Source organism: Cyanistes caeruleus, chromosome 2, assembly GCF_971803275.1.
Source record: "Cyanistes caeruleus chromosome 2, bCyaCae1.hap1.1, whole genome shotgun sequence".
Classification (NCBI taxonomy): domain Eukaryota; kingdom Metazoa; phylum Chordata; class Aves; order Passeriformes; family Paridae; genus Cyanistes; species Cyanistes caeruleus.
In genome coordinates this window covers 90,885,757-91,165,483 of record NC_141702.1, presented here as the reverse complement: position 1 = coordinate 91,165,483, position 279,727 = coordinate 90,885,757, and the positions used below count along the sequence as shown (strand labels likewise).

The window sequence follows — 279,727 nt, the reverse complement described above, 5'->3', positions numbered from 1 at the left end:
CATTAGTACAGATCTGTGACTGGAATGAGGAGAACTAGCTTCTGTGCTCCGTTGTCTGGTTTTGAAAAAAGTTTTCTCCTACAAGAATAGATGCAGCTTGTCAGATTTGTATGTATTCTGTTTCTGAAGAATTCAGTTGTTGGTATCTGTGTATACACTTTAAAAAGGTGGGGTTTTAGGACTTACACTGAGTTTGTGAAAAAAATACAGAAACTACTGGAGTAGGGGTGGGTATCTTAGTTGTCCAGTTTTCTGTAAGGACAAGTCTGATATCATAGTGTCATATTTGGATGAGGTAAAATAGCAGTTTTGAAATGGTTGATTCCCTTCTAGCTGCTCCTTAGAAAAATAATTCCTATGGCTTTTTCAAATAAGAACTATGGAGAGGAGAGCATTTATTTCAGTGTCCTGAATTTGAGAGTCCTGAGATACTGTTCAAGAAATTGTGCAAAGATAACTGAGACACCGTCAGAGAAGATCCAGTTAAGATGACTTCAACAGTAATAGCCTAAAGATGAGGCACATTCCCTGCACAACTCTGGTTGTGCAATGTGACACAGTAACTCCTGATAACATTGAGAGTTTCAGCTTCAGGCTGTTGACAAATGGGTCTGCTTTTTACTGGGTGCTGTATGCATGCAGAGTAGCAGATAGTTTCTGCTTTAAGATCCTGCGATTCAAAGAGGATGTCATGCAGTGTTCTGTAGCGACTGCACACTGATACTTGGCTTTTTTAGGAGAGCTGAACAGAAAGAATATGGAATTAACAGAATAGCATGAGAGGAAGACAAAAGTTTGATGCAAATGTCTAATAATTGGTGCAGGATGAATCCACCACTATTTTCTGAATAATAGCCGCACTCAAGGGTTGGAACCCCTGCCTTGCTCCTGCAGGGTGTTCTCAAATGGCAAGGGTGGTAGCTGGATTTATACTTTAGCTAGATTATATATTATATATACTATATATTTTTTATATATATATAGAGTGTATATATATATATATATATATATATACACTATAGTATTATAGTAGGTAGCTGAGTTACATATTATTTGTAGTGGCCCCGAAAACTGGAATAGAGTATTTAGATTGTTCCAAATGCATAATCTTCATCTTGCAGATCAGACCTTTGGGTAGGCATGTACTTCCCTATTAGTATACCAGTACTTTTATCAGTAGTAATTGACACCCTCATCAGCAAAAAATACCAACTCTCCATATAGTATCTCTTCCATTTAGGTATCACCATATTGTGCTGGCTGGTTCCCGGTGACAAGGCAACCCCTCAGGGATCAGACAGGTATTCCCCTTCCTTCCAGGTCAGAGAGGCTTGAAATATGGATAGTTGCTGACTATCATCACCACAGCACAGCTCTGGTCCTGTGCCTTCTTAAAAGGGCATGTGCTTTTTGGCAGCCAGAAAAGTGCTACTAATGGCCCTTGGGAGAAGGAATTTCTGCTAGCTTTTTATGTGTCCAGAATTACAGAAAAGCTGTCTCTTTCTGGAATGAGAGCTAATTAATTTTTTTAAACTAAGTAGGTTTTTTTTCACCCTACTAAAATACACAGCCCTTGGAATAAAATGGGAAAAAGAGGATCATCTTTCCCAACTTTCTACTGGGTTATGATTTCTGATCCATTAGATGATTTGCAACCATGGGAAGGCTGTGGAGTTTCACAGTTCCCTCTATTTTTAAGGTCTTTACGACTCTGACTACCATAGTTTTTATTCTTTTCTATTAAATAAGCACTGTTTTTCAGAGACAAATTAAACTTGAGGCCTTTGAAATACCTGTGAAGCTCCCTATGTCTGAAGTGGAAATGCAGGTTCTTTTATTGATGCCAAATTAGTCAGACAGACTAGGGAAATCATAATTTAAGGTTAACTCTAAAGCTCTGTGGTCAGTATAGTCTTTACATTGATTCAAAAGATTTTGAATATGCCTAAAAATAAAGCTTCTTAATGGATTGGGATGTGTGACAATTTCCAATAATTCAGATTTGATTCACAGTGCTATGTCATTAGAATTCATCCTTTTTTTTTAAAGATGGTAGCAGTAAGACACTGCATAATTGATTTGCACTTTCAACTCTAGGAATGCTAGGCATTTTTCCATGCAGTTAATAATGGCGTTTATTTATACACGCATTGCACTTTAAAAGGTTGCTGATAAAAAATATTAGAGGATTGTCATCTGTTGATTCTCTGAGGAAGCCATCCATCCTCACCAGGCAGATTAAAGGCAGTTTTCAAGTTCATCTGAAAATTAAGAGCAAAGGAGCATTTCAGCAATTCTTGTCATTTTAGTAATTCATTATTCTACCAACAGGACAAATTCTTTAATTTTTTAAATGGACTGCAATGTCCAGGCTAATAATGAAGGGTAGTTACACCTCTCTCATAGCTTTTCCATCCCCTTCCACCTCAGCAGTATAATTGGATTGATGCTGTGGGGATTTCTGCAGGCAGTAGCTTTCCTAAAACCTTTAAAATATGTGGTTCTTTGCTGGGTCTTGGAAAAAATGCTACAAAATAATCTCCTTTTGTCAGCTTTTTCTTTCCCTTGAATTTACCTGTGTTCTTCCTTTCCCCAAGGAAGTATTAGCTAAGGAGACCCATTCCACATACCCTGAAGAAATCTTCAGGTGGTCCAAGCTGGAGGTCCTTACACTGCCATGATGTAGATTCATCATTTATTTGGCATAAATTACACTTGAATATGGGTGTTATTGCCAAGATTCTCATAAATTCTCTGGGTACTGAAGAGATGTATAAAATGCTTTTGCTGTTTTTCTCTTCTTAAAAAGTAATCTTCACTACACAAGCAATGAAATTCAGGGAAAAAAGGGAAAGGGCCTCATATATGTGGTCCTTGCTTTCTTGGCTGCCCCTAGCTAGAGATAAGTGCTTTCATGTTAGCAGTTGAAAAATAATTAAAATCAATAATTTTCTTGAGAAGTAGATTGGAAGTATTATCAAGCCTGAGACCTTATTTCCCATCTGCATTGAAAAGTACCTCATTGCATTCTGCCTGTGAAGTGTAGGCAAACTGTTACTGAGGTAATTTGCTGAACAGTCTTAAGCAAACTGGCAGTTTTCAGAGAACATCTGATGCAATCACATTTTCTATCAGAAGCATGGGGAAAATGCATCCCATATGCAAATGTGCATGTTTGTATCTTTGCCCTCTCTTCTGCACCTAGCCAAAGCAGCCCGTTTTCACCAAAAATGCTGATAGTTACATCCATTCACTGTTTGCTTAGTAGGATGGAAGAAGTCGTGTAATGGTGTCCTCCAATTTACTTGGGCCTTTACTTCTCAAAGGGAATTTTTCAAAAAGGGCAAAATTTCACTGCTGATCTAATACAACTCTGGTGAATACTTTAGCTTTTCCAGACAAGAGGCTTCTCTTAGCTTTTCATATCTCTAGATTGTTTTCTCTTCAAAATGCAGAGCTGGTGTGTTTAATTGTTTGATGAACCCCAGTAGGTCCAGTCATTTTTGTGAGATAACTTCCTTTTAACTCCACTGTTCAGAAGCTATCATTGTGGGCGGTACTTTTTGTCCTGAATCTCTGTGCTTGAGATAGCATAGGGAACAGGAGACTGTCTAGTGTGATAGGTACCCAGCAAAAAATCTTTTCACCCCTTGAACAGAGATTTTACCTCTTCAGTGAAACTTAGAAGACTTTTCAGTGAACCTACAGAAGACTTGAACACTATGCGAACCTGTGGCCATGCAGAAAATAGCCCTGGTTCAGATCCTTACTGTTGCTTACGATATGTGTATATTCTAATTCACTCATCATGGAGAGGGTCTATCTCCCCTGCTTTCAGCCTCAAAGTAGATTCTAGCAAAGAAATTATTTTCCAGGCTTACTTACTGTTTGGCACAGCACAGCAATCTCAGTAATCTCGAGATGAAAACAGAAGTGGTTTATGAATTTTGAGCCATTCAGTCAAGCTACCCACAGCAATAAATCTGACATTCTCAGCTCAATATGAATTAACTTGCCAAAGAGGTTTTTGGCCATTTGCCATTTATAATTCTTCTATTTTTGTTTGAAGATGTCTTAATTTTTGTCTTAAAGTGCTTATTTTCCTTGTAAACATTCTCTATTATAATAGAGTAGTTTTGTGTAATTACTTAATTATAAATAGTGCTTTAGAAAATCATTGGCGCCTTAGCTTTGTGGAGAGCTGTACTTAAACAAGAACAGAACTTTGAATGATACCTATGCAAGAGGATGGGCTGTATCATCATGGGCTAAACCCATGAGTCAGTTTGTACCTTCAGTTCCACTATATTCTTTGTCGTGTCGAAGTCTGGGAAGTATCAGTTGCTTGAAGGTCCTGTCGTTGTGCTGTCTGTACTGACTTTTCCTTCCAGGACATTAACAGTATACCAGGGCATTAAACCCTCAGCTCTCTTCCAGCTCCCAGGTTTGCATGCAAGTAAATCAGATGAAAATTATGTGATAGGAAAACTGATTTATGTATTCCAACACTGAAGCACATCTGTGACTCCCATTTATATGCTTCAACTAAAGGCCACTGAAATCTCCTTTTGATTTCAGTGGTATCTGGATCAAGCCCTTGGTCTTGACCATCTGTGGGGCAGGTCCTGATACAGTATGTTCTTAAGGATATGCTTAATTTCATCCCCATTTAATAAAGCAATTAAGTGCGTGATTAATGAGTAAGAGGTGAAGCCCGTTCTGAAAATCAAGTGTGAACTTTGCTGAATTGGGACATTAGTACTAATTTACTTAAGAGGCCATGCTCACTCAGCATCTGGAAAATAAGTCTTCTGCAGACATACAGCCCTGGTAGATATCACTGATATTTACAGATCTTTTCAGACCAGAGCTATCTAAAATCCAACCATTTTGAAGAAAAACACTCTGGCTTGTTTGCGCCCTGTTACATACATGGGTCCTTCATTTTACAGTAAATCTGGCTACACTGCCCAAGTGTACTCATAATGATAGCCAGTTATTTTGAAGTAAAAACTGGTAGAAATTATTGATAGAAACTGTGTCAACAGTGCCTTAACTCACCATTGCTTCTTTTTCAGTCCAGGTGGTTTGTTTTGTTCTGCAGTCCTGAGGAAAATTTACTTCAAGTGAGTACTATGCAAATGAATATTTCCACTAACAAAATATGCATGGACAACTGAAATACAAAACATGTACATAAATTGCTGTGTGTTTGCTGAGGCATAGGAGTTCTATGTGTGACCTGAGCACATGAGAAATAATTCAAATCAGCTTAGCACTAGCTGAGCTGATGATCTGGAGAGTTATGAGGTGCTGCCTTATTTAAATGAATTTGCCAGAGACTAGAGGCACTGCTAAATGAGATCCAGTGAATGTCTCTGTGGTGGCCTATGAAGTTACCTGCCCCAGTTGCCATCTTGGAAGTTGCCCCTTTCCACAGCAAAACAAGCAGAACAGAAGGTGTGCCCCACCCCAGCTGCTTTATTGCAGGTGAAGTGAAATTTTACCTAAACCAACAGACTTCACACTGAAGCAGTTGAGGCACTGAGTACATTCTCTTGATTTCACTGTGAGTATGGCAGCCACAAATAAGGTGTTAGTAACTCCTTAAATTGTTGCAAAAAAGTGTGATAAGATCATCTATTAATACCCTGAATGAACAGCAACTTCATCTCAGCTGATGTGGGAGGTCCTGTTACCCCCCATGGCTTAGACCTGTGGCTTTTGTGCTTTGTGGCACACCAATGTATTGGTTTTAAACACAGCTTGCAAAGAACTGAAAGAACTGTATTGCAGGAATTGTCTTTTTAATTGCAATGAGATGGCTGCCAAAAAAAAGGCAACTCATTAGCTCATGTTTATAGGATTTACAGCCAAAATAGCTTCAGGTGGCTACTAAAACACAATTGCTTTCTTTTTGTGGCTATTCAATCTTGAAGGTCCTTTCTGGTGTGCACAGTGAAAAGCAATATATGTTAACTATCCTCTAAAAACAGACAAGATAAACATTCTTCCCTTTATTTCTTCCCTTCTAAGGATTTAAAAGAATTATGAGTATCTGCCAGATTTACAAGGAGGTGTGTTTTGGTGGTGTGGTTAAGAGGAATTCAGATTGTAGATGAGCCAAAGGATGTATATTTCTGCTGCTGAAAACAGGAATGAGTGCTTTGGATGTATATCATGTCCATGTAGCAGAAAAAAGAAAAATCTGTAAAGTTTTCTTCTTGCTTAAATGACAAATCCATAAACTTTAAAATGCCTTCAGCCTTTTCAGTATTGAGGCCAGCTCTGATAGCTTCAGTAGCAGTATGACTTCTCTGGCCTCTGATTTACAGTTCTTGATTTACTGCAAGAGATCAAGCTGAAGGCCACTGCACCTCCAATTTACTACTTCATTCAGTATTTTGGGTATGTTGTTTATTAAATTGTCAGCTATCACTGCACAGGCAATACCAACTGGTATAACTATACTTCCCATCTGTGGGTTTGGCACCCCACTGAATAGCTCTCTAGTCACACTCTTCCGAGTAAAGAAAGAAAAGCAAAAAAAAAGACCTCCAAACCTGCAGCTTGATGTATTCTCACTGAAGAATGCTCAAGTTACCACTGGAGTATTACAGAAGGGGCAATCGCTTCAGACAGAGAGACTGGGATTTAAAAACTGGTGCCCACAGTTTACCTGACTGAATTTACTAAATTGAAAATGCCAAGTGTGACTGCAGTCCCTTCTGCCAGGAGAATTAGATGATGGGCCATGCTGAACAGCTGGAAAATGGCAAAGTCTCCTGTCATTACTGCACTTCACAAAATGGACATCTGTTGCAGGCTGAGATAGGCTCCTAAGGGAATCCCTACATGATCTTCTGCAGGAAGGCTTAAACTTTCTCTACCCACATCCCAACTAGGTGCATGCTCCAGACTGAAGGGCAGCCATGTTAGGCACAGGTAGGACTGATGGAAGAGATTAACAAAGTGCCTGAACAAAGCAGCTTACCTCCCACATCCCAGAACTCTGTAGACTGTACATCCAATTTCCAGGTGCTTTTTTGTTCCCTTCATTCCTTTCATAGGGAAGATAGGCACCTAGCTCAGTATTGCAAACAGCAGCATTTTATTTTGCTTTTAGGTATGGCATTATCAGTATTACAACATCCAAAATGGCACAAAATATCAATGTGTTATTTTGGATCTTCCCCAAGGACCAGAATTTGGCTTTTAAAAAAATCATATTTTTTAGGAAGCATGTGTTAGGGGTCTATTAACCTCTCTACAGCTGACACTCACTCAAGGCCATGTGTGCAGCAATTTGTTACAATGCCGCCAAACCTGGCAATTATGGGATGCCAGTTCTTTCTTCTCTGTTGTGAAGTGAACACAGTCATCATTTGTTTCTATTTTTGCATGAAAATGAATCACAGTGTAGAATGTACTGTACTACAAAAGGGGTGGAAGAAAATAGTTCTATGATACATGTTGGGAGACAGAAGCAATGGCTTCCTGCTATGATTCACGCCTGTACTACCCAGGCATTCCAAAAATGGTTTTCTTCACAATTAGCTGCAAAATCTGTAAACCATAAAAGGGAAACCATCAGTTTAACAGCAAGTGATTCAAGCTGGCTGCTTGAAATAAAAGAAGGTGGCAATTCATGGAACAAGTGAAATGTCAAAACTTACTGGACAGTTTCTCCTAATTAAATTTCTAATTAGGCAGCCCACAGTGGCAGTCTTTGCTCTGGAATGACTTACTATGCTTCAGAAATTGATACGGTTTGATGAGAACCAACCCCTAATACTTACTATGGTGTGTCTGTGGCATAGTGCCACCTCTGTGCAGCCGCTTGTTGTGGACAGGTGTCTGTACAGGATTGGCTGGATTGCAGCCCTGCTCCCCTGGACAGCTGAGAGGCTGCTGCCCATATATTCTCTGTGGAACAGACTTGGCAGAGAGAAGGCAGTGTGTAGGCTGAGGCCTGGCAGATTGCACTTCCCTCAGCACAACAAAAAAGTGAAAACAACACTGTTGAGAGCACTCAGCTGGATGTCAGCTGAAATATGAAGATGTGGGTGTTTTGCATTTTTGGGACCTCCTCAAGCTTGGCATAACTAGGTATGTCTCAAGGACAATGTACTCCTTCCAAGGGTTTCTATGAGGTCTGAGGATCTGTCATCTTTGACTAGGAGAAGTTTACAGTTACAAGACAGGGTGAACTGGAGCTATAGCTAATGATGCACCTCTTACAATTTAGCAGCAGAATATTTATTAACACATGCATCCTGAGAGGTTCCATGTACTTGGGAATGACTCTGGGAAAACATATATACACAATTATTACTACAGAAGCATGCACAATTTATTACAGTTTATTACAATTTATTACTGCTAATTTATTTTTTTAAACTGGAATCAGCAATGGTAATGCTTGTGTATGTTCTGCCTTGTTTCTGCCATACCTAACTCAGCCACTGTCTTGGCTGTATTTCTTACAGTAGACAAAGAGCCCTTTCACCTTTTTTGGCTTAATCTATTTGCTGATCAACAATCTTAAGGTGCCACTAATTTCTCGATATCTGATAAAAATGAGAAAAGGGTTGGTTTTTTTATCCTGAGTTATCTGTGCATTACCATATTTAGAATTCTAGATCAAATAGTATTTTTAAGAAATAAAATAAACATCACTACAGTTCCTCACTGTTTGTATGAAAGTATAGCAAAGGATTGTATTAATACAAATTATCATGGGACAGATGCTGTCATTTAAGTAAAAACTCACCATTTATTTGAAAATCCTTTAGAATCTCATTAACTGCTCTATGCCAGGTAACTTATTTTGGTAGGAGAGCCATTCTGAGTAAACGGCAACTTCCTAAATGAGTTACAGATACTGCTATTATACAATGATTTGCAGCAAACTATCTCTAACAGTTCTAATGTACTTGCAGCCTTGGAATTTCAGCCAGAATCTGGAATGCTTTATGGACAAACTAGAGCTGCTTGGCTGCTGATTTGAAGAACACATTTATACTTCGTGTTTATTTTGCTGTGTAGCTGTTTTGTGCCAGAAATGTTCTCATCCAACCTTAAGCTAACAACTATTTATAAATGGCATCTCTGCTAAGATTTTTGATCGTATGCCCTAAGCAATCTCATACGTAACTTCTCCCTTTCTAAATTTAATCATTATCATAATAGTGATACAAACTGATGCACCAGTGCAGTGCCACTGTGTGTGGGGCTAGATTTTCAATTTTACAAATGCATACCAACATCCTGGGAATGGATTAAAATACAGTTATGGTCAGTAAAAGGATTTTGTAAAAGCAATGACTCTATGTTCTATATTAATTCTGAATTACAAACATAGCAGAATATACACAAGTCCAACTTTCTAGATATTCTCTTTATCCTGGTACTAACTGTAAGGAGAAAGCTCTGTGCTATTAGCAATCTCAGGTCTATTGCTAGATATCAGCTGCTCCACATGTAAGATTTTTTCTTTGTCACTTAAACATTTCCAATATTCCTTTAATTTACACCCTGTCCAAAACAGTCTTTTAACACTCATGCTCCCAAGGGTCTGTGACTCTCAGGATTAAGGGCTCCTGGGATTTTTTTCTGGGGTCCTGTGTCAGGAAGGGCCTTTCCCACTAATCATCAATCACCTTTACTTAATCATCCCCAAGTCATATTTGCTAGACTTACAAATTAAGGGACCATTTTTATTGACTATTACTCAAGAAAGTCTCAGCACTGTTTGATTTAGCTCAGTGAGAAGGACTGTGGGCCTCCAAAGACCAGTCTGATTATGCTTTTCCCCTTCCCTCCTGCTCATCACTGAAAGCTTAACCAGGTCTCTGAAGCTGACATGTAGTCTCAGGCCGGCCCTGCAGCTGCCACTGAGGGTCAGATCAGCACTGCCCCAGCAGCTCAGGCTGCCACCATCCAGCGGGGATAGCCTGGAGCTCAGCCATTCAGCTACAACTGTCATGCTTGTAAACCTTCTGCCTCGTGCACTCCAGTTCCTTTTTGCAAGCCTCTGAAGCTTGTTTTTGTAGTGCTTGGTCACTAGTGTTTGTTTCACCACTTGTGTGGCATTGTGGCCTGTGGATTATGTCCATGGCTGCCTTCCCTTACTCTTCCTTGTTCCAAAAGCAGAAAGTAATCTCCCCTTTGACCTTGTCTGACCATTTGGCCTTTTCTTTGATGAAGGAGAAAGCATATAATTTACAAACCATTCCCACATGGCATAAAAACATCCTGCTGAAAGGATTTGTTCCCATCTCCATCAGAGGACCAGTATATTTGAATATGCCAAATGTATATAAAAATGTCTCTGCAAATATAAGAGAACCACAGCAAGCCTTTCCACTTTTCTGGGAGGCTGCTGCAAGCCTGTTTCAATTGGTGGCTATTGGGTGTGGTATTAAGGTGCTTTTACCTTCTTTCTTACTTCTCTCTTGAAGCACATGTAATAGCTATTACTAACCATCAGCAATCAAACCCTTGTCCTAGAATCCCATCAATGAAGCAGCTGTAGAGTGAGAACAGCAGTATTTGTAATGGTAGGGTGCAGCAGATGCTCGCTAGATTGTAGGTTGGCACATACTCTACCCACTTCCAAAATGCTTCAAGAGCCAAGAGAAATCTATTAATATCATTCTAAGTGTCGTGGCTAAGGTCCAGGTAATGAGAGCCTCAAGAAGGTATCTTTAGAGAAGCAAAAGTCTCTATTTCCATCTATAGTATGAAAACTAATAATATGCTTTTATGGATAGTCATTAAATGGTTACTGAATCAGTATCAGTGTCTTTTATCTGCCATGCAAGTAACAGTAATGGTGGATGTGAGATCTGCCAAAACTGTGGTCTGTTTTGGACAGCTGAATTTTCTTTTAATTCATAAACCTGTTTTCTTTAGTCATCTGCAACCTCTGTCATGCTTTTCCTTTGTTGCTCATTCTTTTTTCCTCTTCTCTGTCTTGTCCATAGGATTATTCTTAGCATCCTACCCACTTTTATTCAAACATACCAACTTTGATTGATCTGATCTTTTATTCTAGCTGACCAACACGAGAAAAATTATGACACAAAACCTAGGGAAACTGCTGCTGAAGTTTAAGAAAGAAATTCAGTAAACTTTTCCTTCTTTTATAATTACTTACTGTATTTTGTGTTTACTATTTGTCATAAGGTTGATCTTTTGGATACAGGATTCTAAACTTACCATCCTAGATGACAGGAGTATTTGATGGCACATTCATTTATTCAGGATGATGAAGACTAATTCTTTGTTAGACTGCAAAGGAAAGACATTGTGATTGATTGACATTTAAGAAACAAAGGGAAACAACTAAGTTAAAGATTCTGGAGGCTGATGGGAGTTTTTCTCCTGGCCAATAACTGGCCATTTCTGAGAATTGACAGTAGTTTTAACCATTGAAAAGTAAGATCAACCTGTGAACACCTACCTTAAGACCTAAGCCCGGAAATTTCTGCTCTCTTTAGTTTCCGGCTTTGAAGAGGTAACAGAGCTCCAGTTCAGCCTCCTTCCCCACCAGGCCGGACGAGGCTGTGGGGGAGCGGGGGTGGCCGGAGCTCTCCGGTTCTCGGGGGAGGGATGGAGACTGTGAAGTGTCAGGAGCCCCTTCCCGGAGCTGAACCCCTTGGAGGGCTCGCTGAGCCTTGCACAGTGGGGCTGCTGGGCCAGGCCGGTCCCTGGCTCAGCTGCAGTTTCTGCTGCTGCTGAATTTCACCAGACACTGCTGAGTAAAGGGAGGGAAAGCTATTGGCCTGAGGCGTGCTGAAATAGTAGCCACACTCCCCCAGAGCAGCCATGGAAAAAAAAATCTTACATCGCAAACAGCTCCAGCCGCTGCTCCGGCAGAGATCACAGGACCATCCACAAGGCCTGGGCAAGATTTTAACCCTTTCACTGCCCAGATGAGACTTGCAGATCAGTCCTTTTTTCCAGAGAGAGAGGGAAAGAAAGAGAGAAATCAGCATGTAAAGAGATAACATAAACTATGAAAGACAGTAAAGAAAGGAATTAAGCTTCAGATAGGGAAGAGAAATAAAGAGATGCTTTAATGAAATACTCTTTTGCTAAAACTATGGAGATAGACAATAGTGTTGTGAAAAAAACTCCTTCATGACAGAGTATTTTGGGGGGAATAAGAGTATTTCAAAATGTGTATCTAAGCAAATAGTGAAGTAGTTGTGATCCTATGAAATGCTAGAACAGAAAAAGAAAAGTGATAGTTGTTGAAAATGTGTCTCATAAGGGACAAAGAGAAAACTTCTGTTTCCAGAAATGATCACAGAGACAAATGAAAATAACTTTTTGCCTTTGAATAACTCATCCTTAAAATGACACCCCTTGACCCTATGGCCCATGAGTACACCTCAGAGTGGTGTGAAATGGGAAGAAAGAACTGATGGCAGTTTTCCGGGCAGCTGATAACAGAAAAATAGAAAGCCATGAGAAAATGGTTTTCTTGTAAAAAACTCCATGAATTAACAAAAGAGAACTTCTTTTAATCTACAAAGACTGATAAAGACTATAGCAAATTGAGATTCTTTTAACCACCAAGGTTTTTTTGTTTGTCTCTATGTTGTCATGGGAACAAGAGAATGGTTGAGTAGTAAAGAAAAAGGGTTTCTAGAAGTTTTATTCTGGTTTCTTGTTCTTGTAGTTTTGTTAATAAACTTTATTCCTTTTAAGTTTTAAGCCTGTTTTGCCCTTCTTCTAATCCATATCTTACAGCAAGAAATGAGTAAGTTTTCTAGTGATTTTTTAGCTAATGCTTTAAAACCACAACAGACATCATGCAGTTTTAATGTCCATCTCAAGACATTTTATATTTAAATTGAACTTACACAGTTCATGAATTAGCCTTAAATCATCTACATGCTGTCACTAAGCATTTTCTTAACAGCTGTTCTTTCTTTTAGTTAATTACTTATCAAATGTCAAAATGTGATGGCTAAGTGAAATGTCCTGTAATCTGGACAAACCCTAACTTCACAATCATTTTCTGTAGACAAATAAAATTAGGTGCTACATGGAAAATCATGAGACATTGTGACTGCACAAAAGCTTCATTTTTATGCCTGACTAAACCTGACAATCAAAAAATAAGGGAGGGGAGCAGGGAGAATAAGCATACATTGCCCTACCTAATAGTTATGAACAGGCTCAGGAGGATCACAGCTTTTAAAGACCAAGTTGTGGGGTTTTTTTTCTGGAGACTAATATAAAATCTTTTTATAGAAGTTTAAAGTTCAGAATTAGTTGGTGGAGGTTATTGGGGATTTTTCAGATGAGTATTCAAAAATCTGCTCATATTCAACAAAATCTATGTTTTCATTCAATATGGGACTAATAATCTGAAACTTCTGGAAAAACAGACATGACTGTAATAACTGACCTATAGCATTACCTATATCTTCTGTGTCTATAAATTTATTATTTGGGTTTGGTTTGGAATTGGGTTCAGGATTGAATTATCTGTCCAAAAATGTAAGCTTCAGTTTATTTCCCAGTAAGAAAATAGCATAACCATTAGAAAGAAACATATAAATACAAAGAAAATTTATTGCATAATACGTTAAGGCTATTTTAGTGTGCTTTTCCTCTTCACAGAGTTGCTATGTATTTTCTTAATGGTAGAGATCAACTTCCAAATATAACTGGGAATGCCTTTTCTGGATTGCTTTTGATTGCTTCATTACAGCAATTTCAAGTTTGGGCCTAAAATGAGATAAGAATATGTTGAGGAAAGCTTGAGTTATGGCATAGTTTGCTGTCAATGTCTACAAATAAGTGATATGGATAGGACTTCAGTTTCATATTAAGACAAACTTCCCTAAATAATATTCTTTGTTAGTTCTCCTCTAACCCTGAAATGACAGGAGATGCTAAAATAACACAGAAGTTTTATACCAGTCTATCAAGTCTAATCTAATCAGAAATAAGCCTTTAATGTATCACTGGCAAAAAAAAGAAAAAAATGAGGCCAGAATCTTGTTATATATATGAAAGGACTTTAGCTTAATAGGATGAGTCTACATTTATTTTAAACCTTGTAGTTACTTCTGTGAATGAAGAGCAGGGGATCAGAGTATCTCAGGAATGAAATATCTGTTTGTAATTCGGCTCTGGAAAGAGGAGCTCTCATTTGCATATCCAAAGCCTACCGGTAAAAAGGCTCTAGTGAAAGGAGCAGAAAACCCTGGCTGAGCCAGGCAGCAGCTTGAGCTATCCAGTGAACAAAAGCAGGAGGACTACAGTCGAAAAGGACAACAGGCAGTGTTTTGCTCTGAGGACTGGAAAATAATGTACCAGGATATGCTGCCTTAGTTTGGAACTGTGTTAACTCACAAACTGAGTATGACTCCCTGGAGAGGGAAAAGCAAAAAAGTAATATAAAAAGGGGTTATATCCCTACCAGGCATCCACAACACCAAACAGGGGAAACTGAGGCAAAGGGTTGTTTCCCACGGTGCTGTCAGCACCCATGCATGTCAGCAGCCATGTTTTCCTTTCATTCTATATAAAAACAAGAGCTTATTTAGCACTCTTCTGTTAGTCCTTTTCCCTCCCTTGTTTGTCTGTTAGGAGGGAAGTATGGCCTATCACAACAATTCAGGGAAGATATTTTCTTTTCCAATTCTCTGAGCAAAAGGAAATCTTCCTCCTTTTTTTTGCTAGTTATACCTAAGAAAAGAGTTGCATGTACTGTTTATAAGTAACAAATTATTCTGTGTGATCTGACTGCAGTCTAAACAATGATGAAAAATTTAGGAATTAGTTGGTAGTGATGCACTGGAAGATAATTAAGTTCTCAACTTCTTGTTTATATTACAGCATCCATATGTAATGTTTGATAATGTATTTGTTGTGACATTTACATGATTATCTGCATCAGTTAAAATGAATGTTAATTTATAATCAACTGTGACTCGAATGCTGTCCCATGACATTGAGTTATCCACAACAAGAAATGTTCCATTAATCATTCCAAGAGACTAAAGGGTATGGGTTTTAACAAAAAAATAGCTGCCTAGAAGTACTAATGATGTTCTTAGGCTTTTTTTTTTTTTTTTAAATTCTGGTGTTTATTCAAAATATCCACTTACTTTGAAACCTGTACTCATAAGAAGTTTCTTTCTTGTACATTGCTTTCCTTAAAAGTGTTTGTATCAATGAAAATATAAATATGTTTAAAAATACATAAATAGTATGGAGGGATCAGAAATTAAGACAGTTTTTAAGGAGCGGTTTTGAAACAGGAAAGACCCCTGAACTGAGAAATAACTGAGAAATAATCTCCTTTTATTCTAGAAATTCATAATTTGGCATATGCACTTCAGGATGTTTTTCCTCAGTTACGTGCTCATTGTCTGAGCTGCACCAACGACTTGAAGAATGTGCAGCACACTGTAAAGTCAGGCTGCTAGAAACCACTGTGTGAAGTGAAAGTTCCTCATAAGCATCCGTGCTCCTTCTTCATTGATTGGGGTGATCTTGTGCTTTCCAAGTGCTATTATGCATGCTGTTTGTTTAAAAAATCAAAGCAGCAACAAACTTTGAGTGCATTGAGATGATTCACATCACAGCTACTGGTGCTCAAAATACTGTGAGCTACATATGGTAAAGAATACACTTGAAAAGCATTTATCTAGCCACAAAAGTCTTTTGTTGTTGATGGGCAATGTAAGGTCTGTGAGTCACCCACCACACTTAATCAACATGTCTAATAATTGGAGAAAAGGAACTCCCCATGGAAGTTGTTGTGTAATGTTCATTTTAATAGGTTCTTGCTCCTGCCTATCCTTTTGCATAATGTGAGGACACCTAGTATCTCTGCCACATAAATAACCCCAGTGACTTCATTGCGAGTAAAGTATGGAGTACTTGTGAAAGCCAGTGGTAAAACCTGCACTGTGTGTGGTGAGGACAAGATCTGCAAGGTCTTTCTCTGCTCAGCTCTGCCAAGTGCGAGATGAGAATCATGGGTCCAGTGTCTTCTTGTGTCTCCACTATGTGAATAGTGTAAAATGCTTGCCAGCCATGCTGCTACCAGTCTTGAACTCAGAGGTACTCCATTATCTCTTTGAGTCTCAGGTGCTTTGTATTCACTTTTATGCAATCTGTCATTTTTGTGTCTCAGGCTGAATCCTACTTTCAACCAAGTATTTTCACAAAGTGAGTGTGAGTTCCAATTTTTGCTTCAAATCTGTCCATGCAGGAAGCAATTCTTGCAGTCACTTCACTAATGTGCAGAGGTGCCAAGTTTTGCCTAGCTGACTATCCCCTGGACAATGAGGGGGACTGTGTGTGCCTCCTGGGAGGGCTGGCATTGATGGGGTAGAGCAACATGTGGGGCAGGATCCCTGCTGCAGCTCACTTGTAAAATAGGCCTCACAGTGTTGTGACCCAGATGGTTTTATTTGTGCCAGAAATGTAAATGTCTGGGCTATGAGGCAGGAGCTACACAAAAAAAAAAATTCAGCAAGCTTTGGAACACAAAGCTGCCATGCTGTTCAGATGCATAAGTTTAATTGAGTTTAATTCAGATTTTAGTCCTAACTGGGGTTGTTCAACCCCTCTGTAAGTTAAGACATTTTATTTGGGTAGTCAACATGGTTTTTAGAACAGATCCTCAGGTTAGAAAACTTTGACCTCAAGTTTTATTTACAGTGTAGGACTTTCACGCAAATTGCAACACAGAGCAGGGGCGTGGGGGAAATACAACATCTGGTCAGGTTTTATAGCCTCTACTCTAATGCATCATGGCAAATCCATTTAAGCAAACTACAAAAACATCATCACTTCTGCTTAATTATAAATCTGTTGCATATCATTTTGGGTTTTGAAAATGAATATTAATAAAGAGACTTACCTCTAATCTATAGTGATCTCTATCAAGAGATGAACAGATGATGAACTTAAACCATCCAGTTCTATTCCAGTGCATTTCCCATCTGTACAGAAATGGAAAAATGTTTACTGTAATTAAGACCTAACACTTCAATTAAACAATAATGGTAGTGAGAAATAAAAAAAACCAAACCAGTAAAAAGCAAAATCACACGTGAGAAAATGTCACTACATATTGCAAAGGTCAGTTAACAACAGAATACAGAAGGCATGACATTTGCTCATCAGTTTGAGTAATGGGTGTGTTCTTCCTCTTGGCAAAACACATTAAGGTGAGTATATTGCTTAACAGCTGCATTCAGCTTTGTCTCCTCCAAAGCGGGGATAATAGCTTTCTAAAATGTATCTGAGAATACTGGTTTGGTTTTTATGCTGATACTGTATTAGTCAGAAGGAACAATCACTCATCTTCCAGGTCTATCAATACTTTGGTAAAGACAACTAGAGTGCTGGGGAAGTGATAAAATTCAAACATATGAGAGACAAAAAGGCAAATGACACTCATCATAAACTGCCAGGGCCAAGAGGGCATTAACCTCTGTTCCTTGTTTGAAGATCCTTGCTGACTTAGGTTTATAGATATCACAACATCTTGAAGCAACACCTTGAAATTTCTGTCTTCCAGGGAAGTATTTACTGCTTTTAGTGGATGAAGAATCCCTCAGTAGAATGGTAGAATAGTAGGTGACCTGGTTTGCACTTGTGAGTCCTGTAATCTGTCACTCTTGTCTGCCTGGATTTGGAGAAAAAGTTCTCTGTTTTCTCTACTTTCAACTCCTCATCACATGTCTGATGTAACTTCTTTGTGAAGTATCTGAACAAACAACTTGATTAACATGATGACCATAGGAATATGCATCTAGAGATGGCAAATCTCCTTGGCTATGGGTTTAGTCTACTTAGCCAGCTATGAGAAGGAAACACAAACAAGGATGAGACCATTTTCAGCTTTGCCAAGGATAAGCACAACCAAAACTTCCTTTTCAGCTGTGACTTGAATTATCACCAGTGTCTGCATACTCAAGGTAGCCCTGGGACCAATTAGCATGTGCTGTACTCCGCCCACATGTCTGAATAGCCCTTCCTTTGAGGAATGCATTTAGAAAATAGCAAATCACAATCTAATGATTCTTTCTCCAGAAGCAAGAATCACCACAACACATTTATTTCTTCCTTGGAGCAGGAAATATATACAGAGCTCTTTTTTATTCCTTATTTTTGAAGCAGCAGGAGATAGTTATCTTATTTCAATGTCCTATTCCAATTACATTCTGTTTTACGATCCTATAAAATTCAAAATAACATGAAAAATCCTTATATGCCTATATTGTTATAGAAGTGTTATATGTAAAACTTGGTGTGTTTAGAGCCAAAAAGTTTAAAAAGAAATCCAGTGTAATTTGTTTGTGCTTGCTTACTTGCATTACTTTTCAGCTTGAATAATACCAATTAGATGGTTTATAATTATTTCACATTGAATTTCACTGCAGGCTCACTCTGCACCAGCACAGCTCTTCAGTGGTTCACTGGTTGCAGATCCTGTGAGGACAAAAATGATTTCTTTGTTGGAAGATAAAATTTAGTCTGGAATTTGTTTAAATTGCTGCTGCCTGCAGATCAATCCTGGACTTTACCACAGACTCATTAACATGTCAGTCCTGATACTTTACCACAGACTCATTAACACATCAGTCCTGATACTTTGGATGCTTTGACAAACCTCAGATCTGGCTTGGAAATCCCTGTAATGCCAAATAATTAAATCCACGACCCACTGAGTGCCAAGAGTGAGGAATAAGTAAAATAAAGTAAGGTTAAAAATATACATAACTGAAGTAAGAGTTTGGGTGCGCTGAATTAGCCAAGAGCCTGGGAATCCCACACTGGCTCATGTTCAGGGAGTGACTTGAGTCCTATCAGCACACAGTATGCCATGTTTACTAGTTCCACTGAAGAGGTAACAAAGGAGTGCTTGCTTTTTAAAAGAAGTTCACTCTCAGCCTGTGTCTCATACTGAGCCTTTTTCAGAGGTTGGTGCCGACGTGTCTTGTCGCCCTGAAAATTTAACCTTCTGATAATATTTTCATAGTTTTAGTTACTTTGCCGTGAAAGTCCTATAAACATAAGTTGTTCATCACATTCCTTCTAAGAAACGTCTTTTGATGGATGTTTCCCATGACCAGTGTGCTTGGGAAGGTGGTAAATTAATTATCCAATCCCTGGTCATCGTCGAGAATCTATAAATACTGGAATCAGAGAATAAAGTCACTGGTTTTTGTTTTAACATTGAGAGTGTTCATGTGAATCATTTAGTGTCCTTTAGTGACAGTGTCCCTCTAAGAACGCGAGTTAGTGAATTGAAAACAGGATTGTGTGTGCTTGTCAATGAGTAAAATCCAGAGATCTTCCTGGACATGTTTTACTGGACTTTCTGTTTGTTGGAAGCAGCATGGCTCAGCAGTGCACTCAGTGGGGACTAAAAGAGCTGTGGAGACCATGGGCAAGTAATTTCATCTTTTTGTTATTTTGACTTCCCTACATATCAGTAGAGATAATGACCTCTCACCTCTGATGGCTGCTTTTGGATGTCGCAATGACAATGGCTACTCAAGTCATTAGTCATGGATCTAGACATGGCACAAGAGAGGCTGGGCTCTTATTTTGATCTTTCAGACCCTTTTGCAACACAGTATTCTTAAAGGAAGTCCTTTTCTAATAGCTCTGGAAGTTTACCACTCATTATTCCCTCCTTTATCTGGTATTTCTTGGTTTTGATTTGTGTGAGCAACAATAGGGCCTGGAAGCCATGCACCCACAAGGTGATTTCCCAGGCAGCCATGAACTATTGCAGGCTGAGCTGGGAGCATGTCATCTTCATCAACTTGCAAAACAGCATCAGGAATCAAGGAGGAGGGCAATGCCGCCTCTCTACAGAGATGATTTCTCACCTGGGGGAACCTCGGAGGGGGCTCAGAGGAACTGCAAATGAAGAGGGAGTTGTATGCCATGCAACTCAGAGGAAGAAAATTCAGGGATGTGGGAGGAAAGGCAAACAACTAATTTTCCTAAAAACCTGAACAGCCCTCTGGCAGAACAAGTAGAAATTAACCTGAAAAGAAATTGCAAGAAACTACAATTAGCTAAATGTTAATCAGAAAATAAGGCTCTAAACTTAAGGTAATGTACTTACTGATGGCAATAGAAGAAGGCGAAAAATCTGCTCATTTTATTTTCTTGACTGATTTTAGGATTGTGCTCCAGTCAATGTATAATTTAAAGTATTGACTTCAGTGGAAATACTTGTGTTCTGAGAGCCCTGCATGTTTGTTATGTGTCTGTTGGAGCCAAGGACTCTGGTGGGAGCAGTGCTTTCTGTGCTGGTTAAGGTTGCTAAAGTGGTTTTAATTCTATTTTTGCTCTTTTTCTGGCACTTACAATTGCTTACAGCTTTCTGAATCTTTATATACTGAGCTGAACTCTTACAGATGGTTTCCTTTTAAAACTGGTTTCATGCATGTGGGCAAGAGAAAAACCAGTTCATCCGTTTTAAATCAGGAATGGCCTTTATTTCTGTGCACTGGTTTTAAATATTTCAGAAATGTCTTCTAACCCATACAGTTGTTTCCAATTAGAGGTCAGACTTGCAAGGTGTAAGAACCCTCTCTCCTAAGACCTGAAAAACTGAGCACTTCGCAGATATAAAGTTTACCTTTATTTGATTTGCTTTTGTTTGTTTGTTTTTAATAATTTTTTGAAGTAGTCCTAAAAATGCAGAATGCAGTGTGCCATGTTCCTAGCATAGGTGCAGCTTTACATTTCTGCTTAGGTGAGTGAAATAAATAACTGGGTCTTGATACTGCATGTGAAGTTGGACATGGCCAAGGGAAATTGTAAAATAAGCTTTTGTAATTAAAAAATGTTACATCAATGTACTTCTCCTCTATGGGAAGCTGAGCAAAGTCTTGGAAAACTTTGCAGATCAGGATTGGTGAGACAGAGTATGTCTTTGCCAATGACAAGCAAAAGCAAGCAAGAACCCTCCTGAAGGTGTTTTATTTATGTGGTTCCTGGTGATCCTCAGGCAGGAAAAGCTTTCTACACAGTGCTGTGGCTCAGACTCACTCAGGAAACACAGAACTGCTTTTACAAGACAGTCACATATTCTGCTCTTAATTTGGCTGTGGAATCTGCAAGGTGGCTTTGGTGCCCCATGTGTGCCCTTCCTTATCTGATGACTGGTGTTAGCAGCACCTGTGCTGTACTGATGTATTGTGACAGGAAGGTGTCCAGCTGCTCAGAGAGGAAAAATCCCTTCTTGTTTCAGCTGATGCTTCACATCCTTCTCTGGTGCCACAGTTTCCTTAGCAGCAATGAAAAGGGTCACCCTGGTACTCTGGGTGAAAGGGAAAAAAAAGAAGATTGGATGCTGAGGTGTGCTGTGTGCCATGTTCTCAGGCCACCATCTGGAGGATGATGCTTCCCTAGGAGCAGAAAGGTGAGCATGGCCAGGAGTTGTCACCCTGCAAAGGGAACCCCCGTAAACAAGTTACAGCAACACAAAAACACTGTTTCATTTGTCTCTCACAGCTTTCCTAAATCTTCCCCCCATGAAGTTTCTGTTGGCTGGTGTGATGCTTTCCACCTAGCCAGGAGAGGAGGTGGTTCCCCTAATACACCCAAAGGAAAAGAGATACTGTTGTGTGTAATTTCTTTTCCATATGGAAGGACAAAGGAGAATGAAGGTGGGGCAGATGGGTGTGATCTGCCTCGAAAGAGAGCAAGGCTAAATGAAGAAATATGGGGGTGGGAGAGCCACCCTTATCATAAATCACTTTCATTGTGACATGTCAAAGCAGAAAGCTTTAATATCTTCCCATATTTCTTGCTACAGGAAGGCTTTAGAAGAGTTGGGGCAATCCTGAGCAGACTTAGCCCCCAGAATGAGGTGGGACTGGTATATGTTCTTGTTCCTGGGATGAAGAATGCCTTTTCATCCTGTGAAGTATTTGTAGTGATGCAATTGGCTCTGGTAATGAGTAACTAGCTAAGGCTGTGAGATAAAATAGCATGGCTTACTGCATTTAACTTGTGGGAGCCATTTTAGATACTGGCAGTAGTGTGGTTGAAAGCTTATCAACCAGTTCTGCCTGAGTCCTGCTTCCCATTTCTGCAGTGTGATGTTCCTAAAGGGGCTAGGGAAGGGACTTGCTGCTGGGGTCTTTGTGCTGCCCAGCTTGCATCCAGTTCTGTTTGGTATTAAGGAAATGTAATTTGTATTTCAGCCCCTTGTGCCCTGGTGCTGATCTATGGAGAAATTACATTCGCTTTCTGTTAGCAAGCTAAGGCATTATCTGCTTAGGCTGTAAACACTGTGAGAAAGGTCCTTGTGGCTTAACAGCATCTAGTTCAGGGTGAATCCAATCCTGAATCAGACTTCAGACTGTCTTGAAATTTGAATAATGCTAAAGATAATTTCTCTTGTGGAGGCTGGGAGAAACTTGCTCCCAGAAGAAGACAGCTTAGGCAGCCATCTCCTGTGTTGTGAGCACTTGTAGTAGGGAGACAACCTGACACTTTATTTTTCATCAGTCCCTGGAAGTAATAGATTCCTTTGTGCTCCATGTAAATGACTGGGACAAAGTGTATGCAGAAGAGTGTGATTATGCCTACAAACTGTATGCTACTCCTTAGTGTCAGGAAGCGCAAAGGTTTCTTGACTTGCTTTACTGCCAGACCTGCCAACCTGGCTGCTGTTAGGACACATCTACCTGGGAGACCTTTTGCTCTTCTAGTACATGAAGAACTGGGAGATCTTTCAAGAGGCATTCAGAAATGCTAGTCCAGAAAAAGAAATTGAGAATGCTGTAGACAGCCTGATCCTTTACCTGTTTGCAGCACTGTTGATTAGGTGTGTCTTCCCCTTGGTCAGCAGGGTATTAGCACTACAGAGTCAGCAAGTGCCCTGCTGCTGCTTGGTGGAATATTTGATGGCCCTGGGAGCTGTTGCCGTTCCTAATAAGTCTCATTGGCCTTGACTTTGTTTTCTAGGCAAGATCCTAAGATCCCAGTTCTGAAGCCCTCTCACCAACCTGCTTGCCCCAAGGTGAAGAAGTCAATGTATATGTGCTTGTGCATTGCCACCAACACTTCAGCTATTGTCAGCTGAAGACAGCTCTTGAGTTGTGCCAGGTTAACGGCTGGCCTTTTCTCTCAGGTTACCTTCATGTGAAAGGATCTGCTGTGCCTGATTTAATGAGTGTCTGTGAGAAGCAGTTACACTGTCCTCTCCTTCCTCGAATGGAAGGAAAAGACTGGTGAATAACTCAAACCTGCAACCTGATCTACAGGCTTCTTGCCACCAATTATGTTTTCTGCTACTGCAACTCTGGGGTTCCCCTTCAAGTGGGTGAGGTGGTTCTGCTGTTCCCTCATCTCCCCTCTGCAAGCAACCCTCATGGTCTGTGATACTGGTATTCCCACTGTGTAGTGAAAAGACATCCTCTGATGGGTTTAAAATAAACAGATACCTCTCTAAAATGGTGTTGAGTAGAAAGTAATAGAGATGGATGTCTGTGAACTTAGTACAATAAACCTCCTTGTGATGCTGTTTGTCTGAACATGGCTCCCATTGTACTGACATAGCTGTCGGGTAGGTAGCAGAGGATGCATGGCTGAGTTTTCTTTATAGTCACTTCCAAATATTTATCTGCAGGAGGATAATGGCAGAGCTGTGTTTCCTCTTGTCATCAGAATTTCAGAAAGGATTTTAATCCCCTGTGCTCCTGCTGTTTGTGGAGCCCTCACAATAGTGGCTTGATGCTGCTGGTAAAGGACTATCTCTCCTACTTGATAGCCCCCAGCAGGAATGTACTCAGAGTTGGCAATTGAGCAGCATGGAGGGAAAGTTTTGGGAACTTGACCTCATCTGCTTTTCTGAGCTATAGGGTACAATGAGTGAGAGCTAACAGAGGCTCCTGCTATTTGTCCTCTTTTTTCCCCTGTGCTCCTCCACTTCCCCTTTGAACTGGTAAGAAATTGAATGGAGGATGCACAAGTCTTGACTCCAGTGTGAGATGTAGGTGTCCAGCACATTCCATCACTGAGCACCAATTTCCTTCTTGACAGCGTGGCCATTAATGTGAGTTTGTCTTAAGATGATGTAGACCTGACTGAAAGCTTTTGTTCCAAATACTTATGACTTATGAAGGGTTTCAAATGTAATATTTAAAACCCAGTTTAAAACCTCAAAAGCTGCTGCAAGTCTGGTATACTGCTCAGTTTTAAGTCAGCACTGAGATTACTTGATACTCTATGACAGGTCTGTCCACAGGGACTTCCTTAACTTGCTGTCTGCTGATCACTGTTTAGTGCCTCATATTTCCTTCAGTCTGAAGGTCTTCTCTTCCTTTGCTGTATCTCTGTGTGGGCAATTAAGAGTTTTCTTGTGCCTTTGGAATAGTTAGAGCAGCTAGAGCATCAATGTGCCTGGCCTTTGCCTTAATGATGGTGTTACAGGCTGTGCCAAATCATGTAAGGTTGCCTTCTGCCTCCCCAAGCCCTCTGATTGACCATGTGAGCTCTTATAAAACAGTTCAGCAATTACTGTGCAGCTAGGGGGAGAACCTGCAAACAGCCTGCCTCTGCTTCTCAAACTGCTCCTTTAGTGAGGCACATGCACTGCTGTGATGCTGGTACACAGGGAACAGAGCTAAGTGTGTACTGCTGTTTTGTGACATGTTACAGGGGCACACACATTTTCACAGAGCATGTGAGAGGAGGAGCTGCAGCCTCCTTCCACCAATATGGGGTTTTTCACAGCTGCTACTCCTTCTTTAGTGAATGCATCTCATCCCTGCACTAAGCAGGAAAGCAATTCTTCTCTTCTGAGTCCAGACGTGAAGTGAAATTCATCTTTTCTTCCTGTTTCATAGAAGGAACAGCCAAGGAAGGGCTCCTTAGGTGCAGAAAGCTGTTGTGAGCTCTCCAGGGGACCCTTCTTGCAAAGCACAGTCACCAGTTGCTGGGGCTCAGGGGCACAAGGAGGTGAGAACAGCCCATGTGCTCACACGTATTTCCAGGCCCAGTTATTATTATATAGGTGTGTGTTACACTGCACTGTGGCTCACTGTGGTAAAGTACAATCTGGTGATGGGAAGGGAAAAAATTCCTCTGTGAGATAACAAGGAAGTAAAACCTTGGACTGCCAGGTGTAACCCAGTTCAAGGTACAATAGTGGTGTTAAGTTTTACTCTATTAAGTGTTTGATAAAATAGTGGGTTGATAGATACCAAGATGGTATCTAAAATCATATTTAAGATTGTGTGGAGTTTTTTTCCAAAACAAGGCTCTTCATCAGTATGCATACATGTAGCAGTGTGTCAGGGGAACACCTAAGGCTCTCTAGATAAACACGTCTCTCCACACAGGAGGAGCAGACAGAGAACTGCATCACACTGAGCCCTGCTAGGTGCTTCTCCATCTGCAGCCTACATGGTATGCAAAAGCACCTTTCCTGCAGTGAAATGGCTTTGATTCACCCAGGTCGAGATCACTTTATCAGCATTGCAAAAATGCCAAAAGCCTATACAGCAGATACCCTTCTGCTCAGTTTGATCATCTGCTATATACATGATCCTAGCAGAGATAATTTGGAAAGGTGTGTTCATTGCTTTGCACTTAGCAGATAGGGATTTGCCTCACAGTTGCACAAACATGCCCTTGACTAAAGTCTGTTGCTAAGCAATAGTTTAAGATAAGGAATATACACAAATTCCCGAATGTTCAAATTTTAGGACTTTAGATTTAGGACTTAGATTTAGGAAAGAGGCATAGCAGCTTCTTGCCTTTGTCCACAGCCTCCAAAAGGAATGTTCATCTTTATTAGCCTGGGAACAGCATTAAATTGTAAGGATCTGCTTTGTGTTGCCCTTCCTACAGCCAGCTGCAGTGCACAGCAGAATAAACAGGTCAAATGAGTAACCAGCTGTACTTCCCATCTGAGGTGACAAGGTACAGAGAAAAGACAACTCCTTCTCCCTGTGCCTTTATTTATGGCAGACTTTTGCACGTGGAAAATAGAATCATAGAATCACAGAATAGTTTGTATTGATAGGGACTTTTAAAAGTCTTCTAGTCCAACCCCTCCTGCAGGGTACAGAGACATCTTCAACTGGATCAGGTTGATTAAAGCCTGACCTTGAATGTTTCCAGGGATGGGGTATCCACCACCTCTCTGGGCAACCTGTTCAGCATTTTACCACCCTTGTTGTAAACAACGTTCTTCGTTATATCTAATCTAAACCTACCTCTCCTTCAGTTTGAAGCCATTCCCTTTGTCCTATTAATCTGTTCCTACAGGAGCTTGGGACCTCTGAACAGTGAACCAATATGATTTCACAGAAACCGTTTATTGTTTACATTATGCACTTATTTATTGATTCTAAAACTACTGTTCACACGATCATGCATCTTTTCATTGTGCTTCTATCTTATTCATGCGTTCAGCACACACTTCTCAGGATTTGTGATTGGTCACAGTCCAGGTGTTTGACCACCCCCTGTTATCTGGTTTGTGGGCTTGTTTTTCTGTTTCTCAGCCTCTTCTTTCTTATTTTAGAACAATTTATGTCTCAGCAACCTCGACAAATTCCAGAGGGTCTGATAAGAAATTCTATAGATGGTTTGGCTGGAGCACACTATGCCCTAAGTTGTTCAGATACGTTGCTACATGTGCCCTTGTAAAAAGTGCCTCTCCAGCCCTCTTGTGCCCCTCGAGGTCTCCCTTGAGCCTTCTCTTCTCCAGACTGAACAACCAAACTCTCTCAGCCTGTCTTCATAGGAGAGGTGTTCCAGCCCTCTGAGCATCTCGGTGGCCTCCTCTGGACTTGTTCCAATGGGTCAACATCTTTCTTGTGTTGGGGGTTCCAGACACTCCAAGTGGGCTCTCACCAGAGCAGAGCAGAGCAGAGCGGCAGAATCACCTCTCTTGTCCTGCTGCCCACACTGATTTTGATGCAGTCCAAGATACAACTAGCTTTCTGGACTACCAGTGCACATTGCCAGGTCATGTCCAGCCTTTCATACACCAAATGATGGGGAGAATCAGCCTTTCACTTCTTTTCTTTCTTCCTCTCTCTGCTTTTGTGCATGCCATCCATGTGGCCCTTGTAGCTAGAGGTCACCTCAGTACCATGTCTGTCACCCACATTTCCTTGTTCCCCTCAGCCCGTGAGTGACTTCATAAGCAAAGGAGAACTCTCCCAAGGTGGGTCTCTTCTGCTTACATCTCATGGATTGTGTTGCAGACTTGGGCTGATTGCATCTGAAATTGCACCTGCTTCTGCATTCTCCACCTGCCCACAGCTTTGAGTCACTCAGTTTTTCTGCATGCCCCCTGAACAGTTTTCTCTGTTTTGTGGCATGCTGTTGGTGGATCCAAGCAGAGCTGTGGGGTAGGAAGTGAGCCCCATCCCTGCCTTTCAGCAGAAGCCTCATAGAAAGCCTTCTTGTGTTCTCCTCTGGCAGTTTCTCCAGTGCATGTGAGGGAAAAGTGAATAGCCGCAGGAGCTTGGCAGCAGCAGTGGGCATGAACTGAACCAACACACAGGGTGCAAATAAAGTCATAAAGTATATGTGGCAGTGTGATGCATATTAAAGCAATTTGCAGGGTAATGTTTCCCTGACTATATTCTTAGTAACTGAGGGAAGCGATCTTCCCACCTTTGCTATAGGTACGTTACAAAGCCAAACACACAGGCTGTCAGAAGCTGGATGCAGTGCTGGCTGCAGAACTCTTCAAAACCTGGGTTTCCATGGGCCTCATCACTCATGGCCAGTCTGTGTCCTGCAGAGTGCAGAGGTCCTGTGCTATAAACCCGCAAGTAGGCACATGACATCTCCTGTTCCTGGCTCTCAGCTGCAAATATAAAAAGATGCCCAAGAAATGAGTGTGTTCCCTTGGGAATAAGGAAGGGCCAGCCTGGGTAAACTGAGAAGAAAATATTTTATATCTGTGTAGTTACTAACTCTTTATTTGGAAAAAAAGTGCTGTTTGTCTAGTGCTTTTTGGACATTTGGCTTCATATTAGAATGACCTTCGCATAAACCTTCTCCAGCTCTTTCCCAGAGGAAAAGATAGAAGTTACCATTTCCTTTCCATTGGCTCCTGCTTCAGAGCACACATTCAAAAGCTAGGGTGCAGCTGCCCTCTTCAGTGAGGCCACAAATGAAGCAACTGCACTTAAACTCTCAAGAACTGCACTTTAACCCCTCAGTCTGCAGGGTGGGTCACTAAAATGCCAGCTGGCAAGAGGTCTAGTGAACTTCCCTGGAATATGTCCTAAAGCAGGTGAAAGGTCTTCCTCTCAACAGCTCTTTCCAGGTCTGAGACCTCTGGAACTCTGGCCATGGGATTGCCTTTTCATCTCCTCTCTCCTGCTGTGCTAGCACAGGAGGTGTGTATTGCAGGGGGGTTAGGCATGCATCCGGAAAGAAAGGAAAGGAGGTCTTTTCTTTTGTTATATCCACATGGTTCCTCCAAAAGCTGTTGCCAAACACCAGCACCATAATTTTCTGCCCATGGCCTTGGGATTGGAGAGCTTCCCTTTCACAGAATCACAGCATTGTAGAGATTTGAAGGCATGTCTAGAAATCACCTAGTCTATCCTCTTCTCTAACGAGAGCAGGTTGCTGATCTGGAGGGGTTTTGTCTGTTTCTAAGGGTGCATGGCTCACAGCCCCTCTGGGGAACCGAATCATGTGCTTGAGCATCCCCACTGAAAAAAAGCTTATTTTCATTTTTAAATAGAATTTCTGGTATTTCACTGCTGCCACCATCCTTGTGTGAGCTGGGCCAGGAGTTTCTGCCTTCACATATCTGCTCAAAGAAGGATTGCCCTCCTTTTTGTGCTGTTTCTTGGATGCTACATTTGTTCCCTTACCGACCACCTACCCTTGTCTCTTGCAAGCAGAAGGAGATGGCAATATCTTCTCTTGGTTTCCAATGGATTTAAAAGTATGCTTACATGGTTCTTACAGGCATGTAAAGTTGTATGTGCAGAACATAATTTAAAACACAAGTTCATCTACTTGATATGTGCTTTACAGTCTCTGGCATTGATATTCTGGACCACCTTCATGCTTTGCTGCCAATTTCAAGGTATCTTGAAATCATGCCCTACCTTTCCTGCAAGTAACTTGTTAATCTGCTAAGAATACTATTATTACACAGTCTCTAAATCCCAAGAACACCACTGCCTGGGTTGCTGTTAGCAAACAAGGCCAGAGCTTTCCTGCATATTCTTCTGGGAGGGTTTGATCATGGAAGTTACTTTAATTATATCCAATTCCATTAAATATATCTCCAATTGTCCTGTCTCTACATCAAACATTACATATTAGAGAGCCTCAAATAACAGCTGCTGCCACTCATGTTAACTGAGAGGAGCACAAGACACTGAAGTGTCTTGTTTCTTATCACTTACAGGATGGATAAAAGTATCTGTTGTACTGACTAGTCCATCAAATATGAATGATGCAGATAGAGTGACTGTTTACACACAGAGATCTATTTTAGTTAAATTGAAAACACACACAGGGGAGAAATTCAGCTTTGAGGATAGAAAACACTGGAAACATCAGCGGTTTTTTTTTTGTTTCATCCTTTCTGTTTGCTGGTAACAATTAACTCTTAGGAGTGCCCAGTCTGTAGCTGGCCAAGGATGAGCTCTGCTCTTCTAGAACAAAGATCCAAATATCATTAGCTATCCAACCAAATCTCACAAAACTGAGGACAAGGTGTTTGCCTTCTTTTACAATTTGAATTTTACCAGGATACTCAACTCTTTTGTACAGCATTAATGTAAGCATTTACAAAGCCAGTCCCTCTGGAGGATGACAACAATTGTTTTGCTTAATGTTTAATGGCTTCCTCTACCTCTGGACTCTGTGCCAGGGCATACTGTAATGAACAAGCTCTGGAAGAATATTATAGCCTTTCTTGATGTATTAAAACACTTTACACAGAAATTTATTTTGCACTACCTTGAATTATATAAACACAAATAAAAGATATATACACTAACTGCTTGCAGAAAGAATTGTCTGCAGCAAACTTATTAGGAGAGTGAATTACTCTGTAGAAAATCACTTAACCTTTGTGGAATTCCTGGTACTGTGTTTCTTAATGCCCTTGCTTTATTTTGAAATTATATCTCTGTGTTGTCTAAAAACATGCTTCAGATTTGAAAATTACCATACAGCATGGAAGTTTCCTATAAATATAGTAATTATACAAAAGTGAGGTCTCATTCTGCACTCCTGTGTCCATGAACAGAAGAGTATGGATATATCACCCTGTGCAAATACTTTTGAAAGTAGAACTAGGCAATACAGAGCCTAAACTCCTTCAGAGGAGCAAAAGGAAAATAATTAAAGGCTTTGGTTTCCATGGGCAAATGTTAATTGCAAGCGGAAGGCTTCTCTGAATAGCCTTTATCAGGATTTGTCCACTGGGCTCAGTGGCTAACGTTATGCTGTGGAAAATATTTCTTCAACGGCAAATGGAGATGAAGAAAAATATCAGACTAACTTTTTGGCAAAAGGTCTGCTTCAGTTAGAAAAACAATGCTCAACCATGCACATGTGTCTGTCAGGAAGGCTGCTAGCAGGAACATGGCAACTCTAGTAATTTCACAAGTAGCAAAAACGGGATGTCTCAGGAATAGCATGCTGGGTACAGAATAATCCACACAGAAATGCTTGGCCACAGGAAGCTGTGTGTGCAGAGACCTGCAACTGTAGATATTTTCAATGTCAAAGCTTTGTAAAGCTGAGGCTTTACATAGTATTTTTGTGATAAAAGCAAACAGTCACTGAAAATTTCAAGTGACCTTGGTACCCTGACTGCTGACTCATTCTGTGGCCCATCTTCTACAGTGGCAGAGTTCCTGGGTAAGTGAGGAGAAGCTGTTGCAGATGCCTATCAGGATGACTCACTTGCCATCATGTTTCTGACTACATAGGCATATGGGACTATGAAAGGAAGGTAATGAAAAAATTTGGTTTCAGTGGGTTTTAAGTCAGTAGCCTTATTTCAGGGACATACTATGGAAACAAAAGCAGGTGATGATGGTTGTATGTGTATTGGAGCAAATCTGTTATTCCTTAAATCTTGTTGTAGTTTGGGGTTTGATCCTGCTTCTGTGGTGCAAAGTTACTTCTGCCTTTGCTGTGAGAAGGCCTGTCATTGTGTGCATGCTGCATTATCCTTATATCTTATGCAGTTATAAACCTCTAGGCTAAGTCAGTAGAGAACAAAGATTCCTCACTTCCACTGGGAGCTTCCAGGTGATATTAATACAAATATGATAAAACTTTGGCCTTGAGGGGAAAGCTCGAGCACAAGACTTCTTGGAATAATTACACCTATCATACAAGCCATGGTATTCTGAAATGAGCTGGCAAGCAATATTAACCTGACTGAAACTCCAGCCTCCTTACAGGTTGGAACCCTGGAAGCGACTGCAGAGGCATCAAGGCAGGCTACAGGTTGGTCCCAAGGAATGCATATGCTCTAGCTGGCAGCACATCTGAGTCTTGCAGTTAGTTAACTGTGGAGTAAGAAATAACTAAAAAAAAAAAAAAATTAAAAAAAAGAAGAAATGTTTCCTGCTTCTGCACATCAGCAGCTACTGCTTTATCCTTTGCACATTGTCAATTCAGTATAGAATGGTTACCAGCAGGAGAAGGAGCATGGATGTGGAAGGTGTTGCAGATACTGCTTGCAAAGTAGGAGACCTGGAAGGTGGCAGGGGGAGAAATCAATGTGATGGAGAGAGGAAGATCCAAACTCCTGCAACCTCTGTGCTGTGGTGTTTCATGTCCACCTTAGAAAAGGAAGCAGCTTGTAAGCAACTGCTAATGCAAGATAGATTATGGATCAACAACCTTCAGTCTCTTAGGAATTACATGAACAGTGTTATTTATTGCTGAAGGTAACAAGAGGTTAACCCTGCATATTGGGGCTGTAAGATTCCTCAAGAGCAATACAAAGCATTTCACACAAGGGCTGAACAACTGAAGTGTTGAATCTATAACAGGTCCTGATCTAAACACATTAATTTGTGAAGACAGGTGAAGCAAGGTTACGTATTTCTGGTGGAGACTTACAAGTGGAACATCCCTTGTAACTATTTAGATTTTTCTACTATAGGAGCAAAGGGAGAAGGTGAGAGGTATGTTTTCCTTTCCTGTAAGAAAAGCCACTGAATTTTAAAACAGTTCTTCCTTGTAAAACCAAAACTGCTCTGATTTTGAAAGCAACTTCATTGTCCTGAAACTAGAGAGTACAATGATTTCTGAGTTGAAACAAAATGTAACTTTGTTTTAGTTATGTTCTAACTGACATAACTGATTATCTTATCAACATGATCTGGTTACAAATCAGTGTTTTCTAACCATAACAGTGAAATTCAACTCTTGAACAAAGACACTTGCTGGATATTGAGCATTACTTTATACAGTAGGTTTTGCATATTGAAATTACAGGGCCACTGGATGAGGATAAAAATTTCTGGTTTTGTAGTAGGTTGGTAACATTTCTCTCATGTGGGATGATGGAAGCACAGCTCTCACCATTTTGGTTTTCCTGGTGCAGTTATAAGTGAAAATGTGCATACACAGGTTTGAAGAAAATGGACAGACTGTCAAATCCATTGATCAAATGTTCAGAGAGATAAAAGTTGAAGACACTTTTAAATGCGATAAGACAGACAGTTGTTAGTCTCTAATTCAGTAGTGGATGGTGAGCCCTATATGATAAATCCTCTGTTCTATTGCAAATCATTCATGCTCCTAATTTTTACACATGTTTGGGAGTTTCTTTTTTTTTTTCTTTGAAGCTCTTCAACATGCACACATTCCCATCTTCCACTTCGCTCTCCCAAATGCAATCATCTCTGTGCGTGATTGACCTAAGTGATCACCATGGTTTCCAATTTAATTTAGGTCCCCAAAGAGGTCTTTTAATTAAGAAGCTCTAATAGAATCTTAGAGAAAATTCTAAGTCCCCAGTCTTCAGGCTGTGAGCTACAGATCCCAGAGGTGTCTGTGGCCAACTAGTACGAGACCCTGAACATGTCCTTTGTGGAAAGGTCATATCCTATGCAGAAATTTGTGTTAGTGAATCTTACAGATGTAGACAACCCATGGAAAATTCCTGGGGATCACACAAAGCTGAAATATTCTATAGTAGGCTGCTGCTGAGCAGTGGGTAGTGACCAAGAGAGAGGTGAGATGGAAGCAGGTGTGCACAGAAATGTCTATATGAAATTCCAACTGCAGTTTGTGCTCAGCCTGTGCGAAGTGCTCAGCCTCACTCCAACTGCTGCAGCACAGGGGAGCTGCCACTGCTGCACCCAGAGAATTTGGCTGTGCTTTGCTACATGTAAAAGTGCACTTGTTTTGGTAGCAGGACTCAGACCACTTAGGACCCAATATCTACCCAGAAAAGAAAAAAGAAACAACTGCAGATTTTAATCACCATCACTGGCATTGCAGAGGTGTGATTTCCAAAACTGCTTGGGACTGGTCACCATTTATTTCAGTGGGGCCAATCCCAGCTTGTGTGCACAGGTATGCAGAGCAGCACATGCTGGTATTTACTCAACAGTTGGTACTATTCTCCAGGAAACCACCTGTGCTTGCTGGACTGTGGATGCAGTGTTCGGTAATGTTGTGCAGAAGCACTTGAGAACACTTTCATACAAGGAACTTCAACATTAGACACAATAGGAGAACAAAAGTGGAACTGGAATACATTTCTAAACTCTTGCAAGCATGGCATTTGCTGAAAAGTAAAGTTCCAGAAAACTGAAGCCACATTTTAAAACTTGAGATAACTTTGATGAATAGTTCTTGGCTGGAAGACAAAAAGAAAAACTTAAATATTCTGTGTTGATTGTTTCGGGATTAAACATCTTGAAGTTCTTTTCAAAATGCTCTCCCTTCTGGCAATTCTCTCAAAACTTCTGGTCATATAAATCTGAATTACTGAAGATACTTCTTGAAGAGTCCTGTCAGAACAATATTTTGTTTAATTGGAAGCTTTTTAAAGCTCTTTATTTAGTTGAAAATCTCTGAGGTTTTTCTTTGGAATGTAGCTTGAAATAATTTTCATTTTTTTTTCAGCTTATTATTTCTCTGTTAGCCAGCTGAACAGAAAGAAAAAAGTACCCAAGAGGGGATGGTGGGAGAACAGAGAAATTAAGAAAAAAAAAAATAAAAGCCTTGGCTGTGATAACTCATCCCCTTGGCACAGTACTACTCCAAGGCCAGTCCACTTGTTCAGAGGAACCTGGTGTCTAAGCTACATTTCTTTGCCTTGTAATTGCACCAACCAGTGCCTGATGTGGGCCACTCTGATGATTTATAGAAGACATTTATAGTGCATGAATATAATAAGTGAGTGGAAACTTCCATTAACTTCTCCTCTACAGAAGAGACATTGAAAGAAAAAGGGGTTTGAAGGAGGGCTATGCCATGCTGTGACTTGGGTATGGTAGTCAGGGGTGGGAGGCAGACTGCAGAAAGGAATAGAGCCTGAGTCACAGTGAAGCAACAAGTTCTGCATAGAAAAACACCCCTCTCTCAGCTCCACTCCTGGCAGAGTTGGTCTTTTATCTGGTGAAAATGGGGATGAAATACCTCCCTTGCTACCCTTTGGAAAACACTTTAGTACCCTCAAAGGAGATTTAAAAGCAGCATCATTATAAGTGGGAAATTAATTGCTCTCTTGCTGGATTTAGCAGCTTCCTGTTTTGGAAACCTGAGATACCATCTCAAATTTCTGTTTGTTGTCAGCCTGGAAGAAGAGACTCAGAGGCTGCAAAGCCTCTGGTGAGGCAGCACTTCATTTGCTAATTGTCTCTGCCAGACAATGCCATCTACACTGAGCACAAAATCACCCTAACCTCCACTGACCAGGAAATCACTACATCCTTGTTATAAATACATATTATATTGTTGGCTTTTTGCAAATATTAAAATGAATGTTATGTGTATAAGAATGGGAAATTTTGTTGTATTAATATAGTTTTCTTTATTTCTGTTATTGATGAAACTTATAAATAGTAGTATAATACATATATGTTAAGCTATGGCATAGTATTAAAATAAAAACTGCTTTTGTTTGTATAACCCAAAGACTGAGGAAAAAAAAATAGCTAGAGAACTCCTGCATTTGTAAACTATCTTATCCAGATGAAGACAGCAGTGACCAGAACTCTGGGGAGAGAAATTTATTGCATTTCTGATATCAGGGAATGTAAATCTTGATGGCACCAAGAAGATTGATCTATTGGGGAGGGGGCAAGAGAAAACTAAACAGAAGAACACCAAAGATCCTAAGAAGAATGTATGAATATGTATGAGAATTTATGGATATGTAGTAGGGTTCTGTTTTTAAGGGGCAATCCTTTGTCAGTAAGGTGTGCTCTCTTGGCTGAATGCAGAGACACCTGGCCATATCTGTATACTTTATTTTTTCTCCTAATTGTCTTTTTTATTAAACTTTTAAATTCTGTAAAAATTATGTGAACCTTGTTTTTCACAATCCTTAACTCCCATCCTTTTGAAAGAGTGCCCAGCACTGCAAACCTGGACTGTGTGTGTCAGTCCCTCTTGCTGGACAAGAAAATACAGGGACAATTATTGCTGATTCATTCACAACATCCTGGTTTGCAGACATAATTACAATATCATAAACAAGAGCATTATAAAAAAAGATGTTTGACTTGTCATGCATAATGTAATGAAGTGTTTGCTTTGAGGACCGTGATGTTTGAGAGGCACAGGACTGGCATCTGCCCTAAGCACACTGTGGAGGGGTCTGGGTCCTGTGCTCTTTGGCTGGACCAGGTTCTCTGGTGCAGGTAGAGTCAGAACTGAGGTTTAGTGAGGTCTTTGCAGTCAGGAGGCTGGTGAGAGGCTGCTTGGCATGTGCTCTTACTCTCACAGACTGAGGTTTTTGTGTCTTTCTGTCAGAAAAGCTGGTGAAGCTAGGCTTTGACTCTGTGAGACCTCTTCAGTAAGGAAAACGTCTCCTGTTTTACAGTTTTTATTGCTCTTTTGCTATTTTAGGCCATGTTGCAATGCTTGCCATTTTTGCTGTATAAAATTCAGATGTTCTGCCTACCTGCTTCTCCTCTTACATTACCAGATGATCACAGCAACTACATCACTTCTAAATGGGATCAGACCTGAAAGTGGCATCTCTGACACTCAGGGCAATGACCTGCAAGGATATTTTCCTCCACTGTTTAACATTTGCTTCAGCTGGAACACTGAGAAAGCCTTTGAATTTTACCCTTCAGCTGGTGGATCTGTGGGATGTTTTGGCTGTGAGAGGTTGCTCTTTGCTTTGGAGACAACACAGTACAGGAAACTGGCTTGACAGCCACATGTCTCTTAAATGCTCTCATGGCTGCTAATGGCAACGCAGTAACCCAGTGTTGCCCAAGTCTTCTCTTATTGAGAGACCGCCAGCTTATTCACCACTCTTCACAGAAGTAATTGTGAATGCCGTTTATTTTTATCTTTAGCACACCTTTTATAGGGTTTTACAGGGTCCGTGGGCCAAGCAAGTTACTATTGGCTAATGCACATAGGTTTACATTTTTTCTCCTGTATATTGTTTTGCTTTACTCTCTCTTCTGCAGGAAGGTTTCAAGGACTTTAGCCTTTAATATCACGACTTATTTCAAAGACTGGTTTGTGAAGACAGGCCTTTTACTAATATATAAAATATATCAACATTTTCTCTAACACCAGTTTTTAAAGAGCAGGAGATTATTTTTCCTTCAACTGTCATGGAAGAGAGCATCTGGGAAGCAGGGATGCTTCCCATCTCTTCCTTTGGGAAGTTTATAGGACTGCTAAATATCAGGAACTGCTAAATATCTGGACCTCATATGAAGCAGGAATGTATTATGCATAGCTGAACATTCTGATGCAGGAAGAAGTGGAGGTATGAATCAACTATTAAAAATTACATAAAATATAAATAATTAAAATGTATTAAATTATTCTTAATGACCTTTCAAGAGTATTTTGCCAAAATTATCACTGAAATGCAACTTGGTTCTCTGCAAGGGAAGAAGTGATTCTGTATTAAAGGTGGAGCTCCCAAACCAACTGGAGCTCCTTCCAGCAAAAAATAAGGGGCAAAAAGGCTTATTTAATCTTTCCATTTAAACAGAAGGGAATATTAAATGTCTGTGTGATGCAGAGAGGGTACCAGGCAATGTACCAGCAACGATGAGTGGACTCAGAGAGGACAGAACAATGAAATTCTCCAGCTTTTGCTGGGGTTCAGTTTCAGGCCTCCAGCTGGGCTCCTCCTTGGAGGGGAAGTGGAAGCCTTCTCCCTCCCTCCCTCCCTCCCTCCCTCCCTCCCTCCCTCCCTCCCTCCCTCCCTCCCTCCCTCCCTCCCTCCCTCCCTCCCTCCCTCCCTCCCTCCCTCCCTCCCTCCCTCCCTCCCTCCCTCCCTCCCTCCCTCCCTCCCTCCCTCCCTCCCTCCCTCCCTCCCTCCCTCCCTCCCTCCCTCCCTCCCTCCCTCCCTCCCTCCCTCCCTCCCTCCCCTACTATCAAGAGAAAGATGGGGAAAAGGTCAAAGCCAGTATTTTATTCACTCCAGTTTTCAATTTTGAAGTCCGTACAAGCAGCTGAAGGACTTAAATTTATTATTGCTACAGAGGAACCCCATTCTACTTGAGCTATGCTGAATACACTCATAAACCAAAGCAGCCACAGATATGAAGAAATGTTCTTCAAAAACCTCATCCTTAATCTCATTTGAGTATGAAACTACAGGATGGACTTTTTAAGCAGGCCCTCTTGAAATCTGTCCAAAAGATTAATGTGTAAATGCACAGAATGCTCTGGAAGTTCTTGAGTGGGGACATTTTATTTCCAAATAACCACAGGAGTAACTGTTCATAGCAAAACGATGATTAATGACATTGTGGCTGAAGTAAGGTGGCAAAGTAAACTTGACAGCATAGTATTTGCATATTACCTGGATGTTAGAGTTTCTCACACTACCTTTGTTTCTTTTTACTGGATGAAACACAAAAAAATCATGATGCTTGCTTAAATCTCTACAAATCCAAAAAAGCTACATCGCTCCATTTTCCTGGCTCTGTTCCTCCCTGAAGGCATGCTGCTTGCATGATCACTCTTGTTTTTCCCATGAACTACAGGATGTAGGCCAAAATACCCTTTGCAACTGCTAGGCACACTGGGTTCCAGTTAATACAACAACTGGACATATCATAATGCTTGAAGCATCCATGGCATGAATATATTAAAATGTATTTATAAAATATATTAAAATATATTAGAATATATTAAAAGTCCAGAAATTAGAAGGAAATATAAGGAGCACTTCTGTTTTCCACAGGGTCAATTTTATTAAACTTGGTGGAAATACTTTACAATGACAAAAAAAGTTAAGTTACACGGAAAACTGATTCTGACACCCTTGACAACAGTATCAGAGTGGCATGTAGGACATGCATGGATGTGCAAAAGCTAAGCACCTCTCTGCACTGGCTCAGGGAAGTTCTTGTATCATCATGGGCTGCTATGCAATGGGACAGCGTTGCATCTCCATCAGTAGTTTAAGCCACTGACTGGTATGTGTTTCTGTGGGAAAACGAGCTGGATCTTTTAGTATCCAGTTCACTTGGGAACCTGCCTTGGTTTCCTGGAGCTGAAGGCACAAGCCAGTTCATTAGAAGTAAAGTTGGAGGAACCATCTTGGCAACTGCTGGGTCAGTGGTTACCTCCCCTCCCACCAACATCACTGATTGATGGATGATTCAGCTTTCTATTTCTGGGAAAAACAACCTTCTATCTGATCATGCACTGATATGCCGCAGCACTGAACAACGCAGCAGTAAGGAAACTGTCCCTTGGAGCCAGGCTTAGGGAGCAGTCTGAGGGTCATTAAAGCAGCACAAGTGATGGGGTGCTGGCCTACAAGACTCACTGGGCTGGTGGCAGCAGCCACCCTGCAGGTGGCAGGCGCCAGGGCAGCGCTGATGGGCATGCAGACGGGTGCCATAGCTGTCCCTTTGGGCACAAAGCAGCTCCCCTTAGCTAAGTAAGGAGGGAAAGGCATCTCAGCTCCACATGCCCATTGCCTAATTGTCAAACGTGCCTGTAATACAATTGAGTCAGAGGGAATTACTGCTGCGCACAGTTGCTTTGGGAAGTCTTCCTCATGTAGGCTGAACTGCAACTATCAAATCTCTGTTGGATTGGCTGAAAAAATGGCAGTCATGTCTTTTCACTAAAAAGGATCGTTTCCCACTCTGCTGTCATTAAAAGGAAATACAAACGAGCCAAACTCATTAAGTACCTAGACTCTCGACAAAATAAGTGTAATTCAAACTGCAGCAGCCAGTGCTGTGCCTGCTTTGGTACCCAGCCAGTGAATTTTAAAGTAAACACCCTCCAGGACTGTTCTCCATTTGGATTTATTAGTCATTACCAAGAAAAGATAATTAGCACTTCTGAGGCATTGTGATAATCAGTAGCACAAATTGTTACCCATAGAAACGGATGAGGTCCTTGTGTGGCACAGGAGTCTGCAGCTTCACTGTACTCCTGTATGGAATGAGTACACAGGTGGGCAGACCCTCAGCTGGGAGAATGCTCATAACCAACTGCTCCAGTGGCGCTAATGACAGTTTACATGGGATAAGGCAGGGAGGGGAGCTATGCCCTGGCCTGTTTGGCTTCTCCTGTTATCCTAACGGCAGAGTCAGTTTTGTTACAATATACAATCCTCCTTGTTGGTCAAAGGCAACTCCTTCACTGCACAACAGGAAAATAGAAGATAATTATTTTTTCCTTTTGCATGAAATCCAAAAAAATGGAAAAGAACCTTGTGATGGAACAAGAGAAATGCGATAGTTTAGGCAATGATGTGGGCTTTTTATCTTCCTCTTTCAAAACTAATGAATGAGAAAACTGTTAAGACTCAAGTCAGTGATAAAACTTGCAGAATTGGTTCCCCAAAGTTATTGGAGATTCCAGTGCCAGCAACGCTCATTAATGCACACAACATGGGACTACCTTGGCAACATCTGACTTGTTGATGCATTCAAAACATTCATGAATGTTTGCCCCTCTACCAGGAAGATGAGTGCTGTGGCAAGTCTGATTCTCATCAGCATGAAGTTTGCCTGATCACAGCAAACGTGATGGGCTGGTGGCTGTTTACAAGCTATGCATACAGAAGCAAATGGATCTGTGAGTGAGTGCTTTTCAGCTGCTGCTGGGAAACAGGCACCCAACTGCCAGGTCACAGACCAGCTATATTATGGACCTCTTAAAGAAGCATCTTGGTTGCAGAGGTAGATGCGCAGCTTGTACTCAGATAGCTACCCAGTACACAGAAGTTGCTATGGCAGTGCTTTGCAAATACACACTGCACAACAGAACAGCGATGTGCGACCACACAGGCTCTTGTTTTGTGTCTTACACAGAAGGTTTGCTCCTACCCTGGGAACTGTGGAGCAGAACAAACACCATAATCTAGTAATCTAGTATGAATCTATATATTTCTCTGCTTAAATCTACTGTCAGATTGCATCTGACTGGAACTGGGTTTAAAACATCTGGGTAACAATTTATATATTATGTCAACAACAGAATCTCTCCCCCTCCCCTTCCCTCTTTCTCCCCTCAGTGCAGAGCAAGCTGACTTCATAGCATCCTTCACAGCAAAACGTGTCTCGGCTGCATCTTTCTGTCTTCATAAAACTCCTTTAATTCAGGTACTTTAACACCTACTCCTTCCTCTGCTGCTGGTGCTTTTTCAAACAAGGAATGCAGCTGGGGAACACTATCTCCTTGGAAACCTACCCCTGGCCTAAAATAGTCCATCTGGGGGCCTGTGTGGCACTGGAAAGACAGAGAACTCATGGACTGAGCACCTTTCACAGCTGGGCTGATTTCACCTGGAGTGAAATCAGCATAGAGCAGATCTGGAATCCCTCAGTGAACAGATAAATAGCCTAGGCTATTGCATCTGCATAATTTAAAGGGCAAAAAATATAAATATTGGCCTGGGAGTGCACCAGATTGCTGCGAGGAACCTGAGACCAGTGTGATTCCCTTGGTGCAGGCACCTTGAGGGAAGGCTGGGGGTAGGAGCTCTCTGATGGTGTGGGCTGGGAGCAGCACAAGGAGCCAGCTCTCCATTAACATGCTGATTTCCAAATAACTGTAAATAATGATGACTTCAAGCCTGCTCTCAGAGCCTCAGGCTCAGTAAGAAACAGCCCCATCTTATTTATTGCCTGAGGATATTATTATTTCCAGAGTGAAGTAGTTGTGGTTCACAATACTGGGCAGAATTATAGTACAAAGTATGCTTTAGTGCAAATTTAAGTCATAAATCTTTGGACAAAAATGGGTGCAAAGCCCCAACCTTTTTTTTTTTTTTTTTTTTAGGTGTTGTTTTTGTTTTGCTTTTTTTTAAAAAAGTTTTTTTTTGTTTAGAAAAGTGGAGCAAATTTCTGCATCATCTTTACTTCTTTACCTTGGGACTGGTCTGGACAGGGCTGGCTCTTGTGTGACAGCACAGTCCGGCTTCACCTCGCTGCCAAGGCCCCGGGGAGGTCATGCTGAGCTAAGGAGCAGCTCAGCAAGGCTGCCAGCTGCATCCCCTCCCTGGCTGTCACAGCCATGGGGAGGCTGTATGGATCAGAAGGTCCTCACTATTACATCTGATAGGAGATGCAAAATGATGCCACTCATCAGGCATTGAAGGCTCAATTCCGAACCTCTAATGTGATATTTCTATGGACAATCTATGGACAATCTGAAGATTTAATTTTAAGGAAGAAGCAATTCATATACATACATACTGCCTTCAGCACACTTTCCCTTAAAAGACCGCTGCCTTCTTTTGCATCATCAAAAGATGGATATGAAAATATTTTGTGCCAGGAATGGTAACGCAGTCTATGGCACAGAGTTCAGTCACTATATACTGGTAAACACTACATTCCTCACTAAACGGATGCAATAGGTGATTAATAAGAATGAAGCTCAGAGTTTATAATTAGTAACTTCATGTAAAGCCTTTCAATTAATATGTAAGTGGATATATTTATGTGTTTTTAATACTAGTTCAAGTGTGAATTGATTTGATCTTTGGTCTTTCTGCTTTTGTGAATTATACTGCAATAGCAGCTTTATTTTTAAAAAAGTATTTTTAATTTAAATTGGTCTAGGCAAGTGCTACACTAAATATAATGAGCATATACAGTATATAAAAGCAAGGCAGGAAATAGGATTACCAAAACAGATGAAATAATTTTGCAAACAGCATATACTGCATGACTATTTGGTGCAATTGTGATACTTGTCCTGTTAGATCTGTGGGGAGACAGCCACATACTGAAACACAACTTGGTCAAGTTAGTCGGTGAATTTACTCCAGAGCAGGTCTGGGCTTAATTCAGGGCTTGGGGGTTTTATTTTCAATGAACACTGAAAGGCGCAAGTGCTTTGAACAGCTGTACCCTAGTACATTCTTTCTACAGTCACTTTGAACCAATACTTTAAAATAAGCCTTGCTATTAACTTGAACAGGAGGTTAGCCAGGCACCTGTGAAGAAAAAGGCATTCTCTGTTTCTGCCTGTTGCAAATTCTTCTACAGTTTGGCTTGTCTAAGCTAAGCCTGTAGACCTGAGCCCCATCTTGGAATTATTTAGCCCAGTTCAAGGTTACAATGGCACTTCTCTGTAGGGCTTTTTCTTTGTTTATCTGCTTGATTTTGTTGTCTGTCCACACAATGAAAGTTCTTAGCTACATGGAAAAGCTTCAGAGCTCCCTGGGTATGACGGTGAATGGAATGACAGGACTGCTGGATTCAAGGTCCAGGGCAGTAAGGAAACATTCAATGGCTGCTTCATTTTTCCCCTGAGCTTGCAAGACCTCTCCAAGGCTGTTCCAGGCAATGTGACTGGTGGTCTGGATCCGGACGGCATCTCTGAGGACTTTCTGGGCCAGTTCCCTCCGCCCAAGTCTGCTCAGCACCAGGCCCTGTCAACAAACAAATGATGAGCAGTTAACAACAGCAGAGAAGAGAGGAAGAAATTAAGTACCCCAAGCTCCCACCAAGCTGCCCTATGACTGCAGGCACAGGAATCCTATGGATAGAGCATCTCCACCTATTTCTGAAGAATAGAAGTGATCAGTTGTTAAGTTCTGTGTTTTTTGATAGCGATGCACAATGTAAAAAGTAATGGTGAAAATAGTTTTTTTTTTTAAAGCAGATTCAGATGCAGCTCTGCAAGTGCTCCTGCTGCGTGCTACTGGGAGAGTGTTTACTGGTATTATACGGAAGAAAGGTTACAGGCCCTTTAAGCATCCCTCTCTCCTTACCCAGAAAATATACACAGGTTTGACTACAGCCAGAATTCATTCCTGCACAACTGCAACACCCAGCTGAGGCTGAGGTAAAGTCTCTCATCTCCCACATCCTGACCACACTGAGATCTTTCTTCTCATCAAACAGGAGGCAGAGGGATGTGTTCTCCTTCCCAGCCTTCTACAGGCAGGCTGTATGTAATAGCATGGGATGTAACAGCTCTGTCCTCTTGCACTTCAATTTATATCCTACAGCAGTGTGGGGGAGTAGAAGGATGCAGGAACCTTGTTTAAAAAGTTGTCCTTAGGGTAAGAAAAGACACAAGTGGGTGTAACCATCTGGAAGGAACAGGAGGGGGAGGATAAAAGAAGTGTTAGGAAGAACATGTTTTTCTATAGGGCTCTCATGGATGTGTCTGAATCCACAAAGCACTAATGAGCCAGGATCCCTGTTAATTGCACAGCCGTCAATCACACCGAGCCCAGATGGTCTTTGCCCCAGATAGGGGCTTTGCAGGCCACAACATATCCATGGCATTTCTCTGCTTCCTCCTGAAGGTGCACACACCAGGATGAACCTTCCACCAGCTTCATCCAGGTGTGGCCTCTGGAAGAAGCAACCAGCACCTGCCAAACTCTGCATGGCTTCTGCCCATATTGACCCATGGAAATGCTGACAAATGAGATGACTGCCTGCTTTTCCTGGGACAATGTAGTAGGTGGATGCATGTATGTAAAGAAAAGCATTAGCTTAATCTTTAATCTGTCTAACTGCCTTTAGTGCATATGAAAAAGACGTAAGAAACCTGAAATCTCTCACAACTAGAACCCAAGTAAATTTCTGATGAACGAATGGTGATGCTTTTAGAAATAGTGAAGATTTTTCCTCTGTTTTGTTTTGTCTGGTTTTACAAAAATACCATTGAACACAGGGTACATCAGCATCCTTAAGGCCAGTGATAGTACCTACAGAAACACATTAAGTTGCCTGAGAGAAAAAATAAGAAACACCCATTTAATCAAATATTGGTGATGCTATGAAAAGCTTCACTAACTCTTTCTTGCCCACACCCTTGACCTGAATAATCAACTCAGTATCAAATCTGATCCTTTAGAGATGCAGTGGGGGTGGAACAGAGGTTCCCTCGTGGGAGAGGCTGGTTCCCCTGGAGGTGGCTGCCTGGAGATGGCTGCAGGCACATAATGACAGACTGGAAGGTATTTGTGCAATTATAATTTGTGTCACTTTCTTGACAGGGATAATGCAGCATAGAAAGGGCAAGTAGTGTGGCCATAGCAAATCTGTTGCTGAGCCAACAACAGACGGGAGCTATCTCAGCTCAAGTTTGCCCTTGACCACAAACCCACTGTTCCTAAAATCTCTTCCTCCTGTGCTGATCAAGTAGACTCAGTTGTGCTCTCTGGTGATCCGGGACCCAATGCTGTCCTCACCCTGACACTATGCAGCATCGAGCCTCTCAATGCTCTCAGAGGGCTGTTGGCCCTGGAGGCACAGGGGCCAGTGAGCCCGTGCAGCTGCTGTCTGTCATCCCTCTCCAACGAGGAGAGGAATTCCCTGCCTGGCTGACATTTTGCGCCTCTCGACAATGCTGCAGAGAAATCCACCTCATCGTAAACTGCTTGGGCAGCACAGCTCCCCTGCATGCCCCAGCACCCTTGCTGGTCAAGACCCAGAGCATGGTGTGGCTTCCCTGCCATGGCTCCCCAGTGTTTGCTGTGCCTGTGCTCGAGGCCCAGGAGGAGCACTGTGTTCTGCATGCCCAGCTGCAGTGCCCAGCAGTGGCAGATGCCCACCAGGAAATGCAGCTCACATGAATGTTTCTTCTTTAGTAGTCAGTGCTTTCAAGCTTGCCAGTTTAGCTGAGAAAACATCTGTGAACCCTCAGAGAGAGTTATTCCAGACTCCCCAAAGCCAGGGGAAGGGCTCCTGTTGATGCTGCAATACAATGTACAAGTGAAAAACTGCTGTGTTTTTGGAGGAAACATTTGCTAAAGGAGTTTGGGATTTTCACCTCCTCCTTGCTTACATGCACAACTGTTGGTGCCAAATGCTGCCCAGGTCCATGGCCCTTCCCAGGCATGTCACCATCCTGCTTCCCCCTTCTGGTAAGGAAAAGCCTCCTGCCCCCTTCCTGCACACATGCCTGGACTTCCATGCAGTGTGGGCACATGACACTGGGCTCTAAGCCTCAGCCCAAGTGTAGGCTGGGGTTTGGCCAACCCAGGTCTGCCAACACTCCCCAGCCCCAGCACAGAGACCTACTCCTTTGCCCAGAGTGAGCTGTGACAGATGGTGTCAGTCTTTTTGTGAGGCTTAACTGAAGCAGCACAAATATGCTGCTGACGTTTAAAGAACAGGTTGAACATCATTAATTCTGTGTGCAGGAGAGTTTCTGGTTTTGTATTTTCTCTCTCCTCTCCTCCCCACACCACTCCTTGCAAACCACAAACATTTTGAGAGCTGGAGGCTGCACAAACCTCAAGCCTCAGGAAGGCGCAGCATCGAGCACTTGAGTTTTTGCTTCTCTGCGGTATTTGCTCTTGAGAGCTTCTCCTTGCTACTGAATTTCTAATTTCCCCATGGAGTCTGGCTTGCTATAAACAATGCTTGCATGTTGTTGCTATGTAGGTCCAGTTGGAATCTGCCTACAGTGCAAAAGAAAAAAAAATTATCTAAATTCAGAAAGCCACCCACTGAAGGGAAATTTGCATTTTTATCTGGAAGATTTTTTTAAAAAAAGATTTTTCTAATGAAAGTTCAGCTCCTGAGTTTCTATGGAAACTCATCTATTTGGTGTGCATGCATAATTTCATAAAGTCAGATCTCAGGAAGATGAGCAATTAGTATAAATACAAGCAGGAATGTGATTAAGGGTTTCATCCTCTTATTCCCGAAGATGGAGGGTAGGACTGGGTTTTGTTGTCTTTCCTCAGTTTCTCTTTGTCTTTTTGCCAAAACAATGCAGAAACCGGTACACAAGTAGTCTGACTCCTCCGCCACCTCCTGGCTAGCACTGGCACTTCTGGTTCTGCCCAGTGATTTTCCTCCCAAAGATGACAAGTACCTCTAAGTATGGCCCTCTCTGTCAATGGTGTTGGTACTGAGTCAGACTCTAAGGAGCAATGGGAACAGGCTTATTTTTAAACTCAAGCAAATTATAAATAGTAAAAAAATCCCAAACCAACTCAAAAGGTGAGTGGGAATCATTTTTCCTTCAGACTCCTATGGGCAGACCAGCTCCTTATCAGCCACCCACAGGCATTTCATGACCCACTTGCACCAACACAGCTGCACAATGCTGGGATGTGAATAACTCACTCACTCACTCACTCACTCACTCACTCGAGAAGGTCTGAGGGTAACCTCTGCAAATGAATTTGATTTTCTTCTTAAGGTCTGAAGATGTACCTGGGGTCTTGTAAATAGAGGCAGAGTGATGAAGGCAGAGTACAAGCTAGACTGTAAAAGACAGAACTGAGAGATCTGGCAGAAACTCAGCTGAGGTGAAGGGCTGTGAGACCCAGACAGTCTATCAGGGTATGAAGGCTGAGAGGGGGCAGCAAAACTGGTCTGCTGATTTTATGTGCCTTATGCTGACAGCTGGACTCCTGAATTGATGGTTTTTAATTTCAGGGAACAGAGGGTGCCTATGGGAAGCCTTATCAAAGGTATTTTTGACCTCATGTGCATGCAAAACAAACAAAACCTAAACCACTTCTTTGGTGACATGGATTCCCTTGCCTTCAGTGATGAGATACTTAGTAATTGATACTTGAGTGAGGCTATTTTTGTTTTAGAATATGAGAGCCATATTTCAATTTAAGTTAGATGAAGAAAAAAATTACTTATTTTCAATTTTCACTAATAAAGAAAGTGAGCATAAGCCACACTTGAAGTCTCAGTTTTAGAAGGTTGTGAAATTTCTACCTGTGGCTTCATTTCCTTAAGAGTTTGACAAAAGCTCTTCAAATATTAGCTCATAAAATTCCCAGAAAAATAGTGCAGGAAAGATGTTATGGAAGACTACAAAATAAGCCTCACATACTGGAGTTTATTTTTAGTAATGACTATCAAAACTTCCTCTGCACATGTTTAGTTCAAACGACTGATGAGCTGTGGGGAGTTGTCTCTTTCCAAATAGGTGGCACAGATTAGCTTGTTCTTTCTTTTAGGTCTTGTACTGGAAAGAGATGTCCATAAAAACATTTCATTTCATTCCTGGAAGGTTGCTTTTTGTTATATTTGCAAGGTCATCTCATTTTTGGAGAATCTGTATAGGTGGACTAGACTCTATCCTTTACAAATGGATTTTAATAATCACATTAAATGCAAATTCTCACTGTCTTTGCACGAGACTGTAATTCCAAAGTGAGGTTGTCTCTGATGCTCGTCTCTATTTAGCAGAGCATTTCTGCCTATTATTGTCTGAATACCCCCATAAGTTTCCAGAATTAATCAGACTTTGCTGCTGGGCTTCCTTAAGTGCATTATTTAATTAATTTCAAGGTAAATGCAGTATCCTTACTGTCTACTCCCATCTGTAATGTGGACATATCACTTGTGGTTAGTAGGAGGGTAATCAGCACCTGGCAAAAGCAGGACATGCTGCAGAAAAATGATTGTTCAGAAGTGTGCTTATTCAGCAGAACCCTACAAAAAGCCTTTCAAGATGCATTTGGTATTTTGGTGGTAAGAGTCTCATGTAACAGAAAAATCCGCACTGCTACAGGGCAACACACGTTTCTGTAATTATTTAGGAATCAGAATAAGTTGTAAGCAAAATCTGTTGCATACGCCATGAAATATCAGTGTTCTTCTGGAAAATGGCAAAGATTAACCCTGGAAGTCCTTGGTCTCCTAGAATAAAGACATGTAAGTAGCCAATTGCTCTGTGATTCTTTCCCCCTACATTCACAATCTTTGCATCTCTGAAGAGCCAGGATTATTTATTTTTTTTTAGCTGTGAGCAGTGAAGTGAGTTTTTGTTGCACTGTCACTTAGCCATGCAGTACCTGGCAGTGTGGGGATAGCTAATCACCCATTTTGCTGATTCAGTCCAGGTTGTGGTGAACCTGAGACATACATTTGAACTGTTTTCTGAAAAGACACTGTAGGAGTACAGGGAGCAATCAGGATCCTCTCACTGAACTGAGTTAGACTGCATCCTAATTTATTGCCCTAACAAAGGATGACTGGGATTCACTTCTGAGAGAAAGCTTGTCTTTCAATGTTTCTGCTGCCTCCTTTGTTGAGAGCAGCTTTTCCTCCTCTTCCTTCCCCCCCTCCATCTCCTCTGCCCAAGCTGCTGCATCCCCTCTTGTCAATGACACTGAAGTGCTGCATTTGATAAAGCAGAGGAAGAGAAGGAGAAGAGAGGGAAGACAGGCTGGGCCACTGCAAAACACAGAATATGGAAAGGAGAAATGAAGGAACAGCTCTAGGGGGGATGATGGGGGGACTGGCTGGGAAAAGCAAAAACCTGAGATTGCATCACAATTTGTAGCACTTGTGCACTGCCTGTGGGTTTTAACTCAGTAGGCTCACTATGGAGACTTCAGGACTGCAGGCATTTAATGGCAGCCTAGCCTTTGCTGTTTACATTTCACTGCAGCCTCTCTGTGTGCTACAGAGGAGGGTGAGGGAAGGGAAGAAATGAGACTGCAAGGAGGTATCAGGAGAGACAGACTACCTGAGTGTGAAAACAGTGACAACATAAGCCCACCACTGACCTGGGCACATGGATATGCTTTATCAATCATAGTGAGGTAGTGCTTGCAGGGAGAGGAGAAAAAGCAAAAGAAAAAAAAAGACCAAAAGTAGTGAAGTCCTGGAGAGACAGACATCCACCCCCCTTAGCTTGCCTGTTTTCCAAGGCAGTGAGTAATTGCAAAGGCAGCATCTCGCCCAGGCCCCCTGTGAGGCCAAGGCACTCCCTGTTTCGCAGAAGTGAAGCATTGTGCCATGCTGCACATTGCCCTCTCAACAGGCTTGCTGTCTCTATTTGAGTTCATCAAATGTTAGCAGGGATGTTTCTACCATGTTTGAAGCTTAAATGTGATAAAACATTTATTGACATAAAAAGCAAACCCTAAGGCAGCATTTCAAACCAGGAGGCTCCAATCTCTTCACAGGGAGGCTCATACAAGCCTAGGGAGAATGAAGAGTTTTTCTGCCTTGTTGGATTGTTGTCACTTAAGCTTCATGGAAAGCAGAATCATTTGGTGCATACTGAATATTCTCTAGACAGTTCTTCCTTTGCTGAGACTTACATGGAGATGAAGTAGGAAGCAAGAAAACCTAACAGGATGCTTCAGCCACATATCTGAGAGTAACTAAATCCATTATTTGTTTCAAAGTTTCTTCTCCTAGGGAGGGAAAGATTTCTCCCAGCCCTGATCTTAACAGTCCTCACAGTAATGCTGCAATAGAGAACACAGGAGATTCAACTACAACTCAGGCTCATGGTGTTGTCTGTAAAAATGTGCACCAAAAGAAGGTCCCAAACTGATAAGAAATAACAATTTAGAATGCATAATTTATAACATAAGGTCCCAATTCTGCTATACATTATACTGGCTTCCCTGACAGAAAGACTTGTGGAAATTAGTGAGATTTGGCCTGAATATATCCAAGTATCTCAAAATCTGTGCAGAACTGAAACTGATAACCATCAGCAAAGGGAGAAAAGGCATGTAACACACATGCAGGATGTTAAAGAGCTGCAGGTAACCTGCTGGCTAAAGCACTCAACTAGAAAGCTGTAGCTGTGCTCCATTGGCAGGGACAGAGTCAAGGGACAAGCTTTGGGAAGCAGCCGTCCTGGGTATAAGCATTCTCAGCCTAAGGAGGCTTGAGAACTTGCCTCTCTGGTGCCCAGGGAGTAACTTTTAGCAAATGATTTAAAGAGGGCAGGGCAGCTGTTAAGCACCCTCATTGCCCCAGGGGGGTCAAAACTCTGCCTTTATTTTGATAGTAAGCAGGTGCCTATGTTTTGTTGCACCTAACGAAATGTTGCTGCAGGTAGCTGGGAAATGTCTAGGCTTGAGAACTGAACACCAAATTAACCTGAGTGTCCACAGTGTGCTGTGGCTGAGGAATAGGGAATTACTGGTTTTTTAGGTATCTCTCCAGTGCCAAAGCTGGATCCTTCCCCAGTTTTTAATGCAGTGCTTTGCAACAAATGAGGGGCTGATGCACACATTTCCCATGCATGTTATCTTCCCCTCTGCTTAGAGAGTACATCTTGTCTGAATGTATGAGTCATAAAAAGGTTCTCACAGACAAAGCTTCAGCTCTGCTGAGGGTCTCTGAGCCTCAGTCCCACAGAATTTATGGCCAGAGTAAGTTTTGCATTTAGTATGGCACTGAGAAGAGGCACAGTGCAGAGAAGACACACTGACAGAAGCATACAGCATGCCAATGTAGATTACAGCAGATGTCTTCTGAAAGGAGAGCCGAGGTATTTAAAATATCTTAATTTGCTTAGTTTTCCATTACTGGCAGTCTCTGGGATAGCATGTGATTAATGATATCCTCCACACAACAACAGCCAGAATCTCCGCATGCAGTATAGCAGCTGAGCGCTAAGCTTACCTCAGCTGCTGGGAAACACAGTGAGCTGGGCAGGAACACACTGCTGTGGTCCAGCCAGTGCCTCCAGATTTTGCTCCAGTGCCTCTGATCCCACAAGGAGTATGTGCTTCCTTATTGCTTCTTAACACAGAATCTCTCCTAAATCAGGAATCTCTATGTACAAAGAGATTTTGCTGAATTACAGTTTGCATTTTCTGTTACATGCTCAAGAGAGAACGAATGAAGAAGCTTCTTGAGAAGGTAAAGACTCAACAAATACTGCACATAACATCAGCATAAATGGAAGCTCCAGCAACACTGGAGAGCTGTTTTCATCACTGAAGTGATGTTTGCATGCCTCCTGTTTGTTTGGCAAGAAGGGACTTCTGCTTCCTTCTCTTGACTGTGGCCAGCTTGGTGTGCATGGGGACAGCTTGCTGAAAACCTGGAAGTCTCACTAGTTCCCATGCCCTTGTTTGTGCAGCTGTGTCTTATGTACCAGGAGGCAGCACACTCTGCTATTGTGCTACACGCTATTTTATTTACTGTATTACTACAGCCTATAACTCTGTCCTGTCCTGCAATAACAAGCAGCCTAAACAGCACAGAATTTAGACTAATTATAACCAGTTTCCTTGTTTATGAAAAATAGTTTTTGAAGGTTGAAGTATAAAGCGGATCGTCATTCCATCTCTTCTCCTTTCTAACAGCTCCCTGAGCATTTTCTGAAACACCATTAATGAGTTCAGCTGCAGACCAACCTGACTACTACAATTTCTGGGCTTTAATATGATCTTAGAGCAAAGCACAATAGAAGGACAATACTGCTTAGTAAAACTTCAGTGGTATCTTGAGGCCTGTGTATAGGAAACCATAACTAAAGCTAGTAATCACCTGGAAGATCACGGTGGAGCTCAGTTGAGAAGCATCTGCTGCAGGTTAAGATCAGTCCAAAGATAATGTCTTTCAACCTGGATGCAAGTTTCATTCTTCAGAGATAACTGAACCACCCCAGGATTGCCATGGGTTTAAGGAATGTATTGGGTTCTTCTCTTATAAGGTGTTACACACACTTTGGAGATTAGAGAAGAGCTGGGGAGTTCTGTCTTGCAGGATTTTACTGTAGTTTCTAATGTTATATAAACAGGGCCTGAATAATGTGATAATTAGTACCTCAGGGACATGGAGGATAACTTACCATAACAGAGGAAAGCAAGTGATTTGCACAGATAAACAGGAGTACAGATTCCTTGTACAGAATACAGAAACAGGGATAATCCACCTCTGAGAAGCAGAGCACCAGCCCTCCTGCTAATGGACTGAAATCTCTGCACTGTGCACTGGATCAGATTTGCTCCTTCCAGTGACCCCAAATGCCTCAGCAGGCCCTGTATTTCGTTGATACGGGAACTGCGCAGCTCCCCCAAGAGAGGAAATGGCCACTCAGAGTGTCTAAGACGGCTTTGGTGTCAGGGAATCACTTATCACCTTGTGATGGCTTCACTGTCTCCACTGGATGGAGGGAGGAAGCCTGGCAACTGCAGAGGAGGAGAACGGGGAACAAACCAGCAAAACAAGTCTGTCAGCTCCTAATTGGTGCTCAGGAGCCCTGATCCTGCCGCACTGCCAGGGATTTGATCCGATTGCTGGGCTACAGAAGCTGCCATTTAACTACTGGATTTGCTCGGAGGATGGCAGTGGAGGAGGGCGGTTTCTGTAGCAAGCAGAAATGAGAAGAACAAAGTGTTTGTAATTCCTTGGACAGTGAGTAAGCTGACACACAAACTCATTAATGTGAACATCCAAAATGCTCATTTCTCCCCGGGGAGCCAGTGACTAGAGGCAAAGCCAAGTTCTCCCCCTCAAGCTCAGCTGCTTCAACACAAAAATTTGAGTTAAGAGGCTGCTCTAAGGATTGCTTTTCCCCAGGGAGAGCTTAGAGCAGTTATTTTGGGATATCTGAAGCACAGGAACATTCCTGGGATTCTGCAATAAGCTTCAGAGTTGGGAAAACAGAATTTGCTAACCAGCATGATTTGCAAGGAGACTACCAATCATCTCTAAAAGACAGATGTTGCTCTACTGTTGTCCTTCTTGGTGAAGATGCAAAAGGAATGTGCTGGACAGGCATCATATCCATCAGGTATTCTCTTTAGGTCAGATTAGAATTAGTTTTTGTGACTCTCCAGCCCAGCCCATAACCCACCTGTGTGAGATTGCAGGGTACTGCTGTTGCACTGACAGGCAGAAGGCAGCTGTCCTGATTTCCCTCTGCATGACTGGGGATGATTCCTACCACCACAGCATTACATACAGGGAGCTGCAATCATCTGCTGGGGAATTCCAGTGGAGAGCACCTGCCCACATGGCTGATGGTCCACCAGCAAGTGCTGCACTGCCGAGGTGCCATTTTTGGAAGGAGGTGTAACTAGCTATGTCACCCTGCAGAGCAGGCTGTAAATAGGACTGCACTCATAGTGCCATGTGGCTCAGTGGTATGTCAGGACATGTATTTTTAGGAAATTCCTCCTTTGGGCAGAAAGGGTGAAGAGCTTGGCCTGGTTTGCAGGCTGCTGGCTTTGCCCAGATCTTTCATTCTACAGCGTGGGAACATGTCACTCACCAGTCGGTCTGTGGAGGCTGCTAGAGCCTGGATACAATGTTAGCTCCTAGTTATCTCCTGATCAGGGTGGCTGTGAAAGGGTAAAAGATGACTGATCTGGGGCTCTGGGGCTGTGCTTTTCTGTGTTCCAATGCATGCACACTTGCTGTCTCTTTACTGGTGCTTTCAGACAGGGAACTGACCTCCAACAGAGCAGTGATAAAGGAAAAAGGAAGATCAATGTCTTGGAAAGATGATAAAAATGTACCTTTCAGAATGAATACGTGAGGGGAATAAAGAGCTCAGAGAATATATCTCATGCAGAGAAGAAACAGAGAGAGAAAGAGAGAAGCAGATGGTAAGTAGGTAATTTACCACTGGTGAGACACTTTCTGGGTACAGTATAATGAAAAAATGCAGTACATCTCCTGATGCACAGACAGTGCTGTGAAAAGGACAAGGCAAGGCAGTGCTGGACTCAAAATCAGTGTCTGACAGACACTTGCTGACTTCCTCTTTTACCCAGAACATCATTCCTATCAGGCAGCATGTGTTCAGCTGCAGCATCTGGGTTGTGATTTTTTGGCAGCTGCACAAAATCTCTGCCTGCCAGTCTCATGTCTGCTCCCAGAGACCTCTGCCTGTTAGCAAATGTTTCAAAATCACACTGCCAGGCACAGCACATCATTCTACAATCTTACCTCAGGCAGAAATCCTCATGCAAGCTCTCCTTTTAACTTCAGTGGGCTGCAGAAGAGAAAGGCTAGAGGACAGGCCTTTAGGTAACAGGTGGAAATACTCATTTAGGTCATGGCTTGCGCTGAATTTCTTGCAGCACTAATGTGAAACAGCTATTTCCCCTCTGAATTATCTTAATAATACTATTTTGTCTGTGATATTCTAAGAAGATTTCTTTTAAGACATGTTCCATGCTACAGGTGCACAGAGAGAATTTGTGAACTTTGTTCTCTGGAATGTGTTAATGTGAAATTGTTCTTCCCATCTTTAAAATTCTTCCCTTCCCTTCACTTGCTTCTTAGCAGTCCCAGATAAGCAATACTAACAGTATGATGTGTGCATACTCTATATCGCTCCACAGTTGAAACAGTTCCTTAGTAAACAAAATGCAGAAATATGGCTTCCTCATCTATCTTGGGTAAGAGATCTACCCACAGAAATAGCTGCAATTTTTAATTCTGCACAGGGAGAAAGGGCCTAAACTTCCACATAAATCATCTGTTGTTATATTTCACAATCTCATTTTCCTTGGCATGAACCTAGGCAATGAGGCTGTGCTTCTGGTGCAAAGGACAACATCTCCTGGAGATGAAACAAGCTACTTGATTATGGTATTTCTAAAATTGCAGACAAAAGAGACAATCAGTGCTTTTTGATGTGGACATCTGTCAGCAGAGGAACAACTGCTAATTGTCATATAATGAGCACACCAGACACTTCCACAGCAGTCATCTTTCTAGAAGTCAAGCATGAAAAAAAACATTACTCATCCAAGCATATTTTGTCTGAATCTGGCTGCATTTCTGCAACTATTTAAAACTTCAAAGTGATACAATGCTTTTTTATAGACAGATACTTGAGATCAAAATACGTAGCCAAAATATAGCAATCAGTAATGGTTTCTGTTGGCATGTGGTTATCTAGCTTTATATTCTAATATTTGTATTTTAGTTTTAGAAGCAATGTAGGTGTAGTGAGAAAAGGTGCAGGTATCTCACATAAATACAAGCACGTGGGATTTGTAGAAAACTGGTTCAGCAGCAGAACTGTTCAGTTGCACTTCATTCAGAGAAGTCCTTGTTCCCACAGAAGCACCATAGGAGCTGTCAGTTTGGCAGCTATATGGCTCTACATGAGCTCTGAGCAATGTTAAAGCTGTACAATGCTGTCTAAAAGCAATGTGTGGGGAGGAATAGATAATTATCTTTGTATGAAAGGATGGACTCTAGACAGCCTGCCACCTATAGAATCCATACACATCATTTGCTAAAGCATCTACACACCTCCCTTGCAGGCATGGGCTCATCAGCCCATCACTTAATTGAACAGAATGGAAAAAATAGTTGAAACCTCTCCAGGAACAACTACTAAGGGGGTATCTTCTGCTGAGTTAACCAGATTTGAACCAACCAAGAAGTTCTTTGGAGTATCTCTTGTTTATATGGCACCCAAGCTGCCTGCACTACAGACCAGCTATTTTGGTGGTTATATAGTTTGGCAGTAGTCTAATGATGGATATGATATTTGGAACAAATTTTCTTCTGAGCTGCCAGAGAACTGCTTGATCATCAGTTAAGTAGACAATACCAATCTCTCATGCTTTTCAGCAATACATTAATAGTAAAAAACTTGACTGCCTGAACATAACAAGCCCTGTAACTGCTGCGAACACACAGAACCATACACAGAAGATACCATTTTAGCACGTCCTAAGGAAGAAAAACAAAATAACAAACATTATGAAGTCTTTTTTTACCAGTACAGAGTGAACTGAACACTTACACAGCAATAAAACCTTTAGCACTATATCCATTCTCTGGTCTAGCAAAGTGCTTTCATTTTAATGAGGTTGGTCTGCTGTTGTCCCAGGAGGAATGGCCATGGGTATATTAAGTGAACCAGCCTGCATCTTTGAGGTGCCCAGGGAGGCGATGTGGAAAAGACCCATGGTGTCTGGGGAGTAGGGGAGGCAGAAAATGAGGAGAGGGGCATCTTCAGTTGCTGTTCTGTCAAAGGCTCAACAAAACAGCCTCCAGAAACAGCAGCCCCTGATGGGGATGATGCATGTAAAATACTTACATTTTCAGCAGGATGTTTCTAATTAAACTCAACTGGTTTGCACACCTGCTGGGAGTGACTGATCTGCACCTCATCTCCCAGTTCTACTTGAACACAGAGGATGCAACTGCTGAGGCTACCACACAGCAATGTGCTCCTTTTGTGCACTGACAGTAATTGAGAAAATGGATGGCAACAGCCTGTTTTGTTTTTGCTACCGTTCTAGGAAGTGCTTCCTTTTCCTTTTCCTTTTCCTTTTCCTTTTCCTTTTCCTTTTCCTTTTCCTTTTCCTTTTCCTTTTCCTTTTCCTTTTCCTTTTCCTTTTCCTTTTCCTTTTCCTTTTCCTTTTCCTTTTCCTTTTCCCTCCAGGGCATCAGTGGTTTTACAGCCCTTTTGTAAGAGTGGATGACTGAAAGGGGTCTGTGTAGTTTCCTGACTGTAGGATATGAGGAATGATGCAGGTATTAAACCCCTCAGGTCCAAGGTCAGGTACAGATCCCGACTACAGTCAGATCACAAGGCAAAGGATGGTATTGAAGCATACCATGATCGGTAGTGCAAGACAGAACAGCCAACTGTCACTAAACATTTCTTAATCTGTTTTATGAGCACAGCCTGACTCCAACATTTTAAGAGAGGGTTATACTCTGTTATACTGTGAGGCATTTATGGTTTTGCCCAGAAAGGTCTGAAACAACAAAACCTTCAGAGAAAGCTTCTAAAACTGTGTGGTCAGCAGGACTTCTGGCTTATCGCTGCTGTCCTACGCTCCCTTTCTGCATATGTTTAGGGAGCCAGCAGTTGTCATTGAGATGTAAGAACTCAAAAGATATATACCTCAAAAGAATACTTGAAAAGAATTCTTGTATTGTGGCATTGCCCTGCTGTGAAATGAGAAAAATGCGTTCACTGTGCTGAGGCAGCAGGTCAGCATCCCAAATGTTCTCCCCTCCAACAAGCTCACTGGGTCAGAATAATTCTGTTTTGAATTGTACGGGACAATCTCCTGGGTAACACGCTTCACAGCAATGCTTGTGGGGAACATGCCTTTGAATGTAAGGCAGTCAATGAGATTTCTAATTACTGTGTTTTATAACCTCATTCATTCAGGCAGGGAAGGATACTGCTGAAGGGAGCTCAAACAAGAGGAATCATCCATCTGCAGCAACATAAATAAGTGTTGATAATGTGATTTGAATCCCAGATGGCAGAAGGTGCTCTTTTGTCCACTGTCCTGTCCAGAATCACACAAAAAATGCACACATTAGTTTTAAACTCAGGTGGCTGTAGGATATGGAACTCTACCATACAACATCTACCCTCCCCCAGAGAAGGGGATGTAAAATCCACTCAGTATCACTGAAATCTTCTGACTGCATTAAGCAAAGTTTTAGCTCAAGGCCAGGTTCCAGCTGTCCTTGCAGTGATAATGACCACTCTCCCCCAGGGTGCTAGGCACAGGCAGAATCCAGCTGCATTTTCACACATATACATATAAATTGTCTGAACATGGTGCTGTTAATGCTTCTGGGATGGCAAACTGAACCTATAGATGTCTCATCAACAGTGAGCCCCATGCAGAATGCAGATTTTATTTCTGGAAAAGACTGGAGGTAAAAAAAATAAAATCTCCTGGTACAGTTTATCTGATGTTTTGTTTTTTAATGTCCTTGATACATAACAGCATGCTATCATCTCTAAAGATTAAAAACAATCCCTTCTTATTGCTCTGCTGGGTATTTTCAAAGAAATTAATGCACAGATGAAAACAAATAAAAACAATGCCCAGTGGCTCTGAAAAGATCCTGGGCCTCCAGTTTCAAGTAGTCTGGAGACAATTTTAAACAAACACAGACCTACTAAATCCTTAGCTACAGCTCCAGTGAGAACATGCAGGCAAAACTTCTGTAGCTTTCACAGGGTGAGGCTGGTTGAGGATTTTCAACATCATCTCCATTTTGTAGTTTTTAGAGTATAGCTTAAGATCTAGAGTGTATCACCTGAAACACTGGATTTTCATTATTTCTTAAACTGGAGTTCCAAGTTAAATATTAACACCTTTGTTCAGGCTTGGTTTAAACAAAAAATCAGAGTAAATGGGTTGGTTTTCATGATATTGAAGTCTGGGTTTTTTTTATGGACTATGACAAGGGTGGAGAAAGTCACCCTCAACATTAGTGCAGTACTGGGGCCCAAAACGAGTGAGTTAAACACAGTGTAAACTGAGAGGGCCTTGGGCACTGATGAACAGTTCAGTTCGCTTCAGTTAACATGTCTGTTGCTTTTACTCACTTGGCTTCATTATTCTGAGGATCTGGCCCAGTACGAGAATGAAAGCTCCTATTCTGTTTCCAACGTTTGCTGCTGGCTATCTCTGATGGACAGCTGGAGGAATTTCTTAAGGAGTAATCTGTGAAACTGACTGCAGTATTTCCACTGCTGCACTAAGGAAAGTCTGAAATAGGCTTTTTTTCTTTTTCTTCATTCCTGCTTCTGCACTGGCCTTGCTCAGAGTGGAAAGCACCTTGCCAAGGTATACTTGAGGGTTTGGTTTTTAATGGCTGGGCAAAATCATTCACAAGACCACCTGTGAAGCAAAATAACTCCAGATAGAACTAGCCTAAGATTCTTGGGCCAAACACATGAAGCTGAGTATATGAATATTGATTTAGGGGTGTTTGTGGTATGGAGGATAACAGAGAAAATGCTGAACATGAAAGCATGCTCTCTTGATGATGAACAGCCCCACAATGCAGTGTATCACAATACACAGAAAAGAGGACACAGCAGGTCATGTTCAGATTATACCTGCTGCAGACTTTCATTGCATTTTCAGAAAACTTCATTTATTTCCAAATTCACTTTATACCTGCTATGGACTGCCCACATACTTTACTACAGTTGAAATTCCTTTGCCTTTAAGTCTGTATGCTGTCTGAGTGTTGAAACTCCCCCTCATATTTTTGGACAGTGATATAAAAAATCCCCCCATGGCTCTCTCTCACCGTCTTTAAGGCATTTCACTGGTTGCTTATCAGTGTTTGTTAACCTTGGCAATCCCCTGTGCTTTGCTGTGAGGCTAGTGCTGCTGACCACACTGCTGTTAGTTGGCTGCTTGTGGTGCAAAAGCACTACCCAGCAGCATTTAAGATGTACAGCACTGCAGAGAAGCAGGTACTTTCAAGGCTTCTTTACCTCTTCTACTTTGAATGAGGATTTCTGGAAGCACTTTGGTTTGGGAGAGTTAGTTTTATCTTGCCCCTGGTATACCTCTTAAAGTTTTCCCAGCATACTGTGGGAATTGTGGAAGCATCAGATTCTTGTGTTGCATACAGTGAGGGACAACAATGCTCAAGCATGGTTATTTAGGCTTGTCAAAGCTCTATGCAGCAGTCCTAGTCACCTGAGGAAGGGGGTGCCATCCACACCCACAGCTGTTTCTCTTAACTCCCATCCTTGAGAAAAACATCTCAAGCCTAGGTAAGTATTAAAGGCATGCTATAGACTTTTCTTCCTTGCCCCAAGCACTGGGATATTCTGCTATAAGTACCTAAAAGCCATCATAATTCCTTTTAATTTGAAAGGTTTCACCATCTATGGTATCTGAGCAAAGGAAGTCTCTCCTAAAGGAAGCTCTCTTCTAATAGGAGATGGGGAGAAGCAGTCCTGGTTTTTTTCAAACTGTGACAGGCTCTATGACCACTGAGATGGGAAAAGTTTGCAAATCATCTAGTTCGAAGTATGCAAAAATAGCAGGGCTGCATTTCAAAACAAGGCTGCTTTTCTGTCCTTGTTTGATGACAGCTTGTGAGAGTGAAAATGAGTAATGCAAGACTATCAAGAGACTTAATCTATTGTAGAATTTTAGTTGTATGAATTTGATTTGAAAGGATTTGTGCTACACGTATATATCATGACTTGTCACTGCTGCTGCTGCATCGTCACTACAGTATGTGAGCATTCTTATTCCAGAGATTAGCTGCATTGATAAAATCACTTAGTACAGCTGATCAAGCTAAAAATAAATATATAAAAAACAGGCTGTCTTTTGGCTCAAGGATCTCACATGTGCATCATTTTTACTTTGTGATGCTGCTATTTTCAATGCTGCTATTTTATATTTTCTGGCTTGGGAAAGCTAATTTTAAAAAATGGGTTAGTTGCAAACTACTTCCTTTGATTTTTCTTCCTTCACTATTCAAAGTAAGACATAAATTTAAATGATATATGCTTCAGTTTAGTCTGATTTGCTGCGTCAGCCAGCAAATAATATTTAATATAGAATTTCTCAGAGAACATAAAATCTACGAGCTATGAAAGTTTTCTGTTCACTGGTGACTATAGTGAGGTTTAAAAAAGAATTTCAAGTTGCAGAACTGTGAAATTAACACCTAATCTCAAATACTTTACAGTAATTTATCATTAGTGGAAAGCAGTCCCGGACTTTCAAGGTTGCTTGGTCAACATATTTGTTGTATTCCAGGAATAGCAAGGAATGCTAAGGTGAGTGTTTCTGCTCCTGAAGTCTGGAATTCTCCAGGGCTTGTGCATTTTACTGGTCTATCTCTACATTTATTTACTTTTCTTGCTCTCAAGGCAAGACAGTTTTCAGGTAAATAAGATACCAAATGGTCCATGAATGCAGTGCTGATGATACTGCAGGAAATTTTGCTCTTAACGTGCATGAATTATGTGCAGAATCTCTTACTCTCACTGAAGTCACAAGGAGAACTGGTATCTGCTTGTACTGGAGAAGCCTGTCCTAAACTATCCTCGTGTAAATAATCTCAGTTCAGAAAATATTTAAATGCTCTGGGATATAGTTGTGTGTCAGCAAATCTATAAATTCTCCTACAACATCAAGGTTTGAGCCTCACAATGCATTAAGTGATTATACGGGACTTTAGAAATGCTTCACTGTGGCTTTTGTTTAATGTGACCTAACTTAATTTGTCTATGTTAGTCACTCCTGTCCTCTGCTGAGCTGCAAATGACAGCCTCAAAGAAAATACCTCTGCCGGCCAATGTGCCGCAAAAATTACTATAAAAAGTAATTATATTAAGTACAGTGACATCTTCAGAAGCTCTATATATTTTGCCAGATGCAAGGGAATAATACTGCTTTCAATCCTATTAGAAATGCCAAACCGGCTCACCATTAGCTGCTTTGGGAAACACTGGCCAGGGGAGTATTTACATAAAGATGAAGCTAATCTTTCTCCAGGTTTAAAAAAAATGCCACAATCTCAGAGCAGCTTGAGTATTTATTTTAGATACAATTCATAGTTTGTCCTTCACTACAAATTTGGTTTAGCCAAGGTTGGTATGTTATGCCAAATGTGCTGAACGAGTGCTGTATTTCACTTTGCAAGGCAAGAGAGGCAATGGGGGAGAGGTTTGACTGCCTGAATGATGGTGATAATAGGGTTGAGTGTTTAGGGTGAGAGTTAGGGAGAAGGCCAGCATGGCAGATATCCTGGTGGGAGTCTATTACGAACCCAATCAGGATGAAGAGGCAGACAGAATATTCTATAAGTGACTGCAAGATTAAGTCTTACAATCACTAGACCTCGTTCTCGTGGGAGATTTCAACTTACCAGATGTCCACTGGAAATACAACACAGCAGACAGGAAGCAGTCTAGGAGTTCCTGCAGTAAGATTCCTGGTTATTCAGGCTGTAGAAATGGAGGCTCAGATAAGACCTTATCAATCTCAACAACTACCTGAAAGAAGGATGTAGCCAGGTGTCTCTTCTTCTGAGTAACAAGTGATAGGACAAGAAAAGTGGCATCAGGTTGGGTTTGGGTCAGATACTAGGAAGAAATTCTTTGACTAAAGGGTTACCAAGCATTGGAAGAGGCTTCCCAGAGAAGTAGTGGAGTCATCATCCCTGGATATTTTTATATATATTTTTATTTATTTATATTTTTATATATTTAAAAGAAGTCTGAATGTAGCACTCAGGAACAGGGTTTTGTGGTGGACTTGGCATTGCTGGGGTAACGGTTGGACACTGATATATATCAGAGGTCTTTTCCAACCTAAATTCTGCCTCTTTAGTGCTGGTTCAGGTCAAGTTTAATGCAGGTGTTAAAAATCTGCAAGACACAGGCTGACTTGACAGGTTGTGGAGAAGAAGAGGGACCTGTTGCCTGTAATACAAGGAGAGACAGAGACCATAAGAATAAGCTTACCACTGAACAGCAAAAGGATGTGCTAATACATTGAACAGCAGCTTCTCCTGACCCTCGGGGTTAACAGGCCCAGACACATGAGAGCCAAAGCAAGGATGGCAGTTTCCCAGTGTCTTAGTATTCAGGTTACATGGTGAGGTTTTGGTAGTGTGGGGGCTAAAGGAGTGGCTAAGCTCAACTCACCACACTCCATTTCAGGTACCCAGCACTTCCCTCACTCAGCCTCCCACTCCACTCACTTCATGATCACTAACTGCTTACAAAGCTCTACTCTTTCAACAAATGAGACTCCTCCCTCCTTCCCTCACCTGGCTAGTTCTGCAAGGAAAGTCTTCTTTGGAATCTGGCTCATACTTTCTTAGTTTTCTCTATCCTGGGGCACAGCCCACTTCCCAAACAGCCTTATGGACCTGTCCCCTTTTTAAAGCACCAGACCCCACTCAAGTTTTCTCAGGATGTGCAGAAGATGCTCTTCCCATTTAGGGTTTCATAACCAAATTTGAGCCTGCTAAAATCAGCTGACACTATGCTTCATGTAGCTCTGATGTACACAAATATGTATGTGTGCACAGAGACACATACAATGATACAATATGAGTTATTTATTGGAAAAGGCAGGAAACTTAGTAACTGCAGATGAGGAGAAGGCAGAAGTGCTTAATGCCTTCTTTGCCTGAGTCTTTAGTGAGAAAGCAACTTGCCTTCAGGACAGCTATCCTCCTGGGTTGGTAGATGGTGTCAAGGAGCAGAATGGTCCCCCTGTTATCCAGGAGGAGGTAGTCAGAGAACTGCTGAGCCACTTGGATGTTCATAAATCCATGGGACCAGATGGGATCCATCCCAGGGTGATGAGGGAGCTGGCAGATGAGCTTGTGAAGCCGCTCTCCATCATTTACCAGCAGTCCTGGCTCACTGGTGAGATTCCAGATGACTGGAAGCTGGGCAATGTGACACTCATTCACAAAAAGGGTGGGAAGGAGGATCCTGGTAATTATAGGCCAGTCAGCCTGACCTCAGTACCTGTTAAGGTTAAGGAGCAGTTTATACTGAGTGTCATCATGCAGCACTTACAGGATGGCCAGGGCATCAGACCCAGCCAGCATGGGTTTAGGAGGGGTAGGTCATGTTTGACCAACCTGGTCTCCATTTATGACCAGGTGACTCGCCCGGTGGATGCAGGAAAGGCTGTGGATATTGAAGTACCTGGACTTCAGCAAGGCCTTTGACACTGTCTCCCACAGCACACTCCTGGAAAAGCTGGCAGCCGACAGCTCAGACAGGAGCACTCTTTGCTGGGTTAAGAACTGGCTGGATGACCGGGCCCAGAGAGTGGTGGTGAACAGTGCTGCATCTAGCTGGGGGCCAGTTACCAGTGGTGTTCCTCAGGGGTCTGTGCTGCGGCCTGTTCTGTTCAATATCTCTATTGATAACATGGATGAGGGTATTGAGTCTTTCATTAGTAAATTTGCAGACAACACTAAGCTGGGAGTGTCGACACTAAGCCGAGAGTCGATCTGTTGGAAGGGAGGAGGGCTCTGCAGAGAGACCTGGAACATTTAGATAAATGGGCAAAGTCCAGTGGGATGAAGTTTAATAAGTCTAATTGCTGAGTCCTGCATTTTGGCCACAAAAAACCCCTGCAACATTATAGACTGGGGACGGTGTGGCTGGACAGTGCCCAGGTGGAAAGAGACCTGGGGGTACTGGTGACAGCCAGGTGAACATGCACCAGCAGTGTGTTGTGGTGGCCAAGAAGGCCAACAGCATCCTGGGCTGTGCCAGGAATAATGATTCCCAGCAGGAACAGGGAGGTCATTCCTCACCTGTACTCAGCACTGGTGAGGCTGCACCTTGAGTGCTGTGTCCAGTTCTGGGCCCCTCAGTTCAGGAAGGACGTTGAGACACTTGAGCATGTCCAGAGGAGGGCAACAAGGCTGGTGAGGGGCTTGGAACACGAGCCCTTTGAGGAACGACTGAGAGAGCTGGGGTTGTTCAGCCTGGAGAAAAGGAGGCTCAGAGGTGACCTTATCACTCTCTACAACTTCCTGAAAGGTGGCTGTAGTCAGGTGGGGGTTGGTTTCTCTGACCAGTCAATAGCTGACAGAACGAGAGGACAGTCTCAAGCTGCACCAAGGGAAATTTAGGTTGGACGTCAGGAAAAAGTTCTTCACGGAAGGAGTGATAAAGTACTCAAATGGTCTACCTGGGGAGGTGGTGGAGTCACCATCCCTGGATGTGTTTAAAAAAAGACTGCATCTGGCACTTGGTGCCATGGTTTAGTTGAGGTGTTAGGGCATGGGTTGGACTCGATCTTGAAGGTCTCTTCCAACCTATGGAATTCTGTGATTATGGCCCTGCTATAGGCCACAGAGGATGACAGAACCATTCTAACAGCCCACCTGTTTATGAACAAACAACAAAAGCATAAAATCACATCAGGGAACCTACCAAAAGTGTCTTCCTCCACCAGCTTTCCAATGACTAGTGAATTCCCAAAAGTTCTAACATGTAAAAAAAAAATCCCAAACCTAAGCATTGTGTGGTTTGCAGTAGGAAGAGCACTGTGATTACTGAGAAATTCAGTCATGATACCAAAATCTCAGCATAATTCAGAGATGACAGTTTTGTATCCTATTTAAGCATTAAACAAATTTAATTTTCTACTTATTCTGAGTGTAAAGGGTATTTTTTGCTGTAAGTGGTCATTATGTGTGATTCGCCTCTGACCCTTAACAACACAGGTCTTGCTTCTCATTTCTGTGCCCCAGTCTCCCTGCAGCTTTAGGAGGAACTGCATTTGCTGAATAGTCACATTTTGCACATGGGATTTAACACCCTCATGCATTGTACAGGCTGGACACCAACTGGGGAGAAGTAGCTCTGCAGAAAAGGCCTTGGGGATGCTGGCAGACAAGAATGAGCACAAGCCAGCACAGCACTCATGCAGTGCCCAAGGCTAATGGCTTAATGTGCTGAATTAGGTAATGTACCACAGCAGATTGAAATTAGATATTTCTTTCTATTTCGTTCACATCTGGAGTGCTCTCACCAGTTTTGGGTTCCTCAGTGACAAAATGATGATGACAAACTGGAGAAGGATGGCTGAAGGGCCACTGAGATGGCTGGGGAACCATGGTATTACGAAGAATTTGACAGAGGAACATTCATTTAGCCTTTCCCTCTCCAGGCTAAGGAGAGATTCAAATGCCATCTTCAGCTATCTAATCGGTGGCTGAAAAAAGATAGGACCAAACTTTTCTGAGAGGTGCTCAGCTGCAACAGATTAAGGTTACGGCAAGGAAAATTCTGGTTGAGCAGCTATTAAGAAAAAATTCTTCACAAGTAGTATGCAGCATCAGAACTTGTGCCTAGACAGGTGGTGGAATAGCCATCCTTGGAAATACTCAAAGCTCAGCTGGACTAAGCCCTTAGCTACCTATATCAAATACAGATATTTGAAGCTGACCCCAACTGTGAGCAGGAGGTGGGACCTGATGACCTCCACTGGAAAGGTCCTTTCTCACCTGAATTCTTCCATGATTCTAATGTGCCTCATGACATGTGTGCAAAGATATTAAGAGCACTTAATATATCATCATTGGTGTCTGGTATCAGCAGCACTTTCATCAGCTGGAATACTGCTGAGCTGACTCAAATACTGTACATCTTGTCTAAATGCAATTAAAAAAAGGCACATGTCAGTTTCTGTGTATTTCAATTAGCCTTGTATTATGCACAGACATTCAAAATTAGCTGAGTTGGGGGTCTGTTCCCCACTCAGTTCAGCTTATGTGGAGCTTGCCTAGTTCACTGTAAATCTTACTAAGGCTCACAAAATAAGGTTCTCCTTCAGAGTCACATTAACTACAGTTTAGATTTTGAGGGATCAGAGCCAAGTTCACACAATGCAACCTAATGAATCATACCCTAAAAGACTGATGTTCCTGCATAAAGTAATGACTTAAGTTCTGGCTTTCATATTTTTCATATTCTGTGCTGCCTAGGTGTGTAGTTTAGAGCTTCCTATTAAGTGTTAGTGAGCTGTCTTCACAGAGTAGGTAGGCAAAACAGTTCCTTTTCTAGCTTGGTACCAAGAATAATAGTTACAAGTTTCAAGCCTGAATGGTGGACTGAAGAGAGAAAACAAGAAGGATGTGACTTCATTACCTGAAGCTGTAATTGGACAATTAACCCCAATATGGAGATGGACCAAAACTTATAAAAAATATGAGACCTCATGACCAGTCATCCATTTTGTGACCATTTTTAGGTCCATTTTGGGTGTACCCTTGGCCAGGCTCTTGTACTTCCCAAGGCATATCCTTTAAGGCCTTTAAATAAATACCTACTTTATTCTTAATTCTGTCTAGCCTCTGCTCTAGATCAGCTTTCTCAAGGCATCAAAGCAGCAAACCTCACACAGAGCTCCACAGACCCGCCTCTTTTATTGCTCTGCTCTTAGGATGAAAGAAGAGCATCAGGTCAGTGATGTCTCTCCACACTGGTATCTATTATTGTAGTAAGTGCTAGCTCCTATCAGCCCTGTAATCTTGTTTGGGAAGTTCTGCTACAGCATTTACATTCTTATCTTTGTTTAGTCAATGCTGGCAAATAAAAGCATAAACAAATAATCTCCACTGTACAGCTTTGTAGTACTGAGATGCTGCCATTTGTATTCCAGTTGATTTTTATTTGCAGTCTCTTATGCTGGTGACAATCTGCTGGAAAGCAGGTACAGCCTGGTAAGCAATGCAACTGAAAACTGATGTTTTTATGAGTCTGCCCTTTTTACTCAGATGAATGCTGAACACGTGAACACAAGCAAAGGGAGAACTGGGTTAATTATGAAAATATCAAAGCAGTAATTTCTCTGAAACAAGTCAATGTATTTTACCTCATTTCCTGCCTTAGGCCATGCACTAGGAGATACTCAACTGCCTCATATGATATGATTTAAAGTGGTATGTGATCTACACAAACACAGGCACCCTCTTTAATTGCACACTTTCTACCTTCCCCCTACTAGGGGAAGAACAGAGGGAGATTTCCACCAGGAAATGCAGAGCAGCAGCCTAACATAAGGGGCTCTGCCCCAATGCTGGAGAATCCCTCTCTCTGGACAACAGATAGAAAGAGTGACCAGCTCATCTATCTGAGCCAAAGGCGGAGAACCATGCAATGTGAATTCTCCCCACATAAATCAAAATTACTACTGTTAGAAGCAAAAAGGAAGTATAAAAGTCCACTGTTTTGTTTATTCCTTACACAGCCAATGGCTATTTAAGTGAAGCATTACCTAGCTGACTTCCAGAAATACTAGCAATGAGGACGGACTTAGGCAAACATTATATTTGGCAATGCCAATGAACTGCAAGACCACAAGCAACTACAAGGCACGGATGCTCCAGCCTGATTCTGATTAAGAAGCTCCCTGTTGGTATGCTGTGCCCAATGACTGTCTCCAGTCTATGCTCTTCCAGACGGAAGAAACGACTGGCTAACTGGTCATAAATCTTCCCACTGAAAGGTGATTATCTTGAAAATCCCCTGTTGTTGTGTCAGGAAGCCATAGAGGAGAGGTGCAAATCCATTAAATAACATCTGGCAGACACACTTCTAAGAATACATGGCATTTAGTGATACATGGAAACTACCATGTTATACCTTTAGACAGCTCATATGACTATCTCTTTCCAAATTACCATTCTTGCCATCTAATTCTCATTAGACTTACTCAACTGTCCCATTAATGTTGTACTTTTCTTCCCAAGGGATTAACATTGGCTTTTTTTTTTGTCTTCAGCACACACACCAAGGTCATACTCTTTCCTACAGGGTGGATTAATTCAATAAAGGACTACACTATTAAACCCAACTTAATGTTATTGTCAATAGAGCTGAGCTGCTACAATGTTGTTTAGGAGAATTTCCATGCACCTCTCCTGAGTCCAGCTACATCCATCATTCCACTTCACAACACACTAGACACTTGAAAACTCATTAAAAATATATATAAAAAATTAAAGTCAGGGCTGCATGCCAGGGAAGTCCAACTAACATTCAAACACCACCTCTAATTTAAAAAATAATAAACAGCAAAATAATTACAAAATGTTTCTGGGAATATAAGTTCTTCAGCAGAAAATGAAAATAGGAAGGCAGGATAGCAGGTAGGCCTGCAAAACACTTTTAGCTGGATATTCTGCATTTCAGGTCACAGGTACGTACATTATTAATTCAGTCACTGGTGGTCTGGGCTGGGCAGCCTGAATAGGCCAACCACTAATTTGGGTTTGGTAAAGTCCTACTTTTGGGGTGATCCAGTCACTCCTTCATAACTTGATCAAGCTGCAGTATCAGAGGGGTGAGATTGTTCTTCCCACATCATGACCTAGAAGGCTGCTTCAGGACCTCTGCACCACTGGCTGGGAACCCTCTTCAATCTGTAGCAGCAACTTAGAGCAGACAAAGCTGCCTCCACTGATGCAGCTTTCCTCTCCCCACAGCATTTCCTATTTGTTTCCATATGTATCTGCAGAGACCAGATACATCCCTTCTCAGTCTTTGTTTTACTATTTTGATAAGTCAAGCTCTCTCTTGCCCATCCCTGATGATCACAGGCCTTTCATTTCTCTGTGGCTTCCCCCCTGCATTCCATCTTTCTCCTGACAGGGATTCTCCCTACTTTGTCAAAAACATAGGCAAAAGTCACATTAGCAATATTAAACAGTAGCTCACTGATAGACCAGACCTTTATAGAAGGATGAGGAAGCACAAGAGGAACGGAGCAAGAGGACTGTTTTCAGCATGTGAAAAACGCACAGTTTTAGATGTTGCAAAGGGCAAACAGGAAATGTATAGGAAGTTCCTGCCCTGGGAGTTTTCCAAAGGGCTGAGGACTTCCTTCCAATTTCTTGGTCCTGGATTGTCTGTTCTGTTGTTTTCAGATACTTCCTCAACACCACTGGAACAAGCTTCTGACCTAAGTGCACTCAAGATTCTTAGTGAATTTTACCTTTCTTTGATAAAATAGCAAACAAATAGCATTGAAAAAGCCATCTGGGGCAAATCAAGGTTAGGTTCATGTCCTGCAGAGATCTACAAGGTGGAGAGAGATGAAAAAGGAAGAAACATTCTATGGAACAGCTAATGAAAGAAGAAAAAAAAAGTGATTTAAACTGTCTCTGAATGGTCAATGCTTAATCTTGGTATTTTTAAAGTAAGCATCAAGTCTATGCTTTTTTCTGTCTCTTCTGTTCCTTCCAATTCTTTCCCCTCCCCTTCTCTCTTATGTACCTATATAATCACCATCTGCCTGTTCTCCAAATGTACTGGAGAAATGCAGTGAATTGAACAGGAAAAAAAAAAAGTAGTGAGAAAAATTGTTCACAGCATATAGGGACTTACCCATATTGAGGGAAATCTTATGGGGTCATCTGAGATGTTTAAATATTTTGTACTATCAGAGCAGTCCAAGAATATCCTGCTGGATATTAGGACTTAGCAAATTCACCCTTGCAGTGTTTTCTTGTGCACTCCATATTAGGTAGACCTAAGAGAGTCCCCTAGTATCTGTAGCTCCCAAAGCTGCAACACAGAAGATGTCACTGGTCTTCCTTTGGGTGGCTCGAATCTCCTGTTGACTGTCACTATTACTTAAGACAGGAAATTTTTAAAAAAGGCACTTCGTTCAAAGTTGCTCCATTCTTGGAATTGTTTGTAATGACCGTTATTTTAATGCTGCTTCTACCTTTAGGTCTGTCAACTCTCCCTGAAAAATCCAATCTCTTTCTCACCAGGGAAAAAACACAGAACTGTACTGGTACGAGGATGTTTTAATTGTACTGAATTTACAGAACAGGAGGATACATTCACTGCCAGAGAAAGGCAGCACCCTCCCTCCCACTCCAAAAAGCTATTTTTTGCAGGCATTATTGTATCTTATCCCCAGGAAGAGGAGAGGGCTGTGCTAGAAAATCGTCACATTTGCTTCTGTTTCATTCTGTCCTTCACAGCACCACTGTAACAATGTATCAATACAGTTGAGGGCAAGGCACAACACAGAGGCACAGAAGATTCCTCTAATGAAAACAAATCCTTGCTAGAGGAAGAGTGAGTTTGCAGATCTGCCTCCTAAATCCCATTCCCACTGCAATAATGTTTTCACCACTACTTTACATTTAGGGATCTGAGGGTACTCAAAGCTGTAAAGCACATCATTTGTGCTGAACAGTTGCAGTACTTCATCCAAAATAATTTTTGGTCCAAAATACCACATGAATAAAGGCATCTAGACATATAATTAGAATAAATAAGATTTTGTGCTTATAGTGTGTCTGTTATCTGAAAGTATGTGCAGATATTAATTAAGCTCCACAGACCCCAGATGAAGTAGATTAGTAGTTCCATCCCTGTTTTACAGAGGTTTAAAGTGTGACGCATAATCAGAGCTGAAAGTGCAGCAGGGCTGGCCGCACCAGCGATGCTAAGAGCCAAGGCTCCACCTCCTCTCCAGTCTCTCCACTGAATTGCCTTCAATGGAAAAATGACTGAGTTGCTGCTCTTTGCTCTCTGGAAGAGAAGGGCACATCCTGTTGCACAACAGTAGCAAAGCCCCAGCATGAAGTGCTTTGATAAATACCAGGAAACGGTGCTTAGTTTGGGAAGAGAAACCTGGAGCTCACTTGCTCTCATACATTTGCTTTGGGTGCTCTGTGTCTCTCTTTCTGAGACACAAAGAGATCCTCTCTGCAGCAGCACTTCCCCCTCCTGCCCCAGCTCTGACAGCACAGCTCGTGGCTTCTCAAGTTTGGAGGATATAGAGAGTATAGAGAGTTTCTGGAGTACTTGAATATGCAGTATTGGTTTGTATATTTCTATTTCTAAGCATTTTTTTTTTTTACTATAACTCATAAGCCACACCAACTTAGGATCACACAGACAGAATGTAATAAAAAATGTAGTCAATACATTCCTTCAAACTTTAAAATAACCCTCTCTTGACACAGGTATTACATTCTGTTTCACATTTCACATCTGACACCATATAAAAATATTCAAAGTAATCAAAACAAAGAATATGTATTACTTATATTACACTTAATGTGTATCAAGGAAAAAAAAAAAAAGACCCTTAGAAACTATTACTAGCAAATCTTCAGTGGTTTTGTATGTCAAACGATTTATTTTGCAGGCATTCCTTATTGAAATTCAAGTTCTTATTAGAGCATTTTCTCAACGATTCCCCTTAAGGAGAAGCTGTGATAATGAATACTATTTCTCAGTATAACAAAAGTAGTACAACTGTCCAATTCCTCAAAATTGCCCAGTCCTTAACTCTGCTTACTACCTTTGCCTAAACGGGAGCAAGGGAAGCAGCATCTCATGCAGCCAAGAAGACTCTCCAGATCAAACAAAACCAGGTCATTTGCTGTGTCTCTCTAGATACAATTATCCACCTAATTATACTTAGGACAAATGCACAGTTGTCCTAATGACTGGGGAATGCATTTTAGTTGTGATGTTCAATTCTCTGTACACAAATATAAAGAACTGAGCAAGAAATGTCACTAGAAAATGGAAACGGACCCTGGTATACCTATCTACAAAATAGGCAACAAATTTGGTAAACTACAGACACAAAGCAGTTTCTTAGAAGATAAATAACTCTATTAATGTGAAAACGATGCTACTTATTCCCACATTTAAGCACAGAAAAACATTCTAATTTCAGTTTTCAAGGTAAAAATGGTTTTAATTAGCATCCTAGCAACCTTACAAGACATACAGACCTTGGTATCATGAAGCCATGATAACTTACCCATGCAGAGAATCTGCCCTGTGATTTATATACCATTACTGCATGACAGCATGAAACAAATACCCAAGGAAGTAACGCATGTCATCCTTGAAAATATTAAGCAATCAAGCCATGTTTTATTATGTGAATGGATGCCTTTGTAAACAAGGATGCATGCACCATACTGTGAAGTAAAATGAAATAAATGAACAGAAATTATTCATTACCATGTACTAATCAGTAGAAACTGTAGTCTTCAAATTACTCTAATGCTACCAAATGCAAGTCTGGAGACAACAGGTTGACTCTTCTACTAAAATGAACATGAAATTGTATCCTAAGTACACAATGAAGGCCAAATTAAACAATCCAAAACTTTGCAAAGTCTTTTTTATTCAGCCTTTGCTTGAACTGTCCACTGAACAATGAAGAGCAGAAGATTTAAATAAAGCATCATGTAGTTTTTAAACACTCAAATATAATCAAGAGCAATGCACTTATCTTGGGCAAAAGGAACAGAATCTATAAAAAAAATCTGCTCTCAATCAAGCTCTTCAGCTTCTAGCATTACCAGCTTTGTGTTCTGCCAGGTAAAAGGATGTCTCTGGCACGCAAAATGAAGTGTGTACCTATAGCTATCTAGCAAAGACTAGAACTACACACTTGCTGGCTGTTGTACTCAGAGGCTGAGACACTGACATCTCTTCAAGGACCTGAGACAGGTATTACACTGCTTACTGCTATTATACATAACCACATATTTATCAGAGATGCTGACCATTCAGAAAATAAAATCCAGCCCCTACAGGCATGAGGAGACAGAGCTTTGATAAGAAAATCAGGTTAATATAAAATAGCTGAAATAGAACACTATTTCTAGTATTTCTATGAAAATGTATATGGATAAAATTATGCAAGTAAAAGACCAAGGGGTGGGGAGGGGTTTTTTAAACACTGAATCTACAACACTGCCTTTGAAGCTAAGCTGTTTTTCTGTAAGTGCATTATTTGCTCTAGCCTGCTCATCTTAAAAAGAACAGTAAGAAGTTCAGAGAGAGGTAACAGCAATAATTAAAAGGAAAGGAACTGGTTCAGTGACAGATACCTGCAAAATCAGTAATGGGAAGGGGACAAATAAGAATCAACAATAGGTTATGTCTTCCAAAGTGAGAATAAGGGGCATCAGTGTGGCTAGAAAGAGTTGCATCAAGAGCACAGAGAATTTGGCAATTTTTTTGTACAGCAGAAAAGAGGTCTGTGGGTCTCCTTACCAAAGGGTGTTGTGGATGATTAAAGCTCTAACACACGCTCAAGGCAAGCTCATGAAGGAGAAATACACTGGGAATTACTATGCAAGTAGAATCTACCTCTACTTTGGGATGTCCCCCAAGCTAAGTCCTAACCTTAGAAGTACCATGTAGGCCTGCCCTGGCCTCATTCTTTTCTAGGCACTTCCTTGCTGCTGGTGGTGAGGAGTACTTGAACCTCTGGCCTGACCTGATACAGTCATGCCAATGTTATGTTCAGTATCTACTTGCATGAACTCCTGGTAATAGCTTCAGATTCATTTTGGGGGGGTGGGGTGGAGGAGAATGGCTGGATGAAACACAGCTTTGCAGAAAAGGACTTGGTGAACAAGCAACTAGCCATGGGCCCTCAATGTGCCCTTGCAGCAAAGGCAGCTCACAGTATCCTGGGCTGCATTAGGAAGAGTGCTGCCAAAAGGTTGAGGGAGTTCATCCTGCCCCTCTACTCAGTACTGGTGAGGCCACACCTGGAGTATTGTGTCCAGTTCTGGGCTCTCCAATACAAGGAAGATATGGACATACTGGAGGGAGTCCAGGCAAAGGGGCATCAAGATCATCAAGAAACTGGAGCATCTGTCATATAAGGAGAAGCTGAGAGCTAGGACCGTTGAGCTTTGTAGAAGAGAGGGGAGACCTTATCAGAACAGTTAAATATCTGATAGTAAGGTGTAAAGAAGTGGAGCCTCTTAGAGCTTCTCAGGGATATCCCGTGACTGGATGGGCACAAACTGAAACATGAGAAATTCCATTTAAACATTACTAAAGCTTTGTTTATTGTAAGGGTGATCAAACACTGGAAGAGATCACACAGAGGTTGCTCCATCCTTGGAGATAGTCAAACCCCAGCTGGACATGGTTCTGGTACCCTGCTCTAGCCGAACCTGTTAAGGAGGGAGCTGGACTACAAGATCTCCCAAGGTCTCTTCCAATCTCAACCATTCTATGATTCTGCTATGCGAGTAATAAGTCCCCAACTGCATTTACCACAAAGAACTTCTTCCAAACAAAAACCAGGTGTTCTTGTGGAAAGGCCACAATCTATACTAATCTTGGAAAACGATGGTCATCCAACAGCCTACAGTCAATTTGTTGGCCCAGCTTAAGTGACTTAAATCCAGTTTGTTTTTCCAACTTCACTTGGAGAGTACTCTGTGACTATGAACCCTTCCTTCATGGCTGCCAATCTTATGTTTCGTGGTGCAGATGACAACTAAAGCACAACTCTCATGATTAGCACAACCTCTGTTAGCTGTATATTCCCTTTGATTTCTTTATGGAGCAAATCAAATATGTGTTCACAACATCACATTTTTCACCCATTCACGTGGTCGCAACAAAATACATTATGAACAGGGACACAATATGAACAAAACCCAATATGTTGTTCACTTTTTTTTGCTATCAAGGATAGGGATGAGGTAGTGCAGACAGCTACACAGCATTCTGATACCAACCTTATTGCCCTTGCCACAACCTTCAAGATAAGGAATCATTACAATTTTCCACTGCATTCCAAAATATTCAAGTATGAGTCAAGCTTTTCTTCTTCTTTTTTTTTTTTTTTTTTGCTTTGTTTTGATGGTATTTTTTATTGTTTTCATTAAATCTGGCACAGTGATAGAGATGAGGGTGCCCATTTCCTTCCCTTTTAAACAGATGATTCTTTCTCTTCTTTCCTGAACTAAAACGTGTTGAGAATCGCTGTGACTTGACAAAGTGTTATGTGAGATACAAGTTGGGCAGGAGTCTTCCAAATATCTCAGTATGTTTTTAGTTTAACTTGCAATATTACATATAGAGCTTTCAGACTCAAACCCAACATGCTGGCATTGATTTTCTCCTCCTCTGAATCAAAAGTGAGAACAGTACTGAACGAGCTGTGGCTGGGAACTAACAAATTTCAGTGTCTTTCCCTAGTTACATACAGGTAGGTGGATTTGTGTATTGCTTTTAAAGGAGGTGCCATATATTCTTAGGCAGCTTATATTTTCTGACTTAGCTGGGCACGTCAGTTTTTTAATCACCATCCCAAAGCTGTGTATTGAATGTTGTTATATAACCAAATTTGGTACACACTGAAAGAAATAAGCCAGTTATTTGGTTGTAGAAATGTGCTGTCAGAGGTCACAGTGTAAAGGAAGGAGATATGGATAAGCCCTTGCTTCCAGACCAGCAAAGACACCTGCTCAGTAGAAACTCCATCAGCCCCCAGGAGGGAGAAACGCTCTATGACCCTTGCAAGCAGGCCCCAGAAGGAGCCTGCGAAAGGGAAGAAGAAAGGAACAGAGCTGTTCTAGCAAAGGAAGGGATGACAGAATTTTTTGAGATGGAATCAGGAGCAATGTGGAAAAAGAACCCTAGCAAGCTGTATTAATTAAAGAAACTATGGTCTCATAGGACATACAATTTTTAGGGGCCAACCCGAGCTAATTGTTTCTGACTGCAAACAGCTATCTAACCAAAGGAGTAGCTGCTCACCTCACCAGGATTATGCTTCAAATAGCCCCGAAAACTGATTCTGTGTGTCTTTTTCAAATTAAAACAAAATTCCTCAACAAATATACTTCCTTAGATTAGGTATTAGCCAGTAGTACTTACTCTGTAAAGGCCAATGGTGGATTCCTGATACAGGCTTAAGGATGCTGTGACATCACTCAGAAACTGCAAGCATTACAGGAAGCTGCACAGCTGTGTGGTATTTTCAAAGTGCCTGTGGTTTCCCAACCACAGCACTGGACACCAAGTGCCAGAGGCCCCTGGGATGAAGTATAGCATGGCACCCACCCTGGATGTGTTTGGCACTGCAGTGCTGCTGTATGGTGCTGCTCTGCCATACTTTCTATGGAAAGCACACTGATTTGACAGCTATTGTAAATACCCTACAATCACAGCAAAACACAACCATTTTCAGCTGCACAGAGAAACAGTTTGTGTATATTATGGCAGCAACTCTATCCTGTGTAAAGGAGAAGTTACTGACACCCAATGGACTCATTCATTGCTAGAGCTGTGTTCTTAATTTAAAGCCAGCAACACTCTTCAGGTTGGAATTTTCCAAATATAGTTTTGACAACCCAGTTCCAAGAGCCCAGGGGAAGAGACATGACTACTTTGCTAATTGATACTGATACACCAGGGAGGCTCAGCACTGTCTACAGCAGAATTTTCCCTTAAAGTGGACTAGGTCACTTGGATTGCAATTGTACCAAGTCAAACAGTAACTCTCACAACCAGATCATCTTTCTCTAAATTATTACATATCCACAACAGTACTACCAGAGTGGGAAAACAATGTATTCAAATTAGGGGGACCAGCATTGAAACGTGTGAATTTAATTTCATCTGCCTGTACATATGTACTGTATCATTTCAAACCCCTTGGAATTAGCACATAATCTAGTTTGCCCTCTTGGATAATCCAAGACATATTTCTCTCTGGTAGGGGACTGAACATATTGTGCTCAAGAACTTGCATTCTTAATAAAAGTACAACCAGTACTTGGCTAATACATACATTTCAGAAAGACATTCAGTTTTCTTCTGATGGCTTTGAGGAGATTCAGAATTTACCACTTGTCACATTACGTCCTCAATTGCATAAACCCAGTTTTAAGTTCTCCATGGGGACAGTGTCTCATTCAGTACACAGGACAAAATCATTTAGCCAGCAGCCATTCAATATTTTATTTTTGCCCTTTTTATTTGATGTATAGCCCTAAAAGCCTTGTTTACTGCACATTATTCCAGCTGTATTCTGAAAGCAGAACGATTAATTTCTATAGTGCTCATCGGATGCCTCTAACTTCTTATGTTCAATTTCCTAGCTTTTGGAAAAGCACACAAAGGAATGACATTATGTGGCATCATATAACTACTGCCATGATTCATATCAGCAGTGATAGACCAGACATTTGCTATCTTAGCTAACAGGTGTGAACCACAGGCTGCCAGCAGTGCCAAGTTAAAGGAGGTGAGGTACATGCTTAGATTTTCACTGATATTTTCTGGCACCAGGATGGGAAGGTTCAGAATCTTAAGGAGACTGAAGGACATGGAAAGAAGTACTTTTACAAGTTCTGGCTCCTTTGTTATTCTCCTAAGATTGACCCCTTTAATTCATCCTTTCCAACATGCCCAGACCTCCATCCATGTGTCTTATCTATCTAGTCTTACCAATGTTATCTATCTTACCCTATTTTCTATCTATCTATATTTCTCTCATGTTTCAGCTTCTTTCCCCTTCCCTACTTGTTTACAGCTGAGTCTCTGCCCCCAAAGTTCTCATCCCACTATTTTTCAGCTCTTGACTAAAACATCATCATAGAATACTCTAAACTGGAAGGAACCCACAAGGATGATTGAGACTGTCTCTTGGTCTCATAGAAGACAGCTGCAAGAGTCACACCATGTGCCTGAGAGCATTGTCCAAATGCTTCCTGAACTCTGGCAGGCTTGATGCTGTGACTTCTCTGGGATGCCCATTCCAGTACCCAACTGTGCTGGTTTTGCATCGATTGGCATTTGGGGAAGAAGTAAGAAACCACCCACAGAATTGATTTCTTTGAGAGAAGCTGCTGGGAGCTCCCTCTGTGCCTGGGAAAGGCCAGTAGCTGGCTAGTTCTGAAAACTGACATTTTGAACCATTTAGAAATTAGATTTGCCTCTGTGAGATCGACATTTTAAAAACCGCAAGCCCGGGAAATCTCTCTCTTTGGTTCTGACCTCGAAACGTAGCTGAGCTCTGGTGGGGCTGGCCCCACACCCCTGTGGCCTGGGTGGGGACAGGCTGGATCCCAGTGGCTCCTGGGCAGGGGACAGGAGGCCAGGGGGCCCTGGCCCCAGGCTGGGCTGGGCCATGGCTGCTGACAACCTGCTGACACTAACCATCACACCCCCCCCCCCCCGCCCCCCCACCCCCCAGTCGAGTGGGGTCCACCAGGCCCTGGGAATGGCTCCAGGCTGTCCCATCCTCCCTACCCCAGTAGGAGCCCACCGTGGCCTGAAATCCATCACCGTGACTGCTGCAGCCACTGGGCAAGATATTAACCCTTATTAACACAGATGAGACCTGCAGACCTTGATCCTCTCTCCAGGGAGAGAAAAAGAGTGACAACACGTAGAAAGACAACATGAAGACACCAAGGTGAGTAAAGATGGAGTCAAACTTCAGATGGAAGGAGAATGAGGAGATGCCCTAATGGGGCTGAGAGCTCTTTTGGTCATGGGCCATGGAGATGGACAATGATACATTCAAATATCCCCTTTAATTCATGAGGGAATATGGGGGGATGAAGTATTCAAACTGTAGATGTGAGCAGAGGCATCCACTGATGAAGCCAAGCAGATGCTGGAGTAGCTCTGATCCCATGAGAAGTTTGAACAGAGAGAGGGAAAGATGACAGTGATGAAGACCCTTTGCCCCCAGGAAGAGAAGAAGAAAACCTCTGTTCCCTGAGATGATCACAGGGACAGATGAAGAGCACCTTTGCCTTTGAACAGCTCATCCTTAAAATAATACCCCCATGAGTTCATGGCCCATGGACACACCTGTAGCAGGGCCGTGAAAATGGGAGGGATTTCACAATTGCAGAACTTATCCCAGGCAGCTGCTAATCATGGGAATGAAAAGCCATGAGAGAACTGCTTCTTGTGGAGTAGTCTCCATGGCATGGCAAGAGAACACTCCACTCCCTACAAGAACTCATGAAAGACTATTTTATAGTTGGTACTGCTTTAACATCCCAGGTTTTGTCTCTGCGTGATCAGCTGGGAAAGGAAAGAAGTTGGGCAAGGGGAGGAAAAGTGTTCTGGAAGTTTTACTCTGGTTCTTCTTATTCTTGCAGCTCTGTTAATAAAGTTTATTTATACCTTTCAAGTTTTGATCCTGTTTTGCCCTTCTCCTGATCTGTATCTCACAGCAAGAAATGAGTAAGTACACTGGTGATTTTTAGCCAGCACTAAACCCACCATATTCTTTGGTGCATTGGCCAGGAAACTCAAATTGGCGAATCTAAACCACTACACGAAATTGGTGTTTCTGCCCAGTATTCAAACTGGAACCACTACACCAACCATCCTCTGGGTGAAGAATCTTTACCTAATATCCAACCTAACCCTCCCTGACACAACTTCAGGCCATTTCCTCAGGTCCTGCCACTGGTCACCACAGAGAAGAAATCAGTGCCTGCCCCTCTTCTTCTGCTCATAAGGAAGTTGTAACTGTACTGAGGTCTGTCCTCAGTCTCCTCTTCTCTGGGCTGAACAGACCAAGTGACTTCAGCTGTTCCTCATATGGCTTCCCTTCAAGATCCTTCAATGTCTTGGTTGTCCTCCTTTGGACACTCTCTAACAGTTTAACGTCCTCCTTATACTGTGGCACCCAGAACTACCTCCAGCCTTGGAGCTGAGGCCGCCCCAGTGCAGAGCTGAGCAGGACAATCCTCTCCCTTTCCCAGCTGGCCACGCTCTGCCAGATGCCCCCCAGGACAGGGCTGGCCCTCCTGGCTGCCAGAGCACTGCTGACTCACATTCACCTTGTCACTGACCAGGACCCCCAGGTCCCTTTCCATGAAAGCAGCTTTCCAGCCTCTTGTGCTCCACGCTGTAGGTATACCCAGACTGGCCCCAGGACAGGTGCCCTCATGAATCCACGGTGGCTGTGACTAATGACTGCACTGTCCTTCAGGTGTTTTTCAATACCTCCCAGAATAACGTCTATAATTTTACCAGTCACAGAAGTGAGACTGACAGGCCTGTAGTTACAAGCGTTATTCCTCTAGACCTTCCTGAAAATTCACTGGAGTTTGAGGGGAATAAGCATTCACAGACTCCTTAAAACTTTCAGAAATACTTACCTACTAAGCATATATGTGTTTTTAAAGGTTACAACTTGGATAACCTAGGAAAGATTTTCTCATTTTCTTACATGTTGCTCATTTCTGACAAAACCTGGAGACACCAAGGCACAGTAAAGAAGATATTGCATAAGCTTTTAAGGTCTCTTCTTAGCCTCCTTTTCAGAAACAGCAAAGCCATGTTGGGATGAAATTTTCTGAAGTAAACTGGGCCAGAACATCTGAGATGTGCACCTTGGAAACTTGGAAAATTCCAAGTTACTATAGTTTCAGAAAATTACAAGCAACTGTAATGTGAAGACACAGAATGTGGTTATGTCCATAAAATAAGACAAAAATCAGAGCTATTAGTATCATGTTGGCATCTAATTTAATGATTTCTCCTGTATCAGCAACTTCTCTTAAATTATGGCAGAGCAAAGAACATAATTTCATCTAACTAGGTTTTTACTGAGTGAATTTGTAAAGGCTGCATTACAACAACAAAGCAATATTTTTTCCCCATATAAGCCTAATGAGTACAGCAGTCTTGCAACATTCTCCTGACATGCACCAGCTATTCATTTGCTATTTTTGTACTGAACATTTATTATTACCAAGTATCTTGCCCTTTGCCTGTAGGTTCTATTATTTTCTCCAATTATAACTTCAGTTAACATTTGATCTCTTGCAGACTGATAACCCTGCAGTTTTGGAGTTGCCAGCAAACCTCACCAAAATCAAATTAATGCCAGGAGATACAAATATGCTAGCAAAGACACTAAGCAGTCACATGTATATAGAATTCCTGTAAAAATTAAGTTAGTCAAGACAAACTTCTGAAATCCCTGAGAGACCTGGTAAAGGCTACAGTTAACAAGACGCACCATGGATCAAATATGATTAACTGTTCTGATTTCACAAGAGAAGTGGGTTTTGGTCTTCCATAAAGCTCCTTGAATAATAATTATTGTTATTAAGCTCTAGGCCCTGTGTCTGGAAAACTGTTTTGGGCTTGGTGCCACAGGAAAAGAATACTTGCTAGGTAGCAGTGTTACCAAAAAAAAAACCCCACAAATGTGGAGTCACTGCCCCTACACAAGGCTGGAATTAAGCTGCAGCTTATGACAGTAACAGACTCATTTTATGTAAACTCATAGCTTATCCTGATTTTAGCAGATACAACAAACCAGCCCAAGTTTTACAAAGCCTGTAGGTATGTATGTATGTATGTATGTATGTATGTACGTACGTATTTATCTTTCCTTCTTTCTTTAGTTATTTAGATCAGATCTTTCAAATATCAGCGTAAAATAAAACTTAAATAAACTGCTTATTTAAGGTGTGTGACAGTTAGTAAGAAAAGCAGCAAAGACAAAGCAGTGATCTGACTTCCAAAAGTATCAGCCTTTGTCAATTAAAATATTTACTTTTGACACAAGTCCTAATTAGTTAAAAATATTCAATGCAGTCTTAAAATAGAGGTTCAAACTACCCAATTTATTCTTGGAACAGTCACTTGCTCTCAGGATTAGCAAGACAATGTCATTCAGAGCAAGCATGAGCCCTCTCCCTTCTTATTACAGTTAATCAGGAACATAAATACTATAATGGAGCTGAGCCCCTGCAAACTCACCAGGCTGTGCATAATTTCCACTCCAGCTGGATTCACTGTGAGTGCTTCATCATACAATTGCTTAGCCTCCTCCAAATTGCCTTTCATCTCTGCAAGCCTCCCACGCATGTACAGTACAGCATGAGATGTGGGGAAAAGACTAGCTGCCTCCTGGGTACAAAAGCCTGCTTCTTTGAGATGCTGCAGTTCCAGGAAGAGTTCAGCTGAAGGAAAAACAAAACACCAAGCCATAAAAACAAAGCAAAAAACACCCTGCCATTAGATGAAATGAAACAGAGACCTTTCTTCATAATAATTATATATCATCTGTCTTAAGCATATTAAAACATGAGGCCATGATCCTGCACAATGCTTAGTACTATGGTTAATGCTTATTATCATGACTGGATTCACTGAATGTATATCTTCCCAATGTTAAGGGATCTTTACAGATGTTCATGAACACCTTTGGGTGGTGTCCTGACAGAGGCCTTAAGGATTCCTCCATTGGGAAAGTGAATAGTGCTGAACAGAGCCCTAAAGAATAGCTGGTAGTTACATTGAGTCATCACAGGTATTTCCAAATAATCTGGGGGGGAAAAAAGAACAGAATAAGCCAATGCACTGTCTACTGAGAACTTCAAAAATGTCAGACTAATAGGACACATCAGAGCTGGACATTACATAACTTACTTAGGAGAGTATTTTCCCATTTAAAAAGAAGATTTAAGGTGGTTTTCTCTGCTTATTTGGCAAGCTTATGAGACAACTGTCTCTTAATTTTTCAGAGACTGTTAAGTCAAAAGGCTCTTGAAATATAAACTTATTTATATTGCTTATTCACCCATTTACATCCTCATACCTTACAGGAAAACAAAATACAGCTCTTTGAAGAGACTGCTCATTTATTTTCTTGAACTATCAGCAACTATCATACAGGTTTCCTTAGAAAAAAATATGTAACAGGCATACTTATGTGTTTGAATGTCAACTTGATAATAAAATAATTTCTCATTATGAATTTCATAATATATTGCATGGTTGAACTTTAACATTTCTCAGGATTTGGACTAGATTGTGGTGTTGGACTGGATGATTTTTGTAGGTCCCTTCCAACCAAAATATTCTATTTTAATTCTAGATTTATTAGATATTAAATTCTCAAAGGTCAAAAGCAATACTCAGTTTTCACTGCCACATGTAATTGAAAAGGGAAACTGTTTTTATATACAGACATATACACACATACGTAAGTATGTATGTGGGTAAAATAATTATCTCTATACAGCAGGCATTTCTCTTTGATCCATAACCTGTACTCTACATGTTCTCACTGCAAAAACTCAGTGTCTCTTTTTTTTTTTTTTTGACTGATGTCATGCAGTAAGTATTGACAGTTCAAGAGTCCAATTCAAAATTACTAATTCAGGCCCCAGATTTAGAGAAACTGTTCTGAAATTAGACACAGCCTTAAATGTCCTGACTTTTTAAGGCAGTCAGTATTGTCTGGAAGTTTCTGTGAGGGGAGAAATTAGAGTGAAAATTCCTCTTTAATAGCTTTGAAAGTCTGCTATTTCAAAACACTAAGAGACCCAGATGACCATGGGGACTTGGCATGGTGATGTGGAGCTTGCGAAAGGTGAGCATGGAAGTATCTCAAGGGCAGTCCCTTTCCTGACCACGGGAAGGCTCCACCTTGGCCTGACATGAGACTGGGATCACAAATGGCATTTCCACTGGCATACCAAAAATGATATGGTAGTGAAGTGACAGCATGGCTGAACACCCTTCCACTTCTGAGGTGACCCTGCTGGAAGAGGGTGAAACACTGTTGAGAAAATGCTTGAATATTTCTCAGCCATCCCTAGGCTGTGATACAAGATATATGTCATTCTCCGAGGCTGTCAACACGAGCAAAGTATTAGTTCCTTCAGAAGAGTTATACTCTTTCAGAATGACTCATATGCATTTCTTTCTGGTTAATCATAAAATCTCTGCATGCATCCCTTCCCTTGGCTACAAGAGGCTGAAGCTATCTGTAATAAAAGCTGTGTACCTTGTCAAGATGAGTATGTGCACAGCCTTATGCAAAAATTGGTGGGAGAAGAGTATTTTTCTTGCGCTTCCAAGGAACAGAGCATTTTCCATGCATGTGGCATTAATGAGACTGGAGATGTACAAAGCAACAATTCACAGCCTGAAGATGAACACTCCATGCTTTCAGTTTGCACAAACTTAGCAGCACAAAAGAAGGGGTAAAATCCTGGCACTATTTAAAGTCAGCTGAAGTTTCCGATACTGCCATACTAAAAGCTCTACTAGCAACTAAGAGGACCATGTGACTTGTTTCATTTCAGAACAAAACTGGGAGCAGGTGGGTTTAGATGTGAAATCATGCACAGACAGTGTTTCAATGCATGCAAAATAGAGAGTACTTATTTTTTCTATTGATGCCTGTAAATCTTCTTCAGTAACAACTTCAGTAATAATAAAAATATTTAGAGTAAGTGCAGCAACACAGAATCTAAATAAGAACTACAAATTGTATTTTATGGTATGGCAATGTAGGATATTAAAGTTCAGTCAGTTTCTTTGCAGTCCCAATAGTCAATAAAAATGATTTAACAGTGTGGGAGGCCTAATTTGCATAAAAAAGAATGAGAGGGGTGCCTTTTGGTTACGAAAGGAAAGGAGTGTTAAAATTTTTAGCTACCCAGCTAAAAATAGACATTGAAGGACATAATGATGAAAATGTGTTCTCTGTAAACTCATTTTTCCCTTCTATTACACACTCATTTTATTTAAAGATTAACAAGATATGCTTATGTAACATGGAATTATAAACACAGCTAGAGGCAGAAATCAAACCCAAAAAACAAGGACCTACTAAATTTACCATGGTAAAACCTTCAGTGGTACTGAAAGTACTGAAACACCCACTTTAATGTTACCTGGGTTAGCAGCTTCCTGTTAACCTGCTTCCATTGGATTAATCAGCCTATCTCCTTATATAACCTAATTTTGCTGTAAATAACATCTAACCAAATTAGCAGTCCTTGTGAGGAAGTTCTGTTAAACTTGGCATCCAATTCCACTTCAAAGCAGATAATATCTTCTCATGCTGACACAGGTATGTAATATCTGTAATACTTATCCTGTGAAAGGGTCAATGCTTCAGAGAAACCATTTATGAACCTCTCATTATTGAGAGGAATGATGGGATTGTATTTACAAACAAGCTGCGGGTCTGCTGATAAGATGCAGCTATCAGTGAGAGACGACAGAAACAATGGGATAGATTCCACTGGAAGATGAAAGAGGCACTGAGAGAGCACCATGAATTCCACAAGAGTTAAGAATTAAGAAGGGGATTATGCATTGGGGGTGGGTGGTCTCAGGTATCAGGCATTCCGGGAAGTCTGTACCTCTCAAGTACCTCAGCCTATGGGGAAAGAGAGAAGGGACAAGCGGCCGAGAATTACGATAAAAAGGAGGCTGCTCCCTCCAAAAGTTTGAGAGACCCCAGGGGAATGCCCCATGGCCTCTCCCTTTATTCGAATAAAGTAAAGGGACTCCTCTGTCTCCTTTTTGGACATAAACTTCTGGTGTTTGTGGATTGATTTTCCTGACATTATTGTACTAGATTGTTTTTGGTACTGAGAGGAATGATGAGTTTGTCTTTACAAACAAGCTGTGGGTCAGTTGATAAGATGCAGCTATCAGTGAGAGACGACAGAAACAATGGGATGGATTCCAGTAGAAGATCAAAGAGGCACTGAAAGAACACTATGAATTCCATAAAAGTTAAGAAGGGATTATGCATTGGGGGTGGGGGGGGGAAGGTACCCCAGGTGTCAGGCGTTCCGGGAAGCCTGTACCTCTCAAGTACCTCAGCCTATGGGGAAAGAGAGAAGGGACAAGCGGCCGGGAATTAGGATAAAAAGGAGGCTGCGCCCTCCAAAAATTTGAGAGACCCCAGGGGAATGCCCCGTGGCCTCTCCCTTTATTCGAATAAAGAAAAAGGACTCCTCTGTCTCCTTTTTGGACATAAACCTCTGGTGTTCGTGGATTAATTTTCCTGACAATTTTTGGGGGCTCGGTCCGGGATATTTCCACCGTCCGGGGCGGCGGGCAGCGAGCGGAGCTGAAGGCGCGCCTCACCCAGTTTCGGTGATCAGCTCCCCTTGGTGGCGGCCAGCACCGGGCGATCGATTGGGTTCCCGAGACTGTCCAGGAGACAGACGAGAGGCGGACCAGGGGGGTCCGTGAAGAGTCCACAGGAAAGGACCACTGAAAATCTCACCGGTGAGTAAAATGGGATCTTCGGGGAGCAAGCCTGGGAGGGCACCCAGGGAGGGTAGCACAGGCAAACCTGGGAGGGCACCCATGGAGGGTAGCACAGGTCAAACAGAGCACCCATGGAGGGTTGCAAGGGTACAGCCGGGAAGGGGTTCTGGCAAAAGGGATGACGATCCCACAATACCCCCGGAGAGTCCCTTGGGGAGAATGCTGAGATCTTGGGACAGATTATGCATTCACCCAGAAGTCACTATGGAGATGATGGTAAAATATTGTTATTATGTATGGCCAGAGTATAAGTTGCCGAATGGACTTATATGGCCATCTTATGGAACAGATAGAATTCATTTGTGCTGAATTCTGTGGAGGTATCTAGAGGAGAATTGGAAAGGATGGATTGAAAGGGAATGTGGATTGATATGGTTTAAACAAGCAACAGGAGAAATCTATGTGTTAAGAAAAAAAGGAGAAGAGGAAAAAGGGGGGGAAGAGGAAAACGGTGAAGACTGGGATGTTTTTCAGCACCTTCCCCCGTCTTGTCCTCCGGTGTTACCAGCTGACCCAGGGCCAGCTGCAGATGCCCTGTATCCTCACCTTCCAGGACAAAAGGATCAGGGAAATGCTGTTCCTACAGCTCCACCTGAAAATAACAACGGTGGGGGGGGGGGGGAGCAGCATATCATATCACCCCCTAGGACTAGAAGAGGAACTCAATTTAGAGCATCAGAAGCCCCCTGGACCCAAGGGACAAGGGTCCATCAAATGCCACTCCGCCAAGTCCCTTTAGGAGGTCAAGGGGGAGGATTTGGTTTTGTAGTTATACCACTTACTACCCAGGATATAAGAGGATTAAAAAAAAGAATTACCACGATACTTGGATGATCCCATAGGGGTGGGGGAAAAGATAGAAGAATATTTGGGAAATGCAGATTATACCTGGAAAGATTGGGATTTTCTTTTGGAGATTTTGTTTGGGCCATCAGAGAAACGAATGATTTTGCAAAAAGCTCGGCAGCTGTGGGAGGATGAACATCCACAGGCAGTGGGGGGGGCTGGACCTAATGTACCTACAGTAGATGATGCCATCCCACAGGTGGACCCCCAGTGGGATCCAAATAACCAGGCCAGCCTGGCTCGCCTCCGTGATTACCGTGCTTATTTGATTAGGGCAATCAAATCAGCAGCTCCTAGAACTAACAACATAGCTAAGGCTATGTCGTTAGAACAAGAGAAACATGAAAGCCCCTCTCATTGGTTAGAGAGGATTAGGGATGCCTTGCGGAAGCATGGGGGGATGGACCCTGAAGGACCAGCCTTTGACACATTGTTGAAAGTACAATTTGTTACTAAGGCTTGGCCTGACATTAGGAAAGGAGTACAAAAAGATCAAGAGTGGCAGAATAAGCCTCTAGAAGAATTGGTGAGAAAAACACAGCAAATATATGTAAGAAGGGACGAAGAAAAAGTAAGAGCTAAGGCAAAGATGATGGCAGAGTTTTTGCAGCCCCAAAAGAATAAACCACAAGGTCCAAGGGGTCCCCCGGGGCAGAGGGGACGGGGTCGGCCACAAGGAGGTGTGCAGGGCGTTCCCCCCTCGACAGGGGAGAACCGACCCAAACAGCGGCTGGGGAGGAACCAATGTGCCATCTGCAGGAAAGAAGGGCATTGGAAAAGGGAATGCCCACAGAAAGAGCTGGACCCACAAGAGGAAGAAGTCCAGAGGATAATAGAAATGGATTGTTAGGGATGTCAGGGGCTTCCATTATACCAGGGACCCACCACTCAAGAGCCCTTGATAACTTTTAAGGTGGGTCCGGATCGAGGGGAGGTGTGTTTTCTAGTAGACACAGGTGCCTCTCGATCCACCTTAAATTTTATACCTAAAGGAGGGAAATTGTCAAAAAGGTCATTAGTTATTCAAGGAGTAAGCGGAAAAGATGAGCGAGTGCATTTTATTCAACCGCTGTTAATAGATATGGGGGACAAGTTTGAAATGCATGAGTTCCTGTTTGTTCCTAATTGTGATTGTAATTTACTGGGGAGAGATTTGATGGCAAAAATGGGAATGCAAATCAGTATTATAAAAAATGACACTGAGTCCAGCACTGTAATATCTTTGTGTAAAATGTCTGAGAGAGCTTATGCTGAAATAGATCCGGAAGTGTGGGCAGCCCCGGGGAAATATGGAAAATTAGACATAGAGCCTCTCCAAATTACTTTGAAGCAACCAGGACAAGTTGTGTCAAAAAAAACAATACCCTCTTTCAAAGGAGGGAAGGAAGGGGTTACAGCCTATCATTGAGTCCCTGCTAAAGGCAGGTCTGTTGGAACCGTGCATGTCTCCTTATAACACCCCTATCCTGCCAGTTAAGAAACCAGATGGAACCTACAGAATGGTGCAAGATTTAAGAATAATAAATAAAATTGTCAACTCAAGGCATCCCACAGTTCCGGATCCCTATACAATCCTGAACCAGGTCCCCTCCTCACATCAGTACTATTCAGTACTGGATTTAAAAGATGCTTTCTGGGGGTGTCCGATTACAGAAGAGAGTAAACAGTATTTTGCCTTTGAGTGGGAACAAGAGGAAGGAGGTAAAATGGTAAAACAGCAATTGACCTGGACAGTCCTCCCACAGGGTTATACAGAGTCACCTGTTTTGTTTCGACAAGCTTTGCAAAAAATACTAAGAAAATTTACTCCACCCTCCGGAGTTAAGTTGTTGCAGTATGTGGATGATTTACTGTTATCAGGGGAACAGGAGGAGATGGTTGAAAGAGCTACTGTGAAACTGCTTAATTTTCTCGCTAAAAAAGGACTTAGAGTGTCTGAAAAGAAAGCACAGTTGGTAGAGAAACAGGTCAAATATTTGGGGCATATTTTAACTGGAGAGTTACGGTGTATTGATCCAGAAAGAATACAAGGAATTCTACAAGTACCATTACCCCAAACAAAAAAGGAATTACGACAGTTTTTAGGGTTGGTGGGATACTGCCGAGTGTGGATAGAAGACTTTTCTGTTGTGACCAAACCTTTATATGGCTTTTTAACACAAGACAGTCCTAATGTTGTGGTATGGACACCCGAAAGAGAACAAAGTTTTAAAAAATTAAAAGACAAATTGGTTAAGGCCCCAGTCCTAGCTCTTCCAGATATAGAAAAAGAATTTGAATTATATGTAGATGTTACACAGGGACATGCAAAAGGAATTTTGGTACAGGAGCATGGGGGAACACAAAGACCGGTTGCCTATTTTTCGAAACTGTTAGACCTGGTGGCCAGAGGCTGGCCCCATTGTCTGCAGAACTGCGCAGCCACAGCTCTGATGGTGGCTGAGGCCCGAAAGCTGACAAGGGGGGGTTATCTAATTGTTAAAGTTTCACACCAGATTAAAGCGTTGTTAACTGAGAGAGCCTCTAAGTGGATGACCAGCTCTCGGTTACTACAGTATGAATCCTGTCTATTAGAACAGGAGGATTTAGAATTTAAAAGCAAGGAAAGTTTTAACCCAGCCTCCTGTTTGAATGGCCCTGAGGAAGGGAGCCAAGGAAAATTCCATGATTGTATTCAAGTAATAGATCTACAAACTAGGGCAAGGAATGATCTGAGAGACATCCCGTGGCCTGAGGGGGAAAACGTGTTTATTGATGGGTCTTCAAAAGTGATAGAAGGAAGACGATTTACAAGATACTCTGTCGTGAGTGGAAAGCAATTAAAAGAAGGGAGGAGGTTACCGGCCACCTGGTCAGCTCAGACGGCCGAGCTGTATGCCCTCGTGAGAGCTTGTGAGTTATACCAAGACAAGACAGTAAATATTTTTACTGATTCTAAATATGCATATAGTGTGATACATGCATTTGGGAAACTGTGGGAAGAGAGAGGTTTATTAACCTGCAGAAGAAAAACGTTGGCTCATGAGAACTTAATCTCCCGCCTATTAGAGGTGGTGAATTTACCAAAAAAGGTAGCAATAATACACATCAAGGGACACCAGGCAGGGTGCTCGGAAGAGGCAGTAGGAAATAGACTGGCTGATGAAGAAGCTCGAAAAGCTGCATTGTTGCCAGAAATCTCTAAGTTACTTCCCTTGCTCCCAGTAACTGCCCCCTTGCCAGAGAAGCTGTCTTTTTCACCAGAAGAACTTGACATAGTTAAAAAGAGTGGGGCAGAAGAAAGAGGGGGTAATTAGTTTACAAGAGATGGTAAGCAGTGGATACCGAAAGCTTTAGCCTCCCAACTGCTAAAACAGCTCCACGAAGGGAGTCATTGGGGCTCCCGAGGAGTAGCAGAAGCCTTCCTCAAAATGTATGCTGCTGTGGGTCTTTTTGTTCTGGCAAAACGAGCTGTTGATGGTTGTTTGATTTGTGCTAAGACAAATAACAAAGTTACAAAGAAACTGGCGAGGGGCGGGAGGCCTTGGGCTGTACGTCCCTTCCAGAGGTGCCAAGTGGATTTTACTGAGATGCCCCGAGTGGGGAGGTTTAAATACCTTTTGGTAATAGTATGTCAATTAACAGGGTGGCCAGAAGCCTTCCCAGCTGTTTCAGCAACTACAGAGTCAGTTATTAAAGTATTTTTAGAACAAATAATCCCAAGATATAGGATGGTGGAAGCGATAGACTCAGATAGAGGAACTCATTTTACTGGAAAAGTTCTTAAAGGAGTAATGACTGCTTTAGGGATACAATGGAACCTCCACACTCCCTGGCATCCCCAAAGCTCAGGCCAGGTTGAAAGGATGAATAGAGAAATAAAAAAAACCATCTTTTGAAGCTAGTGAGAGAAACGAAAATGCCATGGCTGCGGCTCTTACCACTGGCTCTAGCAAGAATAAGGGCCAGACCCAGGGAAGATATTCAACTGTCTCCTTTTGAACTGATGTTTAGAATTCCTTATCCTTGTAATTCTCAGCCTGGGGCGGGGGTAGAGATAAGTGATGTATATCTAAAACAGTATGTGGCTCGGATACTGTCTCTTGTGAAATCTCTTCGACAGGAAGCTCAGCTGACACAGACCCTGCCTTTGGACTTTGCTGTGCATAATACCCAACCAGGAGACTGGGTCCTAGTTAAGGAGTGGAAAGAAGCACCCCTGGTGGCTAAGTGGCGTGGACCTTTCCAGGTGTTGCTGACCACAGAAACAGCCGTCAAGACAGCTGAACACGGGTGGACACATCACACTCGAGTCAAGGTCGCTAAAGCTCCAGAGGTTTGGACATCTCAGCTGGAGGAGAAGGATGAGAAGCCGCGACTGACACTCCGCAGGAGTGGACTAGAGCAGTAGCTGGTGCGTCGACATCGGGGGAAGCCCTGAGTGCCTACCCACAGACTGCCTGCTGAAATAGTCTGTATGGGCATCCCTACTCTCAAATCTCCAGACACTGGGAGCCAATCCATGCTGTCATTGCTTTCTTTATGATAAGCTGTTTTTGTGCTTTTCACTTGCCACAAGTGGTGTAGAAGACAACGTGAAATTGAAAATTAGAAATTAGGTTATAACACTATTAGAATGTTTCTCTTAATAATTTTACCTTTATATTTTCAGTTAAGTTGGGGTCTAAAGTGGGAAAATAATTTTTTTACTTTAAGAGAACAAGTAGCAAAGACCTTTAACCTTAGAAACTGCTGGGTCTGCGGAAGGCCAGGGGGATCTGAAAGCTGGCCATGGGTGGCCAGCCCAGTCGAGCCTAAATGGTGGGTTAGCACCCTGAGTGAAGTCCATAATGGAACTGGATTTTGGGACAAAGAAGGAAGTCCATGGCAGCTTCATTCTTCTGAAAGAGGCATTTATTGCTTAAACAGAACAGGAAGCACATATGTGGGAAAGAGCGTTTGTGACTGGACTTTATCTTTGGGTTTAGATTGTTGGACCCCCAACTGCCCTCCTTATGACTGTTCCAGATATAGAGGCAGATGGAATCAAACGCATGTTAAGCTCACTAATGGTAGCTGAGTAAGGTGTTCCTTCCATAATTACCAAAAAGATTTTGAAGGCTGTAAAGCAGTGGGGAAAGATAAGTTTTTTGACCCTTTATTTTTAAGCTGCCCCCGGGATAATTCCACAAGTAAGACACATGTTGTCCGAGACTATCAGTGGAAATGGCAACACCGAAATGGAACTAGAACCCTTTTTAACAGGTTCTGGTCCAGATCTAATAAAACAGATCTGGGATGTGATTGCAAGTGGAAACCTCATGTAAGAGCTTGGAAATGTAAATATTGTGATTCTTATGGCGAGGCAACTATTGTGGGTGGACCACTAGGCCCTGGAAGCAAGCTGTATTTTGACCCGCCAGTTGATGATGAAAATTGGAAAGGTCCCTTCGCTAATGGGACCTGGGCTCTAAAGGGGCATTACTGGATTTGTGGCCAAAATGCTTACCGCAGGCTACCCCCAAACTGGTCAGGAATATGTTATGTGGGGTATATTAGACCATTGTTCTTTCTACTACCACAAGTTCAAGGAAATCAGTTAAGAATCAAAGTATATGATGATCTAATTAGAGAGAAGCGGTCTATTGATACATCCCTGGTTGGAAAGAGCACCCAAAAGTGGGGAAAAGATGAATGGCCACCTGAACGAATCATACAACACTATGGACCAGCTACCTGGAACCCAAATGAATTAATATCAGGTGCCAGAGAACCCATTTATAATCTAAATCGGATAATTAAGTTGCAAGCTGTCTTTGAAATAATAGTCAACCAGACAGCTACAGCTCTTGACCTTCTTGCTGACCAGTCTACTCAGATGAGAAATGCAATATTTCAACATCAGATGGTATTAGACTATTTATTAGCAGAAGAAGGGGGTGTGTGTGGAAAATTGAATGACTCAAACTGCTGTTTGCAAATAGATGACAATGGAAAAGTGGTAAAACAAATAACAAAAGGAATAAGAAAGTTAGCCCATGTACCAGTCCAAACATGGAAAGGATGGGAATGGGACATGTTTTCATGGTTACCTGGTGGCCTATGAGTCAAACAAATGCTTTTTTTCCTCTCATGTGTTGTAGCAACCCTAATCTTTTTACCATGCATGATCCCTTGCTTAATACAACTTATTCAACATGTGATCAAAAGAATGCAGGTAGTAGCCGTGCCTACTGACCCAGAGATGGCTACAAAAGGGCAGAAAGTAATGCCACTGCAAATAATTGCAAAGCCAAAAAAAACACAAGAACAAGAAATTAGGTCAATGATAACTAAGGTTTGTAAAGACAATTATTAACAAAAATTAAAAGAGGAGGGATTGAGAGGAATGATGAGTTTGTCTTTACAAACAAGCTGTGGGTCAGTTGATAAGATGCAGCTATCAGTGAGAGACGACAGAAACAATGGGATGGATTCCAGTAGAAGATCAAAGAGGCACTGAAAGAACACTATGAATTCCATAAAAGTTAAGAAGGGATTATGCATTGGGGGTGGGGGGGGGAAGGTACCCCAGGTGTCAGGCGTTCCGGGAAGCCTGTACCTCTCAAGTACCTCAGCCTATGGGGAAAGAGAGAAGGGACAAGCGGCCGAGAATTAGGATAAAAAGGAGGCTGCGCCCTCCAAAAATTTGAGAGACCCCAGGGGAATGCCCCGTGGCCTCTCCCTTTATTCGAATAAAGAAAAAGGACTCCTCTGTCTCCTTTTTGGACATAAACCTCTGGTGTTCGTGGATTAATTTTCCTGACAGTACTGACATTCTCCAGAGCTTTGAATCTAAAACCAAGCTTCCCTGCTCTTTCTCACTTAACACCATCTCCATAAAAACTTCAATATATGTACAAATTTACATTCTTTTTTGACCTGAAAGTACTTGGAATGCTACTGAGCAGAGAGATGATGATCCTGGATCTATTCTTCTATTATCCTCTCTGGAGTAATGGTAGAAACTCTGAGTGTGAATGACATTAGGGAGTATTTCAGCACTATTACCTACAGGTAAGAGACAGCGTACTGCATGAATGGGCCAATCGTCCACTCTCTCATTCAGTTATTGAAGCCTATGCCTGCACTTAAACCACAAACAACTATTCAGCTGACTTCAAGGTTCAGCCTAGCACAATTCATTCCTTTCTCAGACCCACTTTATGTTTCCCATTTGTGCTCTCTTCCAGTATTGTCCAACCTATTCTGCTGCTCTTCTAACAACTGCTGTCTTGTGGCTATGGTTTCTTTTGTCTGGACTTGCAAGTGGACTGATGCACCCATTTTAATGCTGGGCCCAGTCCCTGAGAGCAGCATGCCACTGCACTAAGATTATTATTAACTTCCAATATAAGCTCCTAGTTATTTCAGCTATTTCTGCTAGCATTTAAGCTCACCTACAGTAAAGATCCTTAATAAGTGAAAATTGCCAGAAGCATACCATCTACTTGCTCTCCAAAAACCCCTAACAAATGCACAGATCAAGAGCAAGTCCCAGAACACTGACAAAGCTGGGTGTCCTACAGTCAGCCCCTTTATTTTGTCCAAGATAAAACCATTTGCAGAGTTCTACTAGGGAGTCCATCAGCGGTGTAGCAAATGTGTAATCCAGTCATGTCTGCATCACATTGTTGTCTGAGAAACAGAGCTGTTCAACATCACATTGAACACTGACTATTCCCTATTTCTAAGCAGTGTCAAGAGTGACAGTGCTTGTCACTGCAGCAACAATTTTAATTCTAGCCTAAAGAAATCAAACAGATTTGAAAAGTTTTTCTGCAATGTGAACAACACAAGACTTAAAATCTCCTTACTTGTGAATCATGTTTGGTGCTATCCAAGATGCAGCATTTAACTACCACAAAGTAGACTGCTCCACATCACTTGGTTCTGTGTGCCTGATGCATCTAAAGCACTCTACTCTTGCCTGCCCCAAAAATGTTACTGCATAGTGATATGGCCAGGGTAACAGTCAAATGCCCAGTAGGATGATACAGTGCAGAGCAGCCCTTCACACTTAAGAAGGTGAGAGCATCTGTAGGGTGTTTTGGAAGGTGACTTCTGTTCCACATCATCTGCCTTCAGGAGTTATTAATGCTTGTTACTGCAGGAGCCCTTAGCCAGTTGGAAAGACCCACTCTGAGGGAGACAACTCTGACATCAGCAGTGACAGTTGAGCTATTATCATGACACAGCGTTCCCCCACTGCCTTTCCTTGTTGGCAGATAAGGTTTAGTCATTGTTCCATACTATGACTCCACTCTGCATGGGGTAACTTGACAATTCTTGGCAGATTAGGCAGAAGATTCCTCAAGGTATATCCTGACTACAGTAATTTCATTTGATGCAAACATTTGAAACAGAAATGCAGTACAGAAACTGCTGATTGTTCCCATACACCTTAGCTCAATCATTTGCTCTTTTGAATGATGCAACAAATTTTACGTCCTCTCTTTGAACCCAAAATGAATTCCAGGGACTGGCTTTAATACCCAAGCTTCAGGTATCACAGGGCCTGAAATGACCACCAAGCTTCTTTATTTACAAATGCAGCATTAGGATCAAAGTTTTTGGAAGCAGCACAGAAGTCCCACGAATACCTTCTACACTAAATGGTGCAGTCAAAACATGACTAGCAGCCCAGTCAGGTTTAAATTCCTATTTTCTCTCTCTGGTATGCACAAATGTCCTGCCTCCTTCTTCATGACTGTACATTTTATCACTTGTCCAAAATTACTGAGCAGCTGAGGAGATGCTAGTTTTCTGTAGTAATTTCAGTAATTCTCTGGTAGTGCAACAGGTTTCTCTCCATCTCTTGGCAAATTTTCTACAGAATGCTTAACAAAAGGCACTGGTAGCTGCTGCTCGTTTCCTTCACTAGTGAGTGTTCAAGACACGTGTGAATGTCCCAGATTTTGAGAAATGGTATGTGCTCTTTGAAGATTGTCCATACCGAAGAATTACCAGTCCACAAAGTTTCACATCCTGCTCCAGCAATGACAAACATCCAAAAGCCTCAGGAATGGAGGAGGCAATCCCAAATGCCCTGTACTAACATAAGGCTGCAAGAATATTTTTGACTTTTTAAATTCACTGTTGACAGAAAATAAAATAAACAAAACTGCAGAGTGTAGAACAAAACTTATTAATCCCTCTTGAGGATGTTCAGATGAAGAGAAATGATTAATTTGGTGATCTTTAGTCTCTACCACAAGTCCAGAACAGAGCTTGCTAAGCCAGGAGGCTCAGCAGAACTACTGCTGGCTTCTTAACTTCATTTCAAAGGGGACAAAACCAGCTCACTTTACCAATTTCTATCACCAGTTGAAGTGTTCCTAATCCCTCCTAATAAGTAAATACTGCAGGGGAGCCATCTTTGCAGTACACCTTCATTCTCCTCAGAAATGGAAGTGTAATAAAGGACTCCCCTGTTCCTCCTCACCAGGCTCCAACTTTCACAATGCTTTGTGTCACTGTTGAGAGGAATGATGAGTTTGTCTTTACAAACAAGCTGTGGGTCAGTTGATGAGATGTAGCTATCAGTGAGAGACGACAGAAACAATGGGATGGATTCCAGTAGAAGATCAAAGAGGCACTGAAAGAACACTATGAATTCCAAAAAGTTAAGAAGGGATTATGCATTGGGGGTGGGGGGGGGGGAAGGTACCCCAGGTATCAGGCGTTCCGGGAAGCCTGTACCTCTCAAGTACCTCAGCCTATGGGGAAAGAGAGAAGGGACAAGTGGCCAGGAATTAGGATAAAAAGGAGGCTGCGCCCTCCAAAAATTTGAGAGACCCCAGGGGAATGCCCCATGGCCTCTCCCTTTATTCAAATAAAGAAAAAGGACTCCTCTGTCTCCTTTTTGGGCATAAACCTCTGGTGTTCGTGGATTCATTTTCCTGACATATTTTTGGGGGCTCGGTCCAGGGTATTTCCACCGTCCGGGGCGGCGGGCAGCGAGGGGAGCTGAAGGTGCGCTTCACCCAGTTTTGGTGATCAGCTCCCCTCGGTGGCGGCCAGCACCGGGCGATCGATTGGGTTCCCGAGACTGTCCAGGAGACAGACGAGTGGCGGACTGGGGGGTCCGTGAAGAGTCCACAGGAAAGGACCACTGAAAACCTCACAGGTGAGTAAAATGGGATCTTCGGGGAGCAGGCCTGGGAGGGCACCCAGGGAGGGTAGCACAGGCAAACCTGGGAGGGCACCCATGGAGGGTAGCACAGGTCAAACAGAGCACCCATGGAGGGTTGCAAGGGTACAGCCGGGAAGGGGTCCTGGCAAAAGGGATGACGATCCCACAATACCCCCGGAGAGTCCCTTGGGGAGAATGCTGAGATCTTGGGACAGATTATGCATTCACCCAGAAGTCACTATGGAGATGATGGTAAAATATTGTTATTATGTATGGCCAGAGTATAAGTTGCCGAATGGACTTATATGGCCATCTTAAGGAACAGATAGAATTCATTTGTGCCGAATTCTGTGGAGGTATCTAGAGGAGAATTGGAAAGGATGGATTGAAAGGGAATGTGGATTGATATGGTCTAAACAAGCAACAGGAGAAATCTATGTGTTAAGAAAAAAAGGAGAAGAGGAAAAAGGGGGGGAAGAGGAAAACGGTGAAGACTGGGATGTTTTTCAGCACCTTCCCCCGTCTTGTCCTCCGGTGTTACCAGCTGACCCAGGGCCAGCTGCAGATGCCCTGTATCCTCACCTTCCAGGACAAAAGGATCAGGGAAATGCTGTTCCTACAGCTCCACCTGAAAATAACAATGGTGGGGGGGGGGGGGGAGCAGCATATCATATCACCCCCTAGGACTAGAAGAGGAACTCAATTTAGAGCATCAGAAGCCCCCTGGACCCAAGGGACAGGGGTCCATCAAATGCCACTCCGCCAAGTCCCTTTGGGAGGTCAAGGGGGAGGATTTGGGTTTGTAGTTATACCACTTACTACCCAGGATATAAGAGGATTAAAAAAAGAATTACCACCATACTTGGATGATCCCATAGGGGTGGGGGAAAAGATAGAAGAATATTTGGGAAATGCAGATTATACCTGGAAAGATTGGGATTTTCTTTTGGGGATTTTGTTTGGGCCATCAGAGAAACGAATGATTTTGCAAAAAGCTCGGCAGCTGTGGGAGGATGAACATCCACAGGCAGTCGGGGGGGCTGGACCTAATGTACCTACAGTAGATGATGCCATCCCACAGGTGGACCCCCAGTGGGATCCAAATAACCAGGCCAGCCTGGCTCACCTCCGTGATTACCGTGCTTATTCGATTAGGGCAATCAAATCAGCAGCTCCTAGAACTAACAACATAGCTAAGGCTATGTCGTTAGAACAGGAGAAACATGAAAGCCCCTCTCATTGGTTAGAGAGGATTAGGGATGCCTTGCGGAAGCATGGGGGGATGGACCCTGAAGGACCAGCCTTGGACACATTGTTGAAAGTACAATTTGTTACTAAGGCTTGGCCTGACATAAGGAGTACAAAAAGATCAAGAGTGGCAGAATAAGCCTCTAGAAGAATTGGTGAGAAAAACACAGCAAATATATGTAAGAAGGGATGAAGAAAAAGTAAGAGCTAAGGCAAAGATGATGGCAGAGTTTTTGCAGCCCCAAAAGAATAAACCACAAGGTCCAAGGGGTCCCCCGGGGCAGAGGGGACGGGGTCGGCCACAAGGAGGTGTCCAGGGCATTCCCCCCTCGACAGGGGAGAACCGACCCAAACAGCGGCTGGGGAGGAACCAATGTGCCATCTGCAGGAAAGAAGGGCATTGGAAAAGGGAATGCCCACAGAAAGAGCTGGACCCACAAGAGGAAGAAGTCCAGAAGATAATGGAAATGGATTGTTAGGGATGTCAGGGCCTTCCATTATACCAGGGACCCACCACTCAGGAGCCCTTGATAACTTTTAAGGTGGGTCCGGATCGAGAGGAGGTGTGTTTTCTAGTAGACACAGGTGCCTCTCGATCCACCTTAAATTTTATACCTAAAGGAGGGAAATTGTCAAAAAGGTCATTGGTTATTCAAGGAGTAAGTAGAAAAGATGAGCGAGTGCATTTTATTCAACCGCTGTTAATAGATATGGGGGACAAGTTTGAAATGCATGAGTTCCTGTTTGTTCCTAATTGTGATTGTAATTTACTGGGGAGAGATTTGATGGCAAAAATGGGAATGCAAATCAGTATTATAAAAAATGACACTGAGTCCAGCACTGTAATATCTTTGTGTAAAATGTCTGAGAGAGCTTATGCTGAAATAGATCCGGAAGTGTGGGCAGCCCCGGGGAAATATGGAAAATTAGACATAGAGCCTCTCCAAATTACTTTGAAGCAACCAGGACAAGTTGTGTCAAAAAAAACAATACCCTCTTTCAAGGGAGGGAAGGAAGGGGTTACAGCCTATCATTGAGTCCCTGCTAAAGGCAGGTCTGTTGGAACCGTGCATGTCTCCTTATAACACCCCTATCCTGCCAGTTGAAACCAGATGAAACCTACAGAATGGTGCAAGATTTAAGAATAATAAATAAAATTGTCAAATCAAGGCATCCCACAGTTCCGGATCCCTATACAATCCTGAACCAGGTCCCCTCCTCACATCAGTACTATTCAGTACTGGATTTAAAAGACGCTTTCTGGGGGTGTCCAATTACAGAAGAGAGTAAACAGTATTTTGCCTTTGAGTGGGAACAAGAGGAAGGAGGTAAAACGGTAAAACAGCAATTGACCTGGACAGTCCTCCCACAGGGTTATACAGAGTCACCTGTTTTGTTTGGACAAGCTTTGCAAAAAATACTAAGAGAATTTACTCCACCCTCCGGGGTTAAGTTGTTGCAGTATGTGGATGATTTACTGTTATCAGGGGAACAGGAGGAGATGGTTGAAAGAGCTACTGTGAAACTGCTTAATTTTCTTGCTAAAAAAGGACTTAGAGTGTCTGAAAAGAAAGCACAGTTGGTAGAGAAACAGGTCAAATATTTGGGGCATATTTTAACTGGAGGGTTACGGTGTATTGATCCAGAAAGAATACAAGGAATTCTACAAGTACCATTACCCCAAACAAAAAGGGAATTACGACAGTTTTTAGGGTTGGTGGGATACTGCCGAGTGTGGATAGAAGACTTTTCTGTTGTGACCAAACCTTTATATGGCTTTTTAACACAAGACAGTCCTAATGTTGTGGTATGGACACCCGAAGGAGAACAAAGTTTTAAAAAATTAAAAGACAAATTGGTTAAGGCCCCAGTCCTAGCTCTTCCAGATATAGAAAAAGAATTTGAATTATATGTAGATGTTACACAGGGACATGCAAAAGGAATTTTAGTTCAGGAGCATGGGAGAACACAGAGACTTGCTGCCTATTTTTCTAAAATGTTAGACCCAGTAGCCAGAATCTGGCCCCATTGTCTGCAGAACTGCGCAGCCACAGCTCTGATGGTGGCTGAGGCCCGAAAGCTGACAAGGGGGGGTTATCTGATTGTTAAAGTTTCACACCAGATTAAAGCGTTGTTAACTGAGAGAGCCTCTAAGTAGATGACCAGCTCTCAGTTGCTAAGATATGAATCTTGTCTATTAGAACAAGAAAATCTATAATTTAAAAGCAAGGAAAGTTTTAACCCAGCCTCCTGTTTGAATGGCCCTGAAGAAGGGAGCCAAGGAAAATTCCATGATTGTATTCAAGTAATAGATCTACAAACTAGGGCAAAGAATGATCTGAGAGACATCCCATGGCCTGAGGGGGAAAACATGTTTATTGATGGGTCTTCAAAGGTGATAGAAGGAAGACGATTTACAGGATACTCTGTCGTGAATGGAAAGCAATTAAAGGAAGGGGGGAGGTTACCAGCCACCTGGTCAGCTCAGACGGCCGAGCTGTATGCCCTCGTGAGAGCTTGTGAGTTATACCAAGACAAGACAGTAAATATTTTTACTGATTCTAAATATGCATATGGTGTGATACACGCATTTGGGAAACTGTGGGAAGAGAGAGGTTTATTAACCTGCAGAGGAAAAACGTTGGCTCATGAGAACTTAATCTCCCGCCTATTGGAGGTGGTGAATTTACCAAAAAAGGTAGCAATAATACACATGAAGGGACACCAGGCAGGGTGCTCGGAAGAGGCAGTAGGAAATAGACTGGCTGATGAAGAAGCTCGGAAAGCTGCATTGTTGCCAGAAATCTCTAAGTTACTTCCCTTGCTCCCAGTAACTGCCCCCTTGCCAGAGAAGCTGTCTTTTCCACCAGAAGAACTTGACATAGTTAAAAAGAGTGGGGCAGAAGAAAGAGGGGGTAATTGGTTTACAAGAGATGGTAAGCAGCGGATACCGAAAGTTTTAGCCTCACAACTGCTAAAACAGCTCCACGAAGGGAGTCATTGGGGCTCCCGAGGGAGAGCAGAAGCCTTCCTCAAAATGTACGCTGCTGTGGGTCTTTTTGTTCTGGCAAAACGAGCTGTTGATGGTTGTTTGATTTGTGCTAAGACAAATAACAAAGTTACAAAGAAACTGGCCAGGGGCGGGAGGCCTTGGGCTGTAAGTCCCTTCCAGAGGTGCCAAGTGGATTTTACTGAGATGCCCCGAGTGGGGAGATTTAAATACCTTTTGGTAATAGTATGTCAATTAACAGGGTGGCCAGAAGCCTTCCCAGCTGTTTCAGCAACTACAGGGTCAGTTATTAAAGTATTTTTAGAACAAATAATCCCAAGATATGGGATGGTGGAAGCGATAGACTCAGATAGAGGAACTCATTTTACTGGAAAAGTTCTTAAAGGAGTAATGACTGCTTTAGGGATACAATGGAACCTCCACACTCCCTGGCATCCCCAAAGCTCAGGCCGGGTTGAACGGATGAATGGAGAAATAAAAAAACATCTTCTGAAGCTAGTGATAGAAACGAAAATGCCATGGCTGCGGCTCTTACCACTGGCTTTAGCAAGAATCAGGGCCAGACCCAGGGAAGATATTCAACTGTCTCCTTTTGAATTGATGTTTAGAATTCCTTATCCTTGTAATTCTCAGCCTGGGGCGGGGGTAGAGATAAGTGATGTATATCTAAAACAGTATGTGGCTCAGATACTGTCTCTTGTGAAATCTCTTCAACAGGAAGCTCAGCTGACACAGACCCTGCCTTTGGACTTTGCTGTGCATAATATCCAACCAGGAGACTGGGTCCTAGTTAAGGAGTGGAAAGAAGCACCCCTGGTGGCTAAGTGGCGTGGACCTTTCCAGGTGTTGCTGACCACAGAAACAGCCGTCAAGAGAGCTGAACACGGGTGGACACATCACACTCGAGTCAAGGTCGCTAAAGCTCCAGAGGATTGGACATCTCAGCTGGAGGAGAAGGATGGGAAGCCACGACTGACACTCCGCAGGAGTGGACTGGAGCAGTAGCTGGTGCGTCGACCTTGGGGGAAGCCCTGAGTGCCTACCCACAGACTGCCTGCTGAAATAGTCTGGGCATCCCTACTCTCAAATCTCCAGCCACTGGGGGCCAATCCATGCTGTCATTGCTTTCTTTATGATAAGCTGTTTTTGTGCTTTTCACTTGCCACAGGTGGTGTAGAAGACAACGTGAAATTGAAAATTAGAAATTAGGTTATAACACTATTAGAATGTTTCTCTTAATAATTTTACCTTTATATTTTCAGTTAAGTTGGGGTCTAAAGTGGGAAAATAATTTTTTTACTTTAGGAGAACAAGTAGCAAAGACCTTTAACCTTAGAAACTGCTGGGTCTGCGGAGGGCCAGGGGGATCTGAAAGCTGGCCATGGGTGGCCAGCCCAGTCGAGCCTAAATGGTGGGTTAGCACCCTGAGTGAAGTCCATAATGGAACTGGATTTTGGGACAAAGAAGGAAGTCCATGGCAGCTTCATTCTTCTGAAAGAGGCATTTATTGCTTAAACAGAACAGGAAGCACATATGTGGGAAAGAGCGTTTGTGACTGGACTTTATCTTTGGGTTTAGATTGTTGGACCCCCAACTGCCCTCCTTATGACTGTTCCAGATATAGAGGCAGATGGAATCAAACGCATGTTAAGCTCACTAATGGTAGCTGGGTAAGGTGTTCCTTCCATAATTACCAAAAAGATTTTGAAAGCTGTAAAGCAGTGGGGAAGGATAAGTTTTTTGACCCTTTATTTTTAAGCTGCCCCCGGGATAATTCCACAAGTCAGACACATGTTGTCCGAGACTATCAGTGGAAATGGCAACACCGGAATGGAACTAGAACCCTTTTTAACAGGTTCTGGTCCAGATCTAATAAAACAGATCTGGGATGTGATTGCAAGTGGAAACCTCATGTAGGAGCTTGGAAATGTAAATATTGTGATTCTTATGGCGAGGCAACTATTGTGGGTGGACCACTAGGCCCTGGAAGCAAGCTGTATTTTGACCCACCAGTTGATGATGAAAATTGGAAAGGTCCCTTCGCTAATGGGACCTGGGCTCTAAAGGGGCATTACTGGATTTGTGGCCAAAATGCTTACCGCAGGCTACCTCCAAACTGGTCAGGAATATGTTATGTGGGGTATATTAGACTATTGTTCTTTCTGCTACCACAAGTTCAAGGAAATCAGTTAGGAATCAAAGTATATGATGATCTAATTAGAGAGAAGCGGTCCATTGATACATCCCTGGTTAGAAGGAGCACCCAAAAGTAGAGAAAAGATGAATGGCCACCTAAACGGATCATACAACACTATGGACCAGCTACCTGGAACCCAAATGAATTAATATCAGGTGCCAGAGAACCCATTTATAATCTAAATCGGATAATTAAGTTGCAAGCTGTCTTTGAAATAATAATCAACCAGACAGCTACAGCTCTTGACCTTCTCGCTGACCAGTATACTCAGATGAGAAATGCAATATTTCAACATCGGATGGTATTAGACTATTTATTAGCAGAAAAAGGGGGGGTGTGTGGAAAATTGAATGACTCAAACTGCTGTTTGCAAATAGATGACAATAGAAAAGTGGTAAAACAAATAACAAAAAGAATAAGAAAGTTAGCCCATGTACCGGTCCAAACATGGAAAAGATGGGAATAGGACATGTTTTCATGGTTACCTGGTGGCCTATGGGTCAAACAAATGCTTTTTTTCCTCTCATGTGTTGTAGCAACTCTAATCTTTTTACCATGCATGATCCCTTGCTTAATACAACTCATTCAACATGTGATCAAAAGAATGCAAGTAGTAGCCCTGCCTACTGATCCAGAGATGGCTACAAAAGGGCAGAAAGTAATGCCACTGCAAGTAATTGCAAAGCCAAAAAAGACCCAAGAACAAGAAATTAGGTCAATGATAACTAAGGTTTGTAAAGACAATTATTAACAAAAATTAAAAGAGGAGGGATTGAGAGGAATGATGAGCTTGTCTTTACAAACAAGCTGTGGGTCAGTTGATAAGATGTAGCTATCAGTGAGAGACGACAGAAACAATGGGATGGATTCCAGTAGAAGATCAAAGAGGCACTGAAAGAACACTATGAATTCCAAAAAGTTAAGAAGGGATTATGCATTGGGGGTGGGGAGGGGGAAGGTACCCCAGGTGTCAGGCATTCCGGGAAGCCTGTACCTCTCAAGTACCTCAGCCTATGGGGAAAGGGAGAAGGGACAAGCGGCCGGGAATTAGGATAAAAAGGAGGCTGCGCCCTCCAAAAATTTGAGAGACCCCAGGGGAATGCCCCATGGCCTCTCCCTTTATTCGAATAAAGAAAAAGGACTCCTCTGTCTCCTTTTTGGACATAAACCTCTGGTGTTCGTGGATTAATTTTCCTGACACTGTAAAGAGACACAAAAATTAGCAGTATTTATGGAGCTCAAGAACTCAAGCAGTGAATGGGGAACAAGTTCTAAACTTCAAATTCTAAAATTTGAAAGCACTTAAAAAAGAAAGAAAAATATCAGAATTGGTTCAACAACCAGTGTTGCATTACAGAACAGTATCTGATCCAGCTATTCTGGCAATATCAATAAAGATGTCTCCCCCACCTGATTAACAGCTTTAATACCAGGGGCTTAGGACTGCTAAAAGCTTTGAGAAGGAAAAACACTGAAGTGCCCATGCACAGGCTGTGCAAACACAAGCTGTGCTGGGTGAGCAGGGGGGCAGCAGGGGAGGGCCTGGCTGTACCCTTTGCTGCTGCCAGGATCCGGCTCCATGGCTGCTGACCAGCACATTGGGAGACTCCAGCCCACTGGCCCCAATGAAACTTTCTCGTGGAACAAAGCCCATCTCCTCTAACACAGCTTTTTCCCAGGAACTGGCCCATATGGAATAAAATAAATAAATCACAAGTGTTTTGCAAAGGGAAAAAAAAAGTTCCTGCTGTACATAACTCAGGGGAGCAGATGTTTTTCCATTAGCTCACTGTTCTCTGCTGCACTGGCTCTCTGCATTTCTATTTTGTAGCATGTTCAGTACAAACAATTTTTCCTAGGTTAAACTTCAGCATGTTACTGAGACAGCAGGAAGCCCACTCCAGCCCCACTGTGAGTAGACAGAATAGTATCCTCATCATTTTTCTCTAAATGCTCCTTTAAATTAACCTCAAGGTCTACCTGGTGAGGTTCACAGGCTAAGCTTAGCAAACATTTAGCCAAACTTAGGTCAAATTACCAGACCTACTTTGCTGTGAGTGGCCATATTTAGTAAAGTATTGGGTTACTCAGGAAGCTAAATTGTCAGATATAAACTATTAGTAAAGACAAAGTGGACCTTGTAGTAAAAAGTAAAGATTAAAATAATACAGTAACAGGAGCTAGAACACTAGAACTCTTATTAAAACTGGCTTGTAATATTCTAAAATGCTCTGTATAAATAGAGCATATGGTTATCACTGCCTGGAAATATAATCACACATACTTCTGATGTGCTTTGCTCTCTGGGTCAAAATGATCTTATAAAAATGTCAAATGAAGGTAAATTTTGGTCATAAATCTGAACAATTTCAAGTATATTTTCTTTAGCCAAACAGCATGACTCTATTTTCTAAACAAAAAGGAGGAGTACTGGCATGACCGTTAGAAGAATTAGCACTAGTAATCTCTAGGATTCCCCTTGCAGCTCTTCCTGCAGGAAGAGGGAGGAGTTAACAAGCTTTACCAGTGACACCGAAGTTTCTGCCTCTTCTCAAACTTCAATTCAAGCTCTCAGCCACGTAAAGTAGAACAAAGAGAAGACATGAGCATAAGGATTACATAATGACTACTGCTCCTGGAGCTGCACCACCACAGCATGTGCACTGGTGCACTGCTCCTAAGCACTCCCTGAAATGAGCTCTTTCTCAGACATGGGGCCAAGAATAATGTTTAGGCTCATAAATGTTAAAGTGTTCCAAGATGACTCTTTTTAAGCAGCCATTGTGAGGACTAGGAGAGCTATTGTTAAAGCGACCAGACAAGCTGTGTTAACAATCTTTGCTGCAGAACACTTGGAAATAAAATATGCCTGTTAGTATTCCAAGCATGCCTGCTGCAGGGGATGTCCCTAGTCTTTGAGGACAGCACACTGCTTTTCCAAAGCTGTGACTACCTGCGCAGAAAACAGGAAAATATGGAAGCTCACTACGGAAATGTGTCGAGTTCTGTGCTGTGGATGACTGTACTCCTAGGTGGTCCTGTAAGAGACAGCTGGACATGAGATTAACAGTGAGAATTCACAGTTTTATTTTTATGCTTGAAAGAGAAAAGGACTCTTTCTGGAGACCACAGATCCATCAAGCAGCTCTTTGTTTACAGGAGGCTACAAAAATTAGCTTGCCAAAGATCACTAGGCATTGCTGCAGGGAAAGACAAGGTACAGCATCTGTTTACAGTGCAACACATTTTGATTTAGTAGCTGCACATCCAAAGATGATACTTTATTGTCTTCCCTACAAAACTATGCTGGTCACAAATCCAGAAAAGTTACAGAGAAAACCACTAAGTGTCCACTTTCTTATGTGTGAAATAAGTACCTTTATCATAGTACAAAATGGATTAACTATTTGCACAGGGTTCACAGTGTCAGGAAGATTAATCCACAAACACCAGAGGTTTATGTCCTAAAAGGAGACAGAGGTGTCCTTTTACTTTATTTGAATAAAGGGAGAGGCCATGGGGCATTTCCCTGGGGTCTCTCAAATTCATGGAGAATGCAGCCTCCTTTTTATCCTAATTTCCTGACAGAATTTCCCTACCTCTTTCCCTATTGGCTGAGGCACTTGAGAGGTACAGACTTTCCAGAATGCCTGATACCTAAGATTCCACTCTAATGTATAAACCTCCCTTTTAATTTTTATCTCTTATGGAATGGGGGTTTTCCCCATTGTTTCTTTCATCTTTTAATATCCAGCTTCATTTATCAGCAAACCTACAGTTTGTTTGTAAAGGCAAATGTCTTTTTTTTCCATGCATCAATCAGTGGAAACCTTCCCATTGTTTCTTTTATATCTCAGTGCTAGTTTTATCTACAAGCAGACCCACAGCTTGATTGTAAAGTCAAATCTGTCATTCCTCTCAACAGCCTTCCCTTCAGCCACTGTTAAAGGAACATACATATTCTCCTAAGCTAATTGTGAAACCCGTTGGAGAACAAGGGGTCTCTAGCTTGGAGGGACTGAGGACACTTCTGTACAAGGCAGGAACTCCTACTGCAGCAGCAACTGGAGGATGATACAGGAAGGATTCCCCCATGTAAGCATCACTGGATCGCTACCACCCCCTAACAGTCCCTTTTGCAAGTATATGTGCTGGCTTTGTGGCCTGGCCTGGCTGCTGGAGGGCTGTAAGAGCAGCCCCAGATAGCTGTGGGATAGCTAGTTTTGTGTGCCTCTTTCCAATCCCATTGCACCAAGTTCTAACTGAACCAGCTGGTTGGCACCATTAACTTTCATGCCCTGGGATATGAGGAGACATTGCAACTGTAATGGCTCTAATGTAACACAGACACAACTGCAACCTGGCATGCTCTATCCATACCTCAACTGTGCACAGAGACACAGCCAGCTGTGTCCTGAGGGTGTCTGAGAAGGACGGATGCTTTGTTATAAATTTACTGTAGTATGAAGCTAGGAAATTGTAATAACTTTATCCAAGGATTTATGAATCAAGCTAAAAAGGTCAACGTGTTAATGACAACAAAAACAACAACATATGAGTAATTTCCCAAAGGAGGAATAACATTTTTTCCCTTTGGAGATAGGACACTGTATGAAAAAGTTAGGCAACTTGGAGTCACAAGATGAGTCACTGATTGAAAAATGACAAGTCCAAGCTAAAACTGATAAAAGTCTACAGCATACTGATGCAGACCTTCCATGGATATCAAACGACTCCATATGTATGGAGAATGTTACACTAATTGCCTGTTGCTTTCCGCAGCCATTAATTCTGGGGTGAATTGTAATGCAAAACCACCTGACTACCTCAACTTCCTCTAAGCATGGATTTCTGTTTCATTTGTTGTCTGTGAAATATCTCTGTTTTGGAAGCTACTTCTTACAAGTATACTTGTTCCTCCTTTCCCCTCCTTTCAGGTGGGAAAGATCCTAGTAGTGAAGATTAGTGACACCCTTTGGATTATTCCATTCACTAAGATCAGCATAAGATCAACCCACTTCCAAGAAGTCTTCTAATTATTCAAGAACTGTGCCCTTCTCCACAGAGAGTAAAGACTACCCCATAATACCTGCATCTCTCCTCATCCCTCAGGACACCAGAATGCAGCAGCTTCCACACTACTGTGAGAAGAGACTGGCCAGTATCTCAGAAGGAGCTCATAAAGCTGCATCCATAATAACTGACTTCAGTAATGAAATTACAAAGCAGTCACAGTACATGTTTTCAAATCCTGAATTGAGTCCAGCTAAAAGTAAGCATGAAGCAAAATGAAGGCTTAAAAAGTGGCAAGAAAGAAAAGTTACAGCTTATAAAAATAAATTCTAAGAGAATTAATTAACACCTTTCAGAAAGGCACTCTATTCATACTGAAAAGCAATCATAGCAATTCACAGTAAGCACTAGGTCTTTACTGCTTTTGTCTTTTCAGACAGCAGCAAAACTGTAAACTGCCTAGAGAGCTATCTGCAGGATGATGGACAACAGACACCTGACTTCTCATCATAATAAACTCCATTTATTTTGCTCCCCACCAGCCTTCTCTGAAGCCTTAAATCAGGAGTATAAACTGAATAAAGCAAAATATTTCTGGTGATTTTGAAGCCCACAGCACATCACTGAAATTTACATCCACACAAGTCATTAAGGTGAATACATGTGAACTTAAAGGATGACGCATTCTATAAGGTGACTTCTTTTGTTAATATTAATCAAATTGTAGCAAAAACAATCTCATATATTTTATTTTAGAACTAAAGTCTAATTGTTAGGCAATTACCCACAAAAACAGCTATGAAAATCTTCGCTGAGAAGTAGGAAGAGACTGCCAGGTCTTATGTGAGAACTGTCAATTGCATAAATTAGCAAAATGATAATTTGAAAGGTTCCCTTGCACAAAGAATAGAAAATCATCAGCAGCTTTCCAGGGGGCTCTGCTTTTCTTTCTTCACTGCAAATGGTGAGACATGTAATAAGCAATCACAACACTCAAAGGTAATTTCAAGTGTGCAACTGTGGGCCCAGTTATGGAAGAAGAACTGTGCCTCCTAAAAACGGAATTACAGGGTTGGAACTCTATCAGTTCTGAAATGCTGCAATGCAAATGGCAGAATGTTCTGGGAAACTCTGTTCCTCAACAAATGTCCTACATAAAGCACCTCCATGGGTTTGGAGATTGCTTGTGGATAGAGTCTCTCCTCACTGTTTTCCCCTGATGTGCTCTGTTGGAGCACCTTTGTGTTAGTGTCTCAAACTCATACTCAACCTACAAGATCCTGGGAGGTTCAAACAGTCAAGGACAGAGTGGAGAACATGCTCTTTCTAATAACTTTCACTTAAACCTCAGCAAAGACTGGAATGCTTAAATCACATTTTAGACATGTTATGCCATTTTATTATTACAGTATTACAGGGAAGCATTTAGTAGAAGGAGAATGGAAGTAATTGTCCTTATGAACTACCTTTTGTTAATGAAGAACTACCTATCCTCTTTATCAAAAAGCACATTACAGTGATGACTAAAGTTTTCTGTGTGTTTTGGAAAAACAAAACTGAGCTGAAAAATCACACTACTACAGAGGTTTTTTTTGGGTCAAAATCAAGTAAGTGGGATAGACAGGCAGATTTTCTGCTGAAATTGAGTGATTTTCAACTAATGACTTCAACTACTCTGCTAATACTTAGATCATTTGATTCACCACTGGAGGGAAAGAGGAACTCCAGGTAGTTCACGACTTACCAGCTTGTAGCCAAATTTGTTCAAGAGTTGTCCACAGCTTCACAGGTCCCTGCTTCATTGCACTGCTCTGCATAGTTATTTCAGACATGGCCTGTTCCAATCTTGATGCAGCAAGGGAAGAGGCTCGTTGTGATCCTATGAGACAAACAAACATTAATGTATTTTATACTTATTTATGATATTTCTTTGACTTGTTAAGGCAGCAGGTCTGATCCTCCACTCACAGCATTGGTTTTATGTAATAAGAACTCTGCTGGATTTTGGCATGACAAACTGGAGAAGTATGTTTTATAAAAGGTTAATTTACTGAAAAAAACCCAAAACACTGAATTATCCAAGGGCTGCAGCTCAGACAAGCAAATTAAGAGTCAGACATTAATTTTATAAAGGTCTGCTTAGCATTCATCAAGGAAGAAACCATATTTTGCTCGTTTGGAAAGCAGAAGTCTAGCATCAAGTATTTTCCACAAATACCTACTTTATAAGCACAGTCATCACACAATTACAAAATGTGCCCCACTAAGGTAAAAAATTCATACAGACCACTTAGCCCCATTCACATAGTGCACGCATTTCAAGTGACATCAATATTATTCTACTGATTTAGAGGCAGGGTGGTTTTTCATTTAACCTTGGAGAGCAGAGAGTTCAGAGCTTTGACTATATTAACCTTTAGTATTCAATGTAACATTTATACAAGAATAAAGTATATGTGGCACCCACACCTCTGGGAAAAAACATCACATGAAAAGCTTATCCCAGGAGGGTTACATGGGTAGAAACCACTCTTCTCCAGTACAGCAAGTGGGATTATACTGATGAGCCAACCTCTCAGAGGGGTATCAGGATGATGGTAACAAAATAAGAAGCTACAACCTGAGATTTCAGAGTTGGCTTTGTAAGCATTCAGAAATAAGAATTTTAATATACATAGGTTTTAATGTGATTTTATGATTGATAAGTTCTTTCTGTGGAGAGCTGCTGTGACTGAAGGACTTGCGTTGATTAGCATTACTCTTGAATCTATCCTTACAAGCCAACCTCATAAACCACAAGATCCCTGAGTTAAAATCCCGCTTTTTTTCTCCCGCAGCCACAGGGCATATGCACTTAATGGTCTCTCTGAGAGGGACAGCATGCTTTTCCAGCTGGAGTGTGCTCGAGAGAGGACTGCCAAACCACACCTCCTCACCAGCAGACCAGCACATCACCCTGTGGTCCCCAGCCATGGTCTCCTGGCCATCTCTGCTCCGGATGCTGAGTAGGGACCCAGCCTCCTGCCAGGCATGAGGGGAGGCACGTTTCTGTTGCACTCTACTGTGCCAAGCACCTGTGCTTTGCAAGGCAGAACAGGCTGCAGCTTCTACTTCATCTGAGCTGAGCATGTCACGGCTTGGGAGAGACCACAAACGCAACTCAGGCCCAGAACTGCTATGGGAAATATTTGTCCTGTTATCCTGTTACTAACTAATGTCATTCATTTCAAGCAAGAACTTCAAAACAGCCCTGCAGCAGGCACCTCCCACGGCTTCCTCGGAAAATGCAAATATGTTCTTCCCAGATGTATTTCTTCAATTCCTGCATAGTTTCAAAGACACTCGTGATCCAATGATCCAAAAGATGACACTGCAGTAATGTAGCAATTACAGTTTTAAGAATAGGGGTAAAAGCCATTCTGCTTTGTAGAGAGAATTTATTGTATTTATCAGTTTATTTAATTGATCCAGCTTCAGCCTGTTTCACTGCACGAGATTCCTCTCCCACCTTGCCCATTCACACTCCTTTCCTCCATCCCTATCTCCACCAGTGAGAATTTCACTGAAACTCCCAGAAATTCAAGTCAGACTTGAGCTGTTTGACATAGGGAAAACTACCAAGCATTTATCTCCAGCCATTCAAAACACAGTCAGCTTCTCCGCAGTGCACAGACAAGAAAACAGACACATGAACAGGTAGTGATGTTATTAGCAGAGCTTTGAAGTTAGGGCAGACTTCTTGCCTTCTAGATTGGCAAACTTGAAAAAAATTACACGTACTTTGTGGATTGTGCATGCAGTCAGCCTAACCAGATACATGCTTTGAATGCAACTTTCAGAACACATTTTTCTACCAAGGTTGCCCTCTCCCAGAGAGGCTTTGTGGAGCTGTGCTTCTTGCAAGCACCCAAATGCAATGCTGGGTGGGCAGATAGGCTGGTATCTTATTCACATCCTCACAGAGCTCAGGGAAATCCTCTTTTCCTTGCAAATCAATCCAAGAAAATTAAATCACTGTAAGGCACCTTTGCGCATTTTGGAGAGGTTCACACACTGCCTAAGTAGATCCAGTTAGAATCTACTAAAGCATCCTTCCCCCACAAAGCACACTTCACAGAAATATAAAAGCATCAGGAATATAAAAGTATAGTTGCTCTCAAAGAAACACAGGTTAGCTGCTCCTCATCTTATCTTCATTAGACCAGTAGTTGCCAACAGGGGAATTTGAAACTGAGACTGATCCTGCTCAGTACAGTGGGCATCTGCACACCCAGACAAATGAGACCCAAGTTACTTAGCAATTTACACGGACACTCCTTGCATTTAACATCCCTTGGCATTCCAGTCCTTTGATGCTTACTTTCCTACTTTTCCAGCCTACAAGAGGAAGCAAAATATTTTAAGCAAAGACCACACCATCCCTGCTCAGCCTCAGACAGATACACTCCTTGTTCTAGACATATATGCCAGATGATCAGGCTCTCTCCAAACCAGCACAAACTCCACTTTTGCCACCACTGTTCTTGCCCATCTCTGCTGGGATGCTCAAAGTAGCTCTCCTTAAAGCTTGCCTGACCAAATAAACTCTGTAAGAGAAGGTTTTTGACAGCCTGGCCCTTCTGGAAAGGGGCTTAAGCGACATCTATGAATCTCAGGCAAGCAGTACAGTGCCCTGGGGGTGAGCTGATGGCTACTGGAGCCACAAAGGAGTTTACTTCTAACACACTATATCCTGAGAGAGGAGATCAGCATGTGTCACACTGCCAGGACACTGACCTCAGGGTCATGGGGGAAGATGGAAAAACTTCAAAGCAGTATTAAAAAAAAAATTTATCTGAACGTCTCATTATAAGATATCTCCTCCTAAAGAAACGTGCTAAAAAAACCTCTCCACAAAACCTGTCTCACAGAAATTTAATGTCATGCCTCAAAATACATGCAAATGTTTGTATATGAAGATATCATATAAATTTGTTATTTTAGTGCAGTCTCTTTCTCTATTTAACAGCTCTACTAGACAGAATATAAACTTCACATTTTACGATAAACCCCTCCACATATTTTGGAAATAACTGATGAAATAAACTGATTTTCATGTGATGAGCTCGGCACATAAGCCATACAAAATCTAAATTATTTTGAAGCACTGTTCTAGTGTATTTTAAGACCAAAAAGACCAAGTTTAATATTTTTCATTTATGAGATAATTTCTATCAAAATAGAAATGTAGCTCATTAGATTTACTAGGCTTGTAAGAAACACAGAAACAGAATTCCCAAGACTAAATCACTTCAGGCAAAAGCATTATAAGACAATCAGAAAAAAAATGAAACAGCAAGGCAGCTAACTGATATCAGTGAATTTAGTTAGGAATACTGCTTCAGTTAGAAGATGAAGAAAATAAAGAGAAATTAATCTTACTGGCAGCAAACCTAAAATTCTGGCACAGCAAATAATCTTACTGTGGTCTAGCTGAGGGAGAGGCCAGTGTCAAACTTGGCCACAGTAACCCACACCCTTCAGTGATGTGCCCAGAGATGACAGAGCGCCTGCACAGTACAGCGATGGATGCTGCTGCATGCTCCCAGAAGATTTTACAACAGACGGTACTGCCTGTTCCACAGTGATGCAGAAGTATCAGACCTCCTCCCTCATCCAAAGCAGGCAGCCACAGCCCCAGCTCTGGGGAAGCATAAGGGCAAGAGGGGCTAGAGCTGTACCCTCCAATCTCACCCACTACTGTCTTCAAACAGGCTCCCAACAGAGACAGCAGACCCAGCTGCTTCCCTCCTGCAGATGGGAGTTCTGGATGGGAGCCACAGAGAACTGCTGAAATCAGCCAGTGCCAGCCCATCACTAAGGTGGGTGGTGTAATTTCAGTACAAGCTCCATTCTTTGTATCCAATGTGGGGGCAACTATGTTAGCATGGAAACCTGTACTCTCAAAGTGGAGGAGGAATATATTTCTTGGCTAAAACCAAACTGCATTCAGTGCAAATCACTTTAGGTGCAAGAAAAGCTGATTCAAAGCTTGTACTTTACATTAATCGCCCTTTATGGCAGGCAGCACCATGGCTTACAGCACAATTAAGACTCATACAAACTCTAATTCCCTAGAGATCCGTTAGATTGATGTGTTAGCTTTTTTTCTTGTCCAATTTTGTTGGAGTCAGAGATACAGAGTGTGTGCCCTTGTTTCTAATACTTAGTTCTAGGATTCAAAGAAACACTGAATTTCATATAATAGGAAATTCATGAGCATGTTTTCATGGTGATACATGAAAACAAATGTTAAAGTTAGATAGAAAAAGCTAAAAGTGTAAGTGTGTAGATTATTAAATCATTGGGTGAAAAAGTTAGTTTAGAGAACAGGAGACAAGATGATTAAGGGTGTTGTCTCTTGTCCTTCTTCTTTCTTCTTCATGTTCTTCTCCTAGGGGTTTTTGGGTAGTAGTAAGTGATTGGATAGAAAATACCATAGTGCAGCACACAGGTGTTGGGTCATTGGGTCACTAAGAAAAATAATTTAGTTAGCATCTGTTAATTGGGTAAATGGACATATAAAAAACCTTGAAGAGGATCTTTGTTAGCCATTTTACCATTTTCTATCATAGTGCACATAACTCCTTGTACCTTGTAATGCCGATAAGAAAAGAATAAACTACTGAGACCGAACAAGAGAAAATAGCCTCCCTCTCATCAATCTTCAGTTCAAAGGAAAAAAGAACCCAATCCAAAAGTCCTTAACGAGACACAGTTTCTGAGTTTGAGGTTCACTTTCTTTGCCAAGTGCTTCTTCTACATCCACAAGGATAGCCATTTGATCCCCTAAAAAATCCTCCAAGTTAAAAGGCAAGATTCTCACATCAACATCTTATTTTGAGCTAGGGTCTTCAAGAAGTACCAAATATCACGAGAATTACTGTCGTGGTTTTAAACCACTAACTAAGAAAATTACTTACTTCTGCTGTGAGATATGGATTAGAATAAGAGCAAAACAGGCATACAACTTAAAAGGGAAAAAAAAGAAAGTTTATTGACAAACCACAATAATAAGAACACCAGAATAAACTTCCAGAAAAACCCTTCCATCCCCTATCTACCCACTATTCCCTTGTTCACATGACAACAGAGACAAAAACTCTGGAACTCTGATGGTTAAAACAGTCCCAATTCTTGCTAGTCTTTTTACCAATCTTTATAGAGAAACAGAAGTTTCTTCCTGTTAATTTATGGAGTTTCTCACAAGAAAACTATTTTTGTTATAGTTTTCCATTGCCCTAATGTTAGCTGCTCAGAGCTGCTATTATTAGAGTTCACTCCTCCCATTCTCACATCACTCTGAAGTGTGTATGGGCCATGCGTCTAGAGATAGCATTTTTAAGGATAAGTTATTCAAAGGCAAAAAAAAAGTCTTCTTCATCTGTTTCTGTGAGCTTCACCAGAAAACAGTTTTCTCATGGCCTCTCAGGGCTTCAAATCTCTCAACAGTTTTCTCATTGCCTCTCAAGGCTTTTAATCTCCCAGTACTTCACTATACTATAATTACTCTTTACTCAAATTTACACTTTGAACACTATTCCTCTCTAGATCTTATATCATGAATTAAAAGAGTTCTTTTCAGGACTTCATTGTCCATCTCCATAGTTTTAACAGGGAAATATTTCAGCTTAATTAAAGCATCTTCTTAATTCTCTACCTTTCCTGAAGCTTCTTTTCTTTCTTGTCACTGGTAGTTTATAAAGTTTCTTTTCATGTTGATCTTTCTTTCTCTCTCTCTCTCTGGATAAAAAGATTAATCCGCAAGTCTCATCTGGGTAATGAAAGAGTTAACATCTTGCCCAGGCTTTTGTAGATGGTTCGGAGATCTCTGCCAAACAGGAGCTGGAGCCGTCTGTGATGGAAAGTTCCTCATGGCTGCTCTGGAGCGTGTGGTCGCTGTTCCAACCCGCTGCAAGTCCAGGGCCTCTCTCTTTCTTCACTGGGCAGTTTCTAGTGAATTAGTTACAGCAAAACCTGCAGCCGAGCCAGAGATCGGCTCGGCCCGGCCCGGAGAAAACCTCCCCTAGGCCCCCCTATCTCCCGGCCGGGAGACGGGGCAGGCCCGGCCCCATCCCCGCCCGGCCGCATGGCCTGGGCAGGGACAGGAAGTCTAGAGCTCCGCCACCCTTCACAGCCAGGAAACAAAGAGAGCCCAGAGAGCTCTGCTTTTACACTTTAAGGTAGGGTTCACAAGTTGATCCCACTTTTCAATGGCCTAAACTGCTGTCAATTCCCAGCAATGACCGATAATTGGTCAGGAGAAAAGTCCCCAAGCACTTCCCAGCAACTCCAACTCCCTTAAAGGTAAAGTAACTCCATGACAATTACAACAAAAATCACAAGTCAGCAGCGCTCTCTGAAAGCTTTCTTTCCCCCTTACTGCGAAGATCAGCTTTGATGTCTCAGTTATTTCCATCTGACTTTATCTATTACTGTGAATATGCATTTACCTTATAATAAAGCATCACAATGTTTATACACAAATCCCAAAACAAATCACCGTCTAATAGGAATTGACACTCTCACTCAGCTTTCCGAAATCAACAACAGCAGCTGGCTTTATCAGGACATCTAAAAAGAATTAAATGGGAAGACAGGCTCAGGGAAGGAAGGAGGGGAAATAATCCCCCATAAAACAAACAGAATTATACATCTCAGAGAAACTTTGTGAAAGAAAGCAGAAACTCCTCTCTGTGTTACGGGGAAGCCAAGGTACAGGCAAACCAGTGACACATTCTACAGCAGAGCTGGCCATGGAGGCAGTCCTGAACCTCCTGACCAGCAGCCCAGCAACCTGAACATGTACAGGCCCACCACACTCTCCAAAGAAAATTGTTATAAATGCAACGGTAGATTAAAGATAAAAAAGATAAATTTATTATAAATTAACAAAACAGCAAAACAGCGAGGAAAAACCACAATAAATGGACAGCGCAGCGCTGGGTGGACAGGGTCTATACGCAAGGTATAGGTGTTCCCAAATCCACGTCTGAGGGTTCTTTGGCCTGGGTTTTTATAGGGATTTTATGTCCCCAGGCTAGAATTCCAACCAGTTTCCATTCACCAAGTGTCCCTGATTGTCGGGTGAATGGATTTCCTGGCCTAGAACATTGAGTCAGTAAGTGTCCGGGCAGAGTCTCCTCAAATGCAAAGTGAGTCTGTATGTATTTTAACATATTTCATCACAGCAGAGTCGAGGGATCCGGGCTAGCGCCGATGGATATCTCGGAGGAGTAGTCTCTCCTTTGTCTTTCTTGATTGAGTTTCTGTAGCATAGGTTTGGCGGGTGTGGTGTTCAATTCTGGCAACGACCATTTTCCTGGGGCTCGTCCCTTTTGTCTTGCTTGATGGTCTCCGGGCCGAAATCGGCCGGGCGTTGCCTTTGTCCGGAGGTAGACTTTCAGGCTAGTTCTTTTGTTTCTATGATGGCCTGTGTCCTGTCCTTTCCTCCGAGTTGATGAGCCTGCTGAAGCTTGTTATCTGGGGGGGGTTCTTTTGCAATCCGTGACTTTGGAAAAGGAATTCTACCTCGACCTGGAGGAGAATTCCTTATTCCATATTTTCATTAGTTATAATTACACATAATTTATTTAAGCCTTTTCTTCCGAATTTTTATTTACCCAATTCTTTATTACAAAATTAAGCATTCATCTCTCACAAAAGCACGTGTTTAGGATAGGAAAGCACAAATCTTGTTTCCTTACCAGAATCAGTGTCATGAGCATCTGGAAGAGTGAGATGCAGTCCATTGTGCTTTTTGATTACAGGTGTTTCAGTCACACTACTTCCCTTCTCAGAGCCACTGTAAAGAAACAAAACTGTGTTACCTGGACATCTCTCAGTGGAGAAACATTCCCTTCAAAGCAGGCAATAGTTAGCTGCCATGAGAAATGAAAAATCAAGGTTTCCAGTTGTGAGAAATTAGTTTATTTAATGTATTAACATCCGCCCCACTGCCAATGGATAAGAAGCTCAGAGACTGCCCAGCACACACTGGTATTTAATTTATTTGGATATCGGGAGTCTTTGCAAACCACTGGACAAGAAACATGTTGGCTGCTTGAAGTCAGACCCACACCCAGCAAGAATCACCACTGCTTGAGCTTCTCTGCAGAATAATTTGTTCACAGGTCTACTCTGTTGATCCTTTTGAAACAGACCCATTACCACCTTCCACCTAGGTGTTAATTTCTTCATATTTTCATTTCAAAGGGCTTATTTTCTCCCCTTTCACCTTTGTTCTGTTCAAAAAGAGGAAGAAGATAAAAGCTACTAGACAACACTGCTTTATGAAACAGGGAACCTCTGGTCTGTTCTTCTACTAGACTCCTGTTCTCAGAGGACAGGCCTTACAAAGAGAAACTCACTAAAAAAAAAAAAAAAAAAAAAAATCACATGCCTAACAAAAAAATCACTTAACACAGATCTCCTGAGATTTCCTGTCACCACATAGTCTGCCAGCTCCCAAGGATCAGTAGCGATGATATCTCCTCTTATCATCCATTACAACACAAAATAGCAAAAGGAAAAGTGACTACGCTGGCTACTCTTTCTACTTTTTCTAGTTCCAAGCCTGGACCTCAGACTTTGGACAATATTCCTTCCAGTATGCAAGATGTCAAAGAGATATGATTGGTGTGGATGTCCCCATCTTTCAGTGATGAGTCCTTTGGTAGAGATTACACAGAATTCCCTTGAATCTGTATTGATCAGCAGAATTAGCTTGGGACTGCTATTTGGTTTTAAACACGATTATTCTGTTATCACAGAAAACAACAGCAAAAGACAAACCAAGTTGTCAATAATAGAATCTCTTAAGAAATCCACCCCAGTTAAAACACTGTGTTTAGTTATGTACAGTTAATGTTCTTATCCCATTTGTAAACCTTGTTTGTTGTACCCCTTGTTTACTCCAATGGTTATTAGTAATGTTAATTACTTACTAGTTTCTGAAGTGTTTTAAAGGTTCTTATGAGACATTCCTGTACCCTTTCCCTTACTTCCCTGCTACTATGTAACAAAGCTGCTCCCATGGAGGCTGGGCCACCTAACAAAACAACTCCCATGAGCTGTGCCACACTGGAACAAAGCAACTCCCAGGGAGCTGTGCTACCGAATAATATGCAAACTAAGGCATGCAAGACACCAAAACAATGAGCTAACAGAGGAATAAAAGAACAAAGAAACATATTCTAGCAAGCTATGGTGAAAGATCATCTTCCTGCATCACCTAAGCTTACTTAAAAACCATTTTCCTGCATCACCATGACCTAAAGAGGACTGGAAAGGACTGACCCCCCCCTAGACAACAAGCCAGAACAACAGACTTCCTGGCTACAGGCATGAGGATGGAAACCCCAGCTGTGTAGTGTGTGCTGCAAAGCTGAATTGTGCCTCCTCCTTGGAACTGCCAGTGTGGGAACAGCCATGGTGCAAGCAACTTCTTAGGATCCCCACCTCAAGAGCTGAATCTTAATAAAGGCATTTAAACAGGAGTGCTGTCTCTTGGCCAATTTCTTTCAGAGGCTTGTCCTTCCCAGGTAATAACCTAAGACTGAAAGCCACTTACTGTCATTCATCATAACAGCAATTGTATTTACAATAGCTAAATAACCTTTTACTTGGGCTTTGGGATCAAATGCAACGGTTTCTGTTAATGCACTCTGAATTCCTGGGCTGCACCAATCTCTGTCCTTGAATGGGCCTCCCTTGTCTTTCATTCTGGTTTCCACACTGATAATTCATTTGAGACTATCATGTAGTGACAGATAGAAGGGAAAATTAAATTATGTGTCCAATGCTTCAGCCCTACCTAGACAGGATTGACCCTAATATAAGTGCACTGGCCCAGAAGCTGCTGGTGGAACTGTATGGACAGCTCTGTCTTATTCCTGTGAATGCAGGAATAAGGCAGCTGCACTTCCAAATATTACTGCCACAAGGTGAGTGCTACCTGAATGCAGCAGCCACCACCATGCAATCACTGTTCAGGCACATACTGAAACACTGGCTAATACACTGTATTCCTACTCTAAGAACAAGTGAAGAGATTGGAAAATCCCAGTCTGGAAACTCAGTGTTAATGCATTGTGCAAGGCAGCCACTCCCAATGGCTTTGTTATCCCAGAGAAGGGCTGAAAACTAACTACCTTTAAAAGCTGCAGTACAATGCCATCAGCCAAGAAAACTTTTCAATGCACCATTGGAGTGCTAGTAGCCAGATGATTTGCTTTCTACATAAAGCACTGGACAGGCTCTCATGGGAAACGCAGGCACACAGAAAGCTCTCTAACGCTTGAACATACAAGCCCAGAGATAGAGATGGATACAATGTTTGACCTGAGACCTTGGAGAAGGCTTGAAACCATAAAGTGGAACAGACATGAAATAAGAATAGAAGTTTGTAGTTTAAGCAGAAATATGTTTTAAGCAAGCAGAAATATGCATCATGAAAGCGAACAAATATGTTAAGCAAGACAGAAAATTTTAAAGTTTAGCAATAGAACTTGTTATAAAGTTACTTAGAAATTAAAGATATAGCATTGTAAGTTTCTGTAGTGTTATATGATTGGATGAAAAAAGACACATTGTGGTAGAATCGTGTAAGATGAAGCAATTAATGACTGGTTTATGAAATGCTAGGAAGCTTTGTAAAAGTTGCTGATTGGCTAAGAAATTTATAAATGGCATTATGACTAGAATTAAGACAGCTTCTGATGTGATTGCTTTTGAGTAACAACCTTAATGTCTCACCCTTCCATGAGATTGATTTTGCAATAAGACACCTTTTAAGACATCTCTCAATCAACCCCATCTACTCCATATCCCAATAGGCTGACAGCAGGACATCTACTGCCCATGTTTTTGAAATGCAGTTGAGACAGTGGACAAATTGGTGATGAGAGGAATGACAGGTTTGTCTTTACAAACAAGCTGTGGGTTGTGTGGGTCAAGCTGATAAGATGAAACTATCACTGAGAGATAACAGGAAAATGGGATGGATTCCACTGAAAGACAAAAGAGATGCTGAGATGCATAAAATTCCACAAGAGTTAAGAATTAAGAAGGGGATTATGCATTGGGGGTGGGTGGTCTCAGGTATCAGGCATCCTGGGAAGTCTGTACCTCTCAAGTACCTCAGCCTATGGGGAAAGAGAGAAGAGACATATGGCCAGGAATTAGGATAAAAAGGAGGCTGCGCCCTCCAAAAATTTGAGAGACCTCAGGGGAATGCCCCATGGCCTCTCCCTTTATTCAAATAAAGTAAAAGGACTCCTCTGTCTCCTTTTTGGACATAAACCTCTGGTGTTCGTGGGTTAATTTTCCTGACAAATGTGGGTTCTTTTCTGGAACATTTCCACTGTCCAGGCCAGCAGGCAGTGAGCAGTGCTGAAGGTGCCTCACCCAGTTTCAGTAATCAGCTCCCCTTGGTGGCAGCCAGCACTGGGCGATCGATTGGGTTCCCGAGACTGTCCAGGAGACAGACAAGTGGTGGACCAGGGGAATCCATGAAGAGTCCGCAGGGAAGGACCACTGAAAATCTCACTGGTGAGTAAAATGGGATTTTCGGGAAGCAAACCTGGGAAGGCACCCATGGAGGGTAGCACAGGCAAACCTGGGAGGGCACCCATGGAGGGTAGCACAGGTCAAACAGGGCACCCATGGAGGGTTGCAAGGGTACAGCTGGGAAGGGGCCCTGGCAAAAGGGATGACAATCCCAAAATATCTCCAAAGAATCCCTTGGAAGAATGTGGAGTTGGTTTACACACTCTCCCAGAGGTAATTAAGGATACAGACATCTAAAGGGGGCAATAAGGTAAAATCGAGAAGAGGTCTTGACACTCCATGCCCAGGGAGGCAATAAGGAAAGTTGAAAAGGAGTCTTGAGGATCCACGACCGGGGGGGAAATAAGGGGAGTCAAGAAGGAGTCTTGACAAAAGGGGAAGGACAGATCGTGTTGGTGTGTTGGAACAGAATTGGTTAAAGGGGAGTGTGGAGAGATACGGCTGAGGCAAGGACCAAGCACGGAGGTGCAGGACCGGGAGCATGGGCTGGAGGCCTGTGGGGCTGTTGGGACTCAGCGCCAGGCACTGCTTGACCCTGCCAGCCCCAGGCAGAGGCAGCAGTGGCCGCTGGCCCTGTGAGGCTGCAGGACACCCCGGCCGCCTGTGGTGCTGCCGGCCATGCCTGCCAGGAACGCCGGAGGGAAGGAGCTGTTTGGACGATGTGGCAAAATAAGGATTAGGTCTGGTATACGGTGTGTGGTAAATAGAGTGAGCACAAGGAGGAAAGGTGAAGGTGATGGCAGAAATTTTCTGTCCCAAGAGGGAAAAACCGAAGGGCCCAAAGGGTCCCCTGGGACAGAGGGAAAGGGGTCGGGTTGGCCACAAGGAAGTGGCAGAGGCGTTCTCTCCCCAGCATGGGAGACCCAACCCAAACAGCGATTGGGAAAAATCTGTGGTACTGTCTGCAGGGCAGAGGGACAGCGAAAACGGCAGTGTCTGCAAAAACAGCTGGACTCTCAAGAAGAGGAAGTCCAGAAGATAAGGGAAATGGATTGTTAGGGGTGTCAAAGGCTCTCATTGTACCAGGAACCCACCAACCTAGAGCCTTTGTTAACTTTTAAAGTGGGTCTGGACTGAGAGGAGGTTCATTTCCTAGTAAAAACAGGGACCTCTTGATCCACCTTAATTTTTATCCCTGAGGGGGAAAAATTGTCAAAAGAATTTTTTTGATTGTTCAAAGGAGTTGTGAAAATTGTGGCTTCTTCTGTGGGCTCATAAGTTTGAACACATCTTTCTCTGAAAGAATTGTAGAAATTGTAGTAAATTAATTTGGAGATTTAATTAGTTTATCTACATGACGTTTTGTACAGAGCTGAAAGCCTCCAGTTTGGAGGGAACTACACCCCTTTGATTTTTCTGTGTTTTGTTGTAAAAAGCCAGAATTGGCAAGTTTCAGTTATGAAGCCAATTCTGCAACTCCTACCTTGTGGGGAACCCCCCACCAGTCTGTGGTTTGTTGTGGAGAGCTAGAAATGGCAAGTTCTAATCCTAAGGCAAATTCTGCAGCTGCAGCCTGTGGGGATGCTGTTATTAAAAACGAGATTCACTTAATAAATTATAAAAAGTTTAATATAAACAAAAGACAATTAGGAGACAAAAGAAAAAAGCAAAGGGTTAAAATGGCCGGGTGCCCTGGCAGGTTGCCAGGAACACACCTGGTATCTTGGGAACACTCTTTTTATCCCCTCCTGCTGTGAGGATTTGATGCATATTCAAACTTTTTCAAGAAGTATTTAGCATGTCCCCTCCCTGGTTCCACCTATTTGGAACATGCTTTGTTTGATTTCTATTTCTGCTATTCAGCACTATTTTTGCTGGTCATCATTATTCTTGCTGGTCATCAGTATTTTTGCTGACCACCATTATTTTGAGTCTGGTTTCCTTTCTTCTGCAAATGGTCAGTATTGATTACAGTCCGGGCCCCTTATCCTTCCTTTGAGGGCAGCTGGGCTTCATATCTTCTGCTGATAACAGTTTGGGCTCTATTGTTCTCCTGATAACAGCTCCGGGCCCCACTGTTTTTGCCCTCTGGGGTTTCCTTGCTTTGTACCTAGGAAATTCTTTTAAGCTTAAAACTTGTTAGCAAGAAGAAAGGACATACATAGCTAAAAAGTATTTAACATATAATATTCATCTTAATACCTGTGAAAGCCAATATCACAATATAGATTTATAACACTGTTGTCCTATAGAGACCTAGGTATTTATCATGCAGCTTCCTCTGTAGGAGCTATAGGAAAACTTTAAGGGAAAGTATTTTCTTTCCTTAATAAAGTTTATAAATGTTAAAGATTATAAAATAATATAAATATTAAGGTTTCCGTAATAAATGTAAATTTGTTAATCACCTCCCTATGCCTAAGATGGACTTGATGCAAAGAAATTTGGATAGAGAGCAATTGGTTACTAAAAAAATGTGCTGTGATTAACTTTAGGCAGTGGCATTGCTTGCTGCTGAACTAAATCATGTTTACACAGAGTCACCTGTTTTGTTTGGGCAAACTTTGCAGAAATTATTAGGAGAGTTTACTCCACCCTCAAGAGTTGTTGCAGGATGCGGATGTTAAACAAAGTCTTGCTAAAAGAATTTTAGTGAAAGAGCATGAGGGAACACGAAGTCTGTTGTCTATCTTTCTAAACTGGTAAACCTGATAGCCAGAGGCTGGCCCCACTGTCTGCAGAGCAGTGCAGCCACAGCTCTGATGGTGGCTGAGGCCCGAAAGCTGACAAACGGGAGGGTATGAATGTCAAAGTTTCACATCAGATTAAAGGTTTGTTAACTGAGAAAGCCTCCAAGTGGGGACCAGCGTTCGGTAATTATGGTATGAATTTTGTTTAACACAACAGGAGGATTTAGAATTTAAAAGCCGAAAAGGGTTTAACCCAGCCTCCTGTTTGAACAGCCCTGAAGTGGGAGGCCAAAAAAGCCCCATGACTGCATTCAGGTAGTAGATCTCCAGACTCAGGGAGGGAAAATCTACAGAGATAGTCCCTGGCCTGAGGGAGAAAATGTGTTTATTGATGAGACTTCAAGGGTGATAGAAGGGAAAGGATTTATAGGATACTCTATTGTAAATGTAAAGCAGTTAAAGGAAAGGCGGAGGTTACTGCCCACCTGGTCAGCTCAGACAGCGGAGCTGTGTGTGCTTGTGAAAGCCTTTGAGTTATACTGGGACAAGACAGCGAATGGTTTTAGTGATTCTAAATATGCATATGAGGTGATGCACACATTTGGGAAACTGGATAGAAAGAGGTTTGTTGACTTGCTAGGAAAAACGGTTCATAAGAACCTCCCCTTACTCCCAGTAACTTCACCGTTGCCAGAGAAGCAGTCTTTTCCACCAGAGGAACTTGAGATGATTAAAAAGAGTGGGGCAGAGGAAAGAGGGGATAATTGGTTTACAAGGGGTGGTAAGCAGTAGACACCAAAAGCTCTGGCCCTACAGTTGTTAAAACAACTTCATGAAGGAAGTCACTGAAGCTCCTGAAGACTGGCAGAAGGAAAATGTATGTTGCTGTGGGTCTTTTTAGTCTGGCAAAGCAAGCTGTCAAGGGTTGTTTGATTTGTCCTGCAACACAACAAGGGTTGTGTGATTGTCTGAAAACCAATAACAAAGTTACAAATAAACTTGCCAGAGGGGAAGGCCTTGGACTGTACATCCCTTCCAGAGATGCCAGGTAGATTTTACTGAAATGCCTTGCATACCAAGATTTAAATATCTTCTAGTAATAGTATATCAGTTAATAAGGTGGCTAGAAACATCTCCAGCCATTTCAGCAACTACAGGGTCAGTTATTAAAGTATTTTTGGAACAAATAATTCCAAGATAGGGGATTGTGGAAGCAATAGACTCAGATAGGGGAACTCATTCTACAGGAAAAATTCTTAAAAGAGTAATGACTGCTTTAAGGATACACTGGAACCTCGGTACTCCCTGGCACACCCAGAGTTCCATCTGGGTTGAAAAGATGAATGGAGAAATAAAGAAACACCTTCTGAAGATGGTGAAAGAAACTAAGATGTCATGGGTATGGTTCTTGCCACTAGCTTTGGCAAGGATAAGGGCCAGACCCAGGGGAGATATTCAACTATCTCCCTTTGAATTGATGTTTGGAATTCTGTATCCTTGTAATTCTCAGCCTGGGAGAGGGGGTAGAGATAAGTGATGTATATTTAAAACAATATATGGCCCAGATACTGTCTCTTGTGAAATCTCTTTGACAGGAAGCTCAGCTGGCACAGACCCTGCCTTTGGACTTTGCGGTTCACAACATCCAACCAAGAGACTGGGTCCTAGTTAAGGAGTAGAAAGAAGCACCACTGGTGGCTAAGTGGCGTGGACCTTTACAGGTGTTGCTAACCACAGAAACGGCCGTCAAGACAGCTGAACACGGGTCAAGGTCTCTGAGGCCCCAGAGGATTGGACATCTCATCTGGAGGAGAAGGATGGGAAGCTGTGACTGGCACTCTGCAGGAGTGGACTGGAGCAGTAGCTGTGCGTTGACACTGGGGGAAGCCCCGAGTGCCTACCCACAGACTGCCTGCTGAAATAGTCTGTATGGGCATCCCTACTCTCAGATCTCCAGACACCGGGGGCCAATCCATGCTGTCATTGCTTTCTGTATGCTAAGCTGTTTCTGTGCCTTCACTCACCACAGAAGGTGCGAAAGACAACGTGAAAGTGAAAATTAGGTTAAGAAATTATTTTATTAAAGTATTAGAATGTTTCTCTTAATAATCTTATCTTTATATTGTCAGTTAGGTTAAAGCTAAAAGTGGAAAAGTAATTTTTTAACCTTAAGAGAAGAAGTAGCAAAAACCTTTAACCTTAGCAATTGTTGGGTCTGTGGAGAGCCAGAGGGATCTGAAAACTGGCCATGGGTGGCCAGCCCAGCTGAGCCTAAATGGTGGGTTAGCACCCTGAGTGAGGTCCATAATGGAACAGGATTTTGGGACGAAGAAGGAAGTCCATGGCAGCTTCATTCTTCTGAAAGAGGCGTATATTGTCTAAATAGAACAAGTAGCATATATGTGGGAAAAAGGGTTTGTGACTGGACTTTATCTGTGGGTTTAGACTGTTGGACACCCAACTGCCCTCCTTATGATTGTTCCAGATAGGTATCAAATAGATAGATAGAATCAACAACACGTTAATGATAATTTGATAGAATCAAATGCATGTTAAGCTCACTAATGGTAGCTGAGTAAAGTGTTCCTTCCATAGTTACCCAAAGGATTTAAAGGCTGTAAAACAGTGGGGAAAGATAAGTATTTTGGTTTTGTTTTATTGACCTCTTATTTTTAAGCTGTCCCCGAGACAATTCCACAAGTAAGACATGTTATCTGAGATATAACTGCAAGCAGAAATCTTTTGTGGGAGCTTGAAAATGCAAATACTGTGATTCTTATGGCAAAGTATCTATTGCTGGGCAACCACTAGGCCCCGAAAGCAAGCTGTATTTTGATCTACCAACTGATGATGAGAATTGGAAAGGTCCTTTTGCCAATGAGACCTGGGCTTTAAAGGGGTATTAATGGATCTGTAGCCAATATGCTTAACACAGGTTACCCCCAAACTGGTCAGAGATATGTTATGTGGGGTGTATTAGACCATTGTTCTTTCTGCTACTGCAAGTTCAGGGAAATCAGGAGTCAAAATATATGAGAAAAGCAGTCGATGCATCACTGGCTGGAGGGAGCACCCAAAAGTGGGACAAAGATGAATGACCACCTGAATGAATATTAGGTGCCAGAGAACCCATTTATAATTTAAATTGGATAATTAGGTTGCAAGCTGTCTTTGAAATAATAATCAACCAGACAGCTACAGCTCTTGACTTTCTTGCTGACCAGTCTACTCAGATGAGAAATGCAGTATTTCAACATTGGATGGTATTAGACTATCTATTAGCAGAAGAGGGAGTATGTGGCACATTAAAGGACTCAAACTGCTGTTTGCAAATAGAATACGATAGAAAAGTGGTGAAACAGATAACAAAAAGAATAAGAAAGTTAGCTCATGTACCAGTCCAAACAGAAAATATAGGAACAGGACATGTTTTCATGGTTACCTGGTAGACTATGGGTTAATCAAATGCTTTTTTACATCTTCTGTGTTGTAGCAACTCTAGTCTTTTTACCACGTGTGATACCTTGCTTAGTACAATTCATTCAACATGTGATGAAAGGGATGCAGGAAGTAGCCATGCCTACTGATCCAGAGATGGTTACAAAAAGTGATGCCACTGCAAATAATTGCAAGACCAAAAAGGACACAGGAACAAGAAACAAAGTCAATGATAACTAAAGTTTGTAAAGACATTTATTAAAAAAATTATAAGAGGAGGGATTAAGAGGAATGATGGGTTTATCTTTACAAACAAGCTGTGGGTCTGCTGGTAAGATGAAACTATCACTGAGAGATAACAGAAACAATGAGATGGATTCCACTGAAAGAGGAAAGAGATGCTGGAGAAACACCATAAAATTCCACAAGAGTTAAGAATTAAGAAGGGGATTATGCATTGGGGGTGGGTGGTCTCAGATATCAGGCATCCTGGGAAGTCTGTTCCCTCAGCCTATGGGGAAAGAGAGAAGGGACAAGCGGCCGGGAATTAGGATAAAAAGCAGGCTATGCCCTCCGAAAATTTGAGAGACCCCAGGGGAATGCCCCATGGCCTCTCCCTTTATTCAAATAAAGTAAAAGGACTCCTCTGTCTCCTTTCTGGACATAAACCTCTGGTGTCTGTGGATTAATTTTCCCAACAGTGACAAAAATGCTGAGCAGAACACTTGGTTGGGAGACTGCAGAGGCACCAGTTTGCCAGAGAGAAGACAGGGGACTTGAACAGGGCATATGAATAGCTGCAGGGGATAAAATACTGGGACCTGTAAGACTTTTTAGTCTGTCAGAGTCACAGTAAGATTGCAAAGTCAGGAAACAGGCCAGACAAATACAACTGAAGTGCCATTTAATTGTGTAGGCAATTATCTACTGATTGAACCAGTGAAGAGTACTGGGTGCAACAGCTCTCAGCTTTATGTTAATACAATCTTCTCTTTTGCAAGAGGCCCTAAAAATGTCTTTGTCCAAGTCTCACTGATAAGAATTCCCCTTAAGTTTCTTTGCAAGCCCTACCCAGAATACTTTACATATTTGTTAGCTGATACTACTGCAATTTGCTAAATACAAGGGGCTTCCTGGGTCACTGAATCCAGTTTAAAACTGCAGGTACCAAGCTGATTCTTGTTACCTTTCCAGTAGTATTTCCTAATAAAAAATACTTTATGATGTATTTTTTGAGAAAGAAAAAAAAAAAAGCCCTACTGGGAACTGCAGTGAAATACACAGTGTTAAAACTAGAGTTTCTAAAAGCAAAAGCAAAGCAATTTGTTTTGTTTAGGCTTCTATAGCAAAAGCCTCTAAAGCTATCACATCTTGGGTTTTTAAGTATAAGAGCCAAAGCACACCTTGGGATCCAAATGCAGTCCAAATGGCTGAACTAGATGTCTGTTTTCCAAGGTACTCTCTACAGTCTCAGGCTTGCAAGAGTAAATCTTCCTCAGTCATAATTGTTCAGTGTGGATTTGATCAGCTTCATGTGGACTACTCATGGGTATAAAGATTACTCACGTGAGAGGTACATGACTGAATCTTTAGCTAAAGACACTAAAGCCTAAGGAAATTAATGATTTGAATCTGTAATAGAGCACTGCTTCTATGTAAATATCTTGATTTTTGTGTTTGGCTTGCTGCTCATTAGCTAAACCAACAAGAATTACTAATAACCCCTCAAGGACAACTTGTACATAGGTCTGCACCATTCTATACATACACTTCTGGTGTTTCTAAAGCTTATGTAAATGCATACAGAAATTGAGGAACAACTCAGGCTACATCACCCTGCTGTCTTGACTGCTGCCATCAAGCATGTCCTTCCTGTGGACATTATTGGCAAAGGATCTTGGTATAATATTCCGAAGACACTCTACACTGGTACCTTGACTCAGGCAATAACCTAAGGGTGTGGGAAGGAAGAAAACCCAACTCAGTAGCTTCCACACTTTCTGAACTTTACCTTTCAGTGGAGCAGCAGATGGAAGGGAGGAAACAGGGAACATAGCATTGTGTGAAAGCAGACTTACTAGGCCAAGGGAAGTGAGACAGTTACTACATCCTTCCTTTCCTCTCTTGCCCAGTTAGCATCAGGCTGTGCAACCAGCATGCAACTACAGCATATGAGTTTGGCGCTGTGCCTTTCCTTGGCTTATTCCCTTCAGGACTGTGTCAACCCTACACATTCCTGGGTGGTGCCAACTACTGCAAACTGTGAACAACAGCAGATAAAAGCTCAGCACTACTGGGGAGAAAGAAAATCTGTCCTACATTCTGGACATCCAAATATGGATAGAAATGTTTAGACATTTGGTTCAGAAACTCATGGTTCCAACTGCTTCTTCAATATTAAAACATTGAGGTTTTGTTGTGGTTTTTTAAAATTATTTTAAAAATAACGGCTATTAAAATCTTCCCTCTTTTTTTAAATCACTGCTAGAAATACTACTTACCTTTTAAATGATACTGTTTATCACCCATCTTGCAAAATCACTCAAGTATCTAGAAAATTAAAAAAGATAACTATGTTGCCAATAACACATCTAAACTTGCTACAGTGGAGAAAGCCTACCTGTGCTGTAGAACATCATATACCATCTGCCACATCTGCAACATATGCCTGCATGTCACCAGAGCCTCTTCAGGACCTTTGTGTATCGATTCCAGTTTTACTTTCGTGAAGAGTAAACTGCAAGATGAAAAAGAATAACTCCTATTTTATTGGCATCTCCTAAAAGTAGAGAATCAGTATCCCTCTGTCGAGATCCTGGCAGGCAGCATTTTTACCCGCTTTGTACATGCAGTAATAAAACACCATAGCACAAAACATTTCATTTAGCTCAACTTTGATTGCCTACAAAGAGAGAAGAGAATCAACAGTATACCTCAGCTGTATACCTCAAATTTGCATCACAAAGCAGGCAGGACAGTGCTAAAAGCAAAGCACTGCAAAGCTAACAAGGTGACACATATACTGAATCTCATTTTATTTTGGACAGTATTAAAAACAGGAGAAAAAAGAATTTCCCTAATACATATGCCCAGGCTGTTTTCTTAGTCTGGCATCTTCTTATAGCACTGGCTTATATAATAAATTTCAGCACACTTAACATAAATAATATGATATGTAATGCCTCACAGGAAAGAAATGCTTTTTCTTAACCCCACCTGGCAATCAACTCACACCTCTAGGTAGAATAGCCAATAGCCTTGTACATTCTTGTTCTAGGTAGTGTAACTGCTGCTACTATTCTTATACCTAGAGAAGACAGTACTTGCACAGACCACTGGAATTCAGCAGAATTAGGTCACACAGAGGTTAGAAGACAGATTTGGCAATGCCACAACCTACCACTTGCTGCCAGCATGGCTTTTAATGCCATCCTTCACTACACCTATATTATGTTAATTTTGAAGATTATTTTATTTATTTCTTTTATACTAATGCAATCTTTTCCGCTTTAAATGTTTTCATGAAGTCCAATATCAACACAATTAAAATTAACTTAACATGTCTAGCAATTAATCCACTGGAAGCACATATGCATACCTACATGCATACAACAGCAGAATGTTAAAAATCCTAAAAACAGTTTTGCGAATGTGACCTGCAGGCTCCTGAGTAATCCAGACTACTTCAGAAAGAGACAAGAGCAACTGCATATATGATGTTAGAGAAGAATTTACAGCTGAGTAAGAAATCCTTCACTTGGAATAATTATAGCTCTATTGCCAAGACTGTGGTGCATATCTATAGGAACATGCTTAAACGGCAGTTCCATTTGGCACTAGCAAACATTAGGGTAGGAATTTTTGGGTTGGGTTTCTTGTTTGTTTTTCTTTGGGGGGTGAGGATGGTGACCAAAATGTAGCCCAACCGTATCAGCTGCTATTATGAAGTCTGCTAATGGCTGCTGCTATGATATGACCTGGTAGAGGCAAGCATTCCACTAAATTCCTCAGGTACAAACTTTGACTAGGAAAGACAGATCAAGATTCATAATCAACAGAATTAGTCTTTACCTTTACCATTTTACATCCCTACTTTGTATCTTTGATTTTCTTGTTACTGGTGTGAGCCAAACAAATACTGTAAGAACATCATCTGCTCTTAGAGATGCTGACCCCCTGAGAGGAAATGCCTTTATGATTCAAGTATTTGAAGCTAAAACACAGACTCGTCAAAATTTTGCTGGAACAAAGATGTTACAGTGGATGGATGCACTGTTAATAAAAATAAGTCTGAATTTAAAGGAGTGGTTGGCAATAAAACTGGCCAGTGATGCCTGCTGCTCTGTGTTCCCAATGAACTGGGCTCATAAAAACAAAGCTTGTTTCAATGCCACAGAATATAGAATCAATCACTTGGGTATAAGGAATACATATCACACTAGAAAGATGGGAAGTTACACCCTGGAGTGAAATGGTATTAAAAAAAGACATGAAGTTCCTGAAGAACAATGCAGTTAAAAGGTCAAACAACCCTTAGCATCTGTATGCAGAAATGTAATCAAGTAGGAGCTGGAAGATGTGGCTTTTCTTGATCAGAGCATCAGCAAGGCACTTACTACAATCCTGTTTCTAGATTCCAAAAGATGACTAAAAATGGGATATGGTTCAGAAAATGGTTATGCAAGTGATCTGAGGGCTAGAAAAATGCATTTCATCAGAGGCTTGAGCAGCTCAGTTTATTCACTTTCACCAAGAAGCAGCAAAGAAATTGTTTTGTCCCAGCCTGAAAATACCTACATCAAGTCTCTCATTGTGAGTCTTTGATAAAAAAGAAAAGATACAGAGAATCTAAGAATTTTTTGGAAGCTGGAACTAGTCAAATGGAAATGTATCAGTAAATGCATTCACATAACTATCAAGGAAAATAACCTTTGCAGCAATTACCTTGTGCAAACAGTAAATTCTGTAGTCATTAAAGCCTTTTCAGTAAGACAGGATAACATCTGGAAAGCAATCGTAGCGTACAAATAGAAGCTGCGGGTTTGATGCATAGGCTCATGACTGAGTTTCTTTGGGCTGCACTGTGCAGAGGGGTAAGACTGCATCACCATCCTTCTGGAAGTTACTCTATTAAAATTATTCTTCTAGTCCCAGAAACAAGCACATTGAGCAACCTATGCTATTTTAAGCATATAGTGTCACACTATATTAGGAAAGGCGAAGCAGTACAACATGACTCTCTTAGCTGTATTGTCCAAGAGAGCAAAGTTTATTATTCTTGATCTTCTTTTATAGATATATTCGAGAAGGTCCAAGAGGTAAAACTCTTATTGGTCATTAAAGCGACACATCACCATCATTGGTTAAGTGGAACACTACCCCTTGACTGTTCCGTGCAAGTAAAGAAGAAGGATCCTAAACAACACCTGCAAAGATTGTTGTCCTTTAGCAAGGACTGTTTGGATTCTTTCTTATGATTTCTCAGGCCAGAGTGAGAAGCCTGTGAGACTTAGTTTCACACAGGCTCTGCTCCCTGCTTGCTTTTTGCATTTAGCATCAACAATACAGAATCATTTTTAAATCACTACAAATACTCAAAATGAAAGACCTTCTAAAGCACTGTACAGCCCTCTTTGCAGCAGAAGAACAGCGGTAAAGAAGACCAAGGCCCAGAGACCAGTTGTATTACATCCCAGCCTAACACCACACTTCATAACATGGTAATATACCACTTAGTATTAATTAAATAGAAGGACCTATTAACAGTCAAACTCACGGACAGGTGGGTTATATTAAAGGCTCCTTCTCTTTTTTACATTAGTAGTAGGGACACAGATGGCTTATCAGCAGGCAAATAAAATCACTACATAGCATCTTTATACATTGCAGTTAAACATTAAAAAGACAAATCAAGCATTTCTCACTCTGCTGTTTACTACTTACAGTGAGTATACATCAACTTCTCTGGATTAAGACGCAATGTTCTATCTCAGGAGAGAGAACAACTAATGAAACTGGGGAAAAAACAAGTCTCTCACAAAAACATAATGAAGCCTCAGCACTATACTATCATGAGTGATAAGGCACAGGCACACTACAGGATCTTGGAGATACCATGCCCTACTAGCTGTTGTGAAAATTCACCTTGGGAATAGTGTTACCCATGTTATTGTGTAGTCTTATAATGAACCAAACGAAAAGACAAATGGGAAGAATATAAGAAGCAAAAGGAATCAAACCATACCAGTGGCAGTAGCAAACAATGCAATTAAACATGATAACTAAAAGGTGGAAATACAGTCAGGGTATCAGGCTGCATGTGCTACATGCTGTTAGTATTTCTTAGTTTCTAATAAGCTTTGTAATAGTGTAACCAGATAAGTAAATACATAGAGAAAACAGTGAAGCAGTATCACTTATCTCAAGCTTATAATTTTATTACTGAGCTAGAACTCTTGCTACACCAATCTAATGAATATTGTGTCCTATTAGTGTCTGCGCACAATTTCAGGGGCATAAATAAAAATTACATATGCACAGATCTCACCTTATTGTATTTCTTAATATCACTGTACATTTGTATGATGCTTGTAGCATTAAGCAGTGTAGATGCTTAAAAAGATTCCACATATAAAAATAGCCCCAAGATTATCAATATAGTCATTGGTAATTCTATTAGCCTGTGACTGTGAAAATGGACTTGGGCTAAAGCAAGTATATAAATTGCTACTACATAACCATAGGAAAAACAGAGCAAAAAAATCCACAAATCATTCTTGTAATGTGCATGATTTCAGGGACAGTACCAATGGAAAATAACCAGTACTTTGTCTTGATTCAAGACTCTTTGATGAGTTTGGTGGGAGAAATGCAGCACTCAATATGAATGATCAGCAAGTCTCGTTTATTGGTAACTCTAACACCACTTATATAGCATCAATAATTAGGCTCATACATAGTGCAAAAAGTAAGCTCATTATTGGATACTTCATTTAAGGTCAACTCCACCTAATTCTACATTCCTGTGATCACTCATCTATGCTGAATTCACATTCTTCTGATCACAGCGTCCTGTTCTCAGTTAACAGTTATCACCAAGGCCTTCCTGACTTTGCAACATCTCACACCAACTGTACTCTATTGTCTAATTCTTTCCCAGCTAACTGCTGCATGGGAATATGACCTTTGCTCTCTAGCCATTCCTCTATAATTCCCCTGTTTTCTTTTTGTACTAACAAAACTGTAGAAGTAGCCTTTTTTACCATGTTTTGCAAGCATTGCAGTATGCAAGGAATAAACAATAACACAATCACAATGATCAATATAACAACAATTGCCATTTGTGCCAAATTTTTTAACCATCCTGTGAGACCTAGGGATTGAAACCATTCTTCTAAAGGATTTGTTTCTATGGTTAATTTTTTCATATTGCTCTGTAGTTGTTGAAGACGAGCATAAATAGACATTGAATGATCAGAAAGATTCATGCAACACATCCCATCAAAATCCTCACAGCCATGGCCTTGTGCCAATAGCAAAAAATCAATAGCAGCTCTATTCTGCAATACAGCATGCCTAACACTGTTCATATCCGAAAGCAAATCAGACAAAACCTTTGATGTAATATTAAACTGTTTTCCTGTCCAGCATGCCAGTCGTCGTAACTGTGTTAAGGCTTGAGCACTAGATACTCCAGGTGTAAAAATAGATGACACAATCACTGTAGGACGTTCCCAAAGTTCAACCTTATCTTTGCAATCTGGTCCTAATTGAAACACACTTCTCTTTGTTCGTAACCTGGTTCTATTGGCTCCTAAGAGCTGCTGTATAGTGGGTGCAAACAAAGTCAATTTCCCAAAATAACAAGGCCCACCATAAAGGTTTGCTGGCAATCCTTGCCATGCACGATCTCCACAGATTAGAAAAATACCAGGTGGTAATTGTAAAGGTGTACTACTAGAATTTACTTTGTGAGACCAATTGCCACAGTATGCATCATTATTTTGCAAATATAGCAAATTTTGTGGAGAAACATTTGTACCATTTGGCCCATGAGACCTTTTTGCATAATTGTTCCTAGCCCAATTGACAAAAACCAAACAGTAGTTGCTAGGGGCTGAACCTAATAGTCTTAACTCTTGTGGTTCTGACCCAGTCACATTTAAACCTGTAGCAATGTACCAATTTTGAGCACCAATGGGATTTGCTGAGATTAAACCTGTGTCACAGATATTGATCATTAATTTACCTGATGGAATTTCACATAATGTTTTGTTTGCTTCCTTGGGTGTTTTCCAATTCTTTGTCCAGTTTTTAAACATTGTGGCATTGAATGAATCATCCAAAGGTGCGCCCACTAAACAAGTTCGAAAAGGATCCGAAGGGGTAGCCATTGAAAGGCAAAAAGTATCCTGTCCAGTTTGATTAGCCCACGTTACCCACATATTTTGTCTTTCATCCATGTCAATCAAAAACCCTTCATTTCCCTCTATTATAGTAAACCACAACAACAACCTGATCAGAGGTAGTCCTTTAAGGACTTTAAAAGGATTGAGGCAGTTCAGCCAGCATCTTGGCTGGATCCCATGTGAGATCTTGCTTCCCTTTTCTTTTACCCCTCTGCCTCGCCCGTCGATTCGGTTGCTTTGAACCACGGGGTGTTCCATCTTCTCGGCAGCAGGGATAACTTTCAGGGAAAGACCCCTTTTCTCGAGACTGCCGTTTTAAGAATTGCTCCCAATTTTTATTTTTTACCCCTGGAATATCACACCTCACCTGTGTCAGTGTCTTGCGACAACGTATTGTGGTTATCTCAATAATATATGGTAAAGGGGCATTAGGATGATAACAATAATTTTCTGGATTTATGCCAAAAGCAAAAATCTCCCACCATCTATCAGATCCTTTTTCAAATTGTCCTGTTTGCACACCTTCCTGTAATGCAATCTCAGTTAAATTTCTTTCAAAGTTATAACACTCTGTACAAATCCCTCTTGGAGATCGACCCCACTTAGAATGTATCCACCACTTTTCTTTACACACTTTACAAATGTAACATACAAAAGGATAGCATTCACAATTCGGTACTGTACACAAGATTTTCATGTGAGAGTTCATCAGATCCCGTCTCTATGTTGATGGTAGAGAGCGAGAAGTATCTGCTAAATTTTCTGGATCAGCTGAAGGTGAATCACTGGGATCAGCAGGTTTAGTCCATCGGCTCGGCACCCAGACAGGCCCTGTGGGGGTAGACACATAAAGATAACCACGTCCCCAATAGAGTACTTTGCTGGGACCTCCCCACAGACCTGTTTTTGGATCCTTATAGCGAACCCATATTGGGCTTTGAGATTTCTCTGCCTCAGGTGCACTATGACGTATTGCTGCAGGCAAATTACTGTTTCCAAAAATACACAGAAAATTTAAAACGAATGAACAGCGCAATAATCGTTCTTGTGGATCTTTGATCTCCCTAAATTTATTCAGATATTGTTTTAGGGTACCATTTGCTCGTTCCACTATTGCCTGACTTGTGGGGGAATGTGGAATCCCTGTTATGTGTTTGATTCCCCATGATTGCATCACCTGCTTAATTCTACTACTACAATAAGCAGGTCCATTGTCTGTTTTAATAGAACGTGGAACTCCCATGACTGCAAAACAACTTGCCAAATGTCGCTCAACATTCCGTGCTTTCTCACCAGATTGAGCTGTAGCCCAAATGTAATGACTATAAGTATCAATGGTGACATGTACATATTTAACTCTCCCAAACTCTGCAACATGAGTAACATCCATTTGCCACAACTCATTAGCCTGTAATCCTCTAGGGTTTACCCCAAGACCTAATCCACTACCTTGATTAAGAAAACTACAAATAGGACATGCTTTGACAATAGCCCGAGCCTCCTCTAAAGATATCTGAAACTCTCGATGGAGACCTTTCGCATTTTGATGAAAGATGGCATGAGCTTCTCTAGCTAATGTCTGTGGTGGGACAGGACTATTTTGTGACAATGAAACCAATCGATATGCCCTAGCATTTCCTTCTCCTAATCCCACATCCCATTTGTGGCTACGAATATGAATAATAGCAAAGGCAGCAGTCCTCAACTTTACTGCTCTTTGAAGTTGCAAAAACAGTTCATATAAACGAGGATTTTTTACTTCCTTAATGTCTGCATTTTCAATACGTTCACTCACTCCTGCAACATATAAAGAATCAGTTACCACATTAACAGGACCCTTAAACTGCACCAAAACCCAAACAACGGCAACTAATTCCAGAGTTTGTAATGTGTTCTCCTTTTGAGCTGGAATAATGTGATGATTCCATTGTCCTTCTGAATTTTGCCATGTAGCAGCAGCTGTACGAGATTTCTTTCCAGCATCAGTGAACACAGTTGATGCCTCTGGTAATGGCACAAATGATCGTTTGGGCTTTTCAATCCAGTTCTGCTGGCCTATCCATCGTAGTGGTATTCGAGGCACTTCCTCAGTACTGACCACACTACTATTGTTAAGCAATGCTTCCTGCAATGTGGAGTGTGAATTAAGTACCAATCCAAAGCGTCCTTTTTTATTGGTATCTGAATTTCAGCTGGATCTGTGCCCATAATTTGCCACAATCGCTTCCGACCTTGTTTTATCAAGTTTGCTAAAATTTCAATTTTTTGAATCAAGGTATGTCTCTGATGTAGTGGTGGCAACAACCACTCTAATACCCATATCTCCCCCGTTTTCTTTTGTTTCTGCGTTAAGGCACCGATAAGATATTGAGGGCCAAACCATACAGTAAGATTAATGTCCAAGTCTGGATCTCGCCTACGAACAACACCTGTTTGGATACAGTCCATTATTTTATTGAGAGCTTCTTGTTGTTCACTGGTGACCTGTATAGGTGCTGTAGGATCAGTTCCTTTTAACAAAGGTCGTAAGTATTGTAAAAGTTCATTAGGAATACCTACAACAGGTTTAAGCCATTGTAAATCTCCAAGCAATCGCTGAGCATCATGAACAGTATGAAGTGACATGTTAAGTGACAGTTTCTGAGGGGCAACATACTGTTCAGTTAAAGTCCACACGAGATATTTCCATGGGGATGACTGCTGTATTTTCTCAGGTGCAACAACCAGTCCATTCTGAAGTAGTTGTGTTTGAATGTCCTTAACTTGTTTATCTGCAAAAGGTTGTGACTGAGCAAAAAGAATATCATCCATATAGTGATAAATAATAGTTGTAGGCCATCGAGCACGTAGTGGCTGCAAAGCATTATCAACATAAAGTTGACACAAGGTAGGAGAATTACGCATACCTTGTGGTAAAACTGTCCATTCAAATCTCTTGTCTGGTTCTGCTCGATTTAATGAAGGCAAGGTAAAAGCAAATCTGCAAGTATCCTGTTCATGCAGTGAGATAGTGAAAAAACAGTCTTTTAAATCAATTATTAACAAGGGCCAATCTTTTGGTAACATTACAGGATTGGGCAAACCAGGTTGTAGCGCCCCCATTGGCTCCATTTGTTCATTTACTGCACGTAAGTCATGCAGCAATCGGTATTTCCCAGATTTCTTTTTTATAACAAAAATAGGAGTATTCCAAGGACTTGTTGACAACTTTAAATGTCCTTGTTGATATTGTTCCAGCACTAATTGATGAGCTTGTTGCAGACTTTCCCTTTTTAAAGGCCACTGTTCAACCCATACTGGTTCCTGGATTATCCATTTGAATGGGATTGGGAAAGTCCAAACAATGGCCTCTATTCTAAAGGGTGCTCATTGGTCAAAACAACACCAAGTTGTGACAAAATATCTCGTCCAATTAGACATTGAACCTTGTCTGGTAATGGAACAATTGACAAAATAGAGCTGATGACCTTCCCATCTAATTGAATCTGGATTTGTGGAGACCTTTTTGCTGAAGTTAAACCTCCCACCCCTGTAACAGTAACCATACTAGGCAGCATAGGCCATTCTTCCTATGGCTTCCCCTCAGAAGAGGTTTTCTTTTGTGGTGCATATGGACAGTATGCAAAGGCTTTTTTCTCTAACGGAACAGAATCAAAGAATCACAGAATTCCATAGGTTGGAAGAGACCTTCAAGATCATTGAGTCCAACCCATGCCCTAACACCTCAAATAAACCATGGCACCAAGTCCCAGATGCAGTCTTTTTTTAAACACATCCAGGGATGATGACTCCACCACCTCCCCAGGCAGACCATTCCGGTATTTTATCACTCTCTCCATGAAGAACTTTTTCCTAATGTCCAACCTAAATTTCCCCTGGTGCAGCTTGAGACTGTGTCCTCTCGTTCTGTCAGCTATTGACTGGTGAAAGAGACCAACCCCCACCTGACTGCAACCTCCATTCAGGAAGTTGTAGAGAGCGATAAGGTCACCTCTGAGTCTCCTTTTCTCCAGGCTAAATAACCCCAGCTCCCTCAGCTGTTCTTCATAGGGCTTGTGTTCCAAGCCCCTCACCAGCCTTGTTGGCCTCCTCTGGGTTATCAACAGATTACTGTCACAAGCAAACACACCCATCTCTCAATCTATCACAGTAACTCTGGCAAATTAAAATCCAAATACAGTCGACTCTGGTGAGACCTTAAGTTCAGAAAATTCAAAATTAATTCAAAATGAGGTTTCGCAAGTATCAAAACTTCAAAAGTATCATTTACCATGTCACTGTAATATGTAACACCTTAACAAAAAAGGCAGAGATTGGAGTCTTGAAAGATCTACAAAAATTTTCAGAAGCAAGCAAGCTACTTCAGTTGATTTCAGAAGGCATTCAACATTTGTCTTCATAAAGACTAATTTCAGTTGCTTATAATGTCTCAAGGCTGGGCCAAATACACCTATCTAGTACTTCCAAGAGTCTTGTAATCCTACATGGCTAAATGCTCAGGCTTTAAATTCTTTAATATTACCCATGAAGAAAAGAGGTAATTCTTTCCCATTGCTGAAAGTTTAATTACCAAGGTTTAATAGCTAATATTTATTACCAGAAGATCTCACAAGTGCATATGTATACTACCAATGCTTATGAGCACATCTGTGGAAGTTTTAAGTTGCTGTGTATAGCAATAACCAATTGACAACTTTATGGATGCTCTAGGACTTTATAAGATTTATTAATCTATTAATTATTGGGACTTTTAAAACTTGCTATAAATGGAGTTCTTACTATCAAATGTAGCCCTTGTATTACACGTTTATACAGCATCACAGTGGGATCTGTGTCTTATCACTTGACAAACAATAAATAATGCCAGTACTGTAACAAACAACACCTTCTACTCATTTCAAGGCTGAGAGACTAAATTAGGACTAATGAGCATTATGTAGTCATTTGTCTATATATTTTGCCATTCACTGTCTGCTTAAGACCCCTTCAGTTTTTGAGAGCTTGTCAGCAGCTTCTCAAATATCTACATGTCTTTGAGCTTTACCAGATTGGTGCTGTCATTCCCCAAAGTGGTTCATTATTTACCCAGATTTGTCTACCTACACACACAGCTGCTTGGTTATTTTGGATACTGAATGCAAAGGAAACAAAACAAACCACCAAAACAGCAGGGTATGTTAATTCACAATTGTGTACATTAGCATGAAGCTACTGACCTCCTCCAACTAATATGTGTACTTTGTTCCTCTATTAAAGGACAGGATGCATATGCTTGCTGGTTTGTACAGACGTTGACTTGGAGATGGAAACCAGTGACAGTCCCAAGAGCAGCTAACACAATTCGAGTGTCCGGGTGATGGGGTGTGGAGCAGCAAAGTGCCACTGAACAGCAGAGACCAGCTCATCCTTCTACTTCTCTAAAGTCCAGACAGATATTCCACACCAGAGACAATGAAAAGCAGGGGAGTGCCATAACCTAGAGGAGTAGAGGACCTGAGTATGCCCTCTGACAAATTGCAAGGTGTGGATTCAAACCCCCAACATTCTGATCCTCTTGGATAAGTTTCCTCTCCATTAAGGTAGTGAATACAAAAGGAGGAAACAGGTGAATACAGGACACAAACTGATCTAACAGAGCTGGAAAGAGGATGAAAGAGACAAGAAAAATGATCAAAGTTTTGGAATGCTTTTGTTATACAGAGATAGTAAACAGATTTTTCAGCCTAAAAAAGAGGCTGAGAGAAGAGATGACATGTTTATAAAATCATTAATAGCATGAAGAAGATCAAGAACTCAAAGCAATTTGTGTTGTTTCAATGAAAGAATATCCAATAAAACAATCAAACAGTGGATTTAAAATGAGCAAATGAAGTGCTTTTTTATGCAACACGAAAGTAAAGTCCAAAACCCATTGCTGCAGGATGTTCTAGAACAGACACAAATATGTTCAAAAAGGGATTAGATAAATTCACAGATGACGGGGCCATCAGGGGCATTAAAGACAATCTAATGCAACCTCTGGCTCCAAAAGCCTCTGAGCCAAACTGCTGACAGAAGAAGGGATCACATATGAGCGGTAGGATCATCCTACTGCTATGTTTCTGTACACTTTTCCCTATGCATTCACCAGATGCCCTGCTGAAGCCAGACAAGCCCTTAGTTAGTGCAAGAACAGCCACTCTTGTATTTTGATACAATGGATTGTATCAGGAGTATGACTGCAGCCTGTGCTCTTTTTATAACTGAGATTGTCTTGTCCGGGCCAGTGGAACTGCAGTGTCTTCACAGAAAATCAGTTACTCAGTTTCCCAGTTACTGAGTTTAGCTTCAGTGGTGAGTCACCTAAACAAGTCAATTAGAAAATGGATACTCTTTCACCATAACTGTTATGGTTTCATTAACATTCCTACACCACCTGCTAATGTCCTAGTCAAATTATGAATAAGAAAAAAAGAAGGCAAAATTGGGGAGCTGCTTTTCATTGCCTGTATTTTTGTTGATAAAATCAACATCAAAGTTGCTGTCTTCTCAAATAACTCTGTGCTTCTTGCAGTCTCCTGACATTTAAGGGCACATTCTCAAGTTAAATTAATGCCAGCAACTCTGACTGCAACCTCCTTTTATAACTTCATGCTGTGCCATGTTATCTATCACTTTCCCAACAAAAATAAATGGATCATATACTTTTACAGACATACAGTCCTAATTTTTATGGCTCCCTTCCCAGTTAGCCCTTAATGTGAACAAAAAAATAAAAACAAGAAATCTGTCACCATGCCCAAAGAATTACTGACTTCATAACCTAGGGAAACTAGCAAACTCAGAGCTGCCATCTCCTCCTTTATAATAATGCCCTGCTCTGAGACCAGTCCTGAAGGACAAGAGCAGTTCAGATAATGTTGCTCCACAAACAATGACAGCTACAGCGCAGGGTGAAAACAACTTCCAGGGTGGTAGATTCTAGGCTGTTTAAAAGTTAACACAATGGAGACAATTTACTATGCTCAGCCTCTTGGCACAAGGCACCTAGAAGGTTCTTGCTTATAGAAAAGGAGGAAAATACAAAAAGAGGTGATCAGGAAAGCTAAGATTGCAGCTGAAACTGTAGGAGGAGACTGCAAAACAAAAGCAAGGGAGTAGCCACTGGCATGCCTCAAGCTCTGGATGTTTTCTTGGACTGCCTCCCTCTGCAAGCTGCAGCTTGTACCTGATGGCAGAAGGGCCTCCTGTCTGTCAGGTGAAGGTTCTGCCCATGGATTATGCTTCATAACTTCACAGATCCAAACGCCTCTTCCCAAGACAAACATGTACAGCCAGTCCAGCAACCCCATGCACTTATTTCAGCATTCAGGTCCATCAGATTAATTTCTGATACAGAGAGCAAATGTGATATTATGAGTATTTATGTGGTCCATTCAGAAAGTGCCTCTTACATGGAAAGGGGGGCCTTGTAACAAACCTCCTTTATCTGCTAAACCCAGGCTGGCTGTCCTTAAAGAGAAGCAACTATTAACTAAATAGTCTGGAAAAAGCAAGCTGATCAGCTTGGAAAGAAAAAAATACAAAAGACACTGAAATTCTTCTTTATCTTCACTTGTCTTCAGCATTAAGCCATATTTAGCCCTACCCAAGAAAAGAAAATGAAAAAAAAAGAGAGGTGATAAGAATTATTTTCTGCATTCCTTTTACTTAAGTAATTACTTTTGAATACCGGATTTGTGGTATTTTGCTTTTATTAAGAACGTGGGAAGCAAATTGTTAGCAGAGTTGATACAAACACTTGTCTCACCCTGTTACATAGAACCCTTGAGTGAGACCCCCGGAAAGAGTTTTTACCTTCCTCTCACCCTGATGAGGAATTGCCAACATGACAATTTTGTACTATCACAAATCATCTGTATTTCAGTCCATATCTTTCCTGAATAAAAACACAAAAATAATTTTCAGTTTTAATTTTTACAGCAAAACCTGGGGAAAAAGTTCCCAGTTTTTCTATGAAATGTGCTTTATTCAAATTTTTATTTGCAATGTAAAAGTAAATATCCTTTGTAAGAATACTGAATTAAATTTTACCTTGTAACACTTCAGAAAATGTTAAACTGTTTATTTTGCAAGACTCCTCCAGCATTGTTTTGTGAATTTCTTCTTCTCTGACAGACTCCACCTACATGGAATATCCATTTCCCATTGTGCTGGACACTGCTACAAACACATTTGAAAACTAGAGCCAGGTCTTGGGCATTCAAGGCTAGGACCTTAGAGGTCCACCTCCTATTTAACTTCAGTCATGAATTCAGTAGGAGTTTAATGCATAGCTTCTCCATCCAGCAGACCCAAGCCCTCACACTTGAATTCAGGTGACTCTGTGGTGCAGAATCTGATTTGTGGGTGGAAACAGACACTTACATGGCAACATGCAAATGTCAGTGTGAACTCAGAGGTGTTCTGAGAACACAGTCCACTCTATTCCACCCTTGGGGGGCAGCATGGCAAATATCCTATGGCTTCGGCTGGAGAGCCATGCTCCATGCCTTGCTGTCTCGCATGGCCTTTTGGCCAGTTTTGTGTAAATCAACCCAAGGCTGCTGTACTTTAACTCTTCCAAATGCAGAGCAGATAATGAGAATGACCTTTGCAAAGCATTTGGAGAACTAGAGGCTTCATCATTGCCCATCCCATATCCTTTACATTTAATCTCTTAATATGGGTGGCTCTCAACTTCAGAGTTATTTGTGGACAGGAAGGAAAGCAAGTTGAATTCCTCTGTAACTGACATCTTAAAACATTTTCACATCAGCTGGGCCTGATTTTTCAGAATTTCACCAGATGTGCCCCCTGAATAAATTCAGCTAGCCCTGACTAAATAGGAATTCATTTGGAAGGGCAGAGCTGAAAACTATCATGCTGCCACAGCCACTGGAACAACTCTTGATTTACAGAAACTAAAAAGGAAACCAAGCATAGTGTCTCTGACTGCTGAGCAGAGATCCTCCCAGACAAGAAAAGAGCACTAATGGACTAAGGTGAATATTTAACATGCTGCCAATAATTCCTATCTCCAACGACTGCAGAACTAGATGCTTCACTTACACTTCTAAACTGTTGTATTTTTCATAAAAGCTTCTATTATGTGTAGTTGAGGCCTCTTTTAGAGAAAAGGATACCGGGACTCCGGCTCAAAGTAACACTTGACATCAACCTCCAAGTCACCTCAATGTGCAACCAATAACATGGCTTTCATTAGGAAATGTATGTCTGAATCCCAATCCATGTATTTAAAAAAGCGTGAAATACCTCCTAATTAAGCTAGAGTCAAGGTAATAAAAAGCAGTATCATACTCTTATTATGGATGTATAAATTATAGAACAAAATACAGTAAAGCAGAACCCCATAAAGGATTAATAAAACATTTCTAACCACCTTGACATGTTTATGAAATCTTGCATGTTACTGATACTTGGAGCAAACACTCTGAAACTGCATCATCCCCCCGCACTGTATTAGTAAATTAGAATCACACAAAATTTGGCTTTGCTATATAAACAATAGGCATAAAATAAGCTTTTCTTTTTCAAACTGCATCATACAATGTTGGTAGACAGACCTCTTTTCCTGATTTTTATCTGGAGCAATATAATTTATGCCACTTTGGCATTACTACAGTAACACACTTAGAAGAGGTCTTCAACTTTAAGCATGAATCCTGAAGTCAACAAGAAACTAATTAGTACTCTCCTTAAAACTTAGTGTGTGATTAAAAACCTTGGTAGATCCAGCTCTTTATGAGGAGAATGATCTAAGAGATTCTCTTCTAACTGTTTAACTTTGCAGAGGACAAAGTATTAACGGAACACAAGAAGAGCCAGAGTTTACCAATATTTAGCATGCACTGACTACATATCTCAGCAGAGCTGAAAAGGTGGAAATCAATCAGTCAAACACTACTGAATTTCACTATAGAATACAGGTTCTGGGGCACATGTGGGCATGTTTCAATCCAGGTTCTGGGTAAGGCAACCCATCATATACTTATGAAAGTTCAGAAGCAGTGCTTTTTACAAGCTTGCTTTACAGAGCTTGCTCTGCAAGATATGAAGAAGCAGTTTTATATTCTGGCCTGAAAAAATATAGGGAAATATATGGTTAAACGGTGAAAGAAGTGACAGAAATGAAGGCAGACAAAAGCGCCTTCATTTTGGAAAAAAAAAAATCCAAACAAACCCAACCCTCAAAAACAACCTCCAAAAAAATCCCAATCCCCAAACTAACCCACAGTATCTAGAACAAACCTGCGTTTTGCTAAGTAGACAGAAAACTTCTGGCTTCACCAAAGAAAACTCCAGAGAAAGAAATGTCTGTTTTGCTACTATCAGGAATCATACTTGTCTAGGCCTGCAAAGCAAAACCATGATGTTACTGCAGCCTATGTCAACACCAGCTGAACACAGTTAATGCAGAAACAGCAGCAGGAAGAAACAGGAGCATGACTTTTAATGCAGAGCTAGGGACCAGCATAAAGACTCTGTACTTCAACAGATGTGTTGAAGATCAGCTATGGCAGTTTTACTCAGTCCTTCACTAGCACAATTGAGCTATCCTAGCAAAATCTGTGTTACCATTTGGCTCAACACAGCACACAGACTTAGAAAAATCAGGTATTCATGGTAGTGCTGGGTTGCATTTTCACCACATAGATTGTTTTGAAGACGCATTAAATTTCCTTATAAAGTTGTGACTTTATAGTTCCTTTTCACTTTGTTCAAGGCTAATTGCAGAGTCAGGTCTTATAGCCCCTAATCCCTGTCCAGTTTGAGAACATGCAGATTGGTTTGGCAGTGGTGGCACTTTTTGTCATGTTGTTGCCTCCACATCAGTCAAGATTCCCCACAGATTTCAGGCCAGACAGCTGAATTGACACTGTGATAGCTCTCCTGAACCATTACTCTGAGATAAAAATTCAAATATAAGTGAACAGCTAGGTTTGTTTCCAGCTATTTTCTTCCTAATTTCTTCCCAAATACACACATCAACCCAAGGACATTGCTGACTTACAGAACACAGTTCCATAGCTTGCATCCTTGACTACTATTCTGGTGTCAGGGTTTCCCAGCAGAAAGCTGTGCACAGTTCAGCTGAACACAAACACAATTCAGGATCTTGCAGGTTGTATATTAAATATGAAGCTCTATTCCCTAGCTTTACTGTAAAACTGCAGCACATATGACTCCAGCCAGTACACCTTACACTGTACAAGTAAACTGAGTCACTGCTCACAAGTAACAATCAGCAGTCTCCACCTGTCAGAGATACAAATTTCAATTAGAACTGATAATAAAAAATGAAAGACTTGAGAGAAAGGTGAGAAATATATATGCATGGTAAAGAAAAAAAAAAACCAAACCAAAACAAATCAAAAGTAAAAAAGAATCCACAGCAGATTGGACCTAAAATCAGATTAATGGATTATTTTTCTGCAATATACTACACCCCAGTGTGGCAGGTCTTCCAGATGTGCTGAGAGAAGATGACACAAAATATTATAGATCTAAAGCACTGCATATGTGATTAGAGAAAATCCTTTGAGAAAACATGCATAGTAATTACATTTCAATAACAGCCTGAGAAAAACACCTTAGTGTAAAATTGCAAATACAATTTAAAGGCTGGCTGGATTAACCAGGTCTGACTGCTGAAAGACAGGTTTCATTTTACAGCACAGTGCAGGTGACAGGATTACTGGTTTTTGGTTTACTTTTGTGTTCTTCACCCACCCACAGAAGGGGTTTTTTTTTTGGAGACACAGTCCAGCACTTAGCAACCATCTGACCTTTACAAATTTTTACACAATAGTGCTTTTAAAACTGAACTCAGTTCTAAAATTTAGAGCTAACAGCTGTAATGAAACAGGTAAAAAGAACTAAACATTCAGGGTCTGACAGTGAGCTGAAAGCAACCAACTCTGTTAAGCTGAAATGAATGGATTTTTGTCTTTTTAAACTAGCTGAGGAAGCTTCAAGTCAGAAAAGCTCAGGCAGCTTTAACACCCTAGAAATAAGCATGCATCAGATAAACACAGAAATTCAGTGCAGCGTTAGTGCAGTTTGACCAGCTTATATCAGCTGACTCCCTACTTTATGCCCTTAAACAAATTATTCATTTACAAAATTCTAGCCTTTGATACATCCACAAGGATTCAGCAACTGAAAAAAATAAAGGAACAGAAGTGATAATGCATAATAAAATCCAGCCTTTTACAGAGAAGAGTCCTATGCTTTCCTTTCTCCTGTGTGGAGAGAAAGCCCATGCAGAAATGCTCAGCTTGCATGGGCTGCCAGTGCTCACCATGGAGCAACCCTGCAGCACAGAAGCCTGAGGCCAAACTCTGCACCTCAACATCTCAGCCAAAGAGAGGGACAAAAAGAGGCTGGACTGAAGTCACTGAAATCTGAACACAGTGATATCTCCATGTTTATCCCGTGCTACATGTCCTGTTAACTCAGTGCAGAGCTCTCTGCAGAGTAAGAGACTGGAACACACTAGGATAAATCAGGTGAATGTATTTATTATCTATCCCTTCTGATAAGTTAGCAGCATGTACCAGTTTTTTCTTGAAGTAAATCTGAAGGGGAAGAACAGGTATCAACCTAAAAGCATTAAGAATATTATAACTGTTCTGTTTACCACTTACCACCAGGCATAAAAACCACTTTGCATTTATGTATGCCCTTTTTCTCCCCTCTTAAAAGCCCACCATGCACACCAGTTGCAATTCAGAGCTCACAATCTAACTTCTGTTTCTTTTCTTTTCAAAGCAAATATATCCAAAACACAGGTATAGTGCTCTTCTCTATTCACACCACAGAAGGTGTTGTATTTTCATGAATATGCCCACATCCCTCCTTAAGTAGCTCACTGAAAGGATATCCAAAAGCCACTGTGCAGAACTCAGTACTCCTGAGTACTGAGGCAACTGAAAGTGCTCAGTCTCTCTGGTGACCTGACTGACAGTTCTTCCTCCAGAAAGCTTAACAGAACTTGCCATTATGTATGTGATATATCCTATCATAATTAATTCCCTCAGGGAATGACATCCTTAGGAAGCGTGGTTCATAGCATGCACCAGAAATCTGACATTTTGGAACAGACTACCAACACCAAGATGCATCCATGGAAGAGCTGATATTTTTATTTTCTTGACTGTAGATATATGGCATAAACTAAATCTTGTCATAAAAAGACTGGCTTAAAAACTGTTGAACTATACCGATAAAAATCAGTGTTCCTTCCTCTTGAACAGATTTAATTCATTAGAAATCCAGAAGGTATTTAACATTATCATGTGCCATTTGATATACAATGAAGCAAGAGCTTCCTTCAAGCCTTAATGGAAAAGATCCAGAGCTGTAATCCTTTTTCAAATAATTACCCTGTTCATGGGGCTTCAGCACACAATGACTCCAGGAAGAAGTAAAATAGCAAGATTGGCTATGAAAGCCTCAGTATATACACGTACAAACCTGAATGGCAATCAGAGCACTTTGCACATGTTTGTCAAGTCACAGGCCCAAATTAGGCTAAAATTAGAACTGAGAGGGAAGACCAAGAGCATGTGAAAGTATCAAGTCCATCTGCCATATAAAAGGGTCTTTGAAGACAAAAATGTAGGAAGGGTGGTGTGGTGGTTTTAAAGCAGTAGCTAAGAATCACCAGAAAACTTACTCATCATTTGCTGTGAGATATAGATTAGGAGAAGGGCAAAACAGGCTCAAAACTTAAAAGGAATAAAGAAAGTTTACTAGCAGAACTACAAGAATAAGAAACCAGAATAAAACCTCCAGAAACCCTTCCTCCCCACCACCTAACCATTCCCTTGTCTAACTGACAACACAGAGACAAAACTTGGTGGTTAAAACAGTCCCAACTGTACATTAGTCTTTTCATTAGTCTTTGGAGAGAAAGGAGTTCCTTTTTGTCATTCCATGGAGAGTTCTTCACAAGCAAACAGTTTTCTCATGGCTTTTCATTCCCGTGATGGCAGCCACCTGGAAAAAAACTCTCTGCTAGCATGCCCTCCTCCCATTTTCACACTACCCTGAGGTGTGTTCATGGGCCATGGACTCAAGGGGTATTATTTTAAAGATGAGTTATTTAAAGACAAAGGTTCTCTTCAGCTGTCTCTGTGATCATCTCTGGGAACAGAGGTTTTCTCTATTTTCTCCCTAGGGGCCAAGGGTCTTCATCAACTCTCAATTCTCTCTCTCTGTTCCAGCATTTCATTGGATCACAACTACTCCACCATCTGCTCAGTTTCATCAACAGATACCTTTGCTCAGATCTACACTTTGAAATACTTTATTCCCCCTCAAATACTCTTTCATGAATTAAAGGAGTTTTTCAGAATATTACTGTCCCTCTCCATGGCCTTACCAAAAGAATATTTCAGCTTATTAAAGCATCTTTTAATTCTTTTCTCATCTGAGGCTTGATTTTTTTTCTTTTCAGTGACTTTGATGGTTTATGTTGTTTCTTTACATGTTGATCAGTCTCACTTTTTTTGGACAAAGGATTAAATCTGCAGGTCTCATCTGGATAGTGAAAAGGTTAAAATCTGGCCCAAGCCACGGCAGGTATTCATGGTGTCAGATTTTAGCTTGGCAGCGCTGGAAAAGCAGTGGGCTGTTTTCGGCCTGGGACCGTCTGTGCGGGCTGTGGGGGCGAGCAGCTGTGGCCCACCCCAACCCAGGGCCAGGGCCAGAAGAGAGCCCTGCCCCACCTGGGACTGGAAAAGCCTCTCAGTCTCTGTCCCCTACCTGGGAGCTGCTGGAGTCTGGCTCAGCCCCCTTCCTCCAGGCCTGGAGTTGGGGAAAGGGGGCTATCCGGACTTCTGTTACCTTTCAAAGCTGGAAACGATGAGAGCCAGAAGCTCCTGGGCTTAGGGTTAAAAGGTGTTATTCAGAGTTGATCTCACTTTTTAATGGTCAAAAAAACCTGTCAATTCTCAGAAATGGCCAGGTATTGGCTAGGTCTTAAGCAGAGAAGAAACTCCCAGCAGTCTCCAGCAGCCTCTCTCAGAGCCCTAATTTCTGTGGGTGTTCTTCACTTTTTTTTAAAATGCCAATCCATCACATTCAACCCCTTCAACTCTGTGAATACACATTTCAAACTTAATCAAAATTATACTCAACATACAACTTTACCTAAAACAGGTGGGCTGGTATGCCAACTGAAAAAGGCAGCTATAGCAGTGAATTACTGCTTTCACACACACAACCTGTGGTTTTTATTCAGCCATGAGTTGTGCTGTGTGGCTACCCAGGAAAGTGAAGCTGCACATAGAAAAGGGAAGCTAGGGGCTGACCAGGAGCTAGGATATCTTACTGTTACCCTGATGCAGGAGGAATGCACAAATATCTTGCTTTCACAATTCTAGGACACTGCAACTGTATCCTTACTCAGGACAACTGCAGGTTTCCTACCCACAGGTCAAGGATATCCTGGCAGCAGCTTGCATAAATAATTCTTTCCAACAGAAATGGCAACATAAAACCCAACACACAGAGGAAACAGTACTGCAAATTACATACTTAAGATCAATTCCTGTACAGAGTATTTAGAACAACCCTCAATAAACTTCTTAGATATCTTTTTCCTGGAGGCCTAGAGACATTAGTTAAAGTAGAGACATGTGAGTTGCAGTGCACTTTTAACATAAATGAGACAGAGAAGAAATTAATTTGGAGAAACATCAACACTACTGGAAGCTGACAGATTCTTAATGCATCAGATTTGTGACTGTTTATGGCATGACCAATTTTCTCTTCCTTGTTTTTTTCTTGCACCTCATTCCTTATTTATAATGAGGTTTTACAGTAGGGACATTTGGCAGATTTGATAGAGATACTGGCTTTATCATTAAATTTGCCTTAATCCCTTTCTCCTCCTGTTCTAGGCCAAGATCACAGCTTTATCAGTCAGGTCTCTCCAGGTACAAGTTTATTTTTCATGTAATACCTGCCATTCAGACAGTGTCAATGCAGGGTTTTTCATGTGATTCCAAACATTCCATTTCACCATTGAAACTAAATAATAATGTGATGTGCTTGATTGACCCAAATCTGCTGAAGTCTGCCTCAGTAATCCCTGCAGATCTATGCACTTCAGATTGCCATCTCTTCTGAGCAGTTTGGTGTTTCCAATGGATACAAATTCTGGTATTTATGTTCAGGACTACAGCCAATAGACAACTAAAGCCTCAAGTACAAAACTACCACTTTTGCAAAGCCACTGCATCACAACCACCACAGAGCATATAATGCCCAAGTCCATAAAACCATGGAGACACTACTTAAGTTGTAAAAGACATCATCTATTTGGTTTGCTCCATAACATAGTTCTATAGGAGTTAACCCAGCAAAGGAAATGGATTAAACCAATCCAATTTTGCCTCCATCTAAGCTGTGTGCTCCCTCTTGTTAAGGCACTGACAGGGCAGCCTGATGTGGCTTGGTACAGCTCCATCCCAATTAAAGACACCACATTCCGCTGTGGGCAGCATCTGCAGCAGCACACAGAGGCTCTGCTCACATACTTGATTCCTCTCTGGATAAACAAATCAACTATGAGATTCCCTGTGCAAGTGTGAAAAACCAGACAGGGCACTGGAGTCATCTCTTCCTCTCCTTTCCCATGGGTAGGGCATTAGGACACATCCACTTGTAAAATTTTTCTTTTGCTGCCATAAATAAAAAGTTAAACTTACCATGTCAAATGAGTCATTCCATGGTTTATTATTGCTACTCTGGAAGCAGGCCTAAATTACAAGAGTGGAAGAAATACTATGACTGCTCTAAACTGTGTATCTGCTTGGATCCTCAGACAACTTTTCTTGAGTTTTACAGCAAAGACCAGTCCCCAAGGCACCTATAAATACATTTTTGATGAGCATGGTGGACTGGCAAAAGGAGAAAGGGACAACCCTAAAAGCAGTGATTTCCCCATTTCAGGCCCTTGTACCCATAGAACAGACTATATCAACAACTGTATTGCTATCTGGTTTCAACACTACCACCATTCTGACGGGAACTGTGATGTACAGCTTTGAGAATTTTGTTCTAGAAAAACCCAAGGGATGAACCCGTCCAATCCACAAGCATTAGTTTGTTAACCACCAATCACAAGAACACTTATGCAGGAGACACCATGCAGAAACTGCTGTACTCTTAGAGCTGCTATACCACAACATGAAGTTAAATGCTCTTGGGAAAACAAAACAGTAGAATGAACCCTGAAACTTACTGCCTACATTAACTCATTCTATAATTAATTTGTTAAAACAGAGAGGAAAGCAAAAGTTGAGTTCTTCTTTAATAACCCTAACCAGAACTGTGCAGCACAGTTAGAAAAGCCAGCCAGTTCTAATTGTTCTATTGTTCTAGCAATTCTACTAATGTTCTATTATTGGTTTTTGTGCTGTAGCTGATTTAAAGGAAGCAAAAAAAAATCTTTCCGATTGTCAAATGAAAGGGGTAGATTCATTTATATATGGAAAGCTTTCCTTAACACTTTGAACTAAACTGCTTTTATTTGGAGCTTTTAAGATTACATTTGTACCCTTAAGAGTGAAATATTTTAATACTCATCTCATCCCTTGTTAGGACATTATTTTAAGTGAAATGTAAAACCCAAGTCTTAATTAACTGCAGATGTTAAGGAGCCTAATTCACATTTCTTAGCTTATATGGTATGGTAAAACTCCAGCTCTATTCTCTATATTCTGTTTCTCTACAACTATCTTGTCAACTTCAATTTGCAGATTATTCTTCCTAACTTCACAGCCTAATCAGATATATACTATTGGTCCTCGTTACACAGCTGTTCTACTCTTCCCCAATCACAGCTACATTTCACTGGTCTACAAATTGATTATTAAATGTTTGATGCATTACAGGGCTCCTGGGAAATTCAGAGAGAGTATCATTGCAAGGAGTCTGGAGTGGAAACGGTTTACTACAGTTATACATCATCTAGGAAATGTGCTTTTGCAACAGAACAGCTTTTTGCTCCCTGTCTGCTGTTGGAAAAATAACATCTCACTATGCAGAAGAAGTGAATTACCCAATATTCTGACTTACAGGAACAGCTGCAAAAAACTACATAAAACCTTCAGATGGATTTTTCTACCTTCCCTCAACTCCAAAGAACAGTTTTTCCTTTCTTTTACTCTTTTCCCTTCTATTTTTCTCACCTCCATTTCCTTGCCTGCTGCTCCAAATACTCTGCCACCAGAGAATTAGTATGAGTGACTAGCTGTTGCTGGAAAGAGGAAATACAGTGCAGTAGCACATTTAGTTTTCTTGGAGGTTCATAAATGCAAACTGGTGTTTCAGGAGTCATTTGAACAGAAAGTTACCAAATTTTAGAAAAGACAATTCACAGACAATAGAAGGGAGGGTTCGGGATCACTTAAAAAAAACAACACTTCTTTAATTTATGAACGCAGGATAAGGAAATTCACAGTCAGACTGTCCAAACACTTACAGCTTTGGAGCCATTCCTGTGCTTCCAGCTTGCTTCAGTAAATGCCATGCTTTCTTCAAAAACATCTTTCTGCTCCTCATAAAACATCTGTCTGGCAACAGAAAAGCTCTCCATTGAAGTTTTACAAGACCTTTTTATTAACAGAATAATATTTTTTTCTGCTGTTATTTAACCAGACTGTCACGTTCAGGCTAGACTTTCTGTGAAAAACCTAAGTACCACCATTCCCTGGTTTCCAAGAGAGGTGCATTCCCGCAGGCCTTGTTGAGACCCAGCCTTTTACCTCATCTCCAACATGGGCAGGCTTTAAGATGTGCTGATTACCATTTGCAGCATCCCTCCTTTCATTCCTTACTCATTCTGCTATGATTTGTTACACATGCAAATGAGCAGGTAAGACACAGAAATAAACAGTATGCATTTATATAGTCTTCACTTAAATGCCACAAACTGTCCTTTCCCAGGTGGTGTGCAACCTCCTACAGATTTGCATTCTCTGCACCTGTCCCCCAGTGCAATCTGTCTCTTTTGCCATCCCTTCTCCCAGAGCCACCAGCCCCTGGCAGTGTTGCAGTGCTGCTACCACATCCCCATATGTTGTCTCCACTGTCCTGCTCCTAACCCTGGCACCACATGGCTTAGCTCTGCCTGCCCCCTCCAGCCTTGACTCAGCAGGCTGCTTTTAGAAAACATGCAGAAACTTATCTTCAGGACTTTTAACATACGGTCAAAACCTGTTTTAAATCAGATTGTATTTCTAAAAGTGCTCAAGCTATAAAAAGCCGAACTGCATAATCCCCATTTCTTTAGGAAAACAAGTAAAAAATACAGGAATATGATTAGAACATTTCCATTTGAATGCAAAAGGAGCAAGTCCCTCCATAGATTTAAGGAAAAAGAGGAAAAGAAACAACAAACACACCAAGAGCAAACAAATGAAAATTTCTAAATATGTTTCAAAATACAGTAGTAGCTATTAAAATAGCATTACACACAAAAATGATAAATAAGCATATTTCAGGGACTGGATCAGAAATTGATGTCCTGCTCACTGGAAAATGCTCCTTCACTAGCTAGAAGCTTTGTTTTGTTACTATAGTTAGTGTGGCCCTGACTAAGGCATGAAGTATTTGTTACATAAAACCTAGCACAACTGCAGCTTTAAACTTCAGAAAATAGCAGCTCTGTCCTCAGTCCTCTTTGAAAATTCTATTCCAAGCCCAAACTCAAAATGCTTTAGTGCCAAATAGGGCATATTCTTGAGCAGCAATTTAACAGCACTCTTTAAGTACTGAAAACATCAACATTGTTGACAATACACACTACAATTTTGAGGGAATTTATATGGACTGTGCACTGTGCAAGGGAGCAGTGACTTCCTCCATGGAAAATTGATGCTCTTAGCAGTGGCTGAGAAAGAGAGTGAGTGGCAAGAGAAACTGGCAATCAACCTTAATAAAATCTGCTGACTGACCATTGAATTTGATGGGAAAAAACATCTGGAGCCAGGAAACACACCATGTAGACAACACATCCTGCAGCACTGAATATTTTTTATTTCATTCTATTTTCATCAACTCAGTTTGATGAGGATAAACATCCATAAGAAAAAAAAAATGCTCACTTTCTTGGCTTGTAATATATTCTGGTTTCATGTAATTTTCTTCTTGTTCTTGTCGGGAATATTTTCAGCTAGACAAACTGCTATTATGGATAATCTTGGAAAAACAGCTTACGAGATTCCCAGTGAATGCAGGGAGACGACAGAACCACACTTTTTAAGATAGTCATCTGATGCTGATACTCCAACACAATGTGCCAGTCTGCTTCTGGCCAACTGCACCATTCTCAGCAGTACTTTTTTCCCCTACTTGGGCAGGGTAAAACAGTGTGGCTTTCCTTCTCGTCTGCTTGAAGTACAGACACTGTAAGTATATCTGCTTGTACACTTACCTTCCTGCAGTAAGCATTGTCAAGGTCTGGGTCAAGCCAATGATCTACTGATCATTGATCTACTAATATTTCTACTACAGCACTATTTAATTAACTTCTAAAATGGCAGATGTAGCCATTTATGCTCCTTATCTTAAGCAATCTGAATGCTACAGAAGACTGGAAGAGAGTACCTTCTCTTTCCCTTCCACCCTCAGAGCTGACACCTCTTAGTGCTATTCTTAATGTGGAGTTAATTTCAGAGTTCACACATCAGAGGAAGCATTTCAAATTTATTCATTCATAAGAACCTCTACAGGGCTTTGTCCTTAATGACTGAGCAACACTATTTTTTTCAGCTGTGACATTATTTGCAACCAGTCTTACAGCTCATTACAGCCTGGTAAGTGCTTAAGGGCACTTAAGAACTTAAGGGTCCTACCCTGTAAGAAACATGGTTTTCTTAAGGTGCTGTTTCAATGCAGAATTGCTTCATTGGTTCTTCCCTGTAATAACAATGCTTGCAGTGACACCTAACAGAGACAGACATAATTTCTGTCTCTTATATGTCTGGCAACTAATCCCAGGCTAAAGGCCACACTGATGTAGGCAAATAATGAGTACCTCCTGGAATAATGTGTGAGTACTGCTTTTTTTTGTGGCACTGCAACTTGACACTGTACTATTGCTTAGATAGTCTTAGAGAAAAAAACAATTGATTGTTCAGCTATTGTATTTTTTATGCTCCGAATTCCCAGGTTCAGGGTGCAAGCTGCTAAATCATATAAAATGAGACATTTGCTCTACCGTGTGCAGAGGCCAATTAGGTGAGAATAGAAATAGATACTGCCTCATCTAAAATACAGTTTTTGCATCAGGAGTTTGTGGAAGATCTAGGTGGAGAAATGAGTCAAGTCTAAGTTAATAACTGATGAACTTCAGTTAAAAAAACCTTGCAAGGATTAGGCATGCTTTGAGCCGGTGAGACATCTGAAGAAGTTATTTTTTTCTTTTAAGACTACACTGACTTCTAGAATATAAAAAATCTGTACTAGAACTCCCTATACACTTTTCAGTGTTGCTGTCACAGCTAATGAGCTGAATAAAATCCCCCTGCAGCAGCTTATTTAGATACTGTCCTTCACAGTATCATCACAGGGCTTAAATAACAAAATAACATTGTCAAAGTTTAACACATTTGTTTCTAAATCACTCCAAAAATTAAGTGAAAGGGTAAGGGTAAGCCTTAAACCAAGCTTGCTTTGCTGTCTTCCTTTCTCTGTATATCACTCAAACCTTTTAAAACAATAGCTTGATCCAGATGCTTTTTTCTTTTTTTCTTTTTTTTTCCCCCAACTGGAAGATATGTAATGAGGCTTCGCTCAAAAGCAGTCTTACACATGTGGGATAAAATCTGTCTGCCAAAGTAAGAAATACACCCTGTCTAGGGCAGTACAGAGAAGGGAAATACCACAAAAGACCACAGGCTTTCAAATACAAGTTTTCCTGTCCTGCAAAACCAGACAGTGCACAACACACATTTGGACATCATGATCCTGCATGATCCATCATGATTCCTCCTCCCCATGGGGATTCTGCACAGGACCATGCCCCTGCTGTGGAAACCCAGATGTTTGCAGGTAGCCAGTGAAGCAGCAGGCAATTGCTGGCTACCACAGAAAAAGTAGCATCATAATTCCAGAGTTACTAGTAGAGCAGGCTTCAATCCATATTATATGTGAAAATCATCTGGTGTGAACACTCCAAAAAACCCATATATATAGAATCTTTTTTTCCTTAAGTGGACTTGAAAAACAAAAACCTCATTTCAGTTGGCATTTCCAAACTGACAACGTGCAGCCTCTTGATTAAGATGGGACATAGTTTAGAACCGTGACAACAAAGGATACTCCAGGCATTTCCATCTGCTTTAACAGCAAAGCAATAAACAAGAAAATGTACCATCCAGTTTAGTTTCAGAAGAACGCTTTTCATCAAAAGATCATTTAGTATATGCATCCTGACTTTTACATATAAAGTATGTATATGAAGTATGTATATGCAATAGCACTAATTCACATAAGCACTCTGGATGCAATGAAAACCAAACTGTGCACAGCTTTCAACAAATCCTACTACAGAACAGCACTACAGTGGTGGCTCAAAGGCAGCCAAAGTCTCTGGGCTCTCCCTCTCAGGAGTCACTCTTTCTGCAGATGTAGGAAGAGCACAGATTAAAGCAATCCCACACAGATTAAAAATCCTCCAGAGGTGAGATCAGCACAGCTGGATGGCAGCAACATGGATTACCCTAAATGAACACTGGCCTACCAGCAACATCTTGAGGTGCACATTACTGCTAGCTTTAATACAGTACATGGGACATCTAAGCCTTGGTTACTACTCTCCGCAGGCCAGGAAAATCCCTGATCCTGCTGTGCAGTGCTAGTTACCACTAGTACATCACCTGCTGTGATGGAGCATCCCCACTTCTTTTCAAGGCTGCACTGCGATCTGAGAAATCTGGGTTTTACTGATACCCTTGCAGCTTTTTTAAGCTATCTCAAGTACTCATTCTTAACACCTGCCTTGCAAAAGTTTGGAGATCCAGGCTACTCAGCGCTCATCTGTCATTTCTGCATCTTCATCTGGCAGGGAGTTCCACTCCTCCGGGTGGGGCCCCATGCATGTGCACCTGGGGGTGGGAGATGGTGTATACTCTTCTCCTCAAGTGCCATTCTGCAATTCTGCATCATGTTGGCCTCTCAAAGCACTTCTGCTGCAATGGTCTGTGCAGGGCTGGAGAAGACTTAAAGCTAACCTTCACAGCTACTGTATCCCTTTGGTTCATGCTGGGTTACATCATTCCCACTGTGCGCTATTGCACACTTAAACATTACTGAAATACCAACTGGAAGAGTTTTCCCTTTTTCTTCCCAACACGGAAAGTGTGCACATTTTGAAGAATCATACAAAATGGCTGACTGATGAAACTCATGGGGCAGGAAACAGGGCTTCCTCTATCACTCAGCAACACAGTTACTTGCCTGCTGGTCATCTCTCCTGTTCATTATACAGACTACAGAGACATATATATTCCCAGCTGGGTTCAGAACCCCACTGTGCTACACACTATACCATACCATCAGTGGAAAGACATTGACCTTGTCCTGAGAAAATACAAGAAAAACTACAGGAAAGTCTCAAGTTATCACAAGCACCCAGATAGCAGATGCAAACAGCCAGACTGCAGAAGGAAAAAATAAAATAAAAATATAATATTAAAAAATGTCCAGGAGTCTATTCACTATGAATTTCAGTTCAGCTGCTTACTGGTATGAACTTGATTGAGATGTTAGATAGACATCAACCTCCTGCCACTTCTCCAGCTGATAGAGACATATGGAATACAGTTCACTCCATAAATTTTCAGCAGTTCACATGTCCAGCCACAAGGCTCAGAAACACACAATTCTGTGTCATACTTGCATCATTCTGGGTTGAATTTTCTGTTGGTGTATGTGGGAAAAATTCTGCTAATGACTGTGGTGCTTGATTAAGCCATTTAGCACTCCATCCTGATACTCACTTTTCCTTGTAAAATACAGCCTTAATACCAAATTACATACATAACAGAAAGCTTCAAGTCAAGGTAAAATGAATAAGGGAAAGTAAAAGTATCCATATTATCTCTTTCCTGCTGTAAAAATGCTAGCTTAGTAAGAAGTATGTCATGATGTTTTTTAAGACACATTGGTAACAGAACTTCTAGGTTGCAATCTCTCTCCCCATGACAACATCTCCATTCGTCATTATCTTTCCTTTACAGAGACCAAAATATTAAGTAACACCAATAGTGACTAATATTAAATAGTATGACTGTGCCTGCTAACATATTTGACTCTGCAGAAATTAATGACAATGGTAACAGAAGCTGACTTTGCATCTTAGATGGTATTATTGCCAATTACTTTAAGTATTTCTAAGACAGTGAAGAGCAAGGGCTTTCCCTGTTTTCAGAAGGTAAAAACCACATCTGTGGCTGAAAAATTACCATACTTAGTCTGTGTTCCCTGGTGAGTTCTTCAGAACATCTGAACAAATTCCCCTCCCTCTTCTTTTTGAAGAAAATACAAATCAAAACATTTTGTGCTCTTCTCATTAGATAAATAAATACTAGGACCTTAAAGCAGAAGTCACTCAAGTCCAAAATTTCCAGCTGGAAAGAAAAAACCCAATCCTTTCACTGAGTGATCAGAGCATTATACACTACTCATCTCAAGACAACACAACTTGACTGCATTGTAGACTTTTTGGAAAGTCATTTCCTACACTGAAAAACAATTTGCTAAGCACAACATCCATGCCTCTCCGTATTTCAGGATTTGTTTTCCAGTAATGATTATCAACAGTAATTCTCAGTGAATTCTATATTTTATTCCCAAAAATCAATTCCCAAGAAAAAAAATTACTCTTGATCATCCTTACATTTGAGACTTTTTAAAGGTCTCAGAAAACTCAGAAAGTATTTTCCCATACTTCCCTGGTAATTAGTTTCTGAGAGCCTCAAGAAACAATTTTATATTATTATATCTGTATGATTGACAGCAGACTTTCCAAATCCTTCAACTTCACCAGATTTGAAGCAATGAAAAAACAAGATAAGCAGGGTATTTTGTTTTTTCCTTTATCCATATAGTGAGAGTGGCTTGAAGGAGTTCAGGAAGGCTCTAAAACCCTGTTTTCCAACAGAATCGCTCTCTGAAGTTGCTAATAAAAGCTGGCACCCCATTCAGCCCCACTGAAAACCTGTGTAACCCAAACAGCAGGAGGGGAAAGTTTAGAGCTGGGCTTCCCACACCAACACAACTTGTCTCCCTTGGTTCTCTTTTTGATTTCCAGGCAGCGAGCACGCCTTAGGTTCTCCTTGGGATCTCCATGACACAGGTCTACCTTTGGAGGTCACAAAATCACCTGGTAGAAACACAGGGATCTCAATCACTAAGTCCATTCTCACCTTGGATAACCCCTACATGCACATACTGTGGCTAAACTCCATTTCTAAAAGTTCCTACTGACAATGACTGCTGCCCAGATAATACACACATGCTATTTTTCAATATACTCTGGTATCCAGTGTAGACAGGGATCCTAAATGCTTCCTTTAAATATAAAGCAGAACATACTGCAGCTGTTCAAAAGAATATGGCCCTTAGTAGGGAGGAAAGTGTTTGTTGGGGGGACTAATTCATTGGTAAGGCAGATATACAGAGCTCTGAATTACAGAACCTGTGGCTCCTAACTCAAGTGAGCCATGCTATTGCTGCATTTTTGAATCCATTCTGAAATGCCCTATGTTTGCATTTTCTTAACTAGTGTTACCTCTCCAATGCCAAAACAAACATCTAGACGCACTGCTGCTCACTATAAAGGCCTTAAAATACATGGAGGCAGTAGCCATTTACTCAGATACTAGAGAAAAAAGTTATTAAACAAAACTGAATTTTCATCCAGAGGAAAGATCTCAACCATTAGTGTTAAGGCTGGAAAACTGCTTATCTGAGTTCCTTCTTTTCATACCATACTTAGAAAATTAGTCTGCTGTAGGTTTCCTCTCTAAGCTCCATTTAATTCCTTTTATCCTGATCTCTGTGCTATAAGAGAATGGAATTCTCTCCAGTTACCCTTGAATCCAGTCCTGTAATTTTAAGATGGTTTGAAAAGTACATGAACACAAATCCATTCCAGGCACAAACAGACATTATCTAGTGGGATATTCCTTTCCACCACATCAAGCTGGTGAATAAAAGGCTATCTTGCTCACTTGCTGTAATTTGAACCTGCCATGAGAGAATCCACTCTTGGATACTGTAACTCAAGAATTCATTTTGTTGCTTCATCATGCTGGGTGAGGGGGGCAGTGCCAGAAGTGTGGAAATAAATCCAAACCAGAAGAAAGCACCTTTGGATTTCTTAAATTTTTTTTAGCTTTAGGTATCTTTAATCTTTAAATTTAATATCTATCTTTAATATCTATCTTTAATAGGAGTCAGAAGACTACCTTAAAGCTTTTCCTTCATATATTTGCCATACAAATACTCAATATCATTACTAGTTCTACAGAGTATAGTCCCAATTATTGCAATATATCACCAAAGTTTTTTAAGGTTAATTCTATAAAAGCGAAGAATTGTAACATGCCAACAGAAGTAAACATTTGTGGTTAATACAGCAAAACCCCCAGCTCAGTCCTTCCATCTCCACATCTCCCTTGCTTTAGTGAATCACAGAAGCCTAACACATTTTGTATTTTCGTAGCACAGTACTGTTGTATCTCTCAAGTACATTATTCCATTTTTTATTACTTTTTATTATTATTTGGGGCATCAATAAAGAAATAAAAACACTTTTGGGTCACTCTCACCAGCCAGGGTGTGAACATACCGCTACAAGAAGTCATCTTACAAAAGCTCCACCCTTAAGAGTTTTGTATAAAAGTTGTCTAGCATGATCAAATCCTACAGCCAAAATATTAATCTGTCCTTGCCTTAGATCTTACACCCTTGAGGAATTCAAACAAAACAGTATTCTGAGAATTTTAACAAGCTCTTCTCTCACCAAGATGTACGGGCTTCCTTGCCTCCTGCCTAATGATGAACTGGTATCATATAAATGGGCTGATCTGATTACCAAAAGCTAAGAGGCCACCACCACTTCCATAAGAAAAGTGGTAAAACCATTCCAGGGCATGCACAGCTGTAATATCTGTGTGGGAGGGGTAATAATGAGGTGGGAGGGGTAGGCAGCACAACTATCTTCACTTAACAGTGGTCTTGTAGATCAGCCACAACACAAATGTGGGCAAACCATCAACTGAGAGACAATTGACTGTGTTCTCCATGATTATAGGCAAGGACATAGATCTACTTTACTACTGTCAACAGTACTGCAGGACTCCACCAGTGCCCATAAAGATATGGCTCAAAGAAGGCATGAGTTGTTTATTTTCAATGCACAACTAAGAGCTTGACAAGCAATGGAAAGAGAATTCAAACTGGAAATGACAGTTTAATCCTGCATTTTGATATCTTGATTTTACATCAGGGTTGGGGTTTTTTTGAGGTGAATGGAAGCAACTGGTAATCCCCACAGTAAGTCTGCACCAGACTGTGACAAATAAATCTTGCCAGATGATTATGTCACATGTCCTTAATGAAATTAATGTAGCAGTGATGAAATCAAGGACATTTTCTGTCAGTAAACCACTTCTAATCTAGAAGAGGACTTCATATTTTGAGGGCTAGCTATAATAAAAAAACATTTCTACTAAAACAACACCAACGCAATACACACAGTTCGCCAAGCAGAATTTACTGCCTTTTTAAAAAACATTTTCCAAGATACACATTTAATATTTATTGGTCTTCTGAGCCTTTTTTTCATTACATTTACAGTAATTTTGTGCTAGCTTTTTATAGAACAAAAGTACCTACATTTGACAGCTACATTGCTCCAAAACACCAACCCACCTGTTTCTTTTTAAGTCTTTATGTGTAGAACAACTTCCCAAAAATTTTGTTGTTTCTCTTTGTAAATAGCTTACAGACTCTGAGAGCAACAGAACAGTGACTTATTGTCTAGAAAGACAAGGAATACTAGCATCTGTTCATTTAAGACTGCTACAACCCCTGTGCAACATGAAGAACTGCCACAGAAACATAGTCATTTAACAAAATATTCACCATCACATTGGGCAGCAATTAGATTATGTGACATGTTATGCCAGAGGATTGTACTGTTCTAACATAATGGGCAGCCATCCAGGAGACAAGAAACTATCTGGTGAACAACAGAATAGGTTTGAATAAGCAGTCCAGGAGCAATAGAGTACCCGTAAAACTGATATACCATTTCCAACTTTATACTTGGTATAGTAATTAAGTTTTTTCCAATGGCGGAAGCTAACCAATTAGAACTAAAAAGTTCTAATGATGATGACCAGAGAGCAAAACAGTTGTCTGGAATAGTGGCTGAATCGGGAAAGCAAAGACACTTTTACACAAGCAAAACTAGAAATAGGAAATATTACTAGCTGAAAAGAAAGGAGCATGTTAGGTTCTGGATTCTGCAGACTGCTAAATCCATGGGACTTCTGCATGGAACACTGTGAGGCAGATACAGACTTTAAAAAGCAAAATTCTTTCTAAATAAACAAAGAATTATTTTAAGAGGATGCCCTGGAGAGCAAAGGAGAGTTCATGAACTTTACTTCCTCTCTGAGAAAAGCCTGCAGAGTTAACTACTGCCAGACTCAGGTAGAACACTAACCAAAGGCTAGCCTTTGAGCTGGAAAACAAATTAAAGGAAACCATCTTCAGAAAGGCTTATGATAAGCAGTACTGACCTGGAAAGGAGACACCTGATGCTAACAGGAGTCTTCTTACCCAAATGTGCTGAAGATAGTTCTTTTGAACTTTTATATATTTATATACCAAAGCCAGTTGTTGATACTACATTCATTTGCTTGTTTTAAAAGCATACCATCATTGACAGAATGTAAAATCACTAAGCTTTATCCTGGGCAGCCTCACCTCATAGAGAGGTATCAGCAATTTTTCAGATGATACCTTCCATGTAAAGGTTGCTATTTCTATCTTTTATAGTCATGGCAAGACAGTGTATTTCTTCTGGCTCACTCCAGCTTGCAATATGCTTAGCATAGCTAGCTTCTTTTATAAAGGCTTCCTCTGTCATTGCTTGACAGTACGTTTAAGTGTTCAAATTCAGTCAGTCACTCACAGACTGTAATGTAGTGGATTTGTTGCTGTATGTCACCTTTCAAGAAGTCATCTTCCTAAGTTCATTTTGTGCCTTTTGGATATCCAGCTCTTCAACAGCTTATTCCAAACCACTGCATCTCTTGCTGTACTCAGTGCTTACATTTCACATCCCTCCACCCTGAGCACCACATCAACCTCTGAAATGTGTAGTAAATGTTTAAACATATGAACAAGGGGCACTTTCAGGCATATTTGAGTCAGTATTATGAAATTCATGCCAAAGGATGTTGTGTGTTAGCTGAGCAATACAGCATATTTTTCCAACTGTTTCAGCCAACAGTCAACTACATGAACTATCCTGAAGAAATATTTCCTAAAGTTTGTAATGGAAGTATTTAATATAAAACCAAGAAAGCAGGAACTTATTCACTTTAATTACATACAGAGACAAGGGAAACGGTATGAGATAGCTGTAGTTTGGGTCAGCTAAGTCCTTAATTTTTTACATCTTATGCTTTTTTTTATTTAAGACATACATCTAGGTAATGTTTCTGGACTTTATTTCTGACATCTACAGAGCCCTAAGGTCACTTAATGCAGCTTTCATCATCATTTCTTGATACATGCCATCAAACTGCGCTTCCAGAAAGATGTTATTAGAAAGGGAGCCCCCAGGCACCACATTACACAGTTGCCTGGTTCACAGAAATGTGAACTGGGAAAAATAATCAACCACTTTTAAATACAGCTTTAAAATCATGCAGTTGAACTTGCTTACACTATTTACATTAAACATCTTGTAATCCATTCCATATAGTAGTAAAATTAGCATTTTTCTATAAGGCGGTTGTTGAAGGTTAAGTGTCCTCCTTTCAGTTCTGGCTCACCTGTGGAAATTTTACCCTTTAGTTGCGGGGGCGGGGAAAAACTTCACTGCAGGTACTTGGTGGGTACTTGAGAAACACAGAGTTCTTCGGCTGGGCCCAAAGGGGAAGGGGGCAGGAAAAGGCGGAGGGCGGGGACAGTTTGGCAGGCTTCTTCAGCTTCAGAGAAGGACACTTTGGGGCGCAGAGCTGTTGCTGAGAAGGGAATTCACCATCACCCAGACGGAGATGCTGCTTCGTCTCCTTCTTCCCTCTGTTGGTGGGTCCCTCGCACCTCCTGTCCTGCCGGGACGTGTGGCAGTGCCAGCCACCACTGAGGAGCTGCTGGCTGATCCTCAGCCACCGGCCCAGGATCTCAGCTCATCCCTGCTGTTCCAGCTGACTGTTCTTCAGAGCCCTGCAGGAGCACCAGGACTGCCTGCCCGAGGGGGTTTGTGAAGCAAAACCTCTCCTCCATCCCTTCCCGTCTCAGCTGAGAAAGCTGTCACGGGGTCCCTGGTTCTGTTCTGTTGTTAACGCTGTAGTTATTGTTGTTTGTTTGCCTTGTTATATACACTAGTAAAGAACTGTTATTCCTATCCCCAGATCTCTGCCTGAGAACCCTTGATTTCAAAATTATAGTAATTCAGAGGGAGGGGGGTCTACATTTTCATTCCAGGGGAGGCTCCTGCCCTCCCTAGCAGACACCTGTCTTCTAAAACCAAGACAGCAGTAGCAACTGAAGATACACGATAGCACCAGGTCTTCGCCCCTTCAAAGAGGTTTTACAAAGCAGTTAAAACCCTTCTAGCATAAACTGCACTAGAAAGCTTAAAATGGTTTCAAATTTGGTACAAACTGTAAATGTACTCTGTTATTCTTGCTTTTCCCCTCCTTATTGGATTTCTATTCCTTTTTTCAGAAACACTTGTTTAATTCCGTTTCTTTTTAAGCTTTTTATTTTTTTTTCCTTGCCTTGCAACTCTGACATTCTTTCTCCATTCCCTCATTCATGAGTTATTTGCTGGCTGGTTAAGAGAAAGACCCACATGGAGACAGGACACACAGCACAGGGAAGAAGCTAGCCTCTACTCATCCATCCATGTGTACCTGTGAATGAGGCTCACTGGCAGCCTTATTATATACCCCTGTGCATGCATGGAGCAAAGAGAAGCCCTTCCAAGGGCACACATTTTAGCAAGGCTGTGTCTAGGAACAAGCATGAACCTGGGCCTTCACTACCAATACCAATTGTTTCTATCAAAAACAACCTATTCTTGGCAAAGGTCTTTGTGCACACCAAAATTCACACTCACAGAAGTGTAAGCAATAGTATTCTTTTCAGCTTTGGGGAAATCAGATTACCAGACAGCACAAAGGAACCCACCCAGCAGCCCTCCAAGCTACTTTGCATACAATGTTTGCTAAGTTTTGTCCTCTCCTGAAACATAAATAATCAGTAACTGCTGGGGGAAAGATCCAGGACACGATGGACCAGTTGGGTCAATCGGACAAGGCAAACACTCTTCTTCTGACATGAACAACCTCTTCCTCTGTCTTATGTATCTTTAGTTGTTTTTGTAGTCTTCAACAAACATCTGACCTCTGACAATGTGTACAATGTGACCTTTGACTGTATAAGGGTTTTTTATTATGTTTATTACTTTAAAACCTTAAAATACAATTCAGCAGCCATTGGGCTATTTCCTGCTTTAGTCATACCTATGTTCATACTCTGAAGAGATGTTGGCATCATTTTAAGAGCATTTCCATTACTTATTTCCACTTCATTCTCAAAGATGTGCATTGACAGTCTTAGCTCCTCACATACACAAAGTAACTAACCTCAAAAACACAGGCAGCAAACCTTTTTTAAATGGCTTTTTCCACTTCATTCTCAAAGATGTGCATTGACAGTCTTAGCTCCTCACATACACAAAGTAACTAACCTCAAAAACACAGGCAGCAAACCTTTTTTAAATGGCAACATGCAGCTTGCAATAAAAACATTATATGCTGATACAGCACCATAATTCTGAAGGGTCCTAAAGCATTCAAGCTCACAGTCAGACAGTCTCACTCTTCCTTTGACCTTCCTTTGCTCTGTTTAGACAATATTCCGCTCAGCCTCTGGACTAAACCTGTGGAGGTTGCTCCCTCTCGCTCCTGAGAACACAGGCTATCTAAAGACAATGATGCACAGGTTTGGAACACCATTTACGTACAGGCAGTTCCAAACGAAAGTAGGTTCTTCACCAATGCAGTAGGATTTTCTGCAGTTTGGCGGAGAAACTCAGCTAGTATGAAATCACCAGACAATATTACAGTAGCTTTAATTTCTGCACAGAACAGACAAATTCATTGTTTTGAAAGGTCATGACAGTAAATTGCATGGAATTCAATTTACCTCCCTCAGATGGATGAAGGTCTGAGTCAAACATAGAACAGGGGAAGCCTTTGGCTCCAAGAAGTCTGTGCTGATTCAACCTACTCCTAAGCAGATAAATCATCCTTCCTCTCAGCTATACATTATCACAGCTTGTGATTTTCAAATGATCTTTTTCCACAGCTGTCATACTGCAGCAAATTGTGTCATAGATGAGCATCAAAACAATGGTCAATGCAAGAAAAAGTTGGTTTTAAGCAGGAAGTTACCAAATACAAAATTATTTGTGATACAGACACTGTCACAGTTGTATCATGCTCATTTCTCCGCATCTAAAGTGAAATACAAAAAACTACAGGGAGATGTACAGGAAACAACACCATCAGCATAATACAGAAAAACAAATACTGGAAAAGAAAGCAAGCATAACGGTTACAGAAAGACTGTGAAGACAGTAAAAGAATACCCTCTCCAGGAGGAGAGTGACACATCTGCAACGCATACGATTTAACAGGTTCCCCTGTGTATAACTGCAAACAACAAAGCTAGCGAGCATTTCATTCCTGACTGGATGTATGGCACCAGGCAACGACTCTTACCTAAAGCTTTCTGGGTATTCAGCAACAGCCATGTTGATAACATCCAATGCATGCTGATAGTGCTTCTGCGCTGAAAAGAGGAGGGCCAGTAGATGAAGTGAATTCATGTCATCTTTGCACAGTTGCAGGGCTTCTTGAAGATGGTCTATAGCATCAGAAATCTAGGAGGAGGTGGGGTGGAAATAAGATAACACATCACTTTTTCAGTCCTACATTATACCCCAAAAATGGAGTGAGCAAATGGACTAATTAGAGATTCTGAAGAAGTTCTACTTAGGCACCTTATACTATCAAAACAGGCTGCCAAAATTAACAGACTGCACCGCTTGAAAAAAACCACACAGTCTAGAGAAAAAAGTCTGCAGCATTACTAAATCACTGCTTATAAACAAGAGCAACAGACCTAATCCAATCAATCCCCTCATCCTTTAGCATGGTGATTCTATGCTGTAAACAGATCCACAGAGGCCCAACTCTCAGCTCCATTTTCCAGGATGGGTGGCTGGCTCTTCACCTGGGGGTGAGCATGACATATCTCTGCTGTGTTTTCTCTCTCATAATGGCTGTACAAAGCCTTTCATGATTTGGATCAATAACATACCCTTGAATGTTCATGGGTAAAAGAGTCAGGATTTAAAATGCTGTCAGAAAAAGAAATGTATTTGCAAGCAGTGATATGAAGAGCAGTCCTGACAGTCACAGCAGCAGCAGCATGTTATTAGAACCAAGTCTCACTTGGCAGAAAACAACTATAATGAATGCAAGTATATCACATGCTCTTTGTGATCCAGTACATTATTTCATGCTATCTGTTCAAAAGGCAACTTCTTAGCAGATTTTCATTTGTTTGTTTACCAGTAAGCTTTATGGAGAGGATTTTCTTTAAGATTCTCTAGTGTCTGAAATTACTGTTATGCAAATTATTTCATTTCTGTGTCTCTGAAAATATGCAAAAAACAAAGCATGAAAGTGTATAAATTTATTTTCCTCATGTATGCTTTCCTGCTCCTTCTCTTAATAGATGGAGAATGTACTTCTTTCTTTCCCATTATGAGAGCTTCCCCCCTAGCAAAGCTTTACAGACAACTACCCTGGCATACCACCAGTGTCAAATTCCCACCACCTCCACAGACCTCTCACAAAAACAAGTAGCACATAACTAAGGAAAGAAACAATTACACTGCCTGCAGCTACAACAGAGGTTACTGATTATCTAGATCCCAGGTATCCTTCTAGGAGCAGGGAATATTTTGTTCATAGGACAACTCTATCCTAATGTCCAAGTGACATTTCTCTCTTGCTGTGCACACACGAGCCATGGTAATTAACTACTCTATTACACTGGTGACTCCATGCAAGCCTGGAGATCAGTGTGACTTCTCCAGACATAAGTCCAAACTGGCATCCGGCCCACACCGTCAAAACTGCTGAATGTCCTGGCTTGGATTCAGGCTGGGATATATGACTGAGTGCTCAGCTTTAGTGAATTACTGCTTGTCAGTGGAGCTACTTTAACCACATGTGTTATTAAAGCCCATTGCAAAGGTAAACAGGTTGGCTTAAATCACCCATGCTCCCTCAGCAGTTTACTAGAACACATTTTCATACAATGTAAAAATTCTAGCAATGATAAGACAACTTGGAGCCAGGACAAGACAGTGATCAGCCCATATGTGCCTGTCCACACAGCTTATTATTAGATATACCAGAAGTATATAAATTTGACTTGCTAAAACAAATTGCTGTCAAGACTTCTTGCACTCCGGACTAAAAATCCCTTCTATTTCTTTCTATTTCTCTGTCCCAGAGCAGCACAAGTACTCATAAAGAAAATACAAGTTTGGGGAAAAGTCCATTAGAAGAAAAAGAAAACATGTAAACCTAACAGTTGGAGGAGACTTGGAACAACTTGTTACAGATGATCCTGTTTTGAGCAGGGATTGAACTGGGTCATCTCTAAAGGTCCTCTTCAAACTATTCTATGATTAAGACTAGGGTAGGGAATCCTAATTTACTAGTATGAATCAGACAAAGAATAACACTTGCAAGTAATGCCTTTACTGAGGGACTTCAAAATTTCAGGAGTACCTGACCTTACTTGCGTGTGAATGTGCAAACTAAGACTTTGCTTTATGTGTTGAAAGCGACTCAGCATCAAAATGCAGGTAGGTCCATACACCTAAGAGAGCCTGGTGATCCAAGAAGCTCTCTGACTGTTGCAACACACATGAAATAGAGCAGCAAAAAAGTAAGTTCTGGTCACTCCTGCAAACCTTTGCCTGCTGGACATGCAGCCACATAATGCAGAAAGAGATGTCATCTAAAGTAGTTTTGTTCTGTAGCATGAGCCTGCAATGGTTTCACCTCATTTCAGCACTTCCCTCTAGTACCATCAGAGTCACAGGCAATGGCTGGTTTTGAAAATTAATAATGCTTCCCTGGCATCTAACTCGAGTCCAAAAAGCTCCTTAGTGCTGTAACACCATTAGTAGCCTACACAGTACTGCTGCATAATTAGAAACAGTGGACAAAAATAATATGAACTCTATGCCTTTAAAAAAGCATTTTGTGAAACAACCTGCAATCGACCAGATGCAATGAAATACAAACTAAATTTTCATATCAACAGAAGTAAAATACTTGGCAGCAGTCGACACAAACTTCTTTTGAAAGATGTATTTTTATTTAAGTAACTATATAAGCTGAGAAAGATGGAAGCTGGCACCCAAGATGGCATCCTGAAACATCAGGGCTTTACCAGAGGCAGGCTGCTATTTAAAAGTACTTTAAATTTAAAATTTAAATTTTAAATTTTTGCATTTTAAATGCAGTACAAGTACTGCATTTAAAATAATCTCATTTCAGGTGGACTGAAAGTCTAAGTAGGGCTTGCAATTTGAAAAAGTTATAGTTCCCCGACTTACCATTCTGTTAACAAATATACCTATGTTTTGCATGGCACACAGGTATCTTCACATTACACTGATTAGGAAGCAAAGATGCTGCAGTAGGCCAGAAATAGCATCTTGCCATCTTGCAGCATTACCAAAATAATGCCACAATGTGGATTGTTTAGGCTGCCTCTTATATAGTAGGATTTATTTCAATAATGCTATATGTCTCCTAGAAAACAATTATAGTATGTCACAATTATAGGTATAAAAAGGGGAAACAGAATGAGTGTTAAAAATACTTCCTAACAGTAGAATGAACTTGGATAGTTAAAATGGTAAATGAAGCAGGAGCTCTTAAAGGAATTTTCAGGCCTAATAATTTCTTATCAGTTGACAGTTACACTTAATTCATCATTAAAACTACCCACTCCACCTCTTTTTATAGCATGGAAAGGAGTAAGCTTTACTGACTGGCAAGTGCTTCCATTGAAAACAACTTGCTACAGTCCACCAGAACCTCGGGAAAGCAGGGGTAGATACTTCTATGGGTTATTACTTAGTTCTTAGCCATTCTTGATCACCAGAGCAATCTAGGCTAGGATGTAGGCAGAAAAGGAGTATGTTGTTGTTCAGCAGAGGAGGTAGTTGCTGGTCTGGGAAAAAGACAGACCAGAACTACCTACATTCAAGCAGCCACTGAAAGAAGTACTTCTTGAATACCTCCTTAAATAGAGCTCCTCTTCTGGGGCAGAGACAGCAGTCTTTCCTTCTTGAAACTAAAACAAAAACTGGGCAAAACAGGTGAAATATTTTTTCTGGTCGCTTAACTGATGTTTATCTTAGCGGTACACCCAGACACTTGGGAAGGAAGTAGGTGTTTTCTGGATAGTGCCACTTGAAACTTGAGGTCTGTTCGAAATCCACAGGAAATTGGTGAGACTTACAGTGCTCAGCTGCTGACCCTTAGCCATCTTTCTTTTCTCATTTTCATGAAAAGAAAGGTTAGATTTAATCAGGTATTAAAATGGCACGAAGACTATGTATGTTTTGACATATCCAATACTACATGGCAGTCAAGGTCACAACCACCACCACTCCCCAAAAAACCAGAATCAACACTTAAAATTAACAAGACTGCTGCTGATACTACAGAGTCATTTCCATAGAAACTGGTCTGCTAAAAAACAAGGCAATGAATTAAAATCAGTGAGCTTTAAAATGTGCATTCTACCTTGTTTTTGCTGATCCAAGTGCTGTTACCACAGAAACAGGAAAAGTAGCCGAACCAGCCACCGAGAGTTGGGAGCTACAAGTCTCATTTGTCTCTTGGCTTGGCCAGCTGCCAGCCAGGCACTGCAGGTGGAGGTACCCACTGCAGCAGGTATGGACCTTGTTCTCCTGGCACTTCAGCTCAGGGGGAAAACCAGACTGAGAGACCCTCCTCACAGAACAGGTTATTCTACACTGTTTGGCTGAAAAATCCACTAAAACACTCTGGGGCTGATGTAGACCCTCCAAGTCTTCCCAGTGGCTTCAGTGGTCTTTAAGACACAGGTGCACACACACAAAGCTCATCATCATAATTTTTTATCTTGGTTGCTGGTGGTTTCAAATGCCAATGCTGCATGAACCTTTTATAACCATTTCTCCTCTTGTCACATCCTCATCTCATGTCAGAGGGATGCTTATGTTTTTCCATTTCCTCTTTGCCTTGCCCTGTAGTGACAGAGACAAGTGCTATTGGAAATATTTTACAGCCTTGCAAGGAAGATTAATTGCTCCAGCTTTGCTTGGCACTCTACTGGTTAGTTGTCTCTCTTGCTTTGTTCCATGAAAACACTCTTATCTATGTAAGCTGATACCCGTGTTTTTCAATGCTGGGTACAGTTACATCTTTTATTGACTCTGACTATGGAAACAAAAAGGCTTGCTTGTTGAGAAAAACATTCAGGTATTATATTATAACCTACTATGTAGAAAAGGCCTCATTTATTTGTATTATAGCATTGCCTGAAGAAAGCCCTAACTGTGATGTTCAATAGTTAATGCAATCTATCAAAAAAGATATCATTTATCTTTCAATTAATCAGAAAGATAACATATTAGATACTTTAAATAATTAAGGATATTAAAAATGCATTACAAAATGTTTATAATTAAGTAAACTGGCAAAAGAAGAGGAGGCTATTTTACATCAGTCTAAAAATAAAGATGTCTCAGGTATCTCCTCTCTGTCCAAGCATGTGTTAAAGATTTATATCTCACTTGATTGGAGAAGAGCATGAGCACCATCACAGGGGTCAGGCTGACACTACATAATACACTGAGATCATACAGCTGTGGGGGCAGAGGAGACTGGCACAACACCAAGGATGAAAACATACAGGTGAACTAGACAAAGAGGAGAGTGAACACAGGGACAAAAGATTGAATGGGAAGAACAGGAGAGAAGGGAAATGATGCAACAAGAAAGATGAAACAACACTGCAAAGACAGGCTACAAACAGAGAAAAAGAAAGGGTAATGACTTAAAATGCCAGTAACAGTGAAAACAACAAAAAACCAATGACCACAAAAACATTTTATTTTATTTTTCCGGATAGCAGCTGAAAAGCTTTAGTGCTTTTACTAATGGCAAACAGAAGAGGCAGCAGATAGACAATCTCCCTATGAGGAAAAAGCTGAGAGAGAAAAAAGGGTAGCTGGGTGCTTTTTAATGAAAGACCCTGAGCAAACCACATCATAAAGCAGCCAGTAGGCAGATGAGAAAGTTAAATAAGCCATTTTAATTATCATTTCCTATTGCAGGCTCACAGCACAGTGCTCTCATTATGAAAGGGCTACAAAAGTGACATTATCAAGAGGGTGCTCTCTTGGAACAATTAGTTTAACCTAATGAACCCACAGATCCACTTACTAGCTCAGGAAAGCAAGAAATACACAACCATTCAACTCCATTTTGTAGACTAAGGAGAGAAAACTGCAGCAAGAAGAAGGCCTGCCAAAGAAAGAAACTACAATGATGAAATTTCAAATCTAGTTGGAGAGGTATTAAAAACCAAAGCTGCTCCAATAAGGACTTCAGCTTTTAAACAGAAAGGAGAAAGAAATAAAACACGCCAATTTTAAGAAAAAGGGGCAGAAAAATAAAGCACAGCCTAAGTGATTGGTTTTTTTTCCTGAAAGGCAGCACAGAGTATTTGCTGATCAGCTTCATTTTTATGAGTTAACACCTGCAGCAGCGTTCAAATGCCAACTAATCCCACTCACTGCAGAGCTCCAGCACACATCAAAGACTAACGTCAAATGTGTTCAAGTATCAAATAAAGCAATCCCAGCATGGGGAGCACACAATCTGGCATGATATGGAATCAGGCAGTAACGGGAGAGCCTCTGGAGCAGTCTACAGTGGGACACAGTGTGATACCTACGGAACAGGAATAAACACCTTGCTCATCCCACATATACAAGGCTGCTCCAAGACTGCTCAGGAGTTAGAGCAGAACACATTCCCTAGGGAAGGTCATTCCACATGCTACAGAATTATTATTTTTAGAATAAGAATTAAAAAATATTTTACATAAATGTATTCTGACTGCTTGTTACTGGTTACAATGCAGGAAGGAAAGGACCCTGTTTAGCAAGCCTGGGTCTTGCTCAATTGGACTGTCCTTCCACCCTCCCGTGACTCAGTGATTTCCAAATATTTCACGTACCTGTCTGACAAGAGCCAGCTGCAGTGACAGGTAAAGAATGATTTGGTGATCTTCGGGGGCCAGGTCACGTGCTCTTTAAGGACAACCACACAATAAAAAAAGAAAAGCGACTGTTAGATGGCGCTTTGCAGAGCAAAATAAGCACAGAACAAAACACAGTCTTTCCCCACAGAAAACTAGTCCAGTAATGGAGAAGCACACAAATTAGATAAAAAGCAGAACAGTGCTGGCCTGGCTAAGCCAGAATCCCAGGAAAAAGTATGAGAAACACAGCTGCCAGGGTGTTATACAAGTTACATGATCTTTTTTAAAATGCCACTTAACATTTTGGAACTTGGATAACTAATACAGAAAAGGTAGCTCTGAGCTCATAAACAAAGCATTATTTTAAGTTATTAGGTGATGGTCATAGTTGTCTAACTTGTTCCTGTACTGCCACTTTTAAAACATTAAAAGAGGGCTAGGTTAGCACTGAAAAAGTCACTGTGAGCATGTAGAGGACTAAAGATCAGAAGCCTGTGACACAAGCTGATGCTCAAACACATAAAACATTCTCCACCCTGCAGCTTCTAGTTTAATTTTTGACAGTAGACTCCTATTTTGGAAAGGGAAGACACAGAGGGAGGAACTATTTGATGACAGGAACCAGTGGATTCTCTCTCCTTGTGACTCACAGAGCTCACTCATAGCTCTGCAGCACAGGGAAGTTATTTCACATGGGAGAAATGGGGAAGAGGAAGTTCCCTCATAGCCAATTAACATTCCTGACCTCTTTCTGGGCTTCGTTCCAGGACACCAGGAAAACTTGCACCTCCATTGCCAGCCCTCAAGTGAGCACAATTAATGTCCTTATGAGGGAGAAAGGACAGGCTAACAACACTGGTGGTTAAAAAACCCATGCCAGAACTATTGATTTGCTCATAATAAACAAGTAACAATAAAATAATTCCTTCAGGTCAAACCATGGCTTGAGACATCATACATGTTCTTCAAAAAGAGGTGAAAAAACAAGGAAGGTAAAAAAAGGAAAGAAACCAAACTTAAGCATTTAGAAAAACACTAGTAATCAGCTCACTATCACATTCCTGTTGGCTGAAGTTTGAGTAACTACTGTTTGGCAGGAAGCTTGTCTGCCTCCTAGATAGAGTTAAGATACATGAAAACAAGTCACAGCCAATGGGAAAGGTTAAAGGATAAAAAAACCTGAAAGTTCAAAAGCAGTGCAGTACCACAATTCCTTAAAATTGGTCAGAAGTTAATGTATGACAATGGACTCCACAAACTAGTGTGACTTAAAAGTTAAAATACACTCCTGATCCAAATATTTAATCAATATAAATGGCTTTTAAATTTTTTCTCTCTCAGACCTCCGTAAGGCAAATATCCAGAATTGTATCTGTGGTTTCAGTTCTTGCACTCACTACAAAACCAGTGTAAGACAAACATGTTGGGCTCCTTCTTGGTCAGCATCAGCAAAACATTTAAGATCCTTTAACGTTGTTCAAATTGCTAAACTTGTACTATGAGATACCAAAGATCTCAAGTTTTCTTCACTTATGTAATTATGACCACAACAAACTTAGATACTTCAGCCCAAGACTTAGAATGTCACAGTATTGTCACAGTACAGCTGGTCTGGACTGGACAAAGTAAATCTGACCATAACACAAATCTAATTCAGTAGCCTAGTTCATGTCTGAACATGCCCCTGGATAAGCCATAGGGGACCTTCGGCCAGACCCATTCAAGATGAGAAGCAAGCACATCACTGGCCAGGAAGCTGAGCAGGGAGAGAAATATCAGCCAATGGCTGTCTAGCCCAGAAAATTTGAATTGGGTATTTAAGTGAGTTCTGAATAATAAATGAGGCTGTTTTGTCTCATGAGCACCTGGAGCGTGAGTCGTGAGTTTTGTCTCCCCACCCACGGCTGGCACATTACATTAGTCCGCATAAGCTTCCATTTAATTTCTATCTGTAGTCTGTAGGCATCTACGTTTACAGTGGGTTGGACAGCGGAATGGACAAAAATAGTTTTAAATCAATCAGTTGTACTTGATGTCTCAAGCATAGTTACACAAGAGTGTAACCTGCAGTTGCTTCCAGGATGGAGCCATTGTAACAGTTTTCCCCAAAACTACAGGGATTAAGGAGAGGTGAGTGGTGCCTGCTTTGTACCACTAGCTCTGGAATCTCCTCTTCCAACAACAGCTCATGTAAACACTCATTAGGACAGCAATTATTCTCTCCCCTAAATGCACTGGTGCCAGGTAACCTCATAGCTGCCTACACTCTGATGGTGAAGGTACTTTCCTACCATGAAGGAAATAAGATTTTAAGCCTGCTTCATACAGGAACTGAGACAAAATTAGCTTTCCACGTTTGGCAGCTGGCATCATGTGAGGAAGCTGCATCTCCCAGCACTGTAGATCTCACTGCAGCTAATTTGGGGCTAAGGTTTTTTCTCTAAGGTGGCAGAACAGTACTCTTACCTTGGATATTCAATCAAATAATCGCTGCATTTAGCCATTACAAAAATGGTTTTGACAGACTACTGATGAAATCTAATGAACTGTTTTCAAACTTTCCAGCAAGGAAGCCTTACACAGACGAAAAAGAAACATAAAAAGAAAAATTCTTCTGAATTTGTGAAAAAAATACACAGTGCAAGTATCTGCAAAATTCCTACTCACCTCTCTAAAGTCTGAAGTGCTTTCTTGTTTAATTCATCCTGAGTGCTCTTTAGAGTAGCTGTAGGACAAGATACCATGCCATATAAGAGTTCATTCAATGTTTCAGATTAAAAAAAATAAATGTATAGAGTATTTCAAATTTGGAGTGTAAATACTGTGGAAATCTGTGTGTGAAATGTGCATGTGCTCATTTTGAGCATTTGAATTCTCAAGTTCATTTTTATTAAAGATTATTTTAAGTCCTTTGTTTGAAATACTGAAGCATTTTTTTATTTACATATGCCACTGAAGGGGGCTGGGAGAAGGGGCCAAACACTAACTAGATATTACATACCAAGAAGGTAACAGGCCCTCAGCCAGGCTGCTGCAAATGCTAAAAGCAGTAACCTGCCACACATTCTGACTCAGATACAGACAGCCCCCACCACCATCTTCATGTTGGAAGGTGCTGCAGGTTGAACACGGAACACCGGCAGCTGAACTCACAGCTCTGTGACAAAACAATACCATCTTGGAGACCACAACAGAATTTTTAGGTTACTTCAGATGTGGCATTAGCCACTAATGCCCTTCTTCCATGCCTCTAATGGCTTGACTAAAGGATCCCGCTCAGTATGCACACATATCAATGTATAAATTAATTCCTACCTAAAACCAGAAAAGGAAGAGAAGAATTAATCTCTTGTTATACTTGGGTATCATAAGATATCATCATCAAGATCAACAGGAACATAATAAGAGCTTAAAGGAACATGTCTTTCTCAGATCCAAAATATCTGGAAACCTAATGATGGTTTTTAGAAATGGATCGGCTATCTAGTTCTGGTTCTTAGGTTTTCGGATTTTGCACAGCAGCAGTTTCTTGTTCTGCATATCCTGAAATTGAGAGCTATTGACCAACAGCATAAGGAAGTGATGATGAGCAGTTAATCCATCAGCAAACATAACCCATGAACATATCTGATTTGATACATCAAGTCAGTGTATGCTCCAAAATAGAAAGTTACTAAGTAGCATATAATAATGCAGCAAATCCAGTGAAATTCAAGTATTTTAATACTTAAATATACTTTTATACTTAAAGGGGGTTTTTAAGAAAGACAGAGAGTTATTTTTTTACCAGGTCCTACAGTGATAGGACCAGGAGTAATGGTTTTAAACCAGTAGTTTTAAACTACTTCAATGAGACTTACTTCAAGAAACATGTAATTAAACATTAAGAATAAGGAAGCTACCCAGCGTAAGTTTCTGGAAGTATTACTTCGTACAGGAGCTTTTTTCAAATCACAAAGAAAAGGCTTTAATACAACTCCTCAGTGCCTTTGTTACACAGGAGGAGAAATAATTACTGAAAGGTTATATTAAATAAGAGAGCCTAACTTGGATGGAAGGCGGTAAGCTTTAGAAGGCAATTGGTCAAATATCTCTGAAACACTTAGCTATCATTGAAAATACTGATTAACTGAAAGTCATCTCAACTGGAAAGTTACAGGAATCCCACATATACACACAGATAGATGTATGACTTGTCTGCATATGTTGCCTCAGATGAGGCGTAGCGACCCGGCTCGTGAGTGACACGATGGCTAACTTACAGGCCTGTCGGGCTAATCACACGCAAACACCAATGTGGTGGACGGTGAAGAGCATTTATTTCCGGTGTGCAAGGTTTTATATGACCAAGTTATGATTATGTCATCACCGTGATATTATGGGTTATAGAACTTTGGAGAAAGAGGGGCCCTATCTTCCCGTACAACGCAATATCTTCCGATCGGCTTTCCCTATCTAACCACTTTGTAACTGAATGACTTATGTAATTAACAACAGACTGTGAACTGGTTAGTAATGAACATTAAACGTAACCGCGGTGTGTTAGTACGAACTATCATGCAAACTCAGGTTAACTGTCTCTGTTCTAAATATAAAATGTCAATCTTATCTAAACGGGTTTTTATAAACTGGGCTAACTTATTAAGGAGACAAGGAACAAAAATAAGTACGAACACAACAACAATAACTGGTCCTGCTAACGTGGAAATAAGGGTAATAATCCAGGGGGATTGGCTGAACATCGAATTAAACCAGTTCTGTTGAGAGCATTGTTGGCTACACTGTTCAAGTCTTTGCTGTCGCTCTGTTGAAACTCGGGATCAAACCAGGGACCTTTAGATCTTCAATCTAATGCTCTCCCAACTGAGCTATTTCGGCTGCCTAATGACACTGGGATAACACATCTAAGTTACACATCAATTATTATCTCACAGACTACTATTTAAAGTTGACTGAAATCAACTGAGGATGGAATGACAAGACCTCAGTTCAGTTAGCACTACATATAAAGAAGCAAGGTGTTACTTTTGCAGGGCTTGTGAGAAAGCACTGGAAGTGTTTACAGATAAATTTATGCTGAATTATATACTTTATAACTACATTGATGTGTGACAAAATGGTTGATCATGGAATCCAATTACAACTGTTCTATATTTTTTCATTAGATAACCAAACAACTAAAATACAAAATTAAACTAAGTATTGAATGTAGTGGCCTAATTTTACAATTTAAATACATCAATCAAATAAACTTTACAAATAAACAAAAATATTTCAGGAGAAGCTAATTATTTTCTTTTAGAAATTATATGATGAAGCATTAATGATACTTCTCTAAAAATGCTTTACAGCATCTAAGACATTGCTCGTAAACAGTTTCAAAGTCCTTTTCATTCCCATAGTATGGATCTTCAATAATAAGCTGTTTCTGAGGATCCTAAGTTCCAAGTAGCTCAATTTTGGCCTTGCAGTCTTTAACTTGGTTACTTTTCCTGTTCAAATCTCTTAGATTGCTCTCATCCATACAAAGTACATGATCAAAGGTCTGGAAATCCTCTTTAGCAATCTGCCTGGCAATATGGTTCGTGGTAATGCCATGCTTCTTCATACAATTCTGTCCTCAATAGTCAGGAGGGCTTCCTATTTCATAGGCAGATGTTGCTGCACTGTCTATCCTCCACTTACGTTCAAGTTTCTCATCAGTTACGAGTTTTCTGAAAACTGCTTCAGCTATTGGAGAGTGACAGATGTTTCCCAGGCACATGAACAGCACTGACTTCGACTCTCCTGCCGCCATCTTCGCTCCAAGGACCTCACTCCCCTCCCCGGCACCATTTCGCGGCACGTATGGCGAGGGCCTTTCTCTGACATCTCCAGGGCCCGTGGTGTCAGGCGCGCCCCGCAGCTCCGTGGCATCGGTATCCCCCGGTGGCAGATTATGTTCCGCAGCCAAACCCGCGTTAGGGCCAGGCAGGCAGGATGGCGACTCGGGTTGGCCGTCATCATTGGATGGCCAGTTAGAATCAGTGGGGCAATCAATAAATGTGGTCTGAGTAGCAGCTCCAACCCCCACCCGTGGTGTAACGTTTAAACAGCTTTGCGCTGCCTACCAAATTTCCTGCTCTTGAAGTGGTTTTCGCAGCGCTTGCATAACTCTTGCCCAGCTTTTAAGGCACTTGCTGGACTTAAAGCACAACACGTCATCCGTGAGTGCCTTAGTACACCTAACCCAGCAATCTGGGTGTAATATATCTAAGGGATCATCAATAACACATAATTCTAGTAATCTGGCAACCGCACATTCGAAGTCCCTTGATTCGCAGTCAATACCCCACTGCTTATGCAGCTGTGAAACTACCTTGCCGAGCGACTGCATCACGGCAGTACGGGAGTGTCCTGCCCGCTGAAGTCGGTCCTGCCGCTCCAGCTGTCCCTCAGCGTCCGACGAGACTCCTGAAATCCAGCCGCTCGTACCCGCGTGTCGGGGAGCGGTCCCGGGTTTCGGCACCTCAGATTGAGGCGTAGCGACCCGGCTCGTGAGTGACACGACGGCTAGACCTACAGGCCTGTCAGGCTAATCACACGCGAACACCAATGTGGTGGACGGTGAAGAGCGTTTATTTCCAGTGTGCAAGGTTTTATATGACCGAGTTATGATTATGTCATCATCGTGATATTATGGGTTATAGAACTTTGGAGAAAGAGGGGCCCTATCTTCCCGTACAATGCGAGATCTTCTGATCGGCTTTCCCTATCTAACCACATCAGCACATGTCAGTAAGAACTGGTATAAATACAATGATAAACAAGATTGACAACATGAGGCAGGATTACATCACAGAAATGCTGTCTTTCAGCATGTTCTAGCTTTGCTTCCTCACTGTCATATGCTATTTTTAACAATGCTAATGAAAAATGTCTTGCTAATGCAAATTTAACATTTTCCATGAAAACACAGTTCCATATTCATGACCATCATATGTGTGCTTTTGAAGGACTTAATCAATTTTATTAAAATATAGTCTGCAAGATGAAAATATCCTCTTCCTATTTCCCTGAAATAACTGAGTGACTTGTCCTGTTGCCTTAAGAGCTAGAGATACAATGAGAAGGCAGATATATTCCACTGCTTCAAAACATAAATCAGAGGCTAATCTGAAGACAATCCAAGGCAGTAGTTGTGAAGACTGCTTGTTTTACATTAAAAAGGACACAATATTGAACTCATCTCTTGAAAATTCAAGAGATTTCCAGAAGTGTTTTCAACTCACATTTTGCTGCACCAAAATATCTTTAGAGACAGAGTACAGAACATGCCTTTCCTACTCCATTTCCACTTCTTTACATACTGAAGTTTACAAAGAGATTGTAAGGGGCTAACATAGAAAACCTTCTATCTCTGAAAATTGTCTCTGGGATCTTGTATTGCTTTAGAACAGTTTAAACTATGTCTAGGCAAAATTCCTTTAAAACTAGGCTGTTAAGCAGAACTCTATCCCCAGTGGACTTAAAATATATTATATATATATTTATATAGATAGATAGATAGATATAAGAAAATTCAGGCTAGGAAGGACATAATTTTTGACATGAACTTTCTAGGGACAACTACTCTGTGGCAGAGAAATGGAGAACAGGAGAAAGCTGCAGTGCCTGTTAGCCTCCACAGTGAAAAGCAGTTCTCAGAATGGCTGATCAGATACGGCTGGCTGAAAATCTACACCAACTTGTGCTACTGAAGAGCACAAGAACACTTTCTCATACAGATGCCTTGCAGAATTCTGGTGTAAGTTTCAAGGCCTGCATATTCCATGACAACATAATAGAGCAATTTTAGCTTTGATTCAGACTTCTTTGCTGGAGGAAGTTGGTTTGTTTCTATGGAACCTATCGAACAGAAAAGCCATTGTTTGCATGAGGGCAGGACTGCCAAAATTATTAGGAAACACACCAGCTCAGCCATTATCCAAAGAAAATGTGTTAGAAGTCTTCTACCTATGTTAGAACCCATAGAATAAACAAAGATTGTTCCCACCTGTGAGCTTGATGAAGGTCAGAGCTAGAACTCTCCCAAATACTTCAAGCTCTTCTGACTACGAAGCACCAAATCTGCAGGAACCCCTTGTCCATTCATTCAAGATCCAAGTAAACGGATTAAAATAATACACTTCTTACATTCAGTGGCCTGTTTCTAGTCAACATCCACATGTACCATTGAGGTAGATATTTTTATCTTGTTTACTTCTAAGTAAAATAAACGACATCACAGAAAGGTTGAATCTCTGTGGGGTATCAGTATCACACCAGGAACTGAAGTGAGGCATTTCTGACTCCAGTTCTTGAATTGTATTTCTTTGATTTATGAGTGGGTGACAAAAATATGAAAACAGATGGAAAGTCTGACGTTTTGTTGTGTAAATTAAGCAAAAAAAAATGTATTACAAATACTCAAGTAAAGCACACCAAGCATTCTCAGCTACGCTCAGATTATCCCCCCCCCAGTACTGACCTGCATTTCTTCCTTTGCCTAAAAATTTCACTTTTATTTTACCACAGAAGATAGTTCTCTGAGCAAGTGAACAGTTCCCATTTATCTTGCAATCTGATTGTTTTTCATATCTAATCAGCACTGCAAGCAGATTTTCTAATAAATTCCCATTGTTTGCACTGAAGACTTTGAACAAATGCTCTCCATATAACACACTTGACAAAAAAGTAACTCACCATCAGTAGCTTGAAGGCTGTATGTCAGGCCCAGTGCCAGGTAACCCTTTGCTAGGGACTCCCCAGCATCCTCACCCAGGTCTATCACCATTTTAGCAAAGTGCTCTCCTTCTTCCAGCTGCAAAAGAGGTAGGATGAGACTTACAGGCATTTCCTCTATACTTGCTCCAATAAAATTTACCATTAAGCTTGCAATTACCATTAAGCTAGCATTACCATCACACCTGCAAGTGATCTGAGAGCCATTCACACAAGGGCTTTCAGTGATCCCAGTGAACACTCATAACAGGAGAAGGTCAGATTAGCAGACCTTGGTGCACATGCACAGTTTTGAGAAAAGTTTGGGTTTTGCACCCCAAACTCTTTCCAGATGTTTAAGATTAATCAAGGACACTATCTTATTTTATAGTTCCCTTCAGGCACACTTCACTCATGCAGCCTTAAATGCAAATGCTGGATCAGCTGGACTACTTATATGCTATCCTACTAGAGTACTGAAAGGTCTAACAGGTTTTCTCCTTCAAAGGAAGATCATTCAGTTCTGCTATTAAGCCTTAGCAAATTTTACTCTCTTTTAAAACATTACAAGAGTAAAATAAGAAACCACTAACTTCACTGAAAGCTCTCAGCTGCTGCTTGCCCTTCTTCTGCCACAAGGATGCAGAAATTTCAGAACACAAGTTTTGATCTAACACGCTACCTTGGCACTAGCCACTTTCTGCATCTTTTGCAGACAAAATTTCCTTGAAAATGTGTTTTATATTATAGATAAATATTTTTTTATATTATATATTTTTTATTTTTATATTATAGATAAATAGTATAGCAATTGGAGGAGAAAGCAGTCAATCTCTCAGGATCAGCCTCAAAAATGATGAAATATGTAAGCTGGTCTCTTCTACTGCATCACAGACTGCTCACCACAGCCTTCCTTTCAACACATATCTATCAGCATTTGTAATGGTAATTTAAACAATATGGTAATAGTAATTTAAACAAAAAGAATAAGTTAAATATTTTATTACAGAATGGAATGTTTCTCATTTCAAATTTAAACTCTCATTAACATCACTCACCCATTTTAAGTATAAAAAAAGTTTAAGTAGAAAAAAGACCTGTATACTGTATATACTTTGAAAGGTGTAGGTTGGAGACATTGGCAAAACTTATAAGTAATGCCTGAAAGACAGAGCCTACAGGAAGATCTAATTTCTGTACAAGACAGTATTGCAGATCCTGTCATCCATAATCAGTCATCCCTAATCAAGGAGCAGATACCATTACACTACGACAAATCCTCCTTTTGGAAACTTTTATGACATCACAACTGGGATGGGGCTAACTTTGAGAAAGTATTTTTTACATTTGAAATCCAGGTAGTTTAGACACAAATAATGTGGATGTGTGCCCTCTTAATACTCAGCTTTGTCAGACTTCAGCACCTCATGGCTCCTTAACATCTAAAATGACTCACCCACAACAATGTGAAATTAAAATGCATCATCAGACAAGAAATTTGCCTTCTGCAATAATCTGTTAATATGTTACCTATGAACAGAATCTACTTGACTTGATGTAGCATCTTGTCAATGTGCCTCCTGGTCACATCATTTGAAAATATTCAGATGACATTAACTAATGGCTTCATAAAAAAACAACCTGGCATTTATTAGACTGTATCAAGCCTAAGAAGAAAAATACTTTAACCATAATTCTGAAGAAAGGCTGAAAAACGCAAGTGAATAAACAAATCTCTACTGCTTGGATTTCTTCCTCACTGTCACAACGCCCTGAGGCCATAGAATTCAAACTAGAGGTAGAACAATTTTGCATCAATTTCTGAAACCTCAGATCAGTCAGTCCAATGACCAACACATAAGTTACCATCAAACCCTTTCCTGAAAGCACTATGAAAGCATTAGTGTTGCTCATTGACCTGACAGCTGTGAATGGGGAAGCCACTGACACAGGAACACCTCCTGCAGAATACTTGGACTTGTGAACTAAACTGCAAGGCCTGTCTCTGAGGGTATAATCCAAAGCCTTCCAAAACCACTGGAGATAGTCGCATGTATTTCAGTAATGTTCAGATAACACCCTTAAACTCTGATAACATCAGGAAGACTGAGATTTGTTTCAGATTTCTTAACTTGTCAGTAGCACTACCAACTTCCCTGTCATATACTCAAGTGTGTTCTGGACCAGACCATAGAACAATGGCAGAAGTGGCCCATGACTTGCCACATAGCAAAAAAAACCAACACAAAACCCCCACAAATGAACACAAAAACCCCTCCTATACAACTATAACTGAATTCTTCATCTCTGAGAAACTTTTATGTATGACATGAAATCTCTGCAGCATGAGAATTCATTATGCATCTCTTTGACACCATAAACAGCTATATTCCTACTGTTTCTTCAGTCCTTCTCCTCTCCACACACACTTTCATCCCAGAAGTCTCCATTAGATGAAGAAAAGAGCTATACAAGGAATTCTAATGACTAGAGAATGACTAGTGGGGGTGGGTAGGGTGTATGGAAACAAAATTCAATGAAAAGTTTGAAGCTGAAAGGAAGACATGTAAAATTGGAGAGATTTTGTTCCATTTTTTCTCTGAATGGTCACCAGATGCTAATTTCATTTTTTTTCCAGTCTTGGACTGGAAAAACCTATACTGCATAAAAATCAGTAGTGCACCATTCAGCCTTCCTGCCAGTTACCCAGGGCCACTTGTCAGTATCAGATTAATCTAATGAATAAATAATTAAAACCATAACTTTTCAGACTGGCTGAAACAGGACTTCTAGCACACTCTTGTAAACATTTATTCATACTAAACACCAATGGCACTTTGACCAGCCACAAAGATTTTTATGAATGCAAACTTGGGTCAGCTGAAGTCTGCTTCGAAAATAAGTGGCCTCACAAACTCCAGCACAGCTGGTTCTGTTCATGAGAACATTTACTTTTCCTTCTTACAGCACTCAGAACCTCCCCTGCCAGCCCTACCGTGGCAACTATCTGTCCCCTCTTCTCCCATTCTCCTACTCTTCAGTTATTCTGGGCAAGTGTGAAAAGCCAAATCTTTCACTCACATCACCCATTGTCAAGTTTCAACTCTCTAGTGCATTAGTCTTGCAGATGGCCTAACCAGCTGTGAATCTGGAAAGTACTACCTGAAATAGGAATAACCCCTTTGGGCACAATTGGGGTAACCAAATAAACTGCAAGGACTACTGGATTGCAGTCTGGATAAAAGCTCCCTCTCCATCCAAGTGAGAGACCAGTAGTGAGCCTGAGTTGTGATCTGCCAGTAAAGCTGTGTCTCTGGAGTCCTTAAGGATATGGGCTGTCTCCAGTCTGTATTGTGGAGGTGAGAAAGGAAGGAGGGAAGGCCTACCATGTTATTCTCATAGAAGCAACAAAAACAAAGTCTCAAAGCCATCCCTCCAATCTGGCCCTTACTGTTCTAATATTTTTTCTACATACTTAGCACTAAAAAGCTGGTGGAGAGAAGGACAGCACTCCAGGTTGCAGGGAAAAAGTTCCCTGCATCCAAGACCTGCACAGAAGAAAGGAAGCATGGGAGGAGAACAACCTCAGAAGAACTTTCTGCATTTTGAACTCCTGCTATATAAAGTGTCAGGAGGCACCCGGAACCACTAGCTAAGCAATCCCTCTATCATACCAGAAAGCAAACACCTGGCACCTGGAGAGAGACAGACTGCCAAACTGTGAACTGACACCAATGAGATGGTAATACCCTGGGGTTGGTTGGGGTTTTTTCCCCTCTTTCACTTCCTCCTTCATAGTTGCTAGAAAAAGAACAGTTGCTTGCTGTGCTATCCTGAGGGATGTTTCCCCTGGTACAGAGTGGCTGTTCCAGCCACCACTGTTATTTGGCCACAAGTTCTAGTGTGTGTCAAGCCAAGCCTAGAGGCAAAATGACAAGGGAATGGAGAACAGCAGGTGTTGTCCCCGGCCTAAGGCCACCCAGCTGGTGTCCAACTGCCACCCAGATTGTTTTTAGAAAAGCTCAAGCCCTACCCCACTGAATCAACAGCTTGCAGGACTAAGTAGGAATTCCTCTTCTCACCAGCACACATTTAGAGTAACTAAGGACAAACAAGTTAATGATGTACAGCAAGATGAAAACAGCACTTTATTATGTCAAAAAAGAGGAGCATACCAAGGAAGAGGAATTAAATACATCAGGTGACACTGGTCTTGGGAAAACAGACAAAGTTAATGAAGCAGGTGAATTTGGACACCAGTGACACTGAACAATACGTAAGCACTTAAGAGATCAACATCCTAAAGAATAGGTATTTATACAAAATTACACAATGCTTACTAGTTGGATCGACCACTTACCTCTTTCTTTACACTAGGTTGTAGCTATAGAGACTAATTCAAATAGAAGAATATAAATATTGTGAAATGAGAATGGTAAGAAGAAAATTGCATAGGAAGAAAGCGGTCTATAAGGTATAGTCTAATGAAAACGTTTTATCCTACATGTGTTTACAGCATACAAAGCAAATCATGTTATGTATGTCAGAAAAAAAAAATCCTGTGCTTTCTATTGCTGTTCTAGTCAGCATTTGCTCTCTGTGTCACCACTGTTAAGCCTACCAATTTAGTCTGTGTAAATTCAGCCCCCAGCACGTAAGGAAACCCAGGCCTCCACTGAAGCTAGAGTGGTTTGTTCGCAAAGGTGATGTACAGCAGACAAAATTCTTGTTAATTTTTAATATCTAATGTCTAAAACTCATGGGATTGCTCCAGAACAGCAGTGGTGATGTAATCAAGAATATCTTTTATAAAAGACAGAAAAAATACTTAGTAGCTCTTTGCTCTTCCCTTTCTCAGCAGCCTCTCACTCTGGTGATGCTGATCCTCTCAGACGTCCATCAGCAGGCAGAGTAACACCAGTAATGGGATTAGATTTTATCTTTTAATATTATTCATAAAGCACTATGACTTAAGCATTTCCAGGTGACTCCAGGGCTCCTAAGTGCCTGGGTACAAGCACATGTACAGAATTTATTATCTGTAGTGGCAGGGTCAACAACAGACAGAAGGGGAGAGAAGCACTCTCTGATTAAGTGGTCTGTGAAAGTAATGTATGGTAAGCTGTTGCCTCAGAAGTATGTAGCTCTAAATCTACATCATGCCAACCCCAATGATACACACACACCATGATGTCCTGACCTCATGGTATGTCTTACACAGTTTTTATGACTCCATGCACAGTCTGCCCTGGCCCAACACCACTTCTTTTCCCTTTCCGTGACTGATGGCATGATCACTGTCTTCCCAGTAAAGTGCTGCAGCAGAGGACTTTGCTGTGCACAGTAGTTCAAATAAGGGAAATGTCTAAGGTACAGCACCATCCTGTGTTGCAGCTTTTGCCATGGGACAAAGTCTATTGAAAAGCTTGTATTAGATAATACTGGCATCATTTGATGCTACACAAATTTAGCACACCACCACTATTGCTATTATATAAACTGTGGAGCAATGAAAATGATAACAACATGCCTCATGTCTTCCTGCTTTTTGTCAGAGCACAGCTCTAGAAGACTCAAGCCTATCCTAGGAGTACAGTCCATTTTACTCAATGTGTATTCACAATATTTTCAACTGCCTCCATTGAAATCAGTGGAGTAAAAGGCCAAAGAAAGCATCAGGGTAACCCTAAATGCCTCAAACAAATGCTCCTAAAAATCAAGAAATTCAGGATTTAATACCTGTCTGTAGGAAGAAGTTCCATTTTTAGTATTTTCACCTGCCATAACAGGATCCTGGAGAACCTAGATTAGTAATGAAATTAACAGTACTATACTACTAAAATATTAAAAACAACAACTCATACTGCAACTCAAAATCACTGCCAAAGTAGGCAAGTGAGCATTCAGCTGAGATCATGCAAGGGAAGGCTGAGTGGAAGAGGAAATTACAGCAAGCCTTTTAGTGAGAAGAACTCTGAATTTATAGCGGAGCAAGGCAAAGCAACCTCAGTATGGACATATTCCAGTGCAAGCTACCTCAACTCTTCTATGGAAATTTAAAACAATACTCTGAACTACAATAGTCAAAGACTTCAAAGTACCTTCTGGAAAGCTGAAAGACAGCTGGCTAAACACAAATGAGCTTTGTGTTTGCTTGGTAGAATCATTTACATGCAAGTTCAGCAAACCGTTGCACTGAAACCCCAGTAAGCTGAAAGGCTTAGCAGCACATTGCCTCAAAAGTAATTCTGTGCCTACTACAAAAAACATTTAAAACACCTGTGTAATGGTTTAGATACAATATAAAAGTTCCAACTTTGCTGTACAGGTCTGACTGCATCCTGACCATACAAATGTGTTTTACATATGTGCATTAGTTTTGAAGCTTTTCTGGTCCTCCAAGTCTACTTGTTTAAGCTTTAGAATTAATGAAGTATTGATTTCTTGTTTACACTGGATTTTTTTTTATTTTTGTTTTTAAAAACCTCCAACTCTGAAAAAGGTAGCCAAATCACTGCTTATACCACTCAGTTGTTTACTGCAGGCCCAATCCTAAAAGCTGGTGGTTAATGGGGCAGATCATCCCGTGATGTAAGCCAGCTAGGTACCCCTAACATGCCAGTGGAGTACTGCCAACTTACATCAGTTAATGATCTGGTCATACTGCCACAACATAAGCTGGGGGAGGCTCCGTTCTTTTCTGCATCAGGCTCTGTTATATATTGATTTACATGGCACTGTATGAATGTATCCATGTTTTCACTTTGATTTGTTCTGCACTGAGAGATTATTTCATAAATGCGATCAGAGCATCCTCAATGTTGTAAATCATTATAGTACATTTCAATTAATTTTCTGTTTTCCCTGCTCCTAAAGCGTGCTGAGACATCATGTAGAAAGTCACCAAAATGAGTTAAGCGATCACTAGATTAATCATGAAAGAAACTGTTCTGTGCTTCTAATGACATTCTGTAATTATCTATATGCATAAATGTTGTGGTTTTTTAATTTTTTTATTTTCTAGTTTTGTTTTTTTTTTATTGTTAGTAACTGAAAGAAGACCAAAGTACTGCTTGCTCATGGGCTATAAACAAACTAGCTACAATACTGCACCACACAATAGACAGATGCAGAACATAAATTAGCTGTGTCATTTGGATAAATGGTGATCTGATTTCACCCTTTTCCTGCCTAGCCACCAATCAAGTACACAGATATATTTCCTAATTGGAAAATTAACAATATTTTTTTATGTTCTGAAAAGGAAAATGTATTTGAGTATTTGTAACTGCTAATATTTGTCCATTAAACTGTTCCTGTCCCATGTGTATCCTCCTTTCTATTTATACTGGCATTGATCAGCCTGTTCACTTCCAGTTTAAATTATTAATATTAAATTAAATTATATATGATTGCCATGTAATTTAAATACAAATAATTACTGTAAGGATGACATTTAGAAAAATAGCTCTGCTGAGCAGGAAAGTCTTTATTAGGCACAGAAGTCTGCCAGTAATATCAGAAGCAACCCTTTCACTAACAGATGTGGGAACCTATCATTTCAGTTCTTTTAAAAGACGATTTAAAGTCCTTTAAAAGATGAAATAATTTTCCCTTTAATTAAAACTCTTCTATACCATCACCAAGTTTGCTGTGAGGGTAAAGCATAGGCCATTGACTGAAAGGAAAGGGAGAAGGAATATTTTTTATTTGGTTTTCGTTCATAAGTTATCTGTGCTCTAGATAACTGCACTAAAATTACACTCTTGTGAAATCATGATTTTACCACATAATAGCCTCCAGTTCTGAGCCAGGGTCTAATTGAATAACACTGAAAAGCATTTCACACAATAAAAATGCAGTACATTTATGTTGGGGGTTAGGTATCCTTCTTTTAGTTCTGGCTCACCTGTGGAAATTTTACCCTTTAGTTGCAGGGGGCGGGGGAGAACTTCACTGCAGGTACTTGGTGGGTACTTGAGAAACACATCGAGTTCGGCTGAGCCCAGGGGGAAAGGGGGCAGGAAAAGGCGGAGGGCGGGGACAGTTTGGCAGGCTTCTTCAGCTTCAGAGAAGGACACTTTGGGGCGCAGAGCTGTTGCTGAGAAGGGAATTCACCATCACCCAGACAGAGATGCTGCTTCGTCTCCTTCTTCCCTCTTCATTGTTGGCCTCGCACCCCCTGTCCTGCCGGGACGTGTGGCAGTGCCAGCCACCACTGAGGAGCTGCTGGCTGATCCTCAGCCACCGGCCCAGGATCTCAGCTCATCCCTGCTGTTCCAGCTGACTGTTCTTCAGAGCCCTGCAGGAGCACCGGGACTGCCTGCCCGAGGGGGTTTGTGAAGCAAAACCTCTCCTCCATCCCTTCCCGTCTTGGCCAAGAAAGCTGTCACGGGGTCCCTGGTTCTGTTCTGTTGTTAACGCTGTAGTTATTGTTGTTTGTTTGCCTTGTTATATACACTAGTAAAGAACTGTTATTCCTATCCCCTGATCTCTGCCTGAGAGCCCCTTGATTTCAAAATTATAGTAATTCAGAGGGAGAGGGTCTACATTTTCATTCCAGGGGAGGCTCCTGCCCACCCTAGCAGACACCTGTCTTCTAAAACCGAGAAAATTGAAGAAAAAACCCTCATTTTGAAATAATCAAAACCAGCTCATTTTTGGCTTCTATAACTTTTCACCAAGATCCATGCAGATTCTTCTGGTACTTTCTTTCATGTTTCCTTGCATCTGTGTTTTACTTCTATTTAGCAATTATAATCCTTCACTGACTGCAGGGACACCTCGTGGTGAAGGCAGGTGAGAACAGCAGGCTGCCGTTCAGTTAATTAAACCAAGCAGAGAAAGAGTGACATATGCTTCTGGCTCCTTTAGATAATCAGAATTTCATGGGCACCAGCTTCCACTCCCACCCTGCTTCTGAGGTGTACATTAACACGTCCAGAACACAAAACACTGGCACAGCAACTTCAAGAACAGAGGACTGAGTTGTCCAGCAGACCTGAACTATCTAACCACTTAAAACTATTAACTTGTGTCTTCCAGGGAATACGAAAATGGCTGATTCAATGTGACACTCAGTTGAAGCAGCAGTCCTCAGAACAGCTGTTGTGGCTTTCCCCCCTCCTCCTTTCTTCAATGTGCTAGCAAAATACATTTTAATGACTCACTGCAAAATTTCTTGCAGGGATTTTCATTTTTTATAAAAGGCATACATGTCTGTATGATTTTCAGCAGGGATTCCCTTTCTCCCCACTGCAACTACACTGTGGCAGGCACTGTCACTGCAGCATCTAATCCATTACATAATAAGAATTTCATCAGCTTGCTTACCCAGTGCAGTGACCCAATGCAGACCTTGGCAGCCAGAAGAGGAACAGTGGGATCTGTAGGTCGCAGTTTAGCACATTCTTTGAGCACCGACACAGCATACGCTGACTGGAGGAGTAGGAGAGAGGAGAAGGACATTAGAAAGACTGATTAGACAAAGCTGTTGAGAGGCCATACAAAATATTGCAGTGACATGTACACAGAAGTGCCATGGAGAAAAGAATCCCATATCAGCAACAAGTCAGCAACTTTATCCCCACCTCCACATGCATACCTGTGTGTACACACACGCACACAAGCACTTTCTTCCCACGCTCAGAGGAAACACGCCAAAGAGGCAGCCCTGGCTATGCACTTCACAAGAAACAGTTTTCTTAGGTATCAATGCACTGTTTTTTTTAACTCTGCCCTCCCAGTACACAAGAATTCTGCTGTAGTTTTCCTTGAATATTATCATCTTCCAGGAAACCAGAAGAGATCATAAAGAGCTTATCCTCCAGTACATTCACATTTTAGGCCAACTTCACACAGAGAGGTTTGTTCAGCTGAAGTAATCTGCTCAGTAGATTGTTTTGTGTCTTCTCTAGTTCCAGAACATACAAGAAAGCAACTGTGACCCCACCATACAAAGGGTGGATGCAGATCAATACTGTTCAGTGGATGGTCCAAACATGTGTTAGAAAGAAAGCCCATAAAACTCTTGCTGTCTTTCTGGTGTTAGGTTATCAATAATGAGGATTTTTTTAAGATTAGCATTTGCATAGCCTTTTTGATCCAATGTGCTCTGCAAACACTTCTGTTTTACAGCATACATTCACGGCTGCCACATTTCAGATGCCTTAAAGGGGAATGAAGAAAACTGGTCTGAGGCAGTGATGAGAAGGCCATGTCAGACAGTAAGATGGTGACAGGAGTTGTCCTACCAGAATCTCTCAGCCCATTCCACCTGAACCACAGTGTGGGATATGGGGTTATAATTGTTAAAGTTGCTAAGGCTTATGCTCAGCGGAAGGCCCTGTGGGAAGGCCCAGCTGCAGGCTGAATGGCTGGACGTCAGCTGTGGGGTGAGGCAGTCAGGAGCGAGGACAGAGGCGGCTGAGTGACAGCTGGAAGTGAGATTGTGATTGGCTGGAGGAATGTGCAAACAGCGTGTGAGCAGGAAGCTGATTGGGTGATAGGACACATGGACAGTGGCACTGCAACTGAGCCAGCCAATGGGTGCCCTTCTTCTGTTAACGTCTGCTTGACTTCGGTTTGGTTTCATTTATGTCTGGTGGAAATTAAAAGTATAAAAGGAGGCTGATTTCTGCAACAAAGGGATCTCCTTCACATGCATAAGGGGTTCCGTGAAACTTTGTTCTCCCACTGCTACACTACAGTTTGTCTTACATTTAAACCTTCCTCACTACTGATCCTGACTCACTCAAATTTCCTCATGCTTAAGCTCAAGAGGAAGTTTTATTCTCTTGGAATTTCTCCTTGCATGCCTGTTTCCTCACAAAGTCTTCCACACAGTCCCAAGGCATAATGTTCCTGCATAGAAGCACATTAAATAGTCATGGCCTTTCTATATTACAGAAGAGCAGCAACAGAAGCTGGTGAAGTCAAATGATCTGCAATTCTCATCGGGTACTGGGCATCTCCTCCTGACCCCCAGGGGGCTCTCCCTGCCAGAACTCTGACCCACATAGGGCAGACCCACACCAGGTCTGGTGACTGCTGCAATCCCCTGCAGCAACACAGCTTCACATTTCCCCTGACCATCAGCACTTTTCCTCCCTCACACCACATCAAAGTGAGCTGTGCCTGCCAGCTCTTTCCTCCACAGAACTAAAGGTCCACTTCTTAGTGGACCTTACTTAGCTTAATTAGGCATTTGCTTGGAAGGGAACCTGGAAAAATGGAAAACCAGATGTGCACCAGCCATGCCCACGTTACGGCAAAGAAGGGTTTCATAACTGATGCAGCAGGGAGCAAATCCTCCTGCTTGAAAAGCTTGGGTACCTGCCTTGGGGTCTGAACAAGAGCAGCAGTACACCCTATATTCTTCAGGTTGCTCCCACTCATGCAGCTCATCAGGCATGATCAGTATAAGAGAGGAAACATTTATTAATTTAAAATTCAAAACGCACTATTTGCCTAAAGCCAGAAGGAAGCTTGTTTCAGACCAAGGATGGAAATAAATAAACTTTGTCCTACAGCTTGAACCATTACTTCATCCCTCTCAGAAATAAAGATGTGTAATTTGACCCTGAGGCACAGGAAGAAATACACTGCTGTGCTCTGTTGCCGTAAGGTGACTAGCCCCCCTCAGAATGAACCTCCCTGACACCTCTTTGGTCAGAACAAGTGGTGTCTCGGGTTTTAGTGGCACCTTATTCCTCTCTCTTGCAAAATGCACTGAAAGCAGCTGGTATTCCCAGCAGCATGATGGATGTATTGGAAATCCAAGCATAACCCCATAAGGGATCTAGGCTGGGTATCATCTTCTTGCCCTCCTACCTATAACTCCAGCACCACAGGTGCTTCCAGAAAACAAATAAACGTGACAGCAGGACAATATGCACTGTGGCAGCCAGTATATCTTCAGCTGAACCCTACCGACCCATGTCACCTCATCATGCAAAACTGAACTACAAAGGCCAGATATGTAAAAGGCCATACACTGTCCAGAGCTAACGCTTGCATAACCAGACACAAGCTCAACCCAGTGGTCATTTCTCAGCTCCCCACCAGCACTGCAACTACAGGAAAAGCAGAAGGCACCTGGGAACTGGTGGCAGCTCTCCTGTGGGTAAGCAGAACCAGTACTAGCACAAACCAAAGCAGTGACAGGCCTGTCCTAATTTGGGCCACAGATGTAGAACCTACACCAGAAGAGAAGTGACAAAATCCACTCATTGCCAGTTCCTCTTGAATTCTGCTTCCTCCCAGTCTGCAGGACAAGCCAACACTACCCTCAAACTACAGAGACCTTGCCATGTCTGTCCTGTCCCAAGACTGTTCAGGAGGCCACTGCAAAGCAGTGACTACTGAATGCTGCACAGGACAAGGTCCTACATTGTACCTGCACTCAAACACTTCAGGTGTCAAATCACTTTGTTACATATGCACTCAAGAGCTTCTGAACATGGATTTACAGAGCAAAAGTCAGTTTCCACGCTGCTCCTAAAACATTTACAAAGTTATGTCATTTTAAAGCGGTTCATAAAATTTGCAACTAAACACATGGAGAAGTGGTTTTAGAAACAGGGTGACATGAAGCCTTTCTCCCCAGCTGCATTTTAAAAATTCAGGAGGTATTATATAATTTCACCTTGAAAAATTCACTCAGCAGATATTTTCTATAGATAATGAAAACATTAGTCAAGGAATGACAGGAGAAATAATATCCCACTCCCACAGTGACCTTACTTAGGGGAGACTGGCATGACATGTAATATCAAGGTTTCTTAAAGATACTAATTACAGACATTATGAGGCAGGGAAAAAATATCAAGCACTCATTATTGAATACAGATATCACTGGTTTGTAAAAATGTTTAATATGAAACAGTGTTTAGACAACACTGAAATAATCTGGTAATTAAAATGTACATATTCTTTCATTTAGTGTGGGTGGATCAGGCAGCAAAGCACATTGCTTGTGAAATTCACTGCAAGGCAATAATAATTTGATTTATTGGTGAGGCATGTTTTGAGAAGAACAGAAGTCAAATTCCAAGTGAGTACATGCATCCCACTCATGATTCTGCGCTTCAGAGGAGCTCACATAATAATTCAAGACAGGATTTATGCTGTTTCTATTTAACTTGCTAATTGCTGGATTATAATGCCTGCACTACAACCAGTTCCCAAGGACTTCAGAAAACTAGGTCTCATTTGGCCTCTCATCTAGGGCAAGGAATCACAAGGAAGCTATTGTGGAAGAAGAAGGATGGAGAGGACACCTTCCCCTATGTAATTATGGCAGCCATCGTTTTGAATCCTGTAAGGGAGTAAAATGCAAAGAAAAACAACTATCCGAACACAGAACACAACTCCCACTCCCCATTTACTAATTCAATAACGAAGCATGGAAGCATACTCCTCAAAGATTCCACATGAGCAGAAGAGAACCAAGAACATCATGCAGTTAATTTTCTTCATTTTCCAAATGGCTCGAGAGAATTTGCCATCAGTTATGGTAAACCCATAGATGCTGCCCAAATGCCACTTTTCCTAGATTACTCCAACACAATTTCCATTCTTTCTCTTCCTTTGCAATCTCACCATACCAAAGCAACCAAAGAAGCAAGTTAGAGAGTCACTTCATATTTAGAAGATAAAAGAAAACACATAAAAGATGTAAGTAAAAGGAAGAATAAATTCCAGACAGTAAATCACGCCTGATAGACTTTGACATGCCAGAACAGTTGCTCTTCTCCTGCACAGGTTCCAAAAACCTCCCCAGTTTTTTGCTTCTTTGCTACTTTTCAGCCAGAAGAAAAAATGTTCCTCAAGATGGTCAGTTGGTAGACAGCCTCATTCCCAAATTACCTGTCAGTTTAGTACACTAATGAATTTCCACAACTAGTGCTGCTGTATTTCTTACATCATCCTGTCTAAAAACTGCACTATTTCAAAGAGATTATGGGGAAGTGGAAGAATCCTTTCATTTCAACGCAAGAATTATTATTCCCTGTGTCCTGGGCTTCTAAATGACACGTTTAGATATAAATGACCTTGACATAGAAAGGTGACAGAATAAGGAAGCAATTGAAAGCTCTGGAATCAGTAGTTTTGCTGTTAGCTTTCCACCGAATTTAGAGATTTCTATGAATCTCAGCATGAACATTATTCCCCTACTGCATTTATTTCTCTGATTATCTCCCTTTTCTTTTACCTTTTGTTTATCAAACTAGAGCACTGGAGTTAAGCAGCTTCAAATACTCCCTCTTAAAAGCACCTCTTACATTCTAAGATCTGTAAGTACACATTTGTACTTGCTAATGTGACAAACACCTCACTTCACACTTTCTGTCAAGAAAAGAGAGTTAAGCCTGAAGGCAATTAGATAGCCTAGGTATTCTGCTCAACAGTCAGGCATCTTAGGAAATTTCCATTTTTTGTACTATTTACAGCACACAGGCAAACTCCCTTCTAATCTTTCCTTTGCACCAAAGGAAACCAAACTATTGAATATTCCTAAGATACCTGACCTTCGTAACAGGATCTTTAACCAATGAATGTTCAATATTTTAACTTCCATTCCCCAGCAATGCTATTTAAGGAGCCATCTGAGGCCTCTGCTGCTCCCAAGGTTCCTGCCTGCAGTACAAAGAGAAATGTACTTTTTTTTTTATGCCAGCTCCCCAGCAACCAGCCTTAGCTTTTGCTAGGATACCAACAGAAGGAACAGCCTAAGTCATAAAATTTGTCTACTGTTGCTGCAGAATTATGTATTAAATATATTTTTAACTTTCCTTCTAACGTTCTGGAAAGCTGTATGTTGGCTATACAGGCATGGCTGAGTCAAACTTGGAGCTCTTTGAAGCACTTAGAGACATCTGCTTTTGCTCCACTGTTTAAATAAGAGGAGGGATTCCTTTTTTTTGGGTACAGCACAGATAGGAGCAGCTCAGATGTTAGACTGTCATTATTTGGCTATGACCAGTGTATATCAGCAACTTGCAAAGGGCTCCAAAATCAGAGTTCATGTCTGTGTAAGACTAGTTTCAAAACCTTAAAAATGCTGCCAGCACAAGCTTTGGGCATGACTGCACTATCTCCAATTACTGAGCAGCCAAAGGGAGCACAGTGACACTGCAAGACTAGCTCTGGGAAGAGCTGGAGCTTAGCCCCTCAGAAACACAGCTGAATGACAGATGAGAAGATGGATTCAATTACTTCCCCTTGTATAACACCAGACACCTCCTGAAGCATTACATGATTAAGAAAACGATTCAGGTAGAGATTCATGATTTTTACTTCCCCGTTGCCTTAAAAAGGAACAAACACAAGGTAAGAGCAGAAAGGAGCATTTTGCGTAGCTGAAAGCAGCTTTATCTGCCTCATTTTGCAAGGTAACATGCTTGGAGTTTACATCCCGTACTGCAAAGCTTACCATCTATATGGCAATGCTGACCATTGTTGCTGTGGTCCCCTCAGCAAGGGCTAGAGGGGTCTGGGGAGGGTCAGCAACAATGCAGCTATTTCTGAAGTTACACAATTGCTATCTTCAAGGCAAGCACTGAGCTGGTCATGTTCTGCAGGACTGGAGAGCTTTGTGGCAGGTACCAAAAGAACACATAACCACCATGAGCAATCCCAGTAGACGGCCTGCTGAGCATAGTCCTTGCCTCCAGCTACCTGCTTCCAGCTCCACTGAGCTCTCATAGAGGCTTTTCCCCACAGATCCTTCAGTTGTTCCCAAACTCTTCCTTTATTCACACTTGAGGCACTTCAGCCCCTCAGTACACAACTGAGGGGTAAAAGCAGATTATCCTTTCCTAGCAGATATTCCAGCCTTGCTTCAGCTGGCCTAAGGCTATATTACTACACACTCCTCTCAAGAAACACACACCCTAAAGCTCTTCACTCACTAACCAAGTTGTGTTGTGGGTTTTTTTCCAGGCAAAGACGTTAAACATGAGTGTGAAAATGTTTCCATGCACTGCATACACTAGCAACAATTAACATCCACTGTACTTGAAGACTCATGAGAGTTGAATGGCTCAATTATTGGCACCCATCACTTTCAGAATACACAGACTCAGTGTTCACAGAACAATTTCACAGGTATCCTTAAAGAATCTCTCCCTCACTACCCTTAGGAAAATGACAAATCAGTGTCATTTAACACAAATCTTGTCTCCTTGCGTGGTAGGCAGCAGACAGGCACCAACATTGCTTCACATTGACCAAGGCGTCTATTTTAACACTCACAATGCAGATCTAGGAGACTTTCTTAAGTACTGTAAGCTAGAGCCTACTCACGATGCACTTCTGAGTCTCCACTCCCAGTGAGCTTCAGCAACATTTTGGGACACCCAGGTTAGGTCGTGTGTGAGGATGTGAGGTGCGGAAGGGGACAGAAATCTGAGAAAGGAATGTGTAACTGATCCAGCTGGTCCAAGGCCCAGGAAATGCTTGTGAGTGCACAAGGACCCTATTACACATCCCTTCTAATACATTAGAAGATGTATTACATCTTGTAATACATCATCTAGACACTATAATAATTTTGCCTCCAACTTCAGAAATTTTGGGAGAGTTACCCTAGTCTGCAGGGTAACCTCCACTACCTCCAGGGAAAACTCTTTAGCAGGAAAGCAGCAGCGGAGAACAAATCTACCCTAAGCAGCTCTCTCTCCTCACTGCTGCAAAAATCACAAAGTCTTGTCCACTCTTTAAAAGAGAGTTTAATCCTTTCTTTCCCCATGCTACTCAACACTGGTCACCAGATGAGCAGATGCAACTGTCTACACTGGTTTTACTCTGGCAGCAGGACAATGGCTCATCTCACTGCCTGAGGACTCTGTCAGATGGCATCCAGCTATCACACCACTCGTCACTCAAACTCCAGCCTGTCCACAGACAGCAGCAGAGACAGGGACCTGCGATGCATACTCAGCCTCTAGCTCATATTATTACATAGCCAAGGTTATGACCAGCAGAAGCAACTTAAAGCATCTGTGAAGAATTCAGCGTTCACAGCACTACAAGAACAGGGCTGCTGCATTAGAATGATTTAAATCCCTTTGGCCTATCAGAACTGCACTCGGTGACACAATACATCTCTCACCATGTCTTTGCCATTGTCTAAGTTTTCCCAGCATTTCCTTTCCCTTCCCATCTAAATTTGCCTACAGAAATATATCAAATGTAATGGTAGATTTTTGTCATTTAGATATACATGCCTCTCTTGTTCAGTGAATATACAGCTCAATATAAAAGGCATTCCAAAAAATGGGTTAAAAAACAACTAGACCACATCATCTTTCTCATTATGCAAGTTGCTGAGAAACACAGGAAAAGTGAAAATGCTGTCACTCCATTATTTCCAGCACTTAAGCAGATAAAAGACAGACAGGAAGGTTATGCTTCCCTGAGTGTTTTCATTCACAGTGTTTTAGGCCTCATTGAAGTGATATGCCTATTTTTGTTAAGACACGTGCTTTTCAGAATAATGTGTAAACTCAAGCCTATGTGTGGTCATGAGCCAAGGTGGCTGGCTTGACATTCAGACGGATCACTTGTGAAAATGACAATCACCATTTGGCAATTTTTTTGCTGGAAGAAGAAACTTGACTTGATTGACAATCTGAATATACAAATTAAACATAACTCTAGTCAAATTCAGTGTAGAATACTGAATTTGAGTATAATAGAATTTGAGTAGAATAGAGGGTAAAATAGGATTTAATGGCACTTTTAAGAAGGTCAGAGTTGAAAATCCTAAAAACAAGTTTAAAAAAAAGAGAAACCAAAGTTTCCAGCATTTACAGGTTGATAAAACTACTCCTGTGGTGCCCAGGACTTATGAGCACAATTTGCTGTACTGCAGAACAAGTAATGCTGCAGGATGTGAGGTTGCATTACCAAGAAATGAGATCATGAATTGGCTGTGACTGAGACAGGTGAAAATAGATGTTCACCTATAAAAATTCAAGTGTACTCTGCATTCTGCAGTCAAGACTGACCACACTGTTTTCTCATCATTTCTTTCTGCTATTCTGGAGCACTTGCTTTTAAATAAAATCTATCCTGCTATCAAGCTACAAAGCAATATAAAAATGTATGCCACATGTCCCATTAGCAAGATGACGCATTGCAGAGTGTATGATGGGAATCTTCAGGGAATACTTTGGGATTAGAAGTGAAATACTGCACAGATGGGATTGCTGGGTAAGGGAATTCCCTCTGACCCACAAAGGACTCAGAACATTTAGCGCCTTTTACATCAATAGGCAAGATCAGGACATTTTACCTTGTAAATATTTAAGGTACGGACAAAAAGACATGATGTACTTTTTTGGGGGTTGGGTGTCCTTCCTTTTGTTCCGTCTCACCTGGGGGATTTTTTTGCCCATTAGTTTTGGGGAAACCTGATTGATGCTTGAGAAACACAGGGAGTTTTGGCTGGGCCCAGGTGGGAGGGCAGGGACAGCTGAGGGCTGGCTGGTTTCTCGGGCTAGAGAGTGAGATGCTCCCTGGGAGCTGTTGCTGTGGAGAGAAGGGAATTTCACCATCACCCAGATGGAGGTGCTGCTTCTTCTCCTTCTTCCTTCTTTGTTTGTGGGCCTCTCACCCCCTGTCCTGCTGGGACGTGTGGCAGTGCCAGCCACCGCCGCGGAGCTGCTGATACATCTCAGCCACCGGCCCAGGATCTCAGCTCATCCCTGCTGTTCCAGCTGAGTGCTCCTCAGAGTCTTGGCAGGAGCACCGGGACTGCCTGCCCGAGGGGGTTTGTGAAGCAAAACCTCTCCTCCATCCCTTCCCATCTTGGCCGAGAAAGCTGTCACGGGGTCCCTGGTTCTGTTCTGTTATTAACGCTGTAGTTATTGTTGTTTGTTTGCCTTGTTGTACATACTAGTAAAGAACTGTTATTCCTATCCCCAGATCTCTGCCTGAGAGCCCCTTGATTTCAGAATTATAGTAATTCGGAGGGAGGGTCTACATTTTCATTCCAGGGGAGGCTCCTGCCCTCCCTAGCAGACACCTGTCTTCCAAACCAAGATAAATTGAAAATCTGAAAAGACGGGACAGCTACAGAGACAAAAAAAATAAAAATGTGCAACACAAGTATCCAAGTACCAAATATTCTGTAAATGTAGGGAAGGTGAAGAAGTATGCAAACACTGAATGGAGAAGAATGGAGTTGCCATGCAAGTTGTTAGAAGCTAAAGATCAGGCCCCACTTCTCCATGATAACCTAAGACTGAAGCACAGTTATTCTTTGCATACACTCATTCTCAAACATCAGCAGTTAAAAATCTTGATTTGCTCTCCAGCAGATTACTAGAGCCACAGCATTGTCTGCTGTTGAAAACCAGATAATACAACTTGTAAAGCTAATAAGGTTCTCAGACAAATTCCATGTTCATGGTAAGATTCTGTGCTTTCCTATCATGGCCTGTGTATCATTGTTGTCTTCAGTATCAAGGGATCAGGACCTAAAGGATTTGCAAAGATACAGAGGGCAGGGCTATGCTAACTCCAGCTGAATTCCAAGGTGAGATAGACATGACATGTATGCCCCCACTTGACAAAGGTCAGTGCAAGGTATTAGTACCATGGCACCAAGCTCATTGTTTAAGTATTCCAGGAGTAGCTTCAGGTTTCCTTTTACATGATTGAGTCTAGCCATTATTTTCAAGCTTGGAGTTGGATTTTGAAATGCCTGCACTGAACTTCTGTAGGAATCTATGAGGCTCTTTATGACGAAAGATCTCTGTTCAGCTCCCTGCCAATCTAATAAGCATTGCCAAAGCTTTGGCATTTCATAAATCAGCCAGATCTGTTATATTTAAAAAGGAGACAATGATGGAGTCCCAGAACACAATTTGCAAGGTCCCACAGAAGACAGGTCAGGTGCCTCACAGAAAGGTCTCTACTGATTTGCCTAGGGTGTTCCACAGATCCCAAATGATTTAGGCTCCACACAATCTCCACAGGGCTCTCTTTTTCCAATGTTCCACTATCCTTATTTTTTTGCCTCTTAATAAGAAACATGAACTTGTGTTGTTGCAGTTAGATCCTATCATGTCTTGTCATAACCACCACAAACAAGATTAACCTGTCCTTTTAAGAGCTCTTGAAGACCTGTTTCTCTCAGACTTTATTTCCCTCCTGTTTAAAGTGAAAAAAATTATTTCAGTCTTTCCATAGTACTGCTTACTATATTCTTAGTCATATCTTATGCTCTTTATTAAGACTTTCATTGTTCTACCATTTTTTGAAGCAGAATGCTTAACAGCAGACAGTCTTCCAAGGTAAGGCTTTGCATATGCTCACAGAAGCAAAAGAATTCCTTCAGACATCTTCCAAGCTTTGGAGCCACTTATACCTCACAATATAATTTCTCTGCAAAACCATAGATTCATCTGTTATTTCCATGCCAAGGCCACTGTTTCCACTTATAGCAGTGAAAGGTTGGAGTAGCTGAAATTTGGCAAACGAGTGTTAGCTGGTGGTCTTCACTCAGGTCCACATTGACTCCTGTACACTCCATGGGCACAGAATATGGGACCATATTAAGCGGTCCACTACCGTACAGCATCTATTTGCTCATATTTTCCAAACGTGTAGGTGGGGACTCCAGAATCAACTGGCTAAATCTTGTACCATCTACATTTTCTACAGGAAGTCCACTCTTTTAAGACTACTAAAGAAAAGCTCCTGTTGCCTTTGCCTACTTTTCACAACCACATTTCAGCCATCTCAGTGGTTTACTGATCACTTTCACAAATACCATTAATACTAATTTTAGAAAAAAAACACTTATGCTGAAACACATGACCATGCTAACATTCACATTGTTTCTTCTTCTAGAGCATGTTTTGCACCAAGCACTTTAAAAATATTAAACCTTACAACTTCTCTATGAAAAAACATTTACATTTCTTTTAACAGATGGAGAAGCCACAGCATAAGTCAACTGCCCTCTATCAGAGACACAGAATGAACTGATGGCAGTTTTAGACATCAGTTCTTTCTTATACTAAGCCCATTTATGTTGAACCTGCAGACATGGACAGCTGTACAGTGTTTTTCAACCCACAGCTATGCACAAAATCCATTTTTCTCCTTGGTAATGAGAAAAAAACGCAAAACAGAAAGAACAGCACTCAATACCAAATGTACACCCCTCACCACAAAATGCAATCAGAGACTAAAATGAGAGCATTGTCCTTTCAGAGCTGCCTGGCGGCACCGACTCCCACAACACACATGACTACACATTCAAACATGTAATCCAGATCCACTCTTTCAGAGGAAAATGTGCCCTTTCGGAGCCTGGTTTGAACCTTACCTTTCCACATGCTACCATGGACAGGGCAAGCTGGTACCAGAGGTGAAATTCATCAAATGCAAACTTCATGGCTCTCTCCAAGCACTGAGAAAGAAATTATGAAAGGACTATCAGACTTTATTTATTTTCCTCCTTACACCTTTTGTCAAGATTGCTGCTTGGGTCAGGAAATAATCTGTTGTGGCCCTGGGGGCCCAGGAGATTTTTTTTTTTTTTTAACGACACCATTTATACTTCTCAGCTAATGGGACTTGCTAGTGCACACCATCACTTCAAAAGGCAGACACTTAGTTCAAGTGCCCACATATTAATTACATTAATGTCTCAAAGAGGTCTGTGTGCATTTCTGGCCTGTGCAGCCATAGCTCTGTAGCTGTTTCTGCTAACTAGCACACACCTTTTTCACCCTTCCCAACAAGCCACCACAAAGAGGGGCTTTGCCAGCGTGTTTGGAGGGGCAGAGGCCGAGGAAGGTACCTCAGACAGCATCACATACTGCCCTCTTCTGCCCAGCGTGATGCTGAGGAGATCATAGACTGCAGAAGCATCCCGAAGACTGACGGCTCGGTCATCCTGCTGCTCTGGAGCTCGGCTGATCACTGCGTCCCGGTTCGCCTGGGCACACACACAAGTGAGGCATCAGAAACCAAGGGAGCAAAACAAAATTGACTCCTCCATAGGAAGCTACAACCATCATCACTCACAGCATTGTTTAAAATCATCTCAAGTTTTTTTTCTTTTAAAAGTTTATCCCAACATAAGGAAGGTATTTCCACAGAGGTGTTTTCTACCCATATGAAGCAAACTCAAGAAGATAGCTGTATCTACAGGAAGGAACTGCTACACATATTTTATTTGGATTTTTGTCACAGAATTAGAGCATTATGAGTAAAACCTACCACATTCCATTTCCTCAATAATTAGAAATTCAAGGCCATCCTTAAACCATCTTCCTTATTTTCTCAGTAATTAGAAGTGCAAGGCCATCCTTAAAGCATCTTCCTTATTACCTCAATTGCCTGCAACTGTTGTAACTGGTTCCAAGGTTGATAATTTATCTTCAGTGTCTAAATTAGATTTCCTCACAGTAGCATCCATTTTTATTGTTCTTTTCTGCTACTTAGCTTTCATTTTTTAATATGAGCAGGTTCCCTAAGTAATCAGATTTGCCTGCCATCAACTTAAAGCAATTAAAGGTTTGGGCAACTTAATAGCAAATTTTTTTAAAAATATATTAATTTTGCTAATATATCAGTACACTGCTGTCCCTAGATCAGGAAGAAACATTACTTTTGACAGAAAACGATCAGTTCAGCAATTTCTGAGGATGTTCAAAAATACCACATGCCACAGACTCAGCTTTTACCTCAAAATCCCAGCCCTTTGCGCTTTTCTGAGCAGAAAGAGGGAGATTACAATTCCAGAGTAAATGGAAAAGTGCCTCTGTTTTCCAGACATAGAGGGCCTCACCCACACTGCCCAGCCTCTGGGAGAGGCAGTGCTGGATGCACGGAGCCTGAGCACCACCTGATAGCACAGACACACTGCCCTGGGCTACCCAGCTGAAAGGGGTGCAACATCAGACACACAGGTCTCAGAAAAATTAAGAAAATTGCCAGCAATTTCACCTTGAGTGAAGACAAACAAAATGTTCTCTCCTTGAAACAGGAAGGTTATGAGATTTATTTTACAATACAACTATAATCCTACATCTATTTCTTTCTAATTGTGAGATTTTTTTTTTCCTTTACAAGGTTAAACATGGGAATTAAGCGTAATAAAAATTTCTAGAATATGCAGCCCTGAAAGCCCTTGGATTTCATTGTGATTAAGCTGCAGCTGTTTCATCATGATTTTATCTGTGCAATGCCCCAGTTCCAAGCACTCTTCATCACAGCCTCCAGCCGAGCCTGCAAACACAATTACTGACAACTAACACAATCTCAACCAAGAACTAAATGGTGACTGCAGTTAAAGGCAAGCTGACATATCAGACCCAATCCATTGTTTGCACTAATAAACTTACACCAACTCCTGCACCCACAAAGGCATTTTTCTTTTTCACGCTACAGCAAAAGACATAATTCCTGATTAAAAAAAATAGTTCAGAACAATAGAATGCATGACAGAATGAAACCAGTTTTAAAAATTTTGCAACCAGCATACAGAGGCATAGCTTGTCTACCTTTATTAGCAGAAATAAAAAAAAACAATAATAAAATAAATACATGTTTAAGCTCTGTTTGGATTTAATATAAGACTGCTACCTTAAAAGGAAAAAAGGAGTTAAGTAAAGCCATATACTGTATGATCCTTATTGCCAAGAGAACACTCTCACCTATATACAATAGCATTAACAGTTTTTCTGCACCAGTTACATTGTTAAGACAATGTCTGTAGCAAACAGCTACTGAGATAGCGCTGGGATGCTCCGTAATCTCGTCAACAACCTCCCATTGCAGTCAGCTATAGCCTGATGCTTTCTGGGGTATCCATCAAGTACCAAGCTATGATTTTCAAGTGGATGCATTAGCAGAGATAGAAAATTAATCAGAACCTATGACTGTCCATCACATTTTGCCAGATACTGGTACTAGAATGAAGAACACACCCCAGTCCTGCAAAAGTACGAATATAGGGCATATTACAAGGATGCAATATTCTAAAATTGCAGTCATACTGAACATATTCTGTATATCATACTTTATCCAAGCAGACAGCAGTTAAATGCAACATATACATAGGCATGATGAACATTCTTTCTAAGAAGGGCATAAATCTGCTGATTTTGTTCAAGCTTTCAAATCTCAAAGCTGTAGAAGGTCTTTGTAATCTACCATTCTCTATGCTTCCATGCATAAAAGTTGCCACAAGCAAATTCACTGTTACTTCTAGCTCAACAATTTCTTCAATACTGAACCTATTCCCAATTGCTAATCCCACCTGCTCTAAAAAATAAATCAAGAGCCCACCTTATAGCAGAGGTTATACACAGGTTATAAAAACCCCACAAACCCCAAAACCAAAAGGTGCAAACCTCATAAAAAATTGACTGTACAGTACCAAGAATATGGATTGCATCTAACACAATAAGATAAATCACTGTCCTAAGTAAGGCTCAAGGTACTACTGCAGTGTACATACAGAGGTCAGAGAAGGGAATGTGAATCACTATTTACTGAAACCCACTCAGGAAACTACCATATCTCTGTGGCCTGCCTCTCACAGAAGGCAGGCTGCTGTCCCTCAGATCATTATCAACATTTTTTTTTTCTTCTTTGCCTTTATATTTTTGTAAATATTAATTTGACAGTGAGAAATCCTGAAAGTCACAGTTCAAGGACGGAACAGTTGCAGAGTTACTGCAATAAAGAATACATCAATTTGTCGCCCTGAAAACTCAGCTTCTGAGCTTGCTGACATGGTTTTCTAAAGACTTTCCCAGGACAGTAACTGTAAACATAGATATGTGTACATTTTTTCTGTTACACATCTTGTAATGGGCATCTCTCATGGCCAGTGCTATCCAATCCCTGTCCGTGGTCAGAAGCCTATAAATCCTGGGAGGAAAAATAAACTCTCTCTCTTCTTTTCACCACACCTTGACCTGTGACCGTGTTATCTATTCATCTTCAGTGGCAACATCTGGTGATCTCCGACGTGTCTTGCACGTGTGTTACAGGGTACTATCTAGCCTGTGGCTATGGCTGGTTTTGGGGTCTCTCCTATGGAGGGCCTGGTTATGGAAATATGGTGTGTGGTGTTTGATCAGAGGGGGATTGATGTTTCGTATGCTGACTTTCAGCGATTGTGTGAGTATGGGAGAATTGAGCAGTTTTTCCCTGTGGTTGAAGCGATTTCTTCGCAGTTGGCTTGGGACGCTTTAGGCAATTCCCTGATCGAGTCTCTACTGGTCAGTTATGAGTCCCAGGTGCTCCGGCTGCTGGGGATCTGGCAAAGCTGTGGCAGCGTTCTGAGGTCGGATCCCGAGGTCGGCTCCCCCGGGTTTGCCGGGGCCCCCAGTGGGTTGAACGGGCGCGCGTGGGACTGGTAGGCGTGACCCCGCCTTGGCCGGCGCCCCAGCGGTGTAAGCCTGAGGTGGGGTTGGATCCCTGCCAGCAAGCTGTCAGGGGTGCCACGGAATGGGGGGGGGGGGGGTGTAACCCTGCCTCAGCCAGCGCCCCAGCGGTGGAAGCTTGGGCTGGGGTCGCCTCCTTCGTGTGCCTCCCAGCGCAGACTGATGGGGGGTGCTTGAACGGGGGGCTATCCCTGGGGGATACCTCAGGGACAGTCCTGTGTCCCTGCTGCAGCTGGGCCATGCCCTGCCCCACGGTGGGGGACGGGATGGGCCTGGGCCCTGGGCCGGCAGCCGCGCACGTTGTTCCAGTGGAGGAGCAGCCGGTGCCACTTCTTGGACCTTTTGCCCCTGAAGAAACGCTGTTAGGGGCGGTTCCGAGCACTGCCCCCTCCCTCGGCGCCAGATTCGTGGGGCGTGGGGATGGGTGCTGTGAGTGGTGTGGATGCTGGGCCAGGTTCTGCTGGCCCCATGCTGCAGGATTCCCCTCCTGCGAGCCCGGGTTGTTCCCTGGCAGCAGAGCAGGACGGTGCTGTGGCTTCGCAGGCTGTGCCTCTACCGGCGCCTCGGTCCCTCCCAGCGCTGGAGGTGAGCTGTGCCGAGCTGGCTCCAACCCACCCCGCCTCAGGTTCCCGGGCATCGCCCAAGCCTGCGGCTGGAGCCGGCCCTCCCCCATCGCCTCCTGTGGCTGTGGCAGACCAAGGTCCTGAGCTGTTTACCACTGGCTCCGGTGGTGCTGCCGCGGGACAGAAGCCGGTGGCCTCCATGGACAAAGGCTCCCAGGCTGCTGGAGCCTCTTCAGATAGCCTGTGGACTTTGTCCTCCTGTAAGATGTCTGTGCAGCTGAGCGTATCAGGCATTCCATGTGCTTCCGAATGCTTTGGTCCGGTGCGTGAGGGCATGAGTACTCTTCTTGTGGCGTGGTTGAATACCACTGCTCAGGGCATCATTGTTCACCTAGGGGATGTTTATTTAGATTTCCTGGGGTGCATTTCTGCTATGGGTTCCACACTCACCCCTCCTGTTCCTATCCCTGCGGGACCCGGATTTGCTCACCTTGTGCCTTTTGAGTTTTATGTTCGCAGAGCTGAGAACCAGCTGTGGGGAGATGGTGGCTTCGGGTTCCCTGGACCTCCCTGGGTCACTGGACTGCTGTTCTGACAACCAGGGATCATCCTGAACGGGTCTACACCCTGTCCATCCTTGGTGAGATACTGTCAGAGATTAGCTTCCGCGGGTTTTTGACACTGGCATGGACATCAAGATTGTCAGGTTTGCTGACGGGCCCCCAGAGTGACCCTTGGACCCAATGCTGACACATTCTATGCAAAGAAGAACTTGAGACTGACTCTTTGTTCAGCAGATTCTGTTGTCCTTTCTCATGATAGACTAGTCACCCTCCGTGACTTGATGCAGGAACAGTTGGATCACGGTGATCTGGAGCTTCGACCAGTCCCTGGGACATTCCTGTTTTCTGTATCAAGAAGAAGTCTGGGAAATGGAGGTTATTGCACGACCTCCAGAAAGTTCATGCTATGATGGAAAGTATGGGGATGTTGCAGACTAGCATGCCTTCACCTGCCATGCTTCCTGCTGATTGGCTAGTCCTCATTGTGGATCTGAAGGATTGGGTTTTTTTTACAATTCCTTTGCATCCCAACGACAGACCGAAATTTGTCTTTCTGGTGCCAGCTATCATTAATGCTGAGCCCACACAGAGATATCAATGGAGGTTTTGCAAAAATTTGCCGGCATTTGCCAATGATACGGAGCTGCAAGTGACTCCAGAAACAACCTCCTTGAAATTATCTGAGGGTCAAAATGATTTTTAGGACAAACACTCTCACATCTGGAGGAGCAATTTTTTTTGCATTCAGTGCAGACACTGCATGAATGATGTCCAAATATTAATGGACTTTCACATGGTTGTGTCCCTATATGGGACTGACCATGACACAACTGTCTCCCTTGTTTGGTCTATTAAAGGGGAACTCTGATTTTAAAGTCACCTCGGACACTGATCCCAGAGGCACAGTAGGTGCTGGAGGAGGTTCTGTGAATAGTTTCTCCTCATCAAGTTTATTATATTAATCTTTCCATTGATGTCGCTGTTTTGTTTTTAAATTTTTTTTTGGAGAGTCATGAGGCTGAATCAGCCCAATTGATAGAATTACGGGCTGCTATCCTAGCATTTCAGAAGTTTTCCCAGGCACCATTCAATTTGGCCATGGATTCTGCCTCCGTGACCAAATTGAGAGCCATTCATAAGTAGGTGTTGATGTTGGACATTTGTTTCATCTATTTTTTTTGGGTTTTGTTGTTTTGTTTTCGTTTTCGTTTTTTTGGTTTTCTATAACAACAAAAGGGTGAGATATCACCCTGAAATTACAGCCTTCTGATTGTATGGAGTATTGTATTTGGCTATTATTTACCCTTTTGATTGTTTATAATGTTGCTAGTTTCTTTGTTCATTTTTCTTTTTTCTTTTCTTTTTGTTAAACCAAAAAGGGTGAGGTGTCGCCCTGAAAACTCAGCTTCTGAGTCTTGCTGACATGGTTTTCTAAAGACTTTCCCAGGACAGTAACTGTAAACATAGATATGTGTACATTCTTTCTGTTACACATCTTGTGATGGGCAGCTCTCATGGCCAGTGCAGCGAGAAAGTGCTATCCTGACCATCCAATCCCTGGCCGTGGTCAGAAGCCTATAAATCCTGGGAGGAAAAATAAACTCTCTCTCTTCTTTTTACCACACCTCGACCTGTGTCCTGGTGATCTATTCATCTTCAGTGGCAACACCCATTCTGTGGAATGGGGAATTTTACCTAGTGAAATGTAGAGACACTTCATTTTGCATTGGAGAATGCAAAAATTCTAAGCTATTAACACCAACATTTTTTTCAATACCTGTGTTTCTGTTGTTTAAGACCACTCATTTTCCTGAACACAACTGGAAAAATGGTTATCTGTACAACACCAGTCTCAGTGTATTTATAACATAAGCAGCATTCTCAGCTTATCCTACTGCATTATTTCCTCCCCCTCCACAATTAACAGCAGTAAAACACAGCTAGAAATACATTTTCAACACCCCCACCATGACTATTCCCTTTAACCTGTTCCCATGGTCACACAGACATGCCTCACAGCACACAAGCAGCATGGAGAGAGATGATAAGTCACACCACGAGAAGCTCTGTTCAAGACTGTTTTATGGGATAGAGAAGGTCACCAGTGGTACCAACACAAGTTCCACCACGGGGAATTAGCATAACTTGCATTACAAAGGCAAAAATATACAGTCAATGCCCCTTTTCCTGAAGTATTCCAAGGTAAACAAGCAACCCAGAGATGCATCACACTTGCATATTTTGGGATGCATTAGGCACAACTAGCTGTGCATGTAGGTGGCTCAGACATGACACCAATCCTGTCTGGGGAAACTGCACACATTTTGTAGTTAGCCCAGACCTAAGACATTGAGCATCTTCAGTCCCCCTTTCCACAGTCCAGTGACACAGCCTGTCTGCAGGCCACACACAGCCAAGAGGCTCCAGCCCAGGATGGTAGCCCTGAGCTAACCCAGCATTCAGCCACTGTGGTGCCTCTGAACTGACAGGGCATAGAACCTGGGGGTCAGGAGGGCTTTTCAGTCTGGCTCCAAACACAGCAACATCACCAGAGGGGACTTTCAGACCCATGCTGGCTCTGACAGCAGGGAACAGCTCTGCTGAGCTACACACAGCTTGGACCTTCCCATCCACACACACAGTACACTTACCTGCAAACTAGATAAGCCCCCATCCACAGAGGATTTGCTGTGCATCAATGATGCTTATTTATGGCTTATTTCAGGAAGAAAGGAAAACAGCCACAGCAAATCAAAACAGCATTCAGCAGTTATGACCATGCTACAGAAAGTTGCATTTTACCACAGAACAAAGATGTGCTTCTTAATAAAACGTTAAACAATCGTATGAATTACAATAGAGTATATTCCATGTAGCAGTCTCTTCTCACAGCAATTATCTATGAAGTATCCTTTAATCACTCATTTTGAAATGTGGTTTCCCCTGTTTTTTTCTAAAGAAGAAAAGGAAAGCAATTAAAATCTTTAATTAGTGCCTGCTGCCTGCCCCCTAATTCATGGGCATTTGAAAGTTCAACTTGTGTCTTTTCATAACATAATTGCCAGATCCATTGCAACCCATCTATACAGAACAGCAGCATGTTTTACACAGTGTACTGTAATAATGTAATTGGTGTGACTGAATACTACCATTAAGAGAAAAACAAATTCTGTGTCTGTAAGATTGACAACAGGCCTTTGAAATCATGCAATTGATGCCTCTTCTGTTAAGAGCTGGGAAACATTTAGCCCATATCCTTTGGGTCTCCCTTCAGGCTGTTTTGCCTGTACTGCCAACAAAATAAGTTAATTCTTCACAACAGCAAGAACTTATTCAATGCAGAAGCTACAGACTTTTTGCCTAAATTACTGATCATCTCTACACAGCACCTGAAGGTTTCCCTCACTAACATATGCAAAGAAAATATTCAGGGTTGACTGCACAGCTGCTATGAAAACGGCACGTGGGTAGAACAAGGAGGACAAACCATGCCCCAGAAACTCACAAGACTCCTCTCAGAGAGATACTACAACTCATTCCACTTCAGACCAGAAGCACAGCAAATGAAAACTTATCCCCTTGTGAACCACATGGCATCTGTCTCATTTCTGGTTACTGGTGCCCAATTCAGATGTCAATTCATCAAAACAGCCCATTATAATTGCTTATTAAATATTGTCACCCTGAAAACTCAGCTTCTGAGTCTTGCTAACATAGTTTTCTAAAGACTTTCCCAGGACAGTAACTGTAAACATAGATATGCGTACATTCTTTTTGTTACGCATCTTGTGATGGACATCCCTCATGGCCAGTGCAGTGAGAAAGTGTTATCCTGACTATCCAATCCCTGGTTGTGGTCAGAAACCTATAAATCCTGGGAGGAAAAATAAACTCTCTCTTCTTTTCACCACACCTTGAGCTGTGTCCGTGTGATCTATTTGTATCCAGCAGCAACAAAATACGACCACATAGATACATCTTACATGTTTCAGGTGCATTCTAACACCTTGTACTGAAGCAGAACTAATTCTGGAAACACCACTGAAAGCAAGACCAACATACGCACCCATCCAAAACAGCCAAAAAACCCCACACAAAAGGAAGACAGAGAACCAGAAAGTAATCAAGTCTGTTTATGGATATTATCTTGGGTAACAAAGTCATCCATTTGCTAACAGTTATGTGGATTAAGAAAGCTATCTTCCAAGAATTTCTATCTTCCTTGCAAGTTTGGAAACAAGACTTATTACTGCAAAGCAGAGGAAAAAAAATCTCTCATACTCTGTTCTCCAGAAACTCACATTAGAACCATTTACTCAAGACGTAATAAGTAGAGGTAGTGTACTTCCCACTAGAAGCATCCTGCAGACCATCTTTGCAGGTCCCAAACACACAGCAGTGTCTTGCAAACCAGTAAGAGACAGCCATATTTGCTACTGTAAGTGCACAACTGTGATTTGTCAGGAACCAGCAGAGCAAGCAACCCTGTCCTCAGTTGTCTCTTTCAGCTGCCATAGTCCAATGGCCCTCAGTAAACAGTCATGATGGTCATCCAGCTGTTGGATTATCATGGGCTTGGTGCCATTTAAAAAAAAAAAAAAAAAAAAAAAGGGAAAAAAGGAGAAACCGACCTATAAAAGCAACAAGAGATTCCTCTTCACCAACCCATTTGTTGGACAGAATTTTACAAAACTAGGAACTGAAGGGCTAACAAGTTTTTTTATTTCTGAGTTTAAAAATATATGGATTTAACGTTATTCTGGCATGCTCACAGCCATGAGTTTGTTCTCACCAGTAAGAAGAACAGGACAAGTCCCAGTATCCTCCTTCCCCTTCACCATCTGTTCCATGCTCTCAGGCCCTCCAAGGTCAAACTGCCTTTAGGGATTCAAATCAGAGATAAGATGGGGATGACATTTCTAATCTTTGTTACACAGGCACAGAATTTTTTAGTTTTGCATACAAGGAGCTTCATTTCCAGTATGAGTGAATACAGAGCCTAAAAAAATAAACCATGTTACTTGGCATGTTTAGTGAACCACATCAGCCAAAATCCCCAATTGTAAAGAGCCAGCATTGCCAGCACAGAATAAAGGCATTTCAGACTGTATGTCGGACCTCAGATTCAAGAAGGGAAGGTTTCTAAATGCAAGCAAATAACTTTGTCTTTTTTTTTTTTTTTAACCTCAAAAGTAAGCACAAAAAATAGTACTAAATGTTCCATTCCTGGCTTTGAGAAGCTAACTTTAAGGGCAGTGCAGTCAACTCTGAATACTCTTAAGAATAGCTATTAAAGTAAACAAAACTGCAGCCAAGGGTTAGTCATGCCACACCTCCTCTGCCTATACCCTACAGGTCAAAGCACCAAAGTCCCTGATGGCAGAACCAGTCCTGTTCCCATTGGTAGGTGAAGCAGAAAAATCACACTGCAACAAATCACAATATGTCCTCAGTTCTCCTCACAGTGTCACTGGTTTAGATGGGTTAAATGCAGTAAGAGGGAGGACTAGTGGCTTAAAAACAGGCAAGACCATGTTTCTCCAACATGTGATAGGAACATATTATTCTGCCACAGCCTGAGCTTGTGCAGGCTGTCACCAGCTGGCCTTCTTGGTCTGAAGGAGAGCATTTTTGTCCTCCCAGAAACACAGCCCATCCACACCATAACTTAGGCTACACAGAAGGAATGATAGAGTAGCCAGGAGGCCACAAAGGCTCATAAAGACAGGCTTGACTGTGGCAATCTTCAGGCTGCCTGATTTGTTTCACTAGATTCCTTCATGAAAACAAAGGCTGTGACTAAACACACCTGGGACAGAGAAGGAACATTTGCCAAGCTCATCAATGAGGATTCTTTTCATTGTTTACTGAGATACCTCAGCTTATGAAAATAGCTTTCCCTTTTTAACCAGACAGAGAACACAGGAGGCAATTAGTGAGAATGCCAGAGCAAAGCAGGCTACAAGCTTTCACTGTAAGTGTTAAGACATCCACAGAAGCATCTTCAGAGCCATGAAAGAGAGTACCATGTTATTTGGCCATTTGAAAACCTTTTACATACTTAGGCTCAAAGGGAGAGTGAAATACTGAATGAACCACAAACTTCCCCTTTTGAATATATTCTTATTTCATCCCACCAGAATATGCAAACTAGCTCCCTTTTAATGCAAGGGAAAGGGATAAGTAATCACAAGACAGAACCCTCCACCATTAAGAGATAGAGAAGGTTTCGCGAGAAATAGGCTCTGTCTCTCAAGAACCTCAAGGTAATTTCGTGCTTTCCCCTTTACAGGAACACTTCTCCCCCATAACATCTTCAGATCACACAGATCCTGGAAAAATAGATGTCAGCTTCACCTTAGGAAGGCAAGTCAAACATAAAAACAGAGTGAATTTCAGCAGCAAAGGTGTTCCAGGTGTATACTTCTTGAAAAAGTACCATGTCTCCTTTTCAGCACATATTTACTTTGAGGTTTTCTGATGATTTATGCTCCTCCCCAATACATCTTTGCTCTGTGTCCCCTCCACAGGCTGAAAATTTTTTTTGTTCCTCCTTCACCTAATTCTGTCCCCCTTCAAGGTCATTTTGGAGTGGTAGGAATCAGGAACAGGTATGTGAAGAAGCTGTTTGGCTTTACAGTCCTACAAGAGAATTACAATGCCGTGACTGCTCTTTGTCTCTAAAAATCAGAGAGAAGTACCCTTCTGGTCAGCTTTGCTCTGACAGACTGAAGTGTCAGAGAAGCCAATGTAATTGCATACTTCTGTTTCATTTTAAGGGTTCACAATTGTAAATACTGGAAGAACAGCTCATCCAGTCAAAATCCAGGAACACCAATTATGTTGCTTACTGGCCTCCAGAAACATATCATTATTACTTGCCATTGACATTCTCTCCAGGAAGGAAAGTATGTTTTATTCAGTTGTTAACATTGTATCATTAGGGAGAGACCTCAATTGGAAATCTGCTTCCTGTTAACTCATTCCATGAGCTTTCACAATTTTTTTTTATAGGAAAAAAAAATTACACAAAGCCAAAAAACAAAACTTCAAACAAACAACAAACCTGTACATGAGAAAACTCATTAGCCTACAGCAATACTGTTATGGAAAACATATCATAAGTTAAACAAAATTTCCCCTTTTATTAAAATTAAATAAATTTTAATTTTATTAAATTATAAAAATAATAAAAATGCACAGGAAAGTACTTATGGATAACCAACATATGTAAGAGTTAGACTACTCCCTCTGTTCCTTCACTTAGGAAGAACATTCATGTGGTTCCTAGGTGTATTTCTGTACATTTGTCCTGAATTTTAGTTAGAAAAAACTCGTGACAAGGCTGATGCAAGATGAAGGCTCAGATGTTCCATTTCCCCAAAATCAGAAATACAGTTACATGGCTCCTACAGTACTCTGCTACAGGATCTTCTTTTGTTTGTTTTATATGTAGCAGATGAAAGTGCCTTGCATCTTCCTTCAGGAAATTCCTATATATCAGAAGCAGCATTTAAACACATTTAATCTGGAACCCAGCACAGCAGTCCCATTTCTATCAATAGCATTTTCACACTACTTCATCCATAACTTAGCTACAGGACCAGTTAGTTCACATTTTACATGCTGTTAGATAGTGATAACTTTCACCTCCTCAGCAGAACAAGACTGTGGAGTTTGAGGTCCCACATGGCCTCTCTAACTGCAAGTCCAGAAAGACTGGAGAAGCCAGTTCGGTCACTGCTGCAGACCCTGATCCTCCTCCTGCTTGGATCAGCCCCGACAAGTCCCACTGACACGAGTACTTTTAATACAAGTGCACATGATATCCTACAAGCCCTCACTCCTGCAGACTCCACTTCTAATTATGAAAGGCCCTTCTGACTCAAGAACAGCCCTTGAAAACACAAAGTAGGTGTGCTGCAGAGGTTTAATCTAGATAGCACTGAAAAACACATAGCAATACTCAGATGTACATGATTTTGAAGCCAATTTAATATTTTGGGGTGGTTCCACCTCTTCAATTTTTCCCTGAATTTTAAAAGGAGACAGTATTAAATTGCCCTGTTCTGAAGAAGTTTGTGGGAAAGAACTTGAAGCAGAAGAACCAGACAGGAAAATGTTAAGGAACCAAAACCCAAGTTTTCTAGAGTATCTCTTTCCACTTTGTCTGAAAGTTATTAAAAAGTTTCTAAGAAGTTTGTTGATGTTCCAAGGTTTTGAATCTCACTTTGAGGTACAAGTGACCACCCTGTATTTAAAGCAAAATACACATAACTTACACATTTTCAGAAAACATTTCTTACACATTTTCTGTACACTTGCATCTTCTCAGAACATGAAAATTACCAAAAGTTACCATGCAGTTATTTTTTACTCCCATTTTCTGCCCGCCTCTTAAATGGATTTTTTAAAGCCATCATTGTTACAATAGAAGAAATCTAATTATTTCACTGTAGCTTATAATGAATGTATCTGCATGTCACAAGATTCCCTCTATCACTGCACCAGAAACTGTCCAAGATCCCTCCAGACTGCAAACTAAGGCATGAAAGCAGAGTACTGCATCCTGCAATTCCAAACAGCAGGTACCACCATCATGCCTGGTTTTAGGCAAGGCTCTCTTCCTCTCATTCTTGATCCATAAATCAACACAAATGTTTTGAATGGAAACATCTGTCTACGGGAAATGTATCTGGACATCAGAACCTGCATACAGTTATGGTGAATGCAGCCAATTTCTCTCTTGACAATTCCCAAAACTCTTCACTGACATTCCACTTCATAAAAGCAGTGTCACTAATAAAACAATAGAGAGCATTTTCCACCCAGCATCTGAAATCTTGTTTCTGCTTATCTAGGGAAGTTTTTGTAAACAAAACCCACCAGGAGACATGGAAATGCTATACATCCCTTTGCACTATTAATACTACAAACTCATTTTTGGCTTACCATGGATTCACTGATTAAGAGGAGGAGAAGAGCCTCTTCTACGTTGTCTTGAGGGCAGTACACACTGAAAGACAGAATACATGTTTCTGAGGAAGGTCAAGAGTTATCCTGTCAGCCTCTTTCTCATTTCACAAGAGATGCAGTAACTTGAAACATTTCATGCATGATTCATTTGTTAGGCAATACTTTCTTTGCAGATCCACACAATTAAAAGCTCTGCAATATACCTTAGATGAGATATACTGAACCCTGAATAGATTATTTCAGTTTCATAGCAAAGACAGCCCTTTGGTTGGACTTTCTTCTTCCTGGGGGGGGCGGGGGGAGAAAAGTCACTCAAAGTTTAATATTTTATTTTTCCAGCAGACTTTTTTGTTGAAAAACAAGGCACAAAACTATTACATGAATCAGTGACATAATCAGCAGTACCAAAGAGTGTTTAAATACATTCCTTCCTCATTCCAATAAACTGAAATAAATATGAACACTTACTTCTCTTCTGAGTACACCTCAGGTCTCCGACAAAGAAGATTGCTAACATAAGACTGATACTCCTTGTTCATGAACTCAGGAAGTGGATCAGATAAAGGGCTCCAGTAACAGTCTTCACTGAGGGAATGGAGAAGTACCTGGGCTAACTGTTTGGCTGCAGTCTAGAGATCAGTACAGAAAAAGACATGTATCAGTGAAGTCTTCTCCAACACAAAAGATTCACCATGTTCCACCTCAGGAAGGAGATGTATGACAGTACCACTTTTCAGAATGACAGACTAGCAAAATCAGTTCCTAAGGTCTACAAAAGTGTGAGTTTCTTCCCTCCTGAGAAAAGACTAAACTTCTGCATTTACATGGCCTTGTTGCAATGCTCTAGGAAAAAATTATCAAAAAGGCCTGACAGCAAGGGATGCTTTGGTGAACAAGAACAACCACATGGGCTGCTGAGACAATCTCACAATAGTTACTATATAGGAGTATGATGACACTACATTGTGTTCTCAGCCTCAGAATTTTGTATGCAAGTCTCAGGACCAGAGGCGGCTTTTGTGTTAGGTTTAAAAGATCAACCTTTTATCTGCTCGTATCACCCTCTCTTTTAGACTCTTATAGTTTCATCTTAGTACTGCTTCTCTCTTCCTGTTGCAGTAAAGGAGGCAGGAGAGGAGATGCTTAGGAACTTTATAGTGAGACAGCAACATCACATGTACTTTTTTTACCATCAAGCAGCCGAAGATCCCTAAATAGTTGCTTTCTACTTCATATGCACAGCTGGCAAGCTGGGCCCAAAAGGAGGCAAGTTAATTTCACTTAGCAAAACTATCTTTGGCATTTACCCTTGTCTGATACCCATCAAATATCTAATTTCTTGAACTGTAAATAGATGAGCCTGTGAACAAGCTCAGAGACGACAAAATTGGTGATGTCTTCTGTGAATTCTAAGCAGCACACCACTCTATGATGTAAAGTAAATACTGCACAAAACAGAGGGCAGGCTGAAACTTCAGCCCTTCTGTCCTAATATTTGCAAATAGTATTTTGCAACTTCTCTGACTACTGGATATGTATTTTATATGAGAATTACACTTTGAGATGTGCTATGAGCATACCAAGAGTAATTTTCTTTTAAATACCAGGAGGTATGTTATAGATGTCATACCTCAACATCTATGGGATCAAATAACACACACTGAAGTCGAAGTTCCTATTATCAGTTTCAGAAAAATAACTTGTTTTGATGCAAGGCTCTTGATTTTCATCCACCTCACCACACATTAATACACTAAATTAGTTTAAAATGCAACCACAGTAGCATGCACCACCTCTTAAACATTATAAAGGGAGGCTTCATAGATGGCAGTGATCTGGACCCCAAGACCTTCCATGCCCTGCTACTGACAAGTTACAGAAAGCCATCTGTTTCTAACTAAGCTTTTCTATGCTTTTTATAGCAAGTAACTATGAGCAAAATGGCCTAAGGCCCTGCAACATTAGCCAGTATCATTTTATCATCTCAATGTGTAATTATTTAGTCAGTTTTACACTGAGGAGTCAACTCTCCTATATTTTTTTCCTACAGTCTTAGAGGGGAGGGAAAATAATTTGCCAGCAACACAAAGATCTTTACTGGTTCACACAGAAGTAGGAGTACAGTTTGTAGTAAGCTATTCAGAAGGCAAGCAACAAATACTTTTAGTGTTTTTAATTTTAACACACAGTACAGTAGCTGAGTAAACTAGCTTCAGTCTTGTTTTGAATAAGACCAAACAAACCAGAACAGGCCAAGACTCTGATTTATGTTATTACTGCCTTTGGCTAAAAAAAGGATCATTATGCTTGAAGAACACTGTGATCCCACAAATCAGGGAGGAAAAAAAATCATGTGTTTTACTTTCATGCTTGAAAAGCTTGTTTAATTATGCACATTCCTCCCGTTGCCTTCTTGACAGCTCTTTAAAAATAAGTAATAAAATGAAAATGCAACTTCTAAATCCCAGGAAAAGCTATTGAGTGAACATCTTGAGAGTTCCCCTAAGGGATAAATCCCCCAGGGGTTATGTACAGCTGCCCCCAGTTGCACAGGGACAGAAGAAATTGAGCCACATTCTGTCACAGTCTAGGAGCAGCAGATGGTTAGACTCATTTCAGCAAAATGATAAAACAGGTGAGTACAAAAATACTGCTGAACCCTGATCTCAGCTTGGAAAAGGATGCAGACATTTGAGCAGACAATTATTTAAGTCACCTCTTCTAACCTGCTGCACAAGCATCCACATGCATCCGTATCATCAAAAACACTACGCAAGCCCATTCCCACCTCTCCTGTCCAACTTCAGTGGAATGACACAAAAGACAAAGTAGAATCAAGTACAAGCTTAGCTGTAAGAGTATCAATGCTTTTAGGGATGGCTGCAAAGCCTTCATTCCCAAGACTGTTATTCTGCAAGCTGCTGACCTTGTCACCTCCTGAATAACTTCAGGACAAGATCTCTCCAAGGGGAGACAGGGAAGAACCAGTTAAAGGTCTGAGAAGTTAAACAGGCACATAAATATTTCTTTGCCTGAGACATTCAGGATAAAAAAATGCAAAGATGTAGAATGCCAACACCAAAAAAAAAAATTTAAAACAATTAAAATCACTCTGTACTGCATTGAAGAGGTTTTCACAGAAGGAACACTGAAAGATGTCAGTCTAAAAAAGCACTGCTTGTTGCAAGAGACAGAAGTACTTAATGCTTCTACATGCAAATGCAGAAAGGTGTGCATGCACAATGAAATTGAGAAAGAAAACAAGACAGCGTCACCTGAGGACAGCAATGTCAAACCAAAAACATCTCTGTTTCTACCAGGGCTAGACTATGCACTGCAATCAAGAAAACAAAACAATCAAACAAACAAAAAACAAAACACAAACCCAACAAAAGTAACCTACATGCCCAGGTCTGAAAGCTTGGAGGTTTCAGTTGGGCAGGTCTTTGAATTAAGGGGATCACTTCTAAAAGGAAAAAAAAAGGAAAGAAAGAAAAAGCCAGCAATCAACAATCGAGGACAAATACATTTGAGTGCTACAGCACTGGTCAATCAAGAGAATTCCTGCATACCAGACTGTCCCACCCTCCCATCTCCTATTCCCTTACCATTTTGAAGGTCTGAGTAGCTTTTGTTTCTACAGTCCGTAGTATTTCTCGCAGACGCCTCATTCCTTTCACAATATTTCTATGGGGAAAAATATTTAAAAAAGAAAGAAAAAAATAATAATTTAGAAATTTTTCTTTAAAAAGAAAAAAAGAAAAAAATAATAATTAACCCCCCCCCAAATCAGCACAATGAAGACAGAATATTTTTATGATGTCCCAAAGCTCGGCAACACACCTAAAGTTCAAACAACCCATGAAAGAATCACTAACACTGAGTGTGCAGTAGCGAGACAAGTCACTCTGAGGCATAGACAGGACAACAGGCCAGAGAAAGTCAGCAACTATACCACTGCCTACTCCAGATGGCTTCCTAAGAGAAGATCACACTCCCATTTGATGAACATAGGGGACATTTGGAAGCCTTTCATTGCTCATATTAAGCAGATGCTGCTCCTTAAAAGCATCCACATCTCCTCTTCATACACACAGACTGTACTTGTTTGAATTATACTGAGCTTACATGATGCTTTTAAATGACAATTTCTTTTAGGTGATGCTTAAACGCTTGTGTCTGATGCTCCAGGCACATGACGAAATTACAGTGGTTTAAACAGTTTATTATCAGACAGCTAAGTTTAAGTAACTGTCTGCAAGCACAGCTTAACCTGCAATAAGAGGGTAAGACTAAAAAAAAAATAAATTTAAAAAAAATCACATTAGTCTGCATACACCATAAGCAATTACAGCAGACTAGTTGCCAAATGCTATCTTAGTTGTGCTGTGCCCTCAGAGAGATGCAAAGAGGAAAGATTAAACACTGGACATATCAGTTAACACACTGGCAGCCTATCAGCTGTTCAAAGCTGAGGACATGGCCCATCAGAACAGTAACTGCAAAATGATTCAATACACATTCATTGCAGGGTCAAAGACACCCAAAGAAATACAAGCTATCAGAAAAGTAATGTACAAGACAACAAAATAAGCAGCTGTACTGGTACATTAACTGTCACTTCAGCTTATCCAGGAAAATTTTCTGTGCAGATGAAAACAAAATTTCATTTAAAAAAAAAAAGCCATATAAACCTTTTCTGTCAAACTGATTAAATTTTGAAGGTAAGCAGTACAGACCACACCTGTACCTGCTTTCATGCACTGTAAAGCTTCTTGCACTCCAGAATCAGCGGCAAACATTTGATGACAATAAAAAAAAGGTGATTATTTTGGGGGTGCAGAGATAAAAATGTAATCATGTTTACCATGAATATTGGCTATATAAAATGCCACCCTAAAGCTTGTAGTCACCATGTCACAGAATGCAAATGCATATGGCCTTACTTACAAGCAATACCCATATCAGTTTCAAATTGTGAGGTAATCTGCAGACTGTTTAATCATAGGCAATGTACAGAAGAGCAAGAAAGTAAGGACAAGATCAATGAAACTGAAGACTTCTAGAGAAAAGTCAGATGTTATCTTTTTTCTTCCCACTTTCTCCCAGGTAAAAAATGTGCTTTGATTTTATCAAGAAAAAAGCTCAAATAAGTTCTTTTAGTTGGACTTAAATACTTCAGCAAACACTCCAATGACAGGACCAAGACACCAGGTACTTTTTAGTTGGTCTAGAATAGAATATACCCACAAAGATGCAGTTCTGGACCTTACACACAAGAAGTGACCAAATCCAACAGAACTGTTTACGTGGTATTTACTATCAGATAGAAAAAAAAAATTCCCCCATCAAAACAAAATTCAGCTGTCCAACTGCTCTTCTTGATTACTGAGAACTACCAGCATTTGCTGTTCTTCCATGGGCTCCTTTGGAGGCTCGACAAAACAGTTATGGAGTATAACAGTTCTACAGCATTTTCAAAAATGCATTTATTTAGGTTTCTTGTTAACATAATGATATTTGTCTTAATAAAGTGCCAATGAATTGCATTAACCAACATCAGAAAAAAGACTAACGATCACTTGCAACATTTGGCACTTACTTACAAGAAGAAAAACCTACAGCATGTGATAAAAGGAGACAGTTTTGTTCCTAGAAAACTAAAGCACCATTACAGTTCAACATTTTAGACAAGGCCATAAAAGAAGTTAAGCCTCCTGGCAGAAACAACTTGCTCTGGGGTGGGGGGAAGGGGAGAAGAAATACAAGGAACAGACACACCGAAGTGAATAAAAGAATAAATGGCAAATTGCTGCCCATCTGTCAGTAGTCAGGGCTGGAACCATGCAGCACATGACAAATACTTAGGAACACCTTTAACAGATGGTAGGAGTGCAAAATGGGCAGCACAGGAGGAGCACCCAGCACTCACTACCTCCCAGACAGGTGCTTGTGTGGTCAGGATCTATCAAAGAGCACCCACTTCATCTCCTGAGCTCTCAACAATACCAGTTTTACAAGCCTGAGGATGTGGTTTGGCAGGTTTTTTATTCTGAACTTTATCAAACATTACTGAGCCGTGACAGGAGACAGGGCACACCTGCCAGCATTCTGCAAACACAGAAATTTGTCTTTCCACTCTACTGTTCCAAGCCAGGAGACCATCCAAGCACATTTCATTTTGAGCATATGAACTGCTCTGCTCATAACAATAAGGAAATCACTGTTCCATTAATATATGCCCTTTATATACGAAATGTGCACTTGAAGGGATTTTATTTAATTAGGACGTTAAGAAGTTAACAAAAAGAGAAGTATGTATTTGGAACAGAAATATATGCTATGTAGGTGACTGGACAAGGACACAGACATAAAGCCTCTGGCATTCCATGGTGAAAACACTTGATCTTACTTAGATTAGAAACTGAACAATCCTGAACATCTGCTGGATTTGGATAGAGGACTACCTGGAAATCCCAGGTAATGCTGCCTTAACCCATGGCATCATAAGTGAACATTAGATCATTGAAATGAAATAAGTTGGAAGAGTCCATACGCCCCCTATTACTAAGAGGACAGAAAAAGAAATGTGGAAAAACAGGAAGGGAAAAGGACATGATCACTAAACTGCCTTGGTTTTAGTTTTAGGCACGGGAGTGGTCAGAGTACCATTGAAAAAAAAAAAAAAACATGATGAAGAGCAGTTTAGGGTTCAGTTACATCTAATCTAATAAAGATGAACCCTTTGATGACAATCATGGGCACAAACTGTGACAAAGAACAACTTTAGAGTCCAGTCAGTCCAGACTGGCATAAAAATATGTTTTGTGCATGTACCCTGTTAATATAGATTAATTACCAGTCCATAAATCAAAGCAGTCATATCAGAGTTATGTCATATAGTTTGGTTAACACTACATAAAATTTTAAGACACAAGAAAACAAAGAAGGACACTGTTCTCTATGCAAATTGTTGGGAAAAATATTGACAATAAAGGAGTAGACTGTGGACACAGAGGTCTGCAAAGACAGTTCCCCAACAACATGATCACCAGCAGATCATGTTTTTATCCCCACTCATTTACTGCTAAAACAAACAGTTGCTGACAGAAAGAACAGACCATCTTGAGATAATTGCATAGCTGTTTGCATCATTGCCTCTCCAGAGTAAAGCAGTACCCAAAACGTAGCAGCAGCACCACTGCATCTGCCCACCTCCTTCTGCATCTCTGCACCTCACCCAGGTTTTCAGCAAACCATACCCCTCCCCTTAAACATGTTCATGCAGACACAAGAAAAGGCAGTAAGAAATTAATCTAATATTCACACATCTGCATCAGAAAAAAAAACCAAAACAAACAAACCAATCAAAATCCAGTGCAGATGATAACATGAAGACAAATGGCTGCCTCCTAGAGGCATCATCTGCCTTCCTATCTTCTGTATCCACAGCATGAACATTTGTCACTGGAGGACCAAAATAAAGCTTTCTTGGGTTACAGCATGACAAACTGCAAGAAATGCATCTTCAGTGACACAATGTTTTTATGTGTCATCTCATTAAAAGCGTCTGTGACTTCTTTAGCTGCAAGACTTGCTGGTCCTTACAGCTGGCAGTTCAACACCTGAAGGGGAGACTGGACCTCTCTCTTATATTGGAGTCTTCTTTCCACTGCATGAGAAAATGGCATCCCTGACCACACTCCGAGAACAGCACATCTGATCCTACCACAAGGAACAAAATCACAACAACAGCATTCATATCTCTCAGCTCTTCTGCCTGCTGAGACAAGAATAAAGCACTCCCTATTCCTTTTGTACACATGTAGCACTGGGGAAGGACATCCCACCTGATAGAACCTACCCCTGTTATCTTGAGCAGTCATCATCCAAGGCTTATTTCCTACCTGAACATGCTGGAAGCAATAAGGGGAACAAAAGCATTTCTTTGAGCTGTTCAGTATCAGGTGGAGTAATCTATTATACTCATGAAGCATCCTAAAAAGCTTCTTCCCATATCCCTCCCTTTTACTTAATATATCCCAATGCTGCTTATGCCCTCTCGTGGCAGAAACTACACATTAGTATCAGCTGCAGACAAGTTGCCATGTCCCACCAGGCTCCTTTTATCCCAGCAGACCTTCCAACCCTGGTTGATGTTTCTCACTTGCACTGCAGAAGGTAAGGAGCCTGTGGGATTCCACTCCCATTCTGGCTGCAGGAGCTCCATTGCTCTTTCTTTCATCATGAGACAGCTACAGAGAACATTTTTGCTGCTATTGCAACAATTCAGTTTATAATCCAACCATGGCTTAATCCACACATGTATTTTTCTTCAGATTGTTTTACTGTAGAGTTTTTTGTGGTTTGTTTTTGTCTGGGATTTGTTTTTTGTTTTTAAGGCTATCATTAAAATAATATGGAAGGGAGCATGCAGGGCCCACAGTAATAGCCAAAGTATCCCACTAGATATAATGAACCCATTTGAATTGATGAAGACTGAATTTACAATGTTCTGAATAAAATGAACATGAGTTCGATATTCTAAAGGTGCCTGGAGGACATCAGTGTCCTATGTTCTAAATGGGATTTTATTATATTACATAGTTAATGAGCTTACTATCAAGACTTGAGCTTTTTTTTTGCCATGAGAAGAGCAGAAGGTTAGGAAAGCACACGCTGCCACAGCTGGCTAATCCCCAGCTCACCTGGGAAAAGTACATACCAAGCAGATACTGAGACTTTGCTTTACAAGATCATACTTTGCTTTATGCATAAACTTGTACTTGCCTGACTAAAGGGGACATTTTACAAGATCTGAGCTTTGTGGGTTAAAAAGGCTTCAGGTTAAAACAAGGCTTACCTGAAGGCACATCTCATGGATATGCTCACAGGTACAGCTTTGCTCTACATGCATGGAGAACAGTGGCTCTTCGCAGTTGCATTTAAAGTCATCCTTGGGGGATAAAAAGATAGCGAAAAAGCCCTAAACAAGAAGCAACCCTCCTCCTCCACCAGAATCAAAAAATGCTATCATTTTTCTACAGAAGGATTTAAACTGATTTTTGCTGGCATTTTTTCCCCTACTTTTCTTCTTTTCAATCTTCTCTATTTTTTTTGCTTTTTTTTCCATTCTACTCAGCAGGAAAAGAAGTGAAGAAAATGAGAGAAAGTGTCTTTCACTGGGGGTGAAGGCAAAAAAAGCCAAAATTAAATATTTGTGAAGACAGTTTGTAGTGAGACACCCAGTATCTGATTCCTTGATAATAAATGAGATAATATGGTGCAAGAAGCAGATTAAGAAAGGACAGATTCTGACAAATACTGTTTACACATGCTGAAGAGACACTCTCCTACACAACAAAATCTCTCCATTGGATAACCAGAGTTAATTATGTTTTCAAGACACGGACTGGTTTAGGGAACAGCATGTCCTCATCAATGTCCTTTGCAAGTGGATATTCACAGTGTCTTTTCTGCTGATCTTGAGAAGGTTTTTCACTGTAAGCTCATGAAATTCACTGAGAGCTTATGGATATTAACTCCTCCTGCACTTCTGAAGTTCACTGGGAGCTGTATTTCAGAAGCATAATAAATACCCTGGAGCAGCACTGTTCCCGCATATATTCTCCATAGTAAAAACACACAGAGTTGGGGCACTGATTGCGATATTTAAGACCTTAGACAAACAAGTAAATAAATGAAAGAAACTACCTGTAAGACTTTATTGAACTCTAAACCAGGTGCTGTGGCTACAAATTTTAAGGGCACACAGCAGTGTAAATTCCACTCTCTTCATAGTCAAACTCCCCTTGTCTACATAGGGAGCAAAGCTGAGTCAAGACAAGAATATTGTTCTACCCCACCCTACTCATAGGTCTGGAAAAATTACGCTTAAGACTCTTCAGAAAGACAGAGAGATGCAAACAGGATAAAGGGAAGGACACTGAGGAGACTTGAGGTGAACCAGCAGCCAAAAGTCAGAACACAAGAAAAAAAATTAGTCTTCATCTGAGACAGAACGTGCAATATTATCTAATTTTATTAACATCTGTGTCCACCTACCCTTTCTTTAACTGAGTCACATAGGCACTCTGTAGAGCTGCTTCCAGAAAGTAGGAAAGTTCAAACTCAGAGTAAGTCACACTGCTACCCTTGATACTCCTTGAATGTGTGTTGTTTAAGGTCTGTGAGGGAAAAAAAGAAATATCTGGCAATATAGATAACTGTCAGAACTAGCCAAATCCTCATGAGCCAGTGACACCTTCAACAATAAAATGTTACATTTATTAGCTATTCAAAAATGTTGTAAAAATCAATTTTAAAATAAATTATACAATGACTTCCATGAGATATTCTGCATGCAATATGAGTTTTGAAACACCATCCATTACCTTCCAACCTTTAATAAAGTAAGTAGAAAACTACATACTAACAGCAACAGCTTGGGAAATACCACTCAAACTACAAAGATCCAGCATGATTCACAGAAATATCAATACAATGTTTGAGTAGGTTTATCTAGTTCAACAGAACATAAATATTTGTTAAGAGTTAGAAAGCCACCAGGCGTCCAGATGAAGAATCTTAATATTTCCGCTATTTGTCCTATCAGATCTTTCTTGGTTTTGTTTCCTTACTGGTAACAAGCCACTTTAACTGTTGCCTCTCCTAAGCAGGGTTTTTCATCCAGGACTGGAGAAGGACTATGAACTTCTACTATGTCTTTCATCAATCCTGCATTTGTCTCTGTGTCCACTGACAACTATGTGAAAGAAGGCTGTAGAGAGGTGGAGGTTGGTCTTCTCCCAAGTAACAAGTGACAGGACAAGAGGAAACGGCCTCAAATTGTGATATAAGAAAAAATTTCTTCACTGAGAGACTGGTCCAACAAGCTGTCCAGGAAAGTGGTGGAATCACCATCCCTGGGAGTGTTCAAAAAGCTTTTTGTAGTAGTTTAGATTCGCCAATTTTCGTTTCCCAGACAACGCACCAAATAATCTGGTGGTTTTAGCACTAGCTAAAAACCACCAGAGTACTTACTCTTGCTGTGAGATACGGATTAGGAGAAGGGCAAAACAGGCTTAGAACTTAAATGGAATAAAGAAAGTTTATTAACAGAACTTTAGGGTTATAATAACACCTCCAGAAACCTTTTCCTCCCCCCACCCAACTTTTTTCCTTTCCAAACTGACACTTTTTCCAGTAGAGACAAAATCTGGGATGTTAAAGCAGTATTAACTACATGATAGTCTTTTCAACAGTCTCTGTAGAGAGAGGAGTTTTCTCTTGCCATTCCATGTAGAGTTCTCCAAAAGGAAAACAGTTTTCTCGTGGCTTTTCATTTCCATGCCTGGCAGCTGCCAGGAAATAAACTCTGCCATCATGCTTTCCTCCCATTTTCACACCACTCAGAAGTGTGTTCATGGGCCATGAACTCAAGGGGTATTATTTTAAGGATGAGTTATTCAAAGGCAAAGGCAAAGGTTCTCTTCATCTGTCTCTGTGATCATCTCTGGGAACAGAGGTTTTCTTCTCTCCCTTGGGGCAAAAGGTCTTCATCAGCTTTCACTTCTCCCTCGATACTCCTTGTATGATGCTTGTGATATTCAAGCATCTCATGGGATCACAGCTACTGTGGCACATGGTTTAGTGACAAACATGGTAATGCTGAATTAATAGCTGGCCACAATATACTCAGAGGTCTTTTCCAACCTTACTGATTCTATGATTCTAAGCCAATGAATTACAGTTGGACCCTCTCCCTTCTTCGCAGGCCCAGGCTGACAGAAAAAAAAAATTGTAGTGTCCAGCATTGGCAGGAACTCATCCTTTTACAATTAAAGGACAGTAACTGTTATAATTTAAAGACTATTCCATTTTTTTCTACAGAGAAACAGAGCAGGTCACTCTCTATGAAACTATGAACTATTGTTAGTTGGCTTTCTTAATGAATTTTTATACATGCACTAAACTTATTTTTCCTTGTTTCAATACAATTAAAAACAAAACCTGAAACAGAAATGTAACTTTTCTCCTGAGAAGAGCAGAACTCTCTGGTCAGAAGGTCAAAGGCCTTTCAGTTACAGGACAGTTAACATTGCATTGCTATCAGTACTGCTGATGTCAAGCATAATGTGTGGGATAGGAAGGGCATGGAAGCATGTGGTATGTCCTGTAAACTCAGGCAAAGTTTGCATGTACCCACCAAATCAGTGGCATGTATTATCTGCATGGCTCAGTGGAGGGCTCCCAGTAATCATCATACCAACCACTGGCCAAGCAGCTACTTGCTACTAATCACAGAATTTGGTTTGGAAGGGACCTTAAAAGATCACCTAGCTTCAACCCCAACTACCGAGGGCACGGACACCTTCCACTACACCAGGCAGCCCCGAGTGCCACCCAGCCTAGCCTTGAACACTTTCAGGGATGGAGGATCTAAGTTCTAGTGATCTGGATTCCTCAAGGTTCACTTGGAAAAGGTCAAGCACTGTTAATTAAACTGCTATGGCTGACCCAAAAAGGTTTTTTCAGCTCATTAGGGATCTCAATAGCCACTGCTGTGTATCATTGACACAGCAGGTATGTAAAATGTCTTGAGTTCCTTCACACCAGCCCTTGCCATGCAAAGTTCATGGTTCTGCCTTAGTAAGGGCTGAACCTGAGATGCAGCTTGTGCATATCTGAAGTATTTGGTACTTTACCCCAGGCAAAATTTATTTTCAGGCTTCATTCTCAGAGGAAAAAGGTAGAGCCCAGCTAACCTGCTACTTTTGCTAATTATTTTACTGAGACACCTCACTCTTTCCAACTTGTTCTCATATTCCTTGCTACAATCACTTGACATTTCTCCATTTTTTTTATTTTTGCTGTCAAAACCCTGGAAATTCCACCCAGACCACCAGGAAATACCCTAAGCACATTTCTTCTTACCTTCTCAAGCTCCTGCAAGTACACTTGGGCAGTAACACACGCCCTCTCAAAACAAGCCACAACTTCCTCCTCCCTTTCACACAGTCGAGCATGTGAGGCAATTGAGTTCGTTGAGCGCTCCAATGACAAACCTGAAATATGACAATATCTTCATTAACTGAGGCCCACCAACAGCAGTATGGCCATATTATTCTTAATTTACCAGCTGACAGGAACGTTTTTCCACATGTGTTTTCCCTCTCGATTTGATGACTTTCAAGACACTACTCCCACGAAAATACAATTCCTATACATGCAAGGCATCTTTGTCATGGTGCTCTAACACACAGTGCCAGTGAACACTCCTACCGTGCTTTTCGAATACTTTATGAAGACAGGACACACAATCCCTCTGTTAGGAATCAGCAAACAGGGAAAATAAGGCCTGAATTTCCAACGACGGCTATAGATCTTGGGTGCTTCAATTCAGTGCCAGCCTGGCACTGAACTTGATCATTTCTAGGCATCTGCTACTTCAAGTGAAGTTTTCAATAAACAGCAGTGTTTAGGGGAGAAAACAAACAAACAAAATCCCTAACTGGAAAATGATACAGAAACAAAGTCAGAAAATCTGAGGCCATTCTTGGAAAATCTGAGCACACGCAGATTGTTCAAGGACACACAGCAAGCTCTTGGCAGGGCATAAGAGACTCTTAACCACAGGATCACTCCCTTTCCAGAGCAAGAAAAAAACCCTGGGTTTTGTACTAATGAACTTCATTCTTGTATCATTATCTAAACACAGAGTCTGTTAATTGAAGATGCACAGCTACTGGTGCCTACACTAAAAATTTCTACTATCAGACCCTTGTCTGGCATCACACTATGACATCCTTTATATCTTTAAATCTAATTGGATAGGCCACACATTCATATACCAGTTTTACCCTAATTGGTACAGGTTCTTATGCCACACTAGATCTCTGCAAGACACCACTGCTTGAAAACTTGGATCTTCACCAACCACAACTCCACCAACACTCAGTAACCCAACACAGGTTGCAAAAAGTTCAGCACATGCTTTCCAGTTAATTTTATCTGTAACAACATTCCCTAATAACAATGACAAATATGTAAGACGTAATAGAAAATTCTAGTGTTCCTGACACAGATCCACAGAGGTGACAAAAGAAGAAAATAATTCAGCTGTCCAGACAGCTCTTCAATAAAGTAATTTTAGCTGTTGCAGCATGTGGCAAGGGATTTGTGAGGACACACCACAGGCATCAGCCATGCTTTCCTGGACTTCTACAGTTCAAGGGCCACAGCACCTCAGCCTGCTCATTCCAGGAGTCTTGGCAACAAACTGCTGTGAGGCAGCGATGGGCAGCCAGGCTTCCCCATGATCTATAATGTCTGGGTGCTCGTGCTGGAGGAGCCTGAGGTTCCTAGGCAGTCTTAGCTTTGTTTACTTCTAATGTTCAACATTTGTTTTGTCCCCTTGGTTACTCTGTGAGGAGTTTCCCTATCTCATGTCTTACATTTGAGCCAGACATAAGCAGTTAGCTCAGTGGGTTGAAAAAAGGCCTCCCTGGTTCAAGCTCAAGGTGGTGCACACTCCTTCTGTCCTGTCCCAAGTCAGAAGTACAGTGTGTTCTCTCAAAGATCTGTATCTTGGAGGAACATACAATCATACCGTTCATCTCTGAAAATATAGACCAGAGTATAACAGAAGGACTGAATTTACTTCAAACTGACAGAGTGTGTGGGACAGGGATGAGAGTCATTTTGCTGCTTTTAACTAAAGCCCAGTCTGTGTCTTCTTCCTTCTGATGAACATCTTGTACAGCTATAACTGATTTTATCTGTAGCTCATCTATGAAGTCTCTGTCTATATCATGGGTTGTTTTCCTATTATTTCAATGCTCCCATTTTCCAACCCTATAACTGTGTAACAAGGGAAAGAAAAAAGTGCTCATTAACTCTCTCTACAGCAAAAGAATAAACCAAAAGTATCCAGTGCTACAATCAGAACAAATAACCTACAAACATTCTTCTTACATATGTCTCAGTTTTATCTACCTCTGAATTTCTAGTCATTCCCCTAAAGTGAAAATAAATTTTAAGAAGTCTAAATTTCATTCCCCTTAGAGCTGAGGGCCCTGCAAAAAAGCCCAGTACAATCCACTGACATTCATATACTAGGCACATTTAATCAAGCTGCGAGAGCCATCTTAACACAGTCTGTACAGGGGTGTTTACCATGGGAGATGTCACACAGATAGAACAGGCTGATAAAAAGCCATTTACATACATGCTACAGCCCACTGCAAGGAGTCACTATCTCTAAGCTCTGACACAGGGGAGGAAAGCAAGCAGCTTCTGCCAGCATCAGGTACTGACAACAAACATGCCCATCCATGGAAGTCAGAAAAACAGAGCTGGGGCTGATCAGAGACAGGGGAAGGAACATCTCCAAAAGGATTCTTGCCACAGTAAGTATCCAGCAATACACAGTTAAAACAGATACTGTGCTACACTGCATTACTTGTAAAGGGCTAGAAGGAAAAATGACTCACATGATGTGACTTTAGTCATGGTTTTCTAATACTGAATGCACTGACCTGATGTCATTCAAATACAAAATCTACAGAATCCAAACTGGGCTATTCTCCCCTACCACAGAAATGCAGTAACGAGAAAAATTAGAGCAAGCAGACTGTAAACCAAATATACAAGGGGAAGAATAGAAGAAAAACAATGTTCCCTACTCTTGCATACAGTTCTCACAGTACAAAGCCCCAACAGTAAGATTTGCTTAGGGTGCAGTTGGGTAAGACTTGACAAGCACAAAGAGCACAAATTCCACTAACTCTTGTCCATCCTCCAGTTACTGGCACAGAAAAAAACTTTGAAGCACAATACACAATTTAAATTCAACTCAGTTTCCACAATGTGTCAGAAAGCCACTAAAGTCCACTGGGCTTAGCAAGAAAAGTGGAGCTATTGCTAAGACAGAACTAGCTTCCAATTAAATCACAATGCTACATGCTTTCTTGTTAACTGGTTAAGTAAAGGGACTCAGGTATTTTTCACAATTAGCTGTGGTAAGAGAATACCAGCTTAAAGCTTACCTATACTAAGATTTTTCTCATATGAAACAGGTGCCCAAATTTAAATAGATACATACCTATACACTGCAGTAGTTTCTCATACAGTGCAGAGTTTCCTAATAGAGTATGGCCCAGGCTCAAGATTTTGAGACATGTTCCCAGATTATCCTTCTCTAAAAGAACAAATTCTACCCACTTCAGAGGAAGTAACTTTTTATATATAGAAATGCTGCTTTTCTCTCCTGCATAAAGGCAAGGCTTCAATTCACCTCCTCTAGTTTTCCCAATGATTCATCTCTGCCTCTTCACCTTTGTATCATCTTTTCCCCTTCTTCCCTGCCCTCAAATCTAAGCTGCATTTATGTAAGAAAAAACTCAAATCCATAAAGTTTGTAAGACGTACCACTGAACTAATGTCCTCTTTGAGTTGAAATGCATTGCTCTCATATATGGAAATCTGAAGGGGGAAATTTTAGGAAGGTTTATTTCCATTTTCATCTCAGTCATCCCTTGCCAAGGAAGGGCATTGATATCATATAGCTCCAGTGCTCTGAGGTGATATTATTACCAGAACTGGAACATTCATGTGCACGTGGACATGTGGTATCAGATTCTCAGCAACACAAATGGGATGAAAATTCATGCTGGAAGGAATCTTTGACAGTCCATGGTCTGACCTTCTACACAGAGAAGGGCCAGCTCAGGGTGTTACCCAGCCTGGTATTGAAAGCCTCGGTGCACAGATGGAGATTGCACGGGAGGAAATTAAGGTGGCTTTATTTTCCTATGGTTCATAAACTAGCTCACCAAATCGCAGCTCTCCTCCTTCCCAAGTAGATATAATGCATCAGTCCTCTCACAGGTTCTTTTAACATTGCTTTTTACATGGACTTCAAGCTTCCTATACTTGGATGAATTTAGACAACCAGGGAGTGGTGGGCTTGTTTATAGGTGCAAGAATTCAAGGTCATCACTTTCACCAACAGTGCTAGCCTACAGCTGCTAAAACCCCATGGCCCAGGAGCATCAGAGCTACCTGGCAAGCTGAAGAAGAGATCAAAGAAAAACAACAGCATGAAAAGCATGAACCCAAACTCATGTGTTGCATCCCAATGCTATGTGTTGAACATACCTATGACAATATGAAGCAAAAGACATCTTAGTGTGGAACTTACAGCCCGGCCAACAGCACCAACCCCAGTCTGCAAGATTCCACTGTCTGTGCTCCTGCGCCACACAGACAGGCCAACCTGGCCAGAAGACAGTGTGATGCTAAGATAACTACTTCTACTCTATGTACAGGAAAGTAAGTCATTTGTCTTGAGGTAAGCCATGCACAAAGATTCTGCATGGCAGCAGCTGCTGCAATGAAACTGGTTGTGTGCACATTCTCATCCTGGAGAATGGCAGGACATTCTAGGTCACTGTTCCCTAGCACAGGATGCACTTTGCTTCTAACATGTGGCCTTCAGTCTTGTTCAGAAATTAATTAGCATTGAAACAAGATTAATTTTAAGACTTTAAACATATACATGTGCATGCTGACTAATCAACATCCATCAGAATACTGAACACTTTTCAGAGACAAAATTCAAAAGCATAACTAAACCACTCTAGAGATGGTATTACAACCAGTCTGCCCTGCCAGCTAAGGTTTGAACTTAAGAGCACAGTCTTCAACTAGCCTATTCCATCACAGTGTCCTGGAAAGCAAAATAACCCAAACCTCAACAAGCAGCAGCTGGGTTTAGTTAGACATAGGCAAGACCCAGCACCATGCATTATTTCTGCCACAATTCACAGCAGTTTAAGTAACTCACAACTTGGTCTTGACATTTATCTCCCCAGCAACTAAGCTATGATTTTATTTGCAATGCAAATAGAGGAGGGGAAGAAAGGCCTAGGAGCCCTTGATTTTGAACACATTGATTCATACTGCAGCCTGTGAAAGGTGGGGACGAAGAGACAAGTTTTGCTGTTCAAGAAACCTGCATGTACTACTTTCACTGCTGCTTCCTATTACACGGGATTATTGTACATTTCTGGCACTCTGTTACAATCCTGAGGTATTTTTCATGTAAAAGTCTCAAAGGTAGAAAGGCAGAACATTCCAGTAACCCCACGTAAAATTATCAGAAGACCTTTCTAACTATAAGCTGGGAATGAAGTGTAAAATTTAAGCAACATGTGAAGGCTGCTCAGTTGCATCAATGCAGAACTCAAGACCTCCTACTCCCGGCTTTCCTACTACATGCAATAAACCAATGCTAACAATGTTACTCCAATTATTTTCAAAGCAAGGACTCTGTCTAGTTAGACTTGTAATTACAGCTCAAGGTTATTGATAAAATTAGGACAGCTTCTAATGGAGTGGCTGTGAAGCCAGAAGGCAGCAAGCACTCCCCTGAGATGCAACTTCAGTCCCCTGCCCTCAATCAGTGCTGCACAGGTTCTGCATCACACCACTTATCTTACGCATAGCAGAAATAGCAACTTTAATCCACAGACACTAATTCTTTGGAGCATATCCAGACGTACTCAACTGGCTATTCTTAACCTTCATGGCATGTCTTTTAATCTTTGTTTAACCTACAATACAGTGGTCTCCAAAATTCTTTGATCATATTAAAAAGAAGAATAAATTGAACATGCACACCAAACATATGCATATAGGTATATACAGACATAGCTTCACAAACTACTTATTATATATTTATGTGTTTATTTTTTCAAAAATACCTGCTAGATAACATGCTACTGACCTGTGCCACCCGTCACTAGCCACCTGTCAGCAGAGAAAAGCCTTGCAAATTCAGAACACTTGATGTCTTCTAAAAGCAAAAAGGCATTTGACAACTATTTTAACCATTTTGCCACGACATAACTACTGAGCTGTGGTGTGTACAGATTTTCATGATCACTCCCCATCTCATTACAAACTACAATCTATTTAAAAGTCTTGTTTTCATTAAGTCAACCCCACTGATCTGCCATCCTACAGCACTTGGTGCATTTCTGGGCTGCACTGTGCTCCTAAGTAGTTCTTAAAGTATTTCATTATTGAACCAGAATGTGGCAAGCTCCTTTAGCTGAGACATCTTAGAAATATTTCTATTTCCATGCTACTATATACCAAGCTTCCCATACTGCCCAGCTTCTTCTAATACCTGTTTTTTCAAGTCTTTGGCAATGTCTTCTCTGTCTCCTCCAAAGGAAAGCATTTTAGGTTGCTACCATATAGTTTTTTTCATATTACTTCAGCCATTTTTCCACAGCAGGAAGAACAAGTGTTTACCCAGTGTTATCTTTTGTTCATATTTTGCTTTTACATAACAAAGTTCAAGAGAGGCTTCTAAAAATTTAAGTACTGAATTGAGTGTCATTAGACTTCATTGATTAGATCCAATTAGACTGTCACTGCTTTTACCTGATTCAAGAGCTCATGCTAATAAGCATGTGTAAGCTCTGACATTCTGACTGTTCATTTATGCTCCTACTTCTAGTATTATCTGAAATCCACAGGTTTTTGAGGGATTGAACCATTACATCCTTATTTCATAATCTTAATTTCATTAGTTTAATTAGTTTAATTAAAACTTGACAATATAATACATAAATCCACTTAAGTAGGCACAAGTGAGCTGCAACATATGAAAGTGAACGAACTAGTGAGGATGCCCTTCCACAGTGTGAAACATCCTGTTTTCTAAGATACTTTTGTAGGCTCTACATGACACAAGACCCTCTGACATACAGACTAAGTGAGGGCACCACTTTCAATAAAATACAATACTAAAGATTTATTTCAGTGTGGGGAGCTTTTTTTTGCTGGTGGATTTTTTTAAGCAAAAAATAAATATAAATTATAATACTTTTCTTCTGCACCACAGTAGATCATCTTGCTCAACTCCTGGGGCACATGCACCACTGCTGTAACACATGGACTGTCCTGGTATAAGAGGCCACCTCCAATCTGTGACATCAAGATTTGTCTACTGGAGCAATGCTGAGGCACAGCAAACAGGGGTGATCAGCAATCTCTTACAGCCCCACATCTAAAGACTTTGTCAACACCATCCACATCCATAAACTGTCATGGCATACTGCAGAAATGACTTTTTTCCCGTGGTCTAAATACAACAGGAAGAAGCAGAAATGAAAAAATGCTAAGTTGAAGGCGCACAAGAGAGAGGAGATGATACTGATGACCAAGTACTGGAATTTATTCAGCTTGAGTTTATCTGCACTACACTTAAGCAGTATAACCAGCAAGAAAGTTCTCTTCTAGCTGCAGAGCCACTGAATCAGACTAGCACTAGAATCCTGTGCTCAATTTTTTGGCACCTCACTACAAGATCTTGAGGTGCTGGAGCATGTCCAGAGGAGGGCAACAGAGCTGGTGCAGGGTCTGAAGCACAAGTGCTATGAGGAGCTGCTGAAGAGCTGGGGGTGCTTAGCCTGGAGAAAAGGAGTCTCTCTACAACTACCTGAAAAGAGGGTATGGCAAGGTGGAGGTCAGTCTCTTCTACAATAAACCAAGTAACAGGACAAGAGAAAATAGTCTCAAGTTGAACCAGGGCAGGTCTCGATTGGCTACCAGGAAAAATTTATTCACTGACAGAGCTGTCAGGCTGCCCAGGAGTCACCATCTCTGGAGGTATTTCAAAGATGTGTAGGTGTAGTGCTTAAGGACATGGTTTATTACTGGATGTGGCAGTGTTGGGTTAATGGTTGCACTTCATGATCTTACAGATCTTTTCTAATCTAAATAACTCTATATCCATTTGGGGAGAAGAAGAGAGAGAAAGAAAGGGTAATTCATATTTTACTATGCTGATTTCTATCAAGCACTCAAGACAATCCTATTTAAAGTTACTAGAATGGACAGAGCCTGCAATGACTAACAGGCTTGCTGCCCTGTCACTTAAAATAGTCAAGAGACATTTGAAGCTTACTCTAGGGCAAACCACCACATGTAAATCTTCCCACAGCCACTGGATACATACCATGCCACACAACACAGCCCCAGCATGACACTGTCATTACAGCCATCTAAAAGCTACTTCTAACACAGGCCATCTGCAAGTACATTTGTATTAGTTCTCTTCTAGTGAAAATAAGTGCAGCATGTTGTTTCATTTAATCTTACAAACATCGTTCCATTTCCTCAGAAAAGCATGGGCAAATACTCTTCCATCACCTCCTGATGCTGTTAACTCCAGCTTTAGAGAACTAAATCATAGTGCAGAAGGTGGATGTTTTATGCATATGTGCTATCAACCACCTACAACTGTGTGTGGGAAAGGGAGCAGAATAACTAAACTTTACCATCACAGAAACCAAGGCACATTAATAAAGGGAACCAGAAGTTATTCCCTTTTTCCACTTTCCAAATTTCAGTAATCTGCATTTAGTGGCCTGCATCTAATTCTCCTTGAAAGTCCAAAGTAACACCCATGCTGCATTTGTGCATAGCTGACTGTGCTAGAAGTGCAAACTACCTCTAAGAAGGTAAGCCATGTGATCCAACAGCAGAGAAAAGCTCATGGAGCTCAACAGAAAAGCCTAAGTACATCAAGAACACCAAGGCTGGGCTTGGCAGCTCTTTCACATCCAAGCAGGAAGCAGTGGCATAAACACACACAATTCACCAACATGCAACAGGTTCAAAGTCATTGTCACAATGTAAGGGCAACTCCAGACTCTTAAAAATGCTTTTCTGAAACCCCAACTAAAACATACTAATACTAGGTCCTTTTATCAAGACATTGGCATCCACAAAGTGGGGTTTTTGCCTATCAGACAGCTAATCTGATGCCAGCATGAATTAACAGCATGCTTCCTGTCTTGCTGTCAGAACTGTGAAAATTAGCACTTTGAAGTGCATACCAGCTACAGAACAAAGTCTCTCTCTCTCTGATGTGGATTAACATTTAAAAGATGCATCTTTTGCCAAACAAAAGTAAAAACAAGTTCTGCCAACAAAATGTCTTATTTTAATTTTAATGTACTATTGTGTCATACATCCTTTTGCCTGGGATTCAATTTTTCTAATGGCCAGGCAAGGAAACTAATTTTTTTATTTGGGTTCTGTTTAAAGGAACCCATCTCCCACAGATGTCACTTCTCAGAGAAACAAAACTCGACCGTTTGTAGTCATCAGAAGATTCCCGCAAAGGAATTTATTCCCTGCCCCTGCCAGACCCTTAAAAAAACTCCAAAACCAAAACATACAAAAAAATCCACAAAAACAAAACAGAAAAAAAAATTCTTCTCTTCTACTGTGTCCCACTTAGTCAAAGCAGCAGCTGAAATTATTGAGAACCTCACCAAGGAGCTGCTAGTAGATGAAACAGCAGTTAAGTAACAGAGAGAACTACAAGCAAACATATCATCTCAAAAGCAGCATATAGGTTAATAGTTGCATGCTGGCAAGTGTTCATCATCCTCATGAAGCCCATTATCACTGAAAAGCTCTATCTGTGTACAAAAAAAGCAAAATACAAGTTTTAGGTAACTTTCCCCCTAACTATCACCCAAACCTATGCTTTTCTCATCTCAACTTTGTGCCCAGTATAATGCTGGCTCTTCATGATCAACGAGCTTTCCTAAAGACAGTGAAGAACAGCGGTGTGGTGTTGTCTTTAGGAATGTTCTAGATACCCTTCTCAACACTTTTCAACATACTCAAGTGCCTCAGTCAGCATCATCACTTCCAGTGTGGACAGGCTCCAGACAGTAGTGAATTTGGACCCCTGGGAAGTCAGAACGTATTAAGGTAACAATCCTTCTGACTTAAACAGGATTATTAAAGTATAGAAGATTTAGACTTTCAAGTAAAAGCCTATGGTACGCATGCCATAATGTCAACAGTGCCTAAGCAACAAAATACTTGACAATGAAATTAATGGAGAGACACAGGGAGGGAATTCAGGCTCAGGATTCTTCCCATTTCTGCTAAATGGGTATATCACAGCACACTGCCCTCAGGTCAGACAGTAATAGCAATGCAAGCAGGATGAAAACTCAGCTTCTAGGGAGGGTGGGGTCAGCTGTGCTGGAAGGAGGTGAGGAACAGTTGTTTCCTCTTTTTTTTACCACTAGCAGATTTCAGTACTCTCTTTGTAGTAATGTGGCTCCTAAACAACAATACAGAAATGAATCATATTTATCTTGACATGGGCAATTACCACATGCTTTTACTTTTCTCTATTAGTGTATAGAGAGAACATAAAACAAACCACTTATTTGAACATGGAAAAAATGTCATCAACCATCATTAACCCATTTTCTACACCTGTTTCATTGGACAAGACAAGATATGCCCTTACATTGTAAAATATACACACGCACCATCTCTTTTTAGGTATCACAGAATTTATCTTAAGGAACTGCAAAAACTCTTAAAAATTATCCTGTAGTAAAAATCTCAAGCACAAGACTATGTATAAACACTGGGGGCAGGGGGGGAGCAGTTTGGCAAACAAGAAGTGGAACAGTATTCCAAACACTCTCTGCAAAAAGGAGAAGACATTCTGGAAAGTGCTATGCCCTCTGACATGAGGAACAGACTCAGAAGGTACATGTACAGTCCATTAAGAGGTTCATAAAACGTGATCTGAATTAAAAATGCTTCCAACAAAAAGAAGCGTGAACTCATTTTCAAAATAAGCTTATGAAATAAATCGTGACCCTACAAAACTATATGATGCTTCTAAACTCAACTGATCTGCACTTGGAATTGTTCAAACTACTGATACTCAAAATCATTCCACACAGTCTGTATTCCAGAACACTCCAGTTTTGATACTAAGATTTCGCTTACCAAAAACTAAGTGGACAAAAACCTTATTCCAGAGAAGCTAACAGGAAACTCTAATTAAAAGTCAGGCCACATAAATTAAGACAGTAACACATTGTTGATATATTTTATATATTAGTAAAGGCCTGTATGCACAAACCAGCCTTTGAAATAAGTCATGATATTAAAGGTTAAAGTCCTTGAAACCTTCCTGCAGAAGAGAGAGTAAAGCAAAACAATATCCTTGTGTGTAGGAGAAAAAATTAAAAGGAGCAAACCTGTGTGTGTTAGCCAATAGTAGCTTGCTCTGCTCGCGGACCCTGTAAAACCCTATAAAAGGTGTGCTAAAGATAGAAATAAACGGTGTTCACGTTTACTTCTGTGAAGGCTGGTGAATAAACTGGTGGTCTCTCAAAAACACATCTCATTAACTTTATTTGAGTGGAATATATCGTTGCACCATGGGATTGGAGCATTTAGTAAAGAACTGAACTAGAAAAGCTAGTAGCTTAGGACCCAAAATAAGAGTCTGATCATGCACTGAAATAGTCTTTAAAACAGAGGTTCTCTCTTGCAAAGAGGACCAAAAAAAAAAAACACTAAAAAAAAACTTTAAAAAAAATCCCTAAAACAAAACAAACAAAAAAAACCAAACAAAAAAACCCACCAAAAAAATCCCAACCTTACCTTTCTCTCTTTCAATTCTCTCTATTCTTTAGTTCAATGAAACAACAATGAACTAAATAAAACCAAAGAGGAAAGTTTATTTTTCACACTTTAATCTATGAACTTTTAAAAATGTACATGACAAGAAATTTATTAGCTTATCAGAAACACTAAGTTAAAGAAATTAATTTATTAAACTGAAAATTCTTAATCAAATTCTTTAGAGAGGAGGGAAAAGTAGATTTATCAGAACATAGCTTTGCAATAAAGTTATCTTTAACTCTACATTCTATTCTAATTTTCAAACAAAAGCAACTGAATACAAATCTCACCTAGGAAATTATTCATCATGTAGAAAACCATATTAGAAAAAAGGATAACAGAAGCAAACATCAAAATTAAAGACACCAGTTAAGTATATGAACAAGTGCATGATATATCCTCTGATTAGCTAGAATGAACAACTTTAATACTAAGCTTGTATTTACTGTATGCAAATCTGTATGCAGAGTTTTCATTCATCAGTTTCCACCATTTTGAACAGTAGTGCAAGACAAGAAAAATGCAAAACAAGAAACTAATTAAGCAGAACAATCACTAAGTTTAAGAGTTTATTCAAATTTTGAGGCTTCACTTGGTCAATTTAAAACAATGATTAAAACCAAGCAAATAGTTTTTAAACCAGCTGAGTAAAAGGTCAGGTTTTCTGTTTATCTGTGTGTGATATCACCATTCTCCTTTCAGAGCACCACCAGAATCTCCAAATAACCACTTCCAGTATTAGAAGCCCAAGACAATAATTTCACATGGGCAGAAAGCAAAACAACATAATTCCAAGCATATAAACCTCATTACCACTGAATTTTTAAAACATACAACCTCAAGAGAAACAGGAACACACATAAGCTCAGTAATTTGTTCTAAGACCGAACAAACACAAAATAATCCAAACCAAGATATGCTGAACCCAAGACACTGGAAGCAGGTTCCAGGCTGTTTATCATTATCATTCACAGGAAAAACCCTCACATGGATAGTTTCAAGGTTTTGCTTTCAGAAATACCACTCACAGCTCTTACAAGAAGTCTAAATATCAGTGGCTCAATCCAGCAATGTTTGTCTCAAGATTTTATCTTCCGTTTGTCAAAAGCATCAGACCACAGATCTTAAGCATCTTTAAATTACTAAAATGGGTCCAAGAACTGAATATAGAAAGTTCTGTACCACTGCACTAACACAGCCTCATTTCCTCGCACATATGACTTGTGGTTGGATTTATTACAATAAAACGCAGACTACGATCAAGGCTTCTTACAAACATATTATCACTTTGTTCTCTTCTCACACTGCAGCCCTTTGATAAAATTGATATATTTTCTAAAGTTAGAAAACCCCAAACACTAAAGAACAAAACCACTTAGACACAAAATCACAAGGGATAAATCCCAACTTAGTCCACAGTCTTCTCTCAGAGTCACCCAAGAAGAGGCTGTATTGTACAACAGCATTCACATCAACTGTGTCAGACGCCATTTGAAGAGGAGATGAATCATCCAACAACAGCCAGCTTCTGACCCTACAGAGAGTTCAGGCTGAAGCTGCACAAATTAAATGTGCCCCGAGTTGCCAAATGGCCAATAATTACAGAAAAGTGACTAAATTACAAAAATTACAGGATGGACTGGGAGAAAAGGAGAAAAATAGGCAGTGGGACTTTTAAACCTTTAACTCTCTAGATATCCATTTAGAAACTAGATACCATGTGCAATCCTATGGCACAAATATAGATAGGTAGCTATCTCCAGGCTACCCCACTCCAGGTAGAGAAGTCCAGTGCCTGGCCTGACAGACACAGGGAACCTCTCAGCACAGGGCTGACTCACCTTGCAGCAGCTCTGACATATCCCTGACCACATGATAAAGCCCCTCTCAGTCATTATAAAGACAGAGCCCACACGACACATGAGCCCTGCCTGACTCACCATTACCAAGGCTGGCAACAGCCTGCCTCAGTTAAAGAGAGCTCTTGTTCTCCTCTCAGCAGCACAGCAAACATTGCCACATCATAGAAGACTCTTTCTTGGAGCATAAGTATGCTGAAGCCCTGGCTAGAGCTACACAGTGTTTTGTAAGGGTTAAGTAGCCCAACCTACTACAACCTACTACCAGGAAGATCTATTCCTTTTGGAGAGAGAGGCATCTGCAGAGTTTTTGGAGCAAGCACAGAGGGAAACCAGTGTGCTCTGACAGCTACACATTTTGTCCTGAAGTCTTTTTTGCTTCCTGTTTTAAATGGACACCATCAGGTAACAAAGCCACAGTGTGTCTTCTAATTTAATTAGAAGCAAAGTTTGCTTACTCTATACTGTTTTATGCAACACAGAGTTGCTTGCATCAGATATTACCAGCAGTAATATGAACTGAGCAGAGGTAAAATTTTAAGGAGGGATTGACTTCATGGAGAATGGGGAGGAAGGAGACAAGTACAAACAAACCACCTATTAACTAACCATGGAGGTTAAAATTAGTCATAATGAAAAATCAAACTGTTGTCAGAGCTCCACTCACAGCACCCACAAAACTTGTCTCCTCACAATGCAGGGATTTAGAAACAGAACAGGAAGCAGCAGTCCAACCAGACACTGAAGAATCTTGCTCTCTCTGCCATTTCTCCTGAACTTGTCAATTGCACAAGCCCACCCACTGATACAGAACTTCAATGTTTACTTCTTGATACTCACCTTATGTGGAAGTTTACTGAGAAGGCAAGCAAGAAATTTTTTCCCTGCTCAACTTCTTCAATCCAAACATAAGGGTGTAAATCCATACTGCCTCTTACCGTAATAGGAACCCAGTACATGCTGTGGACTTCCAGAGAAAAACTTCAGAGGTTTAGTTCAGTGTTGCAGAGGTTAAAAGGTGCTCTAAGGAAGGAAACTTGTTTTTGCTGGATTTCTACAATTGGTTTTATCTGTGCAACTCCTCCCACTGTATCCCACATCTTTCTTGTTATGTTTTTGTCCATTTCCAACATTAAAAGGGTAGGTGTCAACATTAAAAAAATAAGCCTTTTATTTGACTGTTCTTTCTTCCATGACCTTTTTAGCCTAATCCTGAGTGCTTGAGAACCCATGCAGCTATTTTGCATATAGGTATAATTCACCAGAATTATCTACACAAAACTGAGGTAGTTCTAAATTCACACTATGAGGTGCTATAAAGTTCTGCTGCTTTAACTAATGCTGGATGAACAGGGATATTCTATTAAATCAATAGCTTTCTCTCATTTCTGAAAATGTGAACAAGAAATTAAGTGGGGAACCTAACTTCTGTCTTGAAATAGATAGGACTGTGGCTTTTCTGGACATTTGTCTAAGTGGCTCCTGCAAAAATTTTACTTCCAGCAACATTCAAGAGCATCTTTAAAGAAGGTTTCAGATTGCATAAACAACCAACAGTTCAACCAAAGGCAGTAATATAGTATGGATCAACATATTTTCTAGAAAGACACCAAATTAAAAGGGGGACTGAGAAAGATCTATGGCATAAAGTATCAATGAATTTTAAGTAATTCAACTCCATATTGTTACTTGCCCTGCAGAAGCAGCCTGGACACACGTTTTAAAATTAAAATTTAAATCTACACTGCTATTGTCATAGCTACCTGCACAAAGTGCTAACATAAGAGTGGGAGGCTGAGGGAACACGGCTTAAGGAACAGTCATGGCAGCAGTGAGTGCCCTCTCCAAACTCAGCTAGACGAGCTCCACTCTGCTGGACTTTTTTCTGCCAGTAACTTTGGTAGAATACTGAATACTCTTGATATCTTAGCTAATATGAAAATAATCATCATGCAGGATAAAGACTGTGGAACCACGACAGCACAGAGGCTTCTCTGCAATGGCAGAGACAGGTTTACAGAGGTAACACGATATTTACATTAAATGCTAAACCACAGAGGGAAAGAAACCAAAAGAATTGCCTGACACTGAGGTAAACACCTCCAATATCTTCATGTTTAAGTTAGGTAGTCAACACAACACAAGGGGTCTTATAACAACAGGGTTATTTCATCAATTTCCACACACACATTATCGTTACACCCACACCTCACCAAGGGTTGTATCTGCTTCCCAATAAGGACAGTGCAGACTCTGGAGTGCACCAGGAGTTGCTCTCAAACACACTGGCAATTACTCACTCCTCTGCACCATGCAAGTGTCAGTGTGAAGTACAAGTAAATTAGTCCTGCTCCACAAAAGCTCACTAATGAAGCAGATTTGATCAGTACCATAGGAAACAAAAATCAAAGCAAGCAAAGCAGCACAAACAAGGTTTCAAAAAAAGCAGAATGATTCATATTATTATCAGTAATACTAGCAGCCCAGTCAAACAGTATTTTGGGTCAATTTGGTATCACTCTTTTACATACCAGTTGAAGGTATCTGATCATCAGAGCTCTCATTCACCTAATTAGCTGGTGGACATGCTGAAAAGAGTAGAAAGCAGTAGATAGGTAGCAGTACTTGAGAAACATTTATAAAGAAACCGAAAGCAAATGAAGGAGAAGATTACTCATCTTTTTCTCCTCCCAAGTCAAAAACAGACAAGAGTCTTCCTTTCCCCCACTCAAAAAGGAAATGTAATTTCACTGCCCACAGAGGTAGTTTTAATTAGAATCTCTGGAACAGTGCAATGTCTGTAGAGTTATAAGGGGGGAGGAGAGATTCCTGTTTGTACACAAGGTCTGATACTGTGTGACATGCAGTGCAAAAAATACTACCTGCTTAGAAAGCACATATTCTGTTAGTTCAAAGTATAAAACTTGGAGACAATGTAATTGTTTAATTCACAGAAATCACTGAAACGTACAAGTAGATGAACTCTTTCTAAGAGAAAGCATAGGCCTCAATTCAGCCAAGAGCTTGATTTAGATTTTCCCAAAATGGACACACAAGCTCAAGCATGTCACTGACTTACAGCCTAGAGTGATCACAAGAGTTCCAATTTCAAGCTTTTCTTTATAAGCCAGCCAAGTTTAAAAACCATGAACTAAGACTCCATAATGCCTTTAAGTTTGAAACTACACAGACCATACCATCTAAGATTTTCAACAGCATACATTTTTGCCCTAATCCTGCTCCAGCCAAAGCACTTGGAGAGACAGCTTCAACCTAAAACCAGCGTACTTCACATATACACACATGGTCCTTTACCTTTAACAACAAAGGCTTCAGTTACCAAACGCAGCACATACAGAGGTTCATCTTTGGTTGAAAGGTCATCAATCCCTGCTTTTGCATACATGCTGATGGCATCTCTGTAGCATCCCTCCACATAATGAAGCTTTCCTAGGATCAGCATAGCTTCTGTCATATACTTCGGCTGAAATGGAGCAGGGAGAGAAAACGTGTTTACAGGGGGAAATACCAGACAGGAAGACTGAAGTACTCCACAGCAAATTAGGCAGGCTTAGAATGCTTTCCTCTCACAACTACAAGAGCTAAGCTCATGAGAGCAGTAGGCAATGAAGGTCAGTCAACCACTTTGGAGGTCAGTTTTTAAATACAGTTTGTAACCCAACTTTTTGGTCTCAGCTCACCTGCTCTATTGATTCACCAGCCACAAAGAGCACATAAATGGCTGGCATTGTCAGAATTACCTACACACAAACTAAGAAAAATCCCTGCTTTTAAACTAGACATTTTTTAGACAAGCACTCTCCTCTCTTCTATATATTTAATAAAAGAGTGAGAAAACACCCAAGTTTTCTTTAGTTGTCAAAGAATTTTCATACACAAGTGATAAAATGGAAGAAGGCACACCTGCTATTTCTAAGATTAGTTTTATTTAAGGATTGAGAACAAATGTAACAACTTCGGTAAAACACATTTGTTCAGACCCTTGGGAAAGCATGAAAAGGTTCCTAAGCCTTCATACCCATTTTTTTTTAATACATGCAATCAACACAGCAATAGTAGCTAAGTCCCTACTAGCAGAGAAATGGTAATAGCAATTCATGGAGCCAAACTAAACACAAGGAACTGGAAGAATTCAGTAGTTCTGGCTGTTAATGGGGCTGAACTATAAAGAAACAAGGTTGGACAGACTCCCCTTCCTTACTCCCTCCATTTTATGCTCTAAATAGACTGACCTTGCTCATTGGAAAATAACATGGTGAAAGTATAATATACATTTCCAAGCTAAATAAACTAGCCTGGCAATTTCAGGACCAAAAGCAATAAAAGACTATGAATGTTGTAATTCGTTTACATCTAAACAGTTATCCAACTGCGTGTCAAAGGACACCAACGCAGCACTATGCCATCAAAGGAGAGTATTAAAATCCTCCTAAAGCTCTGCAACTGAGTTGACAAGCAGCTACCAGCCACACATCCAGATCACAAAACAAAATAAAAGCATTACTTGTCTAATAGATACCGAAGGCAGTGCAAGGCTGTAGTCCTCCCAGCACAACCCTAAGTTCCTGACAGCAGCTTGTGGCACATTTTTCTCCAATCAGGGACTAACCAGTTGTGCACAATTTCCTCAGATCTGGAGCAGCAGTAGATCACTCTGCTGTGCTGGCCTGACAGCATCCTTATGTGGCTACACCCCACTACCTATGAGAAATTCTAAGTACTTATCCTGCTTCTTTCCAGTTTAGAAAAAATAAACAGGATTCTTTTTTTTTCTTTTTTTTTTTTTTTTTGTCCTTGTAGCACAAAATTTCTTTGCATATGAAAAAGCAAGTCTCACAACATAAAATCTTGCCTAGGGGAATTACCAGTCTCTTAGTATCAGCTACAATACAGCACTGTACATCCATGGACATGAACAGGCAACACCCACACCCTGTATCAGACTAATAATCATATGAAAAAAGTATCCAGTTGGCAAGGATTATGACAAAAGAGCCCACTTACTCTTAGTTTCCCTCTGCTTAAGATACTGGTCAGATACTGTTTAGCTTCACTCAGTTTGGGCTCACTCTTCTCTGACAGTGGAATTGAGTCCTTCAGTTTGGCAAAGTTTTCCTTCAAACATTCCTCCAGCAGAGCTTCTGCAAGCAACAAACTCCTATGGTCCTCTGAAAGCACACACCAAACAATAAGAAACATTGCTTACTGCCATACTGATGATAAACAGAATTACAAAAACAAAACAACACACCTTTGAGACAACTCATGAGGGGATAAGGAAGAACTCAGACAAAAAAAAAGTTCCATTAACTTCTATCTAGTGGAAACAGTATGTTTTGTATGGAAAAATGAAACAACACTTTGTTGTAATTTGAAGATTTTTCCCTCCTTAATACTTTAATTTTGGCAGCAGCATTCCTTCTTACATTGTCACTAATTGTTAATAATTATAGTTAATAATTTTCCTCACAAAACTCACTTTCAAAAGTGTAAGACCAAACTTAGCAAACACATCAGTGGTTGCTTTTTATTTTCAAAGGTACAAGAACAAAAAGAATGCTTTCGACTACAGAGAAGAGACAGCAGTAACTGCATCAAAAACTTTTACAATTTTCCCGAAAGTATACAGAAAAAAAATTAAAAGCATAAATTACACACATCCTACATGTCAGCTACTAAAGACACAGAAGGACTAGATCCTCTGCTGTAATTAACATGCCACATAAAACTCTTTCCACGTTTAAATCCATCCCTGTTCACACTTCCACGGAAGAGACACTCAAACACTTGTAGCAGCAATGGACACAGCAGGAAGCATCATGCAATGTGGCAATCATGCTGAAAAAACATGTTTCATCTGCCAAAGTACTCGGTATTCTTACATGACAGGCCCATTTATGCAGTTCCTTCATTCATAACAAAAATACCTCTGTCAGCACACTAGTGGGGCAAGCCAGGTAAGGAAATCTTTGAATACCAAAGAGCCCAGCCCTATATTTCATATATATTCTATGTTTCAAAGTCTGATATTTGAGAATAAGTGAAACACAGTAGTGTACCTATTTCTGTATTTTTAGTCCAGGAGACACCTTATGCCCACTTTCTACCTATACACCACATACAGCATATAATAATAAACTTTGTGGTGGTTTAGACTTTTTTGTTGTTGTGGCCTAAGTGTTCAGCTACATATCAAATTATAACCATACCTCTTCCTGTTCATTGCAGGTTGCAAGGTCTGTAACTAAACAAAGTACAAGTATGTAAAACGAGAAGCATTCAAGTTGTCCCCCCAAACTTGCATGCAATAATTTCCACACACTAAAGTGCTTTCAGGTAGCCATTAACCTCTTAATCAAACTTAAGGAACTAGGTAAGATCATAGACAACTAAGAAATAAATATACAGAACCTCACAAAGCAAATACTACTGTTAAAAAAATCCCATCCAAACACACAATCATTTCTAGAAGAACAAAACCTTCTGGAAGAAGCTCTGTAGCAATAACAAAGCATTACTCTTGCGTAACTAGCAAGTTATGATGACATAGCAGCAAATTAATAACTGATGTTTTTACAGCAATCATACTGTTGTTTTATCTCTTAATTACAAGGAAAGAAACTACTATGAACTCTTCAACTACTAATGCCCACAAAGTGCATGGTGATCTCTGCACCTGGAAAAACATAGCTGAAACCTGACTAAAGTTCAAAGGTTGGCCCAATGATTCTCAGCACAGGGTTTGATGTAAACACTTGGAAAGCCTCAAAAATAAACACGTAATAAATTACCAACATCTCCCCCATCACGGTTCCCATTGTGAAGTTTAAGGCACGCCAGAAGGATTCAACGCAAGGGCCATATTCTGGAAACACTCCCCTAAAGAAGGGGGTTAATTCCCAGAAGTAGCTCCTGTGACTTCAGTGGCAGAATCCTTTGTACCACTACCGTGAGTAGGATCAGGTCCCGTTCACAACTTGCCGACCTCAGACTGAGTTATGCTGCCTCACTTGTTACAAAAGACTCCATTACAAACAAACAAAAAAAACAAAACCAAACAAACAAAAACAAAACAAAAAACCCAGTAAATCAGTGTGTCGTAACAGAAAAAAAAAATGCTACTATATTCATTATTTATGAAACCTGCTTCACATGTTAAAGCTTTCAAGTAAAGCAGTGCCCCTCAGAAATGGAGAGGGGTAAGACAAGGGCACTCACCCAGGAATAGCGCTGGGCAGGGGGCAAGAAGGAAGCAACATGACACGCATCGAGAGGCTTAAGAGACCTTTCCAAACGAGGCCGGTCCGGCCGCAGCCCAAACGGGCTGGCTACACCAGGACGGGCTCGGAGCCGGGCAGCCGCCACCTGCGCCCCGGCGCTGACCGCGGTGGGGGCGGCATCCTGAATGCTCGGCAGCCACCCCTCGCTGCCCGGCGGGCTTGGCAGGAATGACACGAAGAGGAAGCGCAGCGCGATCTTCCCGAGCGCAGCTTCCTGGGCTCCATCCGCCTCTCACAGGCATCCCTCTGTCTCTCCTGCTGCGGGACCGGGACGCAGGCATGGGACGGCAGACGACGCCCCGCAAGCGGGCGCTGCCCAGCCCGCGCGCGGGAGCCGGGGCGGCCGCAGCTCCCGCCCATGCCACCCCACCGGCGCGGGGCTGCCGAGACCGAGCGGCGGCAGGGAGCGAGCAGCTGGCCCCACCGCCGCCCCAAGCCCAGGCGGGTCAGTACTGGCGGCCGCCACGCCCGCCCCCGCCGCTTACCTGCGTCCTGCGCACCCCTCACCGCCTTCGCCTTGCGCGGGGGCCACGGCGGCAGCAGTTGCTGTGCGAGGTGGCGGAGTCGCCCCCAGTACCCCTCCGCCCGGCACCGCTCGATCTCCGCCTCTAGCTTCACGTGCGAGTGTGAGCCCTTCGCCGCCATCTTAGCGCAGGGACGGACCCGCCCCGCCCCAGGCCGTGGGGAGTCCCCGGCGGCGCCTCCCGGCATCTGCCGCCGGGGCCGTGGATCCGCCAGGTGCCGAGGGGCGGGGACGGCCGGCACGCCCTGCCCGAGGGTTGCGGCCAGGAACATCGCATCCGCTGTGGTCGCCACTCCCTGACGCCTCCCGCCTGATGCCCGGGCACAGAACCGCGTTCCGCACCGGCGGCCGCTGTCCCGGCACCGCGGGTGTGGCCTCTCGCTCCCTGCCTAGGCGAGACAGGCCGGAAATGCTGTTCCCCCACCACCGCCCTCTGAAGTCACCCCAGGGCTCTCTGCATGTTGATCCCCACGGCCACCGCCCCGCTCCAGCAGCAACTTAGACACGAGACACCCAGGCGGTGCGTGAGGAATGGGCTAAAAGCCATCCCCAGCTCCCCGGGGCCGAGGTTTGCTCGAGGGTTGACCTCGAGAGGCGAAAGCAGTGGTTGTGTAGGTGTCGAATATGGAAACAGTGAGATCTGTGGTGTGTGGTGTGAGGGGAAGCACAGAAGACACATAAATTGCAATGGGCACTGAGGAGAGGCTACAGCAATTCCCACTCGAGGAGCAGGGCAGGAACCATGGCAGTCCTTCGTGAATGGGGCGAAAGGGAAGCAACCAGAGCAGGGGCAGCTGGGGACTGCCCTAGGAATGGGACACATGCTATGCCTCACTGCCACCAGCTCCACCACTGCAGTCCTAGGTTCTGCCTAGGATATCACCAGTGGGATCCCTCCAATGCATCCTCTGGGAGGGAATTATCTGCATCAAAGGCCAGGATTGTCAAGACCCCCAAGTGCCCAGAATGGACCGGGTTGCAAGTGGGTCATCTATCTGGTCCAAGCTCCCCTGCTCAAGCAGGGTCATCCTAGAGCACATGGCACAGGATTGCATCCAGGCTGTTCTTGAATATCCTTATTGATAGAGACTCCACAAGATGTCTCTGGACAATCTGTACCTGTGCTCAGTCACCCACAAAGCAAAGTTCTTGGTCATGTTCAGATAAAATTTTCTGTGTATCAATTTCTGCTTATTGTCTCTTCTTCTGCTCAGCACCACTGAGTAGAGCCTGGCTCCATCCTCTTGGCACCTCCCTTGTGTACACTGTATATATGTATATGTGTATATGTATACACACACATACATATACATACATACATATATACATATACACACACACACACACATATATGTATACACATATATCTATGCTTGTATACATTTATAAGGTGCCCTCTCAGTTCTCTTCATGAGGCTGAAATCCTCCAGCCTTTCCTGATAAGAGATGTTCCAGTCCCTTAATCATCTCTGTTACCCTCCACTGGACCCACTCAGGAGCTCCATGTCTCTCTTGTACTGAGGAGACCAGAACTGGACACACTCCAGATGTGGCCACACCAGGGCTGAGTAGAGGAGCAGGATCACCTCCCTCAGCCTGCTGGCAATGCTCTTCCTAATGCAGCCCAGGACAGCCCTGGCCTCCTTGGCCACAGGACACTGCTGGCTCATACACAGCTTGTCACCTACCGGAGCCCGCAGCCCCCCACGTACACCAGAAGGCGCGCGCCCGGCCCCGCGACGCGATGGGCGTGGCCTCACCGCACTTGCGCCGCCGCGAGGGCTCCACGTGGAGCTCCAGGACCGGTGACGTTACTCGCGAGGCGGACCGGGGCCGAGCGGAGTGGCCAATGGGCGGTGGAGTGGGCGGGGCAACGCCGGGTCAGGGGTGATCCCGGGAATGGTGTTCAGCCCGCGTCCAGCCCAGAGCCCGTGGCACACCGGAGACCCGGCCGAGGGTATGTAATCTGGCGGCGGGGCCTCTCCGCCCGCCCCGATAGCCGGTGCTGGAGCGGGGATGCTCAGGCCTGGGTGGGGGGGGGGAGTGGGCCCATCCCCATCCCCATCCCCATCCCCATCCCGCTGCATTGGCGCTTCCTCAGGGATCCCTAAGCCGGGCTTGGGAGCCTGGCTGGTGGCCAGCGACATGCCGATGGAACCGGGGATAGCTTCAGCTGGGGCTGGGAGAAGAACGGGAGCGGAAGCTGCCAGGCCGCGCTTTGGCTGCTCTTGGCAGCGCGCTCGGCCCCTCTGAAGCTCTCTACTGTGTCACCTGCCCGTGAATTGCGTACATGCGTGGCTCCATGACGTCTTTACGGCTGTGCGGCCCTCTAGGCAATTCAGTCTTAATAGAGCCACTAATTAGATGGAGCCGCTTAGATGCCGTAAGCGACCTTTGCTCCCTTAGCTGTGGGGTAAGGTTTGCCTGAAGCAGAGGGCATGCTTGCTTTTTTATCTGGAAAGTATATGAAAACCCAAGCATAGCTAAGGTGTGTGCATCAAAAAAAGACATTATCTGGAAATTACTGTGACTCTCATAAAAACTCTTAATTTGAGTTCTCTTATTCTTTGCTTGCCAAGAGTTTCCATTGCATCGAGTTCTTCTATTCTGAAATTTAATGGGACTGTTTCTAAGCAGTGTCTAAATTCGCTGAAGATTGTATTTTTCATCTGTTTTTTTTTTGGGGGGGTGGGTATTTTCCTTTTTATAGGAGATTACAATGGCCCAAAGGATGTTCAGAACACATTTGCTATTCTGCTTTTCTATGGCTGCATTCTTCATCTCTGTCCTAGCTGAGGAACATGTAGGAGAGAGTCAACATTCAAATATTCGCCTTGATAAGAATTTGGTACAAGATAAAGAGTATGTGTTCCATGTTCTGAGAGTGTAAACTTTACTTCTTAATGAATTTTTTATCTCTAAACTGTTACGCAAGTTGCACTTAAGCCTAGGGCACCCTGTTTTCTCAGAATGTTGTATGATTAGCTAAAGCCAGATATGAGACATGCTTGCTTGGTAAATTTGTAGAGATATGAGGGTCTCTCTGTAGACCTTTCTACTTATGCTTGAAAAAATTTCTTACAGAAATCATGCTTGCCCACATCAGCATACTTTAGACAAAGTCATACTCCTAACAGGTAGAGTTTATTTTCTCATTTGCTTCTTTATAAATGCAGAACAGTTCTAGCAGCAAATAAAACTCCCTAGAACACTTAATGGTTGACTGGGAAAGAGCTTCCTCCAGTTCCTGTGCTTTGGAAGACAGCAAAAAAGAGACTTTGGGCTCTGCTTCAGTTGTTTTGATAGCCTTCTAAGTAGGCCAGAAGAAATAGAATTAGAGGCCTCTACAGTCCCTCCAACAACCAACCTTTGTGCCCCCTTTATCTTGGTATCAAACTGTAGCTTTCAGTTGTCCAGGGTGTTTTTTGATGTAAAATATTTGATCAAGGACTAAATTTGCTATAAGCAGAGCATTAAATATTAACTGATGGAAATGTTGTGGGTTTTGTTTTTCTTAGACACATCATGGAACACCTGGAAGGTGTTATCGAGAAACCAGAATCTGAGATGTCTCCACAAGAGTTGCAGCTCCATTACTTCAAAATGCATGATTATGATGGCAATAATTTGCTAGATGGGTTAGAACTTGCTACTGCTATCTCACATGTCCACAAAGAGGTTGGTGTAGTTTTGCAAGGGCAGATGTGCTTGGAAACAGTTCTGACTCTAAAAGCAGCACAACAGTTGCAACACATCTTCAGTGCAGTTACAGTTTTGCCTGAAAATAAGACTGTTTTTCTCCTGATAGTTCTGGTTGAATTTATAAATGTACAGTATCACAGTTTTTCATGTCACATTGCAATTTTTAGGAAGTTTCCAGTTTAGTTTTAACTCTAGAATCAGGAAGGGCTCCAGAGTGAAAATAATTTTACAGAGGGCTTACTTTGGCAGGTAGGGATGGGGAGAAAGGGAAATCATCCAAAGTGGAGCATGAGAATTTGTAGAAATATCATGTGATATGACACTGTTTTCAACTTCAGACTGATACTGCTGTGTATACAGAAACTATAAAAAACGTCTTGCAGAAAATTTGTATTAGATGAGCCTGTTATGGTTTGCCTCTTCCTAAACTCAATTTTTCTTTCCAGTCATTATGAACACAATACAAACACATTATCTCATATTGATCTTCTGGAAGTTACAATTCAGAATAGCACAACTTCCTGCTAATAACCTGTGGCAAAAAATACAGGGCCAAGAGCAGAATCATGACTGGCTGTTTCACGTGCAAAGGCACCCCTTTGTGTTCCCATAGTGGGTGTTAGTAAGAATTTTACTGACTTTAAGCTACAATGCTGAATTTTTTCAGTTCTGTGTTACTGCAAAGTGTTTCTGTAGTGTATATAAACTACAGTGTCTATACTACATCAAAACTCTAATTAAGAATACATTTATTAGATGGTTGTCCATCATTATACATTGTGGTATTCAGCTTTTGGAACTTCTGACCAAGAATGTTGATTGCAGAATGCTTGTTCTGAAGTCCAAAGAACTTTGACTTCAAAACTGCCACCTGCTGAAATTTGTTTATATTGTTATAAATTATTACATAAAACTTAGTGCCAAATTAGGCACCAAATATGAACAGCTTAGTAAAAAATTAGTTGTCAGTGATCTGTCATGTGTGCCAGTAGATGGGGAAGACTGCTGAACTGTTCACTGTGGTTTTGTTTTTTGTAGGAAGGTGGTGAGCATACCCAAGCAATGAAGGAAGAAGAGCTGATTAGTCTAATAGATGATGTCTTGAGAGATGATGACAAGAACAGTGATGGATACATTGACTATGCAGAATTTGCAAAATCACTGGAATAAGGGTTTGTTTCTCCTCCTAACCACGTGAAAATGTGAACCAGTATAATGTGATTCATTACTGTCTCATATCAACCTCTGTGCTGTGAGAAGGAGAGGTGTACAGTTCCCGCTGAATTTATTTGAAAGTTGTATGTGTCAAGAGTTTTGCTAACTTGGAGTGAGAGCCATGTTTGACTAAACATAACTATGCATTTGAATCATGAAGCATGGAAGTGTCAATAGTACTCACACAGGATACAGCAGGCAAACTCCTAAGTAGCTCTGTATGAATACTAAATAGAATCATTAGCGTCTAAATTTCAGATTTTCAGTCATTGGGTTTTATGGTTCTTATTTACTTACATCTTCTGTTTAAAATTATACCTAGAAAGCAAGACATTATTACTGCATATAGTTGTATTCCAAGGGTAAATGCCTTTACTTTCTAATTTACAAGGAAATCTGCAGATAAGTAAAAGTGCTTGAAACAGCAGTTGTAGAGGGAAAGCATTTGAATGTGGGTTATGTTTGAGTTCCACATGACACCATGGGGACTTAAAGTCTTTGAATAAATTGAGTATTTTAAAATACGTGTGCTTCCTAGCATACCCTTACATATAAATATATATACGTATGTTTTTCAATTTTTTGTCCTCTACAAATTTACTTTCTATATCTTCATTTACTGGGTTTTTTTAAATCTACCTTTCATGTTTTCTTAAGAAAATGGAAGTATTTTTATTACATTTATATGTTGTGTTAATGCTGTATAGCATTTGCTAGAGTAGCTTCTGCTATCTCATTTTGAATTATAGAATGGCCTCAGTTGGAAGGGACCTTACAGATCATTCAGTTCCAACATCCTTGCCATGGTCAGGGACACATTTTTACTAGTCCAGGTTGCTCAGGTGCTCCCTCTCCAGGGTTAGGGCATCTACAACTTCTCTGGGCAGCCTGTTCTACTGCATTCCCACACACACAGTAAAGAATTTCTTCCCAACATCTAATCTAAACCTAGCCTCTGTCACTACATACTCTTATAGAGTTCCATTCCATCTTTTTTCTAGGCTCCCTTCAGATACTGGATGGCTGCAATTAAATCATCCCAAAGCATTCTATTTTCCAGGCTGAGCAAGCCCAATTCTCTCAGTCTTTCCTCACAGGAGAGGTGCTCCATCCCTTTAATCATCCTGGTGGCCTGCTCTGGACTCCCTCCAGCTGGTCTGTGTCCTTCCTGTGCTGGGTCCCCAGAGCTGGATGCAGGATTCTAGGTAGGGTTTCAGCAGAGCAGAGGGGCACAACCTCCTCCCGGGCCCTGCTGCCGACGCTGCTTTGGATGCAGCCCAGGACAAGTTTGGCTTTCTGAGCTGTGAGTGCACATGGCTGGCTCATGTCCAGCCTTTTATGCACCAGCACCTACAAGTCCTTCTCCTCAGTGCTGCTCTTGATCCCTTCATCCTCCAGCCTGTGTTGATACCAGGGTTGCTCCATCCAGATGCAGCAATTTGCACTTCATCTTGTTAAACCTCATAAGAATTCCTGTAGGACCCACTTCTTGAGCTTGTCCAGGTCCTTCTGGATAGCATCCTATCTTTTAGGAGTGTTTTGAGGGTCACATTAACAGTAAACCAGTTTAATATTAAAGCTTTTGTTCAATTTGGGTTTTACAGTATTAGCCAGGAGGAGTGAGCAAGTATTGCTGCCTTATTAAGGTTTAAGTTCATATTCCTTGACACTTAAATGATGGTATTACTTTCAGGAAGTATTTCATAATTTAACAGTTTCAAGCTACTTGAGTGTTTTCATATTATAATGGCTCTAGAAATGTTTTCACTATCTTGACTCGATATTCGATAAGTCAAGCAGTTTAAGGCTATTAGAGCAGTGATGTATTGCTGTGTTATTGATATTTGATGACTTAAACGTAACTGAAATCTTAAATGGCATTCAATGATTATTCATTAATAAAGAATCTAAATGTTAGCTTACTTCTGTAAAATGTATAAAGAGCTATTTTCTATACAAAATTATTCTTATACAAGAGAAACGTATTTGTAAAAGAAATTGTTTCTTCTCTTTAAATGTTTGTGCAATGAAGCCTGAGTGTTGGATTTTTTTTCTTGTGCTAATTACTTATTTTGAAACCTTTGTGGCCAGGTTTGCACTGGTTGTACAATAAAATTAAGCTGGGACTTTTGCATGCTAATAGCATACACAAGGCTGGAAGTGCTAGTAAGAAATGTACTTCATGTACTAATGTGTTTTTAAGCCCGTCTCTCTTACAGTCATCTTAAAAGGAAAAAGACTTTCAGTTACAGGTTTGGTTTTTTTTGTTTGTTTGTTTTTTAATCTCTTCTGAGATTAAAAATGACTGAACGATCTGGAGTTGAATTGGAAAAAAGTGTAGGAAATGCTAGTGGCTAAGAGGGCAGAAGAGGTTAAGCTGCTCAGCTTTGAGCACTTAAAGCAGGTTGCCTGTAGCCCTGTCAACTCTTATATGCTTACTGCTTTTGTGGTTTAACCCCAGCTGGCAGCAAGGGACTACAGAGCCACTCACCCCCCCCAGTCAGATGGCAGAGAGAATCAGAAGGGCAAAAGTGAGAAAACTTGGGGGTTGAAATTAAGATAGTTTAATAGCTAAAGCAAAAGCTCTGAGTGCAAGCAAAACAAAATAGGTAATTCCTTCACCCCTGCCCCTGGGCAGGTGCGTGTCAGGAGAGCAAGGCTCCATCACACATAATGATTGCTTGAGAAGACATGCCATCACTCCAGATAGATGTCCCCTCTCTCCCTTCATCTGCCTTGGCTTTATATGCTGAGCATGACACCATATTCTCAGGAATATCCCTTTGGTCATTTGGGGTCAGCTATCCTGGTTCTGTCCTCTCTCAACTCTTTGTGCACCTCTCCCTGGTGTGGTGGGATGAGAGGCAGAAAAAAAGATTCTACGTGTAAGCTCTGCTCAGCAATAATGAAAAATCCCTGTGTTACCAACTATTTTCAGCACAAATCCAAAACACAGCTCCATAGTAGCCACTGTGAAGAAAATTAACTCCTTGCCAGCCAAAATTAGCACAAAACTTAAGGCTCTGAGTTTTGGGTTTATCTGAGGTGAAAGGGCATGACTCCTACACACGGTTTTCTCATCACATGCAACCACCTGTAAGTCCATTTATATATTTCTGTTGTATTTGCGTGCATATTTATTAACTGCTATTGTACGTGGCAAAAGATACGCACTACAGAAGCTTCATATTGGAAATCATGATAAATGCTGGTAATGTGAACATTATTTGCCAGGTATTTTAAATTTGCTTTAAGGGTTCAGAAGTATAACTAGAAAAAATATTTACTGAAAAGGGAAAACAAAATTGGCAGCTTTGAAGAAGAAAATAAAATTTCTGCTTTCTTAGAAAGAATAGTTCAAGAAAAGTTACCAAAGCTGAAGTCTGCATCATCACGTCTTTACTCAACCTTCTAAAATAAATACATATATGTAATTAAATACAATTAAAGATGTGTTTTAAGAGCTGTCTAGGGAACTTTCTCAGTTATTAAGTAGAAAACTGGAAAATTGCTGAAAGTGACAGTGAATCAGACTTCATTTTTTTCAAATATAACTAATTTGTGTGCTTGTTGTAGCTCAGATGATAACCCTAAATGTACTGGCATAGGCTATGTACTATATGTACTATATACATATGCCATATGTATATAGGCATATACATATAAATAAAGTATTTTCTTTTTCATGTATATAAAATACAGAAAATACGGCCTTTACAACAGCAGTACTTATCTATAAAGCAGTTCTAGATTCCATAGAATAGTACAATCTCCATTTCACAGATAAATAACAAAACAGAAGGGCTGTTTGGTTTACTGAAGATGAATCATATCCCTGGCAGAAACAGAAGATAAAAAGAACGCTGTTACTTGTGGTGGTTTAAAGCAGTAGCTAAAAATCACCAGAAAACTTACTCATCATTTGCTGTGAGGTATGAATTAGAAGGGCAAAACAAACTCAAAACTTAAAAGGAAAAAGGAAAATTTATTAACAGAACTACAATAATAAGAAAACAGAGTAAAACCTCCAGAAACCCTTCCTCCCCACCACCCAACCTTTCCCTTGTCCAACTGACAACACAGAGACAAAACTTGGTGGTTAAAACAGTCCCAACTATACATTAGTCTTTTCATTAGTCTTTGGAGAGAAAGGAGTTCTCTCTTGTCATTCCCTGGGGAGTTCTCCACAGGAAAACAGTTTTCTCATGGCTTTTCATTCCCATGATGGCAGCCACCTGGAAAAAAACTCTGCCATCATGCCCTCCTCCCATTTCACACTACCCTGAGGTGTGTTCATGGGCCATGAACTCAAGGGGTATTATTTTAAAGATGAGTTATTTAAAGACAAATGTTCTCTTCATCTCTCTCTGTGATCATCTCTGGGAACAGAGGTTTTCTCTATTTTCTCCCTAGGGGCCAAGGGTCTTCATCAACTCTCACTTCTCTCTCTCTGTTCCAGCATCTCATGGGATTACAACTACTCTACCATCTACTCAGCTTCATCAATGGATACCTTTGCTCAGATCTACACTTTGAAATACTTCATTCCCTCCCCTCCAAATACTCTTTCATGAATTAAAGGAGTTTTTCAGAACATTACTGTCCATCTCCATGGCATTACCGAAACAGTACTTCAGCTTATTAAAGCATCTCCTCATTCCCCTTCCATCTGAGGCTAGACTCCTTCTTTTACTGGCTTTGATGGTTTATATTGCCTCTTTACATGTTCATCATTCTCGCTTTCTGCTCTCTGGAAAGGAATTAAATCTGCAGGTTTTAGCTGGGTAGTTAAAGGGTTAAAATCTGGCTCAAGCCGTGGCAGATATTCATGGTGTCGGATTTCAGCTCAGCAGTGCAGGAAGGCAGTGGATAGTTTTCGGCTGCTTTTCGGCTTGGAGCCGTCTGTGCAGGCCATGGGGCGGGCATATCGGCAAGATGTCAGCAGCCACGGCCCAGCCCAGCCTAGGGTCAGGCCCCCTGGGAAAGGCTTCAACCACCCCGCTGGAATAGGACCCGGAAGGCTTCCCGGGAGGGCCGCAGCAGAGCCTGGCCCTGGCCTGGAGCCGGGGGTAATCCTGCAGGCTCCATCCTCTGCCCGGGAGTCGTGGGAGGCTGAGCCCAGCCCCCGCCAGGCCACATGGGCCTGGGCAAGGGGAGCGGGGAGTAAGAGATAGCCGGAGTTCTGTTACCTTTCAAAGCCGGAAACAAAGCGAGCCAGAAGCTCCTGGGCTTAGGGTTAAAAGGTGGTAGTCACAAGGTTCATCTCACTTTTCAATGGTCAATAATACTGTCAGTTCTCAGAACTGGCCAGCTATTGGCCAGGTCTCAGACAGAGAAGAAACTCCCAGCAGCCTCTCTCAGAGCTCTCACCTCCATGGGTGTTCCTCACTTTTTTTCTAAATGCCAAACTATCATACTTGCGATCTTTACATCTTCCTAGTCCATGATCTCAAGGGATGACGATTAGCATTCCCCATTGATTTGAGAGAACACATCTAGCCTTGCATTACTGTCTACTATGCGCTCTGTTTAAAATATTTGGATTATCTGTTTTTACCACAAAATATTGCAGAATACAGCAACTAAAGGAGATACCTTAGCTTGTTCTTCAAGCACTCCTAAACTGAGTGGGATTTTTAGCAATAAATCTAGAACAAAGTCTGTACAGAAAAGAGAAAGATCTTAACAGCTTGACCAGTGCCTGTCAGTCTTCTGTTAATGACATGACTGACTGTCAAGAAGCCCCCATCAAGAGTTTGGCCTGCACATCCACACAGACTTTATGACTTCTTTGTGTTTCTTCATTAATCACTTACGACATCAAAATGTTTTAGATTCATTAGGGAATGGTTACAGACTCAGAAATTCCTGTTTTTTCTAAAGGTTTTTTAATCCTGTGATTCACAGGTGAAAGGGATAATATCATAATCTACAGAGACACTAGATAGCATATGGACACTGCACATCAGTTCCGTGCAGTATGGAACAGTGATTCAACAACCTGCATTACCCTAAACCACCACCAGTACTCTGACTACAGGAATGGCTTGCTCCTCTTATACCACCACATTGACAGCATGATGCCTGCATTTTTATTAGTTTATAGCTGTCATAAAAGCTGACTACAGATGGTACTGGTTACTGGTAATTCATTTTCATTATTTAGGGAATCCAAGTTGACTTGAAGTGATAGTAGAGGAACTCTCATTGTAATTTTGTCAATAAAAATAATTGTGTAATAGGAAGCCTTTCTAATATAAGTATCAAGGTTGGTCTGACTCCTTGACCATCTCTAGTTGACCTGTCAGAGGGGCCATGATGTATCTACAATGGTCTCAACCAGTGTTAAAGAATATTGGAAGGTTTTAGTAGGACCTGAAGTCTTAATTACTTTTGCATTAGATATAAGAGCTTCTGTCACTGTTCTTACAGGGCAGAGGTCCAGTATGGTCTGATCAGCCATTTCTGCTTTAGGTGAAGTTTATTGCCTTTTTTCCTCCTCTCCCCCATTGCATTTAAGTTTCACTGTCTGTCCATTGGAACATGAAATCCCTGCATAATGGTCAAAACTTTTATTAAACTAGGTAGGGCAAGCATCCTTGCATACCTTAGTCTGGAGTCTTTATTATCACAAATAATGTGCGTTCTAAACACTTTGTTAGCATAGATCCTCTGTCCACATTGACTGAGATGCATTACAAGGGAAGTTATTAATATCTTATAGAAAGTTTCTCTGAACTTACATTTTGATTCCTGATAAATTCTGAAGAGCAGCCTAAATCTTAAGGCCTAATACACACTGTAATTGTCACAACCTTCCTCATCTGCACTGCAGCTTTGCACATAGGTAGAGGGCAGTGTAACACACAACTCAAAGTCTGCTGCCAGATAGGACATTTTACAAGAAATCAGTACTTCAGTGAACATAGTGTCATCTGCCATCTGATCCAAGTGACCAACAGCACTGGATTTCAAGAAGGCAGATGTCAATAAACTCAGAGAATGGGTGGAGAAGATCTAATAAGATACAAATCTAAAAGCAAAACAGATTATGGACAGCTGTCAGTTCATTCAAGAAGTGCTAGTAAGAAACCAAGTGCAACTATGTCATTTCAGAGGAAAGTAAGGAAATTCAGCAGGAGTCAGCTAATTTGCAACCTTTCAATAGACCTCAGTTGTAAGAGATATCTGCAAAATAGAGACTAGTACAGATGGTTGAGAACCCAGCACAATATTACATTCATGGGAGGGTGTAGGGGGTTGTAAACAAATACTAAAGATAAAATGGACTAGATAGAACAAGCAAAACTTATCGAAAGTAAAATAAATTTTACAGGTAGGAAGAGAAAAACTGCAACATTTGGACCAGTACTCTATGATGGGCAAGCGTCACACTATATTAGGAACAGCAAAGCAGTATGACATAGACTTGAAAGAAAAGGTTTAAATAAAGTATATGTAATTGTAAATGATGAAAATATGGAATGAGAAATCCTCCTCCAGGTCGAGGCAGGATTTCTCTTCCAAAGTTACAGATTGCAAAATCCACCCAGATAACGAACCCCGGCAGGCACATCAACTTGGAGGAAAAGACAGGACAAAGACCATCATAGGGACAAAGAGCTAGCCTGAAAGTCTACCTCCGGACCTGGGCAACGCCCGGCGGACTTCTGCCGGAGACAATCAAGTGAAACAAAAGGGACGAGTCTCAAGAAGATAGTCGTTGCTAAAATTGAACACCCCACCCGCCAAACCTATGCTAAAGTAACTCAATCAAGGAGGACAAAGAAGAAACAACTCCTCCGAGATATCCATCGGCGCTAGCCCGGATCCCTCGACTCTGCTGTGATGAAATATGTTAAAATACATACAGAATCACTTTGCATTTGAGGAGACTCTGCCCGGACACTTACTAACTCAATCTTCTAGGCCAGGAAATCCATTCACCCGACAATCAGGGACACTTGGTGAATGGAAACTAATTGGAATTCTAGCCTGGGGACACAAAATCCCTATAAAAACCCAGGCCAAAGAACCCTCGGACGTGGATTTAGGAACACCTATACCTTGCGTATAGACCCTGTCCACCCAGCGCTGCGCTGTTCATTTATTGTGGTTTTTCCTCGCTGTTTTGCTGTTTTGTTAATTTATAATAAATTTATCTTTTTTATCCTTAATCTGCCGTTGCATTTATAACATAAATTAATTAGACTTTACAGTTATTAGTCAATCAAATTTTAGATCTGATAAATAATTTTTCAAACTTCTAATATAAATATACCTTTTTCAAAATTTTTTTATTGGTTTCTATAAATTTGATCATCCCAGAAACTGCAAACAGCTGAAGTGTTTCTTTCCAGTGAAAAGACCTGAACATTTCTCCTGGGCAAGAGTTTCAAGGTCACTCCAAAGATTGATTCAGCTGTTACATTTACAGGTCAAATTGTCAAGTCAAAGAACTCGTGTGCAATTTTTGTTGCAGAAATATCTGAGCCTGTTGGTAGTTCTTGTCCAGAAAGAGCTAAGGCGTGGCCAATACCCACCCTAACTGGAAAAGAATCTCCTACATGATATAATTTTAAAACAAGATTCCCAGAAATCCTGATGTAAAAAACAAATGAACCCCTAAAACTGTAACTTAGCAACAATATCATATCGTATCACATTCTGTAAAGAATATATCAGTACCCTTTCGTTCGTCGCCCCCGGGCGGGTGGGGAGCGAGGACAGAGCCGCTCCGTGGAAGCGAGGAAGCCGCGCCCATCCCCCGCCGCGCTGTGCTAATCCTACAGCAGCGCTTGCTGCGCCGCACGGACCGAGAAACCCGAGCCGCTCTGCCAACACCCCGCCAGGCCACCCCCCCCAGCCCCTCCACTACCGGAGTTGGAGTGGAGGGAGGCGTACTCCGGCGGCACCGCGGGGAGAGCACATAGGCAATCCTTAAAACAAACGTAGGAAAAGTTAAAGGCATAAAACACTCAGAAGGTAAACTTTTCTCCCAGAAACCCACGGGGCGGGACCATGGAGAAAAGTCTCTGTTACAGCGTTTTTCGTCTGACTTTCTCTCAGCTTTGGAACCACGTTGTTCTACGCAAAGCGGTATGAGCAGAGATAGTCCGAGGCTTCAGAAGTCCAGACGGGCTGGCACGGGGGGCACGGTACATGCCGGGAGGCGAGGTGGGGCGCTCTGCTGCTGCTGCTTGCTGCTGCGCTGCTGGAAGTAGAGTTTGCGGACCCCTTTTTGGCTTCCCAGATCTGCATCCACAGGCAGTTCGAGGGCCCGAGCTGCTCTGGCTGGAACCAGGCTATGGGGGGATTCATCAAACGGGGACCCATCCTGGCTGATCTGCTCTCGCGTCACCATCCCCAGATGGCCAGAGCTGTAACACTTTAAAGCTTTCTGATAAGCAAGTCCCAGTCGCTGCTTACGTCCAATTCAGAGAGGACGAGTTTGTTCCTCTGCAGGACTTCGGTTTCCCTTTGTGGAAAACCTTTATCTCAACAGCTGGCGAGTCCAATATGTAAGCTCAGTGGCTTATCATGGGAGTGTAAGCTCTAGCTTCGTTGAGATTTGCCGTTCCAGACACGCTCACCAGCTGGGCCCTCTACCCGGGGTCACTCAGACCTGTAGCTCTCCAGGAGCACACAGGAAAAAACTCCTTACTTATCATAGAAGGAGGAGGGAGACTCCAATGTCCTTCAGCTCGTGGCTGCAAGGTACGGTGGGGATCTACCAGATGTAGATCCCTATTTTAGAGCTATTTTAGGAACAGCAAAGCATGACACGGACTCTCTGGCTGGGTTGCACAAGAGAGCAAGGTTTATTATCCCAGATCTTCTTTTGTAGAGAGGTCCAAGAGGTAAAACTCATTGGTCATTGAACCATCGCTATTATTGGACAATTAGGAACTACACCCCTTGACTGTTTCTTGCAAGCAAACAAGAAGGATCCAAACAACACCTGCAAAGGTTGTTGTCCTTCTCCAAGGACTGTTTGGATTCCTTATCATTTCTTAGGCCAGAGCGAGAACCTTGTGTGACTTGGTTTCACACAGGCTCTGTGCTCTCTGCCTGCTTTCATGCATTCAGCATCCATAGGCAAGTGCAAAGGATGTTAAGGAAGTAGAAGAGTTTCATGTGCTTTTTTCCTCCCTTTTTCATCTGTCTTACTTAAAAGATCAACAGCAGCCAGAGAGTGCAATTATTTAGGGGACAAAATTTCAGCCTAAAATATGCAAAACTTGCTTAGAGAATAACATACCACATTACATGTCTTCCAGTTCCCTGAGCAATTTCACTCCAGAAGTCTTAAAGGCAAGTTGAAGTACTAGCTAGAGATGTCACAAAGCTTGAATTTATTTTATATAATTTTTTGCAAGGCCTTTAGTGGTATTTCCCATAATATCCTTATTATAAAGGACATTGACGTGACAAAATAGAAGGGACAATTTATATTCATGAAAGCAAATTTTATTAATTCAGCAAACAGTAAGCAAGCAAAAAAACAGCTGGGGCGGGCCAGGGGACGCTTCCTCTCAGTGTCCCGTACATAGCGCACACTTTGGCTGAGGAGGTTCCCTTTTTTATACAGTTCCTGCATCTGTGTCTCCTGGATTGCATCAGCGCCTGTGCCTCCTGTTGCTAGGGGGTCTTCTTCTGCTTCTTGGTGGTCATGATTGGGCATTGGTCTTATGACAATTAGACAATCCTCCCTAATAAGGAGATGTTCTAATTCTTGTTTGTGCAGCCGGATACCATCCTGCAGCTTCAGCTCTGCAGTTTCAGCTTCTTACTTTTACAGCCGGATATCGTGGTTATTGTGCTTAGGCATTCCTACAGTGTTAGTTCTTAAAACAGCTTCAGCAATCATTTTGTTTTAACAATTATATTAAATTTGATTAACAAACAATAGCAATCTATTGCAATCTTCATGGAAATGCTACTGAGCTGTTTTCTAAATGAAACTACTGTGGGAAGGGGCTGGAGGTCAAGTCTAGTTGCAAAATTGTATCCACAGGATAATTCCATCCTAATATATATAAATGTGTATGTTTTTTAAGGAGTTCTGTGGACCTTGGTCTTGTATGAGGTTTTATATTTTCACTGAAGGCACAGAAGGTTGAATATGAAGTGTGAGTATGAATCTTGCAGATGGAACAAGGAAGGACTGCAGATGTTATAGATACTAAGAAAAACCAGAATCTAAAATGTTCTTGATATGACTTAGAGAGATCATCTAAAATGGATGGAATACAATAGTGCAAAATGCTTCTGCAGAAATACTCATCTGTTCTTGCAAAACTGTCTAGGTTCACAAGAGAAAATACCTATGGGACTATGTTGGAACAAGCTGAGCATGCAGGGCAAAGCCCACACATCAGGATGTTTAAACAGTCTTAAAGACTACTGAAAGAGCCTGTGTGGGCTGATTCCTGTATGTAAAGATTCACCTGGAAGACCACAACCTGTTTAGTGTACTGTACTTCAAGTAACAGACGAAATAGTCAGCAAGGGAGAGCAGCAAAATTTGTCAGGGGTAAAGAAAACATGAGGGAAGACTGCAAGAAATGTAGCTTTTTTTCTCTGAAGGAAAAACAGAAACAGAAGGTTAATCAACTAAAAAGCTGTTGCAAAGAATAAGGAACTAATATGTTCCTGATGGAAAGATCAGGAAGAATAAACCATTAAGATAAACCATAAACCAAATAATTTAATAAGCCATAAACCAAACAACTTGGGAGATTTAGATTAGACATTGTGCAAAACTTCTGTATCAGTGATACTGCAGCTTGGAGTGACATGACTACAACTTGATAGTAGAATAGAAAGGGGGAGTAGAATAGAAAGGTGGACTTTTCCAGATTTCCTCCAGTGAAAGCCTATCTCTGAGTGAGTCAATGACTCTCAGTATCTGTGTGGACTTGATTTGGGAGAAGTCACTTAGGATGGGATCCATAACTGAGAGCTGAATACAGGACCTGAACAGAGGGAGCCTATGCTCAGCTCCAGGTCTCAGAGGAATCTTCCCCAAGATCACACAGACTGTCTGTCTAGGTTCTAGAAGACAGGTGTCTGCTTGGGAGGGCAGGAGCCTCCCTTGGGATGAAAGAATTTAGACCCCCTCCCTCCGAATTATTATAATTTAGAAATCAAGGGGCTCTCAGGCAGAGATCTGGGGATAGGAATAACAGCTCTTTACTAGTATAACCAGGCAAGCAAACAACAATAACTACAGCATTAGCAAGAAAACAGAACCAGGGACCCCGTGACAGCCTTCTCGGCTGAGATGGGATGGAGGAGAGGCTTTGTTTCACAAACCCCCTCGGGCGGGCAGTCTCGGTGCTCCTTCATGGCTCCGAGGAACACTTAGCTGGAACAGCAGGGATGAGCTGAGATCCTGGGCTGATGGATGAGGTGTATCCGCAGCGGTGCTTGGCACTGCCACACGTCCCGGCAGGACAGGGGGTGCGAGGCCACCAACAAAGAGGGAAGAAGGAGAAGAAGCAGCAGCTTCGTCTGGGTGATGGCGAAATTCCCTTCTCTCTACCGCAGCAGCTCCGCGCCCCCCCAAAAAAAGAATGTTTCTCCCCGAAGCCGAAGAAAGCCAGTCAAAAACTGTCCCCACCCTCCTTTCCTGCCCCCTTCCCCCCCACTGGGCCCGGCCACTCTTTGTCCTTTGTCGAGCACCCACTAAGTACCCACAGTTAGGTTGTCCCCGCAACTAATGGGTAAAAATTCCACGGGCAAGCCAGAACAAAAAAAGGACACCTAACCCCCAACACTGTCCCACTCTCTCTCTCTGCTGTAAGGCCTTCCTCTCTCTTTATCATCTCTGCAGACTATCATGGAGCCAGCCATACTCCAGATTTCAACTAATCCGTCTAGATACCAGTTTTGCATCTCTTCTTCTTACCATCATAACCTATTTTCCTTTTTGAAAAGTTTCTCCTGTAAACTTGCTCAATACTTCTGCCTTCCCAGTCAGGCCATTGTTCAGTCCCAGAAGACAATGGCCAGTGAGACAATCCTGCTGCACTCAGTTCCTGAGTTGTATGGCAGAGTAGTCTGCAACCAGCAGCCTCCTGCTCAGTCCTGTCAGGGTATGATCACTATCACTAGCATCTAGGTGAAAAAACCCTCGTTTCTACTGAGCACATTCAAAATGTGACTGTCAAGAGCCGGAAGCGAACACTTTGCTGTTGGGTTTAAAGCAAGATAAGCACCCTGACCTGCTCCAGCACAGGCGGCTATCCCAGCCGCGCGGACCATATTCCACAGCATCAATGTGATGGATGGCAAATATGGCGATTTATTGCAGGGAAACTTAGCATTTTATAGCCTAGGCTCACTGTGTTACTCCCATCTACATATGTCACACCTGGGTGCTATTGGCTAATTGCAAGAGAACTTACTATCCTGACAGAGAGGGGGTCTGCTAACTTTCCGTTACATCCCGAATTCTTCCGCAGCACCAGGCCCTAACTACAATATATTCCCCCCTCTTTATGAATAATTAATTTGCTAAAATATAAAAATATTAAAAATGGATAATATAAAATTGAATAAAATATAAGATACATTATACTTAACTAAAGGCTAAAAACTTACAAAATAGATACTACAATTTTCATTGGTAAATATAAAACACATGCAATAACTAAGTATACTTTAAAGCATTTGTTGCCTTTCTATAAACAAAATGTTAACTTTTTCTAATCGGTTCTTAACAAAGGACACAAGCTTATTTAGAATACATGGTCCAAAAATTAACACAAGTAAAGTCATCACAACTGGTCTAATCAGGGTAAACACCAGGGTGGTCAGCCACGGAGCTTGATCGAACCAGGATTGGAACCAGTTTTGCTGAGCTTCTCTTTCTGCTTTTTGCTGAGACAGCCTGTCTCATAGCTCTGCCATGGTGTCTCTCACTACTCCGGTGTGGTCAGCATAGAAGCAGCACTCCTCTTTCAGGGCGATGCAGAGGCCTCCTTGCTGCATGAATAGAAGATCGAGACTTTACTTGTTCTGCAAAACAACTTCAGAGAGTGAGGAGACTGATTTTTCTAGAAAGGATATGGATTTCTCAATTCTCTGTAGATCTTCATCTACAGTCATGTGTAGCTAAAACAGTCTCTGTTGTTGGGTCACGATGGCAGAGACACCTGTGGCAGTACCAGTTGCTCTCAGGTTAAGCAGCATTGCTATGGTTACATCTGTCACCACTTCTCTTTTCTGAAGTTGGGTGAGTCTCTCCACTTGCAGGCTCAGCTCTTCATCCAGGTGGTATAGGACTCTGGGGATGATAACAGCTAATACACAAAAGTCAGCAGAGGAGTTAAAGCTTGGGTATAAATGCAAGGGCTAGACTATTAGATCATGGGTTTTTCAGCTTCTACCACAAGGTTGGGGCTCACCGCTTCAGGTGTTATAACTATAAACAACACAATTACTATAAGCAGCTTACCATGTAAATGACACCATACTTGCAAACTCACAGCTAAAACTTTAACATTGAATGAACTTTTAAAGATGCTTATACTACCTCTTAAAAGAAAAATACTTATATTTTATACTAACATAACAATTATTACACAGACTAAACATTTTACCTTAAACTATTATTTAACTACTTTTAACACACGTGCTCTGGTATATATGTAATCTAAACGTGAAAGCAATTTGCTAAAAGAATAAACACACAATTACAATTTGATTTGTATATACACTACACTTCCCAAATCTTCTACAGAATTTCTCCAACATGATTCAGTCCTGGAATGTTCACTGCTCCCGTGATGTCAGCTGGCAGCTGATTGGTGACTGAGGGCTTTGATGTTCAAGTTTTTCTTCAAACCCTTCTAAATCTTAAAACAAAGGATAACTGAGAAATTGATAGAGACACAACATCATAATAACAACATAAAATTTCTGTTGGCAACTGTCTGTATAGTGTTTGGACACAACTGTGTCCTGACAGGTCCACTTCTGATCCATGTCTGGAGTACCAAGGCTGTGTGATGACCTCTCTGCTCACTGGATCTCATGTGTTTAGAGGCAGACAGTCTGGTCAGATGGACAGGTGACCCTTCTGAACCTGCCAACAAAACACAGGCACTTCTCTCCTTGAAGTTAATGAATTACACTAATCAAATTGCTTTTAGGGTATCAATTTCCCCCGTTTTCCTTAAAAAAATAAAAATGAGATGTATTTCTGTTCAACATTAACACAAAACTTTATACATAATTAGTAAAAACTTATAACAGTTAAAAATCAATTAATATAAAAGTACTGTTAATTATTAAAACACTGCACCAGCATCTCATAGTTAATAAACAAACAAAACCAAAAATTATCAGTGAAGGATTGGACAATCATTTCCGGAAATGATTTTCCAAGCTCACTTTAAAATTGATCCAGCTGTCATATTAATAGGGTCAAATTGTTGAGTTAAAAAGCGACTCAAATACTGATTTGGTACAAAAACATCTGGATCTGTTGGCAAACATTCCGTCCAGATAAAGTCAAGGCTTGGCCAGGGCCTTAGACTTTAAACTAGAAAGATGCCTCTTAACTTATTTTTAAAACAAGGTTTTCAATAGCAACAGCTATGAGATGCTTACAGCACAGTAAACTGTTAAAATGCATTTGTACAAAGCAAATAATTAAAAACCTTAGGTACCAGACTAATTAAATCATTCAGCAGTTGGTTTAATTTGAAGCTTCTTCAATGGCAGTTGATCCTTACCAATGGTACATCTTATTAAAATTCTGGAAACACTGAAAAATAAGAAAGTTATAGCAAACAAAACTGCAGGAATTGCAACAACTCAATAGAACTCTTAATAAAGTCCAGGGTGTCACAGACTGTATTCATTTCTGTCCACAAGCAGGTGTTCACAGTTGTTTCAGTTGTAGCTGTCTTCATGTCTCTAGGAAAATAACTATATTTTGCAATTTAAACAAGTGTTTCCAATAAAACATAAAACAATTTAAATTAAACAGCATTTAAACTTAACAATAATTATTTATAACAGAAGGAAGTAACAAAAGTTAACTTTAAGAGAATATCCAAGTTATACAGCTTAACTAAAAAACATTTAAGTCAACAGTAACATGGATTCACTATAAAAATTATAAAAATGTAACAAATACATCACAATTCTATGTTATCTAGCTTTGAAAATAACTCACAATAACTGCAAATGTTACTAAAAACACTCATTCACAACAAGAATTTGCCTAGTATATGCTCAAATTAGCTAAAATTTTAAAGTGCAGCTTCTCTAAAAAAAAAAGGCCACAACAACACAGAATTGGGCAAGTTGTCATTTAGCTTTTGTAGCACTTTTCAGAAACATCAAGTTCAATTTTTAGACTAAAATCTAAAATTCAAATTGATATATATGCAGTTATATGTGTTTCATATAACAAAAAAATTCACATTAAAATTTCTCCATTAAAATTGTCAAAAACCCAGCAAATGGGCAATATATGGTTAACATAATTTTGCAATTACTAAAACAAAACAAAAATCTTTTAAGTTTCTTGGGATACAGAAATACAACATTTAAACTTTTTAATCTATTTTTAAAGGCACTTCATTCAATAAAAACTTATTTTTAAATCTCAATCTTGATTATAACACTTTGCTAATTTACAAACAATACAATTTATAAAGCTTTTAATTTTTGAATTGTCTAATTAAAACTATCTCTTTTTTATCCCTCTCCAAAATATCCAGCTTTTTGTTGTTTTTATTGTTTCATTGCCTTGCTTTCTGCGGTTTATTGAAGTCACTGTTACTTGTTTCACCGGTGGTTGCCACGGCAACAGCATTCTGCCATGTGTGTTTTCTAAACTCTCTGCGCCAGGCTACTTTTTAAATCTGAGAAAAACTCTGAAAACTCCAACTGCATAAACTCATAATTACTTAAAACACAAAATTAACTCTAAAAGGGTACATAAACACCTTTTAAAAACTCAGTAAATTATGACTTTGTAACAAACTCGGTATTATCCCAGCGCTTCTTCCCAGAGAGGGAGTTGGGGGGGTGGGGGGTGAACTGCTTGTGTCTCGGCCAAAGTCAGAACTGGCTGGTTACTTCCTGTTTTCTGTGCGTTTTTCTTGGGCCCCGGCCCTGCCGACCACCTCTGTGGGCAGGCTGTTCCCTCCCCCCTGGTTCCACTCCGCCTCCACCTACTGCTCCCCCCTCTCTCCTCTCCTGCATTCCAATCTCTGTGCCTCTGTTCCCATTCGCCGCGTCTTATCTCTTTTACTTCACTTCTTCACATTCCTTTTCTCTCCCATCCCCCCGACTGTGCCCACCTTCCAAGGCCAGCTTTAGTTCTTTGTTAGACATATTTTTCCCGTGCTACAACTTCTTTCTCTGCGCCATCTTTATGTCTTTGGGGTGATGCTTTCTTCTTATTTTTTCTGCCACACCTCTGGCTATTTCTGTTAACTTTTTCCAAAAATCTTCTGCTCTTCGCTGTTTCTCTGAGAGCAGATAAGAATTTAGGGAATGAGGGGACTCCCGACCCCCCTTCAGCTCTGCTGAGCTGCTGCCGTCTGGGAGCTGTAAAGCTCTGACCCTAAATTTCAGGGTAGCCAGCAAACAGTTCCTTGTCGTTTCCCAAATTTGTTTAGCAAGGATTTTAGCACATCTGTCCCGCACCTTAGGGTGGATAAACTTTACAAACTCATTTACGACTTCAACAACCTAAATTCTTGCATTAACAAGCAAATAAGGTTTACAACTTAATTACAATCTAACCTTTTTGATGATTCCATCATCCTTCTGGGCCCAGGATTTCCATGCCAAGAATAGTCCAGCTCTCTTGGCCGCTGTCCACTGAATCAGGGTATCCTTGCTTTTTTAATTTCTTCTCACGCTTCTTCCCGCTTTTTTTTTCTCCCGGATTTCGTGCACCAGATGTTGGGTTTAAAGCAAGATAAGCACCCTGACCTGCTCCAGCACAGGCGGTTATCCCAGCCGCGCGGACCATATTCCACAGCATCAATGTGATGGATGGCAAATATGGCGATTTATTGTAGGGAAACTTAGCATTTTATAGCCTAGGCTCACTGTGTTACTCCCATCTACATACGTCACACCTGGGTGCTATTGGCTAATTGCAAGAGAACTTACTATCTTGACAGAGAGGGGGTCTGCTAACTTTCCATTACATCCCGAATTCTTCCGCAGCGCCAGGCCCTAACTACAACACTTTGCCTGCAAGACAATGCTTCATTTAGGATTCATAGGATTCAAGTACTAGCTCCAGAGCACTGAGAAAAAACCCTAAAACCTCCAAAACAAAACAGATAAGTCTTGTCTCTGTAATCAAGACTGATAAGTCTTTAAAATGACAAAGTTAATTCCTAGACCTATTTTCAGCAAATAGTCAAGTATTTTTCTTGACACTGAGAATATAGTATAAAAACATCCATACAGAGTCAAAACCAAGGTCCATCTAGCCCTAGAGCTTGCTTCAAGTAGTGGTAAATAACAGATGCTGATGGAATAATAAATAGAGAAATAATGATGTCATACTTCAAGGCTCCAGCAATTTGTAGATCAGGGACTTGTCTTCAACAGTGAAACCAACTGAGGTCTGGAGCTCAGAACGATCAAGGCTTAAATGTCCAAGTTTGGGAACATTATTAATCAAACCCAAGGTCTTATGGAAGATGTGCCATGTCCCATTGTCAATGGTATGTGCTAGGCAGACTTTACTGTTCACACTGCTCTGCTGTAACTTTCAGTGCAAGCTAAGGGAATCATCCAGGGAGACCACACTAGTGCAGTGGTACAGCATCTGTATTGTTTGCAGGTGTCACATTCTTCTTAAAGTGAGGGATCCTGAAAATAGTCTTATGAATGTTTGCCCATGGTTTTGATCATACTTCAGGAACCATATTAAAAAATTTCCCAATTATGAGAAAGTTTTAAGCACATATTTTGTAATAAATTCTCTTTAAAAATAGAATATTATGACTCAGAACTTACTTTGTCATAAAACCACAGGTAAGCCCCAAAACAGTTTTGCTGAAAAATAATATTGGCTTAAGTCTCATTATACTTTGCTTGTAGCCATATTGGCACAAAACATTGGAGGTATGATTTTTTTGGCCCAGTAAAAAGCACTGAGACAAATAGACTGAACTTTGAATTCTGTTCCCTTTGAAAAAAGCCTCCAGAGAATGTGCAGAAGGGACTGTAAAGCCATGCTGTCAATTTCAGCATGGATTGCAGCAGGAATCAGGAAACATACAGGTGAGGATTTTAGACAGCAGACAGGATTAGTCTCAGATAAGGAATATGCCTGTTCAGGATATATGCAGAGTTGTTTAGAAACCTTACATAAAGACCACCATAAATTTATAAGGACATTGGTACTGAATAGTTGAATTAAGATCTCCAAAGAGCACATAACCTATTGAGGCAGGGACCACTTTCAGTAACCAAATAATTCTGTCACCAGACAGCCTAAAACTACTCAAAGACACCATTCTTAGCCAAGACCAACAGATTTGAAATATTGTTTGAATCTCTAGGC

At 41.3% G+C, this 279,727-nt stretch overlaps 3 protein-coding genes, 4 long non-coding RNA genes, 1 other non-coding gene and 1 pseudogene across 25 annotated transcripts; 2 read left to right on the top strand and 7 right to left on the bottom strand.

Moving 5' to 3' along the window:
• Positions 1-2,100: 2,100 nt before the first annotated feature.
• LOC111927638 (uncharacterized) lies at positions 2,101-11,902 on the bottom strand. The gene is made up of 5 exons (XR_015281176.1): positions 11,468-11,902; positions 11,224-11,295; positions 5,062-5,106; positions 4,293-4,437; positions 2,101-2,261 (listed from the first exon to the last, which is right to left on the bottom strand). It is a non-coding gene; the product is annotated as an uncharacterized LOC111927638 (long non-coding RNA).
• A 10,127-nt stretch (positions 11,903-22,029) lies between these two features.
• LOC147654985 (uncharacterized) lies at positions 22,030-23,606 on the top strand. Its single transcript, XR_015281188.1, has 3 exons — positions 22,030-22,849; positions 22,990-23,044; positions 23,156-23,606. It is a non-coding gene; the product is annotated as an uncharacterized LOC147654985 (long non-coding RNA).
• Positions 23,607-38,383: 14,777 nt separating this feature from the next.
• TTC7A (tetratricopeptide repeat domain 7A) lies at positions 38,384-256,424 on the bottom strand. Of its 17 annotated transcripts, none has more exons than XM_086869304.1 (21): positions 255,212-256,424; positions 252,451-252,614; positions 250,741-250,909; positions 233,966-234,096; positions 231,095-231,216; positions 224,638-224,716; positions 221,498-221,658; positions 221,006-221,069; positions 207,327-207,464; positions 206,850-206,933; positions 194,837-194,941; positions 185,486-185,603; positions 179,429-179,486; positions 176,738-176,810; positions 170,128-170,288; positions 155,568-155,654; positions 131,242-131,358; positions 118,692-118,789; positions 110,690-110,824; positions 82,153-82,355; positions 38,384-43,063 (listed from the first exon to the last, which is right to left on the bottom strand). In XM_086869304.1, the coding sequence occupies exons 1-21, from the start codon at positions 255,519-255,521 to the stop codon at positions 42,842-42,844; spliced, it is 2,799 nt and encodes a 932-aa protein (XP_086725430.1). In that variant the 5' UTR covers positions 255,522-256,424; the 3' UTR covers positions 38,384-42,841. The 17 variants fall into 17 exon arrangements, 16 of the variants coding, with proteins under 16 accessions (XP_086725430.1, XP_086725481.1, XP_086725434.1 ...); XM_086869355.1 differs by lacking the exon at positions 255,212-256,424 and adding an exon at positions 254,665-254,887; XM_086869316.1 differs by lacking the exon at positions 38,384-43,063 and adding an exon at positions 62,279-62,535.
• LOC147654984 (uncharacterized) lies at positions 135,505-137,369 on the bottom strand. Its single transcript, XM_086869812.1, has one exon. It carries the CDS (start codon positions 137,285-137,287, stop codon positions 135,743-135,745), a length of 1,545 nt encoding a protein of 514 aa, XP_086725938.1. The 5' UTR covers positions 137,288-137,369; the 3' UTR covers positions 135,505-135,742.
• On the bottom strand, positions 181,567-181,639 carry TRNAF-GAA (transfer RNA phenylalanine (anticodon GAA)). Its single transcript has one exon. It is a non-coding gene; the product is annotated as a tRNA-Phe (tRNA).
• Positions 182,035-182,842, bottom strand: LOC111927626 (low molecular weight phosphotyrosine protein phosphatase pseudogene; annotated as a pseudogene).
• LOC147654982 (uncharacterized) lies at positions 183,359-184,882 on the bottom strand. Its single transcript, XR_015281190.1, has 2 exons — positions 184,797-184,882; positions 183,359-184,648 (listed from the first exon to the last, which is right to left on the bottom strand). It is a non-coding gene; the product is annotated as an uncharacterized LOC147654982 (long non-coding RNA).
• A 699-nt stretch (positions 256,425-257,123) lies between the features above and the next one.
• On the top strand, positions 257,124-262,197 carry MCFD2 (multiple coagulation factor deficiency 2, ER cargo receptor complex subunit). 2 transcript variants are annotated; one of them, XM_023924513.2, is made up of 4 exons: positions 257,124-257,206; positions 257,960-258,111; positions 258,768-258,927; positions 259,990-262,197. In XM_023924513.2, exons 2-4 carry the CDS (start codon positions 257,969-257,971, stop codon positions 260,119-260,121), a joined length of 435 nt encoding a protein of 144 aa, XP_023780281.1. In that variant the 5' UTR covers positions 257,124-257,206; positions 257,960-257,968; the 3' UTR covers positions 260,122-262,197. The 2 variants fall into 2 exon arrangements, with proteins under 2 accessions (XP_023780281.1, XP_023780282.1); XM_023924514.2 differs by lacking the exon at positions 257,960-258,111.
• An 11,258-nt stretch (positions 262,198-273,455) lies between these two features.
• On the bottom strand, positions 273,456-278,210 carry LOC111927614 (uncharacterized). Its single transcript, XR_002863662.2, has 2 exons — positions 277,942-278,210; positions 273,456-276,108 (listed from the first exon to the last, which is right to left on the bottom strand). It is a non-coding gene; the product is annotated as an uncharacterized LOC111927614 (long non-coding RNA).
• Positions 278,211-279,727: the final 1,517 nt, after the last annotated feature.

Bases quoted from the DNA above. Each gene is read 5' to 3' on its own strand.
- TTC7A (XM_086869304.1), bottom strand. From the start codon at position 255,521: ATGTTCCTGGCCGCAACCCTCGGGCAGGGCGTGCCGGCCGTCCCCGCC. The intron at 221,070-221,497 runs GTAAGTGTTCAT...TCTGTCTTTCAG, and splicing joins GAGGTGTACTCAGAAGAGAA to TGTGTACTGCCCTCAAGACA. The intron at 185,604-194,836 runs GTAAGCAAGCTG...CCTCTTTTGCAG, and splicing joins GCATTGGGTCACTGCACTGG to CTGGAAGAAGGAGAGCACTT.
- MCFD2 (XM_023924513.2), top strand. From the start codon at position 257,969: ATGGCCCAAAGGATGTTCAGAACACATTTGCTATTCTGCTTTTCTATG. The intron at 258,112-258,767 runs GTATGTGTTCCA...TGTTTTTCTTAG, and splicing joins AATTTGGTACAAGATAAAGA to ACACATCATGGAACACCTGG. The intron at 258,928-259,989 runs GTTGGTGTAGTT...TGTTTTTTGTAG, and splicing joins TCTCACATGTCCACAAAGAG to GAAGGTGGTGAGCATACCCA.
- LOC147654984 (XM_086869812.1), bottom strand. From the start codon at position 137,287: ATGGAACACCCCGTGGTTCAAAGCAACCGAATCGACGGGCGAGGCAGA.